At 39.2% G+C, this 230,384-nt stretch overlaps 9 protein-coding genes across 22 annotated transcripts; 8 read left to right on the top strand and 1 right to left on the bottom strand.

The window, feature by feature from the left end:
- Positions 1–3,063: 3,063 nt before the first annotated feature.
- On the top strand, positions 3,064–52,247 carry nedd4a (NEDD4 E3 ubiquitin protein ligase a). The gene is made up of 29 exons (XM_088920630.1): positions 3,064–4,565; positions 6,725–6,798; positions 11,925–12,003; positions 12,905–12,943; positions 19,745–19,798; positions 35,933–35,983; positions 36,580–36,641; positions 38,370–38,472; positions 39,330–39,490; positions 40,244–40,364; positions 40,948–41,133; positions 41,479–41,550; positions 41,985–42,104; positions 42,624–42,830; positions 43,221–43,298; positions 43,892–43,946; positions 44,050–44,108; positions 45,023–45,088; positions 45,800–46,029; positions 47,125–47,246; positions 47,356–47,426; positions 47,534–47,629; positions 48,034–48,107; positions 48,382–48,442; positions 48,904–48,963; positions 49,047–49,154; positions 49,360–49,456; positions 50,103–50,175; positions 50,264–52,247. Exons 1-29 carry the CDS (start codon positions 4,524–4,526, stop codon positions 50,364–50,366), a joined length of 2,724 nt encoding a protein of 907 aa, XP_088776756.1. The 5' UTR covers positions 3,064–4,523; the 3' UTR covers positions 50,367–52,247.
- Positions 52,248–62,851: 10,604 nt separating this feature from the next.
- prtga (protogenin homolog a (Gallus gallus)) lies at positions 62,852–119,886 on the top strand. The gene is made up of 20 exons (XM_088921525.1): positions 62,852–62,918; positions 65,230–65,532; positions 85,853–85,997; positions 86,464–86,597; positions 87,112–87,249; positions 87,690–87,848; positions 88,286–88,445; positions 88,868–89,115; positions 93,796–93,960; positions 95,994–96,299; positions 98,777–98,965; positions 113,388–113,483; positions 113,678–113,864; positions 113,995–114,122; positions 115,177–115,347; positions 117,057–117,239; positions 118,347–118,470; positions 118,808–118,946; positions 119,168–119,281; positions 119,488–119,886. The coding sequence occupies exons 1-20, from the start codon at positions 62,852–62,854 to the stop codon at positions 119,884–119,886; spliced, it is 3,555 nt and encodes a 1,184-aa protein (XP_088777651.1).
- Positions 119,887–130,383: 10,497 nt separating this feature from the next.
- pygo1 (pygopus family PHD finger 1) lies at positions 130,384–136,964 on the top strand. The gene is made up of 3 exons (XM_088922067.1): positions 130,384–130,551; positions 131,607–131,701; positions 132,121–136,964. Exons 1-3 carry the CDS (start codon positions 130,503–130,505, stop codon positions 133,270–133,272), a joined length of 1,296 nt encoding a protein of 431 aa, XP_088778193.1. The 5' UTR covers positions 130,384–130,502; the 3' UTR covers positions 133,273–136,964.
- A 472-nt stretch (positions 136,965–137,436) lies between these two features.
- Positions 137,437–141,414, top strand: dnaaf4 (dynein axonemal assembly factor 4). The gene is made up of 9 exons (XM_088922066.1): positions 137,437–137,559; positions 137,665–137,812; positions 138,177–138,310; positions 138,849–139,050; positions 139,147–139,286; positions 139,539–139,648; positions 140,091–140,244; positions 140,464–140,569; positions 141,305–141,414. Exons 1-9 carry the CDS (start codon positions 137,437–137,439, stop codon positions 141,412–141,414), a joined length of 1,227 nt encoding a protein of 408 aa, XP_088778192.1.
- Positions 141,415–144,383: 2,969 nt separating this feature from the next.
- ccpg1 (cell cycle progression 1) lies at positions 144,384–160,766 on the top strand. Of its 13 annotated transcripts, none has more exons than XM_088920615.1 (11): positions 144,384–144,539; positions 147,451–147,521; positions 149,792–149,906; positions 150,308–150,393; positions 150,592–150,799; positions 151,267–151,359; positions 152,979–153,248; positions 154,932–155,053; positions 156,310–156,435; positions 157,223–158,589; positions 159,006–160,766. In XM_088920615.1, exons 2-11 carry the CDS (start codon positions 147,462–147,464, stop codon positions 159,193–159,195), a joined length of 2,637 nt encoding a protein of 878 aa, XP_088776741.1. In that variant the 5' UTR covers positions 144,384–144,539; positions 147,451–147,461; the 3' UTR covers positions 159,196–160,766. The 13 variants fall into 13 exon arrangements, with proteins under 13 accessions (XP_088776741.1, XP_088776738.1, XP_088776742.1 ...); XM_088920612.1 differs by having other exon boundaries at positions 151,264–151,359; XM_088920613.1 differs by having other exon boundaries at positions 144,385–144,491; positions 151,264–151,359.
- Positions 160,767–161,027: 261 nt separating this feature from the next.
- Positions 161,028–168,022, bottom strand: pigb (phosphatidylinositol glycan anchor biosynthesis, class B). Its single transcript, XM_088920626.1, has 12 exons — positions 167,788–168,022; positions 167,415–167,550; positions 166,952–167,069; positions 165,471–165,575; positions 165,140–165,270; positions 164,866–165,006; positions 164,710–164,761; positions 164,388–164,599; positions 164,037–164,101; positions 163,499–163,718; positions 162,347–162,527; positions 161,028–161,359 (listed from the first exon to the last, which is right to left on the bottom strand). Exons 1-12 carry the CDS (start codon positions 167,909–167,911, stop codon positions 161,240–161,242), a joined length of 1,605 nt encoding a protein of 534 aa, XP_088776752.1. The 5' UTR covers positions 167,912–168,022; the 3' UTR covers positions 161,028–161,239.
- A 675-nt stretch (positions 168,023–168,697) lies between these two features.
- Positions 168,698–195,563, top strand: rab27a (RAB27A, member RAS oncogene family). 2 transcript variants are annotated; one of them, XM_088920627.1, is made up of 6 exons: positions 168,698–170,152; positions 184,619–184,791; positions 187,250–187,335; positions 187,545–187,648; positions 188,169–188,292; positions 192,730–195,563. In XM_088920627.1, the coding sequence occupies exons 2-6, from the start codon at positions 184,639–184,641 to the stop codon at positions 192,932–192,934; spliced, it is 672 nt and encodes a 223-aa protein (XP_088776753.1). In that variant the 5' UTR covers positions 168,698–170,152; positions 184,619–184,638; the 3' UTR covers positions 192,935–195,563. The 2 variants fall into 2 exon arrangements, with proteins under 2 accessions (XP_088776753.1, XP_088776754.1); XM_088920628.1 differs by lacking the exon at positions 168,698–170,152 and adding an exon at positions 179,800–179,985.
- On the top strand, positions 168,783–169,293 carry pigbos1 (PIGB opposite strand 1). Its single transcript, XM_088920629.1, has one exon. It carries the CDS (start codon positions 168,783–168,785, stop codon positions 168,981–168,983), a length of 201 nt encoding a protein of 66 aa, XP_088776755.1. The 3' UTR covers positions 168,984–169,293.
- Positions 195,564–197,382: 1,819 nt separating the features above from the next.
- On the top strand, positions 197,383–201,826 carry rsl24d1 (ribosomal L24 domain containing 1). Its single transcript, XM_088920611.1, has 6 exons — positions 197,383–197,584; positions 198,134–198,247; positions 198,343–198,415; positions 200,401–200,464; positions 200,689–200,774; positions 201,418–201,826. Exons 1-6 carry the CDS (start codon positions 197,504–197,506, stop codon positions 201,486–201,488), a joined length of 489 nt encoding a protein of 162 aa, XP_088776737.1. The 5' UTR covers positions 197,383–197,503; the 3' UTR covers positions 201,489–201,826.
- Positions 201,827–230,384: the final 28,558 nt, after the last annotated feature.

Raw genomic sequence — 230,384 nt, 5'->3', positions numbered from 1 at the left:
TATTGTTTCTTGACTCTTCCATGTCAGACTAAGCTGTAGGCATCCATGCTTACAGTGGTTCTCAGGAATGGTTTTCCAACCCCTTCCCAGACAGACCACGTCTGTCCTGAGGCGCTTGGGCACGTTTTCTACAACTGTATTTAACTGTTCAAGTTGGGGTCTGTTGGGGGTTATTTTGCAGGGGAAATTTAAATGTGGTTCCAGTTAAATGTTTGGCTGGATACTTTGGGGCTAGAGGGAATTTAATAGAAATAACACAGAAATGAACAGAAGGTGGTCAGAGCCTGCCTGGCCTGGGCTCTGATGTTGCTGTGGTGCCGCTACAGTAGGTTCTTCAGTAACATCTGTGAGGAACAGGTAAAGCTGTTATTTTATTACTCATCTCCTATTCCACGGCTAGCTGCCCCTGGCTACGATGCGCTTGAATCCAGACACAGTCAATATATACCCATGCAGATCAAAACAACCTTCTCCTCAGTCTCTAGAGGTCTTGGAGGAGTAGTGTCCCCTCCCAGCCACTTAAACGCTTTGGGATCTTTTGGGAACGAAAGCGCTATACAAGTACATCTTTCTGGGGAAGTGCACTGAAAATACACAAAAGCTTCGGTTATAAACGATATAAGGATGTTCAAGGGCACCATAACAAGCCTTTCGCTCGGATTTCACAGCAGGTAGTCTTAGAAGCCGTTGCAGGAATTAGTTTACACAGGATGGCGCTCCGCGACCTGCTTCGCTGTAGACCATCGCACCAGGAAATGTGAGACGTCCTCGCAGTTGTCACTCTCCTTTTTTTTTTCAGAAGGGGGAGACTCGAAGGCGCAGCTAGTTTGTAAACACTGATTGCGGCGGATCAGGAACGGGCAACAATGCAGATCTAGCGCTGCTGTCGCCATCTGTCTGGAAGGGAATGACCTAAAGAGCGGCCGAGTTTGAAGTTGGTGACTTCAAAGTAGATAAAGTGAGCAGCCTGATTCGTCTTTGAAGAACTCGGTTTAGAAAATGATGCCTGACAAAGATTAACGTGATGTTGCAGCGAAAAATACAACCGTTACGTTATTTTTTCCTCTTTATGGCTCCGTTATGCAGCGTTGTGAAGCTCTCTAGTGCCCTCTGCCGGCTAACTTGCATTTCCAGTTGAGCCACAAGCCTAGCAGCGATGCGGTCAATATTGTGTCTGGACCAAGAACAAAACTAATGCAAATATACTAACTTTTAATATTAAAGTTTGGTCCAATACTTTTTAAGTCTTTGAATCTTTTTTAATTCGATCCGATGAGTAAGCCACATATGAGTTTCATTGAGTGAGCATTTGACGCTACCCATCTTGAAAAAAATCAGAACACATCTCAATTTAATTTATATTGAAATATAGCTTAATGGAGCAGCATGGTGGCCTCTGGGGCCCTGGGTTCAATTCCAGACCTGGGGTGCTATTTATGTGGAGTTTGTATGTTCTCCCTGTGTTTGTGTGAGTTTCCTCCCGCAATCCAAAGATATGCTGGTATGTTAATATGCCTATGGGAAAACTGGCACTGGAGTGAGTGTCTGTATGTTTGCGTCTGTGTGTGCCCAGGGTGTATCCTGCCTTGTGCCCATTTCTTGCCAGCTTAGGCTCCAGCTCTCCTGTGATCCTAAACTGGATGAAATGAATGAGCACAGTTTAGACATGTTAATTATAAACTGCTAATATAGCAGATAAAACCCGAGAGCTTTGTTTTGTGATATTTGTTCTCTGCTTTCTAATCTATCTTTTTTTAGCTTTATTTTCTCTTTTGAGTGATAATAGTTATCTGTCCGTTCAGTGCTTTACTACAAAGCAAAAGCAATTGTTTTTTTCAACTTCATCTTTTGGCAGTTGTTGGATAGATATGGCTGCTTATTGCACCCATCTTCAGAGGAAGGAGGAAAGGCATGCTGGGATTCCCTAATCAGCCCAAATCAAGGGGCGCTGGCATGAGCACAGCAGACCAGTCAGACCAGTAGGTCCCGGATCAGCCTGTAGTTGTCTTCTACGAAGAACCACCAAGACTCAGCCCAGCCCCTCTCCTGGAAGAGCCTGCTTTGGATTCTCTCCAGAGCACTGAGAAAATGAGCAGATTCCGCAGTTGTAGAATGTGAAGTAATACTCAACATCCCTCAACACATTAATAATAGTCATTAATTTATTGTAGTTTATGTAGCACCTACCATCCCAAAGCACTTTATATATAGGAGGGGACCCACGTCATCCAACCCTGATGCGCAGCCCCACCAGAGTAGCGGGTGACAGTGTTTGTGTGCCAGCCGCACCACTGCACAGCAGATCAGGTAGGGAGGCATTCTGCAAGCAGAGAGTGGACATGAGCTAGGACACAGCTTTTTAACGTCCCCTACACCACTGTGTCCCTGGCCAGGATACTGGGGCTTTGGCTTGGAAGCTTTTTCAAAGGGAGGAACGCCACCTCCTGGACACAGCTTTGACAGACACATCTTACTTCTAAGTATAACATACAGCCGACTTTGTCCATGAGTAATGAGGTGCTATGAAGAAAGAAATGTGCATTCCACATTAGATTAATCACAGCCAGCTGTTGTGAAATTCCCTTTCTTTCCTTTCCCCTGCTTGAATTTGCTAAAAGATGATTATACCACTGGTTCTTTCAACTAAGCATTATCCACTTCTAGTGTTTTTAGGGGTGATCTGCTGATAGGAGTTTCATGTCCAGCTTATACCCACAGAAGTAAACGAGAGTAAACAAGACCATATTAGCCTCTCCTTATGGCTCTTCAGAGCTTTTCTCCCATTGGGGTGACAGTGTCTGATTGTCCACTCAGAGGTGGAATGGAAGTTCACCTTGTAGGAGGAAGTCAAGTGAGCTTTTACAAAAGCAAAATCGAACTTCTGAGGAGGACCACTGTGAACGCTGGGTATAATCAATGGGAAGTCCTACTGTGGCATCCATTAGAACTGGAATCTAACGTGGAACCAAACATACCCAAAAATGGGTACGGTCAGGCACAGAGCATGTCCGTGCATGTCTAGTTTTCAATCCCATATTGCTGTGGTATGTAAACAAAGACTCCAGAGCTGTTAGAGTAGAAGAAAGACTGTCTGCTCCCTGGTTCTGCACAATGCAGAACAATGCAACACTCTGTCTGGCCAAGAAAGGAAATTTCATAGGAAGCCAGCAGAGTTTTGACAGAGGAAAAGCGCTCCATGACTAAACTGCCACCAGAGCAAAAAACCAGCCACTGGCGTTTGCTGTGCAGACTGCAGAAGAGATCATGGTAAGAAGCTTGCACTTTTTCATGCCAGTTTTTTTTTGGTACACTCCGTGAAGAGTTTGTTCAGCACACAACAGGAAGTATTTCTTGTCAGTGAAATGAAATAGGAAAGTGTTTATTACAGTGAAAAAGAAATAGAAGTCAAGTAAAGAGATGTTTTATTCTGCCTCCATAGCGTGGCTTACCAGTGTTATACAATTATTTCTACAAAGAGACCCTAACCTACTGCAACTCCCCTCAGAAAACTCATCCCTACAAAATCAGCATGATTTTAATTTCACTTGAGCCTTTTTTGTCTGATTAAAGCTGTGATTTACTCAGTTTGACCAGTTCTAGCATAGCTCTCTACATGTGATGCTGGTAGCGTTTTACAGAGACTTAAAGGAATGGCCTGACTATGTTATTCGAGACCATGTAATCTTCGTTTACTTCTTCAATTCACAGTTGCAATTAATCTTTCTGCTGGAAGGAGCTAAAGGAGTTAACACCTTTAGGCAACAAGGGAGGTGTACTGTATGCTATGTGAAAGTCTCAGTAGAACTAAAAATAAAATGTGGACCGTTCCAGATAACTAATAAGAGATCTGAGTGCTCGTAGCCTTCTCCCCAGATATACTGTACACATTTTTATACTATTTCATATAATAATCACCAAACATTATATTACTGAGATAATTAAGAAATCAAGTGAAGTACTATACTGAATACAGGTGCGACCTTCCATCAGGAAACCGAACTCCTCCCGAGGTTACATTTCCTAAAATAATTACATTTCCTTTCCGATGTCTTCTAGATGCAGAAATACACTTCTGCTGGTTGTACGGTCCACTCTGACGCTTCCATTTAGAAACGCAATGGAAACGGCTTGGAATATAATTGCATTCATAACGATAATAAAGGTTGAATCCTCCCAAGTTTCATCTTGGGGACGGGTGGGGGTGTACTGGAAAGCGCCGAGTCGCCCTTAGAGAGAGACTGCAGGATCTGAGCCGGAAAATGACACAGGCGAGAGGAACGAGGAAGTTACACGGCAGCCTGGAGCGGAAAGGACCTTCTTCCTGCGGACGCCGCCGAGGGGCGGGCAGAGGAAAGGATGGACACAGCGTAGCTCGTCTGTCAAATCAGCAGCCCGGCACAGTTACATGAAATCGCTGAAAGCGGATGAGAGAGGCAGAGAGATATTGGTGATTTTTTTTTACTTCTCTTGCTTTACAACAGATAAAAGACCGAAACGGGCGCGAATGTGTTTGAGTTGCGACGATGGCTTCGGTGGCAGAAGTGCGTGGTCTTCAGACCGACGAGGTAACGATTACAGTACATTGTGAATTTTATGAACGCCTTCTCTGGTTCATTCTTTACTTTTAACAACTTTGTTTCTAGATAAAACGTTGTTCTTGTATTATTATTATTTTTAAAAAATCATTATGTAAGATTAATTACGTAGAGGCCGTGGCATTTTCTGGAGTATCATTTATGTAAAATAAAACCGAAGGTAGGTTATGTTGAACACGTTTTCTACAGCTGTAATTGGCTGTCAAAGGAAAGAAGGAATTTCTTCTGAGCATTTAAACATCCATAGGCCTACTCAAGTTCGTTGGCGATGGTTGTTAGAAGTATTCTTTAAGTGGGTTTACATTTTAAAACACAACGTGATTTGTTGAGAACTCGGGAAGTGGCGAATTCTCACCTCGTCTCAGTTGGCTAGCTAGTCTGTTGAGTGTTGTTCATAGTCCCTAGGTGGATAGATTAGTCCGCTTTTCGGACACTAATTGAGATCGATACAGCGGAACCGATCCTCTAGCTGGGAGTCTTTTTGTAAACACGCGTGAACAGACGTGTTTGCGGAAGCCAGCCGAGGGTCCGGGAGTCCTCAGTGTGTGTTGTGTGGGAGAGGGTGTCCTGGACTTTGCAGGCCTTCTCTGTGGAGCAGAGCCCCGAAACAGCAACTACTTGTCCGAGCTGCTGACGTCCAGGACAGAATAGCTTCCTGCGTCTTTTATCCTGAACATGTCAGAGGAAATGCAACTCTTGGCAGTATCTCTCTCTGTCTCTCAGCGTTGACAACGTGATACTGCAGGGCCCGTACTGTAACATCCGCATACTTGACTCTCAAAGGTGTGTTTAGATAGAATTAGGGCCTCCTTTTAAAGTAGTTTAATTTTATTTTCTCTTACAAACTGTCTGGCAGTTTGTTGCTTAGTCAGGGTGCAGTGTTGTGAAGGGATGTGTTTCTAAAATACCAAGTGCGTTTTGTAAAGTACTGTACAGTAGGCCACACATCATTATGAAAAATGTTTCTGTTTGGCCTATATAATTCTGGGTAGTTGAGTTTCAGATTTTGTTCAGCCCTATATTGAATAAGTTGTGAAAATAAGTTTTTGTGCCTGTATGTACTAATATCTTTAAATTGTGTAAAATCATCATTCTTCCATCTCAGAAATATTGCCAGACTATTGTACATCGTATGTTGTTTCTGACTGTTGCAGAAAAGCTGTTCAGCATCTTTTGTCTTTTCTAGAATCTATTACTGCAGTGCTCTACTCTCTGAGGTATCTAAATCCAAACTAAGCAAACTTCAGTATATCCAAAATTCGGCAGCCACAGTCCTGACTAGGTTGTGTGCAAGTGACAATACTCCTATACTGGAGTCCTTGCACTGGCTTCCTATCAGGTTTTGTGTCGACTTCAAAATCCTCATTCTCACCTGTAAGACTCTACATGGCTTGGCACCTCAGTACATGTCTGACTTATTGTCTTACTCCCCACCTTGCATTCTTCGTTCGTCTGATGCTGTTCTCCTAATTGTCCCCCAACCTGCCTACACTCTGTGGATGACAGAGCCTGCTCTTGTTATGCCACATAGCCCTGGAGTTCTACCCCCAGGGATATCTGAGAGTCACCTATTTTGCGTGCATTCAGATCCAGACTCAAAACCTTCTTCAGAATGGCTTTTTGAAATTGATGTCTGCGTCTGCTCCCAGCATCTTCTACTACATTTTCAATCCCTTGTGTTTCTTTGTGTTTATTTTATCTCCTGTCTATGATACTGTTTTCTGTTGCTTTAACTGTGTTTTTTTTTTACTCTTCCTGTTAGGCACTTTGAGAAGATACCATTAAAGGCACTATATAAATAAACTTTATTATGACTTTGGCTTTTGCACAGGAGTGTGGTCCATGTTAGCTGTAGAAACTGTATATATTCCTGCGCAGGTCCTATATATTTGTAGCTTTCCATATTGTCTTAAATTAAACTGCACGGTAAGAGTAATGAATTGCATTACTGCTAAATGCTAAATTGCATTGCTGCATCATCAGGACAATGCTTTGGAAGAGGCAGCAGTTCCTAACACTGAATAAAGGATCTATGTTCTATGCAGTGGCATATGTATCTGCAGTACATTGCCTTGAAATACAAAGCATATCTTTTAGTTGAATGTCAATATGTTGTACTGTCATTGCAGGAGGACTCCAGGATCCTTCGTGTTAAAGTTATTGCTGGAATTGGCCTTGCAAAGAAAGACATTTTGGGAGCCAGGTAAGTTTGTTTTTTTTTATTCATGAAAAAGTTGCAGGTAGCAGAAATGAGTGTCCTGAAAATGTTAAGTGGGTGGATTAAGGGGTAATTCCAGATTGATTTGTAAGTGTAAATGAATACATTTATTACACAGCTCAGAAGATTGTCATTTTTTATAGAAGAACAGCTGATTAACTGTGGTTTCATTGACTAATGAAGAAGTGGCATCTTCATGATTTTTCCTATATGGATAGAAGAAGTTAGTGTATTCCTGCTGTATGCTTCACATACGTTGTGTGTAGTTACTGTTGTATATTGGGAAACACACCAAAACATTTATTGCCAGTTTCCCCCCTGAACAAGTTTGGGGTGACCATTTCATTGACCTGAGTGTATTCATAGGTGATTTATAAGCTAATTGTTCAGAGCTGTAATTTTTGTTATATACAGTGCCTTGCGAAAGTATTCGGCCCCCTTGAACTTTTCAACCTTTTGCCACATTTCAGGCTTCAAACATAAAGATATACATTTTTTATTTTATGTGAAGAATCACCAACAAGTGGGACACAATTGTGAAGTGGAACGAAATCTATTGGATTTTTGAAACTTTTTTAACTAATAAAAAAATGAAAAGTGGGGCGTGCAAAAGTATTCGGCCCCTTTACTTTCAGTGCAGCAAACTCACTCCAGAAGTTCAGCGAGGATCTCTGAATGATCCAATGTTGTCCTAAATGACTGATGGTGATAAATAGAATCCACCTGTGTGTAATCAAGTCTCTGTATAAATGCACCTGCTCTGTGATAGTCTCAAGGTTCTGTTGAAAGCGCAGAGAGCATCATGAAGACCAAGGAACACACCAGGCAGGTCCGTAATACTGTTGTGGAGAAGTTTAAAGCCGGATTTGGATACAAAAAGATTTCCCAAGCTTCAAACATCCCAAGGAGCACTGTGCAAGCGATCATCTTGAAATGGAAGGAGTATCAGACCACTGCAAATCTACCAAGACCTGGCCGTCCCTCTAAACTTTCAGCTCAGACAAGGAGAAGACTGATCAGAGATGCAGCCAAGAGGCCCATGATCACTCTGGATGAACTGCAGAGAACTACAGCTGAGGTGGGAGAGTCTGTCCATAGGACAACAATCAGTCTTACACTGCACAAATCTGGCCTTTATGGAAGAGTGGCAAGAAGAAAGCCATTTCTCAAAGATATCCATAAAAAGTCTCGTCTAAAGTTTGCCACAAGCCACCTGGGAGACACCCCAAACATGTGGAAGAAGGTGCTCTGGTCAGATGAAACCAAAATCGAACTTTTTGGCCACAATGCAAAACGATATGTTTGGCGTAAAAGCAACACAGCTCATCACCCTCAACACACCATCCCCACTGTCAAACATGGTGGTGGCAGCATCATGGTTTGGGCCTGCTTTTCTTCAGCAGGGACAGGGAAGATGGTTAAAATTGAGGGGAAGATGGATGCAGCCAAATACAGGACCATTCTGGATGAAAACCTGTTGGAGTCTGCAAAAGACCTGAAACTGGGACGGAGATTTATCTTCCAACAAGACAATGATCCCAAACATACAGCAAAATCTACAAAGGAATGGTTCACAAATAAACGTATCCAGGTGTTTGAATGGCCAAGTCAAAGTCCAGACCTGAATCCAATCGAGAATCTGTGGAAAGAGCTGAAAACTGCTGTTCACAAACGCTCTCCATCCAACCTCACTGAGCTCGAGCTGTTTTGCAAGGAAGAATGGGCAAGAATTTCAGTCTCTCGATGTGCAAAACTGATAGAGACATACCCCAAGCGACTTGCAGCTGTAATCGCAGCAAAAGGTGGCTCTACAAAGTATTAACGCAAGGGGGCCGAATAATTTTGCACGCCCCACTTTTCATTTTTTTATTAGTTAAAAAAGTTTCAAAAATCCAATAGATTTCATTCCACTTCACAATTGTGTCCCACTTGTTGGTGATTCTTCACATAAAATAAAAAATTTATATCTTTATGTTTGAAGCCTGAAATGTGGCAAAAGGTTGAAAAGTTCAAGGGGGCCGAATACTTTCGCAAGGCACTGTAGTCCCAGACCTGTTACGGTGCAGTAACAGGGAGCAATATGGAAAGGTAATTAGGGGATCTAGACCCATAAGTATGAGGTTGTGGTTTCAAACCCCTGGCGATTATTGCTGTTGTACAGGGCACTGCATCAGAAAAAAAAGCCCAGTTGTACACAAGGAAACGCGTAAGTCTGTTTGCATAAAAGTGTCAGCTAAGTGAGTAACTGTTTACACAGCATGGTTCGTTGTCAGGAGCCAGGATTTTGTCCAACTTGCCAGTGGAGAGATTCTCTCCTGTCGAAGCCAGTGGTGTTCAATAGAATAGATCCCAATACAGTGTTGGTGATCTGAATAGTGCAGCATTTCCTTTAATTCGCTATTGAGATATTAATGGCGAAGTTGAACTGAAACAATCCAGTTAGGTTGTCATCATTACTTATATACCGTTTAAATTTTCTTTCGGTGTTCCTTTCGATGCCTGTGCAAAATAGGTTTCAGCTGTGGTTTTGTTCTGTAGAGCTGTTTAGCCATGCTCTCTCCCAGTGATCTTACGTTTGCAAAGCCATTGTTGTGTAGGCCAGCTGTGGTTTTGGTGCTGTGGCAGATGCTTTAGAAAACAAGTAACATATGAAAGTAACATATGAAAAACATTGAAAATTAGCATTCTTGATTCATTATCTGTTTATTAATTGCCCACTAAAATTCTTTAAGTCTGGGATTTAAGTCTGGGTTCCTTGTATAAAAACGTTTCTGTCCTAGGATGGTGCTAGTGCATACTTGTACACATGCACAGCTACTGTAGTGTTAAATTCTGCTTTATTGAATAGCTTGTTTTCTGGCAAGCTCATGACTTTCAAGGTGTAATTCAATGCTGCAGCACTTGAAATTCAGCTGTGCCAAGTAGATGACATTGATTTTGCAGATAGCTACACTGAAATAAGACAGATTTGACACTTAATGAGGGCTAGTGCTAAAGAAATGAGGGTTTATTCCATGGTAAGACTCACTTGCCAGTCCTCCTGAAGTGAAATTGTGCTTTGTTCATTTCTTTTAAGGGTTAACTTCAAACCTTTTCTTGCAAGATTTTAATTTTGTTAAATGTTATCAGATTCAGTTCAGTTTTATTCCTAGATGTTGGCTTATTTAGTATCTGATTCTGGGCAATTCAAGAACAAGGTAGATCACAAGCTTTGTGCTTTTCTCTGATGTGTAAACCGGTAGATATTTACAGTATTGTTCATTTTACAGGTGGTGTTTTTCTGTTGAATTTCTGACATGTACCTATTGTTTCCAGTGAAAGTATTTTTGTATTTCTAGGGTCGGAATTTATTTTTGTGTACTTTGTTGCATAGGTAGGCATTGTTGCCTTGCAACACTGGGGCCCTGGGTTCAGTTCTAAACCTGGGGTGCTATCTGTGTGGAATAGTATGTCCTCCCTGTGTTTGCATAGGTTTCCTCCCACAGTCGAAAAAACATACTGTTAGGTTAATTGGCTTCTTGGAAAGCTGGCCCTGGTGTGAGTGTATGCGTGTCAGTGTCTGTCTGTGGGTGCCCTGCAATGGACTTTTGTCCTGTCCAGGGTGTACCCCACCTTGCACCCATTGCTTGCCAGGATAGGCTCCAGCTCCCACACAACCCTGAATTTGATGAAGTAACAAGAAAATGGATAGATGTTACATGGGTTATTATATTGATCTTTGATGTACTGTATTTTCATCACTGGGTTTGAAGAAGTACAAGCGATTTATGAATGGTCATGGCCTTGGCCATTTTAATTAGACTTCTGTCCCTGGCCAGAGTGTATTTGTTTTCAGGTTTTTGTGACATTATCACTAGAGGAGAATAATCTTATGTCAGAAAAGTGTCCTTTGAAATGAACAGAACTGATCATAGACTTGTCAGCCACTGAATAGAGACAAAGTCAAAAAATTTCCACTGTGTCTTTCCCAAAGCTTAAATGTTTTCTCTGTGTTTAGGCATGATACATTTAAAGTTTGTGTAGATATTTGTGTGAGGTTTTGCATTATTCTTTTCTGTTTTTTGGCATTTTGGAGTTTTTTACCTCTCTCCCCTTCAAACACTCTAGATGTGCTATGTTTCCTTCAAGAGTCACTTTGAGCTGTCAGGTCTACTAAAAAATCTGAAACATCTATATGCCACCACACATGATGATGTAAAACGTAGTCTTACTTGCTAGGAAGTAAATTAGTTTACAAGAAATCCCTGCCAATTCATATCTCCCTGTTTAAATGAAATCAGACTCTTAACAGTCTAATTGTTACAAAGTTACAATTTAACAATTGCTGGAAAGCACATATAATAGCAGACCCACTCATTTTCTAGACTTACAATAGGGCTCCACTTTGTTTTGGGGGACCTCCTGTACAATTTGAGGACTCCCTAGGGATCCTAGAGTTCTTGCAAACATGTGGAGTGTCTGTGTGGCTGTTACTCTCTTTTGCCTTTAGATGGCGCTGTTTTCAGTGATTGTCAACGTGAAGCATCTGCTTCATAGGTTAGTATTTCTGCTGCATAGGTTAGTTAAAAAGATTCAGATGCAGCTTCTGCCTTTTTTGAACAAGTAAATATGATTTGTAATGGAGGCACAAAGCCACTCGTCATAATATTTTTTACATTTTAGTCGCAGCACAGTTTTTATTGTAAGTGTCCCTGATGTTTTGGAAATCGGCTCTGTTTTATACCAGTGGAGCACTGAAATATTGTTTTTGTTATTTGTACTAAATGAATCATGGGATCGGTCTGATATACATACAAGTTCAGGGAGAGAGATATTGCAGCCACGTGCAAGTTCATCTGCTTTGCAAGTGTTTCATTTGCATGTTATCACGAAGAATAGAGAAACCCCTGTTTTCTGGTTCCTATTTTAATGTCTCCTGAGCTCCCACACCTTCCCACATGAAAAGGCCCGAGGGGATTTTTCTTTACAGTCTCTTTTCAAAATATTAGAGATCAGGTTAAATGTATACAGTAGAGCTGTATCACAAAACTATTTTACAGTAGAAAGTCAGGTGCACATAAAATACATTGAAAATTGGGATTGCGATGTTTATTACTTTTTTATTTTCACAGTGACCCTTATACAAGAGTGTCTTTGTATGATCCAGTCAACGGTGAACTCACCAGTGTTCAGACAAAAACCATTAAAAAGGTAAGTAAATACTCCCTGCATGCCTAGGAATCTGTACAAATAAATCCTGTGAGAGAACCATGGCCTTTCAGAACAAAAACACCTCTTCTTTTCTGTTGAAGGGGATACTGAGAGTGAAATGGTTTACTTTCTCTGTGGCATGTTTTTTCCATAGATACTCTGTCTATGTAAACTGTGTAAACTCTGGAAAGGCGTGCGCCACTGATAAGACCTGCATAATATGCAGTTGGTTTTATCACTTGCCAGCGTAAAAGGGCACGTTTGTTATGATGAAACAACTCAAAAGAATACTCTTTTACTGGGAAAATGATCTTTATTCAAAACAGATATTTCTGCTTTCTATATACTTTTTCTACATACATTTTTTTCCACTGGCCGTTGTTGATCAATTGATTACAGGTCCCAACATGAAACTAAAACAAGACAGATATAATGTAAAGAGGTGTATATATAATAATATACACTGAGCATGAATGTGACAGACCAGACCTGTAACTAAAGTGGCTCTAGGAATCTGAACAAATGAAGCTCACAATGGCAATATTGTACCATGCAGCAGGCTTTATGTTAAAAAAATATACAGTTCTTTTTTGACTAGCAGATTTTAAAGCTGCCTGCCCAGATTGCTAATGAATTCCAACCCAGACTAAAACCATGAAACCCTTATATACACCCATGTAAGAGTGTGCCTTCTAAGCCCTTTACCAATCATATTAATTAATCGCCACCTGGCGAGCCTACTTACAGGGAATAAGAAGGCCTTTTAGGGTCTGTGGTGGCAGGCCAGCTGTCATTGCAGTCCCCTCCAAGTCTGGCCTGCCACAATGAGGTTGGAATAGTTGTTCAGAAGACATCTTGAAACACTCCTAAAGAATAAAAACACTATTTCTCTTGCTTTTAGACTTTACATCCAAAGTGGAACGAAGAATTCTTCTTCAGGGTAAGTAATCAGACAGCCTGCAAAGTGTGAACATAGCAGTGATGTCTCAGAGGAGCTGCACTGAAATCATGCTTTTTTTCTGAGTTTTTGCTATGTGCAGTTGTCTAAGGATGGCCTCTTTCTGTCTTTGGCACAGTGTTCAGTGTCACAGGCCTACCTTGTTGTCAGTTGTTTACAGTTCTGTGAGCTGTTTAGTTTGGGCATGTGAAAGTATTCTGTTTTCACTTTTAAAGCATAGAATGCTCAATGCTGGGTAGGAAGTCTTTTTAATAAGAGGTTACACTCTTGAGGAACTCCTTTGACCTATCTAGCCTGTATGTTTGCTAATATCTAATCATCCAGTCATTTCACTGCTATTAATAATATGACTGGGTAGCATATTTTGTATAAAAAGGTGTCTTCTGTTCTCAGTTTAAATACCCTTCCACATAGTTTCCATTTGCATCCTCTGGTTCATGTTTCACTGCTGATTCTGAAGTCCACTGCAGCAAGATGAGAAAAAATGATCTTGGAAAAAGAAATCTTTACACATTCCATTCTGAAAAAAATAAGGAAATTATTTTTCTTTGATTTCCTTTACAGTGGATTAAAACATAAGAAAGGTTCGATGGGCCAAATGGTCTTATCTCATTTGGAACCAGTCTGGTAGTTAGCTTACTGATGCAAAGGCTCTCATCCTGTCTTTTCTTGAAAGAAGCCAGTGTATCAGCCCTTGTGACACAGTTGTGTAGCTACTTCCAGACTCCCACAACCCTGGTAGAAAGTATGGAATGCTGCACAATGCAATCCCCTTTTTGTATTCTCCTTGGTACTGTCTTTGCTGCAAGTAGTGTAATACTGCCAGCAATTTAATATATCATTTAATATATCATTTCATTGGTTTTTGTCCTTTTCATAAAATATTACTCTGCACCATGTAAAATGTATTCTTTTTGTGTGAAATGGTGAGAGGCTTGCTTATTTATTATTGACACTGCGATCAAAGTGCTGTGTTGCTTTGTTTGTCACTGACTGGACCAGTCTTATCCCGGGGTCTGAGTCTTGTTTTTGTCACATAAGACTGCAGGCGATGATGCACATTAAAAAACATTTACAGATCTTTTCCTGCCAGCTAGAGATTTAATAAAACTGTCTGAAAGCACCTGCTGTGTAAAACATTATATGATTACATTCTAAAGACGGACTCCGTTACACAAGCCAGGCTAAAAGCAGGGTTTGTAGGCCAAGCAATGTGGAGCAAAATGTGCATTCCTTTGGCTTGCAGTTAGTCGCAGATGGATACAGCAGGATTTTCAAAATGAAGTCTGTAAATGTTTTTAATAATTCGTACTGACGTTGTAGATATCTTGTTTCTACTTAAAAAATGAGCATGCCTCATCTTCCACGTTATCGGGGGAAGATGTATACATTCCACATCCAAAACCTCAGTAATTTCTCAAGTAAATACAAAAAATTGTATAAATTTGTGTAATTATTAAATTTATGTAAAACCATAAATTGGTTTAGGACAGAATCAGGGAATTAAAATGAAGTCATATTTACAGCAGTCATATTGGAATTCTAATGCAAGTGGAGCACACTTGTTACAGATATAGATTAGACGTCTAATAACTTTCAGAATTAATGAAAACCGATTCTGTTAATCGAAACATGAAACATGTCACAGCGTTCTTCACCTGACTGAAACAATGCATCATATGGAGAACCACAGCGTTAGTCTTTTTGTTGTAGCTGTGGTTGTTGAAATATATTTCTTTTGCAACCATCAGAAATAAAAAGAGGAACAGAAAACCACATTTGCTGAATACAGTCTTGCAATTTTAAAGTTAGCTTGTCAAGATGTTAAGAGTTTATGCTGTCAGTTGAATCCCCTGTAACATGTATCCCCTGTAAGTTCCAGGCATTCTGCAATCGTCTGCTTACAAGCATGCTTGTTTGAAGAAGAACACACCTTCCTGTGGAAAGGGTTAGACTAGGGTCTCACACTCGATGCTTGGAGGGTCTGGTGTCTTCTGCTTTTTGTTTTGCTCCTGTTCTCAGTTATATATTTGGTCTAATTACTTAATTAGCTTCATTATTGTAATACCTCTATCCAGGCTCTGGTGTGGTTTGTAAGTGTACTTTTATTGAACTTAATGTCTTGTGTAACCAGCCCTAAATGACCTTAAAAATCCTATATATGATTTAATTTAGAAAATAATTAGGCTAATTGTTCAATTAACTACTCACTTTAGAACAAAAACCCTCCAGGAGCTGAGTTTGAGACTCATGGGTTAATGTAGTGTGGTTCAGTGGTTCTCAACCCTTTTCCTGGAGGAACACTTTCTGCCGTTTTTCATTCGGCTGAGCTCTAAATCACCAGTTTTAATTGATTTGTTTGATTGTTGAGATTTAACGATGTTTCTTCGGTCAATTCAGAGACTCAAAACACACCCTGCTACATGGCTGCTGCCATTCCCTGCAACATCAGCGCACAGAACTTCACATACTCTCAACTTGCTTGATATTATTTCTGATTAAACAGAAGAGACGTTGATCAATTTATGAACAGACACGGGTGGGTGTGACACTACTGCGACGAATATATTTCCAGAGGTCCGATTGGTTCCATTTCATGCAGTTCTGAAACTCAGCAGTTGGTACAGGGTTAATACCAATTACAAATCTCATTTGACCTATTAAGAGCTGAGAGCAAACGGAAAACTGAAATCAATGAGCCTGTGATTAAGAACCCAGCTGGAGCACAAACTAGAAGACGCAGTGTTCCTCCAGGACTAGGGCTGGGCACCACCGCTGTGGCGCAGTCTTTTTTCCACTAATGTGAAAAATGAAGCCCATTTCCGTTAAAAAGCTTTTGGAAATGTAATATTATAGCTTGTGTGGTTTAAATCTCTCGCCATCTTCCCTCTGCTTTTATGGGCTTTCTATATTTTAAAACATTTGTGGAATTGTATTTTTCAGCTTTTTTAAAAAAGGAGATTTGATAAGAGTTCTTGAAATGGGGTGGTGGGTTACGGTCCTGTGATTGCTGCTGCTTTCGACATTGAAAGTTATCGCAATCGTCTTTGCAAGCAAGGGCAGCTCCCTGAGTATTAACATGTGGAAGAGATCATTTCCTTGCTTGTTTTCACTGCCTTCTGATTAATAAATGCGATAATAAAATGAAAAAAAGTATTGTTGGTGTCAATGAGAGTCTTGCTGGGCTCATTATGAAGTGAAAAATATATATGTCATGTTCTCAGTTCTACTTTACACATACACAGTAATGTATATGGAGTGGAGATAGGATGTTTCCTGAGGCATGATTTGGACTCCATTCAAAAGAAATTCACCCAGGACTTGCTGAAGGATATGTAGGTTGGATCTGAGGCTAGTTGGACTTCACAATCTAAAATATTTTAGGGACTGGCGTAGAGTTTCATGTGTTGTTGGATGTATTTACAGTGTTCTCTGGACATGCTGAAATTAGTCTGCACGTTAGCCAGATAGTTTTATAATGATTGCCATGTGAAAGGATGTGGTGTCTAGGCACCACATGGATGTTTGAAGAGTATTAATCGGTGTTCGGGCAAATAGGATTAAGCTGGTGAGAGGAGCTCTTGGAGAGTCTTTGCCTGCAGTGATCTGTATTAGGACTCCTGCTCATTAACACCGTTTAAGGGGGATTCTGGTGTAGAGGCGTTCAGTCATAATCCCACAGATGGTAGCTTCGCACCATTGGCTTCTCGGCCAAACACAGACACCAAATGTCTGAACCTGCAGTTCCTCTCATTCTCATTCTGGTATGTACAGTGTCTAAGATCTAGATTCTGATGAGATACTGTTGAAATTCAATTTGACAAAAGACAGAATATGTATAATATGATTAGTATACACTGAAGAACTTGCAAAGGAAATTCTAAAAAGACATCAATGAAATTAAAGATATTAGGGCATTCACTTGTCACACGACATTTATTTTAGACATTTAGATTATTTTTGCAGGTAGAAAGAGACAGTACAAATGTAAGATTGGATGTGTTAAAGTTATGAAAAAGACTAAAGTGTTCATGCTGATAGATCATTCAAATCTTTAGACTTTTCTAGATCTCGAAAAAAATCATATCACAAGAATATATACTTAAATCTGAAGTTAAAATTGTACAATACACTAATAAGACTGCATTTGTATTATTGTGTACAGTTTTGGTTACTCTTGAATCAATAAAGAAATGTTCTGCATGGACAAAGAAAAAAAGGCGAAGAAGTAATGTCGAACACTGAAGATTCTAGCATTCAAAATTCTTGAAGGCCCTAACACAGTTTTCATAAAAAAAACTCAGCGAACGTCCTCAGAACTGGAAGCTAAACACAAACCAGAAGGTACAAGTGTAAACTGTATTTAAAACTGAAAACAGGAGGCCTTTCTTTATACAAAGGGTTGTTGGGGTCTGCAACGTACTATCCAGCCATGCATGGCTGGTTGAAGTCGGTACTCTGGCTTCTTTCAAGAAATGCTGAATGAGATCATCGAACCGGTTATAGCTTCAAAATGGTGTTGTCTATCCCGTAACCCCTTTTATTTTCTTATAGTTACTTATTATTAGCTTTACAACAAGATAAACATCTGTTTATTTTTCCCTTCCTTTTGGGTAAGAGAAACACTAAAATGCACAGCAAGCTGCTGATAAAAGGAGTGTGATCTCTTTAAACTTTTAATAATGGTAGTATAACTGTAAGAGATTAACAGGTGTGAAATTCAACATTTTTATGTCCCCATTAAGCAGTCAGCTATTTTGGTGTGCTTGTTAGATTCAGATTTGCATCTGGTCAAAGGTTTAGGGTTACGCATTAAATCCTGCAGTTTTAAAGACATGAAATAATGCCAGTGTGGTAATTATAGATTTAGCTGCCTGAGAGCTACTCTGTGTCTTGTAGTGTCAGTGAAGAGGAGTGAGCAGGACTCTTGATTCCTAACTGGAAGGCTGTGGGTCCAAATCCTAGCCGGGGCACTGCTGTTGTACCCTTGAGCGAGGTCCTAGCTTCAGTAAAATTCCAACTGTGTACAAATGTACACGGCTTTGAATAAAAGTGTCAGCCAAGTAAATTCAATTATTCAAAATACTTCCATTTCTTGGCCAGCAGCCATATCACCCTGCAGCTCTCAACTGGCTACCCACTGAAGCTAAGCAGGGTTGAGCCTGGTCAGTACCTGGAGGGAGACCTCCTGGGAAGCTATGGTTGCTGCTGGAAGTGGTGTTAGTGGGACCAGCGGGGGACACCCACCCTGTGGTCTGTGTGAGTCCTCATGCCCCGGTATAGTAGTGGGGACACTATACTGTAGTGGGTGCTGTCTTTCGGATGAGATGTTAAACCGAGGTCCTGACTCTGTGGTCATTAAAGATCCCTGGGCATTTCCCGATAAGAGTAGGGGGTTATCCAGGTGTCCAGGCCTAATTTCCCCCATCGGCCTTTACCGTGGTCTCCAAATTGTCCCCATGTATGATTGGCTTGCGCTTGCCCTGCGATGGACTGGCGTCCCGTCCAGGGTGCACCCTGCCTTGCGCTCGTTGCCTGCCAGGCAGGCTCCGGCTTTCTGCAACACCGTATGCTATAAAGTGGTTCGGCAAATGTTATGACATGACTTCCATTTGCTCAGTGCACAGTAGCTGTTAGCAGTGAAAAAAAACGAATCACCAAGTTGAGAAATTATCAAAATTTAGTGGCCAAACTTTTTTCTGGATTGGAGGTCTGTGCGAAAGTAAGAGAAAGAGGAGCCATACCTCGTGGTGGACAGAGAAAGTAACATGAACATCAACACGTTGAGCTGCTTGTAAACTCCTTATTTACTCTTTAATCAGTGTAAAGCCAACTTCAGGGTCTTTTTTCCCCCCACATCCTGAATAATGATATAATTCCACAATAGCCACCTGACAGGCTTCAGCCTTTCTTCAGGCAGAACACTGTTTACATTTGTGGACTTTTGGGATGCATTTGTCCTGTTTTTGGGTACTGAATGGATTGAAATGGTCTCCCACCTTTCCAGTGTTTACAGATAAATGCACTGGTTTGGAAATGAACTTGAACGGTTTCTTTTGATTTGTTTGTTGTCAGATAAATGTTTAAATTGTCCACCAAAGGGGTGTAGGCCTAATATTTCATTACAGTGCTGTCTTTCTTTCTGCCAGGGTATTATTTATTTTCACATGCGTCTAGACAAAGTCTAGACAAAATTACATGAAATGCTAATGTTTTTTTTAGAATTTTGCATAGTGTCCACTACAAATCAGGAATTCTGATAATAGAATATCTTAGAGAGAAAGGAAAATGTGAAGTGGATGAGTACATGTTACTCTCTGTGTGTATAAGACAAAAACGGTAGCAAATGAACATAGAGTATGTCTCTCTTTATTGTGTTATTGTCTACCTGATATTTTTTTGAAATGTGTTAAATTCTACTTTATGTGAACAACAGTAAAGATATGATTCAGTACAGGTGGCACAAAGGCATTGTGGTTAGCATTCCTACCTCGCAGTGCTGGGCCCTGGGTTCAGTTCCGGACCTGGGGTGCTGTCTGCCTTGAATTTGTATGTTCTCCCTGTGTTCATGTGAGTTTTCTCCAAGTGCTCGGGTTTCCTCCCACAGTGCAAAGACACAATTGGCCCTGGTGCGAGTGCGAGTGTGCCATGTGATTCCTTGCTGGGATAGGCCTGCAGCCCTGAATTGGATGAACTGGTTTGAAAATGGATGGCTGATTAAATACATACATTTGCTATTCACTACTTGTGTACAGCATGTAAATACCAATCTCTTTCTTTCAGGTTCATCCCCGAAAGCACCGCTTGCTCTTTGAAGTGTTTGATGAAAACCGTTTGGTAAGTTTATTGTAAACATAGTCATGTTTTGCATTCACAAAGCTCATTATAACTCTTCATTTTTTATATATTTGTATTCATGAATTTGTTGCTGTGACTGCGGATAGAAAATTGTGTCGTTCTTCCTGCATTTTATTTTTGTTAGGAGTAATTTGAGAATAATTACACATGCTGGACTTTTCAGAAAAACTGACACCTTTCACACATTAGAGTGCTATGCAACTAATTAGATAATCTGTCTGGATAATTGACTGTAGTTATCGTATCATCTTTTTTAATGTGAAAAATCATTTAGTAATACTATCAGATTTCTAAGCCAATAACTACGTAGTGGAGTGTGCTAATGCTGTGAACGTTTTTAGCTTTTCATATCCTTCATTACAAAAATATTTCAGGATTTTGAGTATGCTAAAAATAACATTTTCTTTGACTCGGTGTAATTCTCAGGCTTGATTTTACAACAAGGGTGTGTTTTTGTAATATCTAGAAGCAGTTTCGAATACTAAGTTTTGGATAAATGTCTCTTTGTATATAGTAGCATGGAGTTCTCATGGGTTGTGAATTAATCAAAACCTAAATGAAAAATATAAGGTTTAGAAGTATATCTTTTTTTTATCTTGTGAACCCATGGGCTATGCCTAAAAATATCTCAGCTATTTGGTGTGTTAACTTGCGATGAATGAGCCAGTATACCTTTTATTGCATTTTATTGCTACAAAATGCAGGTAAGGGAAATGGAATATGCTCGGGGGTGTTATTAAAAGTGTAAATGAATGTGTTGTCAGCACATTAAAAGCAGTAAAGTATGAACATGAAATGTTTTTTTTTAATGTTACTGGCCACTGTACTAAATTACCATAAAGGTTAAATAAACTCCCACATAGGAAGATGGCGTTCTGTTTCTTATTAGCTAAGGAACCTTTCTCACTAAGAGTTGATAATACTGTTCTTTTTTATTCCTCTTTGTCAGTCCTATTGTTTAATATGGCAAGAAACTTTTTTGCAAATATGCAAGGAAAAAATCTGTAAGGGGAATATACATGATTTAATTCACAAATGCTCTGCAGCCTTGAATAATGAACAGATGTTGAAAGTGTATGTGGAGGAAAAATTTATAGATGGAGTTTGGGTCTCCTCAGACGTTACTAGTGTGTTTGGACACCCCAGATTTAAAGAAAGTTGTATAGGCTGTGAATTGGAACCATTCTCAAGAGGAAAAACCAAGTGGTGGTTGACATGTCTGGTGAGAACATGGCCAGCTCTTCAGTTTCCCAGCTCCAACATTTGGCGTCGGCTTTGATAAATACTTAAAGTGGGCAGGTGGTTTGCCAGTTGTGGAATGACGGATATTTAAGAACCCCCTACTGAGAATCTTCCAGGGCTCACCGCATAATAGGGGGGTGAGCAGTCTTGACGTTGCCTTTAAGTGAAATGGCTTAGGATGATCAAATAGGGTTCCGTTATGGGATATTTCCATCGGCTGAGTCTTTCAGAGGTGCTAATGGGTACATCAGTGTTGAGTACTGTGTCAATTTGTGTCAGGAAGTGTTGCTTCCTCTCTGTAGGGTTTAAATATGATTCCCAGTTATGTAACTCAGACAAAAGAAATATAAGGATATACAGTAGCATGAGTAGATAGACAGTAGAAAGGGTCTCAGATATCAGTAGATGTGGTGAATTTTTTCCTAAGATATTCTGTAAAAATAATAAATTCTTTTAAGGTTTTGAATATTCACCTTCATACTGAAAACTTTATTTAGTTTTATGTTGGGCTTTATTAGGGCAGTGAAATGGATGATTTTCAGCAAAACAAGTTTCATAGCTGGGGTAACTCATTGGAGAATGCTTAGTGTAAACATTGCTGCTTCCAGTGCTTTATCTGTTCATCAAAGGGCTTCACAGGAAAACACATCATTTTACAAGCGTAGTTCGTTTGCAGTTAGTAATAACTACCAGTAGCTTCCTGCATATTTGCACAATCCCAGTGGTTTCCTAGTATGGATAGTATTTGGGAATTCAATCCTTGGTTTGATACTGAATTATGCTGGACCTCATTCTTCCTGATTTCCTGTAATTCTATCCCAACGGGTAAAAATATTAGTGGTGTTACGGCGCAGCAAAGAAACTTCAGACACATTGCTGCTTAAAGCAGTTCTAAAGGCTCGGCTGGCCTGGAGCAGAAGAGAGAAGTACTGTGGCGCTTGAATGTGAAATGCTAGAAGATTGTTTTTTTTGGGCTGGATTCGTTCGTGCAAATTGGAGAAGGTATAATTGAAGCGAGGTTTTGGCTTGGGTTCAGTACAGCAGCTGAGCTCTGCCTTTAAAGTTGCTACAATGCGGTTCTCTGTGACTGAATGTACCTTGGCTCCTTAAAGATACAGACCATTAGGATTTGTGCAGTCTCAGGAGCTATTCGTTTGGTTGTGCTTACACTTCAGAGTTCATCTGACCTCCCTGGCTAATAACTTCAGTACAGCCACGAGAGGAATGTAAGTTGTCACTGGAGCTATTTCGGCTATGTACAGCTACTAATGATTGTAATCACAGAACAGGATCCTAAGCAGTTGCTTTGCTTCTTTTCAAGTGGGTTTTGCTATGCCTTCCACTCGCTTACAGGATTAGAAAGTAAGACAAATGGCACAGCGGCTTCGCTTGCATTTTGCAACCAGAAGGAGCAACACTGACCCTTTATCGGAGACCTGCAGCAATGGCGTGGAGAAAAACTTCAGCGTGTCCTCTCAGAGGCCTTCAGAGAGCACAGGGCAGAGTTCGATTCAAATGAAGGTAACTCCAGGGCAGTTGGCTTTGCCTCCCTTGTCACCAGAGTTTGGAAATTTACAGCGCTGCTCATCTGTCTTTATACCAAAGGTAAACAACAGCAAAAAGAGCACTTCTTTGCAAATTTCCCTGCAGCCTCGGAAACTGAACGGAGAGCTGGAAAGTTGCATCAGCCCTGCGGTTGTTCATGATGGCTGTTTTATTCGTGCTTCAGGTGATGGAAGAACTTGTTCGAACAGCAAACTTGTCAGCGATAACACAGGTGCTATTCCTCACTATCCCACTGCTGATCATGCTTCCTGTAATGAAGGTGAGTTTGGATCTTGTCTGACTGGTACCAGGAATGAAGGCGCCTCTTTTAGCTCTGGCGCAAATGAAAGCAGCACAAGCAGTGGGGATTCTGCGTCATGTGCGAGCCCAAGCATTGATGGAGGTTCCTGCAGCAGCAGCACAACTAGCGATGCAGGGTACTGCAGTGGTAGCAGTACATTTTTCGAACCTGACATCCCTGAACGCCCAGCAGGGCCTGAAAGGACTTTCACGAGACGAAAGGCCAAGGTACCGCTGAGGCGCTGCTCCTCCTTAGTCATTTTCCCACGGAGCCCCTGTAACACGCCGCCAGCCTCTCCAGTTAGCCCTGGGCCTGCACCGATGCGTGGTCCATACCAAACCTCTCACCAGTTCTCACTGACTGCCGGCGAGTCTGCACAAGAGGACGATCAGATTGCATCCAAAGGCTCCATCGCAACAGCGCTCAGTGGCTTGCGGTTGTCTAAAAGCAGCTGTCCCACTGTGGAACTCAGGGACATAAGGCCACTGCATCTCAACACACCAGTGCCAGATAAACCCAGGGAAACTGACATTGGTCAGGACTGTACAGCTGTTTGTGACCGATCAGAACAACACGCGAGCATTTTGTTGCATTTCTCTCGGCAACGGGCAGTTGCCCAGGGGAGTGAGAGGACAATGACACAGGGGCAGCACAGTTCTGAGCAAGCTGTTCAAGGGCCGGGACTCGAAACTGAACCACTGTGCCGCCACATTAAACTCGTCCGAAGCACATCGGCGTATCTCCCCTTGCAGAGGAGTCCTGATTACCAAGTTGGCTTTAGGGCAGAAGACAAAAAGGAAGGAAACCAAGGTCGTCATCATGCTCTGCAGAGGAGCCTTTCCCTTGAAGTGCCATATCAACATATTTCATGCCATGTTTCCAATCCCAGGAGACATAATTCGAAGACGGGACCCCCTCATGTACACATTCATTTGTCTCCTGGGGCTGAAGGAAGGGTCTGTGGTTCCCTGAAGGAAATAAACAGAAACTCAAAGGCTGACAATGTTACAGGCAGCCCTGGCAAAAGGGACAAGGTAAGCTGCTTTGTTCATGTTCCTGGTCTGTACAGAAGAGTAAAAAGGTCTCGAGGTTCAGTTCCCTTTGTCACGAGACAAAGTTTACATTGAATCTTTCAGCACAGTCTGGTATCATAAATGGGAAGATGTCTTTGTGAAACAGTTGCCCGTAAAACTGTTTGCCCAGCTGTGTAAATGGGTACCAGTGTAAGGTGGTGTAGGAAAAAAACATAAACCGAAAAATAAATACACATTATAGTTTCAGAATAGTATTAAACAGCTCTTCCCTTTTAGCTAACATTCATGCAGCAAATACAGTAGAGTGCCTGCCGTGCACCGATTATGTGCACCAGAGTTTTGCTGATCACTCGTGAGGAGAAAACTGAGAACAACAGATGCTTACAAGATGGTGAGGAAACTGTTGATAAAGGTTTATGGTGATTGAGTCCATCTTTTGGTTCTGCCACAATGTCAGTGTTAATGTGTCACTTAGACTTGGAAAAGGAACATTTCATTCTTAGTTGCTGCAGTTTAAAAACCGCATCCCCTAAAAATTCACGAAACCTGCTGAAGTGATAGGAGAACAAGTTGGTAACTTTTGTACTGTGCTCTTACCTCGGTTGCTGTTTGCAGTTCTGCATTTGATTTCATTGTAAGAACAAAGACTGCCAGCTAACTCTGCAATACACAGACCGTCTGTGAGCTACCTTCAGGCGTGTGTCAGTGGCGTATCGGAATGAGTCTCCTCTCTCTTCGGGAACAGAAACCTTAGCCACTTTTTATGTCTGTGATTAACCTCTTGTATTGCAGTTTGCAAAGAATTTGGTTAATAAATGACAAAACACTTGAGTTGCCTTTTGTAAAAGCAGCAGGATAGAGTAGGAGCTGTAGCTCAGTTTTAATGTTGATGCAGTTAGGCTATACACAGGTGCTGCAAACATAGTTGATGTAAATAAATATAAAACTAGTACACACTTGTTAGAATACTTATTTTTTAATGGTGATGTTTTGGGTCTTTAAATTAGTTATAAACCCTTCTACAGTGTTCCTCCTAAAGTAAAGCAATAAATTAAAAGGAGTAAGTCTTTAGCCAGTGGGAATGCAAGGACCATTTCTCCAGCTAAACGTCACAATGCGAAACATACAGTAGGTCCTGTATTGTAGAATAGATACTCAGGCGCTTTAGTGCAGTTTTATCAAGGAATAGATTTATATTCCTTTATTATGCAGATTTGAAATATGAGCATTTGCATAGTTACAATCAGCTTCTATGAGCATTGGATATTTGAGGCCAGTACCTGTTGGTTAAATAGCTGTGAAAGTAATTTTACCTCCTCTAGAACATTAAACAATACCAATGTGGACAAACATTTGATGGGAGTTGAAAGTTCAGCTTTATTAATTTTCATGAAGGATGCTAAATACTTAAATCAACCCCTCCTGATCCTGTTTTGGAAATGAAGTAACTAATGTGAACACAGATGGCTTTCCTTTATTATTCTGTTAACACTTTTTGCGTGCACACTTCATATATTTATTCTAATTATAGCTGTGAAAAGAGACCCCGCCTATAAATAAACAGCCTCAAAAGTATGTCTGTTGACTCCAGATAGTCTGGCCCATCGCAGTGATACACAAGCCCTGGATTCAAATTTAACAGCTTGATATTAGAGTAGCTCTCAGCCATGTCAGCCATTTGTACACTGGGGTCATGAAATTATATCAGGGCCTGGGTGATGCAGCCCTGTGTCTGTGGCACACTAAAAGGGCTGCATGCTGCTTTTCCCATGTGTTTCCCTGCCAGCCCATGGTTGTAAAGCACTGGGTAACAGACTTTCTGTGTTTAACAGCTTGTCACGACCTGCTGCATTAGGAACTGGCTAGAGGAGTCACTTGCATTGCAGTTGCAAGTGCTAAAATACAGTTTAAACATTTTGAACAACTGCTCAATGTTTCATTTCTGTTTCAGACTTCTTGTAAATAATAAAAATCATGTTCTTGATTGCCAAAATTAAAATCAAAGATCCTGTCCTATTGTAGGATGAACTGATTCTTATTTCTATTCTTAGTTTTTATAGCAAGGGTGTGTGTATGGTAGTGTATGGAGCAAATCTGGAGTTATGCTATGCTCTGTAAAATACTGTTTTATTGTTGTCTTTGTGACCTAGAATGAAGTCAGCACCTTAAGAATGTTTTTATTGATAGGACAGCATATATAATTAATGTGTAAGACAGCTGATCTTACCTATAAATCCTTCAGGCCTGTATGGATCTTCCAGATTCATTACATCTGAGTTTACAGCTTAAAATGATAATATTGGGGGGAAAAAGCAAATTCCACCTCTGTTAGTATTTATATTGTTTTTATGTTTTTTAGCTGAAATGCTCTGCACATAGAAGATCAAGCGATCACAGAGTGTTAAGAGTTACTGCCGTTAGATGATTACTGCTTTAGCAGGTTTGAATTCCTGTGTTTTCTGTGCTGAAACGTCTGCAGTAAAACTGCCTGTTCCTGGCAATCTAGCGTGACGAGAAAAATGGCACTGCCTTTTTTTTTTTCCAGTGCCCTTACAGATCAGCCATGCAAAGAGCCCTTTGTTGTTTTAAGTTGGAAACTGGCCCCAGTCACTTTTTCTGTGGCTACTGGGAAGAAATGTAGTCTGTCAGCATTGTGTAGAATGTTGATGTCTGGGTGTTTCAGGAAGAGTGTTGGTTTTTATAAGGAATCCAATGAGGGCTTTATTTTTTAAACAATAATAGTGACGATCAATGATTTTATCTTTTCTATAGGAGTTGATACTTTATATTTCTTCCCAATAAAAATCTTTCAGGTTCATGCTTTCAGGTTTCCCCTAACAAGGGCAGAGTGCTCTAAAGACCACCATGACATTCTTAGTATTATATATACAAGAGAATAAAGAGTAAACACAACAGGCCTCGACATTCTGTTCTTTGAAAGAACACCCCTTCGTGCTCATACCATTGTTGTTAAATTTTACTAAAGATCTCATCTGAAAATGTCTGCGTTTATTGTTTAGCCTGGCACTGTAAATACAAAGACTAGTTAATGTTTATCCAGTTTTTTGAAGCTGAATACATGTTAATTAGAAATAGTCATGAAAGAGAGGTACAGTGTGAGTTAATTTAGGAATAGTAGGGTTTTCATTCTTAGACGTTACAAGTTAATACTTACAAGTTACAATTCTTAAAAGTTAAAACAGTTTCAAATCCTGGCTCATCACTGCCAATAGTATTGCCTTCAGTAGCATATCTTTCTCTTACTAGGTCATGGGATTTTTTACTTCTTGAAAATAAAGTATGCTGGCTATAGCACAATATATGTTTGTTACTGTAATCTCTGTTAGTTATTTCTTAGCTCTCTGCTTTACCGTTTATTCTGTTTCATTCTGTATTGTATCTCTTGGTCATACATTGTCATGTATATTTCTTGGTGCTTACTCACCTTTAAGTGGGTGAATTTGCACTTACTTTATTGCCTCATAGGTTCAGCTGTTTTTCTTTGTCACACCTTCAAAGAAGAGACGGAACTTATAGACTTTTAGTTGACAGAAGAATATCTGGATTGATCTGTAAAATAAATTATTTGAAATGCTCTAGGATTTATATGTGATCTGCTGCTGAAAGGGCAATTCACAAATAAATGTATGTACATATTTCCCAATTCCTTTTGTTCTTTTTTCCCTGCTGAAATGCTCCCTGAAAAGAGTTCCTTACCACTTACTTCCACGTGCTTTTTGGAACTGAACTGCTTAATAAGCATCTAACAAAGCTGACTTTGTCCCAACTTCCCCATCTTTCTGTGAATTTCCTTGCTCTCAACAAAACCTTGATCTACTCTGACAATTCCAGTACCCCAGCAGCCCACTCCCATGCCTGTATCCTATCCCATTCCCCTGCTCTTTTCGGATGTGGGGTTACAGGATTGCTTTTGTCCTTTCTGGGCATGCTTTGCATCATTGGGGAGATTTCCTCTTCCTCTCTTTTCTCCTTCTCCTTGCACTCCCATCTTTTCCTCCACCATCAGCTCTCATTGTGACTGTCCACTGCAGCTCCCATTCTGCCTAGCTCTTACCTTGCTTCCTCTGTGGTCTCATGCCTGTAAGCCCAGAGAATGTGTCAATGCAGACCCTACACTCTTCCCTGCATGTACAGCACCTCATTCCTTCTATCCACCCAGTTCTCACCTTGCCCCCTCCTCCCTCTCCCATGTCTGGCTCTCCCTCATGTTTTTGCCAGGCTAGATCTAACCTGCACTTGAAAAATGAAAGAGCTCTAAATTGCTCACTGTCTTGTCACTGTCTTCTACCAGCAATCTTTGTAGGCTTGTCTCAGACTTCTCCTTCCTTCTCATCCCTCCTTGTCTATGATCTCCTGATTCTGTCTTCTCCTGAAATGTTCGCCTTAACTTTTTCTTGCAAATGCTGACATCTGCAAGCTCTTTAACACTTCAAAATGCCTGCATGACACCTTTCTTAAAAATGTCTCCCTCCCTTTCTAAAACCTTCAAATGTTTCTATCTCCTCTGTCTTTCTATAGCGCTCACTACATGGTCCTTGCATGTCTGGTTTTCATTTGACAGAAACTAACTTTTCTGTTTCCGATTCCTTTCATTCAACTTGTACTGAATTTCTGGTGTTGCTCACACATAGTTCTCCTGGTCTGCTGTAACCACTTGGTCTCTATTTCTTACTCTCTATCCACTAGTGTCCTCCATGTTTCGATAATGGATCCCCTTAGATCTGTACTCCTTTTACCTGAGTCCTCTCATCTCTTCCCATGACTTTTGTATCAATAAAATTGATAATGTTCAAATATGTCTCTTTTCCCTTTTGACACTCATACATCCTCCCATATCGCTGCTAATCTTGCAGATTACATCTCTTGGATGCACTTTCATCATCTTAAATCAATCCTTTTAATGCCAGCTCCCCTTGTCTGCTTCAATTACATTTCCCACTGCTTTTTCTGAGCAACATTTACAGAATCTGCCTCTTACTTACTAATTATTCTCAACAAGTCTTAGTCCAAACTCTGGTACTTTCCTCCATAGACATCTTCCACCCACTACAACCTATCCAGATTTCTGTGGCTTGCCTTGCCTTTTCTCTTACTTTGTCATGCTGCTACATTACTCCATAGTTTTCCTGTTGATGTAGGTCTGATTCAAAACCCTGATTCCTGACAGTTCTGTGTTATTCATGTCACAGTTCACTCAAGGGGGTATGCAGATTCCACCTCTGCACCCAACTTCGGGACACTTGTCTTTTTAATGCAGCATAACACCATACCAGAGGTTCAGCGCACATTGGAAGAGAGGTGCATCCCTCAACAAACAGCACCACATGTCTGCCAGTGCCCGGGAGGCCACAGGGGTTTCCGAGAGCCAAGAGTTCTCTGGCCAACTAATCCTACCCTAGCCTCTGTGGCGCTGTGCCAGGTGTGTGCTGCGACTTGGGGAATATCTGTCACGGCCATGACCCCAGCTCAACCACATACCCACTACACTTCTCTTCCATCAGCTTCTTCCATTCCTGTGCTGCAGTGACCGACCCACAGAAATCTGCATCGCTCTGTGTCCATCTTGGACACCTTCTCAAGTCTCACCTGTTTAAACAACCCCTGTGATCTCACAGATACTTTCTTAAATAACTTCCTATTGCATTGATGTTCTTAATTCTTAACTGGTAATTGTTCTTATTCATTGTAAACTTGAAATATTCACCAGCTGATTTTTTACTTTAATCCTGAGAAAGTCATCGGACTGACAGGTTATGGGTTCTAGCCTCTACTATGGACACTTCTGCTGCACTTTGATATGTTACCACAGTAAATTTTGTGCTGCGAGTGATCTGTGTGGAGTCCTATCTAGGTGTTATGAGTTACTGGTGCTCTGGTATGGACTTTACCTGCATATCCATGGTATTTGTATACTGTTTTTACCACTTCCATTTTGTGTGAGTGGAACTTGTGTTCTTCTTCCAGGTTGTGAAAGACACATTATTATTGTGTTAATTCCACTTATTTTTTGTGTGATTTGTTCTTTGTGTGATTTCACACACAATGTAAATTTAGGATATATTGTAAGTCTGCTTTGCAAGTAATGAGCAAAACAGTACCTGTGAAAAATGTCACATGACAAACTTTTTTTTTACTGGCATGGTAAAAATTTAACAGGAAAATAATAAAAAGCGGATTTCATTTGATACTGGACTGTATTTCTGGTTTGCTAAATGTTAGCCAGCAGTGCAGACTCTTGAGATTCTACTGCTAACCCAGTGGCACACAGTGTGCGTGGATGTTTTTGCAGTAGCTGAGCAATTGGCAAGAGACCTATTGTTTTCCTGCTCTGCTTGATAAACGGTAATCATGTTCTAATGTAAATGGGTAACAGATGGCTGTGTGTTCTAATGCATTACTGCTGGTTTAAATGCACAAGATTGATTTTTCTCAGTTGCCATGGCAGATTGTGATCACCAAAGCCCTTAAAAAATTAGGTTTGATATTGCTTGTGCTGTATTCGTGTTGGAGATAGGATGGCATAGCAACAAGTTTGCATTGTGTTCAGCTGTGTACTTTATTGTATTCGGCAGTTCTTGTCTTCAGGTATTGAAATTGCTGGCTCTGTTTTCATTTTAAAAAAAAATAACACTTTGAAGGGTGACCGCTTTCTTCAGTCAGTGTGTCAGCACAGTATTGAAAGAATCTACAGTAGATATCTGTTTTTTAGACTATTACATTAGATGTAATGCATCCAATTTCTTTGAAAGGCCCTTTTTACACCTGTAATTCTGCCATGGGTGGGTAGAATTGCATTGATCTTGCTTTATGGTAATTGCATCTGTCAGAGTGTTTTAATTACCATCTTGAGAACTTTCCCACAGTCATTGATCATTAGCCTGTCACAAATTACAATGGTGTTTGAAACACAGTAACATACTGTTCCTTATGCTTTATGGACCTTGTCTGGCTGACTTGCAGAATTGTAAATGTTTAATTACCTAGCTGCTAATGGTTTTTGTTTCCTGCGTTTTACTGTACCCATGGTTTTATAATTAAAACATTTACATGCCATTCCTTGCCCTTTGATGCTATTAATTTACAGGCACATTCTTGACCATGTTTAGAAGATGGTGTTTATTAATGTTTATTAATTTTTTCAGTATTCTTTACATGGCAAATCTTGGTCAAAATGTTGTGAAGCAGGTTTTGGTATTAGGAATGTTTTTACTGTTTTTATTTTAGAAATAGCCCAAATTCAGATGTATTTAAAGTCAAAAGTATAACATCATGCAAAAATTATAGTATATGTAAAATGTAATACTTGTCCCATGTTAAATACACGCACTTTTAATTGCATAGTAATGCTTTATTAAAAGTTACAATGGATTACAATAGTATATTTGTGACATAAAACCAGTCACTAGTGCCATAGTGGTCTGTTATGGTGTCCAAACATTGTGCATCTTGCAGGGCTGTATGGGCACACATACAGTATTCACATATTGTATGGGAAGGGTAGTATCTACTGAGCACTGCCACTAGGGAAGATAAAAAGATCATACAATCTCACTGCTTACACACTGTTTCAGATGAATGTCATTTGTCTCTACTGTTGGCACTTTTTGTTTAGTAGAGAAGTTTATTTACCATGCTGTGCATAAGTCATTACCTTTTAAGATCCCTAAACATCTGGATTTGGGCTATATTAACATCATTGTGAAGCTGATTGCAAAGCATTCTTTTTTTAAAGATTGGTTTTCAGATAGCTTTCTGGAACAAAACAGATTGCTTTATGTAGTTGCTGGTTTGGCTTTTAAAAAACAGAGGCCCCCAGCTAATTAGAAACTTATGTTGATGCTAAACACATTTCATCGTGACATTTTAATGCCAAGTACTTTTTTTGGTTATCTGATTTTCATGGATCTGATTTATCTTGCATACAGACATTGATATCAAAGGTCTGGCTAAAAGCAAGAGGAATTTATCGATTCTGCAACACTATGAATTTCACAGATAACATCAGCGGGTCTTTTTAGTGTTTTTATTTCTTTAGTACCATCTTTCTCATTTATACCCTTGTCATTTGAGATTTATTTTCAGTAATGTGTGCGTTCATTTCAGTGTACATTTTCAAATACATTCTTATTTTCCCAATGAGTTTTTTTGTGAAAGAGCTAGAAATATTTTGATCTAGTATTAAAACATTTAAATCAGAAATCTTATTCATTAACCCAAAGAGATGCTGCTCCGTGTTTTTCAGCGATAATGTAATTTGCTTGTGACTTGAATGTGAATAATATTGTTTTATTTTAGATATGTAATTCTCTAGTAGACACCATAATTGTATGGCAAACTGTAATTGATAAAATCTATTTTTCTTAATAAGCAGTGGAATCATATGTTTGTCTTTAATCAGCCACCGGGTGTTACAAATGATATTTTCCTCTTCACAGAGTTTGCCTTGCTATGAGGACTGTGAAAATGTGTGAGGTTCTTTGCAGAGAGCATCCTTACCAGTCAGATATCCTGCAGCAGTTGAAGAAGCAAGCAAAACTCCCCTGAACTACTTTAACACAGGATACAATTTATTTCAATATTTTTTTTGTGTAATTATCATGAGCATTGAAATGGAAACACTATTATCCACAGGCTCTCTGCTCAATCATTACAGTTTGTGACGCACATTGAAAAGAGTAAGCGTGCTGTGCAAAGAGAGCTTTATTTGTTTTTTGTCATATTTGTGGCAGTGTATTTGGGTAATCTGCTTCTAAGAGGAGTTACTGGAGTTCAGGGCATCGATATTTCTTGTGAATACTTTAAGTAATTTAGAAGTTATTACATCTCATAAGCATCCTTCGTATTGTGGTTCAGTGTCATTTAGGATACATTTGGGTGAATACTTATAATTCAGTTTTTGTGTTTGTGGGTTTTAGATTTACTATTTTCAATGATCTAGCCCTGAATCAGATTTTGTGAATAAGTTATTTTTAGCATTCTGGTAAAGTCTGAACGACTGAATGTGGAGCCTTCAGTATCTATTTTTAACATAGAAACACATTTATAGTAGTGGAAAAAAACCTAGAAGATTGTGTTACTGCCATGCCAACATTATTTTAAGCATCCAGATCAGCACAAATAAAAAGGTTTACTTTGCATTGTGACCTTCTGTTAACTTTAACTGTACCACTGAAAGTGAAATTTATTTTCTCTTTAAACTTTAAATGCTCTTTATTGAGGCCATCATTTGAGTATAATTAGAAACATTTTGAGGATACTCAAAATAAGTTAAAATGATAGTGTAGATTAAGCCTCCAAACAAGGAGACTATTGGAGGATCTTTTTTATAGCTCAGATTTGTTTATATAAGCATTCTTACTTTATAAGACCATTTATGCATGATTATTAAAAAATAAAAATGATAGCTATAGCTTTGTTAAAGATCTGATTTTAGAGCTTTTCGGTAAAATTAAAATAAATTAAAAAATGTGTGAAATGTGGCTAACCCAAGACTCATGTGACCACAAGACAACTCAGAAGTGGATCTAGCATTACAGACATTTTTAGTTTTAACGGGACTTATCACGTATATACAGAGCTCAAAAAGTTTTAAATGCAGTCCAATGAGTATTGCTTATGAAGTATTATTAATGATTCATTTCGGCATTCAGTTCAACTTGTCTGTGTATGAACTAAGCTGTATTCCTAATATATTATTGTGCTGTCTCTTCCTTCTAGTATTTTCTGATACACATCCTTCTGTAATCGGTTACTACAAAGTATGATTTTTTATTTAATAAGAAATGAATCTAGCTGGATAATGCTTGATCAAGAAGGGCCATTATTTGAATAAGTGTGGATCAAATAGCATAGCTAGTGTGCTTTGAGGTGGAGATATTAATTATTTCACTTAGTTCACTCAGTAAAAGATTACCTTTGCAGCCTTGGAAATGCATGTAACCAGCTGAAAACAGTTTAAAAACTATTTGTTTCAAAAAACATCCCAAAACTAACTTGGTCTTTCTCTCTGTTTTCCACTGTAATCGATTTTAAACTAAATGTACTATCACTTCATAATTATGTCTGACCTGGATGCAACAAAGGATGTTGTCGCACTGGCAGTGTATTATGCTTTACTTAAACCTTAGAAGTTAAGAGTCTAGATTTGTCTGGTGAATTTGTGGTCTTATTTACTCACATAAAACACATTAAAAACAGAAAAAAATAAAAAGAAAGTAAACTGCCAGACTGTGGTTAATATCCTGTGGTTCTTAAGGATTACTAAGGGAATGTTGGTTAAAACCTTATAAGTTTGCATTAAACCATGCCAGGGTGCTTGGAGGAACTTATGTACTTGCCAAAATATGGGATTGTAAATATCTGGAAATATGACAATACACAATCTTTATCATGTTGTTAAATTGCTTGGCAAGTACATTGTAATCTAAAAGTCTTTGTTTTTTTTGCTGAGCATTTAAGAACTTGTGTTTAGTTTATAATTGACAATGTTACATGCACAAATATACAGTATGACATTAATGTAAATAGCTTTAAACATTTTTTACTGCCCTCTCAGTAACAAGGAACAAACACAGACACTCCCTTGTTGCACACAAATTGGCTGTATACATTAAGCATTCTAGCTAGGCTGGGGGGATCGTATTTTTCTTGGCTACTGTGCTCAGAAAAGGCAGGACCGACTAAATAAATCTTTTCATTGCTGAAGTTTGGCTGTATGATGTGTTAAAAGTATTTGCTTTTCTTGGTATTCGATGTATGCCATGTGCAGGTTTGCTATGTTTCCGAACTCATTGTATAACTCACAATGTTCAGCTCAAGATGGAAAATTAAACTATTTGCATATAGTGTGAGCATCCTTGTGTTGGTCTGTTCTATTTCTGAATCTGATATGTGACTACCATTTGTGGATTATTTCAGCTTGTTCATAATAGTTTGGAATATTAAAGTTTTTTTTTTACTTTGTGAGTGTTTTTAGCTAGTGAACAATATATTTGATATTGTTAGAAAAAAATCTGAAACTGGACACCTGATCAACTGATTAAGGAGAATGATGACATGAATAAATGCTTTTCATCATTTCTGACAGACTCCTTCCTATAAGGCTCATGCTTTTCTTGTCATTAACTCTTCCTCCTGCCTCAAATCTGTTTCAAGATTTCCCTCTCGAACCTCCGTCACACCTCATTCAATTTGTGTAAAAAAAAAAAGTGTTATTTGCTTCCTATGATTGCATGTTTGAATTTCTAAAACATAAAACTGAAACTTTGGTAATACATGCAATTGTGATCTTACTTGTATGACAGATGAAGAGTTTTATAAACTTGGCTTTTCCATTTTTTTTAACTGTTTTTCCTCAAAAAGGCTTTATTTGATTTAAATGTCCTGTGGGGGAAGAATATTTAATCTTGCAAGTTCACTCACTTGTTAGTGTGCAGTTATAGACAGCTGTGAGTGCAATCAGGCTTTTTTAAAGATCCTGTGCATTAACCTGTGACGGCTCTGCTTCAGTGGGCCTACAAGAAGGAATGACTTCAGGCAATATTTTGAACAGCGTATTTGAAAGGTCTTCTCCTGTCCTGGGAAGACTTTTTTTAGTTTGCTGTTTTTCTTTCCACCTGTGCCCCAAATGACATGCCTGAATGTGGGATGGGTCTGAATGTATGTGCTTAGAGACCATTTTATACAGTATTCCTATTAAAACCTGCAGGACTGTGGCACTCCAGGATCAGGAATGGGTGTCAATGATCTGAAGAGCAGTGGACCCCTGTAGGAGTCAACTGAGATGGTTTTTGTCTTTGTGCGTCTCATGAAGATCAGTGTTTGCTGATCTTCACTGTATGAGTGTGATGAGCTACTGAGATGCACATACAGTAATCTGTTCCTGGAAGACTCAAGTTTGCCGGTAGCAGTCCCTGCAGAATGGGCCTTTTACACCTCAGGGCACCGCAGTGACTACGATTTCTCTTTCAGACACGGGATGACTTTCTGGGCCAGGTGGATGTACCTTTACACCAAATACCTGTAAGTTTTTTTTTATATGAAACAAATTGCATGTTGTATTGAGACTGCAGGAAATGGTAGAATAAATATAACATCTTAATTCCTGCCTTTTGTCCTTTCTAAGTTCATACTACCTTCTCTGTATCCTAAAAAAGTAATTTAAATGTGATTTGAAATACAGTTACCATACTTGTGTGTCAATTAGTTTTAATCTTTTCAGTCATTTTAATTAAAGAGGTGTTGCAGTACTTCTCTCCTACAGCGTCATCATTAGATGCTTTACTGATTTATTCCATTTCAAGTTTTTTTTAAAAAGGTGCTTTTATCCAACACTTTTTCAAGTGTGGTTTCAGAACAGGTTAGAAATCAGTCTATTCACACACACTTTGGCATACCACTGAAATACAAACCATTGTTGTTCACAGCCACTGGTGACAAGGAAGTAGTTTCTTTCCACATCAAGACTCACCCTGTGGCCATGTCAGTGTGATAGCTTTATTTTTATTCTTGTTTACATGGTAGTATGTAGACAGTATTATAGATTTGGCTGTTTATCTCTTATTATAGTTGTAGCCACATAAATTAACAGTATTTTAATTGTTTTCATTTAATTTCAGATGGAAAATCCTAACATTGAAAGGCCATTCACATTTAAGGATTTTCTACTTCATCCAAGAAGGTTGGCTATCCATGATTATAGTGAAATTTTTCCTTCTCATGTTATGTTGAGCTAGGGCTGCCTTTTTCATTTTTCAGTTTGGTGCAGAGAGGTCTATCTTATAAAAACAAAAATGTGTAGACCTAAATTGCAGTCCTGTACATGTAGATATATGCTTTGACTTTTTGAAATGCTTTTGGGATTAATGTATTTAAACAAGAGATTGCTCCTAGGTTTGCAGTACTTGCAAAATGTACTGAATTTGAGGATTGTGGTTAGAATTCATAGTTCCTTACATGCCACAAAAGCACATTTTGATTCCCATGAATGATTACCATGTTCTAAATTGTCACTTACCTTCCCTTCATGGATAATATTGTAACGCCCTCGCCCGGTGGTGAGGAGGAAGTGCACCTAGGCGCTCATAGTACCGCGGAGCAGGCTGGGAGTTGTAGCCGGGGAGAGTCTGAGGGTCAGCACGATGACCAGCAGCTGACCCTGCATATGTAAATAGTGTCATAGCAGTTTTAGTGTCCAGTGTAGCCGTATAAGTGTATAGCCTGTTGTTAAGAAGGACCACCCTAACGATGTGTACGTGTTCGGTCAGTCTCCTCATGTGTACGTGTTCCGTCAGTCTCCTCATGTGGTATATATCCTGTGTTGGGTTTTGGTGTGGTTGGTCAGAAGAATAAAAGCTGTCGCTTGGTTCACTAATCGGGTCTCAACTAGTCCTTTGTCCTGAAAGAACCTGTATACGCTACAATATTATAATATTGTAAAATTAGTCTAATACGTCTTTCTCTTTTTAGGATTGCTTCTTATTTTAAAATGTAACTTAATATTTTTCCAAAGTACCTTTTTAAAATTAGATTATGGGAATATTTGGAGACATATCTTAGAGAGGAACGATACAAGGGTGTACAACAGAGTTTGTGATGTTCAATCTGCATTTTTTGGTGCATTTATAATAGCTAATTATTTTTTGCTATACCCACTCAATTTGGAATAGCCAGTTGTGTGTTTTCCACTTCCAGTTATGTGGTTTCGCAGGTTGCAGTTATGAAACCCACTCATGGGAGAACAAGGAAGTGTAGGCATGACTCCTCTGAGCCGATTGCTCCCCACTGCTTGGGCACTCCAAGTCACAGTGACGCAGACCCAGGTTCAAGCCCGGGACTGTAGAGCTCAGCCTTGGCTGTGGCAATCTCCTGGACCAGTGGAACCCCTGAGGAGGCCCTTATTTTTAAGAGAATTTCAAAATGGCAGTTACATACTGCACACTTATGAACTTACATTGAGTTAAAACCCCAGTTCTCCATGACATGAAAAATATAATGGCTGAGTCCCGCTGTTTATTGTCAGGAAACCTGTAAATGCATCGTTCAGTGGAATACTTCCAGCTGTTCTCTGGTTTTTACATTTAAATAAATTCATATGGCAATAGTAGTCTGTATTTGTCCTTGGCAGTAGTAGTCTGTATTTTTCCTTTTTATGAGAAGCTTTGCTAATTATCTTCAGAAGTTTCTATTAATGATAGGAGTGTGTAGTTAGTCTCTGAAACCACACGCCAGAATGCTCTCACCTAAAGTGGACCAATGTAACTTCTGAAACACACCTTGCTAGAACCAGTGTTTTTTTTTGCCTTAAAATAGTCTTATTGGATTTAGAACTTAAATTTAACCTTTGTGCTTTCGTGTTTTGAAAATGTTTAACATGGAAAGATGTTCTTTGCTTGTTTTCTTAATAAAGTCACAAGTCTAGAGTGAAAGGCCACCTCAGACTGAAGATGACTTATTTGCCTAAAAGCAATGGTTCAGAAGAAGACAATGCAGAACAAACTGAAGAATTAGATGTAAGTTCAATGTGTTATAGTTTACTGTATCATACACCACATTTAAGCTGATATTTTTTACTGCTTTACTGTAAGGGAAGTGGGGTGTGTTAAGCTGCTAGGGCATGTTGATTTGTACTAAATTTAGCCTGCTGGTTAGACCTGAATTGCCTGAAAAGACTTCAGCAGAATGTAGCTGCTTGTGGGCGTCACAGTGGCATGGCTGTTAGCATTTCCACCCTGTAGCTTTTGGGTGCTGGGTAAGATTCCAGCCTCAGCAATGTTCTTTGTGAGATTTGCATGTTCTCCTTGTCTCTCTGGTTCCTCTGGGTGTTCCTGTTTCCTTCTGCCTCCCAAAGACGTGGGTTAGGTTCATTGGTGTCTTTATACAGTCCCTCTGTGTGTCTTCACAAACCCAGTGATGGACTGGCATTCCATCCAGGGTGTGGTCCCTTGTGCCATGTGCTCCCAGGATAGGTTCCTGGTTGCCATAGTCCTATGCAGCTGTTCTACAATGAATGGATACATTTCCTTCCCCTGTGAGAAAGTCACTGATACAGTCATGCCATGTGCCATATCGCTTTTACTTTAATGATTTTGCATGGCTCTTTGTGTGTCCTGCAAATGCATTTCAATCATTTATGTAGCTCTTAAGAAATGGGTTAAGACTTGTTAGTGTATACATGTTACTTATATACATATTTACTCAAAATGGTTTCTATTGTGCCCCTAGTCTGGTTACAACCTTAAAAAATGTTCTGAAAAACAATAACAGCTAACAAGCAAATGTAAATATTTAACATTGTAATTGTTGTATTGTGATCATATCCTCATCAGTCTTGTTTTAGTCCTCTGATCTAGTGTTTTCCTGTTTGCAGCCTGGGTGGGAGTTCTTGGACCAACAGGACATGGCAGGCACATGCCAGCAGCAGCTCCCTGCACTGCCCCCTGGCTGGGAGGAGCGGCAGGACAACCTTGGCAGGACTTACTATGTCAACCATGACACCAGGACAACACAGTGGCACAGACCCACCATTCAGTATGCCTCACTTCAAGTTACAGTGTAACCGAAACATTGCATTGCAAACTCTGAAAGACAACATACTAAAATTATGAGGAAGGCCCCTTCATTTCTGCATTTAAAAATAGTTTGAAAAGATGAAGGGCAGACGTTTTAAAACAAATCCCTTTGTCAAATGCACAACTACTAATTACCTTTTATTCATGAATAATTGATCTTCCAGTTTTACTACTGTTTGAATAGATTTTTTTCCAATTGGAATTTGCAATAAGAATATTACTTAATATGGGCATATTCTTTCTAGATATTTATTATTGTATTTATTTGATGTACTTGAAATCTTAATTACAGTATGTAAATTACCTGTAATATATATATAGTGATGCCACATGAGAGAGGTGAAGGCAACTTATAAGACCGCCCACAGCTGTAGCTCATCAGCTCACAGAGAAGTCCTTCCCCTCTGCATTCTACACCTGGGGAGGCAGTACTATTAATATTGACCATACACAATCAGATCAGTTCCTAAGCAGGACCTGCTAAAAAACAGATTTAATGCAGAAGGGTACAGTATAGCTATTGCCTTGCCTAAGCTTGATTACACAGTAAACATGGCTGTAATCTTTTTATCATGTATGTGGAATGGTGCAGAGTACTTTTGCAAAGGTTGGGAAACTTCACAGCAGAAGGTTATTTATAGAAGCCAGTGGAGAATTTTAGAATGTGAATTGAAAGGTAGGTTTAGGTTATTTTTCCCCCGTCTCTTGGCAGAGACAGTCAGGCAGAGGAGGAGCAGAGACAGACAATACACCTGGAAGCACAGCACGCCTTCACTGCCCGCCGTCAGATCTCCGACCATGTGGAGGGCCACGAAAGGAGGGATTCACCTGACGTAAGTGCATTGAGCTGAGAGATCAGCAATTCATCTCTTGAAATACCTTAATGGAATGCATTGCACAGAGTCTCTAAATGTAGCTCAACAAACAAAGATGACTGGATTATTTCCAAGGTCATGTCTTCCCTCAGCTTGTATCTGTAGCACACTCCTAAGTGTAAAAGAATGGACCACAGTCCAGTCTCTGTGGATTATCTGTGGAAATAAATGTTGGATGTTAACTACAGTACCTGTAATTGTTTGATGCATTACTGTTCAAAGACACATTGAATATGAACATTTTTTCTGTTTTAGCTCAATGATTATTGTACGAATCCTCAAGAAAATTCTACCTTGTGAAGTTAACCGCTACAATTATTAAAGTTTTGATTGCCAAAGTAATGCTGTGCTTTAAGCTCTAAAATGTTATTTACCCTATAAAACCATATTCCAGATTTTTTTCCTCTCAAAGCCAACTGATTTTGAGAATTTTGTCATTAATCGTGACAAGCAAATGTGCTAAAGAAAAAAAGGGATTTTTTTTTGCATCTTAGAGAATGAAATATCAATTGATGGAGATGATCTGCTGATTTTCTTCCAGAGCTGGGAAATAATAACTGAAGATGAGGCTACGATCTATAACAATCACAACCAACGCTCGCCACCCCCACCTCTCTCCCCCATGGAGCAGCCCCTGTGTGACGTTCAGTCCCACCTGGCCGACGAACTGGGCCGCAGTCTCCAGACCTCTGCACAGGTAGCTGGTGACAGACGCACATCCCTCTCGGTGAGCATCTTTTCACTGAATAATATACAGTTCGCCAGAGGCCTCCTGTCATAAGGCCTGAGATTTCAAGGTTTCTGTTTCTTAGCTATGGGGTCAGGATGTTTAATCTGAAAGAATGGAATGATGGAAACCTTCAGTTTTTCTGGACATGGCAAAGGGTGACTGTTTAAAGCAGGAAGTCCTTCACACAGGAGCATTTATTTCTGTTCTATAAAATGCAGGTCCTGGCTCTTATTTAGCATAAAGTGCCTAGCCATTCCAGTGTTAGTGAATTCATTAAAACCTCAAAGTATGTGTCCCCATTTCCCTTTTGTTTAGTGTAATCCATGCCTTTGTTCCCGTTAGCATCAGAGCCATTCCAGCAGGAGAGGAAGTTCACAGACTCCCACTCTCGAGGAGCAGCCCACACAGCCTGTGGTGAGAGCACACTGCTGGCATAGCCGGTAGTTTCCTTGCTTGTGCTTCTGTGAGGACTCGCCATCCTATCTAGGCACGCAACATGTACAGGTGCTGCACAGTGTCATAGCGATAATGCTGACATTTACAAATGATGTCACTTAAAAATCTTTCTGTGAAATGTGACCTTTTAGGTAGATACCTAAAATGAATGTGGTGTGATAATGACTCATGAGCGAGGATAGGATTGTGTCATCTCTCTAGCCACGGATATTGAGAATCTGGGCACCTGCTGTGAAATCCATTAGTAAATATCACAGGCTGTGACTTGCCTGTGAAATTTGCAGTGACTATGCCATGATATTCACATATTTGTACTTTAACAAAAGCCTCGATCATTAGCTAATGCAAAGCATTCTTATTTTTTGAACATTATGTTTTTTTGTGCTGAACAGTTCATGCCAACATCAGCAGGGCTGCCGCCAGGTTGGGAAGAAAAGCAGGATAGTAAAGGAAGGACATACTACGTGAATCACAACAGCAGAACCACCACATGGACTCGTCCTGTCATTCAGGTGAGGTTGTAACCAGCACAGGCTTTGCAGAAGCATTTAGCAACGCCAAGAAACCTCTGGAAAATCGTTACAGATAGCTTTGTGTTTTTCCATACTATGACAAACTATGCAGTTTAGAAAAAGGATGATATTAACAGGTGTTAGAATCCCCTCGGAGAAAAGGAGTGCTTGTTTCAAAGCTTTTCTCAATTATTGATGTGAGACGGAAGCATGTTGCTCCTGAACTACGTAGGCAAGCTTTTTTCCACCATTTACGATTAGCAGCTAACAGAGAGAAAATTGAAGAACATTATTTCTTAATGTAGGTGGCTGCGTCAGTATGCACAGGCTGCAAAGGAACAGGTAAAGGCTTATTCTATGCTGAAAAGAAAAGGGACAACGTTTTGGTTTGGGAAACTTCTTTGGGTGTTGACACTAAAGAAGTGAACTTTAAAACGTAACTTTGAACACTGAACATAAACATTTCTTTACGTTTGTGCACTTTCTATTTGATTTAACGTTTGTTCATTTTTGTGACAGACGACTACAGAAGCTGTGCAGGCCACCTCATGTACCAGCCCTACGGTGTGCCAACCCCCACTGCTGTCTCCAGAAGCCTCTCCTCAGCATGCTTCCAGTCTGAAGCCCCTTTATGAGACTGGGTTCCTCCCTGCTGGCTGGGAAATAAGAAGTGCACCCAATGGGCGACCCTTCTTCATTGATCACAATACAAAGACCACCACATGGGTGAGCACTTGTTAGAGCCAGATCAGTACAGTGCTGCCCCATGATAACGGGGTCGCTGAACTGATCCCATTGGGTTTTGTGTTGTAGCACGTCTGACTTCTTTTATCATGAAATGATTTACAATGCTCAGAAGCCAAATTTACATTCCACATGTAATAGAAACTGCTGCTCCTTGAGTTTGAAATTTAGCATGCCCCACTTTCAGTGTTTTTGTAATAATAAATATCCACAAAATGTCCTTCTGTTTGATCCATTATAAAATAAAACGTTTACTGTAAATACAAACCGTCACTGTAACGCTGCCTGGGTAAGGTAACTTGAGAAGAGCCATAAAACTCTCTCGGAGAACCGCTGACAGACGGGTGTTTTTTTTCTGTTATGTCTGCACAGGAAGATCCAAGATTGAAAATCCCAGTCCAGATGAGGAGGCGACTCTCTCTGGACCCTGCCGATCTTGGACCGCTCCCGGTACGACCCTCTTGAGCAGACATGCGCCAAGTTTCACTCTGATTCCTTGCAGTCTGCATGCTAAAAAAGACATTGCCAAAAATCAGGTTCAGGCAGGTGACAAAGAAACCTCAGAAGGTCAGAAGAAATTGTTTGCATTTTAAACTTTGGGCTCCATTTATTACAGCACAGTGGCAAATTGGTAGCATTGCTGTCTTGCAGCGCTAGGGCCCTGGGTTCAATTCCAGACCTGGGGTGCTATGTGTGTAGACTTTATATGTTCTCCCCATGTTTCCTCCTGGTGCTCTGGTTTGCTCCCAGTCCAAAGACATGCTGATAGGATAACAAGTTTTTGGGAAAGCTGGCCCTGGTGTGAGTGTGCGCATGTCTGTGTCTGTGTGTGCACTGCGATAGACTGGTGTCCCATCCAGGGTGTATCCTGCCTTGTGCCCATTGCTTGCTGGGATAGGCTCCAGCTCCCCCTTAGCTCTGAATCGAATGAATTGGTTAGAAGAATGTATGGATGGATAGCTCTATTCATGAGCACTTTGAACTTATCTGTGCTTGATATTACCAGTGAAAATAAACTCTTTATCCTTTTTTTCTTTTGGCAGCCTGGGTGGGAAGAACGTGTTCACACTGATGGCAGGATATTCTACATAGATCACAGTATGTATATGTCATTTCAACTTGCTATGAGAACAATCCTTTGTCCTAGTCTTCAATTTAAAATTGATGTAATGTCCATAAATGTTAAATTTTCTTTTTATAGATACCAAGGCTACCCAGTGGGAAGATCCTAGATTGCTGAATTCTGCTATAACAGGGCCTGTAAGTCTGTTGATTAAAAAATACGAATCAATTTTCATTTTCTATTTTATAACTAAATAATGATGGCACATATCACCTCTATAGCCCTAACACAAGCATGGAGGGATTGTAGGTTGTTCCACAACCAGTCTTAGTGCCATTCAGTAGCAGTAGTATTAATTGGAGGTCCAATGCAAGCTCATAGACACCAACCAATTTTGCTCTTGCATGGTAAACTGAGCCCAGCTCTGGAGATTTTCAGGCACTGCGTGAAGAATGTGAATCACAGTCAGCTTGTAACCTAGCCCAGGCAAAAACCACTGATATCTCAGGTGGCAGGCTGTGTTCAGAGTGATTACCTTTACTATTGAAAGTGAGGTTAGAGTTTAATTCTTCACTGTACTGTTGCAAGCTGAATTGAACACTGAATTCAGAAGTAAAGAGTAATTTCATACAGAAGTCTTCCTGCATTTTGCTTCTTCCTTGATGTTTTAATTGGAATGAACACATTAAAATGTACAAGAGCTTTAATTATTGCCACAATTCTTTTGAGTAGTGAATTTAATCTACAGTTTGTCTCTTAACTGTACTGTTCCTAGTAGACCACAGAAACATAATCAGGCAAAATTTGAATAGAGAACCCAATAGAGTTGTGAGACAACAGCACTAACCTTTATGCTACCATGCTGCCTGGAAAGCTTATTGTTGAATCAAAAATAAACTATATCATGTGGGAATTGTGAGTGTACCTTTTGAGCAATCAATAGGATATGTATCAATGACAAGAATTGGAACTGTCGTGATCACACGTAACTTCTCCTTGAACTCTTTTCCATTAGGTTAGCTGTTAGTCTATTCAAATAAACTTAAATGTAATTAGATTAAATTAATTGCCTCTTATGCGTCTACAGCATGTTAATGATCTCCCTCCTCAGGCTGTGCCTTATTCCAGGGACTACAAACAGAAGTATGAGTACTTCAGAAAAAAGCTGAAGAAACCGGTGAGCTCTTTATTATTGTAGATTTGAGATAAAATGCATGAATCTCTTAAATATACTACTTTATTTTTTTCTAATTTTCAGTTCTTTCTCAGTTCATTTCTTTAGAGTTTAAAGATCACTGTTTTCATATATCCCAGTGAGGTTTTTCTCTAGTCTTCACTGCCTAGCGCCTTGCCCACCTAATTCGCTGAATAACGATTAAAGTCACAAACAGTGCAGAAGGTCTTCACAAAGGAATGCACAACCCTGACAAGAGTATTGTAAATGCTAATGGTTTATTTAGACTGTTTTAAGGCCTGTATACTGTATATTAAGGTTGTTGAATTGAAAAAAGTTAGTTCAGTCTGCAGTATACAGCTGTTGTAAGTGTTTGTCCTCATATTTATGGCTTGGTACATTTTCTGTGTTCTTATACTCACAGAAATGGCAGAAGCATTCTGAAATTTATTACGAGGTAGAATTTTACTTTCCATTTTTAGCTGGCTAGCTCGCACAGTTAGGGGCAAAAACGTTCAGTAATTCAGCACCTAAAGATTTTCCTCTTTAGTCCCTCTTCATTGTTAACACAAGCTATGTGTGAGTCCATAAATAAATCTGACATATCCTCTTCCCGGGCACAGTAAATAGATTAAATGAACACTACCCAGCTGCTCCCTAGCCAGTTCTGAATTATCCTCTGTCAGCTCTCTTTAAGGCTGCTCTGTCTCGCAGGCTGATATTCCCAACCGCTTTGAGATGAAGCTGCGGCGCGCCGCAGTCCTAGAGGACTCGTACCGGCGCATCCTGTCGGTCAAGAGAGCCGACTTTCTGAAAGCCCGGCTGTGGATCGAGTTCGAGAATGAGAAAGGCCTGGATTATGGAGGAGTGGCCAGAGAATGGTTCTTCCTCATTTCCAAAGAAATGTTCAACCCCTATTACGGGCTGTTTGAATATTCTGCTACGTAAGTATTTCTGTGTTAGTAACAAGATGGCAGTATGTTTCATGTTTCTGCTTGGACAGTTTACAATCCTCATGGGGCGCTGAAAAAGTCGACTCAGTACCTGTCTCAGCAGTGAAACACCAACTAGAGGTCATAAGTGGAAACAACTGTACATGGAAACGCATTTAAACCTGAGAAGACATGCTTCTTAACCCAAAATGCTGGGGGAGAATGGAACAGGTTACTCATCCACATTGTGGAACCAGAATTTGACTTCCTTCAAACAACTTTTGGATGAAATCCTTGGCTTAATTAGCTCCAATCTAAAAATAGCCTAGATAAATCAAATGACCTCCTCTTTTGTAACTTTTCTTAAATTCTTACTGTAGATGCTGACATGAATGCCTGCAAGATATTGGTACTAGTTTTCAGTGAAGCTGGATATCACATGACATATTGATTAATAACTTATTTATATTGGTTTAGCCTCTGGAAATGAATATCATTTCTGTGTACCTCAGACTCTACATAGTACACAAAGTAGCTAGGTGAGCTGTAAAAATGATTAATTGTACTGCCCTGGAAACAACTTCATGGCTGTTCTGGGGCAATTCTGATGTTCTGTAGACAAAAAAATGCTTGTCAACAGATAAGGCTGATCCTTGCCAGGCATTTGCTAACCTCCAGGATGGCAGAGGGATTTAGCAGTATATCTAGCAGTATATCTACTGTTAATTATTGTGAATGTCCTTATTAGCTGTTAGAAGCCTAAAGAAGTGGATTAATGTTTTAAAACCTCCACACTTTTTCATATTGGGTTGAGATAGTTACTGGACGTCCTTGGTTTAGCCAGCTTAAGTCTTAAACTTTACTGGATTTTACAGAATGTACATTTTCTTTTAAATAATCATGTTTCTTTTTCATTAATGTATTTAGCTCCTTGGTCCGTGTTTGCCATGGTTTTTCCCCAGTAATTAACTTGTTTTCCTTAAAATCCTCTGTACAGGTATTCACTTGTGAAAAACGCATGAGGTTCAAGATAGCAGCAGGATGTTTTTCGTTGTCCTTGTGAAATTTGTTAGTTAAATAAAAAGTTATTTTTTGTTTCTTTTGCAGTGACAATTATACCTTGCAGATCAACCCCAACTCAGGACTATGCAATGAGGATCACTTGTCTTATTTCAAGTTCATTGGCCGTGTGGCTGGAATGGCAGTGTATCATGGCAAGCTGCTGGATGGTTAGTATTCTTATCTGTAGAGTCAGTATCAATAGCTTGCCTACCCAGGCCATATGCTAGTATCTCCAGAAGTGAATGCAATTAATCACACCCTCTTTCTGGTTAACAGCCTTCTTCATCAGACCGTTCTATAAAATGATGCTACAGAAGCCAATAACACTGCAGGACATGGAGTCAGTGGTGAGTGTTGAATGTTACATTGTCCCTTTTCTTGATTGTGTTTTCTTGTCTTTTTTTCAGCTGAGTTTTAGAATATGCATTGTACAATTGTATTTTTGATGTTTTAGGACAGTGAGTATTTTAACTCCCTGAAGTGGATTCTGGAGAATGATCCCACTGACCTCGACCTACGATTTACTATAGATGAAGAGCTGTTTGGTCAGGTATGTCCTGCTTTTTCTAACTGATAACTTTGCCTATCTTTTTCTTAGTTTGACTTCTTAGATCTTATATTTATATGTAATTTAGCTTCCAATCCACTTTTACAGACTCAGTATTATGAACTCTGCAGTTGGGGATTGTGGCTGTTTTTTGCATGGTATTATAGTTTGATTGATACATATTTGAGTTGTTAGGATTTAAACTGCGATGCACCACAGCAAAAAACAATAGTGCCAAAAGTGCATCTGTGCTCATCTTGTTTGCAATAATGGTGATTGATAATCCTGATTATATTCTTCCATTGCTGTATATTGACACAAGGTTCATTGATATATGTTAGGTGGGTGTCTTGGCAAGCTCATCAATAGGCTGCTGAACAATAGTTCTGTTTCTGTCTTCATTTCAGACTCATCAGCATGAGTTGAAACCTGGAGGGACTGACATCATTGTCACGAACAAGAACAAGAAAGAGTACATCCAGTATGTACAGCATGATTATCTCCTTATCCGGCCCATAATTTGACTGGAAGCTAAGAAAGTTGTCATGAAAGATACTTTTGTTGTTTGTTTTCACTAACATTACCAGTTATACTTTGTGTATACAATATACAAAACTATAAACTGTGGTTGTACAAATCAGGATGTTTGCATGTTGTGGTTTTTGTATTGCAGCTTGTGTTTTTCCAACACAGCAGAGAGAGGCTTGTTTTCTGTGCAAATAGATTTTTAATAACAGTCTCTCTTTTCTTGGTAGCCTGGTGATGCAGTGGAGGTTTGTAAACAGAGTACAGAAGCAGATGTCTGCCTTTAAAGAGGTAAAGAGCTCTATGCTTGCTAAAACCCCAGTTTGTAACAGTTGTATGCTGCTACTTCATACCTTACCTTAAACCTATGAGTGCTACATTTAATATATGCAATGGTACTGGCTTTGCAACTTCCTTATATGCAATACCTTTTTGCACTATAGCTCGGACCATGGGTCACTTGTGAAAGCATGATATTAAAATCAATGCTTCCTTGTGCATCACACACTTCCTGGCCAAATAAGGAATAAAATATTTTGTTGTTCAATAATTTAACAAATATGTGACCATCTGAACAATTAATGCATAACGGTTTTTATATTCGGCTAAATACATAAGTATAAAATATTCTCCTATTGATACAGTAAGACTGATTTTCTTATTCCATCATGCAGTTTGTTACTTGTGGTTGTATTTGGTGGTGTTCCTTCACCATCCTGAGTCTTAGTGTGTACTTTTCTCTTTTATTTTAGGGATTTTATGAGTTGATACCCCTGGATCTCATCAAAATATTTGATGAAAACGAGTTGGAGGTATGCCCACCAGCCTCATTAAATATTAGGGAACAGATTAAAATTTGAATAATGCATCCATTTTGCATTTTCCATCCACGCAGCTGCTGATGTGTGGACTCGGTGATGTTGACGTCAACGACTGGAGAGAAAATACGAAATACAAGAACGGCTACTGTGCCACACAGCCTGTCATCCAGTGGTTCTGGAAGGTAAACCTTTACCACACCGAGCTCTGTTGAACTGCATTCGCCACAGTCAGTTAAAGGACACATGGTCCGACAGAAGTATTTCTGTTTAGTTTAATGACGAAGATCATCTTTATATAGCATCTTTGCCTTACTGTATATCAATAAATAGACAGCTGTCGGCAGAAAGGGCAAGGATAGCAGACTGGGAATGGTTTTAATCTTGCAGACGGTGTTGCTGATGGACGCAGAGAAGCGCATTCGCTTGCTCCAGTTTGTGACTGGCACGTCTCGACTGCCCATGAACGGCTTTGCAGAGCTATACGGTAAGATTTCCCAATATTTCCTACTTTCCAAACTTTAAAAGCCTCATAGGTGGCAGGTGAAAAAGAACCTGGGTATTCAGTCTTGGAGTTTGCAAAAGGGTAACTTTCTTAAGAAATAGTATTGGGCCTACCATGCTAAGGCAGTCAAGGCTCTCACCCAAAGAACAATTTGAGCCTTTTATAATCCAGGTGTGATTGCTTCGAGCCTGGGTCATGTCACGAGCTGGACTATGACCGGGATTCCCTCAGCAGTGTTTACACGCCACTGAGGTTAGGTTGGGATTTGTGTCAGAGACACAGCGCCCCCTGCAGCCTCTCGAGTGCTTGCAGGTTTGCAGTACTGTCGGTGAGGGAGGCACATCTCCAGTTAGCTCTGAACCTCCAGTACAGGGCGCTGTTGCCTGTGATGTGTTAAAAGATGATTGATTGGAAGGTGGACAAGTCAGAGGAGTCTGACCACTCCTTCACCTTCCCCCTGTGTGCGGTCACGGAGTTCATGGGGAAATGTGAAAGGCACACAATTGGTCATTTCAAATCAGGTTAGTAAATTGTGCAATGAAAAAATATATATGCTCAATATGGAGGATTTAAGTTGCTCTTCCATTTTCTCTTTGAAGTATTTTAACTTTTGATTTGTACAAAATAGGATCCAATGGCCCACAGCTATTCACCATTGAGCAGTGGGGCACACCTGACAAGCTACCCAGAGCTCACACTTGGTAAGAATTTGGAATTCAACACCTCCTTGTAAGTGATCCTCATTTGTTTTTTATTTGACGACTGTTTATTTTCTTTTTTGTTTTTAAGCTTCAACCGCTTGGATCTGCCTCCTTACGAGTCTTTTGAGGAGCTGAGGGAGAAACTTCACCTGGCAATAGAAAATGCACAGGGTTTCGACGGGGTTGACTAAGTTGTGAAGCAGGCTTCAGTGTGGGAGAGTGTCCACTGGAATGCCTGATATTGTGGGGAGACCATAGTGCTGAGTGACGGATCAACAGGACGCTATCACTCTGGAAAGAGTAGACCTACGAATGGCTAAATATGATATCTCATTTTAAGACAGAAGGGGCTATCTTGAAACCTTTAAATGAATTCCTTTAATTGCTTATTTCCTTTATATCTGTTATATTTTTGAGGCCACTGTAAACACGATCTTGTTTATGTCACTGAATGTCATTAAAGCTGACAAAACACTGTATGTAAATTGTTAGAAGTGAATTGAAGAAAGTCACGTTTCTCACACTTCCCAATGTTACTGGACATGGGGGAGGCTGTGTTTACTGTGTGTAAAGCTCTTATTTCACGTTCACTTGTTCAGCATTTAAAATTTCATGGCATGGCATTGTGCTGTTCATTATAAAGCAACGTAACTTTATACTGCAGATACTGTACCTTCTGACGTTTCCTCTCATTGGGAGTACCATTTGAAATAAAGAAACACAGAGCATTCTGCTTGGACAGTATATAATATGCTGCTCTTTAGAAAATTAAATTCTTGCTGAGGATGGTACACTACCACACGCATTCCCACAGTTAGTCTTTTCACTCTAGTTGCCAATGCTAGATATCAGATTAGGAGCGTTGATCTTTCATAGTGTTGGTCTGGACACCATGCAATGTGTTGCACTGGTCCCTTGTCAGAAGCTTTCTGGTAATAGACATATGCAGTGAACATCAGCTTCACTATTTGTCTCTTAGTTGCCCAAGTGTTTTTTAAGAAGCGGGACATTCCATTTCCTAATTTGTGGGTTGGCCTTTTTTGATTTGGAGTGAACCTTTTGCCCCATTTCATTGGTGACCCATTTTCTTTTGCATTTGAATGTAGGCATTAATAGATGAATGTTGCATTAATAGATGAATGTTGCATAATCCTCAACAGAACCATGCATTTTTCATTTTTCCTACTAAGCTGTGTCAGGGGAGCAGAGATATTGGATTCTACAAGACATGTTAAGGATTCCTCCCATTCTTTAGTTCCTGAAGCCCACAGCTGAAATGATTTCCTTCCTCTTTCTTAAAAAAAGTAATACCTGTTATTTCCATCTTTTAAAATGTAATAGTTTCCCATTATATTATACAAATCATTCTGAGACATCCTCTGAATAATTTGCAATGAAAATATACGTTTACAAGTGTCTTATGTGTTTACAAACTGCTAAAAATCTTACACTTTCTAATCTTTTAAAAGTTTTTTTAGTGACTTCTTATAGAATAAAAGAGCACTTTTGTTTCAGTTATTAGATATGTTTGTAAATGGTCTTAAAATTACTGTCAAATTCTTAAGCCTTTATGAACAGACTTGTAAAGTGTAACTTATAATTGAAAAATGTCCTGCTTTTAAGTAGTCTATATTTGACTGTTGAGTAAATGTTTACATGTAAACATTGTTGAGTATAAGCACATATTTCTTTCATTGGTAATTTACCAGGTATAAGACTGTTAAATTGCAATGCCTTTCTTCTCTGTAATATATATAAAATAACACTTTGTTTATCAGTTTGTAATATATCAAATATAAACATCTCTCTTCTTAATCCTGAAGGAGAAATATTATCTGATGTGAAGAAATGTTACTTAATTACAGGTGTTAAAATGTAAATATTTCAAAAACCATTCATTGCATTGTATTGTCATTCTGACAAAACATGTTACTGAATGTGCATTTTTTTAAAGAAAATAAATTGTGGAACAATCATTTGTTCCATTACCTTGTATAAACTATTTTAAAGCTGCACGCCAAATTAAGAGGTGGCATATTTTGGAAAATGAATAAACTGAAGAAATACCTGCTAATCCTTAATGTCTGAGTTTTCTTTGTTGGCTAGTGTCACGTGTGGGGCAGTACAAGGGCGTGGCTGTTAGTGTGGCTGGTCCTGGATTGTAGTCCAAATGGGAACACCTGAGTGGAGTCCGCATGTTGTCCCCATGCCCATGTGGATCTTTAGCGTTGTTGCAGGGATGTAGTCCTGTTTTATGTCCTGTGTTTCTGTGGTAGGCTCCAGGATGCTTGCCGGAGCCTCCTTATCATCCTTTAACAGGAATAAGAGTCTTTCTGATAATGAATGGATGAATATTTACTTCTGTATCTGCCATTGTGAAACCTTTTCATGGGAAAATACCCTGAAGAATAAAACCATGATGGTGATTGTTATTCCTTACAGTAGAGAAAAATAGCAATGGTTGTGCTAATAACACTAGCACAAGTGTTAGAAATGAGTTCCGGCAATCTCAGTGTTCCAGTGAAAAGACACTGGTGGGGGCATATCGTGCTGCTGATTCCCTTGAAGCCAAGTTTTATTACGTTTCTCTTGTGTTTGCGATGTTTTGTGGGCCTTTTGTGGTCTTTTCTGAGGGGGGGGGGGGCTAATGTGGCTGCCACTCGTCTTCTGTTTTGTGGTCCAGGCTGTATTGAGGCTGTCTTCTGCCTCCTATTGCCAGCATCTCAGAAGGACTGCTGTGGTTCCTGCTGCAGCCTGTGTTTTGCTCCGCAGTGGTTGCAGACTGGTCGTGCCACTCTAATTTGGGGTACTTGTTAATCTGCAGTGAGCAGAGGCTGTCTGCCACTGGTCATCCCCTGGGCTGTGTTTCGCAGGCTGACTGCTGTTTGTGGTCCCAGTTTCTGATTGCGGATGTTTGTTCTTCACTGCCCCTCCTGTGTACTGCTGTGCACTGCTGCTGTGCTCGTCTCCTGCTTGCTTGATCTGCTGCCAGCTCTTTGGTTCTGCTTCAGCTGTGGGCAGTAGTAACTTCCTCTTGTGGCTCTCACTATAGTATCAGTGTTTGCTGCATATACAGGGCAGCAGGGACAGACACTGTATATCCTCTAGACTGGCTGTGCAGCTTTGGATCACTGGAGGCCGTGTTTAACTGTAATTTGTTCTCTTATTCTCACAATTTAGTTTGTTACCATTTTGTTTTTAAACAGTGTAAGATAATTGATCACAGTCAAAGCCTGTGAACTGTGCACTGTTGGTCTATAAATTCAGTAGTGCCATTTGGTCACATTGTTCTCATATTGATTGTAGCTGTCTATGCCACCTTCCCACAATTTCTTCAAGTGCCATTGCCAGTTCTGAACTTTTTGGTAAGTCTGTGCGATTTGCTCTGTTTAATATCCCATTGTTAATTCATAAGCCTCTGATTCTCATGCGAGTTTATTGTTGATCGGAAAGTGTTTTCTTATGTCTTACTGAAACCTGCCAGCTACCAAATGATGTTTTGCTGGTACATGAAATTACTTGTACTGGAAATGGCAAAGCTGGAAAATCCTGTGGCTCTGGCCACAGCCATTCATCACAAAGATCCTACTCCTGGTTATGATTCAGGAAATAGGTGGAATGTCAGAAAGCACTGCAAAGAAAAATTAGCAACTAAAATTTGTTGACCACCCAAGTATTCATTGCCCTGAGTCAATACTTGCTGGAAGCACCTTTACCAGAAATGACATAAAAAAATATTCAGTTTAAAAAGGTACACATTTTGTCATTCGACAAAAGGGACCATCATCGAAAGGAGGTGAATACTTTTGCAAGGCGTTCTTTGTGCTTGTGTTGGTATGTAAAATGTGACCCATGATTTGTGCTTTGTTCCTGCACCTCGACAGAAATCTACTTTTTCATTTTTTTTCCCATGCTTGCTAACGACAATGGTGAGTCCTTGAATCTTGTCTGGTGCTGTAAGATACAGGTCTGCTGCTGTCACACTTCAGTTAAACACGTCCTGTTCCTAATTTGCCCTTTCTTGAAAACATTCTAGATCCAGTGCTTACAACTCAATTGCATTCTTTTTTGCATCTAAACAGTTGTTTTAATGTTCAAGCAATATTATAGATCATACTATAAAAAGTAATAATTATTAAACTTATTACTAGTCAAGAACTATATCATTATTTGATAGTGACCATGATCTTCCACAAGATGGCGATGTTTCTACAACATGTTGAGAATGCTCACCTATATGAAGTACAGTACCAGAGATAAGGTACTGAAATCCACTTTTATCTTTTCAAATAATAATGATATTATGGATTATGCAATGTATTTATAAATACATCTAGTAATTTTAAGTTCTAATAGAATTTAAATTATTTTAAACTTTAAAACAAAACGCCTCCTAAATTATGTGCAGATGAGCACTTGCAGTACCACAGAAAGCTCACACGATGGCTTCAAATTGCACCTCCTCTTGTATTCACCCAAAGCATAACACGGAATGGCGTGTATTGAATCCTTAAAATTCAGGGATTATTGCCCTGAAACTTATGATAATATTTTGAGGTTTTTTACGGCCCTTTTCGGAGATAAAATAATATTATGCAGTTAATTAATTATAAAAACTTATTAACTTTCGACTTAATTTTCATATCTCGCACATATTGGTGTTTTTGATAAACTTTCTAAGAACATTCTTCTTGCCTGTTGAAGTGCAGAAATCTTGTTATGGAGAGAGAGCAAGCTAGCAGTTTGTGCTTCGTTTAATTATCTGCAGTTACGATACTGTTTTAGTACCTATAATTAATTAACTTTACAACTAGCAGCAGTTTACCGCTATACTTGTAAAACGCTGAAGACACTTGATTCCCGAAATGTAAATGCAAACGTAAGAACTAGTCAAATATAAAGTGTTTGATGGTTGCTTTAATCAGTAACGCGTGTGTCATTTCTGCATAAGATTGTCATTGACCAAATCTTTAATATATCCACAATATTGTGTAACTGTATCATATCGTTAAGTAGGAACTGATAAAACAGAAGAAACCCAGGTGGTCCTAGCTGAGACAGATTTACTAGAGTTGGTTTAATTTTGTAAATGCACCACATTCATTATGCATGCTATGTGAAAGATGCCCCGGATCGATTCGGAGCCGGATGGGCATAGTAGGGGATGCTCCGGGTCCGTAAATGTGTTCGCGTCCTAAAATTAACCTTTTTACGACCCAGTTTTACAACGAAACTAAACATCTTTAAACAGCTTCGACCAAAATAAAACCTCTCTAAATAAGACCTCTGTCGTCATCCGTAGTGTTTCCCAGTTTCGCTGGAGGTGCTTTGCATGCGTGTAGAGTGTTTGGCTTTTGCCTGCATATCTTACAATAGGAAATTAATTATAACGTTGGATTCAAACGTCGGACGTTCTTACTGTGCAGCACTGTTTCATGAATCACTAAATCTTGCTGTTTTCTGTGGCAAATTACATCAAGCAAAGATGAGTTATTGCATTTGATAAATTATCTGCTCGTCACGTTTGCTTTCAATTACGTATTTCAACAATTATGTATATTTAATGTAAATTAATTGTGAAAATTGATTTGTCACCGATTTACAGAGCAAAAGCAACTTATAAGATGTATCTCACATAAAACACCTTCACACATTTATACCATGTATACTACAACTATTTTCTGTACTTATATAAATGAACAGGGACAATTAATCTCAGCACTGCCTATGTGGATAATTCATTAAAACTGTTCATCACCGTAAACTATATTTTGCAAGCCGTACATGAGGCACGCCCCCGACTGCACTTTCATAACTGGGATGGGTCTTGCCTCAGATAGTTCAGAGCACAACAGAAGTAAAAAAAAATAGACCTGTAGTTTAAAATAAAAAGTCCGATTGCGTTAAACCATTGCTCGACTTTTCCGCCTTTCCCGAATGGCAGCTCTCCCTCTCCTCCACCACCACCACATGTGCCTCAGTCCTGCTGGGAAGGGACCACCCTCTCGGGGGCGAGGTCACAGGTCACGCGCAACTCCATTCAGGCCCCCGGACTCTGTAACAAAGGTGGCCATGTGGGGTCAGCGGGGATGGGGGGGTTCTCAGTGGATGACACCGCACCGTCCAATAGGAAAGGGTCCTAACCTGCCGGAACTCCTTCCACTGAGGCTCCTTTAACATTCATAACATGATAATGACTTTTACTCTATTGATCGGGCCTCAGACTTGACCTGTGTCCAGGCGGCCCCCATCCCATTTGGCCCATTCACAGGAAGGTACCCTCAGTTGAGGACATCTGAGGGGCCGTGTTTCCAGACCCGGTCTTATCGGAGCCCGGTGAATGGCAAATTCCCGGAACAAAAAAATAAAATCTTGACAACTTTTAAACGACTGTCTCCTAGAAGAGGCGAACTGGGAAGTGTTCTTAATTTCCACGTGCTTCTTTCCATCGGGTCTGTATTCAGGAATGTATTCACTGGTATTCTGCTGCATAAAACAAGCAGAGCACATTGCATCCCAGTACTTGTGATAGTTTTTGGATGAAAAGCATTCGCATGAATATGAGAACAAATGTGACATGGTGGGATGTCTCTCAGAGCCCTGAGACCCTCTTCTCTTGTCTTCAATTTCCCATTCAGGAAGTAGATCTGTCCATTTTATACAGTATATTAGTTGATCAGAGGGAAGAAGAAACACACTATGCTGCTTTTGTTGTATGATGTGTTTGTTCAATCCAGATTAATATACTACTTACAACCGAAAGATGGACTACATGAACATTTTCTTGCTGGTATCATTCACTTTGTTCCTAAGACGTTTAGTGTACGTGAAGGTTAGTTTTGTAATTCATTCAGGATCATTTTCTAGAGGAGCTCAACAAATGCTTCCTTAACTGGAGCTTATTTTCTTCCTATATCCTGGAATTTTGTTTGCTTCAGAAAGAATTTCAGCACCAAATCTTACAACAGGCGTTGTACAAGCATGTACTGTACTGTTTTTAATTAAATGTTTTTTTTCTTTTTGTGCAATATATATGTAAATCTTCTTGCACGTACATAAGGAACGGTTTTGTCGCAGGAGATATTACAGCTGGGCCTATTGTCCGTCTGTTAAATAGAACTCTGTTGACAGAGGTCACTTTCCAAAGAAATGGATAGCAGATCAATATCAACATTTACTTAGCAGCTGTCAGGGTACTATCAATATATTTTATAATTACCCACCCCAGTTTTAGACTTTGTATCTTGCATTTATAGGATCTTGCTTGACACCTTGTGTGCAGACAGTACTTCTTCAACCTGCAAGCCCTCCTTACAGCACCAAAGTTATTACAACTTCAGACTCCTGAAGACTGGTCTTCTTAATCACTTACAGTATTGCTTATTTGTTTCAGGCTTTATTGACTTTGTTTAATTATATTTAAAATATATTTTCTTTTTTGTACTAATTCAAATTAGTTCTCCAGTTAAATCCTTTTTTAAATTTAATTCCTGAAGACAGCCTACTGAGATCGTCTTTAACCCCTGGGAATCAAGTCAGGATCTGCTCCATGATCCCTGATATACAGCAGTGGTGCCCAGCCCTGATCTTGGAGGAGCACTCTGTCTCTTCTGGGTTTTGCTCCAGCTGAGTTCTTAATCACAGGTTCATTGACTTCAGTTTTCTATCTGGGACATATCTGTAAATTCAGCTCTTAAAAGGTCAAAAGGGATTGGTAATTGGTATCAACCCTGTACCAATATCTGAATTTCAGGGCTGCCCTCACTCACAGGTAAACCCATAAATGTAACCAACTAGATCTCTGAAGAAGTAAAAAAAACATACAATGTCATTCTCCCCTGTGTCTGTGAGTAAGAGCTGTTTAGTCAGAGATTACATCAAGCAGGTTGAGGAGAGGATATGTAAAGTTCTATGCACTAAAGGTACTGGAAATTGAATCCTTGAAGTTGGGTATTTTTGACTCTCAGGATCAACTGAAGAAACAAACTAATAAAAGTATGAATAAGAAAGCAGATCAATTAAGTCATCGGTTAGAACTTGAGATGTAGAGCTCTGAAGGAAATAAAAAAACAGCACATACAACAGTAAAATGTTTCTCCAGGACCAAGGTTAGGAAACCATGCTCTAAGGTTAAGGATATCCACCTTGTCTCTTGGGAAGTCTATATAGTCCCAGTCAGTACAGGCAATGTTCTGGTCTAAGAGTGCATTCGGTAAACCACACACTGTTATGATGACTGTGTGTTACATGGTTCCATCAGATTCCCATTTGATTGTAACTTCAATCTGGGTGCACTACAGAGTACTGTCCTGGACATCTTACAAGAGGCTGATGAGTTCAAATACACACTATGGTATGACGGTCTTGCCCTTCAACAAAAGAGTTTTCCCTTAGTGGTCTAGTCTATGCAGCTGAACAAATGGGGACCCCCCAGTTCTGGGGTTTAACCCTGTGATAGACGAACGTCCCATCTGGATGGAGTGAAGCTGGTTCTATGGGATGGAAATTGGGATTACCTCTGCCGTGATGACTCACTAGGCTGGAGTACAAGGAGGGCTTCAGTTTATGGGAGGGGAGAAACTTCAAACTGAGTTATGAAAGTCATTTGGGTAGCCGGTGTAGGGTCAGGTGTCTGTGAGAAAATTAACTCATGTGCCACAGTAATAGCCGTGCTTTAAAAAAATCTGCTTGTACTGCAGGAGAATCATCTTTGCTGTTGAACAGTCTCATGAATTAGTTTTGTAATCCTTCTGAAAACTAGACTTTATGAAGAGTGTCATGTTATTCCAGAAAATACTCTATTGAGTTTCAAATAAACCTCCTGTACAAGCTTTAAAAATTCTGAATGACAATGAAGGAAATGCTTTATCTCAGTCTTTTTTTGTAATATCAATTACATGGGGGTAAATGAGATTAGAATTATATTAAACAATTTCTGAGGCAGCTCTAAGTAGAAGAAAGTTACAAATAAGAAAGTACCTGTTAATCTCCCCTGGCACACTGCATCTGAGCCTGAGTTGTGCAGTCTAGCTAGACCTCATGTTGCCTCTCATCTTGTAAAGCAGGTAACCATATAGTTATTGATTGATCGGTTGTGTGCAGTTCTTTTAATAATTATTGTGTCAATACAATCAGCCCACTTAACCTCAGTTCTAACAGTTTTGAGTTCAATATTGACTCATTTAGTAGCAGAGGTTGTGTTAAATGGGCAACTAATGTACAATACTTAAATATAAAAAGCTTTCTATGTCTCTCTGCTTTACAAATATAACACAAAAAGCTCAAAAGGCTTGTAGAGCTGGTGCTGAACTGAATAACTACTATTATGGATTTAATAGGTGTTTAGCATTGCTGCCTAACAGCGCTGAGGCCCTGGGTTCAATTCTGGATCTGGGGAGCTAACTCGTGGAGTTTGCATGGTCTCTCTGTGTTAACATGGGTTCCCTCCAGAAGCACAGGTTTCCTTCCCCAGTCTAAAGACATACTGGTGAGTTAATTGTGCCCTGTGTTGGACTGCCATCCTTGCACCTGTTGCTTGCTGGGATAGACTCTGGCTCCCCTGTGACACTGAATTGGATGAAGAGCTTAGAAAACAGATGGATGGATGCATCATGTAATCCTAGTGCATCTGCAGGCAGAGTCACACAAAATGAGACCTAAATTGCTGGAATTGACAGTACTCTGCACCTGTAAAACATACATACCTTGTCCTTCTGTTTGTACTTGTATTATCACTGTGTCATGGCTGTTTCTTTTAGTACTGTAGGGCTCCATATTATAAACCAAGTGTTGGAAATCACAGGTTATTATTGTGCATTTAAAATTGAAAACGGCAGTAAAAAAATCAAACTTCCACCTCCCATTCAACTGTATCATTGCAATCTAACACCTGCTGAACCAGAGAATATTTATATTCTGGTTTTTGAATATGACATTTTGACAATAAGAATTAATTGAAGACTAAAAAGACTTTTAAGCCATGGAATCTATCTGCTTGAGCTTTTATGAACTGGTTCCAATACAGAAAAATCTCTTTTTGTAAAATGGTCAACAGGGCTATACACAAAATTGTAAATGGAGTCTTGCTGTTAACAATTTACAATTTTAAAATAAAACATACAATCCAGTTTTAACACAAAACTTTAATTTACATTCAACATTTTTAATATGCTGTCCTAACATTGTTTGATTTTCTTATTGCTTCACCACATTGTCTAGAATATATAAATGATACTACAACATAATACTTTTCTATTATTTTCATATGTAGTTTCTTCAAGCACTGCATCAGCATGTAAGACTACATTACACTTGTGTACAGTACATTCAATTTCAACTGTAGGTGTTTGCCCTGCCTTGAATTTGGGATAATTCCTTTGAATTTACTTTTACAATGTTTGTTATATCCTCTTTTTATGATATAATGTGTAAATGTGACTTCTTTACCTATTATCGTATCTAAATAATTATAAAAATATAATACTCTCATATAAATTAGAGTGAACAGTGGTCATAATATATATCCCTGAGGTACCCCACTAATTACATCATCCCAATTTGAACAATTAATCTGCACTTTGTTTTATCAATCCAAAGAAATTCATTTTTTTTGCATGCCAACCACCTGCAATTTAATAATAATAATAATTAATAATAATTGCTTACACTTATATAGCACTTTTCTGGACACTCCACTCAAAGTGCTTTACAGCTAATGTAATAATCCACCACCACCAGTGTGTAGGTTAATGTCTTATACTATCAGTTTGAGTGTTTCCCTTGTGTCCACATGGGTTTTCTCTTCTTTCTTTCCACTTTCTTTAGATAGCGAGACATCAAGATTACTAGTCACTAGTCGAGATTACTAGTTGACTAGATTAGGTGTCTCTAAACTGTCCGTGTGTGTGTGCCCTGTACTAGCATCTCATCCTCCACAGGTGTTCAGATTGCTCCTGTGCTGGGTGCAGTGTGTGCTCTGCTGCCATTATTACTTCTTCCTCTTTTGTCTGCCTTTGAGAATTTGTTCATTTCTCATCACGCAGTGCACTGCCTCTGTCAAGCTCCACATCTTCCTGACTGGCACTCCTGCACTTTTTAACACTGAGTGGTCAGGAGAAATCGTAAGGAACCAAAGAAGTGATCACATCTCACTTGGCCATTGCTGTACAATGTAAAGTGACATTTCTTGCATTTTCATCAGATTATGTTCAAAATGCAGCTTCTATACAGTGATGGCGGTACCAATGGCCTGTTTCTGCAGAGGAAAATGTCAAATGCCACCATGACTGAAACAGCCAGTTTTCAGCTGACGTTCACAGGTATATTTGTTTTCTAGTACAATGTACAGCCAGGTAGGCAGCACTCAATTTAATTCTGTAGTACAGTAGTTGGCATTGCTCCCTCGCAGCACTGGGGCCCTGGGTTCATCTCTGGACCTGGGTTGCTGTCTGTGTGGAGTTTGTATGTTTGCCTTGTGTTCATGTGGGCTTACTCAGGGTTCTCTGGTTTCTTCCCACAGTCCAAGAACATACTAGGAGGTTAATTGACTCCTGGGAAAATTGTTCCTAGTGTGTGAGGGCATGTCTGTGTTTGTGTGTGCCCTGCAATGGACTGGCGTCCCATCCAGAGTGTACCATGCCTTACGCCCATCGCTTGGCAGAGTAGATTCTGGCGTCTCTGCAAAGCTGTGCTGGATATAGTGGCTAGACAATGGATGGATGTATAAGCAAGGCCTTGAATCAAACTTTTAATCAACATTTTAATCAACAGTCATGGAAATGCCTTGCAGATCACAGTGAGAAGGATTTAAATTGACTGAAGAATTTCATGTTGTGAATTCAAGTTGTGAATGGGGGAAATATTCTACTCAGGAACTTGTAGTAGTGTCTTGCAATGATGGGATCGACAGAGACCATATTAATTGGGATATATTGACTTGGATTAGAGTGTTCCGGCGAGTCACTCCAAAAGCAAAATCTCTTATCCAGTAGTAAAGATTATAGTGAACACTATGAACATAAATTTCAAAGGGGATAGGTTAAAAAGAAGATTGAAAAGTTTCACCTTTTTTGTAACCAGTTTTGTAAAAAAAAAAGATAAAGCCCATGACTGGATTAGAAGTTTTTATAAAGGTAAATATTTCTGATGAATGGCTTATGCTGGGAATTAATATTAATGTAAGAAGAGAGTGCAGTACATAGCAATATGTGAATTTACAAATGGAAATGGACATATTTGTCTTCAAATCATATGTGCGTAACACTCCAAAAAAATCCCATACATAACAGATTATGAAAGCTTTGTTTCTTAAAAGACAATTAAACTTTTTAAAAATATATTTATACGTGAGTTGAGGTAAACAGGGCAACTGAGGAGAAGAAAAAGCAACTGTATTTCATTCACAGCTTCAAACCTTACACGCTGCTTCGTACCTGAATGGGCTGTTTTTTTTTTGGATGGGCTGTTCTTGACTCAGGGAAATTGGCGGATTAACTCTTTCTTTTTCCTTCTTCTGCTACACAACACAGTGCTGGGGGGGGGGTTGTGGGTGTATCTACGCTCAGCGAAAAGTAGTCCCTAATGCAATCAGTGGCGCTCTCAGTTGAAAGCAGGCTAGCAAAGAGTAGTGTGAGAGGCAATAGTAGTAGGATTTAGCATGCCTAAACAGCCGGAATAAATGGCGTCTTTTAAACGGAAAATATATCAGCGTATGCTGTTTTTTGCGGTATTTCTTCCTATTTCAGGTAAGTGTATTGGTTTGTAATTGAGTTTTTTATTTTTATTTTTTAAAAAGGGAGATTTTTGTTTCTGAGAACGTGCATCAGTGGGAAGACGAACTGACCATAGGAAGTATCTCTTACCCCTCTCGCTGGCCTCTTAAGATGACTTATTTTGACCATAAATGTATCTTCCTAAACTACTGGTTGTAACCTCGGATGGGAGCCGAAAGCAGTCTTATCAGTAACATTAAAGTTAAGGTCGCTGTAATAATGACTTTTTAAAATACATTTAACAGTGGACACGTTTCCTATCTGGAAGTGTCCGAGCAGGGCAGCGCAATGGCCGCGCTGACCATTCAACGGGGCATCTATTGTCCGATCTGCCCCATGCAGTCCCAACTGATTTTACTTCAATCATTCAGTCCTTTTTCCAGGGTTTTTAAAAATCAAAGATTCCCTCTGTTCTGGAGTCAGCGAGCATTATGCAAATAGCAACATTAGTGATACACGTGGATTTTTTTTTACAAAAAAATCCAGAAATTCTGTAGTTGTCTAAATCTAGATTATCACTTGCTATTTTACACTATTCTACATGTGGAGCTCAGTGGTCAAACAAAGCTTTTTCTCTCTGAAATCGTGATTAACTTTGTGTAGCTTTACTGAGAATATTGGCTTTAGCGCTAAACATGTAAAACAGTACATCGATTAGCATGAATAATGCAGATCCTTTTCGCTGCGCACGCTTTTCTTTAGTCGTTTTTGCTGTCAAAGCTGCAGTTTTTTCCTGTTTTGCAAAACACATCGATTGAAGCAAGAAAGTTGTTTTTAAGTCAACTTGAAGTTCCTGTGGTTCGTTTTTATTCGAATTGTCACAGACTGGACTGTGTGTGTGCGCGGACAAAATGGTTTAAAACTTTTGACGTAGCCTTTACAGTATTGATAACATTTACAAAAATAACGAGGGACTCTTGTCTTGTATGTGGGTTGATTAAAAATGTATCGATTAATGCGATAGCGGCTCAGTTTTTAGCCTGTGTGCTGCTGCTGTTCATTTTGTGGATCGAATCCCTTGGGAATATGCAGTGTGGCTCGGAGCGGCTCAAAAAGCTGTATATGGTCGGATTAAAATTCAATTGAAGATTTGCACATGGGACACAGTCCATGCTTGTGGTTGCCTTTTAAATTTAATGTATTAAAGGAATATGTGCAGCAGCACGAAAGAGAAACTGTCGTGCTGGACCAGGGGTTTGGTGTTATCTTAATTTGGACAAACTACGGGTGCGCACGTAAACACGCTGCTTCTGCGGGAGAAGTCGGGTCTGTTTGAACAGCCGAGAGCCGCGAAGCACGTGCAAAACGATGCGTGTTAGGATACTCGCTCAGATAAAGGGTGTTAGTCGCGTCTTTGCATTTCAAAGCTGAGCGATTAATGCCCGCTTTTTCGCACCTCGCAATTCATAATCATCTCTGCGGGTTTTAAAGTAAAATCCTAGAGAGGAGCTCAGAGAGCGAGCGCAAGATAACTCTCTAACTGATGTTGCGGGTCGGTCATGTAGGGAATTGCCTAAAGGACACAAGGAATGTGTTTTTAAGTACCGAAAACACTGGTCTTTTTTTTTTACTGAAGTTGTCATGCTATGCTTTGGAGCCAAACATAAAATATCAAATTGTAAAACTTTTTTTTTTAAATCAACTTCGTAATGCTCGGGTAACATTTGTTAAGGGAAACGTCCGAATTAAAAAAAAAAGCTTCACGATTACTTCTTGACATGCCTGTAAAATGAGCAAATAGCTTGGCCTCAAATTCTTCTCCCAAAGTGATGAAATTTTCCATTTCAAGAATTCTTGGAATGGTAACCTGCTGTTCCATTAGCAGTAGCCATGCAACTGTTTGCTCTTAGCGCTTTTTTTTTACACACTTGCGAAACTGTGCGTACGTCTGCTTCTAACAGAGCTTCTTTTTCAAGAAGGGCAGCTTCCCATTTAAATGGAAGCAACTTTTAAAATCCATGCTGAGAGTTCAGTACAACAATGTCTGAATTAATAGGAGGCCACTGAATCTGAGACTTCACAGCCAGTGTGCCTATGAGGCATAAATAATTAGATTAAATTGCCAGTAGCACAGAAAGGAACATAGAGATGGAAATATGATTTCAGTATCCCAGCGTGGTAAATACTAAAGATGGCTGAAGTCCAAGCCCTGTGTTTAAGCTGACCTTTGAGGCTGAAATGCAGGAAATCCCACCACAAGCCAGGCTGAAGCTTAGTGAAATGTGTTATGTAAGACCCTGGTCCCCTGTTGCCTAAGACTAATTCCACTTTCTCTGCTTTCCAGGTGTTTTATGTTTTAGTGAGCTGTTTTTCATCAAAGAGCCCCACGATGTGACTGTAATGAGGAAGGACCCCCTGATATTAGATTGCCAAGCGCACGGCGAGGCCCCCATTGCTGTGAGGTGGCTGAAGAATGGAGTAAAAGTTGTGGAGAGTGAACGTGTCTATCCTCTCGCCAATGGATCTCTTTATATTGCGGAGGTGGAAAGCAGGAGAGGGGACAAATCGGACGATGGGTTTTACCAGTGTCTTGCTCAGAACAAGTATGGAGCCATCCTGAGTCAGAAAGCTCGCCTTACTATTGCAAGTAAGTAGCTCTCTGGAATGCCTTTCTGTCCAAAACTCAGTGAGTTTTGTGGGCCTTGTTATTTAGGCATGCCGATGACCTAAACCGCTGAATGAGATTTACATCCCTGTTCACAGATACAGATCAATGTGTTTGGTACTTCACTCTTAACTGCAGAAAGTCAGTGATTTAAAATGCTGTCATTTCTGTTTTGTCAAAAACAGGGTTATCCAGTATGCTGAAACTCTGAGAATTTAATAAACAGTAACGGAATGATGCCTAGTGTTCACAGGAATCTGAGATCTGCCTTTTCATTATGCTTCCAAATAGGTCCTCTTAACATTAATGTTAATATTTAAAATGACAGAAATGATGTGTTCTTCAACCCCTCCTTCATACCCTCCTTCATAGATCAATGATAATGACACAGTGTGTTAGTCGCATATTCAAATGTAGTGTTGAGCTAAAGTTAATTAGCCCAACACATGCATGTGCACACATGTATTAAAGATTTACTTGTGTGTAGTTTTTAGTACACAAATTACAGTTTTTGAATTGCTGTAGTCATAAATTTTGCAAAATGACTCTTTTAGGTAATAAGATAAATAAAAACTTAATACATTAATAGGCATTCTGTGATTCAGAAGAAAATGAGAGTTTCTTGTATTGTCAGCAGGATGCTATCATTTTCTTTCAAGTTTGCTGTGATTAATGTTGGCGGTGGACTGAATATTTTCGCTCTTCAGAAATGCAGTGCCCAATGTTGCGTTTTGGGAAAGTGAATTCTTTATACTCCTTCCTGATAGCTGAGGAACTGAACACATCAGGGAGGATAACGCATGTGCCTCTAAAAAGTTAGAGCGCAGATCCCAGAAGTTGCACTGTGGTAGAAAATGCAGCCATTCATGTGCAAATGAGGTAGCTGCAGGTTTAAAAGGTTAGAAGCTGTCCGGGTCGTGGGTTACCCTAGTGATGAAGAGCAGATGACCCCCATTCACTGGCCACTGCTTTCATGTTGCTGCCTCACAAAGTAAGTGATTGCCAGGAATTGTTCTTTTGGAATGCATTTTTTTTTTCATATATATGGGCAGGCCTTCCCTTTGGAGAGGCCGTGGAGTTTTATCTCCTGAGGACATCAGAGCTGGTCTTTAGGGACCTTCGTCCCCACTACCCCCAGGGCCGTGCTCCCTGTTGTTCGACCAAGCACAAAAGAATTTGCCCGCTTTTCTGTTTTGTAGTCTTATTTCAGGGAAACCCAAGCTCCCAGAGAACACCTGGGTCAGAAAACGGACAACCTTTGCGTTTTTGAGCCTAGGGCAGGAGTAAAAGAAGGCAGGGATGTGTGTAGCAGTCTATAGTATTTGTAAAGACAAACTTTTTTGTCTCCTTAGATAAGTATCCTTTTTAGAACCTTAAAAATATGACCAGTGTAATTTACTTCAGTACAGCAGTTTTAGCAAATATATTCAATGTGTTTTATTCACTTCGGAAATGGGAGTTTTGAAACTTCAGCAAGAAGCAGGGCCACCAAGTGTCTGAAATGGTTTGAATGGCACCTTGATAGCAGCCTTTAAGAAACACAATTTAAAATCCATCTAGATGGCCTGCAGCGATACATTTTGCAGTATTCAGACACCTAGTGCTACATTTAGTGACTATGAGCTTTGATATGGGATGTCTGTGTTGATAATATCTGAAAAAATGTGTATTAAGCAGAAAGTGAAAAGGATTAAGCCCATTAATTGCTAATCCTTCTAGTATGCAGCAGACAGGAAGTTGGTTGTTTATTTCCTTTCCATAAAAGGTGGAAATTGGATTCTTTAGAATGGGGCCCCACTGTGACACAGCTCTGCTGGTCAAATCTCAATTAGCCTGAAGCAGTCTTGTCTCTTAAAAAAGTTTCTGACCTGAAACATCTTGTTTTTCAAACCACTGTGCAAGCTTAGAACTGGCCTCATTGTGATGAATACCTAATAGCAGCTAGGATTTGTAAATTATTGATTTTAAAAGTGTCAATATTTCAAGCCTCTGGATATAATACTTTTTCAGTTTTTTTGTTGTAAAAACAAGGGCAAACATTTTAGAAGAGGTAGTGCTTTTTAAATTATTGCATAGAGAATTATGCTCAAGTTGCTTAATACTTTTTGTAAGGAACTCTGCTATGTCTTTAAATTATTTCCTCATTGACGGAAGCTGGCTATTGTCCCAAATTGATGCTGAAAGTGAAAATCATATCTGTCCATTTTGACAAGAGTTTCTGACTTTAAAGGTTGGGAGAGTGAGTTTTCAAGCTGGATAATATGCTAAGAATCATGAAAAAGACTTTTTAAAGCTTTGAGTTGCTTCATACTGATGTTTTTATGAGTATATTTTAAGTATCTTCCAAACTATAGATTCTTTTGCAAGCATTGTGGAGTAGCAGTTATTTTGTCTTTGCACAGAAACTCAACACTCTGTAGCTGCAATTGAGTCTAATATCACAACAATGCTCTTTGTCTGCAGAAAATGCCACACAGCCTTGTAAATGCAGTAGTAGTAAAAGTCAGAGTTAATGAGCCTTAGATTACACTGCAGATTACTGGTGGAAAAACAAATGTCTTTAAGCACAAAGTAAGCATGTGAAAAATATATAGCACATTTCAGTGTGTTAATGTTCGGAGGAGTTAACATTAAATTATTTTTATAGGATGTTGTGTGTGGTGTTTTATTAATTGAGGGGGTGTGCTGTTCTGTGTTATGAACTTAAAAGGTGATAAAACCAGCCAGTGGAGTTTACAGGCTTGTTTTAAAGGGACACTTAGCTCTGATGGACGGGTCTATCTGGAAGCTCATAAAATTTGCAGGTACCTGAGAAACTTGAGTGTAGGATAAAACAAAGGTGGTGATTGGGAGTCTGCTGTCTGACGTGCCCTTCACTTTCTGTGTGTTGAATTCAGGAGGGAGTTGTTAGGGAGAAAGCTTGGTAGTGGGCTCTCACCTAGGATTCCTGTGTATCTAAATTGATGGACTTTTATTGCACTGTCAACTAGCGAAGCAAAGAACACTTCCATTGGTGCAATTGTTTTGAGCTCTGCTACTCTGTGGAATTAATAAAAAGCTATTCAGCATAGCCACTTTTGTCTGCTTGCCCCTGACTGTCCCCTAAAAAAGTGATTCCTTTGTGGGCAGTTGTTTGTCCAGAGATCAGTGACCAGGACAGCTGGGCCTATTGATCCCGGGAAGGGCAATTAAAATGATGACAAAAGAACCTCTTTAGAATTTGTTTTGAAAAAGTTGTTGAAACTTATTGCTCTCATATCTTAAAAATAATATGTCTTCATAGTATTTGTGTATTACAATTGAGTGTATGCTTTCTTATAATTTGAGGCAGCAGTGTGGGGCTGTGGTTACTAGCCTGGTGCATGACTGTGAGTTCAACTCCCATATAGGGCAATGCTGTTGAACTCCTAAACGAGCCACTTTGGGTAGATTATGCTAGTAAGAGGCCATGCTGTAGAAACGAGTCCTCTCCAGGTTGTAATTATAGATGAAAATGTATTCTTAATTGACTTTTGGTTAACTAAATCTTGACTAAAATGTAGTCCGTCCTATTTTTTTCTGAAAAGGTTCCTTATGTTCTAGTTTGGGGTAATGTCTTTTTTTGGTCGACATACTAGTGTGTAATAGTTGACCAAAACCTTTTAAGTATACCTATGAATTTGAGGTTTTCTTCGATAGAAAGATCAGTTAACATGGGTCAGACTTTTCTAAATTGTGCTGCAAACATTTCTCCTAGAATCCTTTGTGATCAGTCATCCCCATAGATATGGACTTTTTCTGTGAAATATTTTAAATAGAGGAGTTTTTTTTTCTCTTAGTGAAAAACATTGCATATTACCTTTTATGGGGGTGAAAATAGGTTTCTTATCACTTCTGCTGTTCTGCTGTTATTTTTGTTGTGTATTTGTTTCCTCAATCTTAAAAGATACTTTTAATGTTAAGGAAAAAAACATACCTCCCAAAATAAAACGTAAACCAAACAAAGATGTGTCTTTCCTCTGTAATATTCACACTAACGCCTTGCCCAGGAAAATGTCAATGCGGTCTTCCAGAGTTAGTGTCACTCCCTAACGTTTTGCCATTTTTTTTAGAGAAAATAAGTTCTGTGAGATTGGCCAGAGGGAATAAATGAAAATGGTTGTTACAAGCAGGAAACCTGACATTTGGTAACCGGTAATATATGTGTCCTTAGGGCAAGTCTAACTGAATGAGCAGAGGCTCCTGTGTGTGTCTTCATGAACAATAACATGTGGATTTTGACACTAAATAGGATTACATGGAAGGTGTCAGTGGGTGTAGATTGACTTGCCACTGATATGGGAAGCTTAGAGCATCTATTTGTTTCCTTAAAATTCTCATAAACACACTGCGGAAATGTTCTTTTTTTAAACCCAGGATAATGAAAGTGTTTGGTGAGGAGTTGCTCTACACCTTTCTGAGGATTAATTCCCTTAGTACTTTACTCCTCTGTGTGCCGGACTGTTATTACCTCAGAACATTTCTGCATGTCTTTGTTAATGCAGATATCTCAAATGTGTTTTTTGGGAATCTGACAGGTTCTGAATTCTCTGGAATGCAAAACCTCCATAAATTTAAAATGGAAATTTTAATTCCTTAATGACACTTTCCTGAGTTTTTTAAGTTACAAAAAAGACAAGAAACATATCAATAAGATATATTGTGGGCTCTCTCTTTAAAATGTATCTCACAAGTCTAATGCATCCCCATGGCTTCCTTCTAACACATCTATAATTAAAAGAATTGCTTTGCGGATAAAAGCACAAATCATTTTAAATTGCAGAGCCTTCTTTTATCATTCAACTCCTCCACCCATCATGTTGATTAATACTCTTGTAAACACCTGGGAGGCAGTGTGGAGTAGTGCTTGGAGTTATTAAATTCTGACGGGGGGATTATGGGTTTTAATCACAGGTGAGATTTTGTTTGTTAAAAAAAGTAATTGCAATTGTTTTTTCTGATTGAATAATAGCATCAGTCAAATGAATAATAAATGTAGATTCTGATATTCCTTCCTGGGTATCAAATTAAATGCTTGTGCTTAACAAGTTGGGTGTCAGAAAAGATAGATTTAGGTTTTGTTGCTTTCCATAAGAAAGCTTAGCTTGATTTTCCAGTGTTAGCAAGTGCAGTGTGTGGCTTAGGCAAGGGCTGTGCCATCTTTAACCTTTAAGAAGAAGGCACTCTGACTTCATGAAACTAATGATTAAAAATGATCTGTCTTTGTCATCAAATGTTTCACTGACCACAAGACAGCAGCAGAAAATTAAAATGTTATTGAGAAAACAAAACAATTTGAGGAACTCGTCCCTAGTTTGGCTTCCAGTTGGAAAGAGCTGGATGCTAAAATAAGCCTAGGAAATTCTTCCCTTATGTACATTCTTTAAAGCCAGTGCATAATTGGACATATTGAATTTGTGTTTACATTTTGAATTTAAAAGGTTAGAGAGATGTGCTGTTTTGAATTGACACATGACTTTAAATGCTTTATAAGGTTAAGAAATCCCATGTCCAGGTTAATTACAAACTCTAAAGCTGTCCAGTAAGTCCAGAATGACCTCTTGGCAAACCATTCTTGACACCAGGAAAGTGATTCATTGGCCTAATAACCCTTTTTGAAAAGAGCAGTACTAGGTTCTTTATTTTGATTTACAGCAAAGTGAAGAACGTGCTACTTTTATCAGACTATTGTCTTCACACATGCTGCATCTGGGACAGTATTCATGCACAGCTATAGTTTTAAAGTGTTTGAGAAGATTAAGTAACTTAACACATCTAGTAACTGAGAATATCCACCTGTAAATCATTTGAACAAAGAACAAGATAACTGGGGGTAGTGTTGAACAAGCATTTCAGAATAGCATGAATACTGCAGTCACTGATGGTAGTGATCAGGATGCTGGACTTTTGTAAATTGACACATGCACACCAGGCCCAAGTTTTCTGGAAGCCAGTTAACCTACCAGTGTGTTTTTGCACTGTGGGAGGAGACCAGAGCATCCATAGGACACCCATGCAAACATGGAGAGACACAGATAGCGCCCTAGGTATGGAATTGAACCCGGGGCTCCAGAGCTGGTAGACAGCAGCAGTGCTAACCAGTGCACCACCATGCTGCCCACAAAGTCTCTTTTTTTTTGTTAAGAATTTATAAATAACCCAAGATTTTTCAATTAAAACACCTATCGCAGAACACAGCAAACAGTGCTTTAGTGTAGGGAACTTTTGGTGTTTAGTAAATAGTGCGAGCAGTTGCGAGATTTGAGTTCAACGCATTTTGCTTTTACTAGCTTGATATTCTGTTTCCTAAATTCAGTAAGTATGGAAGGCTTCTCTCTCATCAGCTTTCTGTCTGTGTCTAATTAAAAGTACATTTTGCCCGCTAAGAAGTTTAGAAACAAAAAAGGTTAAGAGTGCTGAGAATGTGAGGCAGCGAAACACGAGCAATAATTTGAGACCTTAAGAAACTTAGCAACAGCTCCCCAGTGACCTCTTGGACTCACAAAGAGCAGGGTGTTCAAGGGAGAAAAGGACAAAGCCACAAACTTTATCCAGAATCTTCCCAGCAGCTATCAGTGCAGTGATTGATCCGTTTAGCTTTTCAGCAAAGCATTCCTACTTTCAACTGCTTGTCTGAGCTTTTTTAGGACTGACCATTTGCTAAACAAAACAAAGAAAAACCAATGCCTACCCATATGAAAAACATCTGCGAAACTAGTGATAGATTTAGTATTTACAGATACAGGCATTGCACATTACTGAGATGTAGTATTTTACTCCATATAAAAATCTGCTGATGCAGGCCGGCGGGCTACGTTTGCTGCTGTTGCAAATGCAAAAGGCAGTTCCATTGTTGTTTTCTCGTGCGTACTGTATAAAAACGCAGGGTGCAAATGTCCTGGTCATCTGCTGGGCTCAAATAAGCAGTTGGTTGGTGTTTTTGTTTTCTTGCTTGGTTTGCTCCCTAAGTAAATACAGGATGCAGGGGGCGAGTGAAGCCAGTTGCTGTGGTGTGGTTGGTGATGTGGGACACACTCTCTTGACTGAGCATGACTGCTTTACATTTGTTGCTTGTGTCCTAATCCATTTTCTCTTGATCACAGCATGTGGTGGTTTTTATGGGCATTTGCATACAAAGTAACAAAATGAACCCTTTTGAATCCCTGTCTTTGGCAAGTGGCAGTCAGGCCTGGAACCATTTTAATAATTAGACGGGCCTGAATAGAGTGTGAAATGTAGTGTGGTGTTTATTTTAAGCTCATGATCTGTGAATTTGTTACCACCACTAATACTCATGTTCTCTGAATGTTTTTTTTTTGCTTCTTAAGCAAAACTGTTGACAGACTCTTAGAAAATGAACAAAGGCACATAAACCACACAGAGTAAATCTGATAAGTTTAATCACAAATGTCTATATCCCTTTTATTGTGGGTACGATGGGAAACAGTTTTAGACAACTCTTCTGGCCACTGGGCATTCACATATGTGCAGCGGGCCATCGAAAAAATCAAAACAGCATTTTTGTTTTTTTCATGGCCTCATGATTTTTAGTTGCGATTTTTGCCATAAGATTCCAGCGTGTGTAAGAGCACCCTCTTTTTGGTTGGGCTGGCGGGGGAGAGAAAAATCTTTCCTGCCTTGGACAGAGATTGTAGAAAGAGCCGGGTGTGCTACGGGCACACACTGAGTGGAAAGTCATTAGCAGGCTTCGGTGGCGGAAGGCCATCACACAGAAGGATTTGGGAAAAGGGCACTGGGAAAGAGCTGTTTCGTCCTGCTTGTGCTCTGCAGCAGCTTTGAGCCCTGTAATTTGTCAGTTCTGATGTACTAATATGCTGAGCCGTGTGCGCGGAGATCACCGCAGCTGTCTGGCTGTGAAACAGACGCAGTTAGAATCAAGGACTCCTCCACTGGATGTAATAAATTTCAAGCGTCAAATCTGGGGCTTAAGCTCCTGGCTGTGTCTGAGTGAGCATGACAAGTTGCTTGTGATGAAATAGGACCCTCTACAAGTTTCTCCTCTTCCTTCATGCTCATGGTTTTAGTATTGCTTTGATACGGTGTGTTGGAGGGCTTTAGTGGACAAGATCACTTGTGTAGTTGTGAGCATGTACAGTATGTAGACAGTTTTCTACAACAGAGAGAGCTGGCTATTTTTTTCTTCAGAAAATCAAAAAGGTTTTATTTCATGTCCAAAATTACATCCTTAAATTAATCTCTCAGATTACCTGCTTCCTTTATTGTTCCAAACGGGAAATTTGCTTTGCAAGCAGGTAAAAGATATAACACGATACACATACCCATTAATATATAAGATGTGATTTTATTTGATAAATCAAATTGGGGTTACATTTTAATACTTTTAGACAGTTCATTTTTTTCGGAACTGACAGTCGTTTAGGGAGGGTGTTGTGATTGTGAATTCAGATACAGTGTTGACACCAGCCTTCACACTGCCACGTGGAAATTCTGTTGTAAGCCATCCATGAAACAGAATTAAAAATATGAAATTTGACAAAAATGCATACGCAATTGAAACTTTAAATGCAAGTCAGTACTAGTATTTGGTGAATCATTTGGTTTTGGCACATCATTTTGTGAAGCAGCAGAGTTATGGAAGGAGAATCTGCAGGGTTCGGTATCAGTGTTTTCAGTCATTCGTTTGGCAAATTGCTCCAGTCTGAGAAGTTTAGGCCAAGTCAGAGCCTTGCTTGAGCATCAACCTTTTTTTTTAATCAGAACGAACAACAGCCACACAAGTTGAAAGGCTTTGAAGCAGGCTAAAGTGCCTTACTGGTGTCTCCCCTGTCATTTCCTGTTTTTTAACACCATTGGGAATGGAGAAGTAATGAAAGGGCCCGAGCGAATTAGTTCTGCTGTGCACATAGCCATTGTCCTGTTGACTGATACTTTCAGAAAGCTTCTACATTGAGACTGATCTTTCTCCAATTCCAATAGTGGAGCAAAGAACTTGCTAAGTGAATGCTTTATTTAAATAACCATTAAAAGTCATGTTTAAAAATGTATTTCTAATTTTTTTAACATAATTGTGAATTAAAGAACCTTCTTTAACAGGGAGGCAAGGCTAACCTTCTGAGCTCGATTGTTTTTGCCACCAGCTGCTATTGTGGGCTTGTTCTGAAGTGGCACAGATTAAGACTATGGCAAAGGACTCGATTCTCTGTTTTACCAAATTAAGGAAAGTAAAAGAGAGAACCGTTAATTTGATGCCGTTTATACTTTCTTTGGCATACTTTGGTATGCATGTGCATGCTTTTGAACGAAGCCTGATAAACGTATTAAAGCAAGATGCTTGCAGCTAACCCTCTGAATACCGTATTACAGTGAAACGTTACATTTAAGGAGGTTTTAAGGCCATTAAATAGATGCCATAAAATTAACCTTTAGTTTCATAAAAGTGTTTAAAGGAATCAGGTTATGTGGGCTCTCTGTCTGTTAATGGCCTTTATGATTTGCATAACAACAATCTCGGGGTTTGTGTGTGGCCTGGGTTCCTGGAGGCACCTGAAGTTTGGGCTTCCTCTCCACTGCGCCAAGGCCTCTTGCTCTCCCAGGGGGAGCCGTGCTGCTTCCAGTCCCCTGTAGAAATCCGGAGCGCTTGCTCGCTACTGCTCACATGGATTCCAGTGTTTTAAAGTTTCCAAGAAACCGGCAACATGGCATGTCAGCACTGAGGAGAAGGGCAGCATGGCGGCCGGCATCTCTGAGGGAACATTTGTTTCAGTGTGACCCGGCCACTGACCCACTGTTTCCTCTGCTGCACGGTTTAGCAGGGCAGCTTTCTTGTGTAACGGGGACAATTCAGAAGATTAGCAGTTAACTTTAAGGCAGAAGACGGTATTTTTGGGGGCGCAATGTCTTTTTATCATCTTCTTTTAAGGAAAAATTGCTATGGGAACACAGTTTCTAATTTGCACACGAGTTTTGTGTTAATGGGTATTTTTAGACTTTAGCCTTTTTTGCTCTGCTAGCCCTTATTTATTTCTCTTCTCATTAAAGACTGCAGAGGTGGTAATTATATTAAGGCCTCAGACTTTTAACAGATTTAATTCACTCCTTCAGAACAGTATTGGCTACAAAGGAAGGATAACCAAGATTCATCAATACCATTTAAGTTTAATAGCCTGGTACTTACTGAAGGGCTCTTCAGATCGAATAAGTAGGGAATTAGCGGGTGTTCTTTAAATAAATGTTGAAGATGTACAGTATGTGAATGAATGTATTTAAGTGTTAAAGAAAATACATGATAAAGCCTGATGTGGCTGTCCTGAAAGCCTCAGTGACAGAAATCAGCAGTGATATCTGTCTTTTAAGCAGGGCTTTGCCCAGTATTAGTTTTAGTATGGAGCAGAGAATGTACACGCTCATTTTCTTAAAGAGAAGAGATGTTGCAACACCGAAAGTCTCCAGCGTTCCCTTCCCTGCCCCATGTCACTGACTGGCTGTCTGCAGGCAGCCAGAAGGCGCAGTTTGCTGTGGGGTGTGGAGCCGGTTGGGCCCTGCTTTACTAAGCTATGCTCCAGCAGAGATTTGTTGAGGGCAGAGGTGAAAGGTGAGAGGGCAGTGGAAGGGGCAGATGGCCCAGATCCGCTTTTATTTGTGCCGGTGGGATTTTCTGAAACGTTTGCGCTGCGATTATTTAAAATAACTTTGAGAGCAAACCTGTTTTATTTTTTAAAAAAACTTTTTTTTTTTGCCCATGCCCTTTCTTAAACAACCTAAAAATGTATAAAGTGAGCAGTCAGATCTTCTTTATGTGCTGGTGTCACTTGAATTTCTATTTGGGAAGATGCACTGCATAGAACAAAGCAGAGATGTCTCCCATGGATGAAATATAATTAGCAAAAATGTGAAAAACTGGATTTATTTGAATGTTGTTTCTTATATTTGTCGTGTGCTTCAGTCTTGGATTTGTCTGTCATGTAAGACTTCCGTATTTTAGTTTTTCATGAGGTGATGTTATGTAATGCAATGCTGTGAGCCCAGTGTTTTGTCGCAAAATAAAGTGCAGTTTAAACATTCGCTGCCACTTCATCGCCTGAACCAATATTAGCCCAGATTAAGGATCTCTGTTGCTTTTTACTTAGAAAGTTTTTTTTTTAATATAGATGTTACAATCCTTATTTTTCTTATTTATGATTTGAGAATTAACACGTCTAAGGAATTGAAACAAAGTTTGTATTTAACACACTAAAAGCATTCAGGTGCAATTTTGCACGATTTTCTGTGGGGGTTTTATCCTCTAGAACCACAGCAATTTAGTGTGGTATGACATGCTTAAGGAATTAAATCTAAGCAAATTTCTTTTTGTAGTATATTATAGCTTGCTTTGTCCTTCACCTTATTTAACATCTGATTAAAAAGCACTAGACATTACAGGTGTCCCTGGATCCCATAAGTAAAAGGTCAGTTGTGTGTTTAGTTTTAACTAAGGTACTAATCATTGTTCATTTAGCCACAGTGAGTATAGATTTCGCTAGTTAAGTTTTGTTGTTTTTCAATAATCAATGTACCCGCACTGTTTCCTAACACTGTATTTGTTAACTGTTTTTTTAACTCTTTGATTTGAACATTCTCACAGTGTCCTTTTTCTGCCACTAATTTCATACCTGCCTGGTGGGAAACCCCTGTTGTGTAACCATGAGGAATGTGCTTTACTGTTGATTAGAGGTCAGTCTCACATTTTGCTCACCTCCAGAGCAGTTCAGGACTTTTAAGTGCCTAGCCTATGACTCCCTTTTGCTTAATTTAATAAGTACTGGTCTGTGCGTCGAGGACATGTACATTTGTTAAAGGGATCAATGCCCTGATCCTCTCTCTGTTGGTGTGTATTACACCACTTCAGATTCCTATAGCAGTGATAGTCTGTTTGTGTTTTACAAAAGGATCAGATAGCCCGGAACTAATTCTGTTAAAAATTTGCTACACGCTGGTGAAAATGTTTATAAAAGACCGAATACAGTCTTACAAATGTAGCCATTTGAGAAGCAGATTTACAAAATACCATTTAGACGAACCACAGTATAAACTGCCCTTTCATGATTAGAATACTATGTAAGCCAGATCTGTGGGTTCTGTGTGTACTCAAACACCGCAAGATCTTTGGACATATACTGTATTTGTCATATTTGGTCAATATTTTTAGTTGCCTAACTTGCTTTGGGATCATGTGTTTTAAATTATAGTTCTGTTGATGTTTTCTTAATAATCTATTTTCCCAATTCATGCAGGCAGAGTTGTTCCTCATGGAGTCGGGTGAGATGAACTGTGCTGAAAGTTAGGATTCTCAACAGACTGTATAAATAAACAAATGGAATAGAATTCACACATGTTGAGATGTAATTAGTTAATATAATATTTTAACATTAGATGTTTATTTACATGAACAATTAAAAAATGTGGACCACAGGACCATTTTAGTGTTTAAATCTTTTATTAAATTTTTGGGTTCAGACTGGAGTCACAGCTGACATTAACGCAATTCCTGTTTACCAGTGTGTTTGGAAGAAAGTATTGAAACAGTTTCCCAAGAATATCCAAAGAGAGCTCTTTGAATACTACCTTTGCTAATATGCTTATTTTTGGCAGTTATACTGAAAACAGGCAGTGGAAAAATAGCGAGTCAGATCTAGAGCTGATATGTCAAAATGTCAACTGCAGTTTCAAGGGAAAATCCCTTTGCTCCACAGTTAAAACATGGGGATTTAAATGCGTTAAGAATCTGTCAAACTCCAATGCACTGGTAATCATTCACTTAAGGCCCATTCAATCACACTGGGATTTTTCCTTGCATTACAAGTCAGTCTGGCAGCATGGGCCTCATACAACTATTAATCATAGTTGGGGAGGTAAACTCAGTCAGAATTATGTGTATTTGAATGGAGGGTGACAGTTCAGCAATTTCTCTTTTGTATATAAATCTTCAGCTGAATCCTGTAGTTATTGTCATGTTGTCGCTTAAACAAAGGAGGGGAACAGTCGAATGATCTAATATATGCTTAAAAATCAGTTTGTAAAATGAGTTTCGTCATTGTTGCTACATTACTTTAAGTGTTTTGGTAATACTTGTGTGTGTACTCCAAGCACAAGCACCTAGGAAACCATGTGTCCATTGACCAGATATGTTATTTATTAGAGATACAGTAACTAAGTCCTGAGTGCCAGTTGAACTTGTAAACTACTGCAGTATATCAAATAAATCAACAAAAGTGTGGTTGGATGAGAAGCTGCAGTCCTGTTCAGTCTTGTTATCTGCAAATCAAACTTTACGGAAACCATCAGTCCTAGCCAAATTTATCCCAAGGGTGGTATGCTAAAAAGTAAATAATTTTTAAAGATGTGGTGTGCGTCTGGACATAATCGTTTTTATCAGCCTCAATATTTCTGGTAATTGTACATTTCTGCTGATGCAGAAATATACAGTACTGGGTCAGGAATTGTGAGTGCAAGGCATCCTAGCCTGATAATCTCTAGCACCACATACAGTATTTTGCACGGAAAAGATGTTTGTTCTTAATGGGTAGCTGGCCTTGGATTGTTCCACTTTGTAAAAGTATAGCATATTCTTTGAGGTTAGTTGAATGAAGACCTTTGTCTTTTCCATTTTAATGAAGACTTGTCAGTGTACTTTCATGGTACAAGCAGCAGCTGTGCAATCAAGACAAGATAACCTTGCACCTACAGTAGAAGGATTCAGTTCGGTACAGCCCTGATCCCTCTCTAATCTCGACTGCTGCCTCTTGTGCTTTTCAGCTCTTTTTTTTCTATTTTATCTCCTTGTTTTCTAAGACAGCCTTCCTCTCGGTCCCTGTGCACTCCTCTCTCTCTTTGCCAGTCTGCGAGGCTGTTGCGGTGATAACATATATAGGATGGCTTTGGAAAGCAAACAGTTGTGAACAGTCCACATTCTTCCAATTAACCTGCGTGATACTGGAGCTTGGGAGACGCAGATGAAAGGATTGTCAGAACTGTCCTGAGGACAGGACAGTTCTGTACATAAGAATCTGGTATTGCATGATGTAGCTTTTTGTGTGCTTTACCCTTATCTGACAGGGGTTAGTCAGATGGCCCAACTGACACCCAACAGCAAAGTCTGGAAACTGTTGAGAATCAGAATATTTTATTGTTTGTTTGAGCTGAAAGCTGATGTTTTAACACAAACTGAATTTCCATCCTATCAATTTAAGATCTTGGATGAAAGCTGCGATTTATATTCTGCTTGATTCCCATGCACTAAGTGTTGTCTTTTTTGGAATCCTTTGATTATTATCTGCTGGGATTTTCATGTACAAATGCTGCAAACTATTAAAAATCTAATTTTTGAAGTGGTGACACATAGGACCAGACAAACGCTATGGGTGGTGAATGTGTATCAACAGTGTAGGTTTCTGGTGCTTTCCTGAGGGAGAATGAGGTTGTGATTCCTGCAATATGAAAGCTTAAAACCTGTATTGGACATCAATCAAACTGGTAGTTATTCATAATTATTTATTTGTAATTAATTATCGTAATTAAAGAGGAACTGCAACGCTATTTCTATATTTCGGGGTTAGAAAGAGTCCGCATTGGTGATTGCATTTCAAACCACCATAAGAGTAAAATGTACACAATAACTTGTAAAACCTCCAATTTACGTCACAAAATAGACAAAATTTCCAGGTATGTGCCATTTCAATGACTCAGAACGAGGCAATCACACATCCTGTGACGTGATGTGGCCTTATGACATTGTAAATAAACGGGCTTGTGAATACATCTCTTTGAATCCAAGAGAAATATTGTTGTCCACTTCCAGATGGTTTTACAGACAAATACTATTTTCTTGTTAACTCTACATGCAGATCACGTTGGAACATTTCTGCGGTGAAATGTCTGCTTCACAACCTCAATTCATATTGTTCGCTCGTACATCTCATTGCATCATTACTGTGACTAGTGAGCAGGAAGGGCCACGTCATGTAGTAACATAGCATCACTTTATTAGCCCTATAAAATTTTTTGCATTAGGAATTCATCTTTTTGCATACCCCAGCTTGCTCTCCATGAGACACAGTCACACAGAAAGGGAGAGAGAAGCTTTGGGGTCAGAGCACAGGGTCAGCCATTGTACAGCGCCCCTGGAGCAGTTGGGGTTAAGGGGCCCAACGGAGTAGGATTCCTCTGCCAGCCGCGGGATTCAAACCGGCAACCTTCCAGCCACAGGCGCAGATCCTTAGCCACAGAGCCACCGTAATTTGTGCAGACTCTCGCTCTCGCCCATGACGAGACCATGTGTTTGCGACAACATGGTGACTTGCAGTACTTTGACAAATTTCACGGCTTTGTGCTTAGTTCAAAATTTGTAATTTTTTTCTATACTGTCAATGAATTTGATTTGTTACTGAGATTTAATAACCGGTCTAAGAAATTGGGACTGCAGTTCCCCTTTAAGTCAACATTATTTAGCCACTGACCTTAGCACACAATTTTTTTTTATAAGAGTATCTTTCCTTGGACAAAAAAAACAAACAATTTACATGGAGATGTTCAGGAAAAGAGTTTCCGATTGATTGACTTGAAAAAAAATGATTGAACAAAGATTTTTAGGGGAGGGGGGATGGGAGAGTAAAGGCTGACCTTAGTGACCTTTGGTGTGATCAATCTTTGTGCCTGTGGGTCAGTGTGAATTGTTGGGGTTGCTCTGGACACTGTTTACAGTTTTAAGGCCTTTCCTGATCTATCATACTGTTGTAATTTCACAAAGAATGGGAACTGAAAAAGACCCTGTGTAGGAGGAGTGGATGGCAGTGCAGGATATTTCTATCCTGTGTAGGTTTCCCCCAGCCTTGGGAACAAGCCAAGAAGGAGACCCCTTAGGAAAACAAACAAGAAAGGTTGTTCAGGGAAAATTGAGATAAATACACACGGACAGCAAGTAGAGCCAAAAGGAAGAGATATTTTACGAAAGCTCGGCGGGTTTTCAGCAGGAAGTCGACGTGCCAACAACCTCGTGTCTTCTAACGGCGATATTCTGTTTCGCTTGAGTGTGGCCGGCCTTGTGTGCCGACCGCATCGGAGCGCAGTACCTCAGGAGGGGAGAAACTAAATCCCTGCCTGCCGTTGCTCCATGCTGCTTGTTGTCCTTTCATGCCCAGCTCTCTGCCTGGAGCCCTCACAGAAGCCCACGGCCGAGTAATCGACTCTGACAGCTTCGGCGAGTGATGCTGGTGTTTTTACTGTTTTGATTTGTACGCCACAAAGTGGATTAGAGTGCTGATTGAAGGCCGGGATCCTGGAAATGAAATCCATTATACAGCTTATTAGAAGGTGGTGCGGTGGGGTGGGGACGTAGGCGGGGGCGAGGGAGGTTTTCTGGGAGTCCTCCAAATTATGATCAAACGGACAGTTTCTCACTGTCTCTTGCCACTCTTGGTTGATTGGTGCGAACGGTTTAATTAAAGCAAACCCCTTTCGGCTGTTGCCGTTTCTAGTCACGTCAGCAGTTGCAGCATGGCCATGCGTTAGTGCCCGTCAGTCCAGTAGCTGATTGAAAGGTTTGAGTCCGTCTTGGGAGTGTGAAATAATCGACTGTCACATTTTAATATATAATTGATCCCCCTGTCATCTCGCACATGACTACAGTCGGCTAATCAGTAATTTGCCGAGCTTTGTGTGGAGCTTTATTTTCAGAGGTGAAAGGAAGGTTCCACTGCGATCGCACTGTTCAGCACAAGGCTTGTTAGCAATGGCCTGATCAATGCAAACGTGTCACGGCGATTTTATTAAATTTGTGAATTTCTTCGTCAGTGTTGTATTATTCCAGGGGCAACCAGAGCTTCGGTCCAGGCAAGTCTTGATTTAGTAGTTGACAGCAACATGGCTGGAGATCTCTCTTTCGGCAGAGGTTAAACATGAGACTGCAAGGAGATAGATTTCTAACAGTTCTAATCCAGGACTTAAAGGCTTTCCATTGGCTGGAAAATCTGTTATCGGCAAAAAGAATCTATGTGTTTGATTTTGGCCATTTTGAGCATAGGCCAACACCATGTAAATTTTTCCAAGTGCTGCTACTTGAAAAGCAGCTGTTTCATGGTGGACAAAAAACTCAAATGATATATTCTGTTTACGTGCCATTAAATTGTCAAGAGAGCTCACTATGAGCTTTATCGCTGTAGCCTGACAGAGGCTATCTGTGTCTCTTAGCACTGATTTATCTAGTGAGTTACACTTGTATCTTTGATTAAACTGGAAAACATGGAAAAGGATTCTATAATACCGTTTTTGTATTTGTCATTGTGAAACTGAAATTTTCATGATCTAAAGGAGCAGCGGTATACACAACCTTCGCAGATCTCATATTCATTAATTTGGACTGGCAGTGGAGCGATCTTTGTTTCTGACAGGGTGATGCACCAGAAATAGAGTATTCAGCATGCCTCTAATATGAACTACAGTATCAAAATAAGATCCATGCCAGTGAATTCTGACTGTGTTATCAATAAGACTTTCGCCTAATACTCTTAAGTGTAAGTGCAAATATTGAATATTCAAATCAAAAGTTTTAACTTGCCACGTTACTCTTAATGAAAATAAATACAGTGAAAGTGAAGTATAAGACATCATTGTCCTAGTCCCTTCAAGCAGAACGCTTAACTATGCAGAGTCTGTGAACCTGATCTGTTTTCCAAACGGACATTTCATGGCTTCTAGTAATCTGCATCCAGTGTTTTGCTGATGTTTTCCTGTAAGGATACTATACTTATATCTCATTTCAAAGCAGAGGCAGTATAAAGATGAACCCCATAATACAATACACAGAAGCCATTTAGTTCCTGGGTGGCATTGTTTTTAAGAATTACAGAAATGAGTTAAGTCCATTGTTTTCCTGCATTGTTTTTGCAGATTTGTCATTTTAAAGTGGACTTCACTAGCTGAAATTGTAGATATATTTTCCCTGCCCTTTCCAGTAAGAAAGAAACACTTAAACATTTACCCAGTGATAATGAAGAAGACGTACACTTCTAAACGATGTTTATTGGTTGATTTTGTTTCTGCCAGTGGTAATCATTCCTGTTTCAGCCAGGGATAGATCAAGGCAGGGTAGGAACAGGAGTGTCCTGTACAGTGCTTGTATGCAAAAGGTAATCTGAGGACCCTATTATAGGGCGGGAGAGCTCTCCCCTTTCACCCCCAAAAACTGAACTGCCAAAGCAGGACAACAAACTGACAAGATGCTCCAGTGTATTTCGGCCTCGGCTCTGTGCAGAAATTATAGGCAGATGTGGGTTTATTCACAACAACATCATTTGAGTTGCAATGCATCATAAAAAGCTGTAAAAGTGAATTAGGGACTGTAGCTTCTTTTGGTCTTTGCACTCAAATGATAAGCCTGTGACTGATAAAAGCCAGGTTTATCAGGGAAAGTTTATCTCCAGTTACGATTCCTTGTTTTAGAGCTAGCCTGGGCCAGATCCAGAGACCGATAAGCATTTATTATTAGGTTTAGATAGGTTTTGCTGTTTGTCTTCCTTGTTTCAGATTGGTTTTGAAAACCATGGAAAAATCACTTTAATGGGAGAGAACAGCTGGCTTTTCTTACATTTCCTTTGCCTGAAGAGAAAAGGCATTAGTTGTTGGATTGAGTGTGTGAAAAAAAGACATCCAATTTACTTTGCCAGAACGTTTTCTAAAGTGGATTAACTCCCTGTGGTGTGTGGTTTTCTTGCTATTGAGACACTTGATGTTTTCTTTCAGGTACCATAGAAGAAAGAACTGCTTCCTTTACCGTGACGTGACTTTTCTTTTCTTTTCACATGTGGCCATGCTGTAAAAAGTGACTCCTGAACATAATACTTATTTTCTATTGTTTTAATCACACTAACAAAGTGACTGGGATCCACACACTGCTTTCCAGGAATTTCTGTCGGAGCTAATGATGAATAAAAATCATCTCAGTATTTAAATGGACCAGGGACAGTGGGAGCTTGTTCTTCTCTTGTCAAACTTGTTTTTTAGGACTTATTTAGGACTCTAACAGCATGGTGCCTACATCGGCATGTTTCTGTGTAGTTTTACACCAGGTTTCTTACCTGAAAAACAAATCTGTGCATCTGTACAGTCCAGACTAATGTCACCTACAGTACCATTTTATTTCACATTATCAGTCTGCTCTGTAGCTATTTTTGGCATTTTTTGCACTAAAGTACTGAACAGTATTGAACTAAAAATGCATTAAACCGTAATAAGATGCAAAAATCTGTTTCTTGTCGGACATGTACTATGCTTTCTTGTTTCAAGAGGTACTATATGCTTATATCTCCAATTCTGTTTAATGTGCCCAGTACAAGTAACTTTATAGTTAGTAATATATTTTTTGATTGTATATAACTTGATTCATATTTGTTGTTGAGCTCAAAACTTCTAAATGCCGAACAGGTTTTAAAGTTTAAGCCATTTTCTTGGAAAAGTTATTGATGCAATTATAGTAGAATTCTTTGTGTCAGACCAGCATTGGTTAGTGATCAGATATTGCTTGCAGCTCAATAGAAAAAAATGATTTCAGTAAGTGCCATTAGTGAACATTTTTGTGTCTGATTACTGAATAATGGCAGACTACTCTTAGTTTAATAATAGGAAGCAAATTGAAAAATAAGGTTTCAACCACTGGAAGTGTTAATAAGGCAACATGCAGACAGAACTGACATTTCTAAGGGCAGTAAAGTAATTGTTCCAGATACATTCATTGATTTAAGCGCTTTGGTTCTGTGGTAGATAACATTCATTTCTTTGTTCATTGATCAGGGTTGGGGTTTATTTTAATTGTAAAGGCTCTTATTGATCTTCAGGTTAGCATGGTTATTTTGTAGAGCCTCTCTGATTACTTTAATTTTTTATATTGACAGGTCTTAACTATTTTCTCGCATAGATAACAGAAGTTCATAATAGTGGGCATTGATTCAAATCTCACTCATTGTGTAGGAGAAAATGTAAAAGTAGTGGAAATTGCATCTTTCTGTCATACTCTTAATGTGTCATCCCCAACTTTGATTTAAAAAGCTTTTTAGAGTTTGAGTAGAGTTGGGCTTTTGGGAGATACTTTTTTTATTTGTAGTAGCAGGTGATGGCTTTCTGCAAGTGCCTGTGTAGGGTGCTACACAGCGGAGTGCCACGAAGGTCGTAGTGTTCAGTGTGTGTCAGTAGAAGCCTCACTGTGTTTTCTATGGCCAGCAAGCCACCTTTTCATTTCATCATGTGCTTCGCTAACCAGGCTCTTTTTGCCACGCAGGTATATCTCCCTTTGAGATTCAGCCAGTGTCGACAGTGGTAGCTGAAGGCTCGGTGGCCCGATTTACCTGCAAGATAAATGCAAGTCCCCAGCCAATCATCACATGGGAGTTCAACCGGACCACTTTACCTCTTGCAACAGAAAGGTAGGGAGTGATCAGTTTACAGATGGGTATCATCTGGCCACATTTCCATCCTATTAGTCTCGTGGCTACAGCCTGTGGACTGGTAATGTGCAATTTTCCCACTGATTTTCAAGCAATTAGAAATTGAGCACGACGAGTGCTGTGACTTCAGAAGAAGAGATCTCGTTTCATGCAGGTACATAACCTGTAACTGTAAGCACTCTTCAGTATAGATTCTACAGGGGAACAATACCAAAACACATTTTGGTTGCATACGAGATGTCAAAAGATATTGTTAAAAGATACAGTTTGAATGCCTTTGTGAGTTTTCATACATTGTTCTGCAATTTAAACGAACATATGATTTGTCTTGCCTTTTCATGTAACATCTCCAAGCTCGTAGCAGAGTCGTAGTTCCTAGTGGCTATTCCTGATCAGGAGTTTCTGATGATTCTGTGACAAGATCCTCTGCCTTGGTTTCCTATAGGATTACTGTGCTTCCAAATGGAGTCCTGCAGATCCAGGGTGTAGAGCAAGGGGATGCTGGGAATTATCGTTGTGTAGCAACAAACATTGCAAACCGCCGGAGAAGCACAGAGGCAACACTGACTATTACCTCAGGTATGCATTGAGTAGTGTTTTCTTCTCAGTATTGAAAGTGGTGCTGTTGGACCTGTAGGTGTCACTCTTCCGTCTGGACTCAGTGCCCCAGTTCGGTAATGGAAGACTTTTTATTTTAAGGGGTGACAGCTTTTAGATGAGAAATTAAACCAGAGTCCTAACTACTGTGTCATGAAAGAACCCATGGTCTTAACCTCTGCGTCTTGGCTAAATTCCACATTGTTCTTACTCATGGTGGCCCACCAAAGTCTCCCCCTTAATTCAGATGAAATGCCTTTCCTGACTTTTCTCCCCCTCATCTACTTTGGTGGGGCTACTGATAATGTGGTGGATGAAAGGGATCCTTTTGTATATGCAAAGCCCTTCTGGGTTATAACAAAGAAAGTAATTATCATGATTGTTTTTATTATCGAAGCTAAAAATGTAAAGCAGTGTCATTCTTTGGGACTTTGTTGCCATGCCATTTGTAACTTGTTGGTCTGATTTAGATGTGGGAATTGTTTTATTTTTTTAGTTTCAGGCCCCCGACCACTGCAAAGACCAAAAATTATTGCAGGACCTCAGAACATTACAACATCTCTACATCAGAGCGCTATCCTGGAGTGTGTGGCCACCGGAAATCCAAAGCCCATTATTTCTTGGAGTCGCCTAGGTAATCGATGTTCGGTTTTAAGGTTGCGTTTGAAAGGCGGTCCTGATCGTTGATTAAAAAAGTTTCAAGCTCTTTGACACTGTGCAACGTATTAAAGTTTTTCAGTGGTGTGAGTTACGTACCTGTAACAGAATCAGTGAAATAATGTATACTTTTAATTACCACTGAATGCCTTGATAGGTATTTAATTCAAATACATTCGTTTTTGAATTCGTAGTAAAGATACAATTGGGGTCACCATATTGAGTAGAGAAGGAGAAAATGAAGAGAAAGAATAATGAACTTGGAAATGCATCACAGCATCAGTAAAACCATCTGTTTTTTTTGTGGTATTCTGGAAGCAGAGAGGGTTTCCAGACTGTGTAATTATTGCAAGTTGTTTATCTCAGATGACTTGGTTCAGTAGTGTGGGCAAACTTGACTGTTCTGTATCCTAATAGACCACAAGTCCATCGATGTGTTCAACACCCGCGTGCTAGGAAACGGCAACCTCATCATCTCAGACGTCAAACTGCAGCACTCTGGGGTTTATGTGTGTAGGGCCACCACCCCTGGCACACGCAACTTCACTGTGGCCATGGCAACGCTCACTGTACTGGGTAAGCCTCTGCGTTCAGCGGCCTGCCCTGGCCTCAGAAATCCATGTGCGCTGGGCAGTGGAAAACTTCAGTTTTGACGACCTTATTCGCCGAAATTGGAAACACAGTGGGCCTGAGCCCTACCCCTTCTGTGTGGGCCCAGTTCCTCGGCATTATGCTTCTGCCAGTTCATTATCGGGCTGAAAGCACACGTGATATAAAATGTAATGCTGGAGGGATGTTGCAAAATGTGAAATTTGTGAGAGTGTTCACTATAGAAAGCCAATACTTGATATGTACATGTTTTACAATTGCAAATGTGTGTGTGTGTATATATATATGAAAAAATTACCTATAACCAGAACTTTCTTCGTAAATTTTTTTTAGTTCAGTTTCCTCTGGACTAAAAACTGGACAGCGTTGATTTTATTTTTTATTTTTCCTCTTTCCGTCTCCAGCTCCCCCCTCCTTCGTGGAGTGGCCCGAGAGTCTGACCAGGCCAAGGGCAGGCACAGCGCGGTTTGTCTGCCAGGCAGAGGGCATCCCCTCGCCCAGGATCACCTGGCTGAAGAACGGAGACAAGGTGCACTCCAACGGCAGAATCAAGATGTACAACAGGTAGGCGCTTCTAGAGCGGAAGCATGAAAATTAATGGTGCTGTAGCCAATTGAGTTTTAAGTTATACCCAAACAAAAAATAGCCGCCAAATTTTCTTATACCAATCTGTGGTATGGTGCACTCATTTTCACTTCTGTATACTCACAATAATCAGCCACTGTAGTTTTAAACTGTTAAATTCTTTTTGTCTGCTGTGGTGTCAGTGCCACAGGCATTGGCACAGACAAGTTATTGGCCAGAAAATCTGACAAAAAAAAGGAATCTTTGTGACAGAATACATCGTTAAGTGGGTGTGGTGGTATACTAACCTAGTAGCAGAACATAATGCATGTAATTGCATCTTGGGATTATGGACTTTCATGCACTTTCATGGTCTTATGCACCAGTGTGTAAACTGGCGAATGGGCTCTCCTTCTTTCTAGCAAACTGGTCATAAACCAGATCATCCCCGAGGACGACGCCATTTACCAGTGCGTGGCCGAGAACGACCAAGGCTCCGTGCTGGCGATGGCCAGGCTGATCGTGGTGATGTCGGAGGACAGGCCCAGCGCGCCCAGGAACGTCCGCGCGGAGACCGTGTCCAGCTCCGCCATCCTGCTGGCCTGGGACCGGCCCTTCTACAACTCGGACAAAGTCATTGCCTACTCCGTGCACTACATGAAAGCGGAAGGTACGCGGCAGATGGCCCTCTCTCTCCCTCTCTCCGCCGCACTCGGTGTCTGGACTGTCGCCATTCGTCTGCAAGTGCGTTTCTTACTCTAGTGCTGGGAGGACGGCAGCATGTTTCTTCGCCAACACAAGGAAAGGGGCTCGCTCCAGTCACACGCTCCATGAGCGTGCTGCTGTTGGCCGCGCTCCCGACACTGCTGTGACACTGCCTAGAAATGCCTATTGATTTCTCTTGGTTTAGAGGAGGTGTTAGCCTTAGACAGCTTCAAGAAGGGGGGGTGGGGGTGGGGAGTGGTAGTGGGGGTGTTATCAGGGCTCCACCAGCACTTGGCTTGATTGTAGCCAAGCGCTACGTGTGCCACCTTCCCCGTTAGCAGTTCATTGAATAAACTGCCGTTTTTAATATGAACGCGCTTACTAATTAAAAAGCAAAGCAAAACAAAAAAAAACAAAACATCCCCACTCCTGATATACTGTAGTCCAGCTTTTGTTTTTAACAGTCTAATGAAACCCAGTCTGCCTTACCAGATGTCTTACTTGAAGTAATTTGTAGCCCCCCGAGTTTTATAAACATTCCGCTTGGAATCCGCAACACCCTCAGTTCCTCAGAACCCGAAACGGAATGTGAGAAACTGACCATCTGTTGTTAATAGTGTGTTGCTGGGCAGAGGTCAAGGGAAAAGAAGGGCTTCCCCAGTAAGGCAAGAACAGCGGCTTTCTCTGTGCAAACAGGGTTTGCCTGTTGGGACAGTCCTCCACCAGTCCGGTCATGTTTTGTAAGCAAATCCAAACCCTGGTTTTTATAATCCTGGAGCCACGGGTCCTGATGCAAGCAGCCAAATTGAAATGCATTAAATAGTGATGGAAACAACCTCCTTAACGAATTTCATCAAGTTTTTCCTCTCCGTTCAGAAATAACCTCGTGACAGTTGTCCTTCAGCTGAGTACGCTCTTTTATTCCTCCGATGAAAAAGCAGTCACCAGAACCACCTGGGCACAAGCTGGGACAAAAATCACTGTCGTGAATTCTTTTTTATTTGATGAAGTGCCTGTAGAACTCAGAACCTAACAAAGCTTTACTTAACTACATTAATTTGACCATAACGTTGTTCTTATGTGTTCAAGTTATCCTCATCCATTGTGGAAGAAGAAAAAAACATTCAGCAAAGGAACCACCTGCTAAAAAACGTATGCTTCTACCTAATGTAGAAATACAACGTTCCTCTTCTTGAAATGCTGGCATCTGTCAAAGATTTAGTGCACTTGATTACAATTTATTACCACATTTTTGTCCTGTTTCATAGAGCAGGGCCATTAATATTGACAAGAATCATTCCAGCATTGCATTCCCTGTCTGAGGTCACAAACAGACAGCATGAAATGAATGGAGCTCTAATGAAAAGGAGGCCTAATTAAAGTGTGTGTTGGAGTGTGCTAATTCAACACTAGAGATTTTGTGAAGGTATTGGAAGAGCGCGGGTCTGGGTGGAAGGCAGTCTTTGTCTCCTATTATACTGCCTTTCATTAGCCCTCAGTATGAGGCCTAGCACTGTATTCACTTTCTAAACAAGGCCTATTCTGTTTACTCTTAAGGATCTTGTTTACTAGGTCAGAAATCGGGCCACGCAATTCAATATGAACAAGCAATAAGTGATTCTGTTGTGTGACCTTTCTAATCTCTGCTAATTAAAATGCTATCAGGCACATTCAGCAATGTGGGAAAATTTAATTGTGGAATTTGGCTTTAGCTGTGTTTATAAAAATTGCCTGTTAAGGGGAGGAACAAGTTTGATTAAGTTGACGGCTTTTTTTTCTTTGCCTGAGAATTACTCCTCAAGTATGTAGTTACAGACAAATCCACAAATTCACTGAAAGGAACAATGACATAAACCTGTCCCCCTTAAGCTTCAGTGATTATGTTTTAATTGGACTTTACTGGGGGAAAAAAGAAGTTCTAAAAGGGATATAAAAGGTCAGAACCTTTTTTTGTAGTTTAAATGTATGCAAATCTTAACACTTTCTGGGAAGTCTTCTGTGCACAGAAAAGGGTGCTTTTGAGCATAGTAAAACTGAGATTAAAACATTGGTTTGGAGAGGACAGGAGAATTCCATTTTCTACTCTATTCTTTAAAATTACTCTATCTTTATAATTAATCTAAGGCTTTTTGTAGTCCCAAAGCCCTCATTGTTCATATAGTGCTTATGAAAAGTAGAGAATTTAGCAGAGATTGAAAGACACACAGGACTCTTATTTTTCTTTGTGTTTAAAATGGTAAAATAATTAGTGAACCTGACTGGTGAGGCAAATGCAGCAAAGATAAGGGAGACAAGTCTGCAGGTTTATTCAATCTAGATTTTGCCCAATTAACTGGCCTCTGAAGTATGTGAATATTCCAGTTCTTGTTTTTATTGGTTGATTAGTTGAAAGATGTGACACCACTAATCCAAAGATATTGAAAATGTTGAAAAAATATAATTAGTGAATGATATAAAAGTTATGAGTCAATATGGCATATTTATCACTTTATTAACTCTTAGCTAGGGATCTTAACTAGGAATTTTATTCAGCTTCTTCTGCATATTGTTTAAGTTTTCAGTTAATCAGAAACTATTGCAGTTTGGGAAAAGAAATGCATGTTTTATTAAGTAACGTGTTTGGTTGAAATATGTCAGGCAACTGTAGGAAAGTGTTTTTTTCTGTACAGAGAAACTGGTTTTGCATAACACTAAATAGTAGGTCTTCTCCCTTTAATACTTCATCTGAGACTCTTTAATTTGCTCAGGATGAGTATTCCTGTAGCACTCTTGTTACATGTTTGAACTGAAGTCTTTTTACTGAACTCAAAAGGGCCAAGTAACAACAGGTCAAAATTCCTGTTGATTTCTGTTATTAGTACCAGGGATGGGCAGGGAGACATTTCAAACTAAAATCAGCAACTCAAATATCTATGGATGTGAAGTACATTAAAATTCTTAGAACCCCGATCCCAACCTTGGATTTGGAGAACATTTTCAGAGGGAGTGGTGCTTTTAAACATTTTGTCTGCACCTGCAGTCCTCCATATTTAGACTGAGAAAAATTCATTCTCCATCTCTGCGTGAGTGTCTCATTTACAATTCTCACTCTTCTGATCCAGACTTTTGGAAAAAAACCAACAGATCCTTTGAAACAATATCCTTCTTGCTGTCAGTTGCTACTGTTCTGTATTTAGAAATCATGAATCTTTCTTTCCATGGGGTCTTTTACAAAGTGCATTGTTTTCCGGTAGTAGTACTCCAGTATCGTATAGCAGGCTGATATTCTAGAGCTATCTTTGCTAGGTTGTAAGTCTTGAATGGTGCAGGATGTCAGTGCTGTGGTTACTGCCTGATGAACAGGTGTGGCTGTTTCATCTCCATGCTGAAATCAGCAAAGTGATTCCAGTTTTGAAGTGTACATTTGGCCAAACAGAGAATGAGGTGAAGAATGGCATGTTTCCTAGTTTTTGACTAGTTGCATAAATGTACAAGGAGAACAGGATATGTCCACCTCTGTCCTTGGATTAGCTAATGCCCAGTTATAGAAGTGAGTGAATGTTACCTATCTTTGAATCCAGCTTGAAGTGATTACAATTAATTGCTTTAATTTTGTGTAGTACCTTCCATTCCAATGAATCTTCCAAGTACCTCACATATAGTAGGGAACACTCTTTGTCTAGTGCTGATGTGTGTGCACCTGTGTGACGACTGGCAACAAATCTTGTGCAGTTTGCTAACATTGAAAAGAATTATAATTCATGTGAGCTGTTGAAGCGTTTGCTTAATAACTTGTACTGTGGAGATAGTGATCTCATATATCATTAAAATCCATGATTAACGACGATAAATATCAAGATGGTGGAGAGCTTTTTATCCACCTAAACCAAGCAGCAGTATGCTTTAAATAAAAGATGTGATGTGTACATTTAAGATGTGTACATTTTCAGCCACCGAACATTCAATTAAATGTTTTGTAAGGATGTTACTACCTCAGGTTGCTGGGCCTGTTTTTGGTTCTGGATGGGAAAAGACTTGTTTTTTTTAATGAGCATGGAGGCTCGGCATGGTTTTGTTCTGAATTTAAGAAACACTTGTCTCATGTCTTAAGTACCGTCCATGACTAACATCAAAGTACTCTAATTTATTATATTAATTGACTTTAAAATGTTCAGTGTAGTGACTTATTTCTCCATTTGCTGTTTTTTTTGTGTGGTGAATATAGAGCTAAATTTTCCACTGAAAGAAATTAATTGCATAATCCCTCACGTTTCCTGATGCACAAGCATCTGATAAATGACACTTTCTGCCATGTTTGACACTGTTTCAGGATAGCAGCCCCCACGTGGGGGCTATAGCGGGGAGTACTACTGAAAAAAGGAAAAAGGGGTACAGTCTGAACTATTGGCAACCACAGAGATAATGTCCAAGCACTGTGTTGGGGTGTTTCTGCAAGAGGCTTGATGCGTGAGTGTAATATAGGGAGAGGAGTGACGCTTGGTGACTGCGCTATATCTGTTTAATTGCAATTGCTCTGGGAGACTAGCAGTGGCTCCAAGTCTACTATACAGAAACGTGCTGAGTGGGTGCAACCCTGGCCTATTAGTGTAAATACTCTCTTCCAAAGTGCCGACTGTATTTTTCTCTCTCCCTCTCACCAAACCAGGTTTAAACAATGAAGAATATCAAGTGGTCATTGGAAACGACACGACCCGGTACATTATTGATGACCTGGAGCCAGCTCGCAATTACACCTTTTACATCGTGGCCTACATGCCCATGGGAGCCAGCCGCATGTCAGACCATGTTATCCAGCACACCTTGGAAGATGGTGAGTAGCACTTAGGCTCCCTCCCAGCCTGCTTCCCGCCACAGTCACACAGGAAGAGAGCTGGGGTGTATAATCGCCTTCAATTTGCATGCTTGCTATTGAGCTCCACTGGATCTGGGATCATTATTTAGACTTGCAAAATGGCAGAGCCTGATTGGAAAGCCAATTTTAAGCCTCGGTAGACTGTCACTCTGCGTTTGTCTTGCAATTAAAAGAAAAAAAGTTGGTTCTTAGAATTGAAGTAATTCTGTTTTCTTGGTGTTAAATTAATTGTAACTTTAATGAACAGTGTAACTGTAATGGCAGTTATACGATTGGGCTTCCTCTTGAATGTGCTGTATGTACAGTCCTGCTGGACTGGTGTCCTATTGCCCTCTAGTTTAGCCAATGCATTCCTTTCCTCTAGATGACAATTTAGCTCTATAGCCTGTGGCTGTGTGTCAGAATTGTAATGTTCTTTCAAAACTGCCAAAGTAATTAAATCTCCATTTAAGGTTTATTTTCTGAGGGGCAAATATAGGTCAGTTGCCCCAGAGAATGACTTTTAAATTGGCTTTTAATCAGTTAGGCAAGAGGACAAATACATTGTACGCTCAAGACATGTCTGTATTTAAACACTTTTGCAGTGCTGACCAGGTTACAAGCAGTTATGAATTGTATAGTACATCTGTACATTAACGTTGGAGGTCTTAGAGTGTGCATAACAATTGTGATTAAAATTGAATATACAGTATGATGTGTCAAAGTCCACATTAATTATGCTTTATTTTCTATTGTTAATAAAAAAAGATTAGACATCTCACACAATGTCTTACAATTTGTTTATAATATGTTGCCTGTGCCTTAGTAAACTTTAATTTGCATCCCTTTAAATAACTTTTTCTGATTGTAATTTTATCACCAGATTGAGAGTGAATGAAGGTCACTATCTTCAATTCATTTCAATTAATAAAATTAAACACTTTTCTGAATCTGCTCATAGCAGACATTGTCTTAGACTCCTTCATCATGATTCAACATAATCTCAAATTTGGCCTCCTGCAGCTGACCAAGATTTAAGAATTGTCATTTATGAAAGCACATTTCCAGTTCATGATTCGGAATTGACCGTTTCTGCTGTTAAGTGCTTATCCCTGTGACTGAGAGTGTTAATGTTGAGCTGTTGCACATGGATAGACTATCCTAAATTGAGCACTTCACTGCAAAGAGGCATTTCCCAGCCAGACTTTTTTAACTTATCTGAAGTTTGATTTACAGTAAGTAATCCAGTTAATTGAATTTGTCTGTTGAAAAAAATCCTAGAATTACAAACAAGTGAAAGATGGAAGAGCACAAAATTCGGCAGCTCTGCTTTGGTCAACGTGGCTTTCAAAACTCTGCAGAGTAAACTTGGAACTTGGAAGTGGGTTGTTTGGCGCCTGACCTTGAAGGAAATTTTCTGCAGAATTGTTTTTCTCTGGTTTCTCAGTTCAAATCGTATTTCTTAGTGTGCGTTGCGTGACATCTTAGAAGGGAAATAAAATGGGCACAGCTTAACTCTGTAACTGCTGCTGGGTATAAAATCTTTTGCAACAGCTGTATACAAAGAAGGCCATGGTGTAATAACAGTCAAATGTTAATAATGCTTCCAAATTTTAATGCCTAGGTCAGTATGTTTTTTTTTCATTATGCAAGCACTTTGTTGTTCAACAAAGCAAATTCACCTGAGGGCATTTATCCTAGTTGGCCCAAAATCAATTGTTTTTAATTCAGTTTGATCACTGATTTCTGCTGCAACATTTTAACTACTTTCTAAGAGTATCGGTCTCATCTGCCATAACGTTCCATTAAAAACAGAATGCTCAACACTCATAATTAACCCAAAAGAAAGAAACCTTGTTGGTTTCTTGCTGGTGCCTGTCCATTGGTTGGTGCCCTATTATGGAGCTTCAGTCCATGTGTGCTGTGAAGGGCAGAAATGGTAGAATGGTTCAGCTGCTGTCAGCATATCGTTTGGCTCTCAGACGGGTAAGCATGGCATCTTTTTTTTGCAGTCCCCCTGCGCGCCCCAGAGGTCAGCCTGACGAGCCGCAGCCCCACGGACATCCTGGTGTCCTGGCAACCCCTACCTGCCAAACTAAGCCGCGGGCACATCGAGTCGTACCGCCTGTCTTACCGCACCAGCACAGAGAGCACGGTCACCTCTCTGGAGGTCCCGGGGCACAGGACCCAGCACCTCCTGCAAGGCCTGGAGCCCGACACCATCTACCTGCTGCGCATTGCCGCAGCGACCCGCGTGGGCTGGGGGGAGCAGTCTGTCTGGACCTCACACAGAACCCCCAAAGCCTCCAGTGCTAAAGGTACACCACTCCCTTCTTATCTCTAGCTCAGCAGGTTCTCTTCATCCATCCATCCATTTTCTAACAGCTTCATCTGGTTCAGGGTCGTGAGAGAGCCAGAGCTTATCCCAGCAAGCAATGGGTGCAAGGACACCACTCCATCGCGGGGCACACACTCACACCAGAGCCAGTTTTCCCAGAAGCCATTTAGCTTCTCATTATGTCTTTGGACTGTAGGAGGAGACCAGAGCAACCAGGGGAAACTGGAGAACATACACAGTCCACCAGATAGCACACCAGGTCCAGAATTGAACCCAGGGCCCCAGTGCTGCAAGACAGTGGTGCTAAACGATGCGCCACCTTGCTGTTCAAGTTCTCTCCATCTCTTTAAATTATCCTCAGCCTGAGATCTGGGTAGAACTGGTCTGTTTAAGTAAAGATTAGCTCAGGTATGCCATTAAGAGCTCAGGTGGAATGAAAACCAATAGACCCTGAAGCAGGTAAGGACTGAAGCTATGCAGCTTTCTAACAGAAGAGCAAATAGAAAAGAAAAAAAGAAAAAACATCTTAAGTAGCTAGCTTCACTTGTAATACTGTTGTGTATTACATGTTTTTATATCATAACTTTGTTATACTTAAGATTATGCCCTCTTTTTGATTAATTATACATGTTTGTGAATTTCTTAAAAATTATTATGTATCCATCAATTCAGATTCCTCTGAAATTAAGTTCGGTTCTTAAACATAGGTGATGAAGAGGAAAGACGGACTGTAGGCTCATGTTGTCTTTAAGAGTGGAAAACCTATGAGCTTTTTAAGGGTCTCTTAATGAAATGTGATACTTTGTACATTCTCATTCTGTGTATGTGAGTGGGAATGTTCTTATGCATTAGTGGTTTCTAGTCTGGACTAGTATTGGTCCCTCTGTATTTTAAGAAGTAGCTTAACGGTAGTTGTGGCAGGGGTTTTTACTGAAAAACATCATTCCTTTTTTTAAGGGGGTGTAGTAAGGCTAAAGCTAAAACTTAAACTAGCCCTTCACATGAATTAAATTTGGAAAACTTTTGCTTCTGGATACAAACGCGCATTAAAGAGTGGTCAAGCTGCTGAGAAGAAACTGCTCTAATAATCTTGTTAAGGCATTGCGTTTGTTACCCTGTGACCTCTGCCCTCTACTGTCAGTAACATCAGAATGGCCTCAGTCATGGGTCATAAAGAGAAAGACCGAGGCCTCTGTCTCAAAGGAAGAATAGGCCTGTTTCAAACCAAAATCTGTGCTGTAGAGGGGGGAGGGGCGCGCGTTCCCAACTCCAGCATTTTCTGCCTGACAATTAAAGTTCATTTCAGAACCTCAGGTAGGGAAGGAGATTATGTGAGTGGACTGTCCCATTCAGCATGAAAGGACCCATAGTCTTTATTCCCCCCGCATACTTTTCTTATTCCAGCGGGCTGGGCTCTGACTCTCCCGATACTGACGATAGATGTGTTTCTTAGGGGTGGGGGTAGGTGGTGTGCGCGCGGGGTCTGTTTTTTCCATCAGATAAAGTAAACAGCAGGGCGCTCAGAGAGCAGGAGAGAGAGGCAGACGCCAAAATGTCCTGCTCTGCAGATTAATTGCTAAAATTTGTATTTTTTTAAAAAGAAAAACAATCAAGATCTTTGGATTTGTCCAACACAGTTGGTTCTCGGTGAATAAGTGAGGTGTAAACTCCTGTGATCCGACACCTGTGCAGTAAGCCAATACTAACTCCATTCCACATTATTCCAACAGGATGTATCGCTTATCAAATGTATGGTGTTGGGTCAGATGTCTTGTAGAAACACATTTCATAAACACAGATAACTTGTTTTGCAATGACGTTTCCCTCTGCTTTAGAAGATTCAGAGACTAACATAGATGTTTTCATGCATTAAAAAAATTAGTAAAGACTGAGATCATAGCACCATCAATACAAAGGCCGAGTGAGAATGTCATTTTTGTAACATCAGGTGTAAGCAGAAGCAGCATTATGGGGCAGTCTCCCTTGAAAAGTGTCCCTGAATAAAATCTGCATAATGAAGGCAAACTGGCCTTTCCCAGCGCAATGCAGGGATCTGCCCTGTGGACCAGGAGGTGACAGGGGGTGCAGGGGAGGTTTGAGTAATGCACTTTTTTAAAGGAACCAAGAGCACATGAGTAATGATGACTTTCCCCATGCTACTTCACAAAGCTTGCAAAGTGGTTGTCGTTAAGGGCAGCTTACAGTACGTTTACGAAAAAAACAACACATTCCCATCAATATGAGAGCCTGTATCAGTCACACAAACTTCTCTCCTTTATCTCCTGCAACCCATCATGGGCTGAGACAAAATCGATACTAAAGGGATCAGCTCTTCCAAATGCATAGGCATAAATATATACCATGCGTATAAAGCATTAAAACATGCTGAATTTCTAACCTTTAGCGCTCAGGATTGCTCAAGCTGTCCTTAACAGTGTGCTCTCTGTATCCACACAGTGCCCTTGGCTCCAGAAATCAGCCTGGAGCCATTAAACTGCACCACCATCGTGGTGAGGTGGCAGCCCTCCCCAGTCAACGCAGCTAGCATCCAGGGCTACAGGCTGTTCTACCGGGAGGAGAGCCAGCCCGAGAGCGCCCCCATCCAGCTGCGAGCCCAGGAGCTGCGCCACACCATTGGAGGACTCGGTAAGACCCACTTGTTTCCCTTGGCCAGGCTGGAGGGCCAGTCTCCCTCTCTCTCTTCATGTGCCTTTAGCTAGAAATCATGTAGGGAAATGGTGTTTATCTTGCAGTTTAATAGAGAAGAACAGGTGAACAAAAAGCACAGATTGTGTTGTGGGAGCTGGTATGGTTGTGGGGGTGTGGAACAAGCTACCCAGCTGTGTTGTTTAAGCCGCTTGTTTCAAGAAACGGCTGGATGAGGTGAGATAGACGGACCTCCTCTCATTTCGGGTTATTTGAAAATAAGTTTAGTTTCGGGCCATCTTTTGTTTGGTGTCCTCTGAGATCTGGGGTAAAGTTAATTTCAGTATTTGTCAGTAGCTTTCTGTACAAACAAAGTTTGGCCAGCTCATATATGTATATTATTTATCTGTCTTTGGGTCAGTTAAGGCAATTTATCTCTTACTCCCTCCCATGAGTAATGACCTGATTACAATTAGCTTTTAAAGTAAACTGATCCCCCTGTCTTGACCATCGTTTATCTTTTTGGGGGCTAAAAGGCCTTCAGACCAGGCAGGACAATAACGAAACTACCAGAGGAGTAGCTATTGACAACAAGGCTCAGGAAAGATTAATTACACAGGTCTTTCATGTGAGACGCATTGGCCATCTTTGAGGCCCAAACTCCCTCTAAAAAGGAGGCATTCCTCTTGCTCACGGAGCTTGACCTTTGGCTGTTTGTGTCAGGGTACCCCCCAACTGCTGGGGAGGGGGGGGAGGCCAGTGGGCAGAGGTCCAGCTCACATTGTTGCCTTTAGATCTGATTCACTTACCATAGTGGTGGTGGGGCTGCAGAGAATTCCACACCACTGAATGGACAACTGACCATCTGTGGTCATTTCTGTCAGGGCAGGAGGTCAGCAGCTGATATTTAAGTCAGGAAACAAGGGTGAACAATGGGCTGGGAGGCCTGGGTAAATTAGGCCACATTGGGGTTGTAAATACAGTATGTGCTTACACTTTCACAGCAAGCTTTTTATGAACCATCCACACTGAGAAACAACAATAAGGTTGCTTTGAACTATTTAAAAGTGGTAGGAAATGGCTCTGGGCTTTACACCAAGTGCCAAGAGTTGGTCCCTGAAATTTAAAATTTTGAGGAAGCAGACTAATCATAAATTGTGAACAGAAAGCAAAATAAATCAATGTTAATTAAACAAAAACTAGAAAGAAGTCCACAGTTGTCTTTCCCTGTGATTTAATTATGGATGAAGCAGTGTGTTTAGCCTGTAGGGGGAAACCAGTGACAGCTGAAGATTCAGTAACGTCATGTCTCCTGTCAGATTGTTGTCAATGTAATGTATTTTTTTCCAACAACCATTTTTTTTATTGAGAACCATTCCAGTTTTTATTGAGAACCTAATTCCCTTACCAAAGGAGAGGTTAAGGCATTACGACACCAGTCTTACATAGTAGACCAGGGACTGTATAAAGTGTCAAAGAGCACCGGTCTGCAGTTAGTCCAGGGGGGATGTGAGTTGGCAGGGGAATCAGAGCTTGTGTTAGAGCTGGAAACCACTATTCTCGTGCAGCAGTCTTCACAGCCTTACTTGGGCATGTTTGCTAAAATACAGGGAGAAAATGAATTATATGGCTGTCTTGTGGTGGAGAAGGAAGCTGTTATTGTTGAGGAGATTTACGGCAGTTTTATGACCGGTGTGAGCAGGATGGCTGGTGCCCCTCCACATCAAAGGGCCCTATTGTGCTGTATGGGGAGGGCAACAAAGGGAATTCATTGGCTGAGAGTCAACAAAATTCAGTTCTTTGCCAGCAAGCAGAGCTTCAGTTTCCAAAGTGAGCGACAGGTACGATAGATGTCTTTCCAGATATTACTGTCGGTTAGGAATTAGCTCCCATCATGACACTTAGCACAGAGGACTGTGCTGAAATTGTCACTCTTCTGAAGCATGGCGACCAGCTCCAGTTCTAAATGTTCATGTTTATAAGTGCTCAGGCACTGGAAACTGAGACATGATGCTATGCTTGTATTATTTATGTATGCAGTTGTCTTTGAAGCACATAGAAATTTAATGCACAGACTAATGGAAAAATCAGTCGAGCTCTTGAATGTGAAATACCTGTGTAGCACCCTTGTGGTCGTAACTGATCTGCCAGTGGAAGTGAACAAGTAACACCAGAGGCCCTCTGGCAGAAGAGGCTCCTTTATTGCACTTCAAATGTGAGCTTCTTGGTCTGCACACTTATGGATGCATGGAAAGACATGTTTATAACAAAGTGAAGATACCTGTGGCTAGTGCAGCCTAGGAAAATTTCTTATTAGGCAGACTGTTCTAAATCACGACTTGGCAAGTGACTTGCGGGGCACCCTGAAGACACTAGCAAAGGAAATGTTTTTTTTTCTTAATTTGCCCATAATTCACGTGTGATTTACAGGTCCGTTTCTAGTGTCTGTTCCTGAGATTTATTGTTTTCTAATCTTCGCCTTCATCTGGACCTCAGGGCATTGATTACTTTTACTGTTGCTCTCTGGTTACTAATTTAGGTCTGGTATGAAGAAAGCAACCCTCCCCTCCAGTCTTTGGACAGAGTGGAAATTTTTTGAAGTGCTGTCAATTAAGAGTTTCAATAATCAGTCTCAGTTTTTGATCTTTTTACTTTGTGTTCAGCATGTGGCTAATCTTGTGCTGATTGACTGAACATTTTATTTTTACCTGCATAACTGTTCTGTGTGCCACAGTGCCCCCTAGATAAGTGGGTTTGTAAGATGGTACCTGTTTCCAGTCCCTTCTGCTATGCCATAAACTAGAATACTGACACAGGCTTTCCTTTCTTAATTAATTGCATTTATAAAGGGCTTTTGTCCTGAAAAACCTCAAAGCAGTTCACACCTACAATAGGACCCACTTTGTCTGCCACTAATGTGCAGTGCTCACCTGAGCTGCCATTGTGAGCTGGCTCTACACTGCACAACGGGTCAGTTAGCAAAGACAGAGGAGTTCTCTCACGTTGAGTGTCAAGTTGAGTTAAGGGGGACCTTGAGGAGGGCGAAACTGTACAAGTCCAGAATGAAATTCAGCCAGGATACCCTGTCTTAACTATTTCAAATAGTGCCACATAAAAATAAACACACAAGTATCCAGGACCTGGGTAGCACAGTGCTGTGGTGGTTAGCATTACTGCCTCGCAGCACTAGGGCCCTGGGTCCAGTTCCGGACCTGGGGTGCTGTCTGTGTGGAGTTTGTATGTCTTTGTATGTTCTCCCTGTGTGGGTTTTCCCAAGTGGCTCTGGTTTTCCTTCCACAGTCCAAAGACATACTGCTAGGGTAATTGGCCCTGGTGTGGTGTATCCTGCCTTGTGCCTGTTGCTTGCAGTAATAGGGTGTGGCTCCCCTGTGACCCTATATTGGATGAAGCAGTCAGAAAATGGATGAATTGCCAGGACCTCAGTTTAACATCTCAAATGAAAGATGGCGCCTCCTGCTGCACAGTGTACCAGCTCATCATACCGGGGCACTGAATTCAAACTTCTGGTCCAGAGGGAACAGTGCCTCTCGTGTACTAGGGAGTATTTGTAATCACCTTCTTGCTCAATTAATCAGTCAGTCAATCCATCCATCTTCTAACTGCTTTATCCAGTACTGGGTCACAGGGGAGCCAGAGCAATGGGTGCAGGACACACCCTGGATGGGATACCAGTCCATCGCAGGTCAGACACACAGCACACAGTCACACCAGGGCCAATTTTCTTAGAACCCACTTAACTTACCAGTAAGTCTTTTGGACTGTGGGCCAAAGCCCATGCCAACACAGAGTGAGCATACAAACTCCACATAGATCAATCAATATCAATACACATATAAAAACTACACAAAAGTACAGTGAAACCATGTATAAAATGTGAAATTAAAAGAAATAAAAGATTTTGAGTTGAAGGCCAACAAAAACAATTAACTCTTAAGGTCAAGTTTAAAAATATCAGCAGAGGTTTTTAATATGATGAAGAGTATTACAAAGACTAAAGGCTGATGTGGCTCGATCCTCTAACATCCACTGTAAGATACACTGTAAAGTCATTGCTGATTCCAATCTCACTCTTCCATGACTCTATAATGTCCTGTCTGTCAAGTCTGCAGATTATTAAGAGAATCTTCCTCTTAATCTTCCCCTGGTTTACTTCTTGCTGCAGTATGATTAAACGTCTTGAGAAACCCATTAACTATCAACATACTATTAATTAAGATTAACATTCTGGTGATTCAGTTGAGTGCCTGAATGTTGTTGAAGCTTAGGTTTGTTTTATCCACCTGCTGGATAGATTTCCTACTTTGATGTGGTTTTAAGGATCTTTTTAAATCTGCAGCAGGTTTGTTATTCTAGGAAAATATGATTCCACAAGCAGTTTTGGTTTTGCCTTGAAATGACCTCAATGTAAGTAACCAAAGACAACCAGAATGTCTGTACCCGTCTCAAAGGGCCCTAATTGTTTTTCAAGATGCATACAAAAGAAAGCTGAATCAGTGAATATTTCATACTTACATGTTGAAAAGTAGCAAAACTGTGGATATTCTAATCATTGCCATCTCGTAAGAATAAAACAACAGTTTGCATTGGATCAATCTCAATTTATCTTTAAGGTAAAGACAATACACTCAGGGTCAAATCTTTTATGTTACCTCATTAAGATGAATTGTTGTTTGTCAATAATACGAACAAGGGGGATAAAGCAGTCTAAGTCTAAGCAATTCAGTGAGCAGTATCTCAAAGTACAGAGGCTGGAAAATGGAGAGGAACCCTGTTTCTGCCTTCTCCTCTTTCATCTGCCTTTTGTTTGACTGGGAAAGGGGTTTTCAAAAAATAAGACATTTGCTCATGCAAAAAAAATGACTCCCATTTATTTTCCTGAATATAGTAATAGAAAGCCATGAGGTTGATAAGGCCTAGTAAAATGATGGGTAGTTTTTTTAAACACTATTTTTAGTGTTGAAGTGCCTTGGTGGAAAGTATAATTTGTTGTAGCCAAGTGATTAAATTAAATTATGGTTCTCATTATCATGGTGGCCAGTTGTTCTCGTCTCTGGCTTGTTGTGAGTAGAAGTCCCTGACACGAGCTCCCCTTGCAAGCAGTCCCTCTTTGAAAACTAGGGTGTCTTAAAAATTCTTTTGGAATGCTTAGAAATAAAGAGTTCCCTCTTATTGTCAACAAGTGATAAGAAATGAAATCCATATTTAATCACCTCACATGAATTTCTTGTTAGAACTTTGGAATACATTATGCAATCAAAAGGAAAATCAAGTCCTGTAAGACAAATTGGAGCAATGTCTTTCTTTTCAATGAAATGTTTTTCTGCTGTTGAATTGCATTATAAGGATTATTACTACAGTGTAAGAGAGTGTAGCATGATTGTAAAAAATGAAACCTCTTAAAAAGTGTTTTTTAAGCTTGTTTTCCTCTGTACCTGTTGCCTGTGAACCTAGATAAATCTTTATGGTATCATTAAAGAAAGGGCCCATCTACCTTAATTGCTTTGTGTTGAAGTTTAAAAGGAGACTTGTGACAGTAAGACTTTTTAATAAAAACTGGATGCATTCATCAGTTGAGGGTTTCATTTCCATGGACCTCTGTGTTTTAGTATTTATACCCTTAAACTGACCTGGTGCAGCTATAAAAATACGGTATTAGCAAGGTTATATTTTCCTATTGATTTTTGGAGTGATTTGAGTGGCAAAGCATGACAAATGTCCTTTAATAAGGTATTCTGATGAGCCCGGGTTTTAATGCAGGGTCACAGGAACACTTGCAGTGACCCAGTGGCTGGCCTGGTCTATTTTGCCTAGCAACTAGTATAGTATAGCATTTTCTGCTGGGACAGTTATCATCTAGTCAGTACAAATGGTGTATCAAAATATCAGAAGAGGCAGCAGAGGCATGTTGAAAACTGACCGACTTTACGCTCTGTTTCCTTAAATGAGCTTTTGCTTCCCAGACATTTTAATGTGATCATCTCATGTTACAAAAACCTCTTCTGGTGTAAGTCGAATAACTTATTCCTAATAATACAAATTAGCCCCATTTTTTTCCGAAAAGGACTGATTACAAAATTATTAATAAAAATTACTGATTAATAAAAGCTAAACAAGGGTGTCAAGGGAATGTTTGTCAAACTTCATTTTCAAACCAGATCCGTGAAGTGTCTTGAGCATTTTTGTTCTTAATGTATGAAAATGTATTTAAATTCCAACTGTTTTTAATAATGGATTTAATCTAAAATGGAAATTAAAATGTTAAAATCTTTACTTAAGTGGTCCAATGTTCACAGGAATTTTTGGTAATCAGATGTTTTTCTGACTTGTATCAAACAGTTTTTTAATCCCGTGCTATCAGACAACTGTATTAACTCCTGTAAAATGTTAACTTCACATTCAATTCTACTGGACGGTACTGGTAACTCAGTGGGCCTCTCTCAGCCCAGTTCCTGGTGGGTGTCATCAAACATTGGCTGGATGTGTGAGGTCTGTCACAGTGCACCCCGTATCAGATTAGTGAGATGTAAAGCACGTTTAGAACAATGCCACAACAATTTTAAAAGCTTTGAAAAAGCAGATGAAATGTTGCTAAGCTTTTCCATTTAAAAGGCTAATATGCATTAAGTATTTTAGAGCATGCAGTTCATTACATCACAGGTTTTAATACATAATAAAACCTGTAAACAGCTCTGAACTCAGGCCTTTTGAAGAAAACTAAAGCTCCAATATTTCTGTTTATCTGAAATATTTTATATAAATCTTTATATTTTTATTTATATATATTTTCTCAGCTCTGAAAAGTTAAATGTTTTGTTTAGTGAATGCATTTTTATGAACATTTTAATCAACTATTTGAGAAACATTATTTTGCTCTTTTCAAATCTAAACTTTTCACTTTTTCTACTAACTCCCGTGTTTGATTGCCTTAAAGTTTATCATGAATATTCTTGTTTCATTACAATGTCTTTGCATTTTCCCCTTCATTTTCTTCATTGCACTATACACAACATCTTTGGGTTTGGAAATATGCTTTATGAATACAATTTGTTAATATACATTTTTTTTACTTTATTCGGAAGTTGTAAAATATCTCTCTAGAGTTGCACTGCCATGCTATTTCACAGTTCTGTCCGTTCTTTGTCTTGAGGAGCACTTGTGTTTGCCAAAATGTTAAGTGTTAAGAAACCACGTCGTTTCAGAGTGGACAGAGTTTGCACCTGTTTGGTTCCACTATATATTTTTTTTACTGGACAGCACCTCTATGATCTTTGGATGTGCGTTCTTCTTCTCCTTCTTTCATTTCTTTCATTAGTAGTGCTAGGTAGGTTTACAGCCGTATAGTACATTGCTCAACCACTGATGCAGAAGGACGTAGGTCTTCCTTTGGCATCTCTCCAGCCTGCGCAGGCCTGTTCTGTGCACACACGTCGTTATGCACATTACAAGGCGCATTCAGGCTCTGCCAACTGAAGAGTCGGCATGAGGCCGTTTTCCCTATTCATCCATTTCCAGACCATTTGTCCTACTGACAGTTGTGGCTAAATTTAGTTTCCCCAAATTGCTTTTAAGTCTATATCCATGGTAATTGTTGCATTTTCTTTGTTGCACAGTAGGCACTTACAAAGCTTGTAGCTTTTCTTTCCTGAAAAGTGTGATAAACCCTTGTGATTACAGTGTTTCTCCCTCTGACGTTCCAGATGAAATTTAGGAATAATTGCAGAACAGAAAACTGCTTCCACGCAGAGCTGTTGTGCAGCAGAGTTAAAGCCCTGTCATGTGCGTTTCTTTTTTCCTTTTCTTCCAAGTTAGACTCGGGGTCAGAATGCTACTGAACCCCCGTGACACCAGAGCGGAAAAAAACGGTCTAGTACGAAATTTATTTCATAGCTCTAGGCAAACGTGGGTCATTTGGAATAGCTTTGCTTTTGTCCTATCTGTTAAAAAACTCTCACATTATCAGACAGCACCAAGTGTCAGACAGTAGAGATGTATGTATTACATTATGGCAGGCACATTAATAGACTGCTTGCCTGACTCCAAACAAATGATGAACCTTAGCCTCCTGAAGGAGCAAGGCTTCATGTCTAAATGATAGCTTAACGGAATAGCTTCCAAAGTTCCCAAAATTTTATTTTTGTAAGATAAGAAATAGTATCCTTCAGTTAATTAAAGAAGTCTTGTGGATGCGAACATCAGGATTATTGGCTATGAGGCAGTTTTTCAGGCAGTTCACAACTTTGCAAGATTTGGGTTTTAATTGTATTTTAGTATTTGTGTAATTTTGTTAAATGCACGTGCAAAATTTATTTTCCCCACAAAAGTCTGTCCACTACATTTAGATATGCACTTGGAGAAGTCCCTATGTCTCTGCATCTGCAGAGTGCCTGACTAGGACTGGGAATCTTGCTTCTCAGTTATGTGAGGTTGCAGATCCCCTCTCCACTCATGTGAAATGTGCTGCTCTTAGGGTCAGTAAAAGACCTGACATTTATTACCATGGCTCAGACCCTACTCTATGGCCTGGGGCCCCACAGGGTTAGAAGAAGCCTCTGCCATTCTGCAGGAGACAAGAAGGCACACAGGCCATAAAAATCAGGTGACCACAAACAGTTCAAGAATTTCTCTTCAAATAAGGAATGGCAACCAAATTTATAGGCTGTCCAGAAAGTTAACATTCCTTTCATAAAAAGGGGCTGAGCACACTTAACCCTTTCTACCTGGGATTTGAAAACAAACACAACAACAAACACCAAGAGTGAACAAATGTTAAGAGAGGTGCTTTTCCTTGTTCGGGGGATTATGCTCTGAATTTTGTTTTGTTTGAGCAGTGCATTCCTAAAGGTTGTAGTGCTGTCTAAACGAGTCCAATTAATCAAATGCATTTAACAGCCTGGTTGTTTTTCTTAAGTGTTTTGGGTCGGTAACATTGCCTTAATTCCAAAATATCCCAACAGGACCACTAGGAGTATTTGATACCTGCAACATTTGAGCTTTTAAAGGCATCCTTCTTCTTAAAATCAGCTATAATGTTAAAACATGTCTCTCTTTGATTAGCATTCGCTTTCAAAGGCTATAAGTCCACGCCTGAGTGTGCACAAATGAGAGGGGGGGTGCATGGACAGGCCTTATCTAAGAGCTAATAGCGTCTAACAGCCTTGTGCAGAGATCCTATTGGCATTGTTGAAGACTGGTGTGTGTCTGGTTGTAGCAAGCAGGGCTGTAAATGCTGGTGATCAAGAACAGTTTTCCCCTTGTGCTTTTGTCTTATAAAAACCTTTATGGCCTCTCCCGGTGAAAACTTCTGAGCAAGTAAGAAGGCCATGAAAAGATAACCCAATTGACAGACCCAGCTTTTTGCAGACATCACGGTTTCCTCTTAGAGCTGCACTGTGTTTTTGGAGCAGTGGAACCGCTGTGACTACTGAACGCCTACATTTCTTACTTAGAGTTTACCCTGGGACCTCCTTTAACTACATTTAAGTCGAGCTGGTGGCGGTGCGAAACAAATGCTCTTTGAAACCTGCACCGTAGCTTTTCATTAGGTCAGCTTTTCTTCTCCTTCACTTAGTGACCCTCCCCCCCGACAGATCCCCTCTGGAGCGCCATGGCTTGCAGCAGGATTTAGCTTGCCCAGATTCCATGTCAAAGGTCATGCCCCAGATGTCACACCATCCCCAAACTCTCAGCCTCTTTCCTGCATAATTACTGCAGGCCATTGTGCTGCAGGGGCAGATTGGGGGGCAGTGTGCTCTCCCTGCCATACCCAGACCCCTGATCCATTCAGCTGGACTCTGGGCGAACAAAAGCCCATGGGATGGCTGGAGCCGGACATAAGGAAGATTGAAAAGTGGGCATTAGCCAAGACCTTGAATTTAATTTCATCTGTCATTGTGTCTTTACAACCCCCCCCCACCCCCCGCCATTCGGAACAAGTCCAAGCCTGTTTCGTCTTTTAGACAGTTCTCTGTCTTTTGAAACTGTATAGTCCACTGCATATATGTTTGAAATAATATTTTTGGTTACAACAAGGATAAAAGGAAAGCACTGGTTAGCTGGTCATTGGCCAGCCCTATAGTTTATTTCAACAGTTTTTATTTTTAACCTTAAAACTACACTTACTCACAGCAAAGAATTGATTTAATCATTAAACTATAAAATTGCCGACCAGCTGGGAGTCATCTAATTGTCTTGTCAGCTGTATAGGTTTTAGGGTAGTTCCTGTGCTATATTAGTGTAGTGCACTAGGATGATGACTAATGTCCTCTTGGTGCCCACAGAGAACTGTCTTGAGCTCTGTACCTATTCTGTTTGTCTAGCTCCCTAGAAGTAACTTTGCTTCTAGATTTTAGGTTTATTTTTTTCCCCAAAGCACTTTTCTTTGTCTCTTCCTACTAAAGCTGTGAGGGAAAGGACCTTTAAAAAGGAAACTCGACTCATATTCCATGTCTCTGACCCCAGATTCTTTCTCAGTTTTATCTGGCCCTGACCTAATGGCCTTAGACTGGCTCCATTGAAGCTCTTCAGGGCTTCAAAATCTCAGCAGCTGAAAGCTGTATCCCAACCCCCTCCAAAAAGAAACATTTTCCCCTCTTCCTCTGAAATACACTCGTCTATTTAAAGAAATACAACAACAACATCCAGAACTTGATACAATGTTAAGTGGAATGTTTCTAAAAAACCCACTGTTTTCTGAATTCTGAATTCACTGAATTCTTTGAAAATATCCCAATGAAGGCTATTAATTTTCCTGTCAGGGCCGGCCTCCAAATCTCAAAATGGCTCTCCCCTCAGTAACCCTTTTCACCATAAACATCTCACTCCACCGCACATAAAAAGTGACAACCTATTGCTGCCTGTTATGTGGATACCTATACCTTATACCTATAACACAGCCTGTTATTCTCTTTCTTGGGAATGTGGGTTTCTGTTATAAAAAATCCTGTTGTGCTGTAGGTAAGGAGTTTGAGGATAAATCCTCGCTGTTCATCTTTATCTTTCCTGTTGTATTCTGTTTAACTCTGTGTTGCTTTATGCTCTGTCCATCCATTCGCCGAGCAGCCTTTTCCTGGAAAGGGTCGTGGCAACACAGAGCTATCCTCAAGCACAGGGCTCATGGTGGGTGTTTAATCTATACAGCATGTCTTAGAATATAGAAGAAAAACAGAACACTCACATGAACAAGAGGAGAACATGCAGACTCCACACAGAAGTTTCAGACTCAAACGCAGGACCCAAAAGCTGGGAGGCATCAGTGCTAACTGCCACATCACCTTGTTGCCTGTTATTTTATATTGATGTTTGTAAAATCCTATAAATAAATATTATTTCTTACTGGCATTTCATACTTAATATTATTGCTATTTCTATTTTACTTTTACTGCTGTATTTAATTCACTGGGAACAGGCTGTGAAGTCTCACCATTACACTTCATTAGAACATAAGAACGGTTACATCTGAGAACAGGCCATTCGACCCATCTAGCCCATTTGGTATTTATTAGCTCATTGATCTGAGGAGCTCATCCAACTGTTTCATGAAAGAAACCAGGGTATAAACTTCATCAGCGTGGCTGGATAGCTGGTTGAACACCCCCATAGCCATTTGTGTTAAAAAAGTGCTTCACTGATAGAGATCTCTGCCCTTCTTTTCCACAACTCTCAGACTCCTACAGGCCTCAGTCAGGAGGAACATGTAAACCTTCCTTTATAGTCTTCACTTAAGATATCTTGCTGGTAGGGTGGAAGTTGGCATTACTAGGTAAGCTGTCAGCTGTTCTCAAATTGTGTATTCAACGAAACTGACCATTCCAACAGTGGTGTATTTCACACCTTGGGTAGGATTTGTAGTCCTTTGAAACCTACAGCAATTAAATTAAAGGTTAAATTACCCCTGTTAGAGACAGACCAGTGACAATTTTAAAGTTTAGCCACCGAATCCTGTGTTAGTGGGTGAAAGAGCATAGCTTAGTGGCCATGTTTGGCATTGCACTAATGGCACAGTCTCTGTTGAATGCTCCAGTAAGATAGCTTTTTTATTCCCTTGCTCTGAAAACAACAGCTTGAAAGAATGAATGCATTAGGTATAATAACATCCTGTAGTAGCTGTTTGGTTTAACTGGCTGTATCACTGAGAAGGCTGTGGAAACTGCCCGTCGAAAATGTTTTCACTGCCCCAGATTCTATATTACAAACTTCTCAACATCATATTTTAACATTTTTTGTATGTGGATTTGAACTGGAACAGTGTGCCGATTTATTAAGGATAGATATATGTGAGTGGTTTGTTTTTTTTTTGGCAACCGTGCTAAAAATGTCATTTAAACCTACTTACTGGAAAAAAGGAAGAAAAAAACATTATTGAAATGTTAATTACTGTGTAAAATCAAATTGAACTCTACAAAACTAAATATTGGTGATAGTGCCTGTTAAAAGACCTGTTTCCCCTCTGTGCACAATAAGCTTTTATTAATAATAATAATAATAATTCTTAAAAAAAAGCTTGTGGATCCGAGCCCATTGACCAACAAGAAACTTTCCTCAAGCTGATGAATACTTGGGTACTTTTCAATCATTGTCTTATGTTTTAGACGGTGAGAGGAATAGCACATATTGGTTTAAATTATAGCACACATGATAAAGTGTTTCCTGAATGAGTAGTAGTATGGATTACTATTTAATAGCTTAAATCTTGTTAGAGATTGTGCATAATGAAGTGTGACATACTTTAAAATATTAAAGAGCCCAAGAATTCCTGTGCGGCCTGTTCTCATTAGTTTGATAGATTCTACACTATTTCCACAGCTCTCAGAGGATTCTGCATGAGTCCGTTGTAGTTCTCACTCCTAATTCCATTAGAAAGTGTATACCACTGTATTTGGGGTAATTCCTCTAGCCAATCCCTTAATTGTAACCCATAAAAATATATTTTCATGTAAATAAGACTGAGTTTATTATTCATTCACTTTCCCTCTATGTTAAAACTGAATAGTACTTCAAGATTGATTTCCAATGAAAAGTAATGACTTAAATATATAAGGGGCAAACCCCTGGAGAACAGAGATTTTCTCTCAAGGTATCTTTTTTTTCTGAGTGTTCTTTAACACTGATACCTTCGCTGTAGACCAAGTGTTTTGTATTGTCACTGGACACTGCAATCCTGTGATGGGTTTTGCTTCCTCTCAGGATCTCAGTTTTCCTTCTGAAATCGAGTTTCAGAGGTTCACACTTAAAATCCAAGTGAATGCCACAGCCAGGAATGCCAAGGGTGGCTCTGGGTCTTTCTGCTTTTAGCAGTCAGTGTTCCCTGGCGTAGCCTTTACAGGTGATAAGTCACACCTTAAAATAAAGTATTGGAACCTTTTGAATAGATTTTTTGGTGAATTTTAATACCAGATGTGTCTTTGTATTTCTAGCAAACACTAGTTTTAGCTGTAGTCATGCTTTAAAAAGGATGTGAAAGTTGAAAAAACCAAAAATCTTTGGTAATGAAGTAATTTCATAATTACAGCTGCCATAACGACATCAGTGTAGAGCCCTGTAGAGACCTGATGTCATAAACCGTGTAAGGATTTTGTAAACCCATAACATTTTTTGGCTAAAACATTTCATGACAAACATTTTTTAATTCTACTTATAATTTGGAGTACGAAGAGTGTAGCTGAATATGTTCCACTGAAAAAATCTCCCGAGTGTTGTAGATATCGGAGTGGATTTGCAAATCAAATATACTGTATGATTATATATTTTAAAACATGCTTTGACCAATGTTTTGTAACTATGTGAGAACATGTTTTCAAAATTTTAGCTTTAGCAAAACAAATGAGTGTTAATCTTAAAATACATCCAGTAACAGAATGTATTTTTTGAAAGTTGCTGTTTATGGAGAAAGAGATAACAGCATCTCTTTTATGGCTTCTTTGTCTTCCTTTTGTTTTCCAAGCCAGTTGTGTTGGCTGGGGCAGGTCTTTCAGTAAAGGCCATCATTGTAGTTTGACTTCTGACCCCGGAACTGAAAGAAAGTGACCACTAGCAATGGTCATCGGCTCGCAGAAGTGCATGGAGGGGTTTACGTGTGAAAAGCTGTGGACAGGATGATGGAAAGAGAGGGCCCTCATGTTGGGAGGCGCTATTGTGTTTGAGAGACCTCAATGTGTCTCACACTGCCCAGAAAAGAACTGGGAGACAGAGCATCTGTTATCTTCCCCCCCAACTACAGAGCTGTATATAATGAAACCGGAAAAAAAACATTTTATCCACAGACATTGATATAACTTATTTTTGTGCTTTAACATTTTTTGCTTACTTATACTGCAGTGTAACCAGTGTCGTGATCCAAACCATTATAAAGGCTCTGCTCAAACAAAGCCATAGAGACTTAATCCATCTTACTTTCTTCATTTAGATCCAAGAAGGAAATACCACGTCAAGCTTCTGGCCTACAGTTACATGGGAGAAGGTTATCAGGCAGACCAGACTGTCAGCACCCCTGGATGTGTGTGTAAGTAAGCTTGGAGTATTGCACTGAAGTATTTGATAGTGATATACAGTCTGCTGTGACACTTTTTATATTATCAGTTACAAACCTCTTTTACTAAAACTGCCTGTGGAGCCCATGCCACGAAAGAGTATTGGATTAGACGTCCTCTCGGCCTCAGGCCTCTGAGTAAGAGACGCTCTTCCTCGCTGTTCCAGCGGTTCGGGATCGCATGGTGCCTCCTCCTCCACCTCCGCACCACCTGTACGCGAAGGCCAACAGCTCTTCCTCGGTGTACCTGCACTGGGGCCGCCCCGCCTTCACCTCGGGCCAGACGGTGAATTACACCATCCGCTGCAACCCCGTGGGCCTGCAGAACGCCTCCCTGGTGCTCTACCTGCAGACGTGAGTGCTGGCTTCGCTCGCACACTGTCCTCACAGCCGCGGGCTTTTAGAGGCCTTTTACATGGTCCTTCGTCTTCCCAGTGCCTGTTTCGCTCACTTGTTTTGTTCCCCCCCCCCCCTACAATGGCAGTTCTGAGCAGCACATGCTTGTGCAGGACCTTCAGCCCAACACCAGATACGAGTTTGCAGTCCGCCTCCACGTGGACCAGCTCTCGAGCCCGTGGAGTCCTGTGGTCTACCAGAGTACACTGCCAGAAGGTAAGACTTGAGTCTCTTCACCAGCAGCTTGTGAAGAACAGAACGGTTCTTAAGCCAGGCCTTCAGTTCTTGAAGCACCAGCTGGCTTGATTTTTTTTAAACCGCTCAGTTTATCTGTTGGCCTCTTCTTTTTGCATTGCTTTGGACTTTGTAATGAAGGTAGGATTATGTTGGAAATCCCTCTGAAGCAGCTGTTTATGTCTCATCTGCCCTGCTAAAGTGTGACTCAGGAAGCCTATCTGCAATAGTATCTGGATTAGGTTTAGGAGGTTTGTTTATTGTCGATGCCTGACCAAAACTGATCTTCACTTCTGCAGAGGGGACTAGATGGCTTGTTAGGAGAGAACTTTACCTACTTGAGTTTTCTCTCTGAGGGCTGTTCAATTACTTGATTGTGCAAATATCATGCATAATTATGTTATTGGATACAGACTGTTGAAGTGTTTCCACTTCACTTAAGAAACTTGGCACTGTACTGCACAAATGTCCAAAGCATGTGATTAGATGTAAACATGGATGTAAATTGCATGTTTGATGTTGTTTCCAATTATGTAATGGCTTTTGGTCATATCCATTGCTCTGTTATAAGGAGAAGGTTCCTTGAAAAAAGAGAAGTATGAGTTGCAGGTCTAGTAATCTTAGTAGAATGGGTCTAATCTTTGCACATTTAAAGTTGTTTCATGTTAGGATAGGGTAAGTGCTATACTCCTTGAATGTGACTTACATCTTCACAATTTCATTTAAAATCCTAGGTAAGTCCCTGGTGTCTCATTGATGTTCCTTTTAGAAATTTGCGAGACATTCATAACTGTTCTAGCTAATGCAGGAACACAGAATTGAGTGCTTTCAGAAACTGTACAGCAACAGAGCTGCATACTGGTGATGATACGTTTTTGCTATGTGCCATCAAGAATTTGAAAACCTAATATATTTAGATCTGCTTGTGAAGATTCGAAGTGGCCAAGCCTCAGCGCTGCAGCTGAAACCTGGCACGTGCATCTTCTTTTAGTTTAACCCATGCTTTTCGTGATGTGGTGCTGCTTTGCTTTTCCAGCTCCAACTAGACCTCCGACAGGAGTGAAGGTGACTCTCATAGAGGATGACACAGCCCTGGTGTCCTGGAAGCAACCAGAGGAGCCCAATGTTGTTGTGACGCGCTACACAGTCCTCTATGCTTCCAGGAAGGCATGGATTGCTGGAGAGTGGCAGGTGCTTCAGAGAGAAGGTAATTCAACAAACAGACCATTATTAAAAGGCTTGAAGGCTGCCGCCGCAACACTGGCCTGCAAATGTGTTTGTTAATTGGAAATCAATATCTAATTTCTCAATGTATGAGACGTAGATCCTTAATTCCTTACCTTACTGGTCCGTGTAATACCTGTTTAGTGCTAGATAAAAGTCTGATGTTATCCTGTTAGGCAAAAGAATAAACTAGGATGATTTATTACATAAACCTTAGAAAATACTAAAGTAGGAGACCTCTTTCTTTTTTAAAAAAAATTAAGGCTTTATTGATAAAGTGGATTTGTGTGTATCATTTTAGCTTAACTAACAATGTGTCTTAATACTTAAAATACAAATATCCAGTTCTGCCGGACAGCACAAGTTTATTACATGTGGATAGCCTTCTACTTTAAACATCAGTGTTTGTCATAAGTGCACTGTCAGATTGTATTCTGTCCTCTAGAATTAATTTAACAGAACAGAGAGAGGCTCTACAATTTGCTACACTTTTAACTGTGACTGTTTCACATTGGCATTTTTAACCTTTGCATACTATATTACATTAGTTGTGAGAAATCGGTCCTTTAAAGCTTGTGCTTCAAATTAGATTTTATAATCATTTTTGCAAGAGGGCATAATATTCCATTCTAACCTAGGAAGCGAAAAACATTCAAACAGGCTCTCCTTTCTTATTTTAAGTTTAGTATCTATATGGTTTGATTTCTATCTCTTAATTAATGGCCATTTTTTCATTTCCTAAATCATTAGGGAAATGAATTTTTAAAAAGAAACCGTTTTTTTTAGAGCTATTGTCTTTCAGTACCTGGGCTCAAGTCATTTTTCCTTTGAAGTATAAATTCATTTACAAGGAGAAAACAGCAGTGACCGAAGAGATTAAAAAATGTTGGCTTTGAACAGCATCACATGTGGGGGCTCATTTAATGGTGGGATATTGGTATCTAGGCAGAGGTGGCACTATAATGCTCCAAGATGAAGTGTTTGTAAAGCCAGGGAGCTGCCGCCTTTAACCCTGAGTCTGAGCAGGGTTGTTGCTGGGTTATAATTGAGTGCAGATGACTTTTTGAAATGCGAAGCATCCGCAGTTTACGTTTAGCTACCTCTGAGAGGTCAGAAGTTAGGACTTTCAGAACCGGTGTGTGTCCCATTCACTGTAAATCAGAGCAGCCCTCCTGACAGTTACTACTCGGGGCTGTGAGATAATCTGTGGAAATGATGAGAGCTGCTAAACTCTGCTCTGCTGCTCTACTGGCCTTCCATGGTCACCAGTAGATCCTGTTATGGCCCAGTGGTGGTCATGGCTCTGTCAGCCAGCAGCACACAGAGAAGATTTTGTTACAGAAAAACACTTTGTAGTTGAAGAAGAGACAAGTTTAATTCATCTTTAGATTTGTATGCGTTTGCAAGTGCGAGATAATTATCGTGGCTTGGCAGGACAGGAATGAGTTGAATTCCTTGTCTTTTCACCGAAATCCAAAGATTTAGTATTTATCAAAACTGGTGACAAAAGTGTATCTAATGTATAAACTGGAAGTATTTAGTTTTTAATAGACACCTGTGAAATGGCACATTTGTAAATTCATCAGTCCTTCTGGCTGCTCTTCTTCTCAAGCCTCCACAGCGTGTTTGATTACATCAGTCATGAGTGGCCCAAACCCAGCTGCAGTTTATTAACTCCAGGCTTCTTTTCAGGGAGCATCACCATGGCATTGCTGGAGAACCTTCTTCCGGGGAATGTCTACCTCATTAAGATATCGGCATCAAATGAGGTGGGAGACGGGCCCTTCTCCAACCTGGTGGAGTTGGCCGTTCTACCAGAAGGGTCTCAGTCCAGTCAAAATTCCAGGCATTCTGATGGCACAGCTGAGGCTAAAGGTCAGTCGAAAGGCTGATGTTGTCGTGTTACTTTTGCTGTCTTGAGCTGACCTTTCACACCATCCATACAGTACATGTGCAGTTACAGTGAATACAAAAGGAGAACTCTGCATTCAGGTCCTTTTCTCATAATTAACATACTCTCCAAAGGAGACTGAAAGATGAATGATTGTCCTTTTTGCTACTGTGTGTTTCACCAGGTTGAGTGTGGAAAGTAAATATTTATAACCTATTACACTTATATAGGATCCCCAAAGCTCTTTACCTATTATAATAGGGCGATCCCCTGTTCAGACAGAGAAGTGAGAACTTACTCTGCTAGTTGAATTAAGAAGTAGATTTCAGTAGGTGAAATTATTGTAGCCTAAGAACAGAATTTAGCCAGCACAACAAAGTCAGCATCACAACACTTTCAGATAATGCCATTGAAGGTTTCATGACCAGCTAGTCAGGAGCTTGATTTGCTGTCCCAGCACCTCCCCAAGCACAGTGTCCCCTCTCACGGGACTGCGGCATTGGTTTGGAAATGCTGATCGAGCATCCACCCCTCCACAGCCGTGTCTCCTTCAAGCTGTGTGTGGATCACTGGTGTGTTTTATACCCTTATCCTCATATCTCTCCCAAATCAAATCCATTGGCTTTTCACTTTCAAAAAATCACAAACCTTCCTGGAATATTTACAGTAAGTACAGTTTTTTTTTTCCCTGGCGATTTTGTTTAGTAAAACCCTGTTCTTGTTTTCCTCCGTGTATATTTGTGTGTCTTTTGTAACACACCTCAGGAGCTACAGATTTTTCCTTCTTCAGCATTAACTACCACTTCACACAGCTATACTACTCCAAATTTAATTGCCTCTTGACATGTTTAAAATTCAATGGCCTGAACTTTGGCCCTTGTTCCACTAAATTATTTACACTCTGGTGAGACTGTTATATTTAAAGGCAGCCATTTTTAATAATGGTGTACATTACTAAAGAGAGCAGTATCTCACAGAGACCATCACTGCTGAAGAGGTCTGGACTGGTACTCCCCTCCTGTAGCTTTCACCATCTGTGTGATGTCTCATCTGCAAATTGGAAAACTGATTATTTTATGACTGTGTTACAGCTTACTCCAATGGCTTTTACCATCTGGACCAGAAGTCGATGACGGGGATCATTGTGGGAGTTTGCATTGCCTTTACTTGTATCATCATCTGTGTCCTCATCTTGATCTGTCGGGGCAGAGCCAGGTACATACTCGACTCCAGCGATCTTGATATTAGAATCTGAGAGTCCCTTCCTCTACTTCGTCGTTGCAGTTTCTTTTCGTCTTTGTTTTTTTATTTGTAAATTTTACATGTTTTTTTTTGTGCAACGTGATTCCTCTTTAGTTTATAAAATTGGGCTTTTCTCAGTCCGGTAATTGGCATGGCTGTAACGCGCTTTCCAATAACTCGCTGTTTGGAGTCTGAAGAAACACTTCAGGGGCGTCTGAAGAAACACTTGCACAGATTGCACCAATTCAACAAATGGCATAGTACACTATTTTTTTCTGTAATAGTTTTATTTTGGATTGTGTCTCTGTAGGAAATTATATACTACAAAGATCATCCAGCAAGGAAACGGCCAGCTTAATCATGCTGCCACCCCTCGGAGGAATGAAAGCCAAGCGGAAAACGCAGAGTCTCTGATGCCAATGATGGGCAATAACTTCATTGACACAAAGGTGAGAGACTGTTCAACCTGAGCATCCGTACAGTGCTGGGGGCTCTTAATGAGAACAAGCTCATTAACCTTAGAGGTCTTAGAGTGCAGGAGATCCTAGATTGCTCAAATAACTGGAATAGTTATGTTGCATTTAACAGTGTAAAAACCCTAAGCCATTTTATACTGGAAGAATTTATTTGGAAGACATCACTGTAAGCTATGCTATTTTTCATATTTAAGGGTGGAACAGACCTCATTATAAACAGCTTTGGGCCAGTAAAACCCACCATTACAAAGAAGAAGAAATGGCTGTTCTTCAGCAGTGAGGATAAGCTAAAGCTCAAGAAAAGCGAGGTAAGAGTGGCAGTGTTCTTACAGAGTGAGGAGGCTGGACAGTTTACTGACATATGAGGGAGACATTTAGGAAATGATTGTTTGATTTAGGAAATGGCTTAATGATCCAAAAGTTCTTGGAAAAAAATGTTCCTGACCATTTATTTGGGAACATTCCCTGAATTTCGAAGCGCTGACATTTTCTCGCTGTCTCTCTGTATTCCTAGGCTCAGAGGAGAAGCCACACTACTTGCTCTTACCAAAAAGGGACAACAGTGCTGACCTACGAAGAGGAGAGCCCTTCCAGCCAAAACCAGCCTGCCTCACTCCAGGCCTTGTTTGGTCCGGCTGGCGACACCGAGCATTCCCAGAACAGTGAGGGCAGCCATGAAACGGGGGACTCGGGAAGATATTCCCATGACGAGATGGAAATGACCAACCTGTCTTCGGGCCACAACACACGGCCTCCATCCCAAGAGCTTTTCCTGGTCCAGGAGGAGGAAGGGCCTTCTCTCGAGAAGCCCACCTCGGGGCAGCCCCCACTCCTGTCGGAAGGGGCACCTGGTGACGTCTCTGCAGCGCCTCAAGACTCCATGGCAACTGTTTCGTCTGTGTTTCCCCTCTGACAGCCCCACCCACCCCGTCTCCTCTGTTCTAAAAGACAATGAGCAGGAAAGCCAAAAAGATTGTTGGACCCCGAGCTCAGGCTCCGGGTATTCAAGCGTCTTTTACTTTTAATGAATGTGTTTCCTTTTATGTTTTCTTTTATTTTTTTTTGGAAAAAAAATCTCACCCACCATGAATGTTTCAAAAAGATTGTCGAAAATGTGAAAAATGACTGCTACATTTCTGACTTTATTTAAAAGAGTATATCACTGGAGCAAAAGGGATCTTAAACTCCTTTCTGCTGTATATCTACCTCAGTTTACCACGTGGTGAACTCACACTATATATTTAATAACTACTTCTTACCTGCGTTACATAACAGGTGTCTTAGGTTATGTAACGATTGATACTTCCTGATAGCAATAGTTTGTTTTTGCTATAAGTGTTGCATTGTTTGTCTTTTGTTTTGTTTTGAAGTAAGGGATTGTAAGGGTGCATTATTTGCTCAAAGCTTAGGTTTTCTAGCCATTTTAAGGGACCTGAGGGTTTTTTTTTAAATAGACTCTTTGCACAGTTTTTGAAACTCTAGAAAAAGGGTTGTTATAATGCTTTATGCTTAGCGGGAATCTTCACCCAAATGGCCTTTTCACAGAGAGCTGGTGCATTCCTTGTTAGGTTTTATTATTTGGTTTAGAACAAAGTAATTTGCCACATATCCCATTTTCTCCATCTGTGCATCAGTATCAGCTGACAACAATTCCCTGATATTTCATATAATTTCAGCTGGAGTATGTAGTTTTACTAGCACACTTGCTACTTGGTATTCTGAGTACATCTCTTGACTGTCACTAGTGTAGACGAGATTTATCTCATTAGGTGGTGGTGCTGCATATATATCTTTCAGCAATTATTTCATTGAATGCCATCTCTGTCAGTTGTTTATAGTGTCTGAAAACCATGCATCCTTGTTCAGGAGTTGGTGGTACAGTATGATTAATGGAACTGATCATACTTGCTTGGAAAATGACCAGTGAATGAGAACCCATTCCTGACTTTCCATAATACTTATAAGATGTATTTATAAATTGCCACAAAAAGGATCAGCTGGCACTGGTTTAGATGCACTCCAGCTGTCATACGTTTTTCAAAGATATTCTCATTGCATGAATGTTCAAAATATCACTTCTTCTTTATCAGCAGTGGAAGGTTCCAAAATGACAGGAGGCCATCAGGTCCATTTCACTTATAGCAAGGTAGCAGGGAGATAATTGATCTCATCCAGCCAGTGAAAAGAAACATATGTATTGCTGAAATAAGTAGTGGCTGAGAGCAGTCTAATGTGTGAAATCAAATGTAATGGTATCTGCTGCACATTTCTGATAGAAGACTAGACTGGAATAGCTCTGATTGCCAGGTTTGGCTTCAGCTCCCTCACAACTCTGTATTGGATAAAACAGTTTGAAAATGGATGAATGCTTTACAATTGCAAAACGTCAGACATCGATATGTTAGGGATGTGGCTCTGATGTTTGATCAGCTAACACAACTCTGTTCTTGGGAGTTTAACTGGGTGCACAACACCGCTACAGGCTGTTTGACCTTTAGAGAGGTTCCACTGGGCTGAAACACAGCTCATTCTGATGCTGACACATTTTTGACAGTAAGTGGATTAGCGTTAGGAAATTGGCCTTGTGAGTAATAAAATATCTTAATGTGCAGCCTTTATAATCGCATGCATTATGGCATATATACTTTATAGTTGTACATTATATCCTATATTTATAATTTTCACGAATCTTTGATATTCATTTTATATCTCGAAACAAAGAAAACCTAAGCTTTAGTAAATCTACTTTTGTTGTTCATTTTAAATAAGCTTTTTTTATTGTGAAGTGTTGCCCTTACAATCTGTTTTATACTACCTCCTGTATGTGTTATGTAGTGTTATTTTGTTATTTTTCCTAAGCTCAGGGAACAATGTTTATTGCATTTGTAATGCCATGTATTATGTTGTATTACATGGTTAACTGACAGGGTATCTTCTTAGAACTGCTTATAATAGCAACTAGTTGCTGTAGATCTGTAAGAACATTTCAGTAGAATCATGTGCCAATAATGGTTCACAGCTTAGAAATGCCAATGTGATGTGACACTAACAAATCAGCTTAAATTTCTTTTCACCTACAGAGATATGGCCTTTATCAGATTGATCTGTGTCTCTTGTTTTATAGCAGGTTTTTATTCGTTAAATATATTTTAATAGAGTAGTTACTAACAAAAAAAAATGCTGTACTGAATACAGCAAATCTTAAAAGCTTTAAAAATGGCCTTAAAGTGAGAAGGGTCTTTCAGATAATAAGAAACAGAATAAGGCTTCAGAACCACCTTGAGGAGGAGGATTTGACCCTCTGACACAAAGGGAGAGTGAGAGTGTGAAGAAATAAGTGCTGAAAACCAAAAATCAAGCAAAGCAAAAAATTATGTATACACCAAAAAACCTTTTACCTCCAAAGATATATTTTTGTTGGCTTATAAGTGCTACTGAGTACTCATTCTAATTATCTCTGTTTCTTAAAGTAGGTAATGCTTATTTCAAGAATAGAAGCATAGTTTTATCAGTCTGGCGCTTGTCTTTCAGATTAGTGTCATCTTCCAGTTTTAGATTATAGCTAATATGCAATGGTGACAAATGCTATTATCCAAAGAATTGTTTGCTTCCTTGGCTGTTTCTTTCTTTTAGCTTTTCCATGGAACATTATGATGAGGAATCATCATGCCAAGCCAAAGATCAAATAACGATTCCCATGGATCAGCTAAGATGCTGCTTTTAGTAAAATATGACGCCTTGCACGTAACTGTGCCCTCATTGTGTTACCAAATGTGTGGAGATGCGGGTAATCTCTCAATGCTCTGGGAATGTTGGGTGCTTTTATTATTTTTTAATAAATAACAGAGCAATAATAATAATTTAATGTACATTATCAATTTCCACATAGTACAAAAATCAGTTTCCTCTGAAAACCCAAGTGTTATAACAAGTTGGTGGGCTTATTATAGGTGGCATATTAGATATATAGATCTTTTATTCCTCTGTCTGTGTTATGGCATTGGTAGTTCTCAGAGCTAATTGACTAATTAAAGGGTACATTATTGCGTGAAAAGTGACACAATCAGTTATTCTTTATTTGCAAAAGCAAACAATGTAAACCAAAGATTTCCTTCTGTTACCTCTGCATATTGGCTGTGTAGTTCCATAGTCGTGCATGATGTTTTTGTCATTTAAAATGTTTAAATGTTTTTTTATTATTAATGTTTCAATTCCAACTATATATGTGGGTGTCTCCCAAGAGTACAAACCAAGATGACAGTGGTGCACCACTTGCGCTTTAGTTTAAAAAACAATTGAGCAAAAAAATTGATTGATTTTTTTTTTAGAACAGTGTTGGTGGTCCTGTTTATTTCTGCCTAAATGAAATGCTTGTATTATCATTCGTTTTGCTCAGCGCTCTGATGTGTACTGACTGCCTTTTGGTTTTTGCCCGGAGATGCCTGAAGTGTGTAAAATATTTGAAAAAATTTTGAGTAAAACTTCTGGAAATATTTTAGATGAGCGTTAATCTGGAAAGCTGGGTTAAACTGTCAGTGTTGGCATTTTATATTATTTCTTTTGTTTCTTTTTGTGTAATGAGCCAGTGTAATGTTAATGCATAAATGGTAACTACCAATTCCCACTATGTGTGATGAGATGCCAGTTTGCTTACTGTGTTGCAAAGAATGGCTGGGTTAAGAAACAGCAAGCCAGTTTCCCTAATTGGGTTTCTTTGATTCATTTTTAATGCTCCTCATATTCATCCATGCCTGTGAATGTATAGACATTCTTAGAATTTCTACTCTTAACAAAGGCTGGAATGTGCAAGTATGTTCAGCACTCTTTTCTGAATGTTCATATTTTGATCAAAAGCTTTCTCTGGGTTTTCCCAGGTCTCAATTTACCATAACGATGGCTCACGAAAATGTGTTAAAACCTGGCTGTTGTGACAAGAGTCTCTTTGGAAGATCAAGCTCTGTTTAGGTCACGTGTTCGTCATCAGGTAAACAAATATTGCAAATGATAAAACCGGCTCACATTGTCATGCCTGAGCAGGATGTGCTGTTTAAGTTTCAGATCGGAAGTGCATGACTGTGCTATCAGCCGTCTGTCCAGTAACATTCTCATAGTTTACCTTTAGTGCTCATTCCAGCCTTTGATCTAAAGAGAACAGAACCACCATTGAATGCAAACATTGCAAGTGGTCAGTGTTAAGTGAGAGACAGTGGTATCTCATCCTTTGTCATTTAATTTTCCTTTGTTTTGGATCGCTGATATTTTTGTTCTGGACATACAGTATAAAAGGGATGAAGTTGAAGAGCCAGTCTGGTATGAAAGAAATCTCAGGTGTCCTGGGTCTTCGAAACTTCAGCTGCCGTGTTTATTGGTAAAGGCAATGTTGGCTCTTTCAGCAGTGGTAGGTGGACCTGGATTATATCAAATTTTACTCAGGGGAATCTGCTCCATATTTCCATTGCTGAGTGACAGGCAACATGTGCTTTGAATTGTGAATGTACCTCTTGTAATTATATTTTTGTTTTAATTTTATATTTTTTTTCTTTATTATAAGTTTTCCAGTCATCCTTTCTTTGCCTGGCGAACAGGCCTGCTTTATCTATTCTACAACAAAGTTCATGCCAAAAATATAATACTAGTATACAAGCCAAATGTTTTAACTCTTAATAAAAGTCAAAATTATGGATTGCACAGTTTAAATAAAAGTTTTCATGAAAATTGCAAAATTGTTGTGTTTCATGGAAATTCTGATCAATATACTGATTTGTGGCCCTGCTCTTAGCAGTGTAGCGGTGTAATTAGGATACTTTCTAGATCGCAAAATCAGCTGCTAATGCTTTTAACACTCAAGATGTTCCAAACAAGTTTTTTTTTACAAAAAACACTTTAAAGCTGCAGTAAAACATGGAGCCTAAATGAAGAGAAACAGGTTGGATGATTGAGTGGAAACCTGACGGTATCATTTCCCTATTTGAAAGGTAGACTGCTGAAACAGGTGGGAGACGGAGCTGTCTCAGAAATTAAGAGGCAGAAGTCAAAAGCTTACCTTTATTTTCATTGTATGGCTGTGATTATACAGATTAGGAAGATAGTAACAAGGCAGTGTTAGTGGTAAATGGGAAGTCTTATAGGATCCTTTTGTGCAGGGAGACCAGGCCCTAGATCCAGATTCAGATTGCACTGGTGTAAAGAAAAGCAGGTGATCAATTATACATCACAGCAGTAATCCTATACCAGTGATTAAATTGACAAACCTGTGGGGATGACTCAAGTGATCTAGACTGAAGCTGTAACTCAGATCCTGCATGAATTTATTATTAACAGTTTTATACGCATGGTGAGAATTTTCTTCAAAATTTCTAAAATGTTCAAAGAAATATCTGAGCTGTTGCACATTTACAGCTCACAAAGTCAAAGTGTCACTGACTATTAAAGTCTTTGGGGCTTTACATTTTTTTCAAGTCCTGGATTGTTTTGGAATCCGTTCATTCAAGTTATATGCTTAAAACTGCCACCTTGTGGAATATATTTATCATACTTATGTACATCATGCTGCTCCTTTTAGTATATTAAATGCTGCTGAAGTCTTTCAAAAATTAGAGTGCACAAGGCTGGTTTTGTTTGGCTGAGTGGCCAAATGCATTATAATGTTTGAAAGTAAGAGCTGGTAAGTATCATGAACATCTCCATGAACAATACCATGTACTGGAACCTGATATTACCAATTTTTACCATATCACTACCTGATCATACTAATACTAACACGTATTATTTAATGGCTGCATGCTTTACAATTCAAGCCTGTGGATGGTTTGGTCTACATTTTTCTAATTATCTGGTCAGGTAATACTTTTTAAAATATTTTGTTTTCCCATAAAGTAACTGTTATGTGGACAAAAAAACAATAAAAGTGATACATCACTTCAAGCCCGCTTGCAGACTGTTAAAGTATTTGTGTTACACCTAGTAACCTTTATATCTGTCCATATTGTGACCTTTGCAAAGGATCAGAAAAGCAAATTAACCTCAGCTATTTTTTAACATATGCTGCCTTTAATGCCAATCAATATCATCGATCATGCAGTGGGAAGTGATTACTCTATTGTATTCACACTCATTTACTTAAACACTACCAAGAAAAGCACATCTCAGTCCCATTTCTTAGCTTTTCAAGGGAGAGATCTGGAGAAAAATCAGATCTCAGAAACTGGCTTTGATGAGATTTGCCAAGAAGTTGGCAAGCATTCCTGTTGGAATACATCAGCAGTTGCTCTGTTCAACACAGTAACTTAATTAGCCACAATTAACAGCATGCTTTCCAAACTGCAGAACTTTGATATCAACACATTTCCATTATACCCTGAAGATGGCATTCAAGGATCCTTCTTCGCAAATGACTCACAGTAATGTTTTCTGTCTGGGATTCTTTAAAAGATCCCCCATCACCACATTAAGCCTTTATTAACCACATATTAGCTTTTTAGAAAATAAAAATGCCTGTATGTCAGATAAAACTTTGCCCTCAAGAACACAGAACAAACTATGTGAGGAATGATAAATCTCTCCTCTAGTCCTTGTCTGTTCAATATTGGAATCAGAATATGGATCTCCCTTGGATGGGTATTAAATACTGGGGAGCTCTGAGGAGTGAAGTTATTCTCATTAATGATTTTTTTCTTCTCCGTATCAGTATTACACACTGTTCTTCTGATTGCAAAATCCATACCTCTAATCTTAAATCTCTGGGTCTGCTTTCTCGATGCAGAGCACTGCAGACAACCAGCAGCTGAGGCATTGACAGAAACGCACTAATTGCTTTCTGAAGATCATGAGCACTGAGCAGAGGATATGAGAAGACAGTGGGCTCCCACTAAAGGATTTTTTTGCTTTTTAATTTGATATGAAATGGTTACATTTTATGGATTTCATCCTTCACTTTTAACTGTGTGCGGCAGAGTTGCAAGATGTTTCACGCAATGATAAGCCAATACATACTACTTTGTAATTCTGTTTAATTTTCTTTTTACAGTTATTGACCTGGCCCAAATTGTTCAGCAATTGTAATACATAAGCATCAGGCTACCCCTGACTGCAAAGCTTAAATTAGATGCATGCAGCTACATCGGGGATTGCTCTCTTCTCAACTGAACTGCACTGAACTAAAAGAGTGCAGATTGTCATGGTGGCGCAGTGCTGACACAGGGTCCTGTGTGGAATTTGTACGTTCTCTTGGTGTTTGTGTAGGTTTACTCTGTGTTTTGATTTTTTCCCACCGTCCAAAGACAATTTGACTTCTAGGAAAATTAGCTCTGCTGTCACTGCATGTGTGTCTGTGTGTGCCCTAAGATGGATTGGTGTCCTGTTCAGGATGTATCCTGCTTTTCACCCGTTGATTGCCTGGATAGGCTCTGGCCATCACCTCCCCCTCGACCCTGTACTCAATGAAGTGGTTAGAAAATTGATGAAAGAGAATTGCGCTCCCTAGTGTCATGATTCAGGGTTTGTTTAAAGAGCTTAAATGTAGCACAATATAGTAGCTCATTAAACAGTGATTATGCAAGTTTTTGTGCCTTCTGAGGCTATACCTTCAGTACTGGATTTGAAATGTTTCATTATTTCCAAACTTGTAAGTCATATTCATTAGAAATCATGAAATTCAGTAGCATATTGAATATCTTTTACAGCTAGGATTATTTAGTTTCAAATCCCTTCAGTGACTTCTGATTTAGAAAGAACAAGTAAAAAAAATGTATAAATCAATGATCATTAATATTCTATTTTAATACATAAACCACAAAAGTATTGTGTTAAATGCTTAATTTCATTCAATTGTTACTGTAAAAGGGCAGTCTAGCATTTCCGCAAAACAACAACTTGCATATGACAATATTCTGCCTTGTAAATATGATTTATTTGAGGATTAGAAAACAAAACTCATCCTATGGTCAAAAAGCAACAACATTTTGCTTTTTCAAGGAGATTTTACAGACCCAAAAAAGATAACTTGTAATAACCAAATCAATAGCAGTTTTTGGATGTTTTACTGTAAATGTGGGCTTTATACTAGGATATGACAATTGATGTCTGTTCTGACTTCAGTACAGTGGAAAGAATAAGCATCTGTAGTGTACATTAGACTCATCCTGTATGAAACATTTCCTTAAGTTAGGTGTGGTGGCTGGGAGAAACAGGCTGTTTTTACATTCTATAAAAGGGAAATGTGAATTTTGTTAATGCATCATCCACTTCTTTGTGTTTGCAAGGAGCAGTCACAACCTATCATCAAGTTTATGGCTTCAGGGGAAGGCCATCTGTGATCAATATCAAGGCAATCCATGCATCTCTGAGCCCAGGACAAATCAAAATCTGACATCCAATAGTGAATCCAGCCTCATCACCCAGGAAACACAGCACGGTATTGACCTCTGGTCCTGATTGATAGGAAGGATGATCACCTAAGATTTTATACTACTACTACGGCTTTTGTTACTGTAGAAAACAAGGAAACAAAAAATGTCAATTTTATATTAATTTAATTTAGTATACTTATTTAAACTAATCATTTATAAATTTGCATAAAGACTTGTTAAATGCCACTTTTTTAAAATAACGTTTTAAAGAGTACGTTCTTACTTCACATAACCTTCACGAAACAAATCAAGACAACATACTGAATTTCGAAACTGTGTATTCTTCATTAATTCTTCCTCTGACCCCAGCTCTACACGTGCCCAGGCCCAGTTAAACCTTATGTGTTGGTGAATAAAATCGATAAGAATTACTGCATCAAAGGCAATAAACAGTCTTACCAGTAAGGGATATATAAATAACATCTGGTTTAGCGCACTCCTTGAGTTTAGCATCCCTTACTGCTGTTTATGTAAAACAAACCCAATCGATGAAAAAGCACTACAACAGCATTTTTTAACATTATTTTTACACGAGCAATGCCAACATTTCTCATTAGGAATGTACACACTTCACGGAATCATTTAACATTCCGTCAGCACGGAAGATGATTTCCAAGGAACGGACCCGGAGATTCTAAAAAGAAATTGTCATTTTCAAAAGTAATTTTACATTATTTGTATTAAAATATTATACGCTGTATATCGCAAATAAAAGTATTTCACGGAATTGTGGCCTGTCCATTCAACAGCTACTACTGTATGTGGACAACACACAATTAAGTAACAAATTTATACATTAGCTCTGTAATAAACCTGACAACTGAACTCTATCCCAGCACCAAGTTATAATACAAATGAACAAGTAATAGGTTTATTCCATGCTGAAAAAAAGAAGAAAGAGAACACAACGTTTCGGCCGTGGAGCCTTCTTCAGGTGTCATACAAATGACGCCTACTAACACCTTACCAAAAAAGGAGGACATCAAACTAGCTCGGAGAAAATGTCCAACAGTTCCTTGGAGTTTAACGTAAACAATTTAGTTGCAGGAAAAATGAACGGAGCTCTTTATCATATTATACTGTATCAACAAAGGACAAAATATAAACCTGTTATTATAAATAAAACGTTATCGTAAAACAGCAAGAAAATGGGGATAGTCTATCAAACCTCAGGATATTTGCAAATATAAAAAAAAACTTTTCAATTTTCGCACGTCTTCCTGTTTTCTTTTAAATAAAAAGTTAGTTCTGTTACATCATTTAAACTCGTTACACTAACCAGCCAATTGAAATTAGCCCCCAAAACTCGATCATTAAACGTACATCTCATGGCAGTTTGCAAGTTTTTTTTGCATTGCTTACAACAAACATGTCTATGCGTTTCTTTTCTTTAACTTGACTGACATTTTACCTCCGTCTGTTAAAAAAAACACATTTGCGTGATTTTATTTCAACTTCTGTTTCGCCTGCCATTTAAAAAAACCCGACGCGAGCGACACGCTGAACTTGAACGCCTGGCGTGAAGCTGCAATTTCGGACCGAGTACCCTTGGCCTTTTTATAAATTCGTGAAACATAATTGCATGCCTGGCTTAAGGAATCATTTTGATCCGGGAAAAGCTCCTGAAAAATAGCAATCGTTGTGCGTGGCTCAAAGCGAGGGGGCAGGGAGATGAGATGAGTAGGCACCTCGGTGTAACAGCACTTCCATTTGTAATGTTTCATCCGCGGTTTATCACACGGTCTGACAGCGGCACTACCACATCAAACAGAGGAGCGCAGACACACTCACATGCTAATATGGAGGGGTTTCTGTATTGTATAATTTACATTCAAATTTACTAAACTAAAAGATAGGTATAGTTTAAACGTACTGGCTACACGCTCGGGGGATAAATGATTCGCACTCACTCCTGCTTTTCGCAATTTTCTGCGCGTACAACTATATCACGAAGTTGAAACAGTCCGCTCCTCCCAAACTTTACAAGCCCTTGCAGCTTTCCTGCACACAGATAGCTGTGCTCTGATTGCTGCGAAGGGAGAAGAAGAGTGCGTTTACCTTTAGCATTTTTTAAAGGAAATACTGTTTTTTTACCCCCTTGAGTCATGTATTTCACCCTGTAATGTCAGGAGAACAGGAGAAAGACACCATCTCTCTTAAAAGAAATAGAGGTAATGTGCGTTTTCGCTGTTTTCTTTTTGCCGTTCGTGCATTGTATGTTACAGTGTTGCGGGGGCAAGATACGCTGCACACAAGTCTCAACCATAATTATGACTGTGAAGGAGCTTGTCGGCCTACCTCAAGTAAGGCCTTTGAAGAATTGAATGAAAAGTCTCAGAATTGCTCGCTTACCGCAGCAGGCTTTTCAAAAGAAATGAATGCGTCTTGTGAATATTTTCACACGAAATACCCCCAGAAATGATATGCTGGAATGTGCATATCTCAAAATGAAACTGATGAAAAGAACTGAATAGTCAGCTGACGTTTAAGATGTAAGAAAGTGCATTTTGAACAGGGCGAACCACAAGTTGCGCTTTTCAAGTTGGGAGTTACAGTAGCTAGCTAATGTACTGACAGTCAAGAGTTCCGGTTAGCGCGACAGAATTGTTTCTTACGGTAAATAAGTGGTTCTTATGAGAAAAACCAGTCTGTTATATTGTCATCTTTTTAAATGTATTTGTAAATGCCAGAGATGTCATAGTTTGGTAAGAACTGTTACTTTTTCAGCATACAGTACGTATGGAACGCCTGTTTTTGGAAGTTTTCATCAAATCATGCAAAATATTAAATACATCCAGCTGCAATTCATTTTTTATGTGATTTAAACACGCTTATTTTTAAAAGCAGTTAAAGCTAAATTCGTGCATGTAACAGAACAGTGGCATTTCATTGGGGATTGTTTCAAAAGACATTGATAAGTACTGTAAAACAGTTCGCAATGTCTATACAGTATATTATTTATATTTATATGAAATGCATTATCTAGTGATTTATTACAATGTGAACATGAATGTGTTGTTACAACATGTTAAAAATGTTCTATATGTCACCATGAACTAGAAAATAGTTTTTTTTCCATATAAAATGCTTTAAAATCAATTATATTGCTATATGAATATTTTGTCTCATAGCATAAATTATCATATGCCCAAACTGACTTTTGGTTCACGTGTTCAGTCACTGTAAAAGGCAAATTTATAACGTGAGTTTGGGTGAAATTTCACAGGTGGAGATGGAGGGTTGGACGGCTTAGGAGGGCCAGGAGGGCCAGGCACACTTCTGGGGAGCCCTGATAAGAAAAAACGCAAGTCAAACACCCAGGTAGCTGTATGGCTTCTTTTATTGTTGTAGATCAATTAGTTGTAAAGGAGTAACAGTAAGGAGCTGCCCAAACACACTAGGTTTCAAGCTTTGAATAATTTTTACAGTGTTTCTGTCTCATCTTTATGTATGTTCAACTACTCCCTCAAAGGATACCCTGCAAGTGTTGCATCAAAGATAAAGAACAGACTAGGAAACTGCTGTAATGTGTTGTTGTGGAAATTTTGGAACTGGGGACTATAAGTCTTCCACTGAAAATCGAAGACGTGGGACTTTATTTCAGTTAAAGTTTCTGTTTTGCAGATTCATTTCCCAGGGAAGAGTTTGTGCTTTCACAATGCTAGGACTGGAGGTTCTGCCTTTCTTCGGTTCGGTGCGGTGCTTTGCTAAAGGTGTGTTCGCTGCGCTTTTCATTGCAGGCTTCTTCATTTGCACCTCTTTCTGAATATGCTCCACCACCAAACCCAAGTGCCGAACACTTAGTAGCTGCAAACCCCTTTGATGACAACTACAATACCCCGTCGTACAAGCCGCTGCCTTCTGGAAACCCTTACTTCGGTCACCCTCATTACCAAGGTTTCGGTGGATATGGCCCTCACCGGATGCCGCCCCATATGTCCCCCAGGATGCCCGCTGCGTACGGAGGTCCCTACCCAATGCGAAATCAGCTCCACCCATTTGCTCAAAACCAAATGGGCATGGGCTTTAACCGACCTCCGGGCTTTAACTATGGGCATCATGAAAGTCCCGGTTACGGAAATCACCCAGTGTTCAACAACAATATGCCCCTACCACCTAATCAGCCTTTTAGGCCTGGGCCAGGAGACCACTTCAGCCAAATGCCCCCACACAGTATGACCCAGAACTCCGACATAGGCCCGAACTTTGGGCAAGAAGGTAACTCAAATATCAATCCACCAATGGCGCCTAACATGGACACAAGTCCTGGTTTTATGCAGCCACAGAATAACTTCAACCAGACAAGCGCTCCTATGCCAAAACAAGACTTTAGCGAAGCCACAAGTAAAAGCGTCTCTCAAAACCCGGCCCCGTGTAAGCAAAGTCAGAATCCCGAGGAAAATGTTTGTCAGGACAACAGTGCTGACCTGAAAGCTATCAGCAGGAGTGCTCCTGCAAATCAAGATGGCAGTCATTCGAACACTCTGGACAAGCTGAACGGCATCCACCCCAATAATGATGCTCAGAAGATCCCTCCGCAGCCTTGCGGGGCTGTGGAACAGGCACCCCCGAAGAGGAGCAGCAGTGGCAGTAGCAGCAATAAAACAGCTGTTCTCCTCAACAGGCCGGGCCACTCATCCACCGATCCCGTATATCCCTGCGGAATCTGTATGAATGAAGTCAACGATGACCAGGAAGCCATCTTGTGTGAGGCGTCCTGTCAGAAATGGTTCCACAGGGTTTGCACGGGCATGACAGAGACAGCCTACAATCTTCTGACTGCTGAGGTGTCCGCAGTGTGGGGGTGTGATACCTGCATGGAAGGCAAAGGTGTCCCCCTGATGAGAACCAGAGAGCTAGCAGGACAGCAATCGGTTAACGCCGAGGGATAACAGCGGCCATTGTCCCCTTGGAAAACCCTGAAGGGGATTTCTTCTCTTAATGGTTACGGCAGTGTTTTGAAAACCAGGAGCTGATGGTCGTCTTTGATGAACATAACGTGAATAAAATCACATTACAGTATTGGTATAACAGGGTAAGGAGTTCTGAATAAAAGTGTGATTAGAACATCTTGTTTTTTCATTTTGGTTGTGGCGGCTCCTGGAGGTGGGTAAGCAAGCAGTTGAAATTGTTTTATGACTCTTTGCACTAAAAACAAATCACAAAAATTTGGTGTGGTTGTGTCACGTTGCATTTCAAAAATGTAAAAGTGACCAAAGCTTTAGGTGCATAAGGGATATAATTAATAATGCATAAAGAGCTAAGGAGTAAAAGGAGGCATTTTTGCAACTTGTTCTACAAAGGTACTAAAATGCAAAGGATTAGTTGTGCAATGAGCTAGTTATAAATTGCATTTGATTCTTAAATAAAGTCACCTGTGAATGTCAAATTTCAGTTTAGCCGTGCAATATAATCCAGGCTATTTCAAAATTGTCAGCATGCCTCTAACATACAGTACATGAAGCGCACATTAGACTATTATATATTGTCAGTAGCATTTTATCTCCCTTCAGTATAAGACACTGAGACTGAATTTGTCCATTTGCTTGTCCAAGTGAAGCAAAGCAATGCAGTTAAATATAATAAGAAAAGCTATACTCAATAATCTTAGTACTTCAAAAGCAGTAAACCAATTATAACTACATAGAGCAAAGATACACATGTACAATATGGTCTACAGCCCTTTAATGTAGCAAGAATGATACACTCCATTTAACTGAGGTGTAGTCCTGTAGTTTGGATACTGAACAGATGCCCCATACAGAGGTACAGAGTGTAGAAGAGACACTTGTTCCTTCTGTCCTTCTGGTTGTAGAATTACTGCTCTGGGCTGTTTTGAATAATAACCAGTGTTTAATAAAGGATGTTAACCAAAGTGAATATTAAATCATACCATAAATTGTGGTTTATGCCTAAGTTCCTCCTCTAGGTTCACAATCTGTTTTCTTCTTTCAAAAACTAAGACTCAGAAAATCCTTGCCAATTTAGACCTGCAGCATGATGAACTTTTCCAACAGTTTTCAAAAGCAGAGTCAGTTCCACATCAAGTCAGCTTCAGCTGAGGAAAGCCAACAAGGGAGTGCTCAATTGCTAGATTGGATTTTGTGACTGCTGCTGGAGGCCAGTTTCCTATAATAAACAATAAAAGAAAAGTAATCCGTGAAGTTAAATGCCATCACAGTTTAATGAACAGGCTTTGAGTATTCCAAAACTCATTTCTGATTTATGTCTCCATGTACTTCATTGTTTGCCATTTCAGTATGACCTTGTCATCTGTGAATGAAAAGAGCATTGTCTCGCATATTGGACAGTGACATTTAAGTAAATGTGTTCTAGCAGTGTATTATCTTGATTATGTTGTGTAGCAAGTTGATGAATTTCCTATTTTGAAGATCAAATGTTTTGGTGAATAAAAGTGATATTTTTTTACAGTAAATATTGTGGCACTAGTACAATTTGTTTTCGGAAGTAGAAATCAGAGGAGGTAATTATGATGTTGTGTATAATTTTGCATCTCTCCAAGTCTAAGAACACTATGTTTTTTTTTAATTTCAGAAAAGCATTTGAAATTGCAATAAAACGTTTTGGGTGAGAGATAATGGTTTGTGCACAATATTGTGTTTCGTGGTGTTTTTCCACAATATGTACTTGTTCCTTACAGTATATTTGAGTACTGGTTATGTTACCAGTATGTGCTGAAACAAGAAATGGAAAATTCCAATTGCATTTTTTGTTTGTTTTTTTTAATCTGTTGGAATATGATCTATTGGGACTGTTTTGTTTGCTTATGTACTGCTAACCTGTGCAATGGAGTCAAATGCTTAGCATGTACATAAAATATTTTAAATTGTTCCACATTGGTGACATTATGTATGCTTACATTTTTTTTAAAATAACAGAAATGCCAAATGTAGGGAGTAAAAGGGTAAATGTGTGTCATTCAAATTGAAATATAATTCAATTTCCTGTTCAGCAATTCATCCATATGAACTAAATTACTGTGTAATACAAAAATATTTAAATATTTTATGATTTTAATATACTAAGGTTTGATTTATTTGATGTGAGGGGGGCTATTGAGTTGATGTACAGTACACTGTGGCTGATAAAATGTTACCAGCATTGAAATGTGTGAGCATATATATAGACATGGTTGTTCTCAGGATTAGTGTTGGAGAGATAGCATTGAAAACAGACATTCTCTATGCATTTATACAGTATACTGTACCTAGTACCACAAACCAGACACAGCTGTGGATGACTTTTTTGTATTGGAGCTCCTTTATGTGATTGCAGTAAGGTTTCTGTAGACCTCTGTTCTTGGTAAATGATTATTAAACCCTTCAGACAGAGTGGCTTGACACTGAAAATTGTTTTTTTTTTGCTTGGGTGGTGACCTGGAAAATACTTGTTTTATGGGCCTAAGATTTGGTGCTGGTATTTACAGAAACGAAAGGAGACCATTAACTTGTTATGCTAATTAATACCAGAAACAAATAACACCTTGCAACCATTGTTGTATTTCAACTGCAGGCGTTAAACAGGCCCCTTTGTGTTAGCAACTGAATAGACTACTGCACATCTTTCAGGGTCATCTGAGTTGAAAGCAGACGTATATTTGGTTTTACATCATATCGACTATTATATAATATATTTTGAAATATTGTAGCTGAATGCTCAGTATTCAGGATGCTTTGGTAAGGCAGTTGATTTTAGATAAAGATGGATATTACCTTGTCCCATGCCAATAAGAGAACAGGTTCAATACAATTTACTAAAGAAATGACATAAAAGGAAAGCTTTAGTTTATGTTTTTTCTACGTTAGGTGAAGTGAATGTTAGATACATTTACCCATCATTACACCCGTCAGGTTTAAAATAGAATAATACCAATACTGTCTGATTACTCAAGCAAAGAAGACAAACAGAAAATGGTCTTTTTTTGTTTCTGTTTTTTAAGCACTATTATACAATAAAAGCTAGACAGGGCTATAATTGTTATTGCACACTGCTTTCTAAAGAGAATTTATCTTTGAAATTTGAATGTTTAATCTTGAGTACTGTTGGCATTTGTTTCTGTACATATTTACACTAGATGACTGTTGACACCAGATGCCTTAAATGTGCTGGTTTGTATATTAATGAGACTGTGTTGCTGCATCAAGGTAAATATGTAGCTTTCTGAGTTTCTGAGGGATGTTAATTCTTCTACTCCTTCTGCAGCTGTGTCTGCTATCTTCTACTTTTGCCTGCTACGTTGCTGTTTAATGATGTTTGGTACAACTTACATGGCATTTTAGAAACGTGCTAGATTTAATGATAATGTGCAAATAATTTCATTTCAGGTATTGAATGTACATGTAATATAACTGCAGTATAAAAAGATGATTTGTAACTCCTCAAAAATGTGCTTTTTCCATACCTAGTGTGATTATAGTAGTTTTTTCTAAGTTCTCAGAAAGGTACAAAACTAGTCGTCAGCTGACATATTTGTACCACTGAAATATCAGTACTTCAAATACAATTAAAAGACTATGCTCTGTCTATATTGTTGAAGATGGTGTTGAATAAAAATTTTAAATGATTTTGTCTTTTCTCTTGCATGTTTTGAATCAATTCAATGTATTGTCAGATAAATCAGTTTAAAAAAACTACATTACACTTTATGTAACAATCACTTCTAGCTATCCCAGACACGATCAAAAAGAATGAAAGTATAAATTAATAAATAAATTAAATAGCAGAATTTTATAGAATGGATATTTCAGGAACTTTTCAGCGTTAAATTAAAAGTTATCGGTGTCGACAGCGAAACAAAAGAACAACAACACTCTTATCCCCGTAAATTTGAAAGGCTAGAATGTACTGTAACAATAGTAATGTCTGCGTTTGAAACAGTGTAAACACCGATACAAGAAAAGCAGGAAGCCAAGCCGAGTGCGACCGGAAGCAGCACGTCCTTCCCCAGCAACAGAAAATGCGTCTTTAGCAACCTAACTGTTCTTTGTTATTGTGTTAAAATTGTTCTTTTAAAAGATATTTTCTGTCTACGAATCATGCCTTTGATTGTAAAAGATTATTCGTGGACGCAGACGGAATCAATGGTTTATATAAGTGTGCCTTTGAAAGGAGTTAAGCGCGGAAATGTAGACATATTTTCCACGGACGACTATCTGAAGGTAATCACAACAAGTATGAGACAATTAGTGTCTTTGTTTGCTGAAGTGATTAAATCAATACATGAAACATGCTCGATTTTGTAAAACTGTCGTCTATTCCTTTAGGTCAGTTTTCCTCCTTTTTTGTTTGAAGCAATGCTTTTTGCACCGATAGATGATGATAGAAGCGTGGCAAAAATTGGAAATGGAGTTGTCATCTGCACCTTACACAAACAGCAGGAAGGCATGTGGGAAGAACTCACTATCAAGAACGGTACTGTAGCTGTGCTTTTATCTATATAGTTCGAACAGATCTGACAATGACAGCATTGCGGTTAATTTCCTAAAAGAAATGATCACCCTAGACGTTTCTATTCTTTAGATATATATTTCTGTGCGTTCAAATATAGCAGTGGATTATTGATAGCACGTGGTTACATACTCGGACGTACATTGTATATATTTATAATACTGTATGGACCTATTCTATAAAAAAACTACTGTAATTTATCACACAGTATGTATATAAATAAAGGTTTTCAGTACAAAAAAGTAGTGACTGACTACAATTTTTATGAAACACAATTTGTAAATGATAAATGCTAAAGTATTTTGAACAAGCTGCATGTTTACCTTAGCTGATAAAGACAAGCTGCAGGAGATCAGAGAAAGTGCTGTCCTCAAGGCTCAGGAAAAGGCAGCTGCTGACACCAAAACCAAAGCTGAAAAAAGACAAGAAGATAGAAAATACGCCCTTGAGACAATGATGAAGGTGAGACTTCATTTCTCTCTGAGCAGCCCAGTCTGATTCTTTACTAGGCTGAAAAAGAATGCATCCATTTTTAGAAAGTCACTTCCTCCTGGTTAGGGTCTCAGCTCACCAGAACCTATCCCTGAAGCACAGGGATACTGTACATCCTGAACAACTACACCCTGGATGGGACACACACAGAAACAAGCAGAATTTAGAGACACTAATTAGTGTAACCCAGATGTCTTTGAGAGGAAATCCAAGTGAACATGTAAGTTCAAGGTCCAGGATGGAACTGAATCCACAGCCCAAGAGCTGTGCCACTGTGGTGGCCACAAGCTCAAGCATGCAAATATTCAGCCTCAAAACACTCAGTCTTTTTTTCCATTTGTGATCATTTTAACTGTACTTCTTAAACCTTCAAATGAGTGATGGTTTTATTTTGGGAAGGAATAACTATAGCTAGTATATTTCCAATTGTTTAATAGCTATGAAATGCTAGCTTGAGTGCAGGTTGGTTCAGAAACCTGGACTTCATATCTGTCTTTTGCTGTTTCAGCTGGAAGAAGAGGAGAGAAACAGGATTGAAAACATTAAGGAATCTGAATGCCAGAGAGCTACAGCGGAGCTTGAAGCTTGGAAAGAGAAGCAGAGGCAAGAGACAGAGTGGAGAGAGGCCCAGCAGGGCCTTGAAAGGCAAAAAAAGACAAGCCAAAAACCTGCTTCAGGATCCTCAAGAGGCAGAGACACTATTAAACTTGGTAAATTCTTTTTTTATGAAGCAGTTTGTATCTTCAAGGCCTGCCAATATGTCTGCACAATGTGAGAATGATTGCTTATTGTGTTGTTGCTTCAAGTAGGTCAGCAGAACAGTGCGGACAAGCAAAAACAGGTAGACGTACGACCTCCACGAGCCACTGGTAGCATCCGAATCCACTTCACCCCCCGTGTGTTTCCCACAGCTCTGCGGGAATCACGTGTTGCTGAGGAAGAAGCGGTGAGTGTTTGGAAAACTGACTTAATGCCACAAAAGTGGCCACAAAAATGAAATTTTCGCTAGGCATTTTACTAATTTGAAAAAAATGTGGTTGACTGTGTTCACTACCTTGTAAAAACGGTGTTGTTTTTTTTCTGGGTGCTGCTTTCTTTTTCTTTTTTTCTTTTTAAATACTTGTTTATAGCTTTCATTTAAAATGGTAATAGCTTTTACAAAATAAGGCATCATTTACTCAGTTTTTATGGAAAACAGTGGCTGAAAAAGCAAGCTGATGCCAGGAGAGCCATGAACGCTGAAGTGCCAGAACTGAAAGACCTTAAGGAGGAAGAAAGGAATCCAGACTGGTTGAAGGAGAAGGGGAAGTATGTGAGACCCTTCAGACATCTACACAGTTTCTAAATGTGATATAGTAATTTATAATATTTATCATTATAATAAGGGGGGCACAGCGGCATGATGGTTACCATTGCTGTCTTGCAGCACTGGGGCCCTGGGTTTAAAACCTAGGGTTCTATCTGTGTGGAGTTTGTATGCTCTCCCCCTGTTTGCATGGGTTTCCTCTGGGTGCTTTCCTCTAGGTTTCCTCTCACAGTCCAAAAACATACCAGTACGTTAATTAGCCTCTGGGAACGTTGCCAAATTGTGTGTATCTGTGTTTGTGTCTGCTCTGTCTCTGGATGGCGTCCCATCCAGGGTATTTCTTGCCTTGAACCTGTTGTTTGCCAGGATAGGCTCTGACTCCCCTGTGACACTGAATTGGAAGAATCATTAATAGTAACAATATTTTTTCATCTTATTTTTCAGTAAATTGTTTGCCACCGGGAATTATCTTGCTGCTGTCAATGCATATAACCTTGCAATTTCTCTGAACAATAAGATTCCAGCTTTATATTTAAACCGTGCTGCCTGTCACCTCAAACTGAAAAATCTGCACAAGGCCATAGAAGACTCTTCTCAGGTCAGCTCTTCCACTTTAATGTTTAAACAAGTGTCGATTTTCTTTTAGTGACACCTTATTGTCACTAAAAATGTTTTAAATCCCTGTAGTAGGCTGGAGAGAGAGATATGTTTGTAAGGAAGACTGTAGTTAAGAGAAGTTTTAAAAAGATGAACTAAGCAGTTTTTTACACTCCAAAAATGTATCCAAGAGAAAGTAAAAAAAAAAATGTTTCCACAGGCACTTGAGCTCTTGACACCAGCTGTTGCTGACAATGCAGATGCTAGAGTGAAAGCTCATGTGAGACGTGGCACGGCCTTCTGTGAACTTGAATTATACACTGAAGGTATCTATTAAATGAACACCATATATCTTTTTTGTTAAACAATAATTTTGTTTTACGTCTCTTTGGCAGCTTTCTATTTCAGAAATTTAACTCTGTTGTCACCTGTACGGAAAAACTTCATTACTGAGAGAAACCGGGACTGGGAATGTACTCTGACTGTTAAAGCATTTAGCATGGCCTTTTTTATCTTTATAATTATTGCCAGGCTTTAGTCATCACTAGGTTTAATGACTCCCGTGTGTCTGGAGCAGCTGCAAGCTTCATCTCACCAGCCACATGTTAAACCTGCTCCCGATCAGCATCTTATGCTTTGGTAACCAGAGAAAGCTTAAAATCATAACCTTTTCTTCCCTCTGGGAAACATTATTTCCCTCGGGACTGGGAAAGGAAGTCACCAAATTGAAGTTAAAGAGACTGTATTGAGTAGTGTACTTTACTGTATTTCCTCTAATGTTCAGCACATTAATAATAAAAGGGAATTATTATTTTATTCTTCCATCAGTCATTAAAATTCTTATATTTCTTAAAGATCTTGAGATGGAACAGTTGTTGGAATCAGAATGGCATTAGGAGTGTTATTTTTGTACAGTAAAAACGTTATTTCTTCCCTCATTCCACTGTATTACCCTGACACCTGGTGGAGTAAAGTTTATGTGACATGTCAGCACAGATCTCCTTCGTGAATTTAATGATTTGACAAGTTCATGCTCTAAAAATGTGAAAATATTCTGACAGGGCTTCAGGATTATCAAGCTGCTCTGAAGATTGACCCTCTCAACAATGCTATAAATGCAGATGCAGAAAGGATCCGACAAATCATTCAAGGAAGTGTGACTGACACCTGAAAATTGCGATGTAAACATAGGCCATTGTATGTCTACCACTGTTTAAAATAGATAAAGATATTTTTTCAACTGTCATTCTAAAAAATGTTCATCTTTGTTAAGATCCTGAGAAAAGTAAATTGAGATGTAAAATGTTTGTCCATTTTCTTTGTTGCATCTCAGCCGATTCAGTCAGTATTAACTACTGGTCATTTCTATAGTTGTTTTGATACTGAGTATTGGTGAAGTGAAGAGAATTAAAAAAATGTCTTTTCAGTCTGGAATATAAGCATTTTCTTTCAGAACAATACTCTTTAGAATTACATTGAAATAAAAATAATACTAAAGACTCCACTTGTGAATTCTGAAGCTTTTTTACTTCTGTATGCCAGCTGGACTTTTTCTGTTGCTCTAAATACATATCTTTCTCTCCATTTTCCATTAATGCTGCCAAATCTTTGAAGGTCTTTGGTCAATTCAAAGAGTGATTGTACACTATTACAATGATGTATACAGGGTGTTAACAAAGTGGAGAATTCAAACTTTGTGTGAAAATGTCAAAAATATTTTCTTAGAAGTAAATAGTTCTTAATAAACATCATTTTCAGCAAGAACCCCCCCCCCACACACACACAAGCAAGAGTTAGAAAGATAGAAAAAAGTTAGAAAACATTAGAAAGACATAAAAGGTCCAAATAGAGATGTATTTACTTTGTATATTTGAGTAATGCCTACAGCCAAGGTCTCCATGTGTGCAATGGAATTTTTAAAGTTTTTATGTCATTAAGGGTGGCAGAGTGCAGCAATGGTTAGCACTGTTGCCTCACAGCGCAGGGCCCTGGATCCAATTCTGGACCAGGACAGAGATCTGCATGAGGTTTGTACTGCATGTTCTTCCCGTGTATGTGTGGGTTTCCTCTGAGTGCCCTGGTTTCCTCCCACAATTCAAAGACATACTGGTAGTTAATCGGCTTCTAGGAAAAACAGCCCTTAAGTGTTTGTGTGTGCCTGCCTGTGTGTCCTCTGATGGACTGGTGTGCTGTCCAGGGTATATTCTGCCTATAGGCTCCGGCTCCCCTGCAATGCTTTAATTGGATAAAGTGGTTAGAAAATGAATGGATAGTGTATGATGTTATATTAATGCAACATACTGACGCTTGCTAAGACAATCAGAATTGATACAGAGCAAGAGTTCCAAGCAATTTTCTGCTCCGCACAAGCATATTCCATTGTCTTCATCCATGCTGATGTAATAAATGGCAATAATATTTAATGTCTAGTGTGTTTGCACCTGCATAATCTACAAAACGCTTATCAAAATCATTCACCTCATCCCCCTCAGTAAAACTGAATAGAGCACACAAACACACCTTTTAATTTATCTTCACATGCTATTAGAATAAAATATTCTGGAATGTAATTGTTCCATTAGTTTACTTTAACACAATTTTTGAATGACAGAAATTAGCTTTCTCAATGGGTAAGTTTCAAATATACTGTAGTTCTACAATGTAAAACTGTAACCAAAACCAAGTTCTTACAGCAGCTGTCACACAAGCTTCATTGCATGGCCTGCAAGTCTCCTGCATAAAGCTATCATAATGTCTTTTTAGGGGCTACATAACATTGTTTTATTGTTGTAACAATATTCAAAATCCTTCATATTCATTCCTCCTAAACATATAACAGATACAGTACATAGGAACTATATCTTTAAACCTTCAACGTATAACAACAATCACTTAATCACGTTGTCAGCACTTGTATCTGTTTTGACTTTTGAAACATAAAGTTAGTTATGTCATAAAGAGTTATGAAGGCTTTTGCAATGCCATTTGTAGCTTCTATAAATGTATTATGCAGTCTACTTAACGCTTAATTCAAAAGAAGAGTTACGAATACTCTTCATGTTATGTGTCAATTGAGATCAATTTAGAATCAGATTACTGGATATTTTTAAGGTAAAACTCACATATAAAGGAAAAAAAACACTCTTCAGTTGCTCAAAGAGTATTCTGTAAATTGGGGTTATCGCAAACCCTTGATCTGTCGATACAGGTGTTGAAGGAGGTGTTGCGGTACATCCCACTGCTTCCTAAGAGCTTGGAGAATTTCTGTGACACCGGGTGGTAGGAACAAGGGGCTGTTTCAAACGTAGGAGGTATGACGCCGTAGTCGCTGGAAGTAGTTCTGTAGAGGGGATTCCGAGCTGCCGCCGACGCTGAAGAGGGGCCAGATTTCATCATGCAAGAAAACACCGGGTTACCAGGATTCACGCAGGGAGGTGAATCCGGGGATTCCGAAACAGACCCTTCAGCCTCCGACATTTTAGTGATTTTAAGGTCTTAATCGGATCTCATCGTCCTCTTGTCTTTCTTCTGTTGTTGCTGCTTTGTGATTCTTCTCCTCCTTGGAAAACAAAAACGTTTTAGTTAGATGAAATTGCGAGAAACGGCTAAATGAAAATCTTTTGGACAATAAGGTGCCTAATATATAGTTCACCATATTACTCTTTATCATTATTAAAACCCAGGTTTACTCGGTAGTTAGCTAGCAAAACTCACTTAAAAGTTTTGCTTAGTTTTATTTAGCAAGCAAATATACATTTGACTTTATTTTTTGGTAATATTAATTTAATTCTAAACCGCTTTCCCACTGAGAAATAGTTGCGACATCTTACTCGATCCCACTCCGGTCCCAATTTAAAAGCAATTTTGGCTGATTTACCAATGCCATAGCCTGCACTTTGTTATGGTTACTTAACCCTAGCAACGCCATCTGATTGGAGGCTCTCTAAGTCACTTGGTATGGCAAACACGTGACTCTCGAACACGCTCTACAAAGTGAATTCGCCCCTTTGGGTCACGGGAGTAGTAGTTCGAAAGTTTGGAAACTCTTCACATTTAGAACATAATACGTCCCAAATATAAACTACAATTCCCATTCTCCAGTTCGGTAGCTCCGGGCTTTATTTGGATGTTAAAAAGAGGTTGATGTTGTTGATGATGATATTGTGAGGCGCAGTTGCGAGCTGAACAACAGAAAGTCGTCTGCTTAGAGAGGGCAGGCTGTTTTGCGGTAGAAATCATAGCTGCCAGGTACCGAATTCGTCATACGAATTTATATCGCAGAGAATAAACCCGAAGGTAAACGCAGGCGCAATGCTGTGAAAACGAAGTCTGTCTTTTATTGTCGTTCTGGGTTTGTCAAATACATGCATTTACTTTTAGGTCTCTTCTGAGAAAATGCTGTGATGATGTCATTGTAAAATCTGATGTCAGTTATGAGCTGTCAGGAATGAGAAGGCACGGATTCTGGTAGTGTCAACGCCGCTTTGGTGCAGTGCCGTAGTCACTGCTGCGTTACGGGAGTTTTAAGTATTGGACCTGTCACTGGTTATTGTTCGCGTTGGCTTAGGCCAAAGCAGCCCGGGGCGCCGTGCAGATTTCTGCAGCCCCGAAGTACGAGTGGAGAGTCCGGTGTTGCAACTGGCAGCAAGGACACATGACTGCATGGAAACTGCCCAAATCTCGGATCTGGCAGTGCTCTGTTGTTTGTTTATTGTGGTCCTTTAAGTTGCCTGTGGCATCGCAAATGATTTATCTGGCGTGCGATGCCGGGATAAAACATATACTGTAGCCTGACCGCCTTCTTACTTTCGCCTGAAAAGTCGCAAACGTTGATTTCTATGGCTGTGCAAAGAGAGAAATAAGTGTTGGTGGAGTTTAATAGTTAGCTGCCAGTGTGTAGGTCGTATTGTACTGTGCTGCGTTTGGTTCAAAAGGAAGTTAACGTTTGTACCTCTTTCGTGGTACAAATTTATAGTTTATGAATTTATAGAGTTAGTGGATGAATCATGCATAAGACTAATTTTGACGAGAAACACCACCTGATGTACAGTGAGAGACGTGTCTAATGACTGCTTGACTGAAACGTAGGCAAACACAGGTCATGCATACTGTAAACGGAAATATTTCCAACACCAAACTACAATAGCTAACTGTTTAAACATCTCTGAGGCAGGTACAGTTATCACTTGTTTTCTTCTTAGCATTAATTATTTTGATTCACAGTATTTTGCCTCTTCAAAAAAAGACTGCCTTGAAGAAAGTTTTACACCGCTTTCACAAATTCCGTTTGCTAGCTTCAATAATTGTCCTTGTCGTTTTCAAAACGGATAATATATTTCCTCCTTGCATTTGTTAGACGTAAGAAATTTCTGCAGAGATGTTACAGAGGAACCAGCCGCTGGAGTTTTTTTTTCTTCTAGGACAAATACATTTATAGTTTAGAAGAGTTACAGTGAATTACACTCCCCCCCCCCCCCTTTGTAAATCAAAGACTCATTGTTGTATTGTTGTAGAGAGCTCTGTTGTTATTTTTATTAATCAGAGACCCGTTTAGTTTGTCTTTTTAGAAACTGGACTCCATCCATTTTTGATTGGAGTACAAATACATTTTCTTATTTGTATGAAATTTGTGTTGTTTCTTTAAGTACCTTGTCCTGTAATATTTTGTATTGCTTTGCAATGAAATCGCTTTCTCTGTTTCGTCCAAACCCTATGCAATATGCTTACAGAATTGCAGCAATCATACTGCAGCAGGATGAGTTAAGAGAAAAAGCAGTTGTTAATTTTTTTTCATTTTTCTACCTTAGCTTCAAAGTGCATAAAAGATAAACAAATGTGCAATCTGCTTATAAATGTGCTTAGTGCAAGCCTGCTGCTAATATGTACCAAAAGCAGAGTCTTTCCTGTACAATGTATTCATAAAAAATTGCATTTCTTGTCTGTTTTCCTTTTTTTTTTGTTCTGGCTGATGTGAAAGCTTGCTATTGGTTCACAAGTGAAGTAATCCTTATCAAGAAAATTTCTCACCCTTTCATCATCCATTCTTCAAACCACTCTGAGAGGCACTTCAGGGTTAGCGAATGTAGAAACTCTATGAGTCACCATGAACTATTATTAACCATTAACTATTAACTGCATCAGACACACTGAGTTTATGTTAGATGTTTATACTGTAAAAGGTGTGAACTTGTTTCACCAATGCTGATGGTCTATAGACTGGAACAGGTGCTAGCTAACATTTAAGGTCTTCAAAGTTTAATAACATATGTTTTTTTCTCTTTTCAGCTGTTGTGTAATATAGCACCAGCATGACCCATGTTGTAGACTGATATTGTCAGAGCTGAGAAGCTGAGCTATAAAGGCAGGGCCTAGTCAGTACTGGGCTGGGAGATCACTTAAAGTTGGAAAAGGAGGCTGCTGTAATAAGTGGTGGTGTGGGATTGGAGGTGGTGCTTTGCCCTGTGGAACACCATTTTAAAATCAATCGCTTAGTATCGTGACCAGTGACGCTGGGTTATAGGACAACCTTCCCTTGAAAGAGATGGTAAACCTTGGTCATTAAGTTTAAGGGGAGTATTCAAGAGTTGGGGAGTGGATGGGTGAAGCAGTCTGTAGCCTCTCCAGAGGATTTACTGCATAGCTGGGGCTATGAAATCATGTTACCCTGCACTTCAGTGGTGAACGAAGTTTGTCCCGTCCTGTACGTGAAAGACTTTGAAATCCTTTGTGATGAAATCTACTATAAAATGCAAGGCATTATTAATCGTCACAGTTTTAATAATTTAGATGTGTTAATTGTTAATGACATGTATTTTGACGGATTACATATTAGATGTAGTTTAATTAGCCTGTAGAGTAAAGTCCGCTAAATAATCACTTTTGTAGTAATCATGAGTCTAGCAGTGCAGAATGTTTTTAGGCAATGAGGTATCAACTTTTAGTGCCAGTATGGACTTTTGTATTTTTTGTGCCAATACATTTATTTCTCAATCTAGCACACTTTGACTCTGTCTTCTTGATTCAGGGAAATGAAACATTTTCCGTACCCAATATCTGTGATCGCTGTTTCTCATAAGTAGGAAATATTATAACCTGAGCACTTGTAGACATAAACCACATGTGCCTGTAAAATCAGAAATCTTCAAATAGACGTGTTTTGTCATGTGCTGGTATGTTATTAAACTGAATATATGTGTTGTATCTGCAGCAGAGAGGAGGATGTCCGAGAACTCGAGTGACACAGAGTCCTCTTGTGGATGGACTATCATAAGCAATGAGGTACGTTTGCTTCTGACCTACTTTTGTGCGTTTTGAAAGCTGAACAATAAACCTGTGGTTCTGAGAATCATACTTGACCACTTATTGTTGTAGAAACTAGAATTGGTGAGCTGGAAAGGTTTGTCTGCTAAAACACAGTTCAAGCCACACATTGTTTTGCCAGTTCTGTGTGTGTTTGGTGAAGGCACATTATTATAATATGTTCTGCAAAAAAGACCATGCCAGTAATCCCAGGTGGTCATTTTTTGGAAATTGTTTCCACGACTATGACTGATCAGGTTCTCCAAAATTACTTTTTTGTGCTTAGGCATTTTTTACTTGCTCAATTATTTTTAAAATATGTAAAAATTATTATGTGCTTTTCAATTTAGATTTTGGTATGTTAATTGATGCATTGCATTTCTATGATTTATGTAATACAGTTCTCAGGTGCATGTTCTTTGGTATATACAGTATAGTATAGCATATTATATATATTTGGTATATAACATTCACCAGGAGCCTTTTACCTTCATAGCAGATGAATGTTTTATTTTGGTGGATTATTCCTTCAGCGTAACCTAGTATGTTTTTAATGTGTATAACTGCACCTTTTAAAACTGTCTATTGGATAGCTAAAATGGTCATTTTTAAAATAGTTTACTTAGCTAAGTCATCTTGACTTTACTTTCTACTTTTGATATTTACAGGATAATTGATCCATATATTCTGTGTGTCTTTCCATCATTTTCACAAGGAAAGGTCATTGAGCTTGGGAAAGCAGTGACATTTTTATTTTTATAATGGAATAATTAACTATTAAATAGCCTAAATGCAGTTTCCAGTAATTTGTTATCCATTAATTGTATTATCATACAATGCTAATTTTAATAGTTCATTCATAAATTATTTGTTTTTAATAATGGGGGCTACAAGCATATCTTTACAATTTTTTAGTTAAAGTTATTAACAAACGTCTGTCAGCAGGAATCCATCATGGGTGCTGTGTATCTGTTGTGAAAATAAATTGCAAGTCATGTTCATCCACATGAATTGTCTTTCTGCCAGTTGGTTTTGATAAGCTGGTGGGCTTTTCCTTTTACTTCGTCTGAGTATAATGTTTTCAGGTTGCATTGTGGGCTATAATACCTTTTTCCTACTTTTATTTTTCCCACTTTTTATTTTTAATGGGAGTGGTTCCTTTGGCTTATTTAATTTCATTTTTTTGGGATGCAGTTTTTGACTTGAAAGAAGCAGTGTAAAATCTGGAAAGAACAATTTCTTTTTTTTTGTCCTTTTATCTCAATTCATTTTATAGTTTTGGCTCAAAAGTTGTAGTTTGCTGTACAGTAAGGGGTAATTCCTGTAAGATTAAACACTAGACTTATTGTAAACCATGTTTTTAAATTTGACAATAAATACGATAAAATTGCCCCTCCCTTCACGTAGGGTGATTAATTTGTAGGCTAGTTTCTATACATTGCACTAGCTGTCATCGAAAGATAGTACCTCTTGTAATGACCAGACCTTAGATGTTTTGTTTTCTGTTGTAGCACTGGATAGGTGATAAAGCCCTGCGTGACTCCAGACTACTCCCTTGGGTTTCGGGTGTGATGCTAACAAGTCAAGAGAGCTGACATTCTAAGCCTCCGACCTTCATATTTCAAATGAAGGAGTCATCTTTGGTGAACTTTGTTTTGGGCTGATCGAAAGCCATGAAGTGCATTAACAAAATCTTCAACTATTTTAAAAATGTTCCATCAAATACTGGACATTGTTAACGTGACTGGTGCATGGACCATGACCTCAAGTTACGTTTTAACCACTAGTTTCCTTACAGATTACCCTGAGAGGAAGTGCTGGTGTCCAGCTATTATTAATAAGATAGTGCATCCAATTATTTTGTGGTTTTGTGTCATCTGGGAATTTTGGAAAACAAACCACCTTGATTCGAGGACTAGGAAAAAGAGCAGACTGTGGAAAAACAGACATGGCCAAGCACAGTGGTTCGTACCTGTACTAGAGTCTCTGTTTGCATGGGGTTCAGGTTGTTGTATCTGATGAGTAGGTTTTTATCTCACTGGTTTATAGCACTAGATTTGATGACAGGTAACCATTGCGTAGATATGAGAGGCCCCTGGCAAACACATAAAGCAAATGTCTATTAACAGGTTTTTATTTTGTGATGGGTGCATGGGCTAATGGTTTGGTCTAATTTTTTTATTTCTTATGGTTCAGATGAGATTAAGGATCTCTGACTATGTCTTTTTTTTTCCCCCGGCACTGTTAAGGGCTCTGACATTGAAACGCTTGGCCCTGAGAATGGAGGAGGAGATAGTTTGGACGTCCCAGAGAACATGCCTGCTTTAGAGGAGGAACTGCAGGATGTGCCATCAGTCCAAAGGGGTGGGTTTTCTGAAGCCTCTTTATGGATTACTCAGTTATGGCAATAATTGAGTACTATTATGGTATCAATAATAATTATTATGTTGTAATGGGATCTGCAGATTGTATTATTTCACTGCTGTTACTGTCCTTTTCTTTAATATTTAACCTGTGCATCAGGTACTGATTTCTAAAGGAGGTCTTATTAAAATATCAAACAAATGCAGCTTCTTTCTATTCCTGGAGTCATGAACCCTGTGCAGAATTACAGATTTTCTACAGTGTCTTTGCCAGTTAACAAACACCAAACCGTGTCTCATTTCTTTGTGGCTAGGTGGCAGTTAGGCATGCAATCAGTAGGAAAGCAAATCTGACTCTCGTCCACATTTCTTTTCCGTTTTCAAACCATCAATGTTTTATAGCCAAGAGCAGTGAAGAGAGGGCTGAGACATCTCTTGAAGACACCTTAAAAGAGGATACGTTACAAGAGACACTGGCTGTTTCTGAGGTAAATTAAATTTTCTCAGAAGTCTGAATTCCTTTAGAGTTTGTTTTTGGTGAGCTTAGAGGTAAAGAAAAGACTTTTGGGACCTGTCCCCTTCCTAGCTTACATTTCTTTTTTTTTCCCCCCACCACAAGAAGAAACCAAAAATTGCTTTTGTGGGCTGTTTGGTATAAAACGTGCTTATGCTTTCCTCCTCCTCAGGTAGGACAAGAGCGTGCCACAGAGGAGCAGGTGACGTTTGGGTCTTCCAGTGACCACTCCGACATCGTGACCCTGGAGCCGTCGAGGGCGGCAGAACTTGGGGTCTGGGAGGACAGGGGCAGTGAAGAGCAGGAGACGGGGGCCAGCGAGGAGCTGTATTTGGGCACCTCCTCCAGCAGCCAGTATTCCTTCAGAGCTCCAGAGACACGTAAGCACCCCAATAGCTTCCCTCCTTTCTTCCATTTTGATTTGCTTTCAGACAAGCTAATGAATCAAACTCTTGAGGTGTGAAGTGTAAAGCTTTTGTCTGTATTCTTTTCTCCTTAGTCTCAGTTGATTTTAATGTCACATCTGCCTGTAAAACTGAAACACACCAATTCCTGAATATGAAATGCCACATTACTACTGTTTGTAAGATGAAAGAATACTAGGTTCCACAAAAATATTTTATTTGAATGATGTAACACTAGATTTTTGTCAATACATATTTTGATTTTGCTTGTGTTTTTAAAGGGTATTTTTAGTATCTTGTGCTTGTACAGTAAAATACAGTTTTATAGGGAAAACAAATGATACAAAATGTGTTTTATGATTTAAATTAAGTGGACCATTATAATAGTAATCACTTGGAGTAAGAGTCAGAAGATGTTTCCTTTGTTTTATATATGAAAGCAGGTTCATTGACAAGCTCCTGGAAGCTTCCGGAGAGTTTGAGGGACTTGGGGAGTCGTCTGACAGGGTGTCTGTCTGGCAGCCACTCTCTTCCAGGTGGTCAGACTGAACATGGTCTAGTGCGCTTCTCTCACTCAACATAGGCTGTGTTTGCAGTGCTCCTGACAGGCTTCTGTCAGTGCTAATCCTGTGTGGTGACCTGTAAACAAACTGAGACCCTTTTAAAGGCAGTTTATTTTTGAACTACTGTGCGCAAGCTGTGGCAGGCTTTAGCTGTTGGCTGGGCTGACTGCAGAGCTTTGCAGCATGTGTGTAAGCAGCAGAGTGAAAACAGGTATACCATTTTGCCAATTACTGTGGTGGGTATCTAATCCTGTAGGTTTTGAGGTACAGATATTCTTGAATGTCACAAAGATCCTTACTTTAAGTTTTAATATTTTTGCCTTTATCCTTTATATTTTCACCTGGCTTGAAGCCTGTGTTTAGTGAACTTGTTTAAATATTTAAATGTGGTACTCACCAGGAAGCTCTTGACTACTAGATATTGCTTTTCTTATATCCTATATTCCTTAACACATTTCTTTACTGGAAGTTTTTTTCCCCACTTTCAGAGCTATTGCAAAATAGTTTTACTAAAAAAACTTTTTTTAATGTGCTATCAAGTCTTCAACTCATGAATTATTTAAAATGCTCATTTATACTGATGCAATAAATTCATGCAGCTCTTAGAAAAGATGACTCTGCCTACCCCCTGAGGTTTAGATTAAATCTTACTCTAAAGGTTTTTTTTTACAAATTCATATTTTTTAAATAAGGAGGCTGTATTATTTTATTGTTTCCTTGGATATTTATCTAATCATTTTGCCTGCCGCATGTTTGAAATCATTACAGCCAAAAGCAGAACTTTAGGAATGACTAAGATTTACATTTCACTAAAGTATTGTATTTCTAACTTTTAGACTTTTGACTATTTTGATCTGGCTTCTGGGAACAGTGTTGTTTATAAGTGTATAGTTTTATGAATTAAAAGTTCTAAACATTTAATGGAGTTGCATTCAAACAGTGAATATCAAATCAGTCCAGGATTATAAACTCTTGAAAGATTAAATTAATACTTAGCACCCTTTTCTTCTCTAGAGATACTGCTGGAAACAGAAGTTTTGAAACTGACTGCATTAAAAGACTCAGTCATTTCGTAAATGTTGTCGCTGGTGGTGTCTATTACAGATCTGTGTGCCGAAGCAATGCTTGCATGACATGTTTTTCTTCAGGAAAAGTCAGGGGATCTAGTGCTAAAAATAACATCCTTTAATCATGGAACTTGGCAAGTGTGCTTGGTTTTAATACTTCATCTTGGTCTCTCAGTCAGCCTCAATGTCTCAGTGAGCTCCCTATTTGTAATAAAGAGGAAAATAATATAAAGGCTCTCTTGCAATATCTGCAAGGCATTTTGTTTGATCAGTACATGGGACACGATTTTACCTTCCAGGAATGTAATAATTGAGAGCCACAGTCCGATTAATTGATTCATTCTGTTTTATTTTACTTTTGTTGGTGCATACTTGTGCGTTTTCTGTGGGACAGCTTGAGCATGAGAGTGTTGAACCAGGCCTCTGCAGGCCTCCTGGGTCAGGTCACTCGACGGGAAGTCGCTCTCAAGCTGGCCTCCCTTGATTTTTCTTGCGTCGGATTTGTGGCCGTGTTTTGCGTTCCAGTGTTTCCGGCTGAGCCCCGGGTGGACGACTCGAGCAGCGACGAGTCGCACGAGCGGCCCAGTCCGGTGTTGAGGAAGCGCCGGGTGAGGAGAAGCACGGCGCCGGCCTCAGGGGCGGAGGAGGGGCCGGCCGGAGGAGCCGGGGAGCAGGAACAGGAACCGCAGGCGGCGGCGGTGGTGACACCCCCGGGCCACGTCAGCGGCACCCTCAACAAGTGCATCCTGCTGGCACTGGTCATCGCCATCAGCATGGGCTTCGGGCACTTCTACGGTGAGTGGCACTCAGCTTGAGAGCCCACTGAGTGGCCTGGACTGAACACAGGCTGGTAATACTGCCCTTCACAGCCGAGCCGCTACCGCTGTGACAACACAAACTGCTCCAGTACCCGAAACAGTGACTGATATGAAATACGTTCTGAACAAAATACACAAAAGGTTTATTTGAAGGAAAGGTGAAACCGTATAGGCTAACAAAGAACCTAAAAGGTATTTGATTTTACATCCTTAGGCATTCATTGGATAAAAGTTGATTGCCAGCCCTTTTTCTGTGGAAAGTTGTGTAAATCTGGCAAACCTGTAATGATGTCAGTTCTAAATGGTCTGCATCCAAAGCACTTATCATTTGGCCTATTTATTTGATTTTTGTCTGCCAAAGTGACAAGGGACAAATGGTACTTTGGTTCATATTCAGTTGGGTAGTAAATAAGGAAAACAACCATGAAACCATGTAATTGTAACTTGGTAGAATGGTCCTTTGTCCCAGTCGATGAGATTCTTTCATTTAAGGGGAGGGAGACTGTCAGATATCTAATTATAAATTAATGATGTCTCTTCAAAACATTTTACTGCTTTTGCTTTACAGGTATATTTGAAGGTATGAGGCAGTGAAAGCAGAACACTGCTCAAAGCCTTTGATGGATAAGTAAGATGAATGTGATATCACAGGCTGTTTGAGACATGATCTCAGTTTGTGTTTGTGCTTTGATTTTGTTTGAAATGCATGAGAAAGCCCCTCTTTACAGTAGTTTGCATACTTGAATTGCCAGAACTCTTAATTCCCCAGCACGAGAGTGTGAGCCCACTTTTCCTTGACATGCAGATCTAGTCATTTTTTAAATACGTTTGCTGTGGAGTAAGAGATGGGTTAAAGACATTTCTTTTCTCCCATAGAGACTCAGTGATAGCTGAGGATCATGCTGTTTTATCCTCTAGAATGCTCATTATCTGCCAGAAGCAGAAAGCCACGCGGCCCGCTGGTGGTAATTGTGGAGACGGACTCTGAGCTGTCAATTTCTGTGAAAGTCTCCTTTTTAACGAGTCAAAGATTAAGGAAACAAGCCTTGCATGTACCGTTAGAGCTGTGTTTCAGTGCTGTGAATCTCGGAACTGTGGTAGCTGGGCACAGTGCATGTTAATGAATCTGTTAAGCTGAACAGTCGCTGTGTCTGGGTGCATTTTTATTTTTTCTCTTGTGTGTGAACTCATGCATCTGGCGTCTAAGAGTTAACCAATGGCCAGCTTAGTAGCTGGATTTTTCACACACTGTTCTTGTTTTAGATATTGTAACCCCTTCCTCATTTCTTCATCAGTGATTATTTTTACACGAGTAATTTTATAATCTGCTCTCATACTTAGTAATGGAGTGTGATTTTAAATCGAGTTATTCCATCGCCCTCTGTGAAATGTTTTGGGCTGCAGGCTGCGTGTGATTGCAGGATTGTGTTGTAGCTGTTGGTCATTGTACTGGGTCCTGTCAAAAATGACAGAGATGGTTTTTGACAAGGGATACAATGTTGGTGGATGTGAGCAATTGCAATTGAGCAGACAACACCCGAGAAGTTTTGTAATGCTGTGCTTTTTTGTAAAATCTTTTTTTTTTTTTTTTTTTTTTTTTAGTTTGTGGATGAATCGAGCTGTGAACATCAATTCACTTCGTGGCATGGTTTTCTTTTAGGGACAGTACAAATCCAAGAAAGGCAGAAACTGGTTGAGAGGCTCCATGAGAACGAACTGAACGATGTGCGAGATGATCTGTATCAGTGTCAGAAGGAGCAGGATGCCATTGTAGAGAGTAAGGTGGGTATTCTGCCCGGGCCTGAACTCTCTCTTTCCAATAGTTCTTTTTTTCAAAGCTGCCTTCAGTCATTTTTTTTATTGGTGCCTTTTGTTTTCATAATTCAATCCATTGTATATAAAAGCAGCTAAATGTTTGAACGATTATAATTTTTAATACAGGACGCTTAACAAAACTGATCTTTGTCAGACTCTAGAAGTGTCTGTGTGAGCATCTGTATTTGACTGCCAGCAGCTCAGCTCTGCTCTGCCACATATTTAATCTTTCTGCCTCACTGGCCTGCCTCCGAAGCTTCCATTTTAGAAAACAAAGGTGTTCTTTGATTTTTCCCAACTCTGTCTTATTCTTGTGGTTGACATTTGGTTTCTTGTGTACTTTAAGGTGAACCTTTGTTTCAGTCTTTTAGTGTTTTTTTTTTTTTACATTTGCAGCCTTTTCTGGTGTAGTTCACTCTGAAAAGGTTTCAGCAGCTCGTGGTGTAGTTAAAAATGCTAGACCTGTTGCAATTGGTTGTCTTGGTCTCTGACTTTTTGGCAAAAAAAAATTAATTCCTACATTTTGATCCGGTAATAAAGTGTTGTGCAGACCAGTGAAAGTAGTTTTGTCGAGTTCTTTAAGAAATAGCATCAAGTGCTGCTACAATTTCAAATACAGTAGCTCAAGGCATTCAGAGCAAAATTTACAAAAGTTGGACCAAAGCCTTATTATTTTGGCTTTATTTCCAGAGTTTATTTTTCTAGACTATGTATAGGCATTCAGCCAGTTTCAGAAAAACTGTTTACTGTTCTGCATGGATGCTTTTTAGTAAAGTGACTATAGTCACTTCATCATGTAAAGTCAATCTGTTTTACAATTACAAATTGGTCTCCGTATCATCTTTGGAATAGTTAATGGTTCATTCCATGATGAAAGGTAGTTCCCTACTTGAACATCTTCATTTCATCTTGCAAATTCATGTAAAAAAAACAGTTGCTTTTATGCAATCCAGAAGTACACAAAGCATCTCTAAAACCAAAAAGATTGTTTTCTACACATGCACAGATATACTGTTATTCTTATTTCTGTGTCCTCTTTCTATTCTTGCCTCTCTCAATGCCCACATACTATTAGTTTTTCGCGATCTTTTCAAAGTTGTTCTTGTCTCTTGATCACAACTTCTTAAAATCTCACAATGTCTGCTGTCAGAGCTGTGCATTTCTGGGCAGTGCCAAGAAGCTGTGGTTTTGCTCAAAGAGTGATGCTCTTTCCACATATCTAGGAAGTGGTAAAGCATCTGAGAGAAGACCTAGAGGAAAAGCAAGACATGGTGCTGTCCCTGACAGGGATTATGGATACTATAAGTAAAGAGAACCAGCAGCTCAGAATGAAACAGGCTGAGCTACAGGTAACTCTAGCCATTCCTAAACTCTCCTAAATATCTTAATATCTTAAGTATTTAGTGACCTCAACACACAGGAGGTCCTGTGAATCATGCTGCTGTACTCCCTGTATTATAAAATCCCCCCCACTCACTGCAGTTCAAGCTAAATGACTAAAACTTCATGGTACATCTGGCATAATGATCCAGGCCAGACTTTTGAGCTTTCCAAATTCAAACAGAAAAAACAAATCCAAGTGGGTTATTCCCCAGTTTTAAATTATAGTTGGTATCAAGGGAGGCATTGTACAGCAATTTTACTATTGTTCTATTTCTTCAAATTAGAAATGTTTTTGCCTACAAAGGTTTATTAACACGAAGCCAAACGTCTCAGTCTAAAAACTCAGACTTCTTTGGAGGTATCGCTGCTCTTGCTGGTGTATCTCTAAGGATGCTGTCTTGCAAATAGTTATTGATGGTGTTACTTAAAAGATTGTGCTGTGACTAAATACACCATTGATGTTTGTACAATTTCAATTTCTCTTCATGGAAAACCAAGGACAACTTTAAACATATTAAGGTTGCTAGTAACCTGTCCACTGTTAAATATCCTTGTTGTAATTTAGAATGCTTAGAAATAATGGTAAGTATTGTTGCACTTAAAATGTAAGAAGGAATTTTAACTCAATTTGAAATGACATTTTTTGTCTTGCGATTAAACCATTGGAAAAACTTGGACTGTACACTGAGAGATGCAATTCGGACATATGTGATATATTTCATTTATTTCTACCTCCTCTTTTTGTTAACAAAGTCTCAGAAAGAAGACCTTGCATTGCGTTTAAAGCAGACGGCAGAAGAAAGACATACGATTGAGTCGCGTCAGAAAAGTCTGGTGAATGAGAACCAGCATTTGAAGAACTCCCTGGAGCGTGAAGAAGAGTCTCTGTCCAACTTGCAGGAAGAGCTGAGGAACCTGAGGGCACAGGTCAGGAGCTTGGAGGAGGTGGGAGCAGGAACGGACTCTATCATCACAGAGAACCAGAGGCTGAAGGACCACCTGGAGGAGGAGAAGCAGCGCATCCGCAGTTTCCTGAGCCAGAAGGAGACCCTGATGGCTGAGGCTCAGATGCTCAGGAGGGAGCTGGACCGGGAGAGAAAGGTGACCGATGAGCTCAAAGAGGAGCTGGAACGCATGAGTCGCACATTGAAGGACGAAGGGGAGGCCGACCCAGAGACGGAGGAGCTGCAGGCCAGGCTGACGGAGCTGGAGAAGAAGCTTAACTTTGAGCAGCAGCGCTCGGATTTGTGGGAAAGGCTGTACGTTGAAACCAGAGAGGAGAATTCCAAAGGCGACAAGCAGAAACCCAAGAAGCCCAAAGAAGGCATTTTTACTAAAGTGAAGGAGACCTTTGACGCTGTGAAAAACTCTACGAAGGAATTTGTGCATCACCACAAGGAACAGATAAAGAAAGCCAAAGAAGCGGTGAAGGAGAACTTGAAGAAGTTCTCAGACTCGGTGAAGTCCACCTTCAGGCACTTCAAGGACTCCGCCACACGCGCCTTTGACAAAACCCGCAAATCCTATGAAAAGAGGTATCAAGAAAGGAAGGATGGAAAGCCAGTTAAACATGAGTATCATGAGCCCCCACGCCATCACAGAGGTCAGGATGATGGCCAAGCGTCTTGGCAGCATCAACACCAGAGGCCATTTCACAGGCACCCAAGAAAGTCAACAACTGATACCTATCAAGCTAAACAAAACATGCGCAAAACAGGAGCTAAAACTTGCAATAAAGAGGAAAGGGAATCGCACAGGATTCCCAAAGGATGCTCTGGTGTGTTTGATTGTGCATACCAGGAATCAATGAGCTTGTTTAACAAGGCCCTGGATCCCATTCGAGCAGATGAATTCACTCAGCTGATCCACAGCTACCTTAAGAAAGAAGTGGATCACTTCCACCACTGGAGGGAGTTGGAGAGTTTCATCAACAGTTTCTTCCACAATGGAGTGTTCATACATGACCAGATGCTGTTCACAGATTTTGTCAGTGGTGTGGAGGAATACCTAGAGGACATGGATGAATATCAGCAACACAGTGATGATGTTTTTGAAGATTTGGATGAATATGTATACAGACACTTCTTTGGTGATACCTATTCAAAACAGTATGGCCCAAGGTAAGTTCTTGATGAGAATAAAGGTTTAGCCTTAAAAATAATGTTTGCATGTTTGTTAATTCTTTTGACCTTTTCTTATGTGGTCTGAAATCAGTCATTAATGATATACTGATTATATCCAAAAAGTACAAAATTCTAAAAATCCCTGTTTTCAGAAGGTGTTAAATAACTATGGCAGATCAATAACTGCAGCTGTAACGATACTGCACTGTGTCGTTATGAGTGCTTAACATCTGTTGTTTGTTAACTGACTGCATGTACCAACACTTAGTCTGCAATGCTATTCTGTCTTTTGCCAATAGGTCTGAATGTCTGTAAGTCCTACACATTGAATGCTCTTCACAGATTATGAAGATGATAACTTGGTTCTTTAAAAAGCTGAGAGGTGACTTTGAATTTTTGTTTGCAAATTACAGTAGACCCTTTGAGGGGCCAGTTTCAAAAAATACAGATGATAGGCATCGCAGACAAGAACGGAAGCACCAGCGAGCTCATTCTCGCCATCACAGAGAGAGGAAATGGAGCAAACCTGGTCGCGCGACAGGAAGACACATGGCGAATGTCAAAATAGAGCTGGGTCCAATGCCCTTTGATCCAAAATATTAAAAGCATCTAGTTCATGTTTTATTAGTGGCTAACTTGGGTGATATTTAAATTGCAATGTTTTGTAATGTGAAGTGGATGTCTTTTAAAACTGAAAGGTATTGAGTCACTTTATGTGTGATTTTGCAGCACCTTGTGTGTTTTAAAACGCAGCTTACAAAAAAAAAGTGCAGCTCGGAATACTGGCTGAATAGTTTCTCGCTTCCCTGTGCTGTGAAATACGTCCTTCTTAAATCCGATCTGCTCTGGTGGATGCTTTGTCCTTTCCTTTAGTAAACACTTGTGCGCACTAGGAAAATAGCTTTTACAAAAAAAATAAGTTCCAATATGATTATCTGTACAGTACATTGACATTAAAGCTTAATGTGCTTTTATTTGCTCTGTGGGAAGGAAACTTGTGGGGTTTGCGGTGACAAGTTTTCATTATTTATAGTGTTGGGAATGGCTATAGCATATTTCTAGTTTTCTCTAATGGAATGGGTAGGGCTTTTAGTTTTCAGTGGTTGTTTTTGAATCACATGGCATCCCTTTCTACTCACTGTAACCTTATTCTGCTTCCCAATTATAACACCAAACCTGTAATTCTGCAAAAAGGGCAAGCTGCTTTTCACTTAACATCCCAGCTATTGACTGCTTCGCCTCATGTCCATCCTGCAGCCCCACACTTTAGCCTGGAGTGGGTTTGTTTATAGTTTTGGGCGGTTAAATGGGATGCTCTGTCAAGTTTTCCATTATTCCATTCCGGAAAATGGAGATGTAGTAGCATGCAACCATCACAAGTGTGATATTTCAAATCATCAGGCCTATGCGACATCATCAGCCTCCGTGAAGGCGATGAATAATTTTCACTGAATTGGGATCAGTGACTGATAGCTACTGTTCAAAGGAAGGTTGGTGGTTGGAAAAGAAGCACTGAAAACAATTGGGGGCGAGGCGCACACGCGGGACAGGCCACTTGATGGATTTCCTATCTGATCAGGGGTCTTGTGGGACAAGGCGATGTCACTGGCCGCTTCTTTTTTACTGTGTAAAACAAGTCTGGTGAGCTGCACAGCCTGCTAGCTTCTGTTCACCAGAAACCTCAATTACTAAATTGATCTTCTAAAATCTACTGCATTAAAGCCCTTAATCTCTATTTAGGACCAAAAACAGTTAAATTAATAAAAGAGGGAGAAAGAGAAAAAGAAAAAGTGTAGCATACGCTGGCTTATTCTGAAGTTAAATGCAGTGAAGATTTTTACCTGTGATTGGGTGATCTTAAGGTACTTGCACTATTACGTGAAAACTACGTCACATTGGGCTGATTTTGCCATTTGCTGCTGTATTTCAAAACATTAGATACATCTTGAGTTAAACTACCAAAGTTCATTTTGGGGTGGGGGCGGGGTCTTAATTGAAATTCTTTTGCCTCTGATGTGTTGTGAAAGATTAAATTTTGCAATTTTTATTTTCAGTAACATTCCAAGTGTAGTTTTAGTAAGCTCCTTAAGTGAACAGAACTGGTCTGTCTTTGCTGTCATGCTGGTGAAATAGAATGCACTTCACAAAATTACCTAATAAAAAGATGAAGGGTTTGTTGGTGTTGTATTTTTGTGGCATATATGTGAATAAGGTCATTGACTTAAAATGATATGTTTTAAGGAATTGTGCGTAATTTAATGTATATGTAGTATAGCAGTTTATGAACTGCATATTTTACACAGCACAATCATGTAGCATAAGGCTCTAAACAATTCTCATAAATTAAGAATAGTTAAGTTTAGTGATTGCAATGAAATTTGTGAAAATCCACTAAAGTGCAATACTTTTTCTAGGCCACCTATCTTGACAAACGCATCTGTTTATTATCCCTTTATTTTAAGCATGGCATCTACAACCGTTGACCAGAAAGGGGAAAAAAGCAAACTATACATCTTGTCAAAAATAGTTCTTAGTTTACATAATGTACAAAAATAATAGTATCTACCCCTTGAAAAAGATGAAGTTGTTTCTCCCGGTAATTGGGGTCCACGCTGCAGTCACAGCAGCAGGGTGTCCAGGAATCCGTTCACAGTCTTTGTCTTTCATAAACACAGATGTTTCTTCCAACACGGCCTTCAGGAACGTGAGTGTGAAAGACCTCTGTCTTTTTCACATATTGCTTGACTTCCAAAAATGAAGAAATTTCCTGGAAAATGGGGAAAAAAAAAACATCCATCCATTTTTCTAACCACTTTATCCGGAGTGCAGGGGATCCAGAGCCTATCCTGGCAACTAAAGGGATCAAGGCTTAGTACACCCTGGATGGGTTACCCGTCCATCAAAGGACGCACGCACGCACACACGCACGCACGCACGCACACGGGTCAGTTTTCCCAGTTAACCTACAGTACCAGTGTGTTTTAGGATTGTGGTAGGAAATCAGAACACCTGGAGGAAATCCATGTGAACATACAGACTCCACACAGATAGTACCCCAGCTCTGAAATTGTACTGAGGGCCCTAGTACAGCCAGGCACCAATGCTAACCACTGTGCCACCATGTTGCAATAGGAAAAACCTCACGATTCACTGCCACAAGACTAAATAAAATTCCATTAAAAAGGAACACCTGTATTCAAGCGGTGCGAATTGCCCTAGAGTTTAATTCTAAATTGTCTCCTGATGTGATCCGTCACTGACGGGATATTTGCATGACATAATGACACGTATTTATTATTTTTATGCCTACAAAAAGCAATTATAGTAATTATTTTGTGTATTTCTCTGAAATTTTCAAGCACCACATACAGATAAATCTGTAGTTTATGTTCAAACACTTAATGCAATAATGTTTACAAATTTCAGTGTAAAACCATTAGAATAAGGTAAATAAGTACATTGGTCTACAAACTGTTTTTCTTGATCAATTCAAGGTATAGATGCCACTAATGTTAGACTAAATATTTAAACTTCATTGACCATCTAAATCAGATTTCCATATACATTTTAAATTAGCAAGTAAATGATCAATTCCAGTTTGTTAAATAAGTCCTAAGGTCAAACCCGGAAGGGCTACAGCTCCTCCTCCCGTTGTAAAGCTCCCGTTTTTCATCTGTACACAGTTGTGTAAAACTGAGATATTGAATCTGCAGACCTGATCATTCTGTTTAAGATGAAATGGTACGTCTCCTACCTCTGTCAAGACATCAAAAAACACCAGATGGGAAGGCAGTGAGGCCTCGTTGTGAAAAGCAGTTTTCAGCCAGCCTTCTGGGTCAGCAAAGAATAAATCTGCCTCATCCACGTAACTTTTATTTCCAGTCAGGTCTGGTGGACATTGCAGAATTTGCATTTTTATAGGGCAGTGGATATGACTGAAAAAGATTGAGCCAAACCGAGGTATATTACTACCTGCAATACATCTATTTAAAGAAAACTGCTTATTCCCTGTAAAGGCCGTGGCAACACAGAGGCCATCATGGAAGCATAGGGCACACATGCCCAACCCATTACAGGACATATATACACACAGGGGACAATTTAAAGACACATTTTAACATGGTAAGCATTTCTTCATGCATTGGGTGGAAACTGGACTGATCACCAAGTGGAAACCTGCATGTACGCAGGAGAACCTCCATGCAGAAGGTGTCCCCTTCTAGAACAGAAGCCAGGATCCAACAACGTTGAGGCAGCAGTGTCAATCACCAATTTTGTTTTATTGGAATATGCCTACCCCAGTTTGGAACTGTCGATTTTTTTAGCTTACTTTTAGAAAATGCTGTACCCACGCTAGGAGAATGAATAAGTTCTGATAGGCTCCTCCAGCCTACCCATTCATTAGAACCCCCTACAGTACCTGTTGACATGCTACAACCCGCGTAACCATGTACAGGAGGTTCAGCGCTGACATCATCACAATGCTGCAGGCACTTAGGAAGTTGCGGAGGTCACCATTTGTTTCACCTGGGGCTGAGAAAACCCTTGACTTACTAATTTCAGCCTTGCTCCAGGCAGCACTGAGCCAGATATGCATTGCTTCTTGGGGAATCTTGCTCAGTTGGTTACATATGCGACACAGGCTGAAACTCAAAACATCTGAATCAACTTAACCTCTCCTCTGATCATAGAACGTAACGGCTGAGAGCCTTTTCAAATAAATGATATTAGATGAATAAATTCAGACAGATAATTGTTATGGTAGAATTATGCTTTCTAAGGGTACAGTTCAAACTGAATGTGTAGTGAAGTTGAAGTAACTCTACTTCACAGGATTGCAAGAGTTTGCTTGTAGGCAAAGGACTCTACAGAACCTAATGGCTCACTTGGCTGGAAGGCAGGTTACCTGTAGAATGGAGTGGAGTGGCAGGGCATCAGGAAGTACACAAAGGGCTCAGGTGTGGAAGAGGAGTGCTTGCCCTCACAGAGGGGCTGAATATGGCTCATGACATCCAGGCTTCCTCGCTGATGAATGAGTCCTGTGTACAGAGCTGGCAGGAGGTTTGACAGAAGCAGTAAACACACTGCTGGCCTCTTCCAGGCTTTCAGGCTTGCCAAAGAAAAGCCTTAAAGGACACAGAAAGCACACTTAAATTACCTTGATCTACTGCAGTTCTCGGACATGACTTTAAATTTAAAGAATCAAGCCAGCACACACACAGTTTGCTACAGTAAGACAAACGATAACCCTTAGAAGAATGGCTGATTATTACATGATGAACAGCGCCACTTTAACTAGGCTGCTTCTCGAGTTTTGTCTTGTAATTTAAGATCCCAAAGCCTCAGATCCCGATTTAAAAGCTCATGATTTCCTCTTGTGTTCCAGTATATTTTGGTGGCATTGCAGGTTGGATTCTTTCAGCGCGGTAAGGTACAACACTTACCACAAAACACCATGCACAAGGGTAGCACGGGATAAATGAACCTGAACTCCTTGTGTCCCAGCAAGCTGTAAACAAGCAAAATAGAATTACATCAGCTGTCTATATGAAGCAACGAAATTAAAACTCACTTAGCCCTATCCAGCCAGGCAGTAGGAAGATCTCCTCCCATTATTTATGACAAAGAGGTGAGGATCAACGATAGTCATTCAATTAGCGATTCAAATATGCTAGAATGCATTTACATACATACAAACAAAATGGTTCATGTGGAGCAGACAATGATGAGAAGTCAGCCTTTCTTAAAATCCTAAAAGTTCAGGTTCATAATTTCCTCAATGGCTAGACTCCTACCTGTAAACCAGTATTGTCCAGATGACTGTTACCAGCAATATTCTGTATCGCTGTGGAGCCAATGTACATCCATGAAGGAAGAAAGGGAGGTGTGGGCCTAGAACAACTGGGAATCCTTGTGTCAGGTACCAGTGCCAGGGATGAGACCCGTAGAACTCCGCCACATTGTGAAATACATTAAACTTCAGGAAGTTTAGCTGGACCAGGGTCCACTGTGGGGGAAAGAGAAAATCAATAATGACTGAAGGTACACTGAAATAATGCAGTGCTGCACTCTGAGGTTTAGCAGGCAAAGCACATGAACTGAAAAATCACTTTTTACCTTGCCATAAAATATACAATCAATTACTATAGAAATTCCAAGAGTCAGAACCCTGCAAAGAGAAGGAAAGAAATAAAATACATGTGCCATTATGTTAGACTTGTAGTGATACAGTATGTAAGATTGTATCTGATTATACATATAGAATGTACTCACCCTACAGGCAAGACATGGTGTGTTACAAGATTCAGTTTATCATCTTCTCTCAAGAAATGATATCCCAACAAAGGCAGCCACACAATAAGAGCAGTAGGACGAATTATGACTGCCAACGCCACCAGAGCCAAGTATTTTGAACTGAAAAGAATGCAAAATAATATTATACACATGCAAGCGGCGTGTTGTCTGGCTACAACAGTTTTGTCCGATTGTGTTTTTAGTGCTCTGGAGTTTGGATCGGAGGACCAATATGAACTGAAACATGCCTGACCTGTCCTGCACTTTTGAGCCATGGAGAGGGTAATAGTGGAGGGCCAGTGTGGTGAGGATGGTCTCCACAGTGTTTGTGAGGGTCCGTGTACAGCAGTACCATGTGAACCAAGAGCAGAGCTGCGAGACAAACTGTAGGAGGAGAAACACGAACAGCCCCCGCCCCCCCCCCAAAAGAAAGTTATCCCCGCTATTAAATCATTTCTCTCTTCTGCAATATTTAAATTTCTCCATTGCTTCCACAGTGGAGAAAGGTAGACTAACATTTGTGGTTCCACAATATGAACACTATTTTAATTTTGAGTTTTGTGCATGAATAGATCCCTTCTTACCACCCATCTGGCCACTTCCGAATGCTCCAGTCCTCTGATCAGGGAGTACAGCTTTATGTCTGCCAGTGCTGCCAAAAAGGCATGTGCCAGACGTGGCAACCACACCTGCAGGTATACCCAGACACAAGGAGACTCAGAGCCCTGTAATACATGCATGCTCTGGACATGCCATAGTTTCAATTACAAAGTTTAATCCATTCATCCACCCATCCACTTTCTTAACCACTTCTCCCAGTTCAGGGTTGTGGGGCAGCCAGAGCCAATCCCAGCAAACAATGGGCACAAGGCAGGGTACACCCTGGACAGGACGCCAGTCCATCGCAGGGCACACACAGACACAGACACGGACACACATGTATTCACACCAGAGCTAATTTTCTTTGGGTAAAAAAACTGTCTTTGGACTCTGGGAAGAAATCAGAGAACCCAGAGAACATACAAACTCCATGCAGAGCAGAAAACCCAGTGGTCATTCTTATTCTTATACTTATTATTCAGATAGCGCCTTTAAAAGCAATCACATTACAATCCATAAAAGAACATATCACTAATAAGGTATTATATCATTGATAAGATTAAGAATGACAAAGATGAAAACACAGCACAAGCAGAACATAATACACCATAAAACCATTCTTAGGCAACAGATGTTTAGGAAAGAATTAAAACCATCCAAGATGGCTGAGTCACTGATTTAATTTGGGATGACGTTCCAGAGATTTGGGGCACAACAACAAAAGATCATGTCACTCCCGGAGTTTAGCCAAACAATGGAGACACACAGTTAACCAGAATCAGCTGAACAAAAGTATATGGAGGGGAGTGAATTGATAACATATAGACTGGGGGTAAGCCAGGTACAGTACAGCCTTGAACAAAAGCACAATGGTTTCAAAACCTGACAGGTACCCAGTGCAAGGCCTCCAAGACATGGATGATATGATCATCTCCAAATTCTAACTTAAATTACACCAACTTCAAATTCTACACTCAAACGTGTTGAGTTCTGAGCATCCTGCAAGTAGGGTGTTAGTAAATCCCTGAAAAATCAAACACAGTTCAGAACCAATGTGAAACCAGTTTTTCTGCTACTGACTCAGGCTGCATAGAACATGCATCCTAACATTATTTTTAAAATGAAAAAATATTTTTACAACATTGTGTATGAAGTTCGAAAGTTAATACAAGTTGGAAAATCACTTCTAAATTCTACAGTTCGGAATAAAAACTCCTGGTTGATAATTAGATTATGAAAGAACATTATGAAATGTTTTTTTTTTAATTGTACCTCAAATAGTTTGGAATTTAGGGGGAGTCTGATATTGGGATACACAATGAAATGCATAAGAATGTTTACATTTTAAAATAAACCAGTAAAGATTAGATTTAGCCAATTTCACTTAACATCTGATGCACACTCATCCTTCTCTGTGATAAAGAACGCGGATTGTCCAGGTCAATTGAAACTTGTATCACCTTACCAGCAGCTGAACAGTGTCGTAGTTTAGAAAATGCAAAATTTTATAAATGGATGCAAAAAAGAGAGGGTACAAGTAGCTTCTTATTCCTTCAGTCCATTCCCATGATAGGTATCCATATCTGACGATATTAAGGACTTCTAAAAACACATCGCATATAGTATGACTTCTCTCCTGGCAGATTAAAAAACGGTGGTTTTAGTTAACACTGCTGTTAAAATTATAGGTCAAGCCAGAATATTACATTAAAAAAATTACGACAGATGAAGAGCACCAAAGCCATTTGTATTAGTTTTTAAGTTTTCTCCTCAAGTATATCAGACACTAACCCAAACCAATTTTCTAAAACGACGTCTACAATTAGTCATCGATCAATCAAACCCGTGGCTATTTTTTACTTTGCTTAATTCTACAGCTGACTTCATCAGATATAATTCACGACCAACACTGCACTCTTTAAGGATACTTGAAAACCAGCTGGTGTGCAACTTCAAGAGACTGCCAGTATTCATCGGGAACAAAGCTTGACTGGACCAGCAGGCAGTTAACAAGGCGATATGCCACAATAAAGAGGGTCACATTGATACCGACTCCAAATAAACCTTAGGAAAAAAGACAAAATACTTGGTGAGATGACTTTACAATAATCTTATTGGAAAAACGTAGGGTGGGTGTGTATGATTCACGGAGCTAACCTTTTCAGCATTATTATTATACAGTCGGTATTGGTTGACCGACAATTATACTATAGACTATAGTGCTATGTCTTGAGTTAAACTGTTCTTATTTCGACTATGTATTCCATCTACAGTAGAAAAACAACCTAATGATGATCTTACCATTCTGAAATTGGACATGCGCGTCCTCTTTGCTATATAGTTTTGATTTTCTTTTCCTGAGTTTAACAGGCACAGAGAGTGCCGATTTTCTGTTAAGAGACAGTCTGGCCCTAATTCTTTCCATTTCTTCATAGACAAGGTTCTCTGACAGTATGCAATAACTACATCGTTTTAGCGGAGTGAAAAGACATCTGTATTTCTATGTTGTTCTATTTCTTCCGTGTTTAGACAGGACCGATGACGACACATCGGGACAGGAGGGAGGCAGTCGGAAAGCTCAGTCGAGGACCTCTTGCATTTTGCGTTTAAATAATATAATTTGCACTTATTTAACAGATCGATAAAATGACTCATCCAAAAACTGTCTGGTTACGTCTGCAGCGTTTTGGCACAATGAATGAAGATGATGACAGAAAAGAAGAACGTTTCTGAAAAATACAAGTAGTTTGTCCTCTTTGCTATACCGTACACATCTCTTCTAACAACCGGAAGTGTTTGCAGTAGGTTTGGAAAAGTAGCAGGCTTGCTTCACGCTGCTAGCTTTAGGAGTGACTTTTAAAAGCAGGTGCGTTTTTGTAGAAATAGTTGTTTATGCATTAACCGAAATATAAGTAGGAGTAAAATATGAGTATTGTCATTAGGATATGCTTCAATGCAACATGTTCCTTTTTATTACAGTTGATAGTTCTCAATGACAATGTGACATTCTGAACTGCTAGTTACAAACACATCATTCTTTTCTTTAAGGAGTAAAGAGCATTTTTCTTTTCCAAATCACCTATAGTTTAAACGGGTTTAAATGAAATGTATATTAGACTAAGACGAAAACTTGAATTTGACACTAATTTCATATTAAAAATATAACAGCCATAACTCTTCTTAATTTCGATGTTGTCTTCGTTTTCTCTAGGACTTGATCGGGACTCCAAGCTGACATGTCATCCTGAACATCTGTGGGAAAAAAGCACATTGAGGAGAACAGGGTATTCGCGGATATGATTTTCAGAAGGCTCCCTTTTTCTCAGATAGCGATGGCCACCGTTGTTGGATTTGCCGGAGGACTGTACGTGTACAAACCCATCTACGAGAAGTATGTCAAAGATCAGAAGTCAGCCAAGAAGAAGGAAGACGTGCACAACCTATCAGGCGAACAAGGAGAGCCACGAAAGGAAACTAACTGTGGATGTGAAAACTAAAGCGCTTTTTATACCGTGAATAATGTGGAACAGAAAATGCATCAATTTAAAATCCAGTTACAACCTTCAAATCTTCCTCTCTTCTGTAGAATAAATGATTGATTTTTTTATTGTCCAGTGTTACACCAGTAAATTGCATTTTTCCATCTAACGTTTATCTGAAAGTTTTTAGGGTTATCATATTTGGGTATTTTATAGTAGGTGTATATCCAAAACAATGGAGTACTCCAGTTTATTTTTCTCTAGTACCACTTGAGAAAAATATTTACCTTGTTTCTACGGGGCAGATTATAAACGTTTGATATTGAAAGAAGCGTGTTTGTAAGGCAGTTTTATTTAGTACCTATAGATGGCACTGCACATTAAACTAAAAACAAAGCGTTATCTTTTAGTTTGCTACAGGTTAGGGTTTTACCTTATCCTTTCATGTTAAATAGTTTAGATCATATGTATAACGGAATTAATCTAACCCAAACCTAGTATCTCAGACTGAAAATAACGCGTCAGTTGGCCGCTATGATTTTTAGAAAAAAACATTTACACTCTTATGAGTATTCACTTGGTTAAAACGTTTAATTAATTATAACCTATTACAGATTCCAAAAGCTGTACTGCAAGAGTCCTCCATCTAGGTTTTTAACCCATGAAATCCATTTTGTGTTCACGACCTTTATAAGCGTTATGGCATAAAAACACTTAATGATGCTTTTCTATTTTTGCATCTTTTTCCTGAATGACTGCTACGCACAGTCATTATATTGAGCTATTAAAAACATGAAAGGTGTTTAAACATGAATTGGACAAAATGTGCAATAATTGCAAAAACAGGACTACAATAAGGGGTGCGTTGTTTTCAGTGCTTGCTCACATCTTCCCCCACCAAGGCCCCTCGGGTTCAATGGCTATAGTTTTCCGAGATCACCAACATCTGCAATAAAGAAGGTGCGCACCGCGTTCTGTTCATCCTGGTTTAAGTACTCTCAGAAGGAGGGGCTGCTGTTACGGGAAGTGATGTTACATTGACGGAAAAAGGCAAGTTTAGCTACTACCTAAAAGGGAAAAAACGATTAAGTTGGGCAATTGAACCGTTCAACGAGCACTACCCGATTGTTTTTGTGTGTTTTGCTCACGCTTAGGTTGCTGCGAACGACAACCAATTGACGCAGTTGGTAAGTTCACTTTTATCAGTAGGTAGTTTGTCCTTTTGTGGTAGGGTTTAAAAGCACTGAAATGTAGAAGCAGCGACTATATTTCTGACTTTAGTTGCGAATATTGTGTCCATGCACTGTTCAGTTTATCGCGTCGTTAAGAAAGTTAACTTTTCAGAAGTCGTGCATCTTATGTTGCTCATGGCTTGGAAATCGCGGAGGGAGGGAAGGAGAGAGAGGTGGGATTGTAGACAGCACCCCGGCATGTGCAAGATACCACGCACGGCCACAGCTTGGAAATATCCAAGGTATTAAACGCAATTTATGTCCACCAAAACGATTTTTACTTTGAGGGCAACACGTAGTCAATTTCAGGACCACATGCCCTGCCAAATTCACGTTAGTTTTAGCTTCTTTCGATGTGTTTAATGGTTAAAACCGATGGTCTTTTACAGAAAATCCCACACCATCTGTAAAACGCAGACCTACTTTAATTTCTGAGTTTATTATCAGAGACGACACAGTGTTCCAAAACCAATTTAACAAAAAGGTGGTTATTCTAAATTTTTACATTGGGTTTGGTTTGGGGTCGTTTTAAAGAAAGACAAAGGTTTTCTGTTTTTACCGGTTACCAGGGCCTCAATATGTGGAATGTCTGCTGTAACCTAATCAATTGAAACGAAGCATTTTCCTTCTCATTTGCTGACGTCTGGTTTTTAATGATCAGCCAGTTACTCTTTTTTTTGCCCGCAGGGTGGTACGTTTTTTACAGCTCAACTTTTTTTTGACGTTTTTTTTCTCTGCTCCACTTCTCTGTAAAATGTGGTCTGCAGCACCACGCCAGGGTGTGTTTGACGTGTTTTGTCATCTTGTATCTTTAAACAAAACAGTAAATGTTCTCCAGTTTCTCCACAGCCTAATAACCCGGTATTACTGTCATTAGCTCTGTGGTACACAGCACTACTCAGTTTGTGTAGTTAATCATTTCTTTTCCAAGTTGAATGTTCTCAATTCGTGTATTAAAAGCTAGTAAGCTGTACTCCTGTAGTTACATGAATCGATTAGTTTAAGAAATGGACACAGTTTCACTTCATCCCTGCATCTCCATCTTTTAAATGATCAAGAAAGTGCTCATCAGATTAATAAGCAATGTGGGAGTAATAATAATTAGATATTTTTTAAATACAGAATCCCCCCAACTGTTCTCCAGTTAGCTTGCTTTCTTCTGTTTATCTGCCTTGTTGATTTTTCTGAATTTACTCTTGTCACCATTTCACATGTTTATGGGCTCACTGCATTGGGCATAATCTTACCCATTACTTATCAGATGAAAACATCAGATGGAGCAGTAAGTACCCAGGGAGTCCAGTCCTGGTCCTGGCGGGCAAGTGTACTTGCAGGTTGTCATTCCAATTTGAAATTAATGATCTTAATGATAGAATCCAGCTGGTTACCAGCTCAGCCTGACCCATTTAACTGCTTCTCCCAGCTCTTCAGGTGCTGGTGCTTTAAAGTGAGCTTGTAAACCTGCAGACATACCAGGCCACCAGGATGAGGACTGGATGCATGGCTGGGGAGAAACCCACCAGAGGCAGCTTCCTGCCTTTGCCAGAGTATTTAGTGCGACTTGTTCACCTGTCGCAGTGCAGCTGCTGGGGTTTTGCATTTGTGAAAGGCTTATCAGTGAAGGTTGTAAATTTTTTATTGTCCTGTTGAACTTGAATGGTGTGTTTGCACCTGCAAGATGAAACAAGAGATGGTATCCAACTCTGGGATGGCTGGAGCTTTTATTTAAAAAAAAAAACTGAAGGTAAGGCTTCAGGCTTTGCTTCCCGGAGACATGTGATATGAACTGAAAAAAAAGATAGAATGAGCCGAACTTATCCATGTGCTCCATTATGAAATTTGTGTGCCTGATACCCTTTTCCTTGATCAGGTGTTTCTAATCCAGATCACTGATCATTCATTGTGTTTTGAAGGTTTTTTGGGGGGATGAAGGTTTCTTCTAATACTCCACATTTAGTGTGTATGAGAAACTGGTAAAAAACATCTACTCATTTTCAGGCCTCAAAACACAGCATGTACTGTGAGCTTTCTTCTGCTTGATTACATGTCACTGAAAGCGTGTTGTGCAAGACACTGCTACAGTGCATTGAGACACTCAATAGGCAGATTTCATAAGATTCTGAGCTTGTAAAAGAGGGTCATAACTGCACCCTTTTCATTTCTGTAGAGCTTTTTCTTGCACCTTGTTACAGTACACTCACATCAATCATGTAGCAGCAGAACAACTTCCTAACTTTGAATATTCAGAATTTATTGCTGTAGAGCCAGATTAATATAGATTATTAAATATCAGGCACCAGTATTCAGGTTTGATTGGGGAAATATATCATATTTGGTCAAATAATTGGCTCCCCTGCGATCCTGAATTGGAAGAAGTGGTTTGAAAATGGATGGATGGTACCTAACATCTCCTTGTGTTCTTTTAAGTCTGGACAATGATATCTGTTAAAGGTCTCAAACAAGTTACTCAAGGAGGTACCTGAAAGGATTGTAAAAATTGAGTGAAAAAGTGCATTTCTTGCACCCACATTTAAATGCTGATGGAATTGATCTAAGGAATTATAGACCAATACGTTTTACATCTATTGCATGTAAGGTTATTCAAAAGACCCTTATAATTAAACAAAGAAACATCTATATGGTAATGAGATTCTAGGGGATAGTCAACACGGAGTTAGAGAAGGTAAGTCCTGCTTAACTAACTTGTTAGATGTTTGAGTACATTCAGGTCTTGAGGAAAACAGTGAGTGAATACAGAATTTGGATTTCCATAAGGATTTTTGATTTATCCTTTACATAGAACTTTATCTTAGACTACATGTGTTTTCTTTCTTCTCTTTTCAGCATGGAATAAACCTTTTGTTCCAATTTATATTGGTCACCTACTGTATGTTGTGGAATTGATAGAAAACCAGCTTCTGATTATTGTAAAATAGCAACATTAGCAAACATAGTAAATAGAAATTTTAAACCTATAAAATTCAATATTGGGAAGTTGATATAAGAATTGCACTTCTCTAGACAAAGTGGAGAAGCAATAAAAAGACACATAGAATGTGTGTAATACCAGAATTGTAGAATATACATTAAGGGTTAATTTAAAATTGTACAATGCATTAGGAAGACCTTAGAATATTATCATGGTACTGGTCACCATGTTAAAAAAAGGTTGCTACTCTGGAATTAGTCCAGAAAACAAAGACCATACACATTCCTGGGCTTGAAGGAATGTGCTGTGCTGACCAGCTGGAAGAGCTATATCTTTGTAGTCAGTGTCAAGCAGAAGAGCAAGTGGAAGCTCCAGGGCGGTGCATTTTCAAACTGAGAGCAGGAGACACTGTGAAAGATGTAGAACAAGCGAACAATTCATGATGTAGAAGCTGGCATCCTGGGCTTCTTTCCAGTCAAGACCGGATGACATTGTTGGATCAGTCACCTAACAGCAAACATAAGAACTAGCTAGCCCCCTCTTGTTGTAACTTAAGTTTGTTAAAAATGGGGTATCTGTGTGGTGAATGATAGTGTAAAACACAAATGCCTTTGGAGAGACATTTATATTTTCTATATTGCTAACTGCCAGAAAGATGTTGGCATTATCAATTGTAAGTGATCTACCACAGCCCAAAAGCTCCCTTATGGCCATCTAGAACTAATGACTCCCTGTGCAGTTTTTATTTCCTTCTCTTATATGACCTCTTCTGTAGTCTGTAGTAGAAAAAATATAAATACTTTAGTAAGTCTAAAATCAGATACAGTCTAGGAAGGCCAAATATTTCAACTTAATGTTCCCTGAATACTACTTTTGGAGGTATGCCTGCTCAGATATGGGCAGTTGAGTCTCCAGGTGTGTTAACAAGTGTCATTACTTTCAGATGAACGTACTACTAACTAACTTACTAATTCATAGTTTTCATAGTAGAGATAAGACTGTTTTGTGCAGCACTGGGTAAATGCCAATCTAAGGACCTACATGAGGACTGAATATTTTCAGTAATGTCTTTTTCATTTACTTCAAGTAAAATTGTGTTTGGTCTCAAGTCTTTTAAATAGTTAATGAAAAAAGTAGTTGGTCCTCTTCTAATGAGATTCCTGATTTATCAGCTAAGAGAACAGAATACAGTATGCTTTTATTCACTAAGAAGTTAATGAGCAGAGCCGTGCAGTTGCTTCTTGAGACCTAACTTTGTTTGACTGAGCGGGGGGGAATATATTTTATAAAATTTTACATTGAATCAAACAGATTAGTGTACAATATTCCCATTATTCAGCTAAGGAATGTTCCAGAAAATACTGTCTTGCACAGTGTATTGAGACTGTGCAGTGGGAAACATGCGTATTGAACTGGTTCCTTGACTTTGTGAAATATCTGTGGTCACCTGACTGGACAGAAAAAGCACATGAGGGCCTGCTGATAGTTATTAGATGCAGATATTGTGTGTTGCAGAATCCACTGGTGAGTTCTTTTGTATGTGTGGTGGGGGCAGTGGTGATTGGTTTGAGTCTTTAAGTATAATTTGTTTCTGGAGCTTCTGACTTGATACACATTTATTCAGCTCTATTGAAAGAACACTAAGTGGATACTTCTTGTGAATGAATTAAATGCAGAAACTAATTGGGTTGCATGAGGAATTAGAATTCTACAGGAAATTGAAGCTATCTAGTGTTTTTCATTGTTCTTATAAGGTATGTTGTTTTAGCTGATACCCAATATAATTCTGTTACAAGATGCATCATAAATATAGATATATAAATATATTTATGGTGTCTGTGTTCATAACTGGGACAGTGTTGTAGGAACTACCAATTTTGCATGGATAAGGTCTTATCTTTAGGGATGTTTTACATTTAACAATTAATGAAGTTCTAGAATTCTGTTCAAATGTGTTTTAAAAGGTTTAGTTGTCAGGTGTACTGTGAGTGTGCCTATCCCTGTTGGATTTTTCAAATACAAGCATTTGATTGTTTTTAGAAATTAAATTTAATATCTGTTTGGGGCTTTATTTTAATAACTGCTAAAACTTAATTTGTGTGTGTGCTCTCTGATAATCGGATGTTTAACATCAAATGTTTCGTCATGTTGGCGTTCTCTTGATACATTAAGGCATGCTAAGTAAGGAAACCTTCAGTGCACTAGCAATCAGTTTAGCATTAAAACTAAATTAAAAAGTAACAAACGTTAGTTATTTGTAAAAACATTTTACTTAAAAGCAATAATGCTGGATACCAAGTCGATTCTAACATAACACCTAAAAACACTTTCGAACATTACTGATTCAGTAAAGGTTTTGAAACTAAAGCTGTTTATCTTCCTGTGTAAGGTGAATTGTGTACACAGCTTGAGTAAGTTTTCATCACCTTGGCTACAGGACATGAGCCCTTTTATCTGTATTTCAATTTTACATTTTTACCAAAACTGGAAAAGAGTTAAATCCTCATTCACTCTGAGAGTATTGTAATGGGAAGATTGCTGTAGTCTGCTGTTTAAAAGCAAATTGTAAAGTATGCTACAGCAGGAATTCACAGCTCGTTTGAGGCTGATTTGTTTATTGGGCAAGCTAATCAAAGCAGGCTGGTTGGAGTACAGGAACTCTCAAATCATTAAACAAGTTCAGCCTTTTTAGTTTTTTAGAAATGTCCCGTCCTTGGTAATGTTAGCTACAAGTTAGTGCTTTGAAATATCAAAATTGTTTTGTTTCTCGTCTAGGTTTTAATAGTGTAATAGTTTTATTCACGCTATCAGTTCCGCTACACTGCGGCTGGGTCAGATTTATTTAATTTACTGGGTTCTGCATATCCGCATAGTTGTTTTGTAGGGACAAGCGCCATCAGTGTTGGATGGCTGCCCAGGGTGGATACTTCAGTGCTCAGTGATATCCACAGTGTAACTCTTTGTTCACCTCATTGGTTAATCCTGCCCTCTGTTCAAGAGCACTACTCTTAAATGTAGTAGTAGGTCACTAGGGTGTTGCATTGACTCGTTCAGCTGGAAAACCAGCTTTTAAATAATAGAATTGTGACGCCTTAATTACGGAATTGTGACTTCACGAATTGTTACTAAGGTTCTCCTTCCGCTTGAGAAGCCTGGTGTTGGCAGGCTACCTGGAGATGAGATGTTTTCATCTTCACTTGATCCTTGATTTTCAGCATTTTTTCACATAACAAATTTGGATCCAGGTGAAGAATTTTGGTTTTAAATACCTTTGCAGTATTTAAAATTTCATGTATTGACTTTACAATGTAATTCACTTCAGAGGTGGACAGAGAATGTTCCCTTCCTATACCGAAAGTGTTTTGAGATTTTTCTGGATAAAAGTCTCTCTATATAAATAATATAATAAATTATTATTTTTCAAACATTGGGAAGTATTTACTAACAGTGATGCAGTAGAATTCTGTTCTATTTAAAATGTAGCACTGTGTGTTTTTGGCTATAGCAACAGTCTCTTGTAACTGTGGTAATAGCAGTTTGTGTAATACTGTATGTATACACTGGACTTAAGGAGCTGTTAGCTCAATTTAGAATTTAGTAAAAGTGACTAGTGTTGTCAAAATAAAACAACTAGCCAACCTAAAGCCTTCAAACACAAACGATTGAAGTGTGCTGTTAATAAAAAATACCAGTGTAATGCAGAAAGGTTTCTGCTTTTAAGATGGACTCCAGTTTCTGACTTGCTGACTATTGAGGTGTTACGTTTTTCTTAAAATGATCCTGAAATGTAATAGTTCATCTTTACCAGAGCGACCTTAGAACATAGCCCATGTATGTAGGTTTTGTAAATATATATGTTTGTATAGACATTTACATTTTTTCATTAAAAAAAAATCTTGGAGAAGAAAAAAAACATAATGTGAAATGAAATATAACTTGGAGCTTCTGTACATTGAGATCCCCTTGAATTCAGTTATAGATATTGTGGTACAGTGTGTGTCTCTGAAATGTGCACTGTCTGTAAACTGAATGGTCTTCTGTTTATCTAGAGGTGTACTGTAGTAGTCATGCATGTGTGTGCCATCCAGGGTGTGTTTCCTTGCACCCTGTGCCGGCTATCAGCACCCCCCTGAGGGTGAAGCAGTACTGCAGATGGATAGGTAGATTATCAGAAAAGTAACAGGTTATGCGTTTGATATTTAGGCCTAAACATTTTGCCATTTTATTAAAGTTTGATAATGTAAAACTAAAGCAAAACCTTTTTTTTTTTAGGAAACTTATGTATTCCTTTCTTTCTCTGCCAGTTTTCGATTGTTAATCATGTATCGGCCCAACACATGAGTCGGCAGCTCAGTCATGGGAGTATGGTCTCTGTGTCTCGACCCGTGGCACCTGGGCCAGTTCTGAGTCAGCCTTTGCGAGGCTGTGATCCACATTTGGCAAGTGGGTGTAGTCCGCATTGGAACCAGCCATTTAAGTTTATGGGGCACATTCCGGACTGCAGACAGGACTTTCCTGGAAGAGCTGCATTGCAGCCTACTGGGAAAACAAAAACAGTTTTGAATATTGTTTAGTTTAATGGGGTAGCATAATGATGCAGTTCCTCTAGGTGCTTGGGTTTCCTCCTATTGTCCATAGACAGACTGGTAGGTTAATTGCCTTTTGAGGAGACTGCCCCTGGTGCGAGTGTGTGTCTGTGTTTGTGTGCCCTGCGATGGACTAAAGTCCAGGGTGTAGCCAGCCTTGTGCCTGTTGCTTGTCGGGTTGGACTCCCATCTCCACTGTGACCCTGAATTTTTGCAAAGCAGTTAGAAAACAGATGGATGGATTTACTTGAATGATTTTGTATAGGGCCTTATGAGATATTACCTTTGTCATTGTGTGCTGAAGCATTAGGCATGAGTTCCCCTGCTGTGTGCTGCTTGATTTTCATTTTGATGATGGTGTCAGACAGAAACATTCATAAGGCAAAGCAGGGTTTGCTAGTACTGCATGTGCAGCTGCGGCTTGTCCTTACAGTTACAGTGAGAAAACCATTTTCAACACTCTGGTACCAGTCCCCACTGTCCTGTTCTCGCTCTCTTTTTTTAGAGGCCATAACCATCACTCATGTTCCTCTTACTTGTGGAGGAACTTTTGATCACGGTGAAACAATTGGTGTCATTGTAAAAACAGAATGAGGAGCCCAAATGCTGAAAACCTGGAGCTTTGTGTGCAGCACTGCTTGGAGATGGGGGCAGCTGACTCGATAGCCTGGTGAGAAGCTAGGAAAGATATAGTATTGTCCACTTCTAGGGTGAAGCTTTCCTGTTGTAATTTCATTCTTGAAAGCTCAAGAAACAAAGACTATGGAATTCTCAAAGGGGCAACATGAGTTCTTGTATCTTAGTGGCACAGTGCAAAGCTGTTAAGTAACTGGAGAGTTATGCTTTTGCTTTTCTTAGTGCCTTTGCTGATTTTGAGTAACCTAGGCCTTGTACTTTCATACTGGGAAAATTCAGCCTCCACATTATTTTTCGCAGAGAACATTGGACTGTGTGATAAAACAAGGACTATAGAAAAGTATGAATTCAATGCTAGAAATATTATTTTAGAGTTCATGGGTACAGATCACTACATGGATAATACTTCACAGGAAAACAGAGAATGAAAATATTGTTAAGTTTGTAGTTTTCATTGACATTTTCCTTTCAAGCATGAAGGTCCTGATACGCGATGAGTCTTTGCTTGAAATACACTCCCTGACCAAGGAACCTCATAGAGACAAATGAAAATCACGAGAAACACTATTATTGCACACAAATGGAGGCACTCCACTAGTTGTAAATGTGTGCTTTTATTTAGGCTTGCCATAGCACAGGGTTTGAATACATCTGCAATCCTTAATGTAGCCATTTTCCTTTCATATTTACTTCTACATGTTTTGTTCTTTGAATGTGAGGTGTAGGTTGTTTTTTAAATAAGAAATATAACCAGATAGTCTGATGTATTGTTGAAACCTTCTTTTTCACCATAACAGCCAAGGAGTAAATGCAGTAAATCTGATCTCTTGTAAAGGTATGTAAGCAGGAACACTCTTGCTGTGAAGACCTAACTCTTCACTATTCTTGCAATATTCCTTCTGCTCTTAGAAGACCCTTCTAGTGGTTGTTTCCTGTAAGTCACAGACTGTCATAATGACAGTCTAAAACAAGATACTGTTGTTTATATTCATTTGTCTTTCCTATTGCAATTTTTTTTTCAAGTGCAGGCTGGGTTTTTAGGAGGTAAGGCTGTTCCTTCCATATAGAGCAAGCAACAAATGCAAGGTGGGATGCACCCTGATCGGGATGCCAGTCGATCACAGGGCATGCAGGGACTCAAATGTGTATACAGAGGCAAGTCTTCCCAGAATACAGTTAACCTGCCAGTACGGTATGTCTGTGGACTGCGGCAGAGCACCTGGCGGAAATCCAGGTGAACACAGGGAAACAAATACAATCTCCACACACATAGCACCCCAGGAGTTGAAACCAGAGGCCCAGAGGTGAAAGGCAGCAACACAGCACCCTCCTAGGTGATCATGCATTTGTGAAATTCTAACACTGTTTTAAAGGTGACAGGTGTACACGTTTAATTTGTCACCATCTGTGTCATAGAGCATATTTAAAGAAGGTAAACCACTATTGACATCAGACCAGCTAGCTTTCCTAAGGTGAGTAGAGCCACTCCTAATTATCATCCAGCACCCAGAGAAACGAACAATAAATGCATTCCACGTATGTCCAGAATGTTGTGTGCATACTAGGTGGAGCTGAAAATTAGAGCTACGGATCAGTGTGCTTCTGTTAGTCCTGGCAATTTGTTTGTGAGCGTGGAGGTAAGCATGCTTAATTTGTTTTACAATAGTTTTGCAAATTGCATAAAGAAATGCCAGATGTTTTTTTTGCTAACTGGGTATGAAATTCAAATTAAAGGGTACATTTTTGGTACATTGCATTTTGGGTTATCTTTGGTACATTTACATTTTTATAAAAAGTCTTACAGAATGATAGAGTGTGGTGCTCTTGTTGCATCATTTTAAAACATAGAATGTGATATAACCTACGTAGCAAAGTAGTAAAATGAGTGACTTTACTATTCTAACACCATTCCTTTATGGAATGGAGCACTTAGAGCAATGCATTGTTGTGCATATTCAACGCTTGCTGAACTTTTCCAGAGATTTGTACATCTTTAGTTTTCTTATTCTTGTTAATGGAAATGCAGTATACAGTAGCATAACATGAACAGATACGCAGCCTGCATCTCTTCAACTAGTATATCACTGAGCAGAAAATAGTCACAAAAATTAATAAGTGCATTCGTGCAATTAGTAAGACGGTCATCACAAATCTTTCTTTGCCGGTGGCTTTACAGTGCTGTGGCATTGTACCGATAACTGGAGTCTGATAACATATAACATGTGTGCCTCATTGAGAGGGTGGAGGATCATTGCTAAATATTTAGCAAGGGAGGAGGACAGTTGTGTATTATGGGATAGAACGTGGAAGTTAAATTCCCACCTAAAAGTGATAGTCACGAAAGGTTGGCATTCTGTGTTAATTTCAAGTGAGTGGAGTTCATTACAATAATGCACAGATGATTAATAATTCAATACATGTGCTTCCTGCAGTAGCTGTATTTAACAGGCTTGTTCTGAGATTATGGAGCTGATTAATAAATGAGTTGCTAGGTTTGTGACTTCAGATGTGGTGTGGTGGGGCTAAGCAGCGATCTAATCATCCCTCTCGAGGTAGAAGTCATGGTGTAGAACATAACGCACAGGAGTCTTTAATAGTAGAGTTTCAGTTAATTTCTTTAAGGTTTATTGGACTTGGTTCCCACCTGAGTGTGAAACCTGTGTGTCAGTGAGTTACTCCTCACAGTGCTGGTAGACGATTGTAAAGTACATTGCTCAAGGGTACATCTACATTGTTCATAACAGCAACTTGAATCCTGAACCTCTCAGTTATGATACCAGATCCCAAACCACGATTCTGTACTGCCACTCTGATATCCCTGTAGTTCTCATTTGTAGTGTTTGCCGTCATCTGGTTTTCAGAATTTTCACACAGTCCTGGGTGAACAAGTAGGCATTCCAGGTACTTTTTCTGCGGAGTCTTGGGCCTACACAAGACACCTGCTGCTTTTGTTTTCCTGCATTGATGTTTCAATTTTTAGTTTGGAGAGCATGCAGATGGCAATAGTAAAGGATTCTTGTGATGAATGTGGAGGAATTGGTTTGGAACTTGAAGAAAAAGAAAAGTTTAAAAGCAAAGATAATACTGTATATATTAGTCCCAAAGCGCATGGCATAGTTTTTCTTATTATTTTTGTTTTTCTTATAACTTACAAGAAGATTGTGGAAGGGGTTTATCCTGCTTCTAATTTCTTCACTCCAACAAATTCAGATACTGTCGCACGGGAGACCAAGCTTGGTTATGGATGTTTGACATTGATGTTTTTTATAATTTGCATTTTAAATGCATCAAAGATCTATCCTGTTTGCTCCAGTTTTCTCCTCTGTGTGACTAAACAGACATGGAATGAATGAGACCTCAAGCACAGGGCTTTATCTCTGTACATACCTTGTGCCTATTTGAGGTGCATTTTGGAAGAGCTTTCTTCTCTTTCTGCTGAGGAACTGCAGAAGGAGTCGACAGTTTGGTATGGCTTAAGGTTTGATTGCAAGTTTGTCTGACTCTTGTTGCAGCTGTTGCTCTTGCATGGGTTTTTTTTTACCAAGATAAGTGTGAAGCAAGACGTGGTAAAGAACACAAATTGAAAAATATGCTGACATGCAACACAGTGTCACAGAGGATCTTTTCACACTTTATGATAGTCTTGAACAGGAAGAGTCAGTTTTGTAGCTGGTTGCTGAAAAAGATCTGCCCATGTTTCATGTAAGTACTCCACCGTGGACCACGCCAATATTGAAGGTTGGATTCCTAATTGTATTGTGTTCCTTATGTCCATCTGTATTGTTGTATTCCTTTCCCAGTCTGTAAAGTTTTCATATGTAAGGTAGAAAAACTACAAACTTTCTACAGGTATTTGTTAAAGCCACATTTCCCTTGATTAAGAAAATAAGAATAGTTACAAATCAGAGGAGGCCAGTAGGCCCATCCAACTCAGTCTGTGGATACTAGATAATTGGTCCAAGGATTTCAAACAGCTTTTTTTCTTGAAAGAAGCCAGGGTATCGGCTTCAACAACAAGGCTGGATAGCTTGTTCCACACTCCCACTAACCAAACAACATGAAAGGGTTTATACATACAGTACCTTCCTGAACCTACTCCTTCTTGACCAAGTGAAACTGGACGAATAAATGCAAATATGTGTGATAATGTAAAAAAAATAGTTTTATACGTCTTTTGATAATGTTCCCCAGTACACTTCCTGTGGGTTATCTTAGACTTGACCCGAATGAGTGAAGAAACACCCTTAAATGATAAGCATCTCCCGACTGCATTTGATTCTCACTTGAAAAACTGAAGCTAATCTTGCAAGTTATAAGAGGCTTGTACAACTCTGCGTGAGTTCACCATAAAACAGAATGAAAAAGGACAGAACAAACTTAATTGTTTATGGATGATTTTAAGAAGCCAGTATTAATTTCTTCTGTTGTGGTAGACCTTGTATATGTGCAGTGAACAGATACAAACATATTCTTTATCATGCACTTCTGTGGTTTTATATCCTCCAAGCATGCGCAAGCCTTAGTGTCTAATAAAATGAGTATCAGAAATTCTCAAGCTTGCAGTGCTTTTGGGAAGAGTACATATTGAGAATTTATCCATTCCTTTCTTTTTGACCTAGTAATTTTATGTAGACAGTGGAATTGCTTTACAGGGCTAAGAGTTTTTTTTATCTTTAAGGTAATGGAACAGTTGCACAAAGTCTGAAAACTGTTGTGCTTCAGACCTTAAGCTGCTTAAGCTTAGGATGGGATTTAGCTTTTGTAAAATGTGAAAGAATGCAGGACTTGTGTGAATGCCTTCTCGTGGTGTAGTCATATGATGTGGGTTACAGGATCACGCAGTGCTTGTTCACTGAGTGTCAGATGTGTATCTGTGTTTACTTTCCAGGGCTGGAGTTTGTCTCTTGCATACAGCCTGGGGCTTCTCCGTGCTTTGGGATTGCAGTGAGCTTCACATTGTAAGGGCTGATGCAGGGATAAAGTTGTATGAAATATTTATGATGTCATATAAATACAAAAATAGCCATTGTTTCTAAAATATTGCTGTTGCAATGGCATTAAGTGATGAATGGGTGCAGTTACAAAATTATCATCATAATAATGAGATGTCTTTCTCTTCATAGTTTCTGTTCTGTTAAGAGTTCTCTGTCATGGTAGAATAACATTTGGCTCTTGCCGGAGGATGTATTTACCAGTGTCACCTGACTTGTGCCCTTCATTGTCTTTTTGTAGGTGTCAGAAGTGTCAAACTCATCTCAGGCAAAACTGTACGCGAATCTTCTTATTGGCTGTTTCCATCTGATCATGAGAGTTTCATTTTTTAAGAATCGCCAGAGCTTTCGTTGAAATGACATTGTGAAACATAAGCTTTGATAATGGTGCCTGTTTGAGTGGGTGTTCTTAAAATCACTCTTGTTAAGGTGATCCTGGAGCCCTGAGCCTCTCTTATTCTGAGTATTTCTTGTTGTGGGGAGGAACATGGAGCCTTTGATTGTCTTGGCCTTAACGGCTATGGAGTCTTCATTCTGCTAACAACACTTCTCCTTCTGAGAAATTCTTCACTGAATGTGCTGTCAAGAGCATTTGCACCCTAGTACCTTCTGAGGAGTATTTACTTGCTAATAGCTGGAAATCTTCAGATTATTTGGTTCACAATTTTAAGTAGAATTACACAGCCTGGCAGTATGAGCGGTTTTAAGCTACACATCCTGCATTGCATTAGATATGTCTTGCATATTCAGCATGAAATGAAGATCATTCAGATTTTGTGTCACCTTCCCCTTTAATTGTGAAAAGACCATTCCACCGAAATGTACAAACATTTCTGACTAGATTTTGCTGCTCGAGGGTAATTTACTGACGACATTTCCTCTGTCCTTATTCATCACGTCTCCTAGGCTCCATCTCATTCCCTGTAAAGTGCTAGTCTGCAGAAAGACTTTGATTTTGTTCCCAAATGTATGCAATACAGAATGATGTTGGATGCATGAGTTTGGCCAACTATTGTGACCTTCTCAGAATGGAAGTACAAACTTTGCCTGTGTAGTACACTTATGACGTACCCTTTTATTAGAGTGGGGTGTCATTCCAGTTTTTTCAGAAACCATTCCCTCTAAGAGTTTCTGTAACTGTAAAAAGGAATTGTGAGTTGGTTTGAAAGAAGGAATTGGATCTGAAAAACTGAGGTAAAACCCTCGACATTGACTAACACTGTACATTTCAGTGAAGGGGATGCATGTCACTTTACTGACCATATTGTCTGTCTTACAGGTCAGAAATAAATTCTCACTATGTCTGATGGGGACTATGATTACCTCATCAAATTCTTAGCCCTGGGGGATTCTGGAGTGGGAAAGACCAGCTTCTTGTACCAGTACACAGATGGAAAATTCAATTCCAAATTCATTACAACTGTGGGGATTGACTTCAGAGAAAAAAGAGTGGTAAGTAGAAATATCGACACAAGAATCTATTCACGAACATCAATGAAGTGGACAGCAACAGGACTTGATTTCCATGTAGTTCTAAAAAATCTTGTGACTTAATGTGAAAAGGCTGTTATCTTAACATATGATTTAGGCAACTTATAAATCTTGTGGGATCATAGTCACTTCCTTTGTATTCTTGTGAAGCTGCATTATCTGTTTAGTGTCCCCTCACATCGTGCAGAACTCAACAGTTGTGGCTTTTCCTTTCAAGTACTGTGAATGCATTTTCCTGCAAAAAAGTGTTGGTTTTGTCAGTAGCCTACAAATCCTACTGATTTGCATTTCCAAAGCATAATTGGTATTTGATACTGCATCTTTTTGCATATTCTCTCTTCTCTAACTGCTATTTAATGTTTGTGTCTGTGTGGGCTGTAAATGAAATGTGTATTGGGTGAAACTACCAAAGCTTCTTTCATAACAACAAGATACAGTCTACTGGTCTGCTTGCTTGGTTGCCCTTATTCTCCCTGTTTAAGTACTCTGAGCCAATAACAAGGGAATCTAGTTAAAAGAACTATGAATAAATTGATAGTGACAACTTAATCCACAAAATGCTTGTCAAGATAACGTCTTGTACCATTATAGTATAGTCACTGGTGGCTCAAATGTTGCATCTGAGCTCTGGTTTCATATGACAAATGGTAGAATATTTGTGGTGGAAAGTGTTCCCAATTCTGCACTCTCTTGAAGATACACATGGAAACGCCTCTCCACGGCAGACATTACCCAGTCTACGAAGGGGCTTTCTTACTTTTTCACGTTGGGTCCAGAAGTGCTTTCCCCATTGTGCCCGAGAGCTAGCATTTGATTTCGTTTAGAGGCTTGTCGAGCTATCAGAACATCAGCTGAGTGGTGATGCGGTAGTCTGTGTGCATCTCTCCCCGACGGTCCCGTAAGAACATGGGAAAGGTTACAGATGAGAGGAGGGCGATTTAATCATTGTGTGTGTGAGGTTTCTAGTAGTTTGCCTTGTCTGTGTTTTCCTGATGGTTCCCAGCCTGCATCTGCATGGCTTGGCACCTGGTTCCAGACACCCACACCCCTCTGTGGGTGTGTTCTCTCTGTAAAGACAGGTCTTCTGTTAAATACTTTTCCTTGTAACTTCCACTTGTACCCTCAATCTGTTGATTCACAAGTTTCTCATATCCTTATAAGAAAGATTATCCAAGGGAATTAACTTTTGCTGAATTGCTTGTTCATGTAGTTATAGATTCTTTTGCCTGCTGAGATGGAATTGTGTGAGTCCCAATCTTGAGTGAAAGCTGTCCATGCATTTACAAAAACACTTTTAATAGAGGGTGGCATTGCTCCCTTCCTTCTGGTGAGTCTTTACTCCTCTGCTGTCAGAAGAACTTCAGGAATCCTGAGAAATTAGCAGGAAGGGTATATATGATTATTCTGAAGAGATCATGGCATGATTCTGTGAGGCATCTGGACCAGGTTCAGAATGCACATCTTCCACAGTGCCTTTGTAGAAGTCTTCGAATACAGGGGGTCAGACTGATCTGTGGAGATTCCCACAGGGTCACTGGAGTGGGAAAGTCTTTGCACGTGCTTCAGAGCCAGGTGTTACTTGGGGGTGAGAGGTACACAACAGTTGGTCAGTGTGGTTAACACTGAGGGACTATGGACAGCACTGTCAATATTCGAGCATGGCTTTAAATCAGATGAACCAATTAAGGCAATAAGAATAAAAAAAAGTAAATTGCCATCTTTAAGTCATAAAAGTAGCAATGCCTTTTCCTTTTAAGCATTAGAATTAGAAACCTGCAGACATTCAGTTTTGCTTTGAAAGCTGTAATTGCCCAGCTTATTCAACCTATATAAATTCATCCCTTCTTCACCAGCAGCTGAAAGCTAGTCTTCCTGTAATGAGAAAAATTACCAATTGGAATAAAGCATTGGTGTTAATAATGAATAGAAAGCCTTGAATATTATTTTTATTGATTTTACAAAGCTTGGTGCAAATTGAATGGGTGGGCCTAGTGTTTGTGAAGTTAGCTCATGGAAATGAGAAAATAATTGTGGTATTCTGTACACTCCTGAAAGATAAACATTGAAAATGACTTAACTAAATTTGAATGTGTAATGTGTTTAATCACAAGCATGCTTATGTAATGACTTGAAAGGTGAATTATTGCTATAAATATTGTTATATACATAACAGCATGTTCCAAGCAGAGCACTTGTGGAAACCTTTACATCACTGGTGTTCATGTTAATGCAGATACACAGTGCTTCATCATTTGGCCTTTTGGAGACGAGTTGCACTAAGCTTTTTGCCTGAAATCATTTTAAAATGTTTTAGTATAATGGGACAAGTGACAGTTGAGTCACTTGTCCCATAAAACTAAGTTTCAATGTTTATTTCCATTGTTTCAAGGTTCAGTTTAAAAATATCTGTGCTTGACAGGTGTACAAATCAAACGGTGCCGATGGGATTGCAGGAAGAGGGCAGAGGATACACATCCAGCTGTGGGACACCGCTGGACAGGAAAGGTGCGTAAGAGTGTGTGAATTTGTTTTCCCCTTGGCTGTGTCAGAAAAGGACTTAGGCCTTTTGTAACTCCTGAAAAACATGGTCTCTCAGTGTGTTTGAGAAGATAAGTATTTTTTTCTTTGCTTTTCCTTTTGCAGAAGTGTTTTTTGAAAATTCTTCTGTGGGTTAAGATGTTCAAACGTTAATTAAATTCTCCTTTTTGTTATAGATTTCGTAGCCTAACGACGGCATTCTTCAGAGACGCTATGGGCTTTCTCCTTCTGTTTGATCTTACTAATGAGCAGAGTTTCCTCAATGTCAGAAACTGGATGAGTAGGTTTCATTGCCTATATATATATTCATGTGCTTTTTAAAAATAACAAGTATCCTACTTGTATTTGTCTTTCTTTAAATGATGAACCCTGAATGATTTTATAACTACAGTGTTTTTGGTAACTTGACTATAATGGTTTTAAAAAAATTCTATTTTCAGTTACTTGTGATGAGGGCAGTGTATATCTGGTTGTACATGAGTAATTACATAATATTAAACCCATTCGATAATTGATATGCTAAAATAGAATTTGATACCAGGACTTCTTAGCCTCATGCTAAGCCTCAAACCAAAACACCTATTGCTTAAAAGCGTACTTATATTTGACCTCCATAGTAAATGCATTTATTGCTTCTGAAATTCAGTGACCGCCAGTTTAATTTTCAAGCTCAGTATTAATAGAAAGCTAAAATAGTACAGGCAGATGTGATTTTAATTGCGTATTGCAAAACTGATTAAAAAGAAAGTCACATGAAGTGGTTTACAAAATGAAGCTCAACAACCTTTCTGTTTGTGCAGGTCAGTTGCAAATGCATGCATACTGTGAGAACCCCGATATTGTCCTCTGTGGTAATAAGTGTGATTTGGAAGACCAGAGGGCAGTGAAAGCAGAAGAAGCCCAAGAACTTGCAGAAAAATATGGGTACGTACTGTTATAACCTCAGTTTTGCTAATGCTAAAACAAAGTCTGCATTTTTATTCTTTTACATGTGTGCAATGCTGCAGAAAATCACAGCACAGTTCTGTGTAGTTTTTGGAATAGGTTCATGATGAGGCCCTTAGGAGACTCAGGCAGTATTGGGCAACCTTCTTTTTATTCCTTATGTGGGGAAAAAAAAACATTGTGTTGGGAAAAGATAGATATATTTGGAATGAATGTATATTTGAACACTAGCACAGAAAGAATATTTCTGAATTTCAGAAATGCACACCTCATGCTGTTCAGCAGTTTTTCATTCCCTGTCAGATCAAATAAAGCCTACTTTTTAAATAAGAAGGAAAGCTAATCTCCTCAGGTGTGTAGCAGGATCAGACAAGTCCTCAAGAAGAGGAAATTCTCTTGCACACTGCTGTATGCAAAAAGCACATTTAAAATGAAGGAGGTGAAAAGCTGACATTCCGGTTTTAGTCATCTTTTCATTTTTCTCATATTATATCTGTTATTTTGCATATTGCAGTATGTGGAAGCCCCTTCTTTCCTCATATTTCAGAACCCTGTCAAAGTGCTCAGTCAATACCCAAATACAACGAAATCTCAAATTCTGACAACCTGTCAAAGTAATTAACTGTACCAAACTGTGACCGATGATGGTGACAGCTTTGGTAAGAGTGCTGTCTGATTTATCTGATGTGGTCTGTTTCTCTAGAGGTTATTTAGCTGAGAAACGTTTGTTTAGAGTGTCAAGGCCCAGAAACAGGGAAAGTGCGTTTGCTTTGGAAGAGCCTTGAAACCTTCTGCAGTAATCCCCTTTTCAAAAGGATTTATTGAGCTATGAAATGCTTTCATCTGGATACTAGTTTGAGGTAGTCTGTCTTATTTCTCATGGCCAAAACTTGAATACCAGCATGAATCTCATGGTAGACGATTTGAATCATTATAATGGGACTCGTAAATTCGTTTGTGGTTCAGGTGTGTAAATGTGCCTCGGGTTAATCCTAAGTTCTGTATGCATACTTTGGCTTGATTTAATCGGGATACAGTCGCTTCCTCCAGTTAGAAAGCATTGGTAGTGCTGTGCACAGAGCTTCGCGTCTGCTCTTCCAGCGTCCATTCAGCTACATGCTAGAATAGTGAACAAAAAACTTCTCAGTATCCATAGCTGTCATGTTGATTAGCTGTCATAGCTGATTACTATAAACTACAGTAATCCCTTGCCGTACAGGTTTTCATTAATATGACTTCTAGTAATTCCTACCTTTTTTAAAAAAAAATAACAAGCAGATTTTACTGGTACAAGCTTTTCATAAAGCATTCCCCAAATTCTTCTTTTCTTGCATCTTTTTATTACATTTTTGCTTTTTTTGTAATAAAGGCTTGTGTGTGAAATGCATAAACATTAGGTACTATCCTGTACTATTTGCATTTGCTAATGCCTGTAATTATACATGTATAACTACAGTACTGTAAATGAGCAGAATTATAAATGTCCTTAGCTGAGGAAAACAATGACATGTTATTTGAGTAATTAACTATTGATGTATTACTTTCATACTTAGGGTACCGTTTTGCATTGTGTTAAGATGAAGTGTGGGTACATTTTTTTTTTCGTTCTGGAGCAAATCGGAGATTATAAAATGGAAAGTATTGGGGATTTAATTTCTATTGTATGAGTATTCACCTACCAGGCACTTTTCGAGGAATGAATTAAGCTCGTATAATGAAGGAGTACTGTATTTTATTTTTTGAAATATCACTTAAATTCTTTAAAATTCTTGAAATTTGCAGAGAAGTTTATTTTTCCCCATTCTGTAAGTATTTTTATTTTACTGTGACAGACTAGTGTGCTGTCCGGGTTATTATAATCCTGTCACCAAGGATAGGTACCAGGAATTGGGAAGTTAACATATCAGATGGCCTTCAAGATCATTAGGTTATGCTTCTTTGTAGACACCTAACCAGTATTGGCTGTACTGCAAACATACCTTTACTTATGAAATTTACTTGACCTAGTAAGGGACAATTTTAGAGTTGCCAATTAATTGTTTCTGGAACATGGGAGGAAACTGAAGCAATTGGTGAAAATTGCACGCAGAACATGAACCTAGGACTCTGCATAAACACCACCACACCTGCACCCAGTTAGACACATTTATATTGCTACACATTGTGCGAGTTTCCTATCGTTCTGATTTACTTTGATAATGCCATCTGAGATGAGAGCTGGCATAAAGTGACAAGCTTGACATTTTAAAATGGTCTCTGGAAGAGGAAGCTGTCATGAAGTGTAGCATTGTGGCAGCATTGAAATCTGTAGGAGCAATGAAAGGGGAAAAGCCTCTATAAGAGTGGAAGTCTGGCTGCTTGTACACTTTATTATACATTATATATTCTACTCAGGACATGCATTAGTATAGAAAACATCTTAACTGCTCTACAGTAATCATTCACATTTACAGATTTATTGCAATCTATTCTGTAAAATCCTTTAATAAAATATTTAATAAACCTTTAATATCACTGCTCTCTCTAAACTGAACTCTTTACTTTCATATTCCACATTTACAAAGACCCTTCTATTTTGTTCTTTGAATTTCAATAGTTTATGATAATTTAAACTGGATTATCTATTCTGACATCATTCAAGTGGAGGAAAAAAAGCACTTATTTAAAAATATTTCATGTCTGTTTCCCAGAGAAAGGTTTGTTTTTGATCTCTCATGGGGTTGTGCTGAAACAGGAGGATTTTCTCTGTTTTTCCAGTGACATTCATTTACTTTTCTGTAAAGGCCATTAAACAGCTTGAATTGTTGTGGTTGACTTGGAGTGACTCATATGTCACATTTGTTTGTAATGCATTTGTTGCCAGGCATTTTACCTGAAAAAGAAATCCTGCCTTCAGATGAAGGACAGTCTAGATATTCCCAAGACAGATGACACTTAGAGAAGGGCTTTATGAGCGAAATATGGTTCTACAAGCATTGCTTTAAAATGTACAAACTGCAGTGTGATTTCCTCTTTTTCTTTACAGTAGGAAAAGCTGTGAGCCATAGACATCTCCTGAGGTTTGATTCAGAAAGTAATGTGTGCAATGGGTGATTTAAAGGAATTTCTACAGGGGTTTATCAGTACTTAAATAAGGAAGGTAGATGTTGAACAGGGACACTTGCTATGTAAGTTCATCAGCAGGGCTTCTGGGAGATAAAATCACAGAGCTTGAGCCGTAAACAAGAAGTCCTGCCTCACTTGCACCCCCTTCAGTTTTATACTATTGTATAGTCTTAAAAGCATGTTAAGCATCTTAATGCTGCATTGAAAAATGTCATTTTATAGTGTGGAATTACGTGGACCGAGAATCAAATTCTGGTGACTTTTGTGTATGATGTATACTAATCAGAGCCATATTTGAATTGCCAGTCAGTGATTTATACTATTAACAGTGCCATATTTGGAGCTGGAATCAAAGCGACTAAAATGCACTCAGTCCATAGTTTCTAATTTGAAAGCTGTTCACTAGGAGAAATGACAGTTACACTAACAGAAAGGCCGTGTCTTTACTCTGCCCAGAGGTCTTCACGTTATGTAAGGGTGTGATTCAGAAAGGTAATTAGCTCTTTAAAACTGTATATGTGGTATTGTGAATAGGTAGGAATTTACTATGTCACTTTGTATATAAATTAAAATTTAAATTAAACTAGATTTTTCTAATTGGTAGTTGGAGCCAGATTTCTGGAAATAATTGACACGACAAGAAATTGACAAGTGTCAAATGTTTTACAAAAAAATGTGCCAATCATTGATATGGAAAGAAAGTGATGAGAGATCCTGTTTAAAATTTAACCAAGAGCCATTAATGACAAAAGTTAATTAACTGTTAGTCCAACATAAATATCAACATTGATTGTTATTTGTTAATGTCAGAGTTCTTGTCTATCGTGGAAACAATAAAATCGTGCCACGAAATATGGCTAAACCTCTGCTCAGAGAGGAGGTGCCCCCGCACATCTGATGGTCCTGGTATCTTGTATTGGGTGTAGGTTTTCACATGTCCATGTAGGTTTTCTCTGGGTGCTCCGGTTAACTGAACTCTGGGAAAATTCGACTTGGTGTGAGTGTGTCTATGTTCGCTCTGTGATGGACTGGTGTCCTGTCCAGGGTGCATCACTCCTTGCACCCGTTGCTTGCCAGGATAGGCTCTGGCTCCCCTCCAACGCTGAATTGGATAAAGGCGTTAGAAAATGGATGGACGGACTATTTTTAGCACCGGTGTTTTTTGAGCTACAGTTAGAATTTGTCAAAATGGCACACCGCCATCATGTGCAGTGTTGCTTCTCAGAATACAGCTGCCTTGCTGCAAGGACTTCATTGTAAATAAATAAAAAAAAAAAAGCTGAACTGTGCTCTGGAAAATGTCGCCTGCAGGATCCCTTACTTTGAAACGAGCGCAGCCAACGGCCAGAACGTGGGCAGAGCGGTGGAGGTCCTGCTGGATCTCATCATGAAACGGATGGAACGGTGTGTGGACAAGTCCTGGATTCCGGATGGGGTGGTGCGTTCCAATGGCCACAGCTCTGCGGATGGACTTCCAGAGGACAAAACCCAGGAGACGGGCAAATGCAGTTGCTAATGTACCTTGGGGGGGGGGACATCACCTGTGTCTCAGTAGTACAGCTGTAGTTATTCTTCTACTCTAGGGCCTTTCCGCATGGTGTACGGCAGGGAGCTTCTTCTGAGATGGTGTGAGAGGGGAGTTGTATTGAGTTTACGTTACCACGCTGCTCACAGTTTTCTGGTGTCTGCTACTGTATTTTTTTTAAATTGTTATTTAGATGGGTTCTTCGCTTTTTAACCTTTTTTTAAAATAATAAAAGTTCATATACAGGACGAAAATCAACAGTTATATGCAGTGCTTTTAAGTTGAAATTTGTAACTATAGCTGTACTACCAGAAATCGTTTGTAAGCTTTTAAAACAATAGCCCTGATATATTAGTGTTCTGTATGGCCCAGGCCAAGAATGCTCCGGGTGGTAGTGTAATGGTAAGATTGTATTTAATGTATAAACTTTCCTATATTTCAACAGTGCAGGGCAGCCTTGACGCTAAAACATTTGCTTCAGTGCAGTAGCTGGACTGAATCTGTGTACCATATGCACTTTTTGGACATTTGTTCTTCTAAATTGTAAAGAAATGACATTGGGCTATAGGTCTTATGGTAAGAAAGCAATTTTAAGTCATGAATACATTAAATCAATAATGACTGAATTTGAAAGCTTTCATTTCCTATACTTCTTGATGGTATGCAACGCTGAGACATTTCTTCTGTATATCTTTCATGGTGGAACTTTAGGGTCTCTTATGGAATTGTAGGCTTTTTGTAAGGTCAAGAAGATCTCTCTGATTTACTTTCATCAAAAATCAAGTGTTTTATAAAGCTAAAATGTAATTTTGGGAAGTGCCTGGAAATATACTTTTTCCCCCTACACTGCATTAATGCCAAAACACTGTAACAATGCCAAATATGTAAAAGATACTCATTTATAATATCTAGATTTTATTTATTAAAATGATGTAGTAAACATTAAAAGCTATTTTCTGTTGTTTTTTTCTTATCTGCCTGCTAGTATATTAACGTTTTATTGACTTCATAACTTCTTGGTTTGCTGGTATCTGGAACCTGTACAATACCAATCATCACAGCTGATAATGTCATGAAGTGGTGAAAGTTCTATAAGATTTGTGCATTATCAAGTTTTCAGTTGGTGAAATAGATATGAATGTATGCATAAGAGTCATTTACTGTATATCAATTTAAATGAAATTGACCATTTTTGATTTATAACCTACTGTATGTGAGAATTGGCAGATTTATTTATTAATTAGTTTAATTAGGAATCATTGACCATGTAGTGTGCAGGATACTACTGTGGTGTTGAGTAGTTCAACAACATTAGAGCTATTGGCATGGAACAATGATTTAGCCATCCTCATGTGCAGTTTGCCTGTGTCCATGCTGACCTAAAAATAAATAATTGTGGGTGATTACTATTACCAATATCAATAGCAGGGATTGTTATACTTACTGAAACGAGAGTACACCCGTGTCTTCCAGGTTTCATTCCAGCTAAATGTTAGTTTACCATCAACTTTGCTTGTCAGGTTAATAAAATAAACTGTTCACTTGCAGTTTAAAACTGTTTCAGTTCTTGCATAGCAGAGCAGGGTTTGAAATTATGGATAAAACCTGTACCAAATACTGGGTTTTCAGCTCTCCTCTCGCTTTGGGTGGGTAGAATGCTACAGCAGAAGCCCAGTAGGTTTTATGGAGCACCCATAAATGATCAATCCGCAAATTCTTGGAATAGTCAGTTTTGATCGGTTTAGAATGTCATCTGGTTCAATTACATGGAGAATTTCCAACTTGCCCTTGTTTGGGGTTTGTGATTAATTGAAGTGAGTAATTGAACAATTCACCTGCTTTGGTGGTCAAAAAGAAAATGTGTTCTCAGGCACTTTAAAGGTGACTCATAAAAACAGTTGCACAGCCACACCTTTTTTTATTAATTGGTTGAATTTACTTAGTGAGCTCATGCAACATCTAGAACACATTCTCACATGATAGTGTTTTATAGAGTCATATCCAGCTCTGCATATGGTGAACTGATTATAGGAGAGGTTTAGAAAGAAAGATGAAAGTCATCAATTAGCATGGGTGCAACCATTTTAAACACAAATCAAAACAGTTAAAAGTTTTATCAGATTGTTCAATTAAGGGATCAATAAGCTTAATTGATTAAGAACTGGGTTGGAATGAAACCAGAAGAGCTAGTACTGCAGGATCAGGATTGGGGAGATGCAGTTCTGAAGCTTAAAACTCAGAAAGACATCTTGACAAATTGTTTCATTTTATTTTAGAGTGGGTTTATCGGGTTCATTTGCTTTTCCTTAAGTAAAAGCATCAATATGGTGTTGCTGGTTCATTGTTCCAACACTAGGCAGGGGATTAGGAATGTATTCTGCTCTATTTGAATGTAAAAGAGTACTTTTACAACACTGAGACACATACTCTAATAATTTAGTAGGGTTATCTATCAACAAATGTTAATTTCTCCCATGTACAAACCTTTAAGTGTAAAAAATGATTTTTGATATTTAATATTTTAATTCTGTATGTATTAAGCTACAGAACAAAATATGCTGTACTTTAACAGAAGGACATTTAAAATTAAAAAATGAATAAAAGTTTTTTCATGACAAAATCCTAAAGACATGATGTGCTTAAATTAAAAGATATTGCAACATGCTGCATTTGTTCCGAAAGTAATTGCCTGAATCGACAGTGTTTTGGCTTTCAGTTTTCTTTGCCTCTGGAAGCCTCTCTACGGAAAAACCATCTGTAGAGACTCAACGGATCATACCTGAATAAGGCTGCCATCAGTATGCCTGGGACAGTGATCTACAGCATTGGTCCTGGAGTTTTCTGTTTTTTGCTCCAGTAGACTTCTTAATTACAGGCACATTGATTTCCGTTTTCTATTTGGGTCATATCTGTAAATTTGCTTTTAGCTCTTAAAAGGTCAAGTATGATTTGTATTTGGTACCAACCCCCTATCTAGCCCTCATTCAGATGTGTTGCCTGAAGTACAACCACTGAGCCTCTGCAGTAGGATAAAATGCTACTGTTCAGTCAGCAGTATTAGCAAGAATGTTGAGAAAAGGCAGCATAAAGTGTGTATTGAAGTTGTTGGAAACAGTACCCATGAAGCGGGGTGTTTTTGACACTCGGGACTAACCAAAGAAACAAGATAAAAGTCTAAACAAGCAAGCAGATCAATGAAGTCGTAAATTAGCACTGGCAATTTAGAGCTCAGCTGGAAGGAAAACCGGTAGACTCAAGTATTCCTGCCGGAGCGAGGTTAGGAACCATTGATCTATAGACATTCTTAAAAACCTTTTAGTTACGTTTGTTAAGGGGGAGCTGCAAAGGAGATGTGCAACCAGCAGAGTCAAACGGAGAACCCAAGGGAAAAACAAAATGCCAGAGAACCAGGTAATTACTTGCTTTTACCCAAATGCCGGGAGTATTCAGACCAAAATGCAAGAAAAGGCTACTGTATTGGCATGGAGTCATAGTGTAATTGCAACCACAGAAACAAAGTGAGGGGTATGAATACAGCATTACTGGATAACATAACCATAATTAGTGTGAAGGAGTGAGTGAATGTGATTAAAAGATGTAAACTAAGCAATGGTTAACTAAATGAGACCAGGTTTAGGTTTAAAGCTAGGGCTAAAATTGGATGTAGGGTTAGTGTGAGAAGAAATCTTAGGTTAGACTTAAAGATAAAGTTAGGATTAAGGCTAGGGTAGGTGTTTGGGTGAGGATACAGCAGTTTACAGCAGAGGCAGCAATGAAATCATTAATTTCTAAAGACCTGGAACAATGGGTGGTTTATTACAAGTAATATACAAAAAACTCTTGAAGATCTTTCAAGGACCAAGACCCTTAATTCAACAAATTGCTTGCTTAATTGATTGGCATACTAGTGTTCCCAACCTTAATAAAATATGTTATTCGGGGTGATTTGATTTATTGTCTGATTAGGGTTCTCCAGAAGCAGGGTGTGTCCCCTGTTTTAGAATGAAAGGAGGGATTAGGATTATGGCTAAATTTAGATTAAATTTCTGTTGAAATATATTGGCAAGGAAAGGTATACAAAATCAGTGGTCAAGATCCCATGAATTTAAGAATATAATGCATAATGATATTTGGCACGTAGTTAACAGTAGAAGCAGATGTTTAAATTATATGATGATTATGAAAGCCATTTTCAGTTTGTTCCGCAGTATTTAACTATCTCAGAATGTTCTATAGCTTTTCATGTGTTTGTTTCTAAGCAACCGCTCCTCTCTAAAATCTCTTTAATACTGAGATCGTGATCATTAAGTGATCACCGTAATGACTGTAAGAAATAATTCAATTGCGCATCTTTACAACAGAATCGCTTAATTATTTGCAACCAAAATGTCTCAACGATAAAATCTACTATTGTCCAGGAGGTGGCAGTATTAATTTCCCTTCTTTTCGTGACCTTTTAACCGGAAACTGAAAGTTGCAACTTCCTTTAGTAAACACTCCGTACATGTGATAGGAGTGGACTTGATTTTTAATGGATGAATAAATAGTGGAACATTAAAAATGCGTATCGAGAAATGTTATTTTTGCTCCGGGCCCGTTTACCCGGGTCATGGAATGATGTTCGTTCGAAATGACTGCAAGGTGAGAGACTTATTTTATCTTGTTTTCTTAAACCGTACCATCAGGCCTTCGCGATGGAAACCAGCACGGTAGCTCAGCGTGTGTCACGCCTGGGACTGGAGTTTATTAAATAATTTCGGAAACAGAGAAATTTAGTAAAAGAGGACTGGGTATTTGTAGAATTAGCTAGATCTATATATTTGAATTTTATTTTTCGATACAAGTATATTTTTTACTTCAGTTTTCAAATTCCGTTTCAATTACACTTTCTTGTTTTGAAATTTATTTGGTATGATAGGAATGGATTTAATAATTATATCGACAATAAAGCTGTAGGATTAATTATTGCTTTTGGATCAATTGTTGTATAGCGAGCTCAGTCACATATAGTTTTTCCTTTGAGTGGTAAGACCAGTGAAGTTTTCTCAACTTGTACATTTTGGAATGGACTTTTTTTTAAATCTGCTTTACCTGTTTATTTGTACAGACGTAAGAAGGCATTGCATTTTTTACATCCCACGATTAGCGCCTATTATAATAACATTTTATATTTTAATCTGCTCTTTGTAGGTGTTTAGGTTCTGCAAATCAAAATGTCACAAAAACTTCAAGAAGAAGAGAAACCCCCGAAAGATCAGATGGACGAAGTCTTTCCGGAAAGCTGCGGGCAAGGAATTGACGGTGGTAAGCGTGACGTCTTCAATGGTTTTGGAAGGAGTGCCTGGTAAAAACAGAATGATTACGTTTTTTAATGTTTGTTTTTTTTATTACTAATGCAGGATAACTCTCTGGAGTTTGAGAAGCGCAGAAATGTTCCAGTGAAATACCAGAGAGCGTTGTGGAACAAGACTGGTAAGGCCCCCTCTGTGTACCCCTTTTACAGTGAATAACTCTTAATTTGACACACTGTATAGTTCGCTAACATTTGTGAAGCTTATAAAGAAAGTTACTGTGGCTGCAGGCCTGTCCTATCAGTATGTGTTTTTAGTTATATATGTGTTGTGGTAATTTTGGAGAATGTAGTGCTTTGATACAAGTGATAATGTACATGCTACACATTTTCATGCGTTTCCCAAAACCCCTCTTAATCGGTCATTTTACAAGCGAGTATAAAATACTTCTTTGTTAACCCCACCCCTGAAGTCGCTTAGCAAAAAGCATCACAGGTTGATTGGAAAAACATTCGATTGACAATACTTTCATTATATGGTGTTGGTAAGTAAACATGACATCATAATTTAACAACCAAATAAGCAAAAGCATATAGATAGGCACAAAATGGGACACCTGTTGTTTCTAAGAGAAAAGAAATGGCTGACATGCCGTAAAAGAAAACCAAGATTGACTGTGTGGACAGTGTAAGTGTCCTACACGGTGTCTTTGATTTAAAGCAAGATTTTTTTTGACGCGCTGTGACAAAGAATCACAGTGTTTCATGAGAAAATACTGTTGTTATTTATAGTTATTGGGTGTATTGGAACTACATATTAATTGGTCTTATTAACATGACATCTGGAAAAATTAACTACTAAGCTTGGCATGTGTCACTCAACAAATACAGGACCTATAATCAAATTTAAATACAAGTAGGTCTAAGCTTTACTGTCAACAATCACAACAGAACATAAAATGGTATTTGAACTTTAAATAGAAATAAATATTAGGCCCAATGATTTAACTTAAATAATGCATTACTGCATTTCATCATGAAAATCATATAATCTAGTCAAGTATAAAACTTAGCATTTTTTTAAAATTATATTGTAACAGATTGGGGTTCTCTGGGCATGTGCCCTCGCTGCTCCCATACAAATTCAAGTAGAGGAGAAAATACAGATAAAAGAAAGAAAACATAACAGCAGAACAAAAAAACAATTAACTGCCAGTGGTAATGAGGTAAATATGTAACCAAGTTATATTTTTACATATGTCAAATGTTTTCATTGTTTTTAGCATTTTTCACGTTCTTTATGGAATTTAAATAAAATTTAAAATCCATCTCGAAAGTACTAAAAGAGGGAGTATTATTGGACCATTTGACTTATGAATATGAAATTTACCCAGGATGACTAATAAATTCATTACTGTATAAATAAATGTTATTTTTCCAAATCTTCTCTTACATAGTACAACAAAATATCAAAATCCGTAATATAAAATCTTAGTATTCTAAATTTCCAGAGAATTGTCATGATGTGAATTTAATTTGCTCTGGCGATCTCTGTCACTAAGGTTGGCTTAAGAGGTAGCCAGTTTAAGAAGCACTTACGATGTTAAGATCACGATAGATCTTAAGATCGAGTTTACGATGTTCTTAGTGCTACTGTGCTTTCGGGAATCTCACCCCTGATATGTTAATTGGCTTCTGGGAAAATTGGCCCTCGGTGTGAGTGCATGTCTGCCCTGTGCGATGAACTGGCGGCCCATCCAGGGTGTACCCTGCCTTGCTCCCTTTGCTTGCTGGGATAGGCTCCGGCTCTCCTGCAACCCTGAATTGGAAGAATTGGTTAGAAAATGGATGGATGGACTTCCATGTGTTTGTAAAGTTTCTCATTCACTTCCTCTGTCCCCTTTTCCCTCTTCCTGAGGAGTGCTGTGACTACAGTGACATAGTTTTGGTTAAACAAAACAACAGAGATGAATGGCTGTTGGGCTTTATAATTTTCTTTCTGTCAGTATTGTTAATTAAATTTATGAAATATGGCTGTTTTAATCCCAACATAGTTAAAAGTCCTTTTAGAAGTTTAATTTTTGAAACTTTCCTGTCCTTGTAAAAAGCAACACATTTAGGTTTTTGCTTTTCTGAGTGCTAACTGACTTTTGACTGCTTGTTTCAGTGGAAGCCATGAAGAAAGTAGAAGAGATCAAACAGAAACGACAGGCAAGGTTTATCATGAACAGGTGAGAATCTCTTAGTTCTGATTTTGGAGAAAGAACACACTCTTCTCCCATTTTTATCAAGATGAAATTAATAAGTAATTTCATTTTTATGCATCTACCAATGTTAGTAAATATTTTGTAATGTAACAAAGTCTCAGAATTGTTGTTTTGAAAGATCTGTGAGGATTATTTGTGATTAGAATTTGGATTTAATTCTGACGCACTGCTGTGTCTCTGTTTTAAAGACTGAAGAAGGGCAAAGAGTTAGAGAAGGAAGAAGCCATCAGCGAGGTGAAGAAAAATATCCATCTTATCAAAGCCCCACATGCAGGTAAGTACATTACTTTTTATTTCCTGTTTGGGGCTGTTTAGGTCTCACTGAAGCTGCTCCAGAACAAAGATGTAATTTATCCCACTCTCTTGTCTGTGTTTTATCAAGGAGAGCTTTGTGTCATCATAAGTATCAGCTGGGGTTATTAATTGCATTAATTTGTACATTCCCTTAATTAACTTGAGAGTAATCAGGTAAACATTTCCCTTGCAGTGTTTTAATATCTTCAATGTCAGTTCTGCAGATTAACTTCTTGATAGGAGTACAGGTGGCTCATCCTTGAAGCGCCACATTAATTGCTGAAGTGGCTTCAGTATGTAAAATGAATGCTAATTGGATTTTTGCTGTTGAATGTTGCCCATTTACTAAAGTCATTCCATGGCAATAATAGGTCAAGGTGGGATATTCATTTCCAGCTTTTGAGAAGCATAACCAACATTATGCAGGTATAATTTAGCCAGTCATAATTGGTGCTATGTGTTGTAGAATCTAGGTATAATTTAGCCAGTCATAATTGGTGCTATGTGTTGTCGAATCTGATTTTTAAACCAGACTCACTGTTTCCTGTCGGCTGTGCTGTAATGTCAAAAAAAGAAAAAACAAATTTGGTCTTTTGCTTATTAATCTCTGTTTATATTTGCAGGAAAAGCAAAGAAGATGGAGGAAAAGATGGTGCAGAAATTACAAGAAGATGTGGAAATGGGAGACGATTAAAAATGTTCATCCTCATTCTTACAGTGGAAATAACTGTAATTTAGACCTTTTAACTGTTGTAGGAACTTTTGAGTTTCATGTATAAAAGCATTTTTCTTTCATTGAACAAAATCATACAAGCTCCACTGCTCTTCACTTCCATGGCTACAAAAGATAATGCAAGTATTTCACTTCCCAGTAAAATAAGAGTGGCTTGGCTGCTAATTTGCAGGACCTTGAAACTCCTTATGTCATTCAAATGTTTTTGTTCCTAATGTGCAAAAACCATCCATATGCATTGAAGGTGTTTCTAAATTAAACCAAAGTCACAATAAACAATGATCTGGTTTGGGAAAGTACCTGTTTTAGTGTCAGTGACTTTGTATTTTTAATAACGTATCTCAGTAATTTAGTCTACATGTTTTCAGATGTGCAAAAAGAGGATTTATTTTATTAAAACATTTTTGTAATGGATGTAGATTCTCTTTGATATGGAAGTATACGTCTTGTTTTCCCTTCAATATGAATGCTGTAGTTAAGGTCTTTGGATTATGTTCATAAATTATGCAGGGCTCATGATTCACATTTTCTAATGTACTGTAAAGTGAAACAACAGTAGCATTTAATCATAATTCATGAAGTGGAAATTTAAATTGCTTGATGTACTGCACCAATTTTACATCAATTAAGTCTTAATTACAAGTTTTGAGTGGATCGAAGAATTTGCGACTTCAAAAGTGCTTTTTGAAATAGTTATACAATATCATTTTAAATCTTTCCACCACAGCAATTAAACTGTCTTCAAATTTCAAACAGACATGTATTTTTTAATTTGAAAACCTAGCTATCCAATCAAATATCAGATACAAGCAGCTGCTTATTCCTGGTGAGGGTCACAGTAAACCCAAGTCTGTCCTGGAAGCACAGGGCACAGGGTAGGACTATACCTTGGCTGAGGTACCAGTCCAAGCATGCATGTGAACACATAGAGACAAATTAGAAATATTAATTAACCTCAATCTAGCATGTCTTTATGATTTTGGGAAGCATATGTGCACATGGGGAGAACAAACCACACAAAAGTTGCCCCAGCAGGATTGCAATCCAGGACCGAAGAGCTATGCTGTAGCAGCATTAAACGCCACTGTGCCATTCTGTTGTCAAACAAAAAGAGCCTATTAAACAAAAACAATCTTTGCTTTTTTTCCAAGGCTGTGGCATTTTAACCTTGAATTAAATTCCCCATTCTTTAGTCAAGATGAACAGATTCTTCATTATAGAGGATAATTTCCTGAGGGGTAATGAATCATTGCCAAGACAATTCTAAAGCAGGCTGTGTATAAGCATCGGAAAAATATCCTGAACTAAGAAACTGGTAAATTTGATTACAAGAAAGCAGAAACTGAATTCTATTAAATAATATAGAAATTGTGCTGGATATTATTGCTCCATTGTTAGTATACTAAAATAGTCACATTTATTTGAAGTTTGGAATGAAGTGCGATGTACTGCACTGTTATTGTTTTGTTTTCATTTTATTGTGAAGAGACATTTTGGGGTTTTTTTTGCAGTTAATCCAATAGCTTGGATTTGTCAGTTTGATATTTTTGCTTTATAATAAATACCTTGGTTACTTTTAGCACACAATTTTATCTAAGACCTAAGTCAGTTTTGCACCTGAAAAATACTGCTTTTAAATACCTGCAGTGAAATAATGACCAAAAATGGGTTTTGCATCAAAAATAAATTTAAAGTAGGTCAACTGTCTCTTTCATACTGAATATCACTAATCACTATCTTGAATTTAAAGACTTCATTTTGAAACAGAAGCTCTCATGTGGAAGTCAGTTTCATGCATTATATCATACGGAGCGGTGGCTCTGTGGCTAAGGATTTGTGCCTGTTGCTGGTTCAAATCCCGCAGCTGGCAGAGGAATCCTACTCCGTTGGGCCCCTGAGCAAGGCCCTTAACCCCAACTGCTCCAGGGGCGCTGTACAATGGCTGACCCTACACTCTGACCCCAAGCTTCTCTCCCTGTCTGTGAGTCTCATGGAGAGCAAGCTGAGGTTTGCGAAAAAATTAAGTCCTAATGCAAGAAATTGTATATGGCCAATACAGTGATCTTATGTTATCTTACTTGAGGGGAGAGTTTTAAAGTATAATCTGGATAGACTTTAGACTTGAAAGTGACAGTTTTGTAAACCGTCTGAAAGTGCTGGTTCCAGTATGATGTACAAAATGCTGCATTACTAAAAGGCCTACAGTGGACTGCAGTGTTTTCCCGAAGGCTGATATATAACATTAGTTAAGAGCAAGTCTTATCTTGATGAAGCTGTTCAGTGCTCCAATATCCAACTGAGAAAGAGATGGTTTGCCTGAAGAAAAAGTGTTGTTTGGAACAATATTTATTTCTTCCTCCTGTGTGAATTTCAGCTGCTTACGGAGCTTCTGTGAATGTCAGATGTGGGATGTTGATCTTCATAGCTGAGTGATTCTGACAGCTCTTGACTGATTTAAATGTTTCAGAGACACAGAAAATTCTTTCTGGACATAAGTATTTCTTTTCTGTTTCTCAGGGAACACCGGGGGTAATTCTCTGTTTCTATCTGTCATTTTCTGTATGTATTATTTAGCCTTATTCAGACTATGGGCTCGGCCCAGCAGTCTCTGGGACTGCTTTTATTTTTCTTCATTAAGGTTTGTAGTATGCTCATCTCAGTGGCACTTTGCTAACTGTCATTGCCATTTTCATTTAAATTGATGAACACTGATAATCTGTCGCACGCTTCATTTACAGAACTGTCGAGCTCGTGCGCTGCAATTTTTCTTGATGTTTTCTTGATGTTACCTATCCATTAATCATAAAGGGAAGGGTATAATACAATATTATATAAAGTACACCCATGTGTTGTCTTGAGTTCGAAATAGCCTCCAAGTCAGTGTAGTGCACAACCTAATGCATCCATCCATTTTCTAACTGCTAAATCCAGTTCAGGGTCGTGAGGGAGACTATCCTGGCAAGCAATGAGCACAAGACAGGGTTCAGCCTGGACAGGATGCTAGTCTATCACATGGCAGACAGACACAAACATGTACACCCTCACACCAGGGGTAACTTTCTCAGAAGCCAATTTGCCTACTGTAGCAGTATGTTGTCTTTGGATTGTGAGAGGAAACAGAGTCCAACACGAGAACACAGTGACACACCCCACTCTCTTTAAAAGTCCTTCCCTAAGACATGGCAGGGGTGTGTGCTAGCTTGTTTTCCGGGCCCCAAGACGATGTTCGCTGCCCAGGAACAGGAGGAACTTGCTGGAGCAGGGCTGACAGGAGTTGTTAACGCTCAGAGGAGGGTGGCAATGCCTGGCAAAGTAGCAGCATATCTTCTAACTTGGAGAAGAAAAGCTGCCAAAAACAAGAACGGCCCCAGCGCTGCTTGGTAGCAATGCTAACGACTGTAACACTGTGCCACCAGCACAGTCTAATATGCACAAATATTCTGGTTTTGAATGGTAGTGTTGCATGTAGAACTGTCTGGAAGCATTAGTTTTGAAATAAGAAATCGCCTAAATCTGTGACATCAGAAGATTCATGTTATTTTCTCAGTTTCTGTATTTGAAGCCTGCGGACAGGTTAAAGCAGATGGTTCCCAGCCCCTGAGTGGAAAATGGAGGAACATTTTCCTTTGCAGCACCACTAGCATTTGAAGTGAGGTTTCGTATACATAGGCATTGCTGCACTGGCATCCTAAAGGAACCATTAACTTTAACAGTTGTTGGATTAAAGAAAAAGAGACTTTGGGAGGTCCTACAGGTTGTTTAACCTGTAAAGGTGCTTATGTGAAGTGTGGGTTGTACTCAGTAGTGCAGTGTTTTGAGACTAGACTGTGTCCTTAGCTGACTGTGATTGATAGGCAATTACTCAAGCTCAATTGGTTGAATACTACAGGGTTTGGGGTGGACTGGTGCTGGTGAATTTACCCTTGGTATACTGTGCATGTACTTACAGATTCCAGGTCAAGCGTCCCCAGTGACTTGACCTGAAATCTGTAAGTCTGTAGTGTTCTCTGAGCCAGTTCAACACTCTTAAAATAAAGAAGAAAAATAAAGCTCTCTCTAAAAGTCCCTCCTGCTATCTCCCAGTGATAAAACCTGGAACTAAAAGTGTCCTTATTTTTCTACATTATTAATTATGTTAAAGTCCAAGTTCAGGTTAAGTTATAAGGTTATAGTTGCACACAGTTTAAAGACATCAGGGAACAAAGTATTACTGATTGCTCAGCAATCCCAAGGAACATTTAGATGTACTGTGTCTTTAAATCCTGTTGTACAGATATGACTACTGTTTATGTCACTTTTATTGTTGCATTAATTAACCTACAGTATGTTTTACAGTAGTAACAAACCAGTTACAAGAAACAATATGTTCCAGGGTGGTTTTAATTAAATATAAAATGCTTTTTTAATACATAAGTTTGATTGATTTAATTATAACAGTAGAAAGTGTGTTTCTATTTCCGCAATGAAAACTTCAAAATATTTCTGGAACAGTTCCAGCAAAAAAGAGTAACTGTAATTAATCAAAAACCTGCTGCACAGCACGGCATTTGTCTGTTTTGGAAGACATTGTGTTGTAGCAGAATGTAATTAGTCTTGGTGCATTAAAGTTTTAAAAGGCACATTTTAAAAAAAGAAAGCGCATTTCCTAGATTTCAGTACCACAGTCCTAGGGCACGGGATGGTTTTATAGAACAGAGTAGTGAAGAACTGGGATGTTATTTCATTCTTCAGAAGAATTCTTTTAAAGGTCGTCACCTTGAGATTTTGTGGAAGTTGTCTGAAATATCCAACAAGGTAATATTTCGATAAATACCACTCTGAGGTGTTTCTAAACTAGGGTGGCATGGTGGTACAGTGGTTATCACTCCTGTCTCTTAGGGTGCTATCTGTATGGATTGGACTGCATCTTTCCCTTGTGTTCTCCTAGGTTTCTTCCAGGTGCTCTGGTTTCCTATTATGATCCAAAGACATACTGGTAAATGAATTGGCTTCTGTGAAAACCACCATTGGCTTGGCTGGTGTGAGTATGGGCGTGTCTGTATCTATTTTCCCTGTGATAGACTGGCTTCCTGTCCAGGGTACTGTATATCCCGCCTTGTGCCCAATGCTTGCCAGTATAGGCTCCGGCTCCACTGTTATCCTGTATTGAATGAAGTGGTTACAAAATGAATGGATGGTATTTCTCTACAGAGAGATTATCTACAGAGAATAGAGAAGGCAGCACCTCACAGCTTTCTGTGGAATTTGAAATGCAAAGTGTGTTGCCAGATTTATGGTAGCTCCTTTAAAACTAACCAGAAGAAAATAATCAGATGGAATATGATTGAGATGCTATCTCACACAATACTGTTTAACTTTGGTAAATTATATGTTTAATTAGAAAACAGTGGTACTGCTACAGTCTAGAATGTTAATCTTAATTTGGTAAACTCTTAAGAAAATAGAGCCCGTATTTAAGCAGTCTTTATAGCTGTATTTCTCATAGCATTTAATATTATTGTAATTAAGCTCTTACAGGCTGAAGATTACTTTAGATTACCTTTACTGTTTTAGAGTAATTGAGGGTGCTTCTTATGATTATGATTATACACATTTCCAAAGCTGTCCTAAGCCTATAAGTACAATACATAACTCCCGTCACCTGTAAATTGCACTAGATTCCTGTGAAATTTAGAATGGACTTGAAGGTTTTCCTACTCACATAGAATGCAATTAATGGGACTAGCTTCAGGTTATTTTAAGCATAGTCCTTAAATTCCTAGTCAATGGCTCAAATAACTTAATAAACCAATTAAGATATCACATATAAAGAGAAATCAAGCATCTGATTAAGATGATTAAAAAAGAACTCGACTTGCCTAAAGAGAAGGAATATAAAGGAATTGCGAGCTCAGATAAAAAAAGTATATTAGAAAGACTAAAAGAGAGGTGGAAAGGAATATTGCAATGAATGCTAAACTAAATTAAAAAAAATATGAAAAGTAAAAAAAAATAAGAAAGGGTTTATTTTCCATTTTGCAAGAACAGGGGGATGAAGTAAAAGTATCTGGGGTAATAACAGGAAACATCTAGATGATGAAAGATAAATGGCAGATGCATTAAATTTCCTTCGGATGTACAGTATATCAAGGAAGAAATCAACAACATGATTCAATCAACAAGCTGAGGAAGGACAACATTCTATATCAAATATTATTAGAAAAGAAGAAGCAGATGTGCCATACATACTAGAAGTACTAAGGATAAACAAATCTCCAGAGCCCGATATACTGTTTTACCAATTGTACATAAGAAAACAAGATATTAATACTATTAATAGGCCATCGACAAAATTCAGCCAACAGCTGCTGAAGACAGGGGTAATACCTACTGACTGGGAAATTGTTAATATAGTACCGATTCCTAAAAAGAGAAGGGAAGGAGAAATTAATTCCCACATTGCAGACAGTAGGTATTCAAGGTAATGACAGGGTATTTTTTAGATTGAGAACATGATTAAAGATAGAAAACAGAGAGTACCAATAAGAGGCTCAAAGTGGGATGATGTAATTAGCGGAGTACCAAAGAGATTTATTCTGGTGTAGTTAATCAACTTGTGAGGTTTGCAGATGATCCCAAATCAGGCAGATTAGCAAACACTGCAGAACCAGTAGAGGAAATTCATAAAGATTTAGACACTGGGCAAACAGCTGGCAGATGAACAGACGTATTGTAGAGAAGTACAAAGCATCAGTTGCACCAAAGTAAAACTATTTAAATTGTACAAATAACAAGCAACACCTCATTTAGAATACAGTATTGTGTCCAACTCTGGTAACCATGTAACAAAAAAAGATAATTGCTGCTTGGGAATCAGTCCCAAGAAGAAGAACAGCAACCAGATACATTCCCAGACTTGATAGAAAGTCCAACACAGACAGTCAAAAATTATAATTACCCGTGCTAACGCAGACTTGCACTCCCTTGTTTCTATGGCAACCAAGCAAATCTCCACGCAGTCTGAAACATCTACCAGTGCTCCTAATTAATGGGTATTTACCTTGTTAACATCAGGTATTTTAGGTCTGTCTCGGCCCCAGTCCTCTGCTCAGTCACTGGGCTTCTTCCCCTTGAATCTCTAGTTTGCATCCTAGCCTCACTTCATTGTAAGCAGACCCTCGCACGTGGTCTTGCTCCCAGATTCCCCTTGGCTTGTTTAGTCTCCTTGTCCACTTGGCTTCGGACCCTGCTTGCTGTTTCGACTATGTCTCCTGGATTTGCCCTTTGTCACGGACTGAGTTCCGCCTTGCCTCCAGTCTCAGTGTGGTACTTTCAGTTCTGCTTTTGCCAGAGGGCTTGCTGGCTTCCCAGATCCCAGTTACTGGATTCATTCGACTGTCCTGTGACTGCTGCACTCTTCAGGGCAGTGCAGCATCTTTAGAAAAAGAACTTCATCTGGCTTCTGCTGATACCTTCTTATTCTGCCAAAGACCAGGCTATACACAACTGAGAGACAGAACCCTCTCTTGTGCAGCACCACAATGGTGGAACACAATGCCCATAACCATTAGAGACCCTACAAGTTTGCTTAGGGACCTCTCTTCAGTACATATTAGCATTTAATGATTGATATAGTTTTGCTCTTGGCCTTGCTGGATCAATTCACTGTCCATTTTTCTTCATCTTTATCCCTATGCCTGTCACGTGTGTACTATGGTAGAGCACTTTGGATTCCTTTCAGAAATAAAACTGAATTATTTATATCTTTAAGATAGATTCTCCACTGGCAGTGTTCTGTCACCAACATGCTGTGCCAGGATTTTAGAATAAGCATTGTGGTGCATGATGTTAATATCCATCAGGACACTGTGAATGGAAATTAGCAGTACAGTACGATGACAATCATTATACCATGCTTTGTCCAGGATTCATTCTTGTGACATACTAGAAATATTTTACCGACAGGGGTGGCACAGTGGTGCAGTAGTTGATGTTTCTGCTTTGTAGTGCTGGGGCCCTAGGTTCAATTCCTGTGGTGCAATCAGTGCAGAGTTTGTCTGTTCTCCCTGTGTTTACATGGGTTTCCTCTGGGTGCTCCAGTTTGCTTCTATAGTTTAAAGACATACTGGTATGTTAGTTGGCTTCTGTGAAAACTGCCCCGGTGTGAGTGTTCGTGTGTCTGTATCTGTGTATATCCTGCGACGGACTGGCTTGTGCCAGTTGCTTGCTGGGATAGAATCTGGTTTCCCTGCATTAGATAATGCTGTTAGAGAATGAATGGATGTTACTGACCTTTCACTTTTTTTCCCACCTCTCCTTTGATTGCTGCTTCTGCACTATTACTCAGCTTTTCTCAGATTATGATAAAACAGTTGGTTTTTGCTAAGGTCTTGCCACTATTACAAATTCATTTTTCAGCCCTCAAGATTTACTGAGGTTCCTGGTCCATCTGTTCACTATTAACTTTTTGGATTTTGTGCCCAAGTGTGTGAGTCAATGATTTATGAAAGTGCTGGTATACGAAGTTCATTAGAGTGTGTAAACTACTGTAGGAACTTAACAATTAATGTTTCTGTTGAATTGGCAAAGCCAATATGCTCTGAAAGTGTAGTATATTCTGAAATGGCATTTTAAAGAAAGCAGCTCTTCCTTCATTTGTTGCATGCGCTTATAATTGGAGAGAGAAATATTTGTCCAGAGCAAGTGAAGATTTCAGCTTAGATTTCAGGTGTTAGGCCAGGAGGAACATCTTTTATTTGTTCACACATCATCATTCTGTAAGAGTTCGAATTGTTTTTTATTCTGCACTGCAACCCGCCCAGCCCCTTGTTTCCTCTAATTAGTGCATGGAGGATTAATCCAATTTAATTAATTCACATCAGCAGCCAAAAACCTCTCCTCTTAGGAGTGAACGTATAAACCCAGGCTACGGCTGCTTGGCTATCTCTGCTAAATCCAAATCAATGTCTGCTATCACAACGTTGATTCACTAAGAGCAGGATTGCAATTTTCACATTTCCAAATGTCTCCTGGGATATCAACTTATGCATGACAATTACTTCAACAATCGCATAGCTGTGATTAGAAAACCATTTTTATGAGGTTTGCTGATAAGAATTTACACACCGCAATATTACGTTTCCCTGCAGAATCATTTCGGTAGGTAATTCTAACATAGATCTAACACAAGGCTTTTAAAAAAAAACTGACCTTACCTAAGGGAGTGAAGGCAAAAAGATAAAAATAGATCATATGTTTAGTACTATGTCTGAATAAAAGTTGTCAGTCAATAGAATTATGTTTATTTCAGGAAAAAGTTTTTTTTACCTTGCCTATTCCATCTTTGAAATGTAATTTCTTCTGTTTATGCCTTGAGGATGTACTGTTTTACATGTAAAGGATTATGAATTGTGTACTGCATGTATCCTATAAAAGGGAACCTTGAAATGTTATTGGGTAGTAATGCACAATAAAAGGAGATAAAAATATAATGTTGACTCTAAATTTTACTTCGGAAACAGTTTTTTTTCTTGGTTTTAAATTACCTATGGGTTCAAAGCCTAGGTAAGATACTTCTCTTGTACTTTGAGTACTCTTGAGTAAGGTACTGGATCGCTCTAGCAAAATGTCCAGCTGTATAAATTGGTACAATAATGTGTAAGGTGTTTTGGATAGAAGGGTCAGCCAAATATATTAGTAATAACAAGTTATATTCCCCCAAATGAGAGTGTCAGGAACATTCTATGCATTACTTTAAATGTAATAATTTCAGTTTCAGTAGCAGTTTCAGGAGAATCTGAAACTGTATTAAATCCTCATTGCTGCACAATTTAGGTATCCCAAACAAATTAGGCTATTACTCTGTTGGTAACAATTATAGGTCAATAACTGGCTGCAGAATTAATTGTAGTGATTTAGAAAGTGGTTCTGCACTCTTCCCTTTGAAAATAGGACTGCTTACTTCTCTGTGCATTTATTTCCACAAAAACAACAAGGTAACAGCTCCTGTCCTGATTTAGCTTTCTTTCCATGTTCCCTAAAGAAAGAATTAGTTTTGTGTTTACTGTGGAAAGAAGCCTTGTATCTGGGAGAGCCAAATGTGGGCTTGTGTTTCTTCTTGTGCATGACTTCATATACAGTAGATAAACAAACAAGACGAAGCAGCACTGTTTGCATTTATATGAACTAATATTTGTGCTATTCTTTTCTTTGGTGAAAAAGGAAACTGGGAAGAAAGAGCTCATTTCATACCATGGCTTTCCCAATCTGCAATGTTTTCCTTTAAATGCCTTGTTCTTTTACTCTTTTCACTCTGGGAATGATTTAAAGTAGACTTGCCTGATTTCATAGGGTATATCATTCCACAGCTTAAATGCATAGCAGAAGGCTCTGTCAGCAACAGTCCTTAAACTAGTTGAGGGACCAGAGAAGAGACCAACATCCAGGAACAGGAGAGTGAAACTAGTGGTGTGATTTATTATCCTGTGAGTCCAGAAACATAATGGGAGAGATCCACTTCATGTCCTTAAAGTCAAGAGCGAAATCTTAAAGCCTACAATTCAACAGGAAGCAAGTGCAGAACAAGATCAAGTCAGAAGTACAGATCCTGCGTTTTGAAAACTTTTTTGTAAGACCACAGCACTTACTGTAGAGCATTGTAGTAATCAAGCTGAGATGATATGGACTAATTTCTCTTCAGTCAGCATTTAAAGACCATAATACAATCAAATAATGTTTCTAACATCAAAGCCCTAAGACTTTTGGTGGCCTCTGTGATTAATATGAACACAGCTGAAGTTAGAAAGTACCTCTGTATTTTTCAAAATGCATCATTTAAACCAAAGTTTAGCAACAGCTATACAATTTGTAAGCACAGAGATGGCTACTTTCCTGTCAGGTTGAGTTGGAAAGTAAATTTCAATATCACCAGCATATAGCTGGAAATGAACACCACAACTTTTAAACATTTGGACAAAGAAAATAATAAACAAAAGAGTCAAGGTCCTAAGTTTGAAGCATTAGTGGACTCTGGAGGGTAAAAGCCCGATGAACATAAACAAACCCTTAGGAATATATTGCTTTCTCTCAAGGAGATGAGACAGTATGAGCCACATCAAGCACACTTAAAAAAAGCAAGAATATTATGGTTCATGGTATAGAAGGCAACACTGAAGTACAGTAAAAGCTTGTTGAAACAGGGATCAGAAATTTTTGAAGATAGTTATTTAGTCGTTTTGCTTCAGCGTGTGCATTTTCAAATAATTATAGTATCAGTTATTTAAACAACATCAGTAGTATGAAAATATTCCTTTAATGAATTTTCCTAGCTTTTTTCTTAACCTGTATGTCTCTTCATAAATGAGGTCATTATTTCATCATATTTCTGACAGCAAACTGCACAACAAGCTCCAGTGCATGTAATTTGGGTCTTTTAAGTGCCTTGAAGTAGGTGACATTTTTAATACCATCCTATGAGAAAAATCAAGCTGTTTTTCAACAGATCAGGGCTGGGTAAGATGTACGTCCAAGAATGATTTTTTTTTTCCATGATGGCACTGCTACTGACATGACAGTCATATCTGGCACACTGTGTGATTTGACTATATCATTTACATAAGGCAGACTGAGGAATCAAAGAACACTTAATCCTTAGTTTGACACAGAAAATTCACTTGACTAGTAAATGTTAAACTTGCATTCAGATATTCATAGTTTTTTTTAATATGTTACTGATAGCTATTGTTTAAATATCATCAGTATCAGCAATTTGTTAGTATTTATTAAATATCTCCTATAAATAAAATCATATAATCACATTATTATATTTGAAGATCAGCTCTGACCTGTTGCGTTTTTCAAACTATCAGTCCTCATATACCTCTTTTCTAAATGACTTATCAGCTACTATTAGAAGCTTTGTTCAAGGGCCTAGGTGCATTTATCTCAAGTAATACCCATGAGCAGAACAGCCCACCCCACCCACACAAATTTAAGTCAAAGTCCATAGTTAGTCAGACTTTCAATATACATTTCCATCTGCAAGATCCTGTTACACTGCTTTTTTAAAAAAGCTTTTTAAATGGAGTTCTAAGGAAAGTTCGGGAGGGATGAGGGCAGTGGGACTAATTAAGCTCAGCTACTGCAACCCAAAACTAATCCTGATGTAACATCTCAGAGTCTCATATATACCCCACGTCCTGTGGCCGGGAGGTTAAGTGGGTTAAGCCAAGTTTTCACAAACTCAATAAATGATTACATTTCCACACAATCTTCTGTTGCCTGCATTCCCTGTGAACTCATCTTTAATGGAACCTCAGACTACTGTGTGGAAATACGTGGAAATAGTACAATTGCCAAATTACTACTTCCTATACATTTTCCCTGCTAATATTGAAAACTGTTGACTGTTTTGCATGTAATGACTGACTGGCTCTTTGGTGGATGCTGCCAAATGTATAGGAATTGTTTTCACAATAGGGTGACATACACAAATGATTGTAGGAAATAAATAATACACTTTGTGTCTGCTACTAAATGTTAAATTAAACCTCTTGAGCTGGAGCCTTGGTCTTCAACAGGAATTCATATGCCTTATCAGCTGCATGAAGACAAAGCACTTCAGCAGAGTGATTAATGGCTAATGTTGCAGTGATGTTTGTCTGGCTATGAAAAGATCCATCACACAGGCTGCTGTACTGGCCTTTTCTTCACTGTAAAAAAATGGTCTGCTTTTCTCATTAATGGAGGTGTTATTAATTGTGATGCATGTTGGAACAGCATACATGTCTGAAGCTATAATTGCTGCTGTTTTTTTGGGGGGATTTGCATTTTGCTTTGGAAAGAGAGGGAAATGTATTTTCTCATGATCAGGGATTCATAGATCAGAGCAGCTAAACTAAGTCTTTGGCCATGCAAGTTGGGCTTTGCTGCTTCTCCGCAGAACAAAGACAGAGGATTAAAGTGTATGGATTCAAACAGCCTCAACCCCAAGCTTATGGTATTGTTTGAAATCAAAAAGCACTGTCAGTCTCAGTCTTGCTGAGCTTAAAACAGGCAAGTATTTTACTTAACGAATTGTCTGATGCCTCTAGTTACAATACAACATCATAAATGATGTGTTGTTGGTACTTATCTGATTTCTTCTCCTGGTTGAGTCTGCTTCAGATGTCACAGCATTTTAGCAGGTGAGTGCAGGGAACTGACAGTGCGTTAAAGCAGCTGGTCTCTTTCCTCTTTTTGCCTTCTTGGTACTTCATAAGTGCTTGAAATGAGCCCGAATGCTCCTAAATCGATTGTTATTCAGCCCCAGGAACAGTTTTGCACTAAGATCTAACTTACCATGACTAGAAAAAATATAGCAGTACGTTTTTTAAACAAATTAAGTTAGAATGTTGTTTTTTAAAATATTTGCTGAATTCCCTAGATACACGTGTATATGGAATACAATTGGTCTTCTTTTTTGTCAAGATGTATTTTACAATTTGCTGTTAAGCTTAATTTTAGATGGATTCCAAATAATATTCAAAATGTACACATTATATACAGTATATATATATGTCTGGTCTCCAAGGGTTTTTCAGCCTGTGGAAAATCTATGCTTTTGAGAAGACTATGAATGTATTCAAAAACTTCATGACTCTGTAATGTGCTGTTATCCCAGGAGCTTCATAAGCCAGGTGAAGAACAGCAGAATTCAGTACTGTGTGGCTTGAGGGCTGGGACATTCAGAAGCATTATGATCAAATCCTGCCGGATGCAGAGCAGCACAGCTGTAACCTTTTAGGATGTGTGTATACAGTGTTATTCAAAATGGATTGATCAGGTTCTGAAAATGCTTTAACAAATTAATGTACAATAATCCAGGAACACATACAACTATATCATAGGCGAGTCATTTTTTGTCTTTATGTGCATAGATTTTTAGACCCTTTGGAAGATTTTATGATAATGGCATATCGAGTCTTACAGCAGACACTGTAAATCATATTCATACCTTTAACTATCGCTTCTGGAATTCCCATCAAGCTGGCTCATTTACTTAAGAAGAAATCAATTGTTGATTCGACAGGAACACAAATATGCATTTCCCTGTTTTTGAAAAATATTTATTTTATTTGTTCACAACATCTTTATCAGCACTTTTCTTTTGTACTCTGAGACATCAAATCTATATTTCTGTGACAACATGAGTAGCATCCAGATGAAAGAGTGTTTTTTTCACTATGTAATTAAAAACTTCTGAGGCTGATGATGTATCTTAACGATGCGAAGTATAAAAGCACTTTTAAAACGTCATTTTACTTAGCTAATGCCCTGATACTTGTTAGTGTTCGGAAGCTGCACACTTATACATGATAACACTCCATTTTCTATGGGATAGAATATATATTTGACGTGAAGACTTGCATGAATAGCATGGTGGCATAGTGGCCAGCATTGCCCTGGGCTCTGGACCTGGGGTGGAACCAGCGTGAAGTTTGTATGTTTTCCCTGTGTTAACATGGGTTTTCTTCCCACAGTCCATAAACATACAGGTTAATTGGCTTCTGGGAAAACTGGCGCTGATGTGAGTGTGTCTGTGTGCCTTGCCATGGACTGGTGTCCAATTCAGGGTGTATCCTGCCTTGTGCATGTTGCTTGCTGGGATAGGCTCCAGCTCCCCTGCAACCCTGAACTACAAGAAGCAGATAGAAAATGGATGGATAGAACCATGCATATCAATAGGCTGGGGGTATCATTTCATATACCTCTATTTTGCACATTGTGTGATGGGACTCATTTTTGCAACACCTTTTGTATGGCTGGGAAATGGGTTTACTAGCTTACTGATTTACAAGCTGCCAGTTTTCATTCCAGCCCATCTTAATTTTTTAATTGAAGTCTTAATAGAACTCACAAGTTTCCAAGCTGCACCCCATGTCTAAATAGTGAAACAACTGCCATTGACCCAGGACATAAATATCAAACTCAAAAACATGCTGTGTTAGATCACTGCATCAACAAAGAGGTGAATAGTAAGAATTATTTCTAATTAAGCAATAATACCAGCACAATGCGCTAAGGAGAAAAAGGCAAGCTTTGCTGATGTTTTTTCAGTTGAAAAGCTTCAAAGAGTTGTTCACAACAAGGAAAGTGGGATTTTTAATTATTCAAATAAGTAACGTATTATTGCATATGTAGATGTGTAAGCATTCATCTAGTTATTTACAGGCATTATACAGCTGTTTCTTCAGGCAGTCTCTTCACCCAGCTTTGTTAGGTCTGTTGATACAACTGATTCCTGTCACTAAGGTAACAGTTTTTCTTTCAGGCCTGAAGCAATGATGGCAAAGGTCATCTGGTTTAATTAGTCTTGCTCTTACTAATAATCGTTTTATCGTTTTAACAGTCATGAGGCTAATACAAACAGGCTGAGGTCACTACATAAAATGTAGATAGTTTTGAAAAATTACAAAGCTGCATTACTCAAATAAAAACTTCTCTACATGCGTTTTGTTAAATGCTTTAATGTATATATATTAAAACATTAAATGAAAAATTCATTAAGTCTTCAGAGCTGAATGCATTTTCTAAGCCACATTTCATGTCAGATCAATTTCCTAATGGCTCAATGTGTTCATCTGTTTTAAAATCTTCTCCCGTTCTAGATCTCTTGATGTAAATGGCAGGATTGTTTACTGCTAGTATTGCTGTGTGCTCTGAAAATGTTCTGTTTAATAGAATATTTAACATCAGGAATATCCATTTAGTCCATATCAGTAGTCAATTGTGCAATAAAAATCCTTTATTTGCCTTTTTTAGTATCACACTGATATAGTGCAAAACAGCCAGGTCTGTGTGGCTATAGCTTGCAGTTTGCTGCAGGCATTTTTACGGCAAAATAATTATATCACAGTACATCTCCTGATTAATGCCTCCCTCGCCTTGAGCCATTTCCAGCATCCATTGTTGAAATGACATTTTAGTGTTCTTGATTTGGCCAGCAGGGGGCAATACATTCATTGTCAAAGGAGGGGAGCACCCTTTCCTTTATCACATATTAAAAATGCTCTTATTTTTCTGTGGCCATAATTAAGCCAGCAAAGATAAATTGAAAATGTATTATTTTTTCAACAATAGGTGATTGAATCCTTACTTAAATTTTGAATTATACTCATCTTAAAATTAAACTTGGAAAACCCATTATTAGAGCTGAGTTATATGGAAAGATAATCCTGGTTGGTGGCTGTCTGCCTGCTCAGTACAACCACTCTCACATATTTAGTGAAAGAGTATTAAAACACTGCAATAACATTAAACTCTGCTTAACCTATAAACAGATTTTCGGCAATTTGAAGAGGCATTGTTCCCAATGTAAAACCAAAGATCTGTGTCCGTAATTTAAATTTTTGTTATGAGATTAGTGGTGCATGCTTTGCTGGGCTGAAACAGAACAAAACCAGTTCTTGTTTAAAAAAGGCTTATAGCTTGTTTGTAGAGTTCTCAGTGCTTTAAAGACAATAGAACATTTAGATTGTAATATTTTGAAGAGAAAGCGATTGCTAAAACCTTCTGTACTAGGAATTCATTGCTTTATGTGGAATGCTATTTTGTACACATTAATAAATACCGTATGTGCATAATATAACAGAACATCACAAAGAAAGCCGGGTGTATTATTAAATATGTAATATAATTCAAAACTTGCATGTCCTTGATGTTTATGTCTATGATGTCATTACTAGTTACTGTAGGCTTTCTTGAGTCAAGTCCGTCTACAGTACACCCATTATTTGAAGGAAAGTTATCCATCCATCCATTTTCTATTGCTTTATCTAATACAGGGTCACAGGGGAGCTGGAGCACAACCCGGCAAGCAACAGGTGCAAGGCAGGCTACACCATGGATACCAGTCCATTGTAGGGCAGACACAGACAAACACATACACTCACACCAGGGCCAATTTTTCCAAAAGCCAAGAAAACCTACTAGTATGTCTTTGGACTGTGGGAGGAAACCCATGCACACACAGGGAGAACATAGTAACCCCAGGCAGATAGCACCCCAGCTCTGGAATTAAACCCGGGGCTCCAATGTTGCAAAGCAGCAATTCTAACCACTGTGCCTCCACACCATCCTGAAGGGAAAGTTATAATTCCCTGCGCTTTCTATGTAATGCCTAATAATTCATTCTAAATTATTACTTCTAAGTGTTCTTTTCATACCATGTGGGACATCCATCATTGTAAATAAAGTGATTTCCAGGAGAGAGGCTCTACACAAAGTCAATAACAATTCCTTGTTTCAAAAATGACAATTGCTTGGACATTAGCAAAGACCTCAAATCCAATTATGGGCTTGAATACATTTGACTGAGTCTATGTTGCTGCGACATAATTACGTCTCTGTGAAAAATGTTGTAAGTTAATATTTCAATTTTGGTTATCACTACACTTTTTGGGCAAACAGTTTATTGTCTTTCACACATTTTTGTATCCAGAAAGCTGGAGCTGGAGGTCATCTGAAAAAAAAACACAAACCAAAAAACCACAAAATTGCACTGGAAAAGATGTGAAAACCACTAAGTTATCTATCACATATAACTGCAGAAACAGAAGGGGAATGCTGATGACAATGAAGTATGCCACAATCTAAATCAAAGCAACGTTAACTGCTAACAAGAATTAGGTGGCAGAATGGTAAGAGCATCAGTTGTAATGATGGGGAGATAAGTATAGCATCAGTCCACAAGCCTGTTGTCAAATACATAGTCCACTGTGAAATGCTGCCTAACTGATAAGCACTTTTCTGATATCTTAAAGTCATTCTGCTTTATTTTCTTGTATTTATTTCTAAGTAGGAGTGAAAATCTAAATATACACAGAAATATATATATATAATTAAATACCAGCAAAAGTATGATACAACAGAGACTAATTGAGACAAGAGTTTAACTGTATAAAGCTTATGGTGAAATAATTTATATTGTCAGTATTAACATGTCTATTACCCCTGGATAGAGCAATAGAAATCTAGTAGCCAGAACACTAAAATATTTTATTTGCAATTGTAATATGAATGAACATTAAAATGCAGGTTTATGTTTAAATTCACACATGTGTATAAAAACAACAAGATTATGTCTATTTTTTTTAATAAGATGTTTCTAGCCAGTATTTTGATATGTTTTGTGTATGTGTCATGTATATTCTCATGGTATCAAGGCAAAAAGACTATGCATCTATAACACCCACAATCTGTGTTTGCTTTTAAAACCTGGGTGTAGGGAAACTGAAAATCCATCACAGTCATTGTCATGTTATTAAAATGAAGAAAATGCCTATGCTTTAAAAACTTGAAGTCATTTTCCACTGGTCTTGTGATAGACACTGAACTGCTCAGCAGACCATTTATAGGTTAATCTACCTCTCTGTGCTTTAAATAACACTCTGTAATTTGAACACAGAAAGAATCTTACAGTCATGTACCAAGACAGGAGCCAAACTAGTTTTACCTGAAGTGAAATTCTCTCACGAAGGGATTTTCTTTCATGCCTTACATCAGGGTTAGGCAGCTCTGGTCCTGAAGTGGGGCATTTGTTTTTGATTTTCAATCCACCTTAATTGAACTAATTAATTGGATGAGAAGTCAAATCAGCTGTGTTTTCCAGGCCTAAATCAGGCTCTAATTGAAAGGCCCTTCTAAAAGCTGCAGGAACCTGGCTCTAGAGGACTGGAGCTGCCTCCGGCTGAGCAGGTGGCAGTGCGATGTTGTAGGACAGTACACCCTTCCATCATCGAAGACCCCCGGATGTCTTAAGATGACTTGCAAAATTACTGTTCTTGATAATCTATCTACTGTTGTACACTAGATATTGTTTCATCCCGGTAGTGCTACATTTGTTGCTGCTAGATGTTTTCTATGCCTTTTTAAAGCATCAGTGCTGAAATAGATGGGGGAGGTTATTCACTGGTCCAATTAAACTAAATGCTGTGTTGGAATAAACCTGGACATGAAGACACGACTGCTCTGCTGTACAAACTTTCCAATATAGAAACAACACTGCTCATGTGACTGGAGTGTGCTGACAGTAAATGGTGGTATCACAGTGCACCAGTGCTTCCTCACTGTAATCACTATATTACTAAGGTTTGTAGTGTCATGTGCTGCCACATTGTCGGTGGCAATTAGAGTCCTTTATTGTTAAGGACTGTATTAGATACATTGATTCTGATGCTGTGTTAGTCATTTACATGGTGCTCTTTAGCATATATTGCTACTATCAGGTGCTGCAATTGGTATCTTGTTTTGAAAACTACCCCATGTACTTGATTGTTCCAAATTGGCAGAGGTCAGCAACAAGCAATAACAAACACATACAGTATGCTCATAACTACAGCTCTACTGGATTCAAAACCATGTGGATCATTAGTAATGATGGTCTTCAAACATACAATTCCACATACATGAAGTGCACCAATTCTAATTATAAATCTTGGAGTACTCTAAAAAACCAGAAAATATCAAAAGAAAACATACTTTTAAATGGGTGCAATTAAAAAATTAAAGACTGGCATGCTTTACTGTGTCCAAATCTGACAATTTGTACTGCTCAGCCTTGCATTTGGACAACATTGTTTGTGTTGGAAAGAAAACATCAAGCATAATCAGATTGGTGACAAGACAGCAATAATCCTGTTTTCCAAAAGACATTCCTATTATGATCATAAACCTCCAAGTTTGGATACTGTCAAAGGATGGTGAGTTAATTAGGCCCCATACAATAAAGAATCCTTCCAAAATGCTGGATAATAGACAAAATAAATCAGAAGCAAAATATATACTGTTACATTACAGTTCCTAGAAATTAATTAAAACTATCGTTGGTACCAGTTGTCTTTTTAATAGCTAGTGCTGACATATTCTATAATTTGTGACAGCTTTCTGAATGCAATGGGTGTTTTACTATTCACACATTCCTTTGCAATACTGTAACTCAGCTTGATTGCTTTTGGGTCATTATTTCTATATGTACTGCTGGAGGCTGAGCTGTCACTTTTTAAAACAGGGACAAAACTACATCCTTTTTTCTTCTTCAGTTATGATTGCATTTCAGTGGATAGACAAAAACAATTAATTTGTAGCAGGACCCAGGGAATAGATTTTGGAGGGAAAGTATGTCTTTTCCTGGCTTTCGGAAACTTTTTGGGGAAGGTATATCAAACTCATTCTGGATAGCCCACTAAGGTATGGATCTCCACCACAAGACAAGGTTACAGCACTCAGTGTTGCTGCTATACCCTTCAGCAATAGTTAAATTCAGTATGATTAAGTGGGTACTCTCTAGGTTGTCATTGGAAACAAGACTTGGTTTCCAGTTTATTCATGTAGCTAAATATACTATTAAAGATTAAAGTCTCTGTTGCAGTCAAATAAATATGAAATAGGAAGGGGTGAAACATAAAAATAGATGTGGTTTATAAAGCATAGCTGTCATTTTATTATAGTCAAAATCAGGGGATCTCAGACTAGTAGTTTTGACAAGCCTTCATTTTCAGTAAACCAACAGAAAATCCTTAATTTAAGTCTGGAATGTCTTCTGTTTAGAGTTTACATGTTCTGCTTGTGTTAAGAGGTGCTTTTTCTGGGTGCTATGGTTTCCACATATATGCCAAAGACATTATGACTGAGATAATTGGTGACTTTAAATTGTTCCTGTGTGTGTGTGTTGTCCTGTTTAGGATGTTGTCCTTTCTTTCTCCCTTAGCTCTGGGTTGCTACAATACTTGGCAAGAATAAGTGATTTTCAGATAAGGGATGCATAAATATGTTCCCTTTAACCCTCATTCCTTGTATACAGTGGTGTATGATATCCTACTGTGTAGTTCAAAGATCAGTTCTAACTATTTTTGCATTCTGTCTCAGTGACCATTGATTCAAAACCAGGTGAAGCAATTCAGAAAAGAAAACTGCTGAAATCCTATGAGCAGTGACAGCACAATAGTCCCATCTTATGATGACACATGGTAAAGGTAAATAGCAGATAAAAACAGACTGGACTTAGCATTGCTCTTATGGCATCTTAAGTCAAGCATAATGGTTTTATACTTGGAGATGCAGGCGATATTTATTTTATGTCTAATATCTACAGTGGTGTGAAAAAGTGTTTGCCCCCTTCCTGATTTCTTATTTTTTTCATGTTTGTCACACTGAAATGTTTCAGGTCATCAAACAAATTGAAATATTAGACAAAGATAACACAAGTAAACACAAAATGCAGTTTTTAAATGAAGGTTTTTATTATTAAGGGAAAAAAACATCCAAACCTACATGGCCCTGTGTGAAAAAGTGATTGCCCCCTAAACCTAATAACTGGTTGGGCCACCCTTAGCAGCAACAACTGTAATCAAGCGTTTGAGATAACTGGCAATGAGTGTTTTACAGCGCTGTGGAGGAATTTTGGCTCACTCATCTTTGCAGAATTGTTGTAATTCAGCCACATTGGAGTATTTTCGAGCCTTACCGCTTTTTTAAGGTAATGCCACAACATCTCAATCGGATTCAGGTCAGGACTTTGACTAGGCCACTCCAAAGTCTTCATTTTGTTTTTCTTAAGCCATTCAGAGGTGGACTTGCTGGTGTGTTTTGGATCATTGTCCTGCTGCAGAACCCAAGCGCGCTTCAGCTTGAGGTCATGAACAGATGGCCGGACATTCTCCTTCAGGATTTTTTGGTAGACAGCAGAATTCATGGTTCCATTTACCACAGCAAGTCTTCCAGGTCCTGAAGCAGCAAAACAGCCCCAGACCATCACACTACCACCACCATATTTTACTGTTGGTATGATGTTCCTTTTCTGAAATGCTGTGTTACTTTTACACCAGATGTAATGGGACACACACCTTCCAAAAAGTTTGTCTTTTGTCAAACGAGACTTTTGTCTCGTCAGTCCACAGAGTATTTTCCCAAAAGTCTTGGGGATCATCAAGATGTTTTCTGGCAAAACTGAGACGAGCCTTTATGTTCTTTTTGCTCAGCTGTGGTTTTCGTCTTGGAACTCTGCCATGCAGGCGATTTTTGCCCAGTCTCTTTCTTATGGTGGAGTCCTGAACACTGACCTTAACTGAGGCAAGTGAAGCCTGCAGTTCTTTGGATGTTGTTGTGGGGTTTTTTGTGACCTCTTGGATGAGTCGTCGCTGCGCTCTTGGGGTAATTTTGGTTGGCCTGCCACTCCTGGGAAGGTTCACCACTATTCCATGTTTTCGCCATTTGTGGATAATGGCTCTCACTGTGGTTCGCTGGAGTCCCAAAGCTTTAGAAATGGCTTTATAACCTTTTCCAGACTGATAAATCTCAATTACTCTGTTTCTCATTGTTCCTGAATTTGTTTAGATCACAGCATGATGTCTAGCTTTTGAGGATCTTTTGGTCTACTTCACTTTGTCAGGCAGGTCCTATTTAAGTGATTTCTTGATTGAGAACAGGTGTGGCAGTAATCAGGCCTGGGTGTGGCTACAGAAATTGAACTCAGCTTTCCAAAGATGTGATAAACCACAGTTGATTTATGTTTTAACAGGGGGGGCAATCACTTTTTCACACAGGGCCATGTAGGTTTGGATTTTTTTTTTCACTTAATAATAAAAACCTTCATTTAAAAACTGCATTTTGTGTTTACTTGTGTTATTTTTGTCTAATATTTCTATTTGTTTGATGATCTGAAACATTTCAGTGTGACAAACATGCAAAAAAATAAGAAATCAGGAAGGGGGCAAACACTTTTTCACACCACTGTATATAAATACAGTAAATGTAAAAGAGTGCCACCATGGTTTTTTGGTTTAACATCACTCATAATATTATAATCCGAGAGAGGCTCTGAGATCTGCCCTCCCCCACACTATCTGACAGTCTTGCCTTTCCAGTGTGGAGTGTGTTTATCCCCACTCCCTGTAGTTCATGATGGCACCTTGAATTCTTTCACCTTGGCTCTCCTCACCTGTTAATTACTGCTTGCCAACTTGAAGCTGTAGCCCTCCTGTTTCCTCAGCTTCTTTTTCCCTCATGTTGTGCTAAATCAAGAGTCACCAGGCTTTCCATTAGTGAGAGAACCTTCTGATAAAACACACACTCAGATTTAATCACATGCCACTCAAATGTAAATGGAAAACAAAATGCGTACAGTAGATAAATGCTAAAAAATAAATAAATGTACAGACTGTGATTGTGATTCTTTTAAGTCGCGGCGCACCACTGACTGAGCTCTGCCAAAGCTACTGGATTTTACCGGTTTAGTTGGCCAGGGCTCTCCTGGCTGTCAGTAACACAGCGCCCCTTGTGGTTTCGTGAATTGTTCGAAAGTGGGCAGGTCGAGGGAGTCAGTCTACACTTCCTTATTCTCTCCGGTGGGTGGTTCCAGATATTGTTCATTGAACTAGTAGGGCTTCCATAGCTTTGAGAAGATTTGTAGATTTGTATGAAGGAGAACAAAAAGTTTGTTTCCGTGTGTATTTGCAGTAACTCCGTGCAGCTGTCTGTCATTGCCTTTTCGAACAGTATGTACTTTTTTGAACATGATGTGTGTGAATCTTGATGTAAATTTAGAGCAGGGGTCACCATTTCAGCTCCTGGAGGGCCTTTTACACTTGACTATTTGAAACATTCAATTCTTTAAATGTACAGTTACCCAATATACACATTACCTTAAACTTGATTAGGAGTACTGCAATTGTGCAGTAATAATATTGTCTAAATAATTAGACCAACAATCTAACTGAAACCTATTCCAACATGGTGGCTCTGTGTTTAGCACTGCTGCCTTGCAGTGCTGGGGTTCAGTTCCTGGGGTGCTACAGTATCTGGGTTTCTATGTTCTCCCTGGATTCAGGTGGTTTTCCACTGGATGCTCTGCTTTTCTCGCACAGTCTAAAGACATACTGTGCCGGTAGGTTAATTGGCTTCTGTGAAGATTGTCCCTAGTGTGAGTGTGCCCTGTGATGGACTGTATCCTGCCTTGCGGCAGTTGCTATCTGAGAGAGGCTCTGAATCCCCCAAGACACTGTATTAAATAAAGCGGTTGGAAAATGGATGGAGGGAGGTAACTGGAAGCTGAGGTGGAACCAAAACAGCTAAGCCCTCCAGGCACTAGGTTTGACACCTTTGGGCTGGTAGTTGCTCACACATCTTAAATAATGAAATCTGTACAAACTTTTCACACAGAAACACTCAAACAGAAATACAGTTCTGCTTTGCATGTTCGCATATGGTGAAGGTTTCCTGCTGCTGCAAGCAGGAAGCCCTCACAATGTGCAAGCTTTATACGTACCATTCTTTAAGCTTGCTGTGATTTATCTAGTGAAACTGTTAGCCTGGTGAGAACATTAAAAGAGCCTACTGCCAGATGTGAAGAGTGAAGAAGAAGCAGTGAAGCTGTAAGTGGACTAGTCACCTTAGAAAATTACTGCAATGTACAATTGAAGTAAAGTCAGCAGATTTTTTTTATCAGCTTTTCTTCAGTGTAAGCCAGTTCAGCCTGCCAAAGTTCTTTTCACCATCATCCAATTGGGATCTAACTTGAAGGAGATCTCAGCACACCCACTTGTTTTGTTCCTGCTTTGTTAAAACTAATTACCTTGGCTCTTGGAACAAAAAAGTAACAACTTTGGAAGGGATTCTCAGGATAATCTATGCATTTTTTAAAAGAAGTTATTCCTTCAGGTTGTTTTAAAACAAACATCTTTTTATATCAATTTAGAATCACCAATTAATTTAGCCAGTTTTGTCTTCATATCTCAGTACAAAGATACAACCCCTGTCCTGTAGGTACAGAGGGAGAATAAGGAAACGAAGAGAAAGACAGGTTGCTGCCATTGAGTCATTCATCTTTTGACAGCAGGCTCTGCGGTGATGTACAGAAGGTTCAGTAATTTCGGCTGGAGATGAAGCACGTCCTTCGCTAATGTAAGCTTAGGTCCTGTTATTGTATTTGTTTGGTTGAGCAGTTTGAAATGTTTTTGAGTTGTGGAGAGTTCTCTAGTTCAATTAGTGGGTAGGTTTACGGTAATGTGATTTTGTGTTTTCTGATTGGTTTTGGGGGAGAATGTGACTAGGAAAGAGAGGAGATCAGGAAGAGAGTGGCAAAGAACGCAGAGTTGTAAATGTGGCTGTTCAGTAATGAAGTGCAGAAAGAATATCCATCTCCATCCAGTTCCCATCCGTACCACCATATTGCCATTCCACTAACCCTACAGTAACACTGACATCATTGTGAGAACACTTCTCTGTGGAGCAGCACACCCACAGGAAGTTGCTGTTTTGCCAGGAGCTGAGAAGACACTGGCTAACCAATCAGAGTCCCACCCTTGCTGGCACTGAGCCAGTTATGCACCACAAACGCTTGGGGAGTGCCGGATGAAACTGGATAGAAAACTAGGCTTGAACGTTTAAATCACAGAGCACCTTGACCAGCTGAACCACTTCTGCGCCCCCAGCCATGTCTTTTTCCATCCATTCATTTTCTAACTGCCTTATCCAATTCAGGGTCCAGAGAGAGCTGGAACCTCTCCTGGCAAGCACTGTGTGCGCAAGGCAGGACAGGACCTTGGATGGGATGCCAATCCATCGCAGAGCACACACAGACCCAAATACAGACAAGCTCACATGCCCATTTTCCCAGAAGCCAACCTACCAGTATGTCTTTGGACTGAGGGATGAAACCAGACCTCCCATAGAAAATCCACATGAAGACAACTCCAAACTGACAGCACCCCAGGTCCGGAACTGAGCCCTGGACCCCAGAGCTGGCAGGCAGCAATGTTAACCACTGCCCCCCAAGTCTTTGTAAGGCTGAGAAATGATTAACAAAGACAATGCATTTCTCTGAAAACTCTGTATGTTTAGTAATTTCAGATGAATGCTCAATTTCTTTTCTACGGGAACATCTGCAATGATCTGAGGGTAACTGATAAGATGAATATTATTTCTGCTTTTATGAAAACGCTTTACTGTATTATCATTTGTCCTGATTACATTAGTCTGTTCCATGAGGGGTCATTATTTAAAGAAACATAACAGCTTTATTTTATGAAATGCCATAAAAAACAGTGATGAATGTTGTCCTCTGGAAGTCTGATGTTCAGATACTAAAATGTTATCATTGTCAGTAAAAAACAACAGATTGCAATATGCTTAAATTACAACATAGGCTTTCTATAGCAAAAATAAACTGAACAAAATGAAAGATAATATTTAAAAAGGGTAGCTTATCTTTCAAATTAATAGAATATATATTTTTTGATCGTTGAGCTTGGATTGTACTTAACACTGATGAGCAGTAATCAGTGCATTGGTCTTTTAGGAGTGGAAGAGATTAATGGTGCTTTTAACTAGAAGCGCAATAAAAGTTCAAGTTCTAATCTTACCCATTTCCTCTCTTCTACACATAAACTCCTCTCCTGCTGAGCACATCTCCTTTGTGTCTCTTTCTCGCACCCATCCATACACCCCATCTTCACCCTTGTAGTGGCTCCTTGACTCGTTCCTGACGAGAGGGGGACCCATCAGCGTCCCCACAAGCAGACTGCTGTTCCTTTATCCAGGTGACTTACTCTGTATAAAATTCAAAGCATTTTGTCTCTATGTCACATTATTCAAGATTTGGTCAAACTACGGAAAAGGCAGTTATTGAAATGGTGGAATATATATTTAAGGGATATCTGCTTACAAATCTCCTGCAAAATTAGAAGTGTGGTATTACATTATTATGTTCAATTATTGGATTTTCCCCTTGTACTTTATTTCAGTAAGATCACACCTTTTAATTTCCAGATTGAATGGAGCTTTTGTTACAATGGACTGCATTTTTATCTAGTTGCAGCAAGTCTAGTTTAAAATTAAATCACAATGATAGAGGAACAGAAATTGTAACAATATATGCAGCTGAAGAAAGAGTGAAGGGAATAAATGTACGCTGCTAGGGCAAAGCATTCATCATGTGTTTCTTTTAGTTAAAAATCAGCGTGGGGCCAAAGTCAGAATGAAAACTACATATGAAACAGATGGAAATAGGAACACCCCAAATCATTTACACAAGAGAGGAGAACAACAAACCTAGACTAGTAAAACTCATTTCTTATTTTATTTATTCTATTTATTTGCTTTCCAATTTCCTATTTTTCAGCTTCTTGTGGAGTGCCTTTTTATTGACCTTTACTGTTCTCGGTGGAATGATTTTGCAAGATGTTGACGATACCAGCTAGAATGTCATTTCATACTTTGGTGAATTCTATAGTTCTGTAAGCTGTAATTGAGCACTTCAGCCTGAACTGTCATTCTCTGGGTTGATATCTCATGGAGAGAAATCTGAGATTCTGAGGTCGTAGGGAGAGTGACCCAGCAGAATGGGACCTCTTGAAGGTGAAACTCCTCTAGTATGCCATAGTTTAACCATGTAGTTCAAGTACGTAGTAGTAGTTCAGGTGGGTAGCTGTGTCAGCATGCATAGGCTGCAAAGGAACAAGTAACAGGTTTATTCCATGCTGAAAAGAGAAGAAAGAAAACACAACGTTTCTGCCCGTGGAGCCTTCTTTAGGTGTGAGAAAGACAGGAAAGTCAACAGATAAAAAAGCATGGGAGAACAAAAGCTGGGAGTGAAGAGGAGGCGAGAGCAGGGGGGAGGCAGAGTGGGCACTCAGGTGGTGTGAAATTGAGAGAGGTGAAGAGAGGTGTAAAGTCAAAACCTGCAAATGAATAGAGGATTAGAAGGAAAGAGTCTGTCATTGAGAGAAGGGGGAAGGTGTGATCCTAGTTTCAGGATAATTTTGGTTTCAGATGTCTTTCTGCAAAAGGAGTTGAGAAACCCCTCTTTGGGTATGCAGAGAGATCCGTATGACCATGGCCATTAGAGATGAAAGGAGAAACTATGGGCCTGGAGAGATCTTTGATCCTCACAGCCCTGACATGTTCCCTGAAGTGGTCTCCCAGTCTCCTTCTTGTTTCCCTAATGTACTGTAGATAGCTGGGCATTTTCTGTAAGAGATCCAGTAAATAAGATTGCCGGAGGTACAAGATGTCATTTTAGTGATCCGGAATTGTCCAGAGGGGCCTTGAAGGAGCTTGGTATTGGATATATATTTACAGGTGATACAGCGAGTTCTGTTGCAGGGGAAAGTGCCTGGTGTCACAATAGTTTAACCATGTTCACAAATGTAATAATGAGGTGAAATGCAAATAAAACTGCGTTCCCCTTGACCTACTTTGGAGATATTACCTGTGGAAAAAAAAAGTGTCTTTGACTCTGCTGGTTTCACGCGTCAGGTTTTCTAATCTCAGCACTCCCCAATAAAAAGTATTCTGTCAGTATCTTCATCTACTGTAACAGCCACTCTTTTTCTTACTTGGAAGGTCTTAAAATTTCAAGTTAATGATGTTAATTATTAGAATTCATTGCATTTATGTATTGCATATCACTCCAAATGATTCAAAGCACATTGCACATAGAAGGGGACCCACCAGAGTCAACTACTGCAGTGTACTGTAGCTCCCACTGGGGCGAAGTGCCAACAGCCCCACTGCACAGCCGATGAGGTAGAAAGGTCTGAAACTGCTTCATAAATTGATTGAAGTGGGAGGCAAGACTGTGTAAGCCTAGTCCCAGTTAGCTAGGACACTGGATTAACACCCCCACTCTTTCAAAAGGCGCAATGGAATCTTTTAATAAGCAAATAGTCCAGACCTTGGTTTAATATCTCATATTTCAGCGTCTCCAGGCACCACACCGGGGTATTGCATTCTGGAAACTCTAGTTTAGAGGGAAGAGTGCCACCTTCTAGTGCACTAGTGCTATGCACCAACACAGTTTTCCCTTTGAGGTCTCCAATTTCGGCACAGCAATGCGTTGCTGGT

The sequence above is a fragment of the Atractosteus spatula genome, chromosome 7 (assembly GCF_055471065.1).
Source record: "Atractosteus spatula isolate fAtrSpa1 chromosome 7, fAtrSpa1.hap1, whole genome shotgun sequence".
In the NCBI taxonomy this organism is placed as follows: Eukaryota; Metazoa; Chordata; class Actinopteri; order Semionotiformes; family Lepisosteidae; genus Atractosteus; species Atractosteus spatula.
The sequence above is the reverse complement of the archived record's forward strand: the minus strand, read 5'-3'. Positions and strand labels throughout refer to the sequence as shown.

Coding starts and splice junctions, on each gene's coding strand:
- nedd4a (XM_088920630.1), top strand. CDS start 4,524: ATGGCTTCGGTGGCAGAAGTGCGTGGTCTTCAGACCGACGAG. Junction 41,551..41,984: donor AGCAGCCCACACAGCCTGTG/GTGAGAGCACAC, acceptor TGTGCTGAACAG/TTCATGCCAACATCAGCAGG. Junction 43,299..43,891: donor CCGATCTTGGACCGCTCCCG/GTACGACCCTCT, acceptor TTCTTTTGGCAG/CCTGGGTGGGAAGAACGTGT.
- prtga (XM_088921525.1), top strand. CDS start 62,852: ATGGCGTCTTTTAAACGGAAAATATATCAGCGTATGCTGTTTTTTGCG. Junction 86,598..87,111: donor AACACTGACTATTACCTCAG/GTATGCATTGAG, acceptor TTATTTTTTTAG/TTTCAGGCCCCCGACCACTG. Junction 115,348..117,056: donor GCAGGTGCTTCAGAGAGAAG/GTAATTCAACAA, acceptor GCTTCTTTTCAG/GGAGCATCACCATGGCATTG.
- pygo1 (XM_088922067.1), top strand. CDS start 130,503: ATGTCAGGAGAACAGGAGAAAGACACCATCTCTCTTAAAAGAAATAGA. Junction 130,552..131,606: donor CTCTCTTAAAAGAAATAGAG/GTAATGTGCGTT, acceptor GAAATTTCACAG/GTGGAGATGGAGGGTTGGAC. Junction 131,702..132,120: donor AACGCAAGTCAAACACCCAG/GTAGCTGTATGG, acceptor TTTTCATTGCAG/GCTTCTTCATTTGCACCTCT.
- dnaaf4 (XM_088922066.1), top strand. CDS start 137,437: ATGCCTTTGATTGTAAAAGATTATTCGTGGACGCAGACGGAATCAATG. Junction 137,560..137,664: donor CCACGGACGACTATCTGAAG/GTAATCACAACA, acceptor CTATTCCTTTAG/GTCAGTTTTCCTCCTTTTTT. Junction 139,051..139,146: donor CAGAGACACTATTAAACTTG/GTAAATTCTTTT, acceptor TGTTGCTTCAAG/TAGGTCAGCAGAACAGTGCG.
- ccpg1 (XM_088920612.1), top strand. CDS start 147,462: ATGTCCGAGAACTCGAGTGACACAGAGTCCTCTTGTGGATGGACTATC. Junction 153,249..154,931: donor GGGCTTCGGGCACTTCTACG/GTGAGTGGCACT, acceptor GTTTTCTTTTAG/GGACAGTACAAATCCAAGAA. Junction 156,436..157,222: donor TGAAACAGGCTGAGCTACAG/GTAACTCTAGCC, acceptor TTGTTAACAAAG/TCTCAGAAAGAAGACCTTGC.
- pigb (XM_088920626.1), bottom strand. CDS start 167,911: ATGGAAAGAATTAGGGCCAGACTGTCTCTTAACAGAAAATCGGCACTC. Junction 162,528..163,498: donor CACTCCACTCCATTCTACAG/GTAACCTGCCTT, acceptor AATCTTTTTCAG/TCATATCCACTGCCCTATAA. Junction 161,360..162,346: donor TTTTTGATGTCTTGACAGAG/GTAGGAGACGTA, acceptor CCCATTTTCCAG/GAAATTTCTTCATTTTTGGA.
- pigbos1 (XM_088920629.1), top strand. CDS start 168,783: ATGATTTTCAGAAGGCTCCCTTTTTCTCAGATAGCGATGGCCACCGTT.
- rab27a (XM_088920627.1), top strand. CDS start 184,639: ATGTCTGATGGGGACTATGATTACCTCATCAAATTCTTAGCCCTGGGG. Junction 184,792..187,249: donor ACTTCAGAGAAAAAAGAGTG/GTAAGTAGAAAT, acceptor TGTGCTTGACAG/GTGTACAAATCAAACGGTGC. Junction 187,649..188,168: donor CAATGTCAGAAACTGGATGA/GTAGGTTTCATT, acceptor CTGTTTGTGCAG/GTCAGTTGCAAATGCATGCA.
- rsl24d1 (XM_088920611.1), top strand. CDS start 197,504: ATGCGTATCGAGAAATGTTATTTTTGCTCCGGGCCCGTTTACCCGGGT. Junction 197,585..198,133: donor TCGTTCGAAATGACTGCAAG/GTGAGAGACTTA, acceptor TGCTCTTTGTAG/GTGTTTAGGTTCTGCAAATC. Junction 198,416..200,400: donor AGCGTTGTGGAACAAGACTG/GTAAGGCCCCCT, acceptor TGCTTGTTTCAG/TGGAAGCCATGAAGAAAGTA.